This window comes from Dermacentor silvarum, chromosome 1 (genome assembly GCF_013339745.2).
Source record: "Dermacentor silvarum isolate Dsil-2018 chromosome 1, BIME_Dsil_1.4, whole genome shotgun sequence".
NCBI lineage: Eukaryota > Metazoa > Arthropoda > Arachnida > Ixodida > Ixodidae > Dermacentor > Dermacentor silvarum.
Window position 1 is genome coordinate 111,095,527 of NC_051154.1, and position 288,358 is coordinate 111,383,884.

At 47.2% G+C, this 288,358-nt stretch overlaps 1 protein-coding gene across 10 annotated transcripts; it reads right to left on the reverse strand.

The window, feature by feature from the left end:
• Nucleotides 1-19,469: 19,469 nt before the first annotated feature.
• On the reverse strand, nt 19,470-232,075 carry LOC119435016 (E3 ubiquitin-protein ligase MARCHF8). Of its 10 annotated transcripts, none has more exons than XM_049672553.1 (6): nt 129,133-129,265; nt 112,242-112,295; nt 79,544-79,603; nt 32,448-32,544; nt 26,043-26,405; nt 19,470-25,952 (listed from the first exon to the last, which is right to left on the reverse strand). In XM_049672553.1, the coding sequence occupies exons 1-6, from the start codon at nt 129,231-129,233 to the stop codon at nt 25,464-25,466; spliced, it is 1,164 nt and encodes a 387-aa protein (XP_049528510.1). In that variant the 5' UTR covers nt 129,234-129,265; the 3' UTR covers nt 19,470-25,463. The 10 variants fall into 10 exon arrangements, with proteins under 10 accessions (XP_049528510.1, XP_049528523.1, XP_049528520.1 ...); XM_049672566.1 differs by lacking the exon at nt 32,448-32,544 and adding an exon at nt 79,078-79,258 and having other exon boundaries at nt 129,133-129,147; XM_049672563.1 differs by lacking the exons at nt 112,242-112,295; nt 129,133-129,265 and adding an exon at nt 231,827-232,075.
• Nucleotides 232,076-288,358: the final 56,283 nt, after the last annotated feature.

Consider the following 288,358-nt stretch of genomic DNA (forward strand, 5'->3'; position numbering starts at 1 on the left):
TCGGGATGACACCAGTTTCGAGATATTAATTCCCGAACTTTGCGGAGAAATGCATTGGCGTTCCAGTTAGTTTCTTAATAAAACGTCGCTTTCTGCATTGAAGCACAAACTTACTGGAACGTCACTGCATTTTTCCGCAAAGTTCGGCAATTAATATCTCGAAATTGGTGTCAACCTGAGAATTAATTTCAAGTGGATCCGCCTTGCGAACTCCACGGCTACAATTTGTAAATTGCAATATGGGCCATCAGGTAATTAGTTAAAAACTTAATTAGCGAATTTTTGTTAATCAGTAGATTATGCATTGCAATTTCTTGTGCTATTAATGTCCGCCTCTTCGAGTAGACCAGCTCATGAACTAGAATTGGGCTATCTGCCACAGGCAACCTTAAATAAATTTTGAAAGTGTTCGCTGAAACACCCTGTATATACATCCCACTTTATTATGTGCGCGAAAATGCTTCTCAGCAACAAAGGGGTGCATTTATTTCATTTGTTTGGTGCTGCCTTCTACACTTCATGCTTCATGCGGTTTCAACACTTCATGCGAGAAATAGTTTTGGGAATGTGTACTAACTGGTGACAAGCGTGCAAAATCTGGAAAGCTTTCTTATTGTTGGAACGCTTCCTGAATTTGGCCCACATTTGCTCGGGAGAAAATAGTTCCCAAGATGCCCAATGAGTTATTCCTCTTTCCTGCATTTAGATTTACACCTTTAGCTCATAATAAGAGCCCATTTTTGTATCTTCAGGTGATAGCTAGCCCACAAAACTCGCCATTGTGAATGCATGCGCAGAAATGCACTGATGTGAAAATTGTGCACAAACATTTTGCTTATGGCCTCCACTGTACCACTTGTCCATCATGCTTCGGTCTCTTTTGAGAGGGAAAGGGTTACATATAATTTTATTGTGATAGCAATTATATGGACACTGCAAGCGGATTTCTGCCGTCGGCGTCGCCTTGAGGTTCCGAATGAAGTTCAACGTCGTTGCCGCGCGCCGTATGTGCGCGAGGGACGCGCGCTTTCACGGGGAGCGAACGCGTGGCGGAGAGCAAATGCGACTTATTCCGTCGTGCGAAAGGCCGTGGGGGGACGGGAGGTAGGGAGGGGAGGCGATGTTTAGCTGCGGCTCCAAATGCATATTTATATAAAAAACGTTGCGATGTGAGGAGGTAGTAAAGACTTCCGACGGTGCTCGACGAGTGTCCCGTTCTGATCTCGTCGAAAACCTCTGATCCGCCCCCGGAGGCACCGGCAACAGTCACCAATGCCGCGCGCGTTCGGTGCGAACGCGGTCAAAACGTCGACGGCGTCGACAACAGTTCTGCGCGTTGCTGGTGCTGCTGCGTGTCCAGGTTTATACAGCTGATAAAACTATCCTTAGTCCGTATAGCTATACCAATTTGCTATCGCAATTGCTGCTTCGCCTTTCGGGTGAAACTGCGACATTTTTCATTGAGACCCTTAAAGGTCAATGGGACAAATGAGTCCCACTTTTTGAAAAAGCTATGTCGTGTCAGTGGGAAAAATACATCCCCCATTTTAAAACTAAACAACCTGTTGTACAAAAGTGTATTTAGTTGAAAACTACTTATAAACACCTAATTTACTTAACCGCACAAACAATTTCAAGAGTTTTGGTTCACGAGGAAAGAAATTGTCGTAAATAATTTTGGATAGAGACCCTAGAGGGTGAATGGGTCATGTACGTCACACTTTTTGAAAGGCCATTTAGTGTCAGAGGGACAAATACATCCCACTTTATTAATACAAACGGCTTGATGTAGAGAAGTGAAATTTGTTGTAAACTATTTCTATATAAGCACTTAATTTATTCGTACCACACAAGAAGTTTCATGAGTTTTGTAAAAAAATATATGCCATCCTACAAAGGGGCCCTGCAACGCTCCGGAGAAAGCTTGTTAGGCAGTACTGATAGCAGCATGATGATGCGGCGATTTCATGCACTTCATGCAACAGATGTAACTTCATTGAGTGCCACTATGATCACTGATTGAAAATGTAATGTGCGATTTACGGTCGCATGATATTGCAAGTACTGCGAAAAACTATGGCAATACGTTTAACAACCATTTTAATTATCACCTGATTATCACACAGCCACAGTGAGAGGTCGCAATCATGCGAACACTGCATAAACATGCCGAGCACATGGCATGCGAATGGCTGCCTCGCGGAAGCTGTTGTAACCATAGAAGTGGCGCCGTGGCCTCTGACATTGGACCACGTGCCACCCGATTGGGGAATCCATGCGAATGCCGTCAGAACTCTGAGCAGGCTTAGCAACCATGCCGTGCCAACTTCTTTTACTTAACATTGACGCTCTGCTGCTATATGATGCCACACTTTGATGCACGGGCGAGTCAAATGTGGTATGAAAATTCCAGTTGAGGGTTACTCTCTTTTGCTGCTATATTTTGAAGTTTCTGCAACCGACTTACTTGGCTTCGCGTGCATCAATTATCATAATTCCTCTTGCTGTTACTTTTTTGACATGCTAACAAAAGGCCTAGATCAAAAATTGTTGCCATAAAAATTGTTGCAGGACCCCCATAAATCGGCACTAAAGAGGATTTCATGCTTCACTTATTTGCTTCAGAAAATTCTTAAGTTATATAGATTCCTTGCACCACATTTTGTACATTGGGCACTCACGCGAGCCCACGTTTGCCGAAAAACAAGGCTTGAAAAATGTCGCAGTTTCGCCCGAAAGGCGAAGCATCAATTGCGATAGCAAATTAGTAGAGAGCTATTCGGAGTAGGGATAGTATAGTTTTATCGGCTGCATAAACTTGGACACATTCGCTTACTAACTGAATTAACAAGCATGGTGTCAGCGCGCACAAGCAAACGTGAATAGATCACACTGAATGACCGCAGACAACCACTGTCAAAATGCTGGCAGCAAGCGCAGCCGCTGCAGCGAGCGAAGGTTCGTGCGGTCTATCACTTCGACGGAAACTGAGTGGCGAATGCACAGCGCATACAAAGATCAGAGCGGTGTGGAGATCGCCTTTAAGAGACGGTGCGGGCGACCGACGCAGCCGGGCAAAGTACAAACGCAGTTGTTGGCAGAGTAGAAGCTACCCCCCTCCCTCCCGCGCTGCCTTACCGCTTTCCTCCTTTCGCGTGGGAGATTGAGTGGCCATGCAGTTCCCGTTGCGCCCGGTTGCAAGATACGCATTTGGTGCCGCAGCACAGCGTAGCCCCGCCTCCCTCCATAGTATACCCCCACGGCGTTTCGCGCGACAGAAGTCGCGTTTGCTTTCCGCCGCGCGTTCGCTCTCCGTGATAGCGCGCGCTTTCACTCGCGCATACGGCGCGTGGCGACGATTTTATCGCCCTTGGACTTTATACGGAACCTCACGGCGACGCCGACGGCAGAAATCCGCTTGAAGTGTCCATATAATTGCTATCGCAATAAAAAGACTAACAGGCGGCATGGAGGATGCAAAGGCGGAGGGATGGTTTGTTTGTTAAGCATCAAGAGTTACTTAAAAGCATTGTAAGGAGCATTTGTGGATAAAGGACAACATGAAAGGCAGAGATGTCCTGTTATAAGGTAGTATGGTATACCTGTGTACGGGTAGGTGGTAGCAGAAAAAGCAGATCCAATGCATACGTTGAAACCTGTGTGAAGTGAAGCTGTTCATATGCGGTTAACGAAATGCTATAAAGCTAAATGCAATGCATAGAAGTGTCTTTACTGTCATCCTGTGCAACCTGTATTCTCATTCAATGCTTGTTTACGCACTGCATTTCTCACAACTTTAAGGTCATCTTTGGTAAAGGGCCCCTCACCAGGTCTGGCCGTATTGAGCTGGCAAGCGCAGTGCATATGCAGGCTAACGATCAGGTCCGCTAAGTATTACATCCTTATGCGCCGTGTTAAGAGCTTAAATTTAAAAAAAAATTGCCCTTCTCCTCGTGGGTGCCGCGCTCCCAGCCGGAGAGTTGATGTCAATCGCACAAGCGCACCTACATACATGGCAGTGTTGCGACGTCACTCACACTCGCCCGGGACCAACCCATACAAACGCACATTGCGGTGGAAGTGTTGAGAGTGCACATTAGGCACTTTGCCCGGGCCCGTTCCCATCATCTGGCAACACTACCGTCAGAAAGGCCGCAGGCATCATCTTGCACTATGATTTCGGATTATTACACTCGCTTTCCATCAGGCTTCTCCCCCGCAACTAAGCCATCGATTACTCCATGGTGTTTGGATCGACCTGCAGTGCACCTCACCGTACCAGGAATCAGAAAGAAATCTGAGCTGTCATCACCTGCTCTTAAACAACTCACTCTTCTCCTTTTGCACGAAAGGTACGCCGACCACGTACATATTTATACTTACGAATCGGCAACTCTCCAGTGTTCCTCTGGAGCCGTGGTTTTCCCAGCGAAAGCCACCACCATCAGTTTCAAGACGTGTCACCCAACAACATCGACGGCTGCGGAACTTGCAGCTCTTCGCGCTGCACTTCGTCTCGTCAGGCTAGAACAACCTCGAAGATGGTCAATATTCAGTGACTCGATGGCAGCACTGCAGTCTTTGCTATCAGCCGTGCGACGTGGACCACACGAACAACTGGTATTCGAGATAAGAGAAATAATCCATACCTTGACTGAGAAAGGACACCACGTGACATTTCAGTGGCTTCCAAGTCACTGCGGCGTCATAGGAAACGAACACGCCGATAACGCTACTCGGTCGGCTCTTCAAGGCGACGAAGAGGAACCAGTACCGTTATCAAGGACAGATGCCGTTCGAAAACTTCGAATGCTCACCCGTGATATAACGTTCTCCCTGTGGAACGCAGGAAGTTTTCAAATCAACCAGCTGCACAACTTAGACTCCTCGCTACGCCTTTGCATCCCAGCTGGACTCTGCCGTCGAGAAGCTACCCTACTTTTCAATATGGCTAGGAGTGGCCATTACTAAGTCTTTTGCATGCCGAATCGGATGGGCCGACGACGCCTCGTGTGATGACTGTGGTAGCGAGGAGACTCTTCAGCACCTTCTCTGTGACTGTCCTCGCTAGAATTTACAGAGACGATCGCTCGTACACTGTGATAGCGCGTTTTGACCAAAGACCTCTAACAGAGGAACTTATCTTAGAATGCCGACATCACAAGCTATCGCAGCGGAGGGCGACGGGGGGCACTGTTGCAGTGTTTAAGGGCAACAGACTTGGACAAGCGGCTGTAGCCTGGACAGATGTTTATAGTGCTGCAAGTGCTACTGTGCTGTGCCACCTGTGACCGATTGTGATTGTGTCTGTGCTTCTTACTTTCTTTATCTATACTTTCCTGTCACTTTACCTCCCCCTCCCCTCTCTCCCCAGCGTAGGGTAGCATATCGGATCTTCCCATCTGGTTAACCTCCCTGCCTTTCCCCTTTCTTCTGTCTCTCTCTATCTCTGACTCACACCGACACGTGACTTCGAAAATTATTCAAGGCAACATGAGTTATTTGTTTAATCTGTTGCTTCACTGGGCGAATTAAAGTTTAGAGAAATAATAAAACATACAAATCGAATTTCCACGTGTTTTTGTTTTACTTTGCACCGCGGCGAGAGAGATGTACTTCTGTTTCGTCTGCTTGTTCCTATGTTGTGCAGTCGCGTGCGCAGAGAATGAAACTACATTATTTTCTACCGTGTTCTAGCGCCGCAGTCATGCTCTTTCGTCCTCTCACGTCTGCCTCAGTGCTTGTGATTGTGGCACTGACTTGTACCGCTAATCAGGTGTTTATGTGCAGAGCGCGTAAAAACGTCCGCTGCGCGAAGCGAGACAAGCGCAACAGCTCGCGCACAAGACCGTCACCAGAAGTGCGCCACTCGGCAAAAACGCGCGCGAGAGAGAGAGAGAGAGAAAAGAAGGCGGGGCCCGTGCCGTTACGTGCGCGATCCTCCGGCTCCGGTATGGGAGAACGCAGGGAAGGAGTTGCGCTTGCGGCTCGAGGCTAGACGGAGCAAGTGGAGAGAGTGTTTATGTTGGCGGCCTCCTCCTCCTCCTGAAATCATGGTTTCGTGGCACTTCAAATATTTCTATCTCTGTTATTAACGAAATAATTTGAAAAATTATTGCGGTTAAACACTCCTTAGAGGGCACGTAACAACTTCGCATAAATCCGCTTCGCAAATTTATGCGAAGCGAGTGCCGCGCAGAGCAGTGCCAGGACAAGCATTCACATGGGTTGATGAAATTACGGCGAATTTTCTGAGCAACTGCTGGTCGGTCGTTATTTTGGATACCTCCGGCAGAGGCTGGACGCTGGTGCGTTGGCGAGTGGCGTCACGAGTCTGCTCAAAGCTGCTTATTCCGCGCAGTATTTTTTTTCCAGATTACTGGGCAGCCATAACTCTCAAACTCCTGCTTATCAAAGAAAATACTGAAATATGTAAACAACAATCCAATTATCTGTAAACCAGATGTCGCAACACAGGCGTTCAGAGTGTCTGAACTGCACAAAAAATTTATTACTGCTAAACATTTGAAGGAAGTTAGGTGAATGGATTGAAGCACGGTGCGTACGTTGGATGTATTTCTTTGTAAAATGGTTAAGAAAAACATAATTAGAGTTCTTTTTATTGCGGTAGCAGTTATATGGACACTCCAGGCACATTTTTGCTGTCGCCGTGATGTTTCGTGGTACGTCCAAGGTCGATAACACCATCGCCGCGTGCCGTACGTATATGCTGTAGGTGCGAGTGAAAGCACTCGAGGGGAGCTGACGATCGCGACTCAATCTGACGCGCTAGGGAGAAAAACGGAGAGCAAACGCGTCGTCTTCCGTCGCGCGAGAGGCCGTGGGGGGAAGAGAGGGGGGCGGGGGGGGGGGGGCGTTGTGCTACGGCAGCAACTGCGTATAGACAGGAAAACGATCGCCAGAAGGCGCTACTGACATAAGGTTGCTATCGAGGCACCCTAAGTTCCTGTATTTTTCAAAGGTAGCGCAAACTCCTCCTCTGCGCGCCGTTTCCTCCTCGCCCGCTAGCGCCCGCTTCATTTCATATCGCATGCGGCGCGTTGAGCGCTTGTTTGAAGCGCGACTGTTCTGGGCGCATTTTCACAAGGCTGTTTGTACTTAAGATATCCTCGTAAGATATGCACTACCTTCAATTATGAGAACAACCTGCGTCGCTCAGACGAGGAAAACGAAAGGTAGAACAAGTTAAACGCAATCCTAAGCAGTCTTTATTACTGCTGATTGCTTCTCGTGTGGAGATGGGTTTGCACAAGGCTTACCCTACGAGCGACGGTCAGGAAAGGGCACGACGCTCCTCCACTCCGCAACGCACAAAGGCGCTACGGCAGGGTTCGTCGACTCTCCGACACGGCGCAGAGAAGGCTCCGGAGTCAGATCGCCAACAAACACGGGTTTATTCACCCAAGGTACAGCTCAGTGCTACAGTCACGGCGCTTACGGGCCAAGGCTCGCCGCAAGACCGATCGAGTACGCGCGCCCGCTGCGCTAGGGCTAACCGGGTAGCGGTCCGCCAAGCGCGATAACGAGGGGTCGCGAGAACAAAGGTCTCATGTAACCACCTCGTTGCGAGCCTGTGAGCCTCTCTCGCGGCGAGGAAGCGCTCAGCGGACGAGAGCTCGGGTGGAGAGGGTGCCCGGGGGCCGCCGCGCGGGAGGCCAATCAGGGCGCGTCCCGGTGACGTGTCTCGCGGGGCAAGTCCAATTCCGGGGGGGGGGGGGAGAAGCACGGTTTGCGCGGGAAAGTAAGTCCGGCGCGCTAGCCGTGTCCGCCATGTTGACGTTACGGCGGCGGTTCCCGGGGATCGAGCTAAGCGCCATGCGCGAGCTGGGGGACGAGGCGCGGGAAGGCACCTCGATCCCCACACTCGGAATCGAATGGTGTTTTGTTTACATGACACATTTACGAAAACAAAGAGCTACATCAAACTATGCATACACAACACGGCGGCGACATTTATGTGCTAAATACCCTTAACGTGTTTTTTTTTTCCAAAATGCATTCGCGCGCTTTTCTTTTCCCCTCAGTTATATGCCTTGGTTTCCGTGTGTGCGCGCGCTTTCTGCGTTTTACTCTTCAATTGGCGACTCTTCCATTATGCTCATTTTATGAGAAGTCATGCTGGTATTCATATTGCCAAAATGCGCCCTTTTGTTCGCCGCAGAGCATAAACTGGGTCTTCTTCTTCTTCTTTTCTTTTTTTTTTTTTTTTTTTTTTTTACTCAGTCGTTGGCTGATGGTGAACTCGCGAACGCACCCACCTTCCCGCGTTCATCACTAACTGGGTAAGAACAGCGATCAGAACCTCCCTCAGTAATGACCTCCCTCGGTGGCAGTCAAATTTCTTTCTTCCGATACGGCGGAGCCCTATCGCTCGCCGTTCGAGGTTTCGTTTGCCACGAGGAACCGCAAAAAGCTTGCCCCCCTTGGCAATGCTATACGAACATCAACAGCACAACAAGTCGGCATCGTGCTGCAGCCGAGCGCGTCTTCAAAAATGCAAAAAGCCTACGCTCATGCAGAGCGCACATGTGTCTCGGTGTTTCTACGCTCACTAAATGGCGCCGTTTTCCCACGATAACGAAAGCCGCGCGGTTTATTCGTCACGTGCGAAGCCTCATCCAGTGGGAGAGCGGGAAACGGCGAAGAAGTCAGCAAAGGGGTAAAGGGCGGGGAGGAAACTCTCTTTTCCTATTTGAACAATGATTTGCGCTACCTTTGGAACATACAGGGACCGTATCCTGACAGCGTCCCCAATGTGGAAATGTCAAGCAGCGCGGTCGCGCCGTGGCGCAGTCTCCGCTTTGTATGGCTTTGTTTACATTGTTTCGCCCGCGCTTTCCTTCGCTGCTCGTGCTCACGGCGCTCCGTTTTCGACGGCGGCAGATCGCCTGCTTGCTGAACAGCGATGCAAAGACTGCAATGCCGTTTCAAGAAGGTTGCCGACGCTGACAGCTTTTTTCGTGGCGGCAACCTCAACAAAGGGGGAGCGTCTGCTTCCACATGTGTATGGCGTTGAATACATTGTGGGCGGTGATGTGACAGTGAAAGCCAAGTGCGTGTCGGAGGTGTCCAACAAGATTAATTGTATACGACATCGAATTAGAGGTACACACCGAGTTCAGTAATTTAGTCACTTTTATTTCTCTATGGTGCAGTCACAAAGCGGTCATGCATACTTGCAGAGACGGTGACGATTGCCGTTGGTTTCGTTGGCAGCTGGGCGCGCACGCACGGCTGCTCTCATTTTGGCAACCAGGGAGTGGCATCAGCACTATCAGCACAGAAAGAACACATGCATTAGGCACCAATAAGCCAACAAAATTAATTAACGATGTAAGTACTACATATGCGCATAATGCCTTATATCATGCTGTATAAATATTTAATATATATCATGCCTTATTCAATGCGGATGTTAAAGTCATGGCAACTCATTACATTTGTGAGCAAGGTATCTTCTCGCTACTAATGAGAAATCGCTCGTACAAACTGCTCCGCGAAATGAATCCACATCACGGTAACCAGAGATTACATTGGGACCAGCAGCACGAGCGCAAGAATTAGCGATACATGCCTCATCAAAGCAAATCAAGTTTCTCGTCGGGGAAACGTCCCCGCCACAGCTAAAGTAAGCTCGCACCGATGACCGGCTACTACACGAAACGAAGATTCTTGGCAGGAAGAGTGAAGCAGGAAGAATGTGCAAGGTGGCAACTACTTTAAAGCATGCTTGGATATTGTGAGCCTAGAAAGCATGGCCAAGCAACAAACATAACGCGCACGTCTCGGGTAGCTGCTTTCCGACCTGCCGCTTACCGACGCACGCGATGACCGCAGCTTGCATTAAACACGGATTGCCACCACACAAAAGACAAGTAGCGCGTGGCCCCTTTTGTTGCCTGCACAACTAGCAATTTAAGTTGCAGCGTTTGAAAAAGGGATATAATTCTCTTGAGCTCGTCCTTGCCGATCGCGAGTGAACAAACAGTGCAATCAATTAAATTCGGAGGTATTACGTGCCAAAACCACGATATCATTATGAGGCACGCTGTAGTGGAGGGTCTCAGGAATAATTTTGACCACCGGGGGTTTTTTAACGTGCACAACAATCAAAGTACACGGCAACAAGTGTGTTCTTTCAGTTCGCCCCCATCAAAATGCGGCCGCCGTGGCCGGGAATTGAGCTCGCGTCGTCGAGCTTAGTGGCGCAACACGTATGCATTTACCGCTAAGCTAACACGAGTGATGACACTACGAGACACGACTAAACAAACGTCCGTGCGCTAAATACAGATTACTATTGCGTTTTTATCGAGCGCCCGTGATATTGCCCGCGAATGCGAAAGTACGTGACTTACTTGACTCGGCGCACTGCAGTTATCCACGCTTGTCGTCTGTCCCCTTCTCGTAATACCTCCCCGGAATTCTATAGAACTTAACGGGCGGCTTTCTACCTTTCGTGTGTTCGAGGCTGTTGTGGAAATCTACAACACAGCAGTATTGCGTGCCACCTTTCCTGGTTGATGAGGTCGCGCTCGCCGTCGCGAAAACAACGCGCACGAGCGCTCGCGCCGTGGAGAACACGGGCGCGCGCTGGCCCAGCGACGACCTTCGACACTTCCATCCATCCGCTAGGGGAGCATTCGGCGCTGGTGCCGCGCAGGCAAACTTTAGGTTGCCTCGTCTATTTCGGGGCCGGGCCCAAGGTATGCCCAAGGTACAGTGGCTAGAATGGGGAAGTGTGACGAGCGGCACGTAGCGCCTACGGGGCGCATTGAAGCCGCGTGTAGGGAGCCGCTAGGGGGCGCGCGCTGTCGTTGACACGACAGCGCGCGTGTCAACGACACGCGTGTTTAGAGATGCCTCACAGGCATCTCTAAACCACATCGATCTGTTTATGAAATGGTGAATTATATAAAACGAATTCTTTGATTTACTCTATTTTCTTTAATTTAGCCATTCAGTATGTGCCACTGGATGTGTGCCCGTACTTCTTGGTCAATCCCCCAGAATGGGCATGCCCCTCTCTAATTTCTACACAAAACCTCTCACGGATATCTCTAAAGTACACCGATTTGTTAATACTTAAAAATAGTCATTTATATTTGATGGATTCTTTGATTTGCCTTTTGTTTTATTTATCCGTTCAGTGCCCCACTGGGGGTGTGCCCGTTCTTGGCGAATCCTCCAGAATGGTTAGTTAAGTTCGGTTTAGTTACGTGGACCGTCGCGCCGCCGGGCGCTGGCTGCGTTTGTTTACGATCGCGCTCCATCGCCATTTTCGCCTGATAAGCGTCTACCGACTGGCGAGGAACACATGTTGGGGCAGTTGCTCTTTCGTGTTGCTTTGGTTTGCGAACGCCTGGAACTAGGTTTTGCGGCAAGTGCGACGTCGCTTCATGGCAGTTTGCATAACCATGACCTGCTGCGCCTTCGGATGCGAAAATAGTTTCAGCAAAGCCAAGAAGCTTAATCGTTTTGTACGCCAACAGGCTTGAATTCGCGGGAACGCGAAACTGCGTGTGAAAACGTGATTACGAAACTTTTACGATTCAGCTCAATCCTTTTGACATTGGAGGCTCGAGCATGAAAACTCATCTTAGGAAAGCAGCTCTGCCTTTTGTGGTTACTTACTAGCTTTCTTTAGAGCGAATAGCTTTGTTTTCCTCTTTTGTTCTTGTTCGTCGTTGGCGGCCACCCGGTGGACTTGCGATATACAATGGCACCGATGAAAAGCGTGTGTGCTCTCCCGAAACCGAGTTACGGGACGCGTTCGTCGCCGAACGACAGCATCATAGGTCTTTGAGACGTACATACGTCTAGTGTCTGACATATTTAAAGTGTCTGAAGGTTACGATGCGGGGGTGGAGCACTCGCAAAGAAAACATGCGGTCGCCCGCTCGTTCACTGGCTGGTTTAGTCGTTAATTTAGTCCTTTGCTCGTTCGTTTAGTGGTTCGCTTGCTTGTTCGTTTAACTATTAATTCGTACGGCCACTATGTCTCTGAGACGCTGGTGCGTCCGTGCCCTCCGCCAGCCTTTGAGCATCATAGCTTATACGCGCCGCGAATTCAAGTGGCAATTGGACGGAGCGGATTATTTAGCTTACTGAGGGTTTGCTGGAGGCCAGGATGTTGGCATTCGATCGTAAACGTGTTATTTTCAACCATTCGCAACAAGATCTTGCTACACGCCCTTGACAAATGTAGGGCACGCGATACATTCAAAATCGTCATGGTACGGCGTTAGAGCTCGTTTAGATATTTATAAAAATAGTTATCAAAACAGGAAAAAGAATCTGCCGTCACTGAATTTGTATATATTGTCACGTAGTAGTTGCGGTGAAGAAAACAGTCGCAAAACTGTGAATGACGGAACGGACTTTTTATTGGGTGAACCTGTGCCCACAAAAGCAAGTTGCACTCGAAGCACAACGATAGCGGCGAACACAGTCGGCGATCGTCGAAATCTGATCAGCGGCGAAACGCGTCGGCTTTTATACATGAGTCATCGAAGGTTCCAGAGTAATCTCTGATGCCCTCGTGTCTTCCAAAAAGTACTAGACACTTCGCGTCGCTCATACAATCAGTTTACATAAGCGTCGGTGACAACAGACAACGGATAGAAGCACCGACAACGTTCGAGAAACTTCCGATACATGCAGGCGCGTCCTGCGCCGAGCGACAATGTTAAACATTTGTTAGCCTATATGAAAAGCGGTCACCGGTGAAAGATAAAAAAGTGCACGTGTCAATATATATATATAGCATAGGATTTCTATGCAGAAGGTTACATATATATTGTAAAATTATGGGGTTTTACGTGCCAAAACCAGTTCTGATTATGAGGCACGCCGTAGTGAGGGACTCCGGAAATTTGGACCACCTGGGGTTCTTTAACGTGCACCTAAATCTAAGTACACGGGTGTTTTCGCATTTCGCCCCCATTGAAATGCGGCCGCCGTGGCCGGGATTCGATCCCGCGACCTCGTGGAGCACGAGGTCGCGGTGGTCCAAATTTCCGGAGTCCCTCACTACGGCGTGCCTCATAATCAGAACTGTTTTTTGCACGTAAAACCCCATAATTTTACAATATATATATATATATATATATATATATATATATATATATATATATATAACCCTCCGCATAAAAATCCTATGCTATACACTAAGTTTACTCGGAGGTCGAACGCTTAAAGCGCACGGCATTGCTAAGCGTGCATTCACTCTGCGAAAGGTCGTCTGCTACGCTAAAGCGGTGTAGGCGGCGCCACGGTCGAGGAAGGAGCGCGCAAGAGAGGAGAAACGAGGAGGAGGGAAAGCGGTGGAGGAGAGTGTCGCTACTTTTTATATAGAGTGGTTTTAGTGTGCAGCAAGCGTTTGCACTCGCCGGATGTTAAAAAAAAAAAAAAAAAAAAAAGCCTTTTGCCCTCGCCTTGTCGGTTGCGGCAACTGAAGGCGCAGCAGCATGCCATCACAACGAAGTTCTTGTCCCTAACACGTTTGATCCGTTTGTGCGTACAGCACTTTCGGTACAGTCTACTTTCGGCGCACAGGCCCAAGAATGGCGTTCGGAGCAACGTTACTAGACTAGTGGTAGACTAGTCTAGTAACGTTGGGTCGGAGCGCGCTGGAAAGATGGTGTTCCATAAAAGAGCGACGCGTGCTTCCCCGTGATACGGATTGGTCAATGGCGGAGCGGAGGAGCCTGGGGCGACAGCCTACAGGAGGCGGCGAGGAGGAAACGCCGGGGTGAGCGCGGTGGCGACACGATCTAAGAATGGCGCTACTTTCTATATAGAGGGGTTTTACTTCCGCGAATGCCGCCGTGGTGGGTATAGCCATTTTGGTCCCTATAGTCTCGCTAGAAATCGCGGCGCATTCCTGCTTTTTCTTTCTTTTATTGCGATAGCAATTATATGGACACTTCAACCGGATTTTTGCCGTCGCCGTCGCCGTGAGGTTCCGTATAGATAAAATCTTCGCCGCGCGCCGTATGCCCGAGCGGAAGCGTGCGGGGACGCGCGCTATCACGGAGATCGAACGCGCTCAATCTCCCACGGGCAAGCAAGGAAGCGGGAAGATAGCGCAGGAGGGAGCGGGGGGGGGGGGGGGGGGCGCACTTTTACTCTGCCAACAACCGCGCTCGTCGCTCGCCCGCACCGTCTCTTATCTCCACACGGCTCTGACCTTTGTATGCGCTATGCATTCGCCGCTCAGTTTCCGTTGAAGCGATAGACCGCACGTAGTACCTTCGGCCGCTGCGGCGGATGCGCTTGCTGCCAGCGTTTTGACAGTCGTTGTCTGCAGTCATTCAGTGTGATCTATTCATGTTTGCTTTGCGCGCTGACACCACGCTTGTTAATTCAGTTAGTAATAGTCGGGCCACATTTTCCAACGCACGCTACACATGCAATGCTGCCCGGATCGGCAGTGCAGCGCTACAGGTATGTCCCTTCGCACGCGCTGCCCACGGGAAGCGCTTCTCATCAACACCACCGTTTCACACGCGCCTTGTGGTCATCAAATCTCTTCATGTCGGTCTACTTACGCCGCAACAAACCTGCTTACTTAATAAGCTCATGTTTACTACAATTCATATTGCTAGCAAAGCCGCTCACCTTACTTCGTAAGACATTGCTGTGTTGCTATCATATTCATTGCTTCGCCCTTAGGGCGAAACTGTATCATTTTTTTTAAAACACGGTAAGCATGGTAGATCGCCGCATGCTTGAAAATTTGGGGCTGATTGTGTTTCACGACACAAAAACTCACTTTACAGACTGGGAGCAACTATATAAAAGCAAACCGCACGGAAAGCAGCAAACACCTGATTTTGCTTCACCAGCTTGTGTGTGTCTCTGTGTCACACACACACACACACACACACACACACACACACACACACACACACACACACACACACACACACACACACACACACACACACACACACACACACACACACACACACACACACACACACACACACACACACACACACACACACACACACACACACACACACACACACACACACACACACACACACACACACACACACACACACACACACACACACACACACACACACACACACACACACACACACACACACACACACACACACACACACACACACACACACACACACACACACACACACACACACACACACACACACACACACACACACACACACACACACACACACACACACACACACACACACACACACACACACACACACACACACACACACACACACACACACACACACACACACACACACACACACACACAAATGAATTGTTCACGCACGGTCGAACCTGTGAGGCAATTAGGCCGTCTGTGAAGGGAGGAACTCAAAGAATATTAATGAGGCAAGCAAGTTCTCACTGCCGCACCTGAAGGAACTTTCTTCCATTTGTTTCGCTGAGGAGGAGGAGGAGAGAAAGAGAAGACAGGGATGTTAACCAGAAATGCGTCTGGTTGGCTACCCTGCTCTGGGGGACGGGAAAGAGGGAATAGAAAGATGAGATAGAGAGAGGAGGGGGGGGATACGGTGAGCTCGCGCACGCACGCGGAGGGCCTGAGCAATTCAAAGGCTTTGAATTGTTTCGCTGAGGATGGTAATAAGACCTGCCGGCTGGTACTATCACTCATGTTTCTCACCAGAAATAATTGTGAACCTACAGCGATTTGCATACCTTCAATTCTTTCAGAGTGACGTGGTTCGCACACAGCACCAGGTAATTATAATCATATCCCCATGCGCACCTCAGGGTCTAAAGTCGCAATCGTACCAATGCGCAGTTTTGGACGGGTCCACGCCGGCGCGCATTTCGGCCTCCTCTTTACAGCGAGCCCGTGTTAACCTCACAAGCCCGTCTATATACGGAGGGCAACATTCGGGGCTTCTAACGTTTGCCATTGCATAGCTCCTAGGACCTTACAACGCGCGGCGCGCATACGTCGAAGCGAACTCCGAACACACAGCGGCATACACGCGAGGTTGGCGAGGTAGACGACGGATGCGACGTCACATTGCTGAGTAATTTCAACTTTGCAATACGCGGTGAAGCGAGAGGCAGTACGAAGCGTTTGCTTCCCGCTGCCGGAGCTCTTCATCGCGCCAGAGCTGCGACAGCGAGTGTGTGCTTCCTGGTCATCGAGTGGGATGTGTTCATGTTTGCTTGTGTGCGCGTGACACCATGCTTGTTAATTTAATTAGTAAGCGAATGCTTCCTGCAGCGTATATGGCCGAGAAATTTACGAACCTTACTTTGTGTAGTTGTCTAACACTTTGTTATTCAATGCTTCGCCTCTCGGAAGAAACTGTAACGTAATAAATAACTTGTGCCGAATACTTGGCTTCTCTATTACCATTTTAGCCACTTTTCTGCAACATGGGAATTACATGCTCTTTACACGTGAACTCTCATCACATGGTTTTGTTCAGCTTTTAGATAATTGTCGTTTAAGAAATAACATGCTGGTTGGAAGTACAGCCCATGTGCGAAGAAAGGTTTGCTGCCCGATAATTCCGCGCACTCCATACTGGTAAAAATAGGAATAACTAACCTTTGTTTAAAATCTCTCACGAAGTCATGCCATCACGCTATGCAGGGTAGTTTTAATCACTAATTGACCAGGCCAATTTCAGCCGGCTATTCGTGCTCTATCTTGGGAGCGGTCTGTGAAGCCTTCCAGCAGAAAGGAAAGGGGACCGGACCAAGAAGGGCAAAAGTAATCCAGAAATGGCGCAAACCTGAAATAGTGCGATACGGCCATGAGATGTTCCGCAATCTTAAAATGATCGCAAGCAGGTATGAATCATCCCTGTTGTTTTGTCAGCGCAAGTTGGCTGGCCTGTGTCTGCGCGTCAGCCGTGCATTAATAAGTTGGATACCTGAGAACGCACACCAGGTCATACACAAAATACAATGTTCTTGTTAAGTATGCGATACCAATATCGGATAGGAAAACATATGTAGGTCAAAGCGGACATTGTGTTAATGAACGGGCCTGGGAGCATGAACTGTCAACAGTAATGCGTACTTAACCAGTGCACTGCATCGCTTGCAAGTGTGTGCCGCAATTTAGAAAAGGAGGCTGCTCACAAGTATAATGACCCGCTCGGGAAGGAGCCGCTCGAACCTTTTCGTATTAAGGGACGTGGGTGGCATTAGTAATACACTTGATACACATGTTTACCTTCCCAGCAATGAATTTTAGTTGTTTGACACGTTGATGTCATGGGGTTTGAGTGCTGATCTCATGCGCATGTCTTAGCGTATACTCGTGTGTCAAACTTCCATGGCCTGCAAACAAACAAGTTAGAGCTATCGCCTATCCTGGCCTCTTCCACGTGTCATGTCCTTACATTGCGATAATATGTATCAAGTCTTATCTGTGTCCACTGCAGGACGAAGGTACTCCCAGCGATCTCCAATTACCCCTGTCTTGCGTCAGCCTACTCCGTCCCGTAAATTTCCCAACCTCATGCCACCACCTGATCCTCTGCCGCCCTCGACCTCTTCTTCCTTCCCTTCGCGCTTATTCGGTTTCTCTAATGCCGGTGTCACACGTGCATTTCAACTGCTGTCGACTTGGCAGTCTATCGAATAGACAGTGTTATAAGGACCTTTATCGATCTCGAATGTTTTCAAGCGGCGGGGGAGTGTACCCTCGTCCGCAGTGTGTTTGCTCTAGCGAGTCGTAAACAGTGATTTGGAAGAAAAATAACAGGCTATTTACCTCACGAAAATATATTTATTCTTCTGCCTGAGCGAATTTGAGTGCGTGGGCTAAACCGAAAAAAAAGAAAAAAAAAAAGGGCAGCGGCCTTAATGTGACCACCAGAAAATTTTGGGTAAATGATTTAATTAGTCGAAATAGCCTGCAGTAACAAAAGTGTGCATTTCTGAAGTATTTAAAATAATATTCAATGTTGGTTACTTACGGGGATGATAACGGCGCCAGAAGCACTTGGTGTCAAATTATAGAAGTATACAAACGGCCACTTGTTTGAGTTCGATAGCGTTTGGGAACCTCGAAGGCTGTCGACTTGATACGTGTGATACGTGTATAATACCACCGATTCTGTACTGCCGTATTCTGAGGTCCCGGTTTTATAACAACTCATTTTATTTTCGATTCTTTTCGCTTTTCGTCATTGGCTTGGACGCCGCCGCGCCAACGTATCGCCGGAATAAGCCACTCAGTAGGACGCATAAAAGAAAAGAAACTAAAAAAAAAAAGAATGTGAAGTGAAACGGAACGTTGCGTAATATGGGCCTCGGATCGATCGCTTTCGGGGATATCACTTTCAGCGGATGGTGATTGGCTAAGCCAGCAGGCATAACACCAATCCCTGCAATGAGGAATCGCGCCGGACGTCACGCCGACAAAAAGTGAAAGTATTCTCGACAGTGACTAAGTGAGGATACGGCCCTTGCTATTCGCGTTATGTAACCTGCTTAGCTCCATTTCGTCCTCTTAGTATCAACTAAAATCTCAGCTATCCGCGTTTGCTTTCCAGTCCATACTGCTGGCTTCTGTCTTTTAACGTATGTATGCATATCATTTTCAGTTATTAATATCTATGAGTCAAGCATATACACTGAAGTCGCAAAAGGCCCAAGAATCCAGCAACTGTAATTTAGCACGCTCGCGTGCAGTTTTGCTAAGTTGCATTGGTATGTCACTTTAAAAATTATATGGTCACCGCACATTCTTCACATAAAACACCTGTCTTCACGAAAACACTAACGTATTCACAGATGCCTTCTTGGCTGGACCTCATGCTCTTCTAACACAAATGAGGACAGCGCCAGCCCTCGATTTAGGTGATGCTGTTCAGTGGATCTTCTCGGCAAATCTTGCGATTTAGAATTACCAGAGAAAGAACCGTTTGAGTAGACGCTGCTAGGGCTCGATTACGAAACTGTCGGTCAGGAATCGTCAAGCAACAAAGCGCAATGTTCAGTCGATGTGCGGTGCTACTCGTCTCGCCTTTAAGTGGAGGAGAGCAAACACCACTCATTCCGCTTTTGATCTTTTCCACTTTATGCGATGCGCAAGTCATGATTCGCTGGAGGCGACTTCACCCAATTAAGCTACCTGCGGTTCGAGCATAAAGCGATGAGTCTTCCATAATTCACGTTCACACGAATGCAGGACACTAAAGAGATGATGCGATGCGGTATAGTCGCATTCATGCAAGCGGAGTTATAAAGGAGCTGTTAGGCAGAAGCTTACAACTAGGGAATATGTGAAAAACCACGCCGTAGTGTCGTTTGCAGCCAGCTGTGGAGGGAAGGCCATAGCGTCTCCTCGGTCGCTTAGCGACAAAAACGCATTTCCGGGCTAACGTCCAGAACTGCGTAGTTACAAGTCATCCTTTATTATCCGGTGAACACGTGTAGTAAGGAGGAGGCAGACACCAGGCTTTTAAACTGAATTTAATTTGAATCTATTTCTCAAACGAGTGTTCCAAGCCCGAACGCCCTCAACACAGCTGTGTATTTCTGTTTGCGTACAGGTGTGCAACGTGTTTGCCACTCCAGAAACATAACAACAGTCCAAAAACGAACCAAAAAGGCACTTGTTCGCTTTTCAAAACGGAGCCAACAATAACAAACGTCCAGAAATTCTCGTTCATTCCTGGATGCGACCAGCATGTGAGAATGGCACTTGCGCACGTCGCAAATCTGCTCCTTTTAGTGTACGGTCATTGGAAAAAGCCAAAAAATACTGGCAAATAAATATGCTTATTTGGGCATAAAACTGCGGAAAGCAGAAACAGAAGGTGGCTCGGCAGCCGGGGGAGGTGGGCAATAGAGGGCGATACACACGGCAGATTTGCGAAAGCTGCAGCAAATCAAACGAAGCGAGGCGCCAAGGGGTTCCCGAGGCCAGGAGAAACGCAAGCTGCGAAACGCAAGCAGCGAGCGCTTGTGGAGCGCGTGCACGCGGTGGCACGGCTACTGCCTAAAGGTGTATGCGCACTGGCGAGCAAGGAGCGACTCGCGGCTAAAGTCCCTGGATGCGTTGCTTTGGCTTTAGTCCCGATAGTGAATTATCTCGATGATCCCCCCCGAATAGCTTATATAGGGACTTTATTTGTGGCGAGAAATGCTCACACCGGCAAGCGCTAGCTGCTGGAAACACTCCTACCCCATTTGACGCCTGCTTTCGCACCGAAAGAGTTTGCGTCCTCCTGATGAAAAAGAACAAAGAGAGGACACCAACAGAGACTCTCTGCTTGCGTCCCGTTTACCAATAATTTATACATTTCAGTACAATACGATTTAAGTCAAACGCGAGCCAGCGTCTGCTATCACGCGTATGCCTGCCTCGTGCTGCTTTTCACTTATTTATTCTCGGCTCGCGCATTTTGATGACAATCTTGTTACAACCAAGCGCGAATCTGCCGCGATGGTCTCAGCTCCGGCTGCGCGGTCTGTGGCGAAGAAAACGTGGTTGTAGCGGTGCACAACGCACATCCGTTCGCAAGAGGTAGCATGTAAAATAACTGTCCTCATTATACGACGTCCCGATGCGCCGTGCGCTTATTGGCTCAACATCTTTACTATTCCAGTCGCATGACGGAAAAACCGAGCAGCTAGCGACTACCCCAAAACAGACCGCCTTTCGACCAGAGCGACTATTCGCGGCCGTCGCTTTGAAAACGGTCGCGCAACGTCCGCGACTCGCCGGTGTGAACGTGCGACCCCGGCGACGAGACTCGCTGCATGTTCCGTGGGCTGGCGCGCGTGTGAATGTGTGCTGTGCGTGTGCGCCGTGCGCGCTTCTATCTCTCAGAATAAGAAACGTTGACACCATTTATTTACAGAAACTGTCCTGCGCGTCCACATGTATACACGTACAGTAAGAGCTGAAAGGTCCACTCGTACCTGAAGAAAAATAAAGAAAAGGAAAAGGCGTCCTCTACAGTAAAGCAGTGAGCCTTTTCAGTCGCTACCTGTGATTAAAAAAAGTGCAGGCTCGTCACAAGAGCCAGGCAATCAGCCGCACGTGGCCTCTGCTTTGTAGCCTGCGCACTTACTGAAGCGCTGGCGAAAGTTACCGATAACTAACTCTCACGAACAAACAGGAAAGTCATCTCACATTTGGCACAAACGATGTTCGGCACACACACTATCAAGCAGTGGCCGTTTACGGCACAGTAAGGCCAATTTCCTATAGTCCCGGCACACCAGACATAGTAGAGGGCGCTCTTCGCACACAGCTCCACGTACAGGCAAGAGAAACGCCAAAGGGTTGCCACGGGCATAAAAGCTCCTGATAAACACGCAGGCACAATACTAACATCCAGGCCCGGAAGTGACGTTCAAAGGCAGGACTTCAGAGCGCTGTGGAAGTTGGGCCCGTTGCAACCGATGAGAAAAAATAAGAAAACAAAAGTGTTACGACTGAGGGTTAAACACGTTGCCTTCTCACACTGCAGTGCGTGTTCTTTGTGCTGCACGCACGGACCTACAAGTGAAGTTCAATGGTGACGCGTATACTTCCCATATTAAACAAAGGTGGTGGTGGTGGTGTACAGCAGTGGAAAAATACGACACCAACGAGAATATACTTTCCTCTCAGATGCGCGTGTAGCAACAAGCAACAATAAAACGAAACATGAGCACACGCATTTGATGACTGGCTGGTTACTCTCCACGGCCACCTAAACAGCGCAACGTGTACCGTTTGTATCGCTGTTAACGTTTCACTTGACCAGAGTACGGGAGAAATAACGGCATGTGCTAATAGAAATACAGCGATTATTTGACAGCGGTGTGCACCGATTTTACGAGCGAGACAGTACGGATTTGCGAATAGAGAGTATACTGCGTGCTCAAGCAGCACGAATATGCTGAACGCCAAACGTGCTTTATAAACCCTGCTTGTTCTTGGCTATCGCCACTAGCCTCTTTCCGTAATTGCCGTTCTTGTTTCCTTCCTAAATGCGCCTACTGCACTTGGCTGTGGCTCTACTTGGACGTGCCGTGGAATGTCAGTTCACAGGCCACGTCTATACAATAGCCTCCGCCCAAATATTTTTACGCAGCGGACATTAGTACATCGCAACCCTGTTCGGAACGGAGAAAAAGTATGAATTGCTCTCTGGCGTTTTATGAGAAAGAAGCTTATCGTGGAGACAAAGGTGACATTTAATAATAATCCCTACAGAAACTAAGGGTAAGCTGCTTATTTACCCATGCACTTTGTTTCAAATGCTACGCAGATTTAGAATCCTTAGCCATTGCGAATAATTTTGAACACGCCTTACTGTATAACTTCGCTTGGAGCAGGCTGGGAAAGCGAAAGACTGCGGCGTGCGATTGATTGCTTTCTAAGAGGCTACGCAGCCCATTAAGAGGCGAACATGGTCTCTATCACGTTGCGATGAACCTTGCTTGTATACATACGAAAAGGCCTAACACTCTCCGCTTTTAATACCTTAGATGGACTCTAGAAACCATGGCGATGGACACCACAACTGCTTATGTTACATTTGCATGATGCCTGTGTTGCTTAAATTTGTTTTCGCTGTAACTATTTGGCAACTGTACTTCGGCCTATAACTTACTCATTCTTGTGTTAAAAATGCACACCTTGCTGGAGAGGTCTTCTGCAACGGTAAACATTGTTTCGCTGAATATCACCTATGTTAGTAATAAGGGGAAGTAACTAAATTGCACACACTTTATAGAATGGTTGACAACTGAACGTTCCATAATTCTAGTTTTATGAATTAGCACACTTCTCGGGCAGCTAAGGCGCGGCCGTTTCCAATGGCGAGAGGTCTGCGTTATCGTCTGAACAAACGCAGAAAGGCAGCTGTGTAACAGAAAAGGAGAGAAACACCGATATCAGTAACACTTCCACAGGTATCTTACAAGTTATGGAGAGTGACAACAGTTGTACTTGGTCTAAATTCCAATGGCACAATTGTAAGACTGGTATTTTACTTGAATCCTCGATGGCATACGCCCAACCATCCTCACCTGGAAGCGATCGCTTTGTGGAACGAAGTATAACAGTCTGACAGGATGCGCTGTGAGAAACTCAAAAGGCCGTATTTTCTTTTTTCTTTTTCTTACTTGAAAAACAGAAGAAATGCACACTACGTTTTCCCTTTGCGTTCACACAATACTCCAGGTAGAGCGAGACCCATAAATAACGGTAACGAAGGGATAAAACCCGCAACTGCACACTATGGTGCTCACTTTACACGTCGCTGGAGTCAGCTTGCATATATGCAAACTGTAAAAGCGCGGTAAAGTGATATCATTTGACTTGAGCCCTGTTGGCACTTCAGCCACGCTGTTCGATCATCCATACCCCGCCCAAGTACAGAGTTGTGGTATAGTTCACAGTGTGCGCCAATGTAGCGCAATAAAGCCCGCACCCCACCCACACTGTTGTAAGTTTCCACTCGGCACCACTGGTACGCCGCAGTTCACCTCTTGTCGCCACGTGCAGAAATTTCACTCATCATGCAATAATATTAGGACTGCTATGTGGAAATCTCGCTATGCCTATGCACGCGCTGTGTCTACCATTCCAGTCTTATTTTTTCGCATATTTTTACGCCTCTTTGCGCGAAAGTTTCGTCACATAGAATATCGCCCTAATGGCCCTTGCAGAACAGTGCGCTGCTAAGCACGCAATGTGTGATGGCATAAGCGCGAGCGAGTTTCCTGACCACTGCGGTAGCATCCAACTAACACGCCAGAAAACCCGTGCGCTCACTTGCAAATCTGGAAACAGCCCGAAAGCGCGCAGCGAAGAAAACAAGAGCAGGACACGGCACAAGGCTGTGTGAACGCTCATTCGGTTGTTTCCAGGTTAGCAAGACACACCATCTCAGACACGACCTCCGTTTCTGCGCACTCGCAGTGCTCGACGGCTACTCTCTCTTGTATGAAAGCTCAGAATTACACATACCCCGAAAAATTAGGAAAGAAGCATACGTGTGCGACGGTAAGCTGGGAAGAAATTGGCTCTAGTGAATTGATTATGAGGCGTCAGCCTCTGATTGCATTATGAGATGAAGGTACTCTCTCTGACTGAGCCGCTCTAGAGAGGACGAAATGCGCTTTTAAGAAAGACTGGAGGACATTGCGGCGACCGGAACGTAGGTCAGGCGCTGTCGAAGCGAGCAGGAACTGAAAATTGAACACATTTCATAGCAAAAAATAAGTGTGGTGGAAATGGGTGGGAATATGCAACGCCCTATGCTTTCCAACAGCGCTTGGCACCCTTGTGGCATATCTTCAAGTTATGTGCGGATGCTTCTTTGCACTTCAATTGCTTGCTTGTGTTGTATGCCGTCAATTATTTTAAATTAAGAAGAACCTATCCGTAGAACTCGGGCAAAGAAAGAGAAAATGAGGCAGTCGCAGTCAGATCAGAGTTGTAGCCATGGGCAAAAAACAAAAAACAAAAAACAAAAAAAAAACACCTCGTTTTTTGCAGCTTGATGAATACATTCGACTGTACCAAAAAAAAAAAGGAAAAAAAAAAAGCTCGCAGGCCCGAACTAGTGCGACGATATCCATTATGAACTGTACTAATTGAAATAACTTTGGAAGCTCATAGCACCTATATTCAGAGCTATGTGCAACAACACGACAAGTAAAGAAGACATGCAGTGACAGTAATACCAAGTCGGCGACAGCTGTCCCTACCCTCGGAAAACAAGAACAGGCCTTTGCCTATCGCGGCTGACTCCGAACAACTGTAACGTTAGCTTCACCATGCTTGCTTTTCCACTGCAATCAAGTAACCAGGAAAAAACCTGTAGACATTAGTCGATGAAAAAAAAACTATGAAGTAGTTTTCTTGTCACTGGAGACATGTCAAAAGGTTGACAGCCAGTCCAAAGAAGTGACGCCTGAAACCAAGCAGGCTTGTACGTACCTAGTTGTTGAAAGCACCAGTTATGGCTCACACCTTGCCTTAGCGCAGACAGTTCACACGAAAAGAAATATCCATCGCAAAACTATAGGATTTCTTTTTGTTTCCCTAGCCTATTAATTTGCTACGCGGCTGAGAATTTCTGCAGCGGAGTATGGCCCAAGACTAGCTGACATGGAAGTGGGGCAAGTGCAGAAGTTCGCTGAAGACATGCCAAAATGCAAAATCTAAGCAGATGCACCAGCGTCAGAAATAGAAGCGAACAACCAGCTACAACAAAAACGAGGAGTGCACACGAACCGAAAGTTACATGATCGCGGCCTCGACGGTGGCCACATCTGAACGAGCACCGATACAACTGCGCAGTCACACCGCCCGTTGTTTGTCCCAGGCGGGAGGGGTGCACCGCCGTGACCTATACACACACACACGCACACTGCTATGTACACGGAGCGCAAGGCGCCAGAGTGTTTATCACAAGGAGACCGGCGGCGAGCAGCGCTCAACTGGCAGCGCGGGGCTCGTCAGGCCCGGGCGTGTCAGGGCTGGAGTCCTTGGCCACGGTGATCTCGGTGGGGCCGTCGTGAAGCGGCGCACAGGCGTTGGCGGGCGGCGGCCGCTTGGAGGATGTTGTGCCCTGGACCGTGACCGGCGGCGACAGGTCGGCGGCCGTGGGCAGCGCGGCACCCTTGTCCGGCACGGGCGCGTCTTGGACGTAGATGACCCTGTTGAAGGCCCTCCAGCGGCGGAATAGCTGCACGTACATCTTGCACTGGACGTACATGAAGACGAGGCCCCCGGTGAAACCGATGGCGACCACGATGAGCTTGGTCCAGAAGGGCCAGTCCAGGTTGCCCTCGCGCATCTCCTCAGCCGTCCGGTCGATGAGCACGTACAGCGACCAAACCACGCATGTGATGGCCACAACGTGGAACGTGATGGAGCACAGCACCTTGCGTTGCTCCACCGAGGACATCTCCAGCTTTTCCCACTGCGAATACGCCACGCGCGCGATCAGCTCGCTGCACACTGAGCAGCGGGGAAACACCGCGATGCGCGCGAATCGCCAAGGGGGACTGACCTTACGGAAAGGCTTAATCTTTGTGTGCATGATGAAGTCGAACTTGCACAACTCGCAGCACCGGGTGTCCGACGACTTGATCCACTGCTGGAGGCAAGCCTGGTGCACGTAGCGCAGGCTGCCCGAGCAGTAGCAGGGCGAGATGAGTGGGTTGTCCGGATCCGCCTCGCAGTGACAGATGCGACACATGTCGCCATTGCCGTTCGCCTGGCCGTTTGACGGCTGCGAAGACGGCCGCCGCTGCTGCTGGACAGGTGGGACCGGCGGGGGCGCTTGCTGCATCTCGGTCTGCTGCTGCTGTTGCTGCTTGCACGGCTCATCAGCGGCCGGGGACAGCATGGGAGGCTGCTCCATGCTGCTCGCCTGCAAAAAAACCAATGGTAAACGATTATCGACACGCGGCCCCCATGCACATAGCTGTATGCGGATAACCTTTACCAATGCGCCTGAGGCGCGCACGGAGAGTTCATGAACGTAAGAGTAAGCATGTCCTACATAAATATTTGCACACGGTGGTCAATAGTTCAGTGAACTAATTGCACAACGCATCGTGGGTAAGCTGATGGGCTAGTCAGTGAGTAATCGAAAAACACGCAGTGAAACGCGGAGAACTAAACAAATGTCAGTGTCCTCAATCCAGGCATGGTTTCGTTTAGCTGCAAATTTGGCTGCGAAGGCAGCTTCGAAATTTTGTGGCACTGTAGCCACAAAAAATATCTGTAACAATCGCTATATTACATAACGATTTTCACAAGCGCGAGTGTTTCCACCACAGGAATATGGGCGTGAAAGTCGTAACAACAGAAGCAAATGTGAGCTCAGAATATTAGATGTGTTTTCTATTTTGACAGGCCAAAACACTCAAGCTTCGCGTTGCTTGCTATACGCGAAGGGCTTGTGCATATAGCAAGCCAGAGGTTACAAATCTCGCGTAAGCGCCACCGACACGACGGGCAGCGAATGTCGAGGAGCGTAGTTATACGTATGCAGCGACGGCAGGCGCATGCGCCCAGAGCATACTCTTGTTCGAGCATCGTGTGCTAGGCTATCTTACAGAAATGAGCAGAGATGCTCCTGCGCGCACAATGGTCACAAGAAGCGGTTGCGAGGGATAGTTGTGCTGAAAAAGAGTAGGAACTACGTCGGATTCATTGGACTAGCCTAGCTAGCAGACGATGCTCGGACACCAGGACGTTCTGTGCGCATGCGCCCTCGCTGCTTTCGCAGGTGCGCTCCGCGACGTGCCGGTCAACGCTCCCCCTGAGATTAGCAAAATATTGGAGAGCTGTACATGCGCGTCTGCGTGCGTAACAACTCAGGGCTCAGAATTCAGGTTTAGCACATATTACACCAAAATGACGCAGACAATAAATGCAGCTTTCATTGCAATGTTGAAGCGACAAAGCATGGTTTTTGTGCTGCAGAACGTGTTCCGTATACCATATTGTACTGTTGTGCCGTGCCGAGTTCTTTATTAGAAGGTTGCCCGATAAGGCAACCAGGTTTCTATATTTGCACGTGCAAATATCTCGTTTTTTTTTTTTTTGCTTGCACGGATGTCGTTTCGATGACGAAGCCAACTGGTTTCTATAACACTTGCAGTTCTCGAAAGCGGAACAGCAAGCAAATAGAGCTTTCTTGCTTGCATGTTCTGTCACACTATTTCACTGGACATTTTAAAAACTCGAACGATGAAGCTCATTAGCGGATACAGCAGCAGCAAAAAAAAAAAAAGAAAAAAAAGAAACAATGTCAGTTAAGGTAGTTACACGACATACTTTTGCGAGTGGGCTTTTCTAAGAATTAGACGAGCGAAAAAGGAAAACGTAAGCAGTTTTCTTCTTTTTGGGGCTTACGTGCCAAAACCAGTACTGATTATGAGGCATGCCGTGGTGGAGGGCTCCGGATTATTTTGATCACCTGGGGTTTTTGCATTTCGCCTCCATCGAAATCCGGCCGCCGCGGCCGGGATTCGATCCCGCGACCTCGTGCTCAGCAGCGCAACGCCTTAGCCACTGAGCCACCGCGGGGGCGTAAGAAGTTTAAGAAGCTATATCATAGTGCTCAGGGTTGGTACGGGTCATCGAACGTCTGAATGCCGTCGGTTCAATTCACGCTCCAAGGTTACTCGCGGCGTTGATGTGGAGCGTCAACAATAAAAGCTCCAGGGTCAGGATCGAGGCAAATGCTGCAGGTATGTCGTACAATTTTTTTTTGCTCTTTACATACGTAGCACAAGCACAGGTAGTGCAGAGTGTACACAAGTGATTTTGCATTGCGCCCTCATGAGTGCTTTAGAACACCACAAATTGCGATAAACTTTAAGGTCACTTGCTTGTGCGCGACAAATTTGGAATCACTTAAGTAGCTGAAAGTTCCATTTCTGAACAGCGGGGGATCACCACCTTAATAACTTGTGCGGAACTTCGTTAGATGAGATGTAACGTGGAACTGTGGTCAGCATCAAGCGCATACAACGCGCCACAGTGCGGTACGTGCTGCGTCTACCCAGCGCCAAGAACAATAATAGCTAACCAATCAATGCCTCTCCCTGGTACGCGGGTGCTTGCACATGCATGCGACTCAGGCATGGCAGCTAGAAGCATGGTCCTCGCGGGAAAACAGTTCCGGGTTTATAGGTACCAGCGCGATATGGACCTTCCGACATCGACCTCGGCAAACAGCCATGAAACAGCATATGGGAATTCAAGACGGGATCTCCATCCACGCGCACGATGGTATATTACTGCTATGAACTTTGTGACTCCGAAGCCCGTGCCAGCAGGCCCCAGCCGTGGCTGCAGCGTTCGTATTCCTCCGTTGACCTCGTGATGCTGCTGAACTTGTCCTTGCACTGGCCTTTGGCTGCGGACTCCAACGGAAAACTTGTTTCACACACGCAGCGCAAATGAACGGTGAGAATCACGCCAGTTCTTGCGCGCCGCATACTTCTGTGAAGAACAAACGCGCCCACTTATGGCACTATAGAACGGCACGCGTGCATGCGTATGAGGCCCGGCCAAGCCATTACACGCTTCATGTTCATTATAAGTTTCACTATTACGGGCGATAGCCGGTGGAAGCACGCTTAAGCTTGGCGGGGTGGTGCTTGGCGGTGGCAAAGCACGAGACAAAAAATGAAGAACAGCAGCAGGAGACTTCAGCGATTCCTCTGTTTCTGAAATAATTCACTGCGACAGCAGCAAGATTTCGCAGTGTATAGACACCGCATTCTTCTCAAGAACAAATTTGCGATGCACTTAACATGGTCGTCCTCCACTATAGTACTGCCTGCTTGGGCCTCCGAAATGCATGCACACAGACGCCACCACTAAAAAAAATCTGGTGTACAAAATTCCGCACGATGAGCCAATATTCAACGCAAATGTTACGTCATCACACGGTACAGCAAAATATCGGATACTGCAAGAATTGAGGTCAATCTCTTTCTGCAAAATTTTATGGAGAAAATACAAGAAAAATGTCGCAGTTTCGCCCGAAAGGCGAAGCATCAATTGCGATAGCAAATTGGTAGCAATTCGGAGTAGGGATAGTAGTTTTATCGGCTGCATAAACTTGGACACATTCGCTTTCTAACTGAATTGACAAGCGTGGTGCCATCGCGCACAAGCAAACATGAATAGATCACACTGAATGACTGCAGACAACGACTGTCAAAACGCTGGCAGCAAGCGCAGGCGCTGCAGCGGGCGAAGAATAGTGCGGTCTATCGCTTCAACGGAAACTGAGCGGCGAATGCACAGCGCATACAAAGGTCAGAGCCGTGTGGAGATAAGAGACGGTGCGGGCGACCACCACCACAGCCAGTGTAAGCGTATTTGTTGGCAGACTGTCGCAGATAGAAATGCATCAAACCTAGCCCTCCAGCACCAACTGGCCGAAAATTGTTATGCGTCTCAGATTCAAAAGTGGACGACTATATAAATGAAGAAAAATTCATGTGAGAACGTTGAATGTAAAGCCTTAAGCAGTGAAGAACTTGAGGGACAAGAAAAATTTAGTCGCCAAAAACATGTTGCTTTTGACCCGAGCGTTTTTATGTACTGCGGGAGAAAGATCGCAGGTACTGATGAACGTGTGAAATACGCTTCAGCAAAACGAGACTTCCAAGGCGGTCAGGGAAGGTGTGGAGCTCGAATACATCGCAAGCTACTCCCCAGTGCGAGTAAAACCGTTCCACTTGCAAAGAAATCGTGCGCGAAGTGTATTGCAATTGAACCAACTAAAGTGACGGGGAGGGACAGCGACTTCCACAAGGGTGACTGGCCTGACGTGCAACCGTACAGGATATCCTCACGCTTGTGTCCCTCCGGCCTGAAGCGTCTCTGTGCCGCCGCTTTCCCCGCCATCCGCATGCAGGTACAATACAATACTTGCCACACAACGTAGTATAAGCAGTTCTCCCCTCTCAGTACTAAAAGAACGAATGAATGGCGTGTGTGTAACTGGTAGTGGTGCCTTCACTGAGTAAAGAATCACGCGCTTATGAGAAATACCTATATGAGAAGTACTGTAGGACCAGAATTCATGAACACGGAGACGGTAATAGCAGATCGATTATTTTCTGCAGCGTATTTCCCTCACAAGGTTTAACCGCCACACGCGGTGAAATGGTCCGAAGGCTAGCGGAGTCCGATGTCCCCGTGCTCATGAATTATGAACTGTGCCAAACGTCATTGTAGAATCAGATAGCGCATCTTTAGGTTTGCATGCTGCGGTGAAACGCGGGCAGCTTCAGTAGGACGGATACACAAACCTGGTTGTGCATACGACATTGCGCATATGCTAGTAAGTGTCGACGGTCAGCAAAATGCTATCACATAGCCAACTTGGATCATTTTCTACCGATATCTTGTATCGTCAGTCGCATCGATTCCAGTTCAGACGTGCCTGCTTGGTCCAGGTGTATCAGGATCGCTGAAGGTGCGCACGAGAGGTGATGTGCAGACACGGCGAAAATTTAAATTCTGGAGTTTTACGTGCCAAAATAATGGTTTCATGAGGCCTGCCGTAGTGAGGGGGACTCAGGGTCACTTTCGACTAAAGCCCCTGGAAAAAAACTAAGGTAGCGCCAACTGCACCCTTTCGTCTCTGCCTCCCTCCTAGCAGCTGCACCAACGCCTCTAAAGTGACGTGCGCGCGGGAAACTGGTGTCATGCGGACCCGCCCGACCGCTCGTTTCGTACTATCCTCTGCTCGCGTCAGCTCCCGCTCGCGCTTGTTTGGTTTGCTTGGTTTGGTATCGTTCGCGCTTGTTTTGATTGTCATGGTTTGCGACTGTTTTTTACAATGATGAGCTTAAACCGAGACATCCTGACGGAAAGTTTTTTGTAGACAGTGCGCCATATCCGATTCTGTACAACAAGACGAACCCTGAATACAAGGACGCTGCCAACGACGTTGTCATCTTGATAAGACATGAATCGTTTTAAGAACGAAGGACGAAGAACGTAATCACAACATCGATCTGTAAGCAGACGACGGAAAAAGCACGCGACATCTCGCACCTACACGCAGAGTAAAAGAGGAGGCGAGAATTTCGCGCTCTCACGTGACTGCCACAGCGGCTCGCCACCAGTTGCATGGTGTGACCGCCACGCTACACTGTAGCCACGCCGCAGCTGCGTTTTGCCGCTGGAAGCGCGCCGCGCGCGTTTTTCCGCTAGTGTGTACGCACCTTGTTACCGCTAGTGTGTATGGGGCTTTCTGCGGCGACGATCGCTCCGAGATGGCGCCAGAGTAGCGCGCTTCGTCTGTTCATCGATCACGCCATTGATAAGGCATGCGGCGAGCGTGTCAAAACAAAGCGCTGCATGAGCGGAGGTCTGTCTGCGGCGGCTGCTCTCAATCGCACCCAAGCGTCACCCGCGTGCTGCCTCTCGCGATCTCCCGATTAGCGAGTCAGTGGCGCCACACTTCGCTCCGTTTGCAACGTGCCGCACGAGACAGATTGTCCGCGCGAGCCAATATATCGCGAAATGAAAACGCGTATAGAGCTGCGCTTAAATTTCGCATTAGGGATTATCGTAATCGTCGGCGATTTTTTTTTTTTTTTTTACATTTCACCCCCGTACGAATGTGGCCGCGGCGGCCGGGATTCGATCCCGCGCCCTCGGGCTTAGTAGCGCAACGCCATAGCCACTACGCCACCACGGCGGGTCAGACGCGGCGAAGATCACGGGCTAGAGAACGGCAATCTCGAGAACTCAATGGGTTGGGTAGTAAGCGGGGCCAGGGGAAAGATCATTGCACGGTTAGCGCTTGTTTGTCGTCGTCACTTTGTCATACGTGCATTTTTCCCGCGCTGGACATCTCAACGTCATTATATTTACGATGACGCTGTTTGGAAAGAAAAGCGCACGCACAGCAACCTGTTCGCCTCACCTCTGTCAAATCCAAGATAATACAAAGGGTAGCTGCCATAAGGACTTCGCGTTCTCGTAGAGGCTTGAGGGGCGCCGAAGCAGCTGTGCGTTCGTCACTGCGGCACCAAAAAGAAAGAAATAAACGCAACTACAGGCACAGACGCAGCGTCGGTCATTGACCACGGCGAGACGATAATATCACTGCAAAATGTTCTATGCGGCCTGATAAAGTACTTTTAACGACTTCCGAAGAACTGAAATCGGGGAGTGTGCACCAGGATGTGGCTAATTAAGTGGCACTAGCCTGGCCCGGTGAACAAAAGAGCATGCACGTCCGCATCCATGCATTAGCTCAGTCAAGCCCGTAGGGAGTTATTGCAGCCTTCATTACTGGCGTAGCTACAACTTCACTTTCACATCAGGAAAAGCATCTCGCCGTTCGTAGAACCCTGGCATCAGAAGAAACGCGTGGGGAAATACCTTTCTATTCCTGTTGGAGCTCCTTCGTTCCACAGCAATTGCGACATGTTGCACTGATCTCTGCGGCAGCGTTCCTGGCTCGTGTTCTATAGCTCGTGCCTCACCATGCACGCGTTCCGGCCTCGCTGCTCGAGAGCGATAAAGAGCTCAAACGCCGCACGTGCGCTGTCCCGTGATAGCTGGCGAAGCGGTCTTTTCAGCCTAAGCACGTGTATGGCGTTGTTTGCGAACTGTTGGTCAATGTGAGGGCACAAATGTACGAGGGCTTCACTGTAGACGACATGCGAGGATATCAGAAATTATTGGGCGGTATTATTTAAGGCGAAACTGCTATTTTATACTGCATACTTTCTCTTCCTTTTCATTATCTCTTGCCTCTGTCATAGTGTTCTTGACGATTTTTTTATATTCATCTTCTGCATCACCACGAAAGATTCGTGGTTGTCGAACTAGCAAAAAAAAATTCGTTGGTCCTTCCCTGAAGATGGTTAACCAGCGAAGCTGAAACGTGCGGCCCCGGTGTTTATCACTGGGTAAATCCCGAGGGTTCAATAATGTATTTCTCAATTATGAGGTTACACACACGTTCGGCTGCGACGGCGAGAACGACGTCACTGACGGTATACCCACAATCCGCCGTTGTCGCTTGCGTTCGATGTCTCGAGTTTGCTCGGCGGCGTGGTTAGCAGCATTTGCCCGCCCATTGCCGCTTGCGATTCTTCGAAATTAAATTGCTTCAAAATTAAATCTGTCCGTTACGTAAGACAATGAATAGATCATACCCCCTTAAGCAATGCCTCATACCCCCGTAAACGCGGCCTCCCCATTACGACGACAGAAGTGAAGTGAAATTCTACGCTGGAATGATGAGCGGCAACGCAGCCAGCTGTGGAAGCAGACGACGACGACGACGACGAACGCGAGAGCAGTGGTACGAGCGCGTGCCGAACACGCGCTTGTTCTCGGCACGGCATCCAACGGCACGAGCGCAAACCGAGGGGCACCAACGAGCCAGCTGTGGAAGAAGACGACGACGCTCGAGCTAATGCTGACGATGATAGGTTTCTGCAGTCAGGCGATTTCACCCAGCCATATAAAGTTTCGCTTTAAAAAGATTACCATTTGCGTCAGGGATATGTAGAGCCACAGGGCTATTGCTGCTAGGAATTAGGAGCAATAAGGTTGAAAAATAATACACATTGATGACAATTGGAAGAAAATGTACGGTCGAGCAAAGAGAAGGAAGTTATACAATAGTTCCTATCTGTCGTAATCACCACCACGCTTGAAAGTCAGGCAAGCAGAAATGGTAACACTGGTCACGTGCAGGTGCGCTACGAGCCCCCTCAGCAACGCCAGAGCAGGATGCGCTAGCAATCAAGGCTGCCAGCCGGCTCATACGTAGAGATAAACATCCGCGCACACATGCCGTGGGTGCTATGATGTTAAGGCTTTTGGACGTGGACGTGGTTACCAACGTATGCTCAATGTGATCCTGGATGCAACATTAAAGAAAGGCGAAATGTCGTGCCCAGAGGCGGGTGGGCACGAGATCACCTGAAGTCCAAAAGTGTTTCCTTCAAATATGTTCTCGTCAGTTCGTAACGGCTGCTTCCTATACAATTGTTAGTGCGGGGTCGCTGTCGTTGATGGGTTTCTTGCACTTCCATTTTGCCCCGATCAGATTATGCCTACCGACGTTCTCCGCATTAAAGACTTACAAAAATAGTTCCCATTCAAACGAAACGAAAGAGAGAGAGAGAGAGAGAGAGAGAGAGAGAGAGAAACGAAGCACGTGCAACTCGTTACAACGGAAGGGCGTCGCTGTGCCAACAAAATTACCACCCACCCCTATCTAACGTGCCAAACGTATCTAACATATCTAACGTATTTATCTTTGCCGCCAGCTAACTCTGCACTCGGATCTGCATCCGGTTTAGCGATGAACAGACGACCTCTTCCGGTGCGGCCCGCTTTCGCGCCCCTGGCGACGTTCAATTTCGTGCCCTTTTGCATGACTTCGCCACTCAAGTCGCATGCCGTGACGACGAAACTGCCCTCACGAAAAGGCACGCCAGGCGTCTCGCGCGAGGTGTGGAAAGAGACGGAACAGAGTTGAGGAGGGCAGAGTTTTGTCAAAAGGGTTGCATTTTGGCTATGGCTCAGAAATCCCGAGGCACACGTCGCAAGCTCGCGGCGACATGTGCGCTCCCTTCAGGCGATCCTCGACCCTTACTATACGCACTCGGCTCAATTGGCAATAACAAAATGAATTACGCCTATTCCAGTGATTGCCACAATAATAAAAAAAAAGAAGAAAAACTAAAAAACCAAATCTGCGGACACCTAAGCGCTTCTTATGAGTTGTGAATGCGAATGCATTAATGCCCAATTTGTTTTTTCATTTTTTTTTCAGTCTACACATAGTTACAGAACGTTGCTGAAAATCACCTGGGCTCTTAGCAACACTGCTAGTTCTTGAACGCCGCTGAGCGGTCCTTTGAGTTATGAACTCCTCGCGGGCAAGTGAGCGCGTTGAGGCGCTTGGCGCGTTTTGATTTGGCCTTACCGAGGCGCAGTTAGAACGCAGGCGAAAGCTTGCGCGGACAAGGAACGCGCGGATATATATATAAGTGGTTCTTGAGGGAAAGGGAAAGGTTGGCGCTATCGAGAGTGAGAGTGACGTGGCGTCGCGGCGAAGCCCTCTCCACTCACGCAGCGCCTGGCGTGCTACTGCCAGCAGGTGTATACCTTCAGAATTGTAGCGATTTGGGCCTGTTGGTTGTACATCGGAAATAGTTTGAAGCGCGAAAAACACAGATACAAAAGAGCACATGAGACACAGACGAGCGCTCGTCTGTGTCTCATGTGCTCTTTTGTGTCTGTGTTTTTCGCGCTTCAAACTATTTCAGGTGTATACCTTTCGCCCGCTCAGCTCCGTCGAGGCGCGCTCGTGACGTGGAGTTGCAGCCAATGTGAATTTAACTACTGTTACGCTGCTACAGACGACGGACTCTGGATTTTTCGCTCAATGGGCCATTTGATGCTTTCGCATAAAACAAAAGACAGGTTCGAGCAGATAACTTTTCTCAAGTTTATCTTTTCGCGGTCTCCGTTAAGATCAGCAACCGCAAAAACGCGCCTCAATTTCTTTTAATCTTTTCGACAGTTGCGACCATTCCTTGTTTGCTAGCATGACCTTTAAAGCTAAGTTTTCTCATTTTGCTTTTTTTTGCTAACTCGGATTACAAGAAATTGAATTACACAGCAGAAACACTCAAGTGGCATAAGGCAAAGAAACCTTGGAACCGCTATATACGTTTTCAGCGAGTGTGCGTGCAGCCCATTGCCAGCTTCAGGCAACAAAATTCAGACCACGTGAAAAAAAAAGTACTCTTTGTTAATCGCACAATACCAGAAATCACATCAGCCCAAAATAGCCTAACGCACCGAGCCAGACTGTTCTGCTTCGATCAATATTTTATGTTACCGAACAGTAAAAAAACTTCGACCTTCGGTACCCGCTCAGCTCTTCTCATATCAGGTCAGATTTCATATTTTTGCGAGACAGGGCATAATTCTGTTTACGTAAGGCTGCACTTCTTGAAGGAGCGGATGCCTCGTAGCTGGTATGGTCAAGTTACTTATTAAATTGATTAAGACGGTAATTACCAGATATAGTCATGAAAACAAAATACAAAAAAAAAAGAATGAGAGAAGCGCGAAATAGAGATACGGGTAGATCAGGCGGCCGCTATGTCATTAGAAGAACGAGAGCGCGAGAGAGAAAGAACTTTGTTCAGACTGCATAATTTTTTTTAAAAATTGGGGCATACAAACGAACGAGACGCGTGAAATCCAGGACAAAGTAACAGAACAACAACGACGACGACGACAACAGCAACGTCACGTTACTCTTGTCAGCGGTCTCAGCCATGGACCACCGACAAGAGTCCCAGCCTGTTCTGCGTAAAAGCCTGCTTCCGCTCGAGCACGCGAGAAAAAAATTGGAGGACGCTTAAGCTTCGCCTTTAAGAGTGGAACGCGATAGCGTTATCGGGCCCCTTTCGCATCGCATTTTTCTTTGAGTCGGCTTTACTGCAACACAGAACGTGGGAAAGCCAGCTTACAAAGACCAAGCTTACACCGATCCCCTTAAAGCCGACTTCACTTTTAAACAGAAATGCATTGCTGGAAAGACGTTTTTCCAGAGGCAATATAAGTCGTCTTATATTAAAATGTAAAGGTCCTAAGACCTTTTTTTATTATTTTATTAATTGTTTACTATTGCCCCGACGCGCGCGCGTGTCCAAAACGCATTAGGCAGGCCAAGTCCCAATTTTACCTGCCGAGTATGCGAGCGCCATTTGGATAAGAGTGTCGTAAGTAGCCTACCCGAGCGCGCCGCTGTTGGTATACTATAAATGCGATGTTTGTGTTTGAGTTTCCTCGTAACAGAATTATGTTTTCTCGTACATTCAAATAACAGTCCGACGCCCTCATGTCTGTAGGTTGTGGTTAAGTCGTACTCTACCATTTTTCTGACGGATTAAACTGTGAGAAATTCTATTTTTGTTCACTAACACGATGCACCCCGCGGAGGGCCTGCGCGGTCGGGGTGGTTCGCAATGATTTTCTCCGCCACGGACGTCGACATCCACGCCGACGCCGGATTTTCTGCGACACGGGGTTCTTAACGCCGTCGCGTTAAAACATCCGTTCGAGCAAATATTTTTGTGGCGCTCCACAAAAAGGAGGGAAAAAGAAAAGAAGGCGACAAGCAGAAACACGAGAAAACTGCAGACAGGAAGCGCATGAACACTTTTTGCTAAAGCCGCGTTATCAAGCAGAGTTAAACCAATTTACGCAATTATCACAAGAAGGCCCAGGCGAAAACGTGCGCCTTAAAGAAAAAAAGAAAGCGTAGGAATATTTAGAACCAAAGTAGGTGAGCGTAGATGTTACTCGTCTGAAGGACCCTGTCAGGGCAAGTCAGTGTAAATCGACTCGGTGTAACAACCAGCACAGCGATCCATAGGTTTGGCGCTGGTGACGCAAGTTTTGCTACACATTTGGACACAAGTTGGCGGGATGACCTCGCCATCAAGCGCTACTGCGTTGTGAAAGTGCTGCCTTCCTCTCCTGTCCCTTCATTAGTACCCCCCGCCTCCTCCTACGACAGCATTCGAGGCCTTTAGTCCGCTAGAGAAAGAGGGAAGCACAGTGAGATTAAAAGGTACGTCCGATGGTCCTAAGACAGCGCGTCTCAAAGTGTGCTTCCTCACAGCCCACCAAAGATACATGCTCATTTCCTCTATTTTTTTTTTTTTCGCGCCCTCTGCCTTTCGCGCGCTGTAAACGTTTCGATTTAAGTGCATGAACTGTGAAACGACAATGACAAATGCTGCTGCTATTTCACGTAGACAGGGTGAATAACTCGGGCTAAAGAGGGGTAAAAAAAAACAAAAAAAAACAAAGCGCATATCAATGTAGATTTACTGTTCCTAAACGATCGAGTAAGCTTGCTTGTTGGAGCAGAATTTATCGTAACGAAAGCGGAATTTCAGTACTGGAATTCCCATTTCGGGCGCGATATCACGCTGAGTTCGGCACTGTGCTTTAAGTATCGCTAGCTAACTAATTTACTGTCAATTTGTTGAAGTTGCCAAGCTTCCTCGAGACACTAGCCGAATCTCAGTTGACGCCCCTGTGGTCGCGTTTGGCGAACACTTGTCGCAAGGGAATAGATGAGCCCGATGGTCGTCGCAGTTGTGTCTTGATGAGCCATATACCCATAAACAGAAGCGGCAGAGCTGCTCACACGCGAAGTGCGATTTCACAACCGCGTGTTGTATGTCGCGGGTGAGCGCAATCGTAAGCTTTTATGAAAGCTGCCAGGCACTCCCACCGCGCGGCATCTCTTGACTGATGGACGACGCCGAGCACGCGAACGGCTGCACGGCCCTTTGGAAACCTGAACACTTCTGGTTGCACACAACTGCGGTACAGACTCGGAGATGTGCTCTCACCTACAAGATTGGCAGGTGTATGGACAGGTCATTCAGTGCTTTCTCCATCGGATTCCCACAGGCAATACGTCGCACCACAGCGCACAATCTCGGCTGACATTTACGTGTAGTGCGTCAGTACTAGATCGCGCACTGTATATACCATTTTCATAGGAACAAAAAAGAAACCCTTAATCGCCTTTAGCCGGTTGTCGAGATTTCGCGACATACTGTTCCTGCTCTTCCAGATTCCAACGTCGATGAACGGAGATTGTGTGCCTGCTTTATACATTGTTCGTCCCATTCCATCGGGCACGAAACCAACCAAAAATACTTCTGGCTAACTCTCTGCTTTCCCATACATCCTTTCGGTCGGTCTCTCAAATCGCAAACACTACACACACTACACAGGCTAGAACACTTGAGGACACGTATTAGTGCACGGTTTATTTCATATTTTAACAGCAGGGCGATGCATTTCTTGGCAAAAGGGGGACACTCACACGCATGACACATGAAGCGTTGAGTCTACACTGCCTTTTGACAATCACAACACTATAAGCACTGCACGTGCGATGTTTAGCAACGACTTCAACAGTATACCTCGAGTAGGGAAAATAGGCCCCTAGTTCGGAAATACCGAGTGCATTAGTAGAAGCTTTCGTTAATTGCACTGTTGTGGCACAGTGGCCAATAACTCAATAGAAATTACGGGAAGACAGGGCAGATGTCTTAATTATCTTCCTGTGACTCAGGCTTGCATTCAAGGCCCAAAACTACAGTGGTGCTGGAGCTCTGCGTGACTGAAATCAGAGCACTCTGTTTTGCGATTTTTATATTCCCGACAAATTTGGGAGTTAAAAATAAGGCGCAATTCCTCGCTCCAGATTCCCCATCGATATGGAGGAGAGATCGGGTTGTTATTTTGAAAAACCATTGCAGGATGTCGTTTTTGACCGGTAATTTGTACTAAAGGCAATCACTGCCAATAATGAGCGCTGGGACATGACATACTTCATTTTTAATAAAAGAAACGTTTTGAAAGTCTGGTTCAGAAAAGCATTTCTCAAATCTCATGTTTCTTTTTCCATTTAGTTCTCAAATTTTCGCTCACGTTCGTAATAACTGGTCACAGAAGACTCAAAATCGTCCAACAGCTTCATGTGGCGTTTTTTTTAGCCTCTAGTTGATCGGAATTTTCGAGTCCGCTTGCGCGGCTCTCGCTCTCACAAAATGTGGGCCGATCCCGGAGACAGTGCAACGAAGCGGGAAACGCACAGTGTGCTGCGCTTCTCAGAGAGCGCAGCAAACTGTGCGTCACCTGATGATGTCATCAGGTGACATCACTTGACGAAGACGCCATCGCGGGACGACACGTTTGACGTCATGACGTCATCAGGTTACGTAATCAGGCGCTATCGTCCCGTGAGGATGCCGTTATTCTCGTATATTCACAATCCGAAGCAATCATGTCTGCAGCTTGTGTGTAAGTCGTACTTTACGAATTGTCTGACGCAGTTTATTTTGAGAAATTCAAATTAGTTAAATAACGCACTTGCGCTTGGCGTTGGGAGGGTCCAGAGGAATGAGTATGTATGCTGCGCTTCCGCACACGTGCGCGCGCGCGTGACGTGCGTCCTTATGGTGGCGGCGCTTGTCTAACGTCGGCAATAGCTTCGCTGTACATACACTATCACAGGGTGCAATGGAAGCGGATTTTTTTCTTCATAGTTTAGATTAAACTTTCTATTGATGGTAGTCGCCCCATGCCACTCAATCGCCCAGTTTATCTCAAGAAGAAAAACCCTTCAAACTAACCTCTGTACTGACGCCATGACACCGTTCGACAGGAGTGACAACAGCGCTGACTTTATCGCCTTTACTCGGTTTTCGTTGGGAGCTGGACGATAATTTTCTGCAGTTAAACGTTCAGAAGGCGATCGAGGCGTACTCATCTCTCTCTTTTTTTTTAAGAGCAGCCGAAGTTCATAAGTGACTAAAGCATCGATTTGGAAGTTAAAGCACTTTCTTTAAAGAAATCGGATTAAACCCAAGTATTCTGAAACAGACTCGGTGCGCAGCAGTTCGGCCAAATGGAATTTTTGCCCGAAAACGAAGGGCCATAGCTATATAGCGTGTCATGAAATGCATGTAAAATTTAATTCTTAAAGGGGGAAAAATCCCAGAACAATGGTGTGTGCCCCAATCAACTGCACGGCTTCCACGACGAGAGGCAAGAGAGCAGGTGACGATGAAAACGTTTTAAAATTGTGCTAGGATGTCAAGAAAAGAAGAAAAAGAAACGTTACTAAACCCTTATGTCGCGACGAAGTGCTTCGCAAGAACTTGCGTCGAACCACTGTGATATCGAAAGACATGATAACTCCCCGAAGACGCTTTCTAACGGCAAACATATCTTACAGACGAAAAACATCGCGAATCGAGCATATGTTACGTGAAAACTAGTAGCCGGGGAGTTATACGTAAGCAGTAATTTAGAATTGAGCAGATTTAAGCATTGTTTGCAGAATAATGCCACTTATAATTCATTTTGTTTGTATGCTGCACTTGTCCAAATGCACTTTTCAATTGTTTGTATTGCGTGGCTTTTGCTTCTTTTACTCAGTGCCACATACGGGAAGTGTATGGATGGATGGATGGATGGATGGATGTAAAACTTTAATGGTAAAGTCCTGAGGTACGCGACTCAGCGCGCAGCGGGCCGCTCCCACGTTGGGACAGTCAGGCCATGCCCGACCGCCGCATCGTGGACCCTCTGGACAGCCCATAGCTGCGCCCCGGCATCGGGGCTCTTGATAGCGGAGAGCCGCTTGTCCACGGGAAGTGTATGGAAATTTTAAATAGATAAAGACGCTGCGCCCGTTCCCGTGGATAGAGGTATACATAAGCACCGCAATGAATCGCCCACTTATATATCTTCGAAGGTTCGCACAGCGTTTTCTCACGTCGTGCGAACTATACGTGTCAGCAAAGGCAAGTGGCTTTGATTTGCAATGTATGCTGCGACCAGCGAAGGGTCAACAACGGACAAGAAAGAAGCGCTCGTCCCTTGTTTTTGCCACGCTGGTCCTAACACGCATTTCGAATACGTGCGTCCACACATGATGATGGTTAGAAAGACAGTGTGCGCAAGACCACATTTATCATCAATGGAAAGAACGGCACGCCGCATTCGATATAGCATGAAAAAAAAAAAAAAAAAAAAGGGGGCCACGAAGAACACGCGGTTCCCGTTTCTCTACCCGAAGAACCTTACCTCTTCCGTGCTGGAGCGGCACGCCTGCGAGTGCGGCGGGTTCGGGAAGCTGACGTTGAAATGTCTTTGGCTGCGGCCGCGTCGTTCATACGTGCGCACGCGCGGCAGGGTTTGGTGTAGGCGTGCTTGCTGCGTAGCTACCTGTCGGGAACACTTTTCTTGACACCGGCGGCGCGTGCGCCACCATTCGCAAGGAACGCTGCACCGGCTGCTGCTGTCGGGTTTCGCACCCGGACCCAGTGCGTGCACAGTACGCTCACCAAGGGCAACAGAGATGAGAAGCATGCACGTTAAAGAGGGAGGGAGGGGGGGGGGGGTTATTGCTGCGTCGCGCACATGTGCACACATGCCAGCGGCGCATGCGCACAGCCACCGTCACGCTGCACGTAGCAGGCGCCACGCCAGGCATGTGTGCAGGCGTAAAGCGCGAGCCCACGTCGACACGGGAAGTTATGGTCTGTGGAAACATCATTGAGCATGACGACGCATCGGGTCTATTCAAAACAGGGGGAGGCCGATCAACGCACCTTGGGCGACACGGTATGCATATATGGAGACCGCTTTCGGCAGCGGAAATTCGGAGTAAACATTGCGAAACCACCGCAAGGCCAGTTGCGTCGATCTAACGAAACTGAATCGCTTCAGCGCCCTTTCTGCGCGCCTTCGATTCGAGGAGCGTGGTATGAAGATTTATATGCAACACGCTTTGAAGGTTTCGACAATAATAACAAAAAAAAGAGTCCCAAGAGTGCTTACGTGCACATGATCGAGTTCCGCATGGAAAACCGTCCCACCTGTCATTGCATTGAAAAAAAAAAAAAAAGTGAGCAGTCGCAGTCGACAATTTTACCGTAAATAAAGTCCCTCGACCGCCGTTGGCCATGCGCCAGCCGAAGCACAAAACAAATCAGTTTTCGCTGCGCTGTAGTCAAGATTTAGCTATATTAACGTCATACGTGTTTCTTCTTTTTGATGTTGCCTTCACTAGGTCAACAAACGCTATCAATGCCTGAAAGGCCTCGAACCTAACTTTCTTGTCCCTCTCTTATCAGAGAAAGAAAAGGTGACCTTTAGAACGGTATTTTTTTTTCGGATAAAGGAGGCGTAGGAGAAAAGAAAGGGGGAAGGTAGGGATGTTAACCAAGAAAGCATCTGGTTGGCTACCGTACGCTGGGGGAGAAGAAAAGGGGAATAGAAAGATAAGAGAGAGAGGAGCAGGAAGGACGCGGTGAATTTGCGCAAGCGGTCGGAGGCACCACTATGTCAAAGGCGATACCACAGGCCAGTCGCCCTCAAGAAACAGGTAAGTGTCTGCACAGCCTTGTCGGCCGACGAGCGATGGGGACGGTGTTCGAGTAGAGCCTGCACGGACAATGGCCGATTGTCCAGTCGTCCCAATGCGTTGGAAAGTGTTTGTGACTTAAAGCGAGGACAGTGGTACAGAATAAATGAGCGATGTTCCCTTCAATGCAGCAGACGTCGCACGCAGCACTGTCGGTCATTCCAATCAGTGTAGTGTAAGGCTTCGTGAAAGCCACTCCCACCTACCGCCGGTAGAGAAGCGATGCCTTACGTCGATGAAGTTGGTAAAAGTAGTGTGCTGAAGTGTGGTAATCATACAGCGGAAAAAAAAAAAAGAAACGTCGGAGTGACGCCAAATAAAAGTCGCCACCACTGTTCCCACTTTCGTAGCTGATACGGCTCCCAGTCGCTAAGTTTAGCTACAGCTATATCAACAGCCATTTATGACTGGAGTCAGTTACATGTGGGCTTAGATCTCAGCTCGAGAAGGTACGTACATCTGAGCTCGAGATGGCTTCCTGCCAGTGCGCTTCAAAACTTCAGACCTCAAAGCCATCACGCAGACGATCTAAGTGACTTCTCTAGCACTTCAGCAATGTGGAATCGCGTCTTCCTCATTTAGCCTCACATCGTCACCGTCACCCTCCCGCACCATTTTTTGAAGCCGATCCTCACCTCACCACGTGAGGGTGAGCACGCCCTCGTGACGATGCCCATGTCTAGTCGTCAGTCGCTACCACGTGCTACCACAATAGACCATCAGCACGGTTTTAACGCTCACGTCATTGTGCGAATTTCGCTTCTTTGCGAAAGATCGTAAATTTTTTCAATACTTGACATATTCTGTGAGATAGCATTTTTCTAGTGGGTGCGTAGGTTGATGCTGTCTGCCAAGACGTGGTGGATCATAACAGTGCTAAATGGAAGAGGCAAGGATCACGAGGAGACTTCCTCGCCCGATATATAACAGCACTGTTATTATATACCGCAATTTCAGTAACCAACTCGCAGAGCTTTCAGCAATAGCTTCCTAAACGACTACTACCTCCACACAGAAGACGAAAGTCCAGACAGGCACTAATAAATTGACGCCCGAAAGTACGCATCCTGTGTTATCTTATTAATACAAAATACTGACCTATATAGCAATAATGATCCTATTTGTCAACCACCGAACACGCGACATTTGCAGAGACCACTGACTCGGCACGCCGGAAAACGCGGAAAAGCGAAAAATAGGTGACAACCTATTTGTGATGTCACAGATTGTGACAAGACTTGGCCGATGCTACTTGGACGCTTATTAATAATAAACGATTACAGTGCGTTAAAAGTAATCTTTTACTGAGCCTCCCACCTTCTGCAGGTTTTTAATCTATTGCTTATGGATGGGCGTCGCATTGGCTGTCGGTGCCGCTTGCAACATTTGTGATTGCGATGAAATTATAGAGCACAGGTGGCCAAATTGCACATCGCAGGCCACATGCGGCTCTTCTTGGATTGCTATTTTGCGACTCGCGGGCGGCTGCTCGATCCGGGATCGCTGTCCATTACGACCTAAATATGCGCCTCATTGTGCTAGATGCTGCCGAACACAGCAGTTTTCATAAACTTACGCATCTGTAATCACTGGACACTAGAGCAGTGTTATTTAGCACGAATGAGAAGAAATTAAAATGCATACAACTGCGTTATGACCAAAACTGTAGTGTTGTCTGAGGATCTTGAAAATATGAAGTCATTTTTACCTTTCTGAATGTGTCTGTCCGGCCAGCCCTGCTATAGAGCACCTTTTCGTTTTTTTTTGCCTAAAATATGCGATACAAACACAAAAAACATTGTTCGATCCTGAAGCCAGCGCGGGTAGTGTCGGGTCCATGGATAAAATGCACTTTCTTTCCCAGCATTATGAGCATACGGCGTACACGGTTTTACATAACCCAAGAAAATTACAAAATACACAGGAACTTCTTGGTGCATAACAGCATGTACTTACATATTTGATTAGTCTTTTGTCGTCGGTAAAAGATTATTAGTTTTAACCTCGTTTGGAATTGAATTCCTTCATTAATTTCAATTAATCTCCGTCCATTAGTACTTATACAGACTGGAAAGTTGATGTTAGTGAGAAAGCCGACTTTATCAAAACCAGCTACGAAGCCTTGCTTTTCCACCGCTGCAACCGATACGGCGATAGGTAGCCGATAATGGCGGCACGGGACCTGCGATCGCCAGCGTGATCTGAGGTATATGAACGCACTCGATTCTTTCAATGCCCACTACACTGGTTGATTATTTTTAAGTTTTACAGAATTTTCAGTAAACGCCTATGGCAGAGAGCATAATTCTAGTCCTTGAGCTGCATTATTCTGAAAAGGCGGACATTACTTGCACGAGAAATCGAAACATACGCGTATATTCAATTACGAAGTTCCCGAATTAACTTAATTAATTACTTTACGGCACATATAGCAATTTACGAATTGTAGCCGGTGAGTTTCCAAGGCTTATCCACTTAACATCAACTTTCAGTATAACACCAGTATCGAAATATTCATTGCCAAAGCGTCCTATGCAATACATGGGAGTTCCATTTACTTCTGTGCTTCAATGCACGAAAAAGCGTTTTCTTAAAACATGCAGTGGAACAACAACGCATTTTTACCGCTAGTTTGGTGGCGCGTAACTCCAAATCCATGCCATCCTCAAAATTCGTTCTAAGTGGATATGCCTTCCAAGCTCACCTGCTACAATTCGTAAATTGCAATATGTGTCGTAAAGTAATTAGGAAGCTAATTTTAGTCAATTAATTAGTTATGTGTTTCGATTTCTCGTGCAAGTATTGTCTGCCTCTAAATAATCCAGCTCAAGGACTAAAATTAAGCTATACTGCCACAGGCGAGTTTTAAAAAGTATGTAAAACTTGAAAATGATCATCCTGTATAAAGTGAGCGAGATACAACTTTAATGACATGCTTTAGATGTTAGCCTGGCTGATCGCCTGGCACGCTACTCCAGGTGCTGGGTGATGATTATGATATACACAGTGGTAAACACATAAACAGCACATACAGTCACAGACAGACACATATACGCTATATAGAGATGTTCACAAAGTTTCTTTATTGCTTGTGGCCCGCAAGAACATCAGCAGCACTTTCGTCACGCGTAACGCGCAGGTGGTGCTTTGCCACGGGTCGAGTATGTGCCGCAGTTTCAAGCTCAAGTCCCGTTGCAGGTGTAGTGTCGCCTCCAAAGACTGTCTCTCTGTCAAGTAGTGGAAGCAGTCGCACAGAACATGTTGCAGGTCTTCAGGGGCGTTGCGTTACAGTCAGAGCATACTGGCGAGTCCGTCAGTTGAATATTGCACTTGACGTAGTTGGTGTACGTCACGTTGAGTTTAATGCGGTGAAGGCATGCTTGGTCTTGCCTATTGAGAACTCGCAGCATATAAATGTCACAAGATGGATTGCCCACATCTTGTGACAATGCTAACAAGCCGGCGAGTCTAGTGGTTGACCCTCCTGGCGCTGCCGGCCTACCTCCTGTGATCATGGCAGAAACCAGAGGCATTGCGAGAAAGAAACTTAGTTATGATGGCAGAAACACTCGGGAAAGTTACAGCGCTTCAAACTTTTACCTAAGCGGGTACGGCGCCCGTGAGAATAGTGAAGCCTCTTTTACTTTCGTGAAGTACAAGGAGACGATTGAAGAAATCCCGGTGGTGTTTCGTACATAAGAAGAAAGTCACAATCATTGACAAGTCTATATACCAAAATCATGCCGGCTCAGAAGTTGTCTCAGCTGCAAGAGAAGGCGTCCATACCTTGAGAGTAAACAGAGACGCCACTCTTTCAATGCTTAAGTCATCCGAAAAGTATCTGCGTTTACTGCATGAAGTTGCGGGGCTGAGGGTGAAGTCCTAAGTACCGGCTTCGTACACACGAAGCGGAATGAGTCATGTGCCACTGCAGAATTCTGCTGAGAAACCATTTCTCACATTTCGAAACATTTCGGAATCACCTCTATCTGCCGCCAGAAAAACCGCGACCATGCTGAATACCTCCAAATTTGCGGGACAACCGAAATATTTAAATTGTGCTTGTAACTATAGAACTTTCTACTCAGGCTTCTCACAGAACGAGGCTGCATCCATGCTCCGTATACATGAATTATTTCTTGGAAGGCTGCCAGGATATAGCGAAACGCTTTCGACTAAATCTTTACAATAAAGCTAATAAACGCTTTCGCAGTAAAGTCCTGCGAATAATCGCCCGTCCGTGGCAAGAAGCGAAAGAGTGAACGTATGCGTCAGCGTGAAATCGACAAGCTCGACATTATTCCCAGAGTAAAGTGTCAAGGTCGCTCTTCTGTGTCTAGTGCTACAGACGGTCAGATGTCTAAACAAAATCAGCGATCTAATCAACGGCATTCTCACCAATCTCGGCGTATACCAACACAAACGATAGTTGTAACAGCAGACCGGCACAGCAACGGGCTCCTAACTGTCGCACAGATAATTCTACCCATGCTGTTTGCTGCTGTTCGAGCGATTGCCGCTGTGCACCCTCCGGCGAACCATCTCCCAGAGGTAACGACATTGTTGTCTATGGACGCCTTAATACTTCAGCAATCCGTGCCAGTGTTCCCGGGCACCGATTATGAATAACCGTTACGAAATGTCGAGATGTTTCATTGGTTTGTGTAGCCTGTGTAAAGTCTGTGTAGCATTCATAAGCCTTCGTCTGCAAACATCTAGATATATTCCCGCAGACATTTCGGTAAATAACTTTAGCTTCACAAACTCAAATATTATGGTATATGTGGGGACTTTAACGCTCACACACACTGAGGAGGCTTCGCTGTGATGTCCGCCGAAGTATAGCTGAATACTCCGCTGAAAGATGCAACCTGTCGGTATTGAATGATGGTTTCGAGATGTTCTTGCGCGGATATCGGTATGCCAGTAGCAAAAACATGGTGCTCTGCTCTGGCGATCTTGTTACTGTCTCTGTACGGACAACAGATGCAAAAACACATGTAAAATAAGCGACCATTTCCCTATCTTCATATCGCATACACCTTTGGTTTAGATTTAGCTGAGGGATCGGGTGGAAACAATAAAAAGATGTGCTTCCTGGTACTCCATTTCACTTCTATATGGGATAACATGCTATGAGCGATGAAAATTAATTGAGAAAGAATGCTGATGGTCATGGAAAAAATGAACGACATAAATAGTGGAAGACGTAATGTCATCACTTAAGGTCAACAAAAAAGTTAACGTTCGAACGGATGCATCTAAGCAACTTAGAGGTGCTGTACGAAATAAATTCCGTACAGCACGTAATGCCCCGAGTGCTGACAAATAAAGGTGCGCCAAATAAAGAATTGGTAGGTTTTCGGTCACCTTTCGTCCGGTCGAGTGGATAATGAAGGTGATGGCGAAAATCGCACATGCATTTTACATGAAACAATGCTAATTTGTACTATGTCCCCATTCCAGACGAACACGAAGTTGCTGGGGAACATGAACATTTGAGCGGCATAAGAACTTATCGTTGCAGTGGCAATATTTAAGCAAATTTGCTGAAAGTTCTGCGATATGTCGCCCATAATGCGATTTCCTCGAGTATTGACGATTATTCGTGCCTTTGGGTGGTACTGTTTTTCAAACAGAGCCAAATCGAGCCCTCGCAATATCAAGCCAAAGTTCATGCATTGTGTGGCTTACATTGTACTTGCATTTATTTATTAATAATTTCACGTGCAAAGGAGTAGTCAGTGCCACTTATGAGAGCATGCCCTAAAAATATGTATATAAAAAAGTACCACGCAGGAAATATCAAGGACAGTGATGTCTTCTATCGGAGGTTCATCTGATCTTGCATCACGAAGGTCTCGCTTCGACAGAGGGCTACCCAGCGCCACAGTTTGAACGGAAGTGATATAGCTTCTACATCACCGAGACCATACTAAACCATACCAGACAACTCGTGTCAACTCTGTCTGCTTTGCAACATGACGGAAGACACTTTAGGTCAGCACGGCCTACGCTGTGTATAAGACAGTAAACCTTGATACCTGTGCAACCAATAAACGATGACAAGGCGCAAAGGAACTAAATGTTCGCGGAATTGGCGGCTGGCAAACTAGATACAGCATTTAGGTGGCAACAACAATCTAGCCTCCCCTTTGACATCGAAAAATCTGCATGCATTCGCGTACCAACCATGACGTAGGCCTAAGAACAGGCATTACAAATGCCGGAAGTCACGCAAGGCTAAACCGGTCTGTATCGCATACAACATACGCCGTCCATAATTAGCTACAATCGCTCAGCACACGCAACATCTATTTCGAAATTATGCAGTATGCTACTTTTTTTTTATCTTTATGCAATGCACAGGAAGTGGTTCAGGAACCTCGAGTGCGATTTGTTGTGTGCTCTTTTTTTTATCGACAAATGTACGAGAATAAAGCGTTGATGTACTTGTGTTTACCGTCATTTTACTCACAAGTGGTGCCTCCGTCGTCCAAAAAACCACGTACATGTCCAGCTTTGGCCGTAGTTCCCAGAACAATCGTTGTGTACAGGAACAGCTCAAACACGATGCGGCTGGGTCCCACGTTGTTGACTTTGTTTCTTTTATATTATGTTTTTTTCAGAATATCTATAGCTTTATATAGGAAAACAAACGGTGCTATGCCGATTATGCGCCGCCATCGCTGTGTGGGAGTGTCGACTCGCGGCGCAGGGAGTAAACATACATATGCATTACGCACTTGTGTTTTTGAACGTCTGTACAACGAGCTACTACATTCCTTTTATTTTTGCGCGCGCGCGCACACACGCACACGCACACACACCGCACACGCACACGCACACACACACACACACACCACACACACACACACACACAGAGAGAGAGAGAGAGAGAGAGAGAGAGAGGCAGAGAGAGAGAGAGAGAGATGTGCGTTTAACCTGTTTCTCACAACGATGTCGTCATTCGCGTTTACACAGTGATTACCGCAAAAAGGGAGCCTGTGCTCAGACTATCTTCATTCGTATGCATCTCTCAAGGACTGTGAAAAGTTCCCCCAAAAGCCTTTTCACTCTGCCCTGAAGCCGGCGAAATAGGGGCTCAATTCGGCCCGGCTTACTCGCGCTCACAGTAATCCTCACAAACATGATACAGCACAGCTAGCAGTAAAGTAACGCAGTTGAGCACGCCGAGCAAAGTGCGCTCTATTATCGCCAGCGTAAGCAAAACCACCATACGCCAGTATACTGCTGCGTTTCAAGCAAAACTTTAATGTAAGCGTGCGCAGGTTGTAATGTTTAGGAGAATAGGAAAATGGGCGAGTTGATACTGGCTCACGTTTGTAGGGTTGCGCTAGAGCTGACACGGAAAACAAGGAAGACACAATACGACGGACAAAGCACCGACTTTCAACTGACAGATTTTATTAGGTAAACGTTTATATGTCACATGCTAACCGCACAACTCACTATAACAGGAGGCAAGAGTGAAAAAAAAAGTTTGGGATAACAAAGCGTGTACTGCGATAGGCCAGAGAGCAAAAATAAGCGCGCTCTTTTGTTGTCATATGGACCTAAAAGAGCTAATTAACTATCCAAAAGGTTGATCGACCGATGACTCACACATTTAAACTGATTTTTTCTTATACAGATTTACACTAATGTTTTCTTATACAGAAAGCTTCCACAATTTATCTCACTATCTGTTCTCGACGGCAATACCGCATCTGCACTTTGTCAAATTGTGTACGGAAAGCGTACAGTTCCGACAGTGCGTTGCTAGATGGGAATGGGTTGTCGCCTTTAGGTTATACGCATGCTCTGTAAGGCGCTTGTTCACACGTCTCCCCGTTTGGCCGATGTAGACGCGTCCACAGGTGAGGGGAATCTGGTACACCGTCGCGCATGTGCATGACACATACTTGGCAGTGTGTCTGGTCGGTCTGGTCGTGCAAGCCCCACATGAACTGTTGTAGTGTGCAGTGAACACCTTTAGTACTTGTTTTTTCGTGTGTGTTTTTTTCTGTCTCTCTCTCTGTCCTCCTCCTCCCTTCCAACTCCCCTTTTCCCCAACCCACGTGCAGGGTAGTAAACGGGAGATTTGCTTCTGGTTAACCTCCCTGCCTTTCTCTCTCACTCTTTGAACGGAAGTTGAACACCTCACACTCGGAAAGATGTGAAACCTCATCCCAATGAGGGAACGTCAAATCGTTGCCAAGCTGGTCTCAGAGCTGGCGGTTGCAACTTCAAGACGATTCACCATCTCATTCAACGCAGAAGTTTGGGCTAGTTGGTGGTAACAGAACTTGGACATCATAACAAGCGCCAAGGAACGCGAACACAAAGAAGAGACATATAGACTGCCCGTACAGTCTATATGTCTGGTGACCTCCCAGCGAGAGACAGTTACGGTACTGCACTTTTATCTTCTTTTCATATTTTAAAAGCCACTTACTACTACTATATATGTCTCTTCTTTGTGTTCGCGTTCCTTGGCGCTTGTTATGATGTCCAAGTTCTGCCACCATCTCATCACACACCTAAGACGAGCCTTCTTATCGATATTTGTATTCTACGTTGTGCGCCACGCTAATTTGGCATGCGCGTGTCAAGTGGTACCGTCGGCTCCGTAATGACTCCCGGGCACCTAATACTTGTTCCTCTGCCATTTTCTTTGCCACGCGTGCGACACTCTACGGAGGCCCAGTGTTTCCCCAGCAGACTTCTTTCATGCAACTACATGCAAAGCCAGCCCGCTCTGCACCGATGCCAGTGAAATTCAATGCTGCTTCAGACACAACTCTTTCTGACGAGCGCACCGAGCGAGCAATTAAAACGATTGCAGTGGTTAACGATTTCAATCAACGGAAGAACGAATTAGAATATTTTGTCATTTGTATATTATCCGCCTGTGCTGAAGTAACGCGTCAACAAAAACGAAGCCAACCGAGGGTTAATTTTAATTAAATATGCATGTCGCAATATGGCTTCCCGGCATTCTGCCCCGAGATGGGCATTTCCATTGTGTCGGCGCTTGCTGTCGTACTGCCGGCGCGCCCACGCCTAACAGTGTGCGTGTTCGACAGTAACGTGCTTCCTCGGAAAGTTCCACAAGTGCGCATGCGTGCGCGACCTCGGCTTCGGATGCAGTGCACCGGGGAATGGCGTCTATTCCCAGGAAGAGCCGACTTCGCTGAAGCGAGCCTCGCTGTGCTAACGGGGAGCGCGGTTTAAATTGGCTCTTGCTGCGTCTCTCGCGCGCACGTCGAAGGGAAGATTTATTTGGGCTGTCCAGGACGGGTGTGCGCTCAGCGGGAGAATTCCTGGCCGCCTCCAGCGCGGTGCCTGCGCGCTGAGCAGTGGCGATTTTGAGCAGCTTCGGGTGCGCAGGTCCCGAAGAATGTCCCCTTAGAGAGGGAATGCAAAGGATAAGAAAGGACAAAAGAGGAGCCGTCGTTCGCGTGATTTTTCCGATTTCGGCCGACGTGTTAATTGAAGGCGCCATCTGAATCGATTGTTGCTGCCTTCGCGTGTGCTCGAAGATTGCTTTCGTCGGCTCTGATTTGAGTGTGCGCGCGCGCTCACGAAATGGACGACGCGGCTGCAATTGATAGCTATAGAGGGGAACATAGGGTTCTCACTGGCAGCGAAAGCGCAGAAAAGAATGGCGAAGAAATGTGCCACTGTGCTTGGACGTAAAGAAGCCACAACTAGCCGGGACATTTTATCTAAAGCGTGTTCGACAGATAGAATGGTCGTACAGTAAAAGTGGGGAAGGCAATCAATACCGGCTTTTGTTTCTCTCTTTCTAGATATTGTTCTCTCTCGGATCGATCGGTGGTTTTTAACGTCTCGAAGCTACACAAAGAGACTCCATAGTGGAGGGCTCTGTATAAATGTTGACCACTTAGGATTCTTTAACGTGCACCCACAGCTCTGAACATGAGCGTTCTTGCGTTCAGCTGCAATCAGAACGCGGCCACCGTGGCAGAGAAACGAAACCTCTACCTCGTGCTGAGCAGCGAAAAGCCACAGCCACAAAGCCACTGCGGAGGGTGTGTTTCTTTCCTCGAAAAGATTCATCATGGTGCTTCCTACATTCAATGCCAAACTGAAGCTAACACTCGTCCTAAGTCACCCGAGCTCTTCATTGATTCCAGCAGCATAGGGCAACTTACGCCAGATATAAGGCGTAGCAAATACAAGCAACAAATAAGATGGCGAAAAGACGCAAGAGCTGCGCACTCGACGCAGTAACGGTAACTATGACAGTCGCAACGCTCTGCTTATTATGAAAACAATGTAAGAAGACTCGTCCAGGTTACGGCAAACGGTATGCGCAAAATGGTTACGTCAACAAAATGCATCATTCTGTCTACACGCCGGTACCAAGTAAGGTATAAACGATTACATTACACTGTGACCGCCCTGAATATGTCACTACCTGTGAGACGCTGAATAGTCAGCGTCTCACAAACTGCTGCAAGTATCCGAACGTAGGTAGCTGCTTTCGATCAAGAGCAAAAGTAATTAAAATGAATTTATCTGGCACTACTATGATTGGGAAGCGCTAGTGCATCTTCATCAGGCGTTCGGACGGGACGGAAAACGCGAGTGGGGAATTTCAAGGTGGCATCGCCACCCCCCCATTGTTTTTTTTTTTTCATTTCCAGATGGAAATAAAAAAAAAAACAATTTTCATTTCCAAAATTGCGCCCTGTGGTGCACCATGCGATACGTTGTGCACTATAGTGTCGCCATCTGGATTTAACATATAAGTATCAGTTGGTCACACGTCCAGTTGTGGAAGGCCTTTAGCTGGAAACGCCTAATTTGTATTCAAGCTTTTGGTAGCTTAAATTTAGAAAAACTTGCAGATCCAGTATTCATTATTAGGTGCCTGCATTAGGGCAGTGGCGTCATATGCCATAAAGTTGAAGAAGCGTTGAAGTTATATTGGATTGATTACAAATGAAGTGTTTTCCTCAAATCAGGAGCATGTTATCAAAAGCTGCAGTTCTGCTTTGCTTCACGCGGTTATAAAGTGCAATGATGTCATCTAAGCTACTGTGAACTTTCGCGTACCCTTTAATCTGTGAGCAGCAAATGTTTCTATTCATTATCCATGTATTGCATAGCCGTAGGAGAAACATCTGGTTAAAAAAAATTAAATGCTATGGTTTTACGTGCCAACACCACAACCTGATTATGAGGCACGCCGTAGCGGGAGGACTTCGGATTAACTTTGACCACCTGAGGTCCTTTAACGTGCACCTAAACCTAAGTACACGAGCGTTTTTTGCATTCCACCCCCATCGATATGCGGCCGACGCGGGAGGGATGGAACCCGCGACCTCAAGCAGCGCAACGCCATAGCCACAGAGCTACCGCGGCGGGTAACCATCTGGTTCGCTCCACGCCAGAGTAATTGGAAATACATATATGGAGATGTACCTACATACATATGGCGGTATGAGTCTCTTAGCTTATTCGACTGTCGGAAAAGTCCAATTGTTTTGCCCAAGTGCAACTGAGAAGCCCTGTATTTGTTCAAGCCTGTCACAGACTTGCAAAGCTTGATGACAGGTATGATACGAGCGCATTTGCAGCTTGATTCGAGCCGACAGACCTATAGTAGGAGCTGTTGCGTACGCCGAGGAGCCGAGCCTTCGCTTTTTCGCAAAGATGCGACAATACCGAGTAGCTTACGCTGCTGGGGAGTGGTGATAAGTTGTTTACGGAAGTCAACGTAATCATCAGGACGGCCGTCAGCGGCGTGCCGGGCAAGGCGCGTGCTCTCCGAGCTGGCATTAAAGATGTCCCAGCCGTCGCTGATGTAGAAGCAAAATGTATCTGTGGCGGCCGGATTGTCAGTGCTGTGACGATGAGCAGCATAGTTGAAATGAAGCTGAGTCCACCGAGTACCTGCCGCAGCAGTTCATGCTCAGCAGCAGAACGCTATAGAAAAAAGTCGTGAGTTTAATTCCCGGCCGCGCCGGCTCCATTCCGATAGGGGCGGAATGCAAAAGCGCTCTTGTATCTCGTTATCCGGCTGCACGTTAGTGGACCTCAAGGTGTCAGAATTAACGTGGAGCCCTCTGGTCACTGAGTGAGCGCTTAGAGTTGGTCAAGAGCGCTTTGAATTCGTCCGTGCAGCGAACTTCGCGTCCGTAACAAGCTCTGTAAAAGAAGGGCCGTGAAGGACGTGAAATACGACGGCAGTAGGTAGGTTCTGTGGGACGCAGTGCGCACGAACCAGGTCGATGAGGACAGAAGGTGCGAATATATTAAAAAAAATGTAGGCACCTAAGCAGCACTCTCTGGTCGGCGAGGGGTAGCCAAATGCACAAAATTTAGTTAACCACCTATAACCTTTTCTCCCCTTCCTCTCTTGTTGACTGATTTGTAGTGTCTGAAGTCCCAAATTTACATGTGGACTGTGAAAGACGCCGTAGTGGTGGGCTCAGGATTACTTTTGACCATCTTCGGTTAGTTAACGCGCACCTAAATCTTGACATTATTATTATTATTATTATTATTATTATTATTATTATTATTATTACTATTATTATTATTATTTCATATGAAAACACACATACACACAGAGAGGGAAATAGGGAAGGAGCAGGCTGGCAAGTGCCACCGAGAGGGGAACAAAGCCTGTCTACTCTTCAGGAAGGAGGGGATAGAAAATGGAGTTGAAGATCAAGAGAAAGGGAAGTGAAGAAGAAAGAAACAGCAAGATGACAGGCCACAAAGACGAAAGTAAAGCAAGGCATACAGTGAACAAGCAGGAAAAGAAACATGCAAGCAGGAACAAAGAACCGCGCAGGTCGCACTAATTACAGAAGGATGTAAAAACACAAAACCAAAGTTTATATATTAAGTAACTGGATTTCTCAATGGGCCAAGCGTATTTAGAAAAATGAGAAGCACAACTTCGCGGTTATCTTAGATTTATGTAGCCAACAGTTTCGGTCGGAGGACCGACCCTTGAAAAAGGTCGGTCTACCGACCGAAACTGTTGGGCAAATAAACCCAAGATAACCGCGAAGTTGTGCTTCTCATTTTTATATGTATATGTTTCGTCGCTTGCAAAGTCCCTTACAAACAGGAAGCCAAGCCTGTTTCTCGTAGAAAAGTAAGCAGGGCGCGATGATCCTGGTCGCGTCGAGAAGCACAGCGACTCGGGTACAGGCAATGACCAAGGGTCCTGCACTGCAGGCCAAGTAGACTATAGTCGAATTAGTAGCGACGTGCGCTGCGAAAGGAAAGCAGGGCACTTTATAAAGTGCACAAGTGTCTCGCAGGAACCGGAAGAAGCACACGACAGACTGTAGACACGTCCTTGCTGGTACAAGCGTTCAGACACCAGGACACAGACCAGCCCTTAACTTGAGCAATAGAGATCTAGCACAACGAGGCAAGCCTCGACCACAAACATGGGGAGGAAAGGATCATTTTGCAACACGCTGGTCTGGGTGCTGCTTGAGGAGGTATCGATGAATCAACAGACGAGCATAATTCAATACATAGTGAGAAAACGCGACATAACACATATCACAAAAGAAAATAAACGGACAACGTGGTGTTGTGTATGTGGTTTCGCTCTTTCTTACAATATCAAGTATGCATCAAGTATGCCCATGCTAGTCCTTAGCTTGAATATAAGTATGCTAACGTTCTTGAATTTTGCCACGTTATAAATGGAACGGACAGCCGCTGTAAACCGAACCCGCGACTTCGCGCTCTGAAGCAGACTGATAGCAAGTGAGGCATTGCAGCAGGCGCTCTTGTCGTGAGGCTTGGCGAAAGCCTGTGAAAGTTTGCTATTTGAGCGCCTTAGTTTGGAACGATTTGCTAAAAACCGCTGAAGTCGCGCAAATTTGGAGAAAATGAAAAGCTCAAGAGATGTGAGATGTAGAAGTGTAGACAGGAGACGGCGAATTATGAAAAAAAGCTAAAACCTTCGTTGTGCTTGACGCGTAACTCAAAAAAAGTGATGCCGAAGACAAGCTTTCTGTCTTTATACGTGCATAGGGGAAGAAAAACAAAACTTATTAGCGTGATTCTACCCAGCGCAACCATTCGCAGTAACGCCCACAAACTGTAAACGCATGCCTCGTGCCCTCGAAATGTACTCTATAAACGCCCTTTCGTTTATACGACGAAAAGCCGACGCCTTGAAAAGGGCGCCGCGCCGTTTTGAGGCAAGCGACGCAGAGGAATGGCGCGCCCATCTGCTGCCAATGACTCCATGTTACGAAATAATCCATGTTACGAGGGAGCAGTAGGCCAGCAAAGATCGATGCCGAAATCGCCCAAAACTGGGGGGACTTAGGCCAAGCGCGGCAGTAAAGAACTAAGCCACGGCGCAAGTTCCTGGCATGCCATGCCGCCAAGCGAAAGCGGTCACCGAAAGCAAGCGACAGTGTGCGCAGCGTGCACTCCCTTTGAACCGGGAATCCGTCATTCTTGAAAATGTTACTTCTTTTGAGTGTCATGACCTACTGTGTACAAGACCGATTCGCATAGTGTCCTTCGCTTATATCAGCGACGACGCAGGCTTGCCAATAGCCTTAAAAATCCTTACGCGGACGCTTTTATGCGATTTGTTGCCACTGATATGGAAAAATCTTGTAGGTATTTCCACATTGTATGATTCCAGTAGCGTTCATGAAATGACTGAAGGCAGCGGTAACGGAGCGCACATCAACGCCTACTTTGTACGACGTCTTGCGCCAGGATGCTTCGAACAAGATTGATGAGACATATAATCATCAGTTGATCAAAGTGACGGGCTACTAGCTATCCATCTGTGCTGAATCTGTCTCATGTGAACAGTTTTGAGCGGCATTCCCCATCTGGATGTCCTAAGACACGTGCCTACTGTTGCCTATGCCGAATTCAGGGAAAGTGTCAAGGAGGAAGTTAGGCGGGTAGGCCTTGGCGAAGTTATGGTCGAACCGTCAAATCCTGCTCTAAGTTGAAAATCATGCTTGTGTGTTTCGACTTGTGGTTGGCGATGTCACCTGCACTGTTCACTTCAGACTTGATCTGGTCATTCATCCTATTAAACCAGCTTTTACGACTTTCTTAGGTTGAGCTGACCAATCCGAAGGTTAGCATGCAGTAGTTCGAAAGGGTCAACGCACAAAGGTGCTTGAACGTCACCAGCCAGGCCACAAAGCCAGCGTTTGATCACTTTATACGACGTTTAGTCAGATAGAATTAAAAAAATAAATGATGGAAACCGTGTCTTGTCGTAAAGGAGTTGAATGGTTTCGACTAGAGATGTTCTTGCTGATAATGGCTGCGCAGCGCATAGTGCAAGACATTGCTAATCGCACCCGCAGTGGTGGCTTAGCGCCTATGGTGTCGCGCTGTTAAACACGAGGTCGCGAGATCAAAATTCCAGCCACGGCGACCGCATTTCGACGGGGGCGAAATGCAGAAACGTCCGTGTACCGTGCATTGGGCACACGTTAAAGAACCCTAGGTGCTCGAAATTAACCCGGAGTCTCCCACTACGGCCTGCCTCATAATCATATCGTGGCACGTAACGCCCCAGAATTTAATTTTAATTTGCTAATCGCATTAAATCCGGCTTTAAATACTCAGAAAACGTGAATAATTCATATTTAGGGTCAGCTGAACCAAACTATCATTGCACGTTTTGAACATACTCTGATTAAACATTGCGGGGCTTAACTTCCCAAAGCAACTCGCTAGCTTATGAGACACCTCGTGGTGGGGAGCTCCCACTGTACGACGTGCACCCAAAGCACGGTGCACGGGCCTTTTCGCATTCCGCAACCATCGGAACGCAGCCGCCGCGGTCGGAAATCCAACTGACGAGCTAATGCTCAGCAGAAAAACGCCATTGCAAATACGTCACAGCGGCGGTCCCACTACAAAAGGGCGAATGTAGCGAAAGCGCACTGCCGCAACAACATTCGACATAGTTCTGGATAGATGCGCATGAAGAAGGTCGATGCTTGTTTTGGAGTTCAGAGTATAGTGCGGCTATTTTGACGATACATATAATGATTGAGGTTTAGCAGTACACAAGACAAGGTAAGAAGAAGATCAAGAAGGTTAAAATTAATCACGTTCTCGTGTTATGCGTTGTGGCCCTAGGTTCCGTGACAAGCAAGAGAGACAAACAAAACTCCAGCTAACTTTTAAACGTGTAGTTTTCTTTCGCTTAATAATCTATGCTCTCTGCAAGTTACGGGTAAGTTGTCCGATCCTAATGTTTTTTTTTCCTTTAAGGCATCGTATTACTCGCCAGACAGTACAACGACACTGTCTCTTCATTGGGCCTGGTTGTATCGAAGAACAACCGCAAACACGAATGACACAGAATAATTTCATTTCCCACAAATCAGTTTTGTGGCCGTATTACAAGCAAGTCGAGCTAAAAGGTAGATTTTCAGTGCTTCTGCGTAGTTTGCAAACAAGTAAGCACAAGGTATACGCAAAAGCCTACCCCCTAACTGCGTTGAGTGCAATGACGTGTTGCGCCGAACGAACTTTTGTTCTTTATGCCTTCTTGCTTACCTGCTAAAACCACAACAAATAAATATTTACTAAAGAACGAGGCAAGAGGTATTCAATGAAGAGAAGTAACCTAACAGGTACATGTAGAGACGGGCAACAATAAACTCACAGGGTTGTCCTACATACAATGCCACGAAACGCGTAAGATAACGTTATATCCAGGATATTGATTGTGTTATTAAGTAAACTGAATAGAAGAGCATAAGCAAAGGGCCACTGGTGCATGGTCGAAGTAACCTGAGCAGAAACAACTATTTCATGTAAGGAGAAAACTAAACTAGTAAAGAAAGAAAAAAGAAATATTTCGCTTCTGTGACGTAAGCTACAACTTGAGAAATGTTAAGCAAGCACACCGAAACACCAAGAACGGCCAAGTATCTCTAGCAGGTCTAAAGAAATCGACACAAACAAATGCATCATCCCTTTCTTTCTGTTCTTCACGTTTAACAGCAGCAGCCATTCAGTATAATATGTCGTAAGGCCTGCGGATTCAAAGCTTAACCAGTGTGGCACTGGATAAGCCTTGAATAACTAACACGTAACCAGGTCGTCTCTTAAAACAAAGTGTTTACTTGCGGAGCGCGCGTGCGGCCATCGGCCCGCATCGTTTGCTCACGGCCAACAGCTGCTCGCTAGCTGTCAGCTGGTGACGAGTCAAGTCTGCAGAGAAACCAGGTAGCATTCGTCCAGGCTAGGGTGCGCTTGCCTACTGCGTTTGGACAGTCCCGCGATTATACCAGTGAGAGGCCAGAGGTCCGCAAGGCCTCAGGGGTCCGATGCGGAAGGCGCGCTTACCGTCGTTTAGGGCAAGGTGACTCTGGCAGGCTTCAGGGGCGGCCCAGCGAGCCCGGCGAGGGACGGACCCCGGAAGGCCATGCGCGGCGACGGGAGCGGGAGCCGGGCGTCGCGGCCGCGCCGCTCACGGGTGGCGTTCAGAACGACGCGTACAGCGCCGTCCTGGTCGAACCCTGGCGAGGGTCATTGCGGAGGTGCGTCGCCATCTTGGTTGGCGAGCATTTTGCTGGCGACGGGTGGAAGACGCGCCGATTTCGCCCCGTGGCCGATCGATAGCGCCGTGCTGAAGTCGGCCGCCGGAGTGCGCCGCTTCGTACGCTCGCCGCAGCGACGCTCTGCGCGCTACCAGAGCGTCGCACGCGCTGCGGCCGCCACCGCACCTGCGCTGGGGGACCCCGGTCGACGCCTCACGCGCCACGAGGCTCGCGGTAGTCGGGACGTCGTGGCGCACATCGGACGCAACGCGTCCCATCTACGAGTCTTGTACCGTTGATGAGCGACAGAGAGGAAGGAAGCATTTCCTGGCTGATGATCATGGAATGCACAGACAACTGGCTTCCGGCCACGTATAGATGCGGTTTTAGAAATTAATTTTGGACATGGCGACTATACGTGAGTTGCCACGCAGTTGCGCAGGATTTCCTTAGTTTCTCCAATCTGCTGTAGCGGCTTTCCCATCACCAATCTCCAGGAATGCGAGACGTAGTATCCGACACTGATAAGAGCAATCGCACGGGGCGATAAAAGGCCAGTGCCTGTCAACTGAGCTGGCTCTACATTCAGCCGGCTCTTCATGTTTTGTGTGCGTATCGGCGAAGCTGTATCGCCATGCAAGCACATACATGCCACCCTTTAGTTGACTATCATAAATAGCGCAATTCTAGCAATAATAATGGTTGGGGTTTTAGGGGCCCGAAGCTGCAGTGTGGCTTATGAGGTTGGCCGTAACAGTGAATGACTCCGAGTTAATTTTGACCAACTGGAATTCGTCGAGGTACCCATAAGCGCAATTACACGGGCGTTCTACATTCCGTCCCCACCTTAATTTAGCCGTCGCTGCCGGGATTCGATCCCATGACTTCGTGGTCAGCAGCATGACGCCATTAACCACCGAACCAGACAGGCCGGCAGATAAAGCGTGATGTCGTAAAGAAATGCGCTTAATGAGATACCGCATAAAAACAAAAGATACATTTGTAGCTTAGATTTGAGTAACGGACAATGAGTCGCTTTTACCAAGTGCAGACGTCTCTATATTGCGGAACGAAGTGCAGCGGCTTCGCCTTCGAATTCCCGAGTCAACTCTGCCACAGCTCAGATCGTGCGAGTGTTTGCCGGAGGGCAGTTAACTGATATTAAAAAAAAGAGACGTCATCGGAATCTATAACGTCCCGTGGCGCTGCCATTTTGTCCGTGGTTCAGCCGCAGAAGAAACTGACACAACGAAGGTTGCCCCACTTGATTACAATTTCTCGTGTAGTTAGTAAGCTTTTACCTCCGAATGAAGAATACTGAGAGTGTTTATGGAGAATAATGCAGCAGGGTACCTGCAGAAGTAATAATGCAGAAGTAATAATAATGCAGAAGTACTTGCAGCATCCCTGAGGGTGTTCCCCTTTTGTGCGCGTAAAAAAAGGTATAAAATAGCGACAGAGATGAGCGCGCGTGGCCTCTGGGGGCAACGGCATTTTCTTCGTGGCACCTGACAAAGAGGGCACTGGCCCTTCCATGCACTGTAGCGTGTCAAAAAGAGCCAAACCGTGAGCGACGGAAGTGCTCTTCAGGCGCGCACGGTTCCTGTTGAGAAAGGGCGGCTAGACGAGTCAAAGCACGTCTGGTACACGATAGCGTGCGGGCGGATGCCATCCTCTGATCTATACAGGGGGCCGTCTGGTATGATAGCGTGCAAAGTTGCGAAAGCCGCGTGTCTGTCTGGCTCAGCGGCGCCGTGCAGGAAAAGCGTTGCGCGGACGCTGACAAGTATACAGGCAGCATGGAAGCTTGCCGTCCTTTGCAAGAAGAGTTCAAATTACAACCACGCATTAAGGCGGCACACGACTGGGGTGTATTTATCGCTCTGTAGCTACCGTACAATAACGACTGCTGTTAAACAAATTAAAAAAAAAAGAAGCAAACGATGCTTTTCACTAGAAGTAGCTTTTGTAGAAAAAAAGAAGTCGCAGTTCCACCCGAAAGGCGAAGCATCGATTGCGATAGCAAAGAGAGAGATAGAGCAAAGAGAGGAAAGGCAGGGAGGTCAACCAGGCGACCGTCCGGTTTGCTACCCTACCCTAGGGGTAAGGAAAAATGGGAATAAAAAGAGGAAAAGAGGAAGAGAGTGAGCGCTGTGTGTGCAGCGACGCAGCATGTCACCAAAGTCAAGTCCCATTGCTGGTGATTTGCGTTGAAGAGAGAGAGAGAGAGACGGAAGAAAAGGGAAAGGCAGGGAGGTTAACCAGATGGGAAGATCCGGTTTGCTACCCTACGCTGGGGAGAGAGGGGAGGGGGAGGTAAAGTGACAGCAAAGTAGAGATAAAGAAAGGAGCACAACATCTGGGATGAACCAATGGCCAGTAGCAAATTAGTAGACAGCTATACGAAGTAATGATAGTAGTTTTATCAGCCGTATAAACTTGTAAGCATTCGCTTACTATAGCTAAATTAACAAGCGTGGTGTCAGCGCGCACAGCCAAACATGAGCACATCACACTCGATGACCGCGGACAGTCGCTGTCAAAACGCTGGCGTGAAGAAGCGCAGCAGCAGCAGCAGCGAGCGAAGTGACCTTAGTGCTGTCTATCACTTTAACACAAACTGAGCGGCGAGAACACAGCACGCACAAAGGTATGAGCCTTCGGTGCACCTATACACTCTGCATGTTGCTTTCAAGATCACCGCGCGGGGCCGAGCAAAGTACGCGGTTGCTGCTGGAGTACAACGCTCACCCCTCCCTCCCGCGCTGCCTCCTCGCTTTCCACCCTTGCGCGCGTCAGATTGAGCCGCGAGCTTCCGCTCCCATCGCACGCTTTCACTCGCACATACAGCATACGACGCGCGTGTGATAATATATGGTACACGGGAGTGTAAAACATGAGCATGTGAAGACAGTGCGCCGTGCGGTGGCGAAGATGACACCGATTCTTGACCAATACCCGTGAGTGGGTATTACCTCAAGGTGATCATCATCATCGACACCGACCTGTGAGCGTTGACAGTGGCGCCTCGAAAAGCGTGGCTCGAGGGAGCGTGCCCCGTGGCGTGAGCAGTGCGCGAGGTTCGGCGTTCGACGGCACAGAGCTTCCTCGCTGGGCGTCCGGCCCATAGGAGCTATCGCCACCCGCGCCGCTACGTCTGCACCACAATCAAAGCTGTCATCAGCTGAGGGGCTCACCTCAAGAAGAAGCATTTACGGCACTAAAGAAGAAGCTCAGTGATGCTCCTATCCTCCTTGCTCCCGACCTTTCGAAAGAGTTCGTACTGCGCACAGACGCGTCCAACACAAGCCTGGGAGCAGTATTGCTCCAGGTAGGAAACGACCAGGTGCTGCACCCTGTTGCTTACGCTAGCCGTAACCTATTACCCCGAGAAACCCGGTATTCGACTATTGAACGGGAATGTTTAGCACTCGTTTGGGCTATACAAAAGTTTCATATTTACCTATATGGCAAGCCTTTTGTTGTCCAGTCAGATCATCAACCCTTACAGTACTTAAATTCCGCCAAGCACATCAACAACAGAGTGTTGCGTTGGAGTCTCCTCTTACAGGAGTATTCTTTTACTGTTCACTACATCAAAGGTTGTGACAATGTCGGAGCTGACTACTTGAGTCGCGCGTAATGTTCATATACTAAAACGCGATTGGACAATGCGACCACTCAAGTGCTTAGTCTTTATTTGAAAGCGCACAGACTTGTGCTTTCGTACTTTAACTGTGCGCAATGCCCTGTGAACTAATTGTGTTTTGTGCTCATGTGAACAATCGGGCAAACGTACATGACATTTCTTTTTCATCCCGCGTCCTTGTTTTAGAAAAGTTGTAAACAACTTTCTCGAAAAAGGAGGTATTGTGATAATATATGGTACACGGGAGTGTAAAACATGAGCATGTGAAGACAGTGCGCCGTGCGGTGGCGAAGATGACACCGATTCTTGACCAATACCCGTGAGTGGGTATTACCTCAAGGTGATCATCATCATCGACACCGACCTGTGAGCGTTGACAGTGGCGCCTCGAAAAGCGTGGCTCGAGGGAGCGTGCCCCGTGGCGTGAGCAGTGCGCGAGGTTCGGCGTTCGACGGCACAGAGCTTCCTCGCTGGGCGTCCGGCCCATAGGAGCTATCGCCACCCGCGCCGCTACGTCTGCACCACAATCAAAGCTGTCATCAGCTGAGGGGCCACCTCGTCCAGTTCTTGCGCTGGGCAACTGGTCCAGGAGGGCTGGCGGTCCTGAGCCTGGCTGTTCGAGCGTTCGGGTGAGCGGCCACAGGGTTACCTCGTCCAGTTCTTCCGCTGGGCAACTGGTCCAGGAGGGCTGGCGGTCCTGAGCCTGGCTGATCGAGCGTTCGGGTGAGCGGCCACGGGGCTACCTCGCCAGCTGTGGACGTGACTTGGTGGGCTGCCGCAGTGTTCTCCGGAACACAAACCCCGCCATCGGCTAACCGGGCACGCGGAGGCTCCGGTACATCGACTGTGGCGCAGGGCCACCTGAGCTTCACGAGGCGATCCAACCCTGTTGTCCGACACCGGTTTCTCGACGTCTCCGACATGGCGACACCTGTTTCTACATGAACTGTAGGCAGACTGCATTTAACTAGCCTATATATATCTGCATGTCTTCTAGAGCGTAGTTTAGGGAACTGTTACGTGTGTGCTGTTCATTGTATTACGTGTCCAATACAAGTCTGATGTGTGTTTGTGCTTCGGCGTGCTGCTTCTATCTCTTTCTGGAGTGATCCTGCACCCAATAACATCACAGCGCGGCGACGGCGTTACCGCCGTCGCCGCGCGATCTCAGAGCGCCCATTGGTTTACCTTTATACATGGCTCATACACAATGGGCGATTAATTGGTCAAGAATTGGATGGTGTTAGAAAGATAACTGGTGAAGTTTAAACAAACACTAATGAAAAATATTGATAAAATCAAAGTAAAATAATATAACATATTAGGAACTTACCAAGGAAGTCAACGAATACGAGTATCTCGGAATCACAATCACAAACAACCTAAACTGGAATAGCCATATTACCAACATTGCCTCTCCTGCTTTTAGAAAACTACGTCTACTACGCCGTAAGCTTTAACAGGCATCACTTGAAGTGAAGTCATTAGCTTATACCACTTTTATTCGACCCAAACTGGAATATTCTTGCGTAATTTGGGATCCATTCACTACCGCTAATGCCCTTGTGAGGATACAAAGAGCCATTTGTTTTATTTTTTTCCAAATACGGCCGTGAAGTGCCTGTAACCGATTTACTGCACACTAATGGATTTCACACTCTTCAAACGAGGCGAAAAATACGACTGAAATTCTTTTACTCATTAATAAGCCGTCAACTTTCTTCAGATCCCAGCCCATACCCCACTCTTTCTGCATCCAGAAAAACCCGTAATTCCCACCCTCTATCTCTCTCTCCTCACCTTTGCCAGGACAAACCTCTTTTAGTATTCATTTTTATTTTTTACCCCGTAACTATAGGAGAATGGAATGCCATACCTTTTAATTATATTAACTCTGCAGAATCACTTGAAACTGGCGTTCTTAATACTTCGTTCTGGGTATAATTTTTTTGTGCTGTTTTATTTGTTTTCCTAAGATATCATTTTTTTCTTGCAATGTTGTATTATCGTTCGAGCCTTTTGTTTGCATATTTACTAGTGTACTTTGCCCCTCCTTCTGGGGTCATAATCCCTGCAGTATAATTTAAATAATAAAAAAAACCACCTTGAATCAAATAGAAAGTTATTTAACAGCTGCGCAGACATCATTATGACAATGTGCTATAAAGGAGGCACCCAAATACAGAATATTAGAAATGAAAAGATTCATTCCAATACTGCGAGAGGGCACTTCTAAAATAATATTCCTTAATGATGAGAAACGGCGGAATGATAATAAAAAGTAATTTATCGGCTCATCACTAACACAAAATGGCCGCCCGACCAGGTCTATGAATATAAAAGTTAAAAACAGGTACTATACAACGCAGTTTAGTGTAAACATCTATAATTCATCCAACTCGGTAGAAATTTATACACCAAGGGAACCGAAGGCGTCTATACTCAGGTAAATTTCTTAATGATGAGTTCAAAGAGTTTTGCATAAAAGCATGCCTCCTGAACCTAGAAGCAGTTACGAAAGCTGACGCAGGAAGAATCGAGAGAATGGGGCCACTAAGGGCAGCTCTCGCCAGGTTACCTGCTACTTCATTCATAACTAATCTTTTTTTTTATATCTTTCTGTCTCCCCTTACCCCTTCCCCAGTGCAGGGTAGCAAACTAGATATCTATCTTCCGGTTCATCTCCCTGCCTTTCTCATCTCTTGTATCTCTCTCTATCTCTCTCTCACTAATCGTTTATGACCTGGCACCCAAACCAATCTAATAGGATTAAGTGAGAGGGCACCAGTGAATGAAATGTACGTAAAAAGTGAGAACCACAATTTGCAGCAAGAGATGAACATAATTCTTTGTTATTTTATTTCTACTGCGCCCGGTTACAAGATAAATCCAGTTATTCGCTTTTATCGGCAACGTACTTATATAGGAATCGCACATGTTTATTGCGGTGTTTCAGCAGCATTGTTGTGAATTACATGAACAAGAATTAAGCAAACATTACTGCCTCCCTCGGGAGGACAGCGACAAAAATAATGCGATAACACAAGACGACCTTTCGTCATGTTTTGGTGACGCACATACACCAACTGGTGTTAATCTCACGGTGAAGCAAACAAACGCTATATTTACCTTTACTGCGATGTTCTTAAGACACAATCGAAGTCTTCGCTCAAATACCTGGCAATACAAGAACTCACCGCCTGGCTGTCGTTTTTTTCCCCATGTTACTGGAGTGATTCGGAAGCAAAAAAAAAAAAAAAGAAGAAGAAATAAGAAAAGGCATGAAGCTAACGAACGTGCATACTTTAGCTGGAAGTTGGGAAATGCACCGCCTCGTTGGCGTGACATAAGTTTACAGGGAAAGGCTTGAAAATTGTCGTGGTTACTTTGCTCTTTCATCAATCGGACATTCGTCTCTGTCTGCAAAACGCCGCGGCATTAATCCTCGCTTGGTAGAAAGCAACGCTACATAACGCATCAACATCTGTTTTTTTTTCATTTATTTTAAGCGCGAACTGCGAAAAATACGATGCTTGTAAAGACAGTTTTAGGTCAGTTGCACAACACTTACCACGCTTGTCGCGAGCCATTGGTTACGATCTTCTGAAGCCTATAACCACAGACTGAAAAAACGAGTAACAGCGCAAAGAACGGGACGTGCAGACTGAGACAGACGAAGCGCACTCTGCACGTCCCGTTCTTTGCGCTGTCACGCGTTTTTTCAGACATGTACCAACGGGCCCAAGTTAGCACTTTATTACTATAAACGTAGTGACACGATCTGCTGCTCTAAATCAAAGGATATTACCGCCGCGCTGTTGAAAATGCTCAGGCAATCAAATTTCAGCGGCTCCCGGGTCACTGCGGCATCATCGGCAACGAAGGTGCCGACGAAGCAGAGCGCTCTGCCGATCAACAAGTCCAGCATGAGCATGTGTCATTGTCAAGGCCTGATGCAGCGCGGTAACTTCGCTTACTTGCTCATCGCTATACATTAGAACACCGTAATTCAGTGGAACGTCCCAACTCACGACTCCCTTCTCTCGACCCTTCATTGCGCGCCTTCGCATAACGCCTCTTACTATAATCTTTACTCCGTAAGATTATACGGAGGCAGAGTATAGCTCCAACTATAAATTTGCTATAGGAGAGCGCCGCACGCGGTGTACGGAAGCCATTAATTTGTTTCTCATCTGCGCCCTGTGTTACTCTCCTATCTTACACTCGTCCGAAAATACTGCCGCATACCACTATCCGAGGAGTAACTTAAGACCACGAAGAGCGCAGTGCAGAAGCAGGAGACAAAGGGAGGTCCACGAGATGAGTGTCCTGTTTACTATACCCTAATTGAAGCCTTTTCAAAGAAGATAGAATGTGGATAAAACTTCCCGCCCTCAAGTTACGAATGCGCCGGCAGCGGAAAACTCGGAAACACAGGTCTTTCCTATTTTGAGGTTAGCTAATTGTCCCCCAGCACACATGGGAATCAGACGCCGCGCGCTGGCTGGCGAGACAGCTCCTTTTTCCTCCTTAATCGGAATGTTCATACAGGATAACACACACACCTAACATACACGGTAATCCGAATTATAAAACTGGAATTATGCAGTTCATGAATGCACAAGCGCACGTGCACACAGACACGAATGAGCTGCCTCCTTCGTGTGCGTGTTATTTTTTATCAATTGTGCGTGTGGCAGATGTTGAACTCATGGGTGATGCCGAGGTTACTCCTTTTGGCGTAGCCATGCAAGAGATAGGAAACGTAGACCCGCTACAAAAATAAAAGTTGGAAAGTGGTAAGTCATAGTTCACACGAACTTTAAGCGACCACATTACACAGCATAACACGCCCGATTGATGTGTTTTAAAAACATATAAGACGAAGAGATGAAAGGCAGGGAAGTCACCCAGACGAGTGTCATGTTTGCTACCCTACATTCGGGGTGAGGGAAAGAGGGACAGATCAAGGTATGCGCTGTGCACTGCGCGCACGCAGGATGATACACATCAGGACTACAAACGGTCACTCAGGTCGGTGCACTTCAGAAACTGCAGTACCGCGCGAGCAGTTCTTTGCGCTGTTCGGTCCAGACCGCCGCCACGGCCCCAGAATGTTATACTCAGGAAAAAGTGTTGGAGTATAGCCGGTTTAACCGGGGGGTTGTCATGCGCCTGCGGCATTGTAGTGGTCTCAGAACGAAAGGATATTCGGGGTGTCTAAAGTGACCCACCACGTGTAAGACGGGGGGAGGGTTCCTTCGTTTCGATTGAGCGTGTGTGCCACCATGATGAGTCCCGCAACGATTTCGTCGGTGTCCTCTTTCGGTTGCACCAGCGGAAATTTGCTTCATCGCTTTCTGCTGAGGAACGCAGTGCTGTCAAACGGCTTCGTGACAACTCTGAGATCGTCATTCTCCCTGCTGACAAGGGGAATGCCACAGTTCTCCTGGATACGGCCGTCTACAAAGGAAAATACTGGATCTGCTTGACGATCAGGACACCTACGTCCGGCTCACCCGAGACTTTACCTTGAAGGTACAGAAAGAACTACAGGAATTCCTAGCAGATGTGTTCCACTTTGTTTCTCCTGAGCACAAGTCCCTCTATTACTCGCTTATTAGCCATAATGGTGAGCCCCCTGCGCTTTATGGCTTACCGAAGATACATAAACCGGATGTCCCTCTGCGGCCCATAGTGTACTTCAGCCGTTCCCCCCTGTACAAGCTATCCGGCTTTCTGCACAGAATATTATCCCCTCTCGTTGGAAAAAGCATCACGCATGTGCGCAACTCCACCGATATCGTTGAAAAAGTTCGGGATCTGGCCCTCGACGATGACGAGGTGATGGGTTCGTTTGACGTTGTCTATTCCATTCCCACTGACATGGCCATGGAAGCGTGTGCTGCTGCTCTCGACGCCGATCCCGCTCTGCCCGAAAGGTCGCCATTTGATGTCCCCGACTTGAAGAGGCTCCTCAATTTATGCCTGGGCAACACCTACTTCTGTTTTGATAAGGCCATCTACAAGCAAGTCCACGGCACACTAATGGGTGCCTCTGTCTCGATGACCACTGCGAATCTGACGATGGAGTCGTTGGATAGTAGCGCGCTCGCTTCTTTTAGCTCAACACCAAGAATTCTTCTATGCTACGTTGACGATTGTTGTTGCGTAATCAAGCGCTGCGCATTGGAAGCTTTCACCATGCATCTAAACAATCAAGCGGATTCCATTCAGTTGACGGAGGAGATGGAGGCAGACCAGAAACTGCCTTTTACAGCGAATCTGCTAGCTTCTAATGCGCCGGAGGAATAATTGAGCAATAAAGCATTGCATGCCCCCCTCAACAGTTGTAGTGGTGGTTTTCAACAGCTTCGCTGGACATCCATTTTCGCAGGGCCGGGATGGCGAGTAATTTTTTCGGATGTCTTGTTAAAAAGGAGCACTGGTGCGCTTTTTTTTAAAGGTTTTCAGAAAGAGTACACACATTGGCCGGTACCTGAACTTCATGTCTGTTCATCCTGACGCTCACAAGAGGTTAGTAGTTGCGGGACTGTTGGGCCGTGCGAGCAGCGTTTGCACGAAACCTGAACACCTGAATTGCGATGTGCAGACAATCCAGAAGGATCTTTCGACGAGCGGTTACCCCCCTGCGTTCATGAATACTGTGGAACACCGTTTGTTCACCCCTTTCCAGCCTGCCAGTGCCCGTCGGAAGAAACGCGCTCCCATTCCTTACGTGCCAGGGATAAGTGAGACCTTTTCACGCGGGCTGCGTAAATATGACGTTGAGGTGGCTCACGTTCCTGTGCGCAAACTGAGGCACGCACTCGTGAGTGGGAAGGACAAGCTGCCGAAAGAGGCCTTTCCTGGCGTTGTTTACCAGATCCCCTGTGCGGATTGCGATTGCGTCTGCATCGGGGTGACGGCAACTTTAAACAGCGGCTGCACCATAATCAGAACGACGTGGATAAAAAAAGAGTGGCGTCGAATGCTTTGACAGAGCACGCAGAAACAACTAAGCACAATATTGACTGGATGAACTCTAGTCTAATCGGCCAGGGGAGAAACTGGGAGTCACGCTTGTACCTGGAGTCCCTCGAGATACAATCAACAGGACACACGCTCAATCGAAACGAAGGAACCCTTCCGCGTCTTACGCGCGGTGCTTGCGTCATATGCTTAAACCTGCTTAAACAGGCACTTCTACTTTTTTGCCCCATCGTGAACAAGGCTTCCTTCCGGCCGAAACGTTTTGCTTTTAAAGTTTTATTAGGTCGGTGTACGTCTTTCTTAGTCATGTTTCAACCCGACCAAACGGGCTTCCGCCCGACTCTCGATTATGCAAATGGAGTCTTCTGAAACTTTACAAGCCGCTAAGTAGAGTCATCGGCGAATCCTGAAAGGTCACCCGTGCCCACTGATCGCGAGGGTTACATCTAGGGGTGTGCGAATATTCGAAACTTTCCAATAACGAATCGACTTGTTGCTTATTCAATTCGGTCTTCGAATCGAATAGGAATAGGAATCGAATTTACTATTCGTAAATACGAATATTTTTTGAATACTTTTCGATTATTTCACAACGTCAACTGCGCCCAAATAAAGATAACATGAGAGAAAACGTACGGTAGGCTTTCACCCCCGCGGACATATAGTATGGACATAAAACATGAGAGTTGGCGTAGTGGAGCAGGCTACGTCACTTAGGTAGCCATACTTTACAGGCTGTGCAGTAATCATTTGCACTCTCTAAAGAGTCCTGTGCATGCGAAGGAACTGTCTGTTTGCTAATGCTTAATTTGTGCTTTTAATAAACAACGCTTCATAACGTACTATGTAATGACAGAAACTTGCTAACTTTAAGGATACTGGGATGTGAACATCGCTTTATATTAATTGTGATTCGATATTTGTGATTCGATATTCGAATGGATTCGCTTCTGGCACTATTCGATTCGTATTCGATTCGGTCTCAAAAATCACTATCCGCACACGCCTAGTTATATGCCGAGCAAATTTATGCAGATAGGCGCGTCACTTAAATTGAAAATGAAGACCCTGTGTTGAGTCGTGAAGTGTGTGTATAAAATAAGGTCGAGGGGGAGGGGGGGGGGGCTGTACTTGAGGCCTTGAAAAGCTTCCAGCGTCCCTGCAACACCTTTGTCAACTCTCACATCCGGTTCAGTTCTCTGCAGCCTATCGCTGATGAATGCGCGCCAGGAAGCACAGAATAGTGTTATTGAAAATGAAAGTTTATAGTGCAGTACAGCAGATCAAGTTCACAGGAAATAACAGTACCCCACATATCCCCGTGTACATGGAGAAATGTCGCGGGAGTAGCGTGCCCTGCAACGCACTTACAACGGAAAGAGGAGGAGCGAGGAGAGCAAATAAACAGCCGAAGGACTCTTAAAAAAAAAAAAAAAAAAAAAAAAACGGTTAACAGGAGTGTGTTTGTTTATTTCAGTTTTTCTTCAATGGTACTTTCTCACTGATGTCTCAGTGTATTTGAAGAAGCAATGGCAAATTGGTAATCTGATCGTGTCACGTGTAAGCAAAGAAGCAAGGCGGAACCGTGTATAAAGAAGCCTTTACTAGAAAGCTATAGCGAGCTATGTACAATCGACTTTACAATTTCTGCTAACCATCGCTTAGTGGTGGTCTCTACACCTAGCTCTTCTCACGGGCTTACAGGCCGCGACGGTAGTTCAAGGTCAGGACCAAAACAAGCGCCACAGGGAAAGAAGGAGATTGCGTATTCCATAAAGTACAGGGGTTGCAAAGTGCGACAACAATATTTCTTTTTCTTTTTTTTCGTTTTTCAGCACAATTACAAACTTATTTCGCCGCAAACTTTCATCACGATTGAAACCACGCGTGTGGAAGCAATGTTGATATCGTTCGCATTCATTCGAAAATCAGCGCAAAAAATGACTTGCATTTTCAAGGAGATGCGTACACCTTGCAGCTTTCATTCTTGCTCCCACAGCCACAATGAGGGATGTTTACATCCCGCGCCTCCTCGAGGATTTCTATTTGCACGAGCTTATTGAGAGGGGGCTATAGGGGAACGGATCCAATCGGCCCGCCGCTCTCGTTCGCGTGGGATTATTGCCACGATCATCCTCAGCGTTCGCGCACTGTTTGCACACGACTATATTGCGGAAGCAAATCCCTGCCGGCATTCTGTTTGCGGTAGGTTCATCTGAGCACGCACGAATTCGAACAGCGCAGAAACCGTGCGCGCAGCCACGCGGCCACACTGCGCGCATCTCTTTTGCTGGCCAGCGACTCGCTTCACTCTATAGTCAGCCGCTGGTACGCTCTCAGCTTGCTCGTGATTCAACTGGCATGCGGAACTTCCAGTCGGTGAATTCTCTTGACGTGTATGGGCAAAATTATTTCAAGCACATTATCGTTACGTGTTCTACAATGGCGTATAATTGCAAGTAGCCAGACCTACTGGCGACGGAAACAGCAAAGGCTTACGGAAATATTTGTCTATGCGGGCCTGAGGAGAATTTTTTTGCAGCGCTCACACAGTCTACTGACACTGCATAAAAACGAAAGCACGGCTCCGACATTGTCAAGACATGTTCGCCTATAGTTTCCCAACGTGTTGGTCAAAGTCCACGCTCCACAAAAGGCATCGCAGCCGGACGCCGGTGTGAGTGTGCAGCATGGTTCCCTGTGCGCCCACCGGTCAGCTGTCGTCCTCCTGCTGCCATTGACATGTTTTTTATTTCCCCTCCCACAGCGCAAAGTAGCGAACCGGATGCTATTATTGCGACATCAATTGAAACCTGTATTCTCAATTTGCTGTGTCCTTTCGTTCCGTTACGCCGTCGTCGTTATCACTCCATTTCCTCATCCTGAGTTTCACTGTCACCATGTGGCGAAAAAAAAAAAATGCCCACCTCCGCCACAGGGGATAGGAACCCATGCTCCTACGGCAATGTTCAACCGGTTGCGCCAACCACGCGATCGCGCATGCTTGGGGGTTTTGTGCGCCAAGCAGACTCAGAAATTGGTGGCGCCTGTAGATATATTTCTAGACCACAACAGTCAGTATATACTGTAGCTGACGAAGACGACGTTGTGTGCATCGCAAAGAGGTTGTTCTTGGGAAGATCACTTACTGCTTCAAGCTTGCCGTCACTTCCTTTCGCAGCGGGCTCATCGAATTTCCGCTAAAACAGCTGGGTTTAGCTTTATCGACGTTCAATCTCTCGTCGCTCGATGCATGTTAATTCTGTTCCAGCGACGGAACCAATCTATCAGCTCTCTACAAGTTCCTTCATGTGTCCCGAAGGTAGCGCTGCTAGAGTTGCTGATCGTGGAGCGCTCTTGTACTATGAAATAACATTTTACGATCAATTTGTCTCCTAACGCTTTATTTTGTTTAATGAGCATTCTTTGGCTCATCCCAGGCACATTGTGGTAGGTATGTAGCAGTTTTGTACGGAACGGCGTTCCTGGAACTAGTTCCTTTTGGGAGGAACGCCACCGTGCCGTTAAGGGTCGGTGGAACTGTAACGGTAACTCGTTAGGTTTAAGAAGGAACGGCAGAGGGAACGTCGTTCCTTCTGTAAACGTTCCACGGCATTGAACAGAAACACGCACGTACACAGCACATTATGCAGGGCCGATGGGCAACCGCGTGAGGCGCAAAGAACTACCGCTTGCCTGTCACGTGACTACGGTGAAATTTTACTGCAACATTGAATCAGCATTCATAAAACACCTATGTATTGTTCCTTTCGATGCGGTTTCTCGTGCAAGAAATTTAGTTATATTGGTGCGTGTGAGTAGCTTTCTATTTGCACATCTGAAGCGCAGTATCCTGACTGCGCATTTGCAGACCGAAGTGGGAACTGCCATATGTGTTGCACTTGTAATAGGCGAGCACCAAAGTTGCAGTTAGACATGTCTGGAGTATGTCCGGTGCTCCCTGAAAAATTCCGTCTAGGAGCGCTTCTTGGAATTATTTTAAGCGAAGCTTTATAGGCTCACCAGTGTCGGCGGTGGTGGTGGTGTCACGCTAAAAAGTGGGCCGATCCTGGTGATAGTGCAGGAAGGGTCCAAGCTCGATGGCACATGCCCCTGTGGGCTCGAGGACCTGTAATGCGCCCTTGGAACTACCCTTGTCACATGTGGGACCCAGAGAGACAAAATCACCAGCCCTCCCCCTGTCGAGAAAATGGGGGTAAGCGAAGCTTGTCGTCCGATTCTAGCGTGAGGGCTAGTCTAGGCGAAACGTCAGCGAAAAGCCGCGGACCCCGAGTTGCGGGAGCGCGATTTTGAGGCCAAACGTCAGCGAAGCGCCGCCGACCCTGTGTTTAGGGCGAACGAAGGGAACGCCTGCGATTGCGTCGTCTTGCCACAAGCTTCGCTTACTCCCATTTCCTCGACAGGGGAAGGGCTCTGAATTTTTTTATCTGCAGATAATCTGCTGCCGGCGATGTTCAAATTCGTATAATATACCTAGTTCGATGTGAGTTTTAAATTGCTCACTCTATTTCTCCCCAGAATTACTCGACACTATTATTTAATTTTTTAAAAATCAAATGTAACGTTAATGTAACGAGACGTTCCAATGTTTGAAGAGTAACTGGACCGCGTTTCTTTCGCATTAAAGGATCTTGTAACGGGAACTCGTTTCAAGATTGGGAAGGAACGAGGAACGTTCCTGTTTTAGAGGAACGTGTACAACACTGTGTTTGTCCAACACTGTGTTTGTCTCTGTGTTCACCCCTATATGTTCACCGGCCTAGTCTGCACGGTTCACACGCCCGTCGTTGCTCCTGGCCGAACTTGTCGCATGCGGTCAACCTCTTACCCGACTGGTAGGTAGGTAGGTCTCGCCTCGGTTTATAAAAGGAACATTCAAGTGTCCGATGGTGTGATTGAACCTCCGATGCCGAGCACACAAGCCCGATGCTCTCAGTGTTAGGCCACAATTACAAGCATGTTTCGCTCATGCCAACGCCAACTAGAGCTTTGAAGCAACTGCCGCGTGCGTGACGTCACATACCATAAGCTAGTGCGTTTGCGCGCGCTCTTGTTTCCATTCGGCTACAGACGTACCACTTGCTTACCACTCTTTCCCTTGCATCACGAGCGGGAGCGCGTTATTTTCTATCATTCTTGCCTCGTTGCAGCTAACACTTTGAGACGATGTGCTAGACTGCGCCGCCTTCGGGATTGGCCCAGGTCGGAACGGAAGAGGTTGTAACGTCTCTTCCCGGCGTAACAAAAAAAGAAATGCCGTCACGTCATCGCCATCATACTATCGTCGTCAGCGTCGTCTTGCTTCTGTCGACACACACAGGCAGGCGTGCGTCAAACACAACTCCTTGCTTTGCACAAACACGTTGGTTCATCTGGTAACTCTTGGAAGAATTCCAAACGGTGCTCGAGAGCCAGCTACCTGCTAAGTGATTCGCATAACACCGATTCCCACAGTGTGCGAGGATCTGTATAACTTCTTTTTATTTATTTATTTATTTATTTATTTATTTATTTATTTATTTATTTATTTATTTATTTATTTATTTATTTATTTATGTCTGCGTGAGCACAAAGCACTTTTCAAAAACGACAGTAAAGTAATTACCACAGTGAGAGTCTCCACCTTCGAAGGGCGCCGCTATGTTTTCAACATGTCTTATTTTTCAAGATGACATGGTTCTAGCCCAAATATTTGCAAACAAGTCGCCTGCGATTGCCACAAGTTCGAAAACATTTTACCGAAGAGTTGTTCTTGCGGTGCGGCAGGGCCGCCGACCGCTAACATATGTCAGCGGACAATGTTGGCCAACTCTTTCTATAGCGTGACAGTGCCTTAAAATCTGTCTTCGGTTGGGATTTCTTGCGCAGTACGCTTCTCGATGAGCCGGCGCTTGTCGGTTAAGCGCCTGATGCCTCGTATACAAACGTCTTACAGAATCCCCTGAACGAAGACGAAGAGTGGCACGTACCACAGTCGTAATATGCGACTTAAAAGGCAACATTGATGTAATATTTTGAAACTTTATTTTTATTTCTTAGAGCCATTGAAAGGTCATTGGTAATCGTGGATAGCCATGTATAAATCCCGAACGTGCACCCTATTTTCGTTATCCCGTGCTTTCGTGTGTTAGCCCGTCCGCCATGTAATCCTAATGATATGCCGCAGTTCTCGTTAGGTCAACGAAGCTAAACAGCATTTAGGCCACAATTACAAGCTGTGGCTAACAGCATGGGCTTTGTCAGCCTTTAGGAAGGAGACCACCAGGGAACGCTGAATTCTGATGGATCCCGTATTACTGCAAAATAGTTGAGGGCCCGTATTTACAAAACTTCATTTACGCACCCTAAGACCGTTGGCTCAGTAGCCGGCGTTCGAGCCCGCCGATAATATATCAATGAGCCTAATAAAGAGACGGTTGCCGTGGCAACCTCCGTGCTTTGTACCACACCCCCTTCCTTGAAAAACATTTCTGGCTACACCGCTGGCTGTGTGACAACAGTACTTATCTAAAAGTGTAACATACTTAAATGCGCTGCAGCCACTTTTGCACCAATCATGATGTCTGTGCAGCCAACTTGCGCCAAATTGAAGTTCGAAGTGCAATGGAAGGAAAAAAAAAAAAAAAAAAACGGCTGCCGACGAATTAACCATGATTGTCGGTGCGTTCTGCGCAATGATTCTTATTCGGTGGTTACGATAACTTCAGAATAAAGTATGCGAAAAAAAAAAGCAAACGACATGTCTTTTTGTCTCAATGAAACTCAAAGCAATTTGGGCCCGGCGTTCAGTGCGAGTAGCGGCAAGAGCGCTTTGGTGTTCCCCGACTGCGATCGGACACCGGCAAGCCGGCTAAGAAAGGGTTAACTAAAATGTGACTGCACGAGTGAGAAGTTACTATTCGCATGAAAGCGTACACAAGTCACCTATTGGCAGTCGAAGCAACGTCATCAAGTGGCATCAGTCTCCAAAGGCTACACGAACACTCTATCGCCCTGGAAACCACGCTTTACCACGGCGCGCGCTCTTCCAAGTCGTCCAAAACTTTCTAAAAATTGTGCTGCTGGCATGAACACAATGATCGCCCACTTCGCGTTGTGAAAATTTTCATTAATTCGACTTCCTTCAACGCAACACGCACCCGAGTAATTTAAAGTGTGAAAACGCGCCTTTAACTAATTACTGAATCACTCAGCATCTTCGCAACATGCACTGATAGTAATACACGAGAGTCAGGATAAAAAGAGCACATCGCAAACCTCTTTCTGGAAGAAACTTTGAAAACGTAGTAATAGTAACTGACGGGGTTTAACGTCCCACACTTACAGCTGTGCTCAGTGGAGGGCTCCGGATTAGTTTTGACCACATGGAGTTCTGTAACGTACACCCAAATATCCGCACACGGCCGTTTTTGTATTCCGCCTCCATAGGAACACTTTCAACCTCGTGCTCAACAGTACAAAGTCATGGCCACTGTAGCACAGCAGCAAATAAATTTCGACGAAATCTGTAATAAAGGACACCGGTACATTTACCATATGCGCGGGTGAACACGGTGTACATTTGTGCCGGGTGTCGCATGCCTTGTTTTTTCACGGGTAGATGTCATAACACTAAAAGAAATAAGTAGTTGGCGTATCCCTCTTCGTTTTTCTCTCTCTCTCTCTCAAGAAGAAAAATGGCGTGCGCCTTCGTGCGCTTAGGTGTCGGCAATACTTTTCTTACGGACTTATCCATGATAGTTTTGCAATACGCGGGTGGAAAAGGTCTTAACAAGTGACTGAGCACGTACCGGATCACAACGGTCTTCCCAAGAGCAGCGTCACAAGGGCCGTCCTTACAGCCCTCGGACCTGAAACAGGAAGGAAGGAGAACATCTGGAATCAAGAACGAACACACTCCGTGAAGGCGCTTAAACAAAACAATCTTACAACTGCGTGTGAACCTCGAAAGTAACTTGAAGTCTACATCCTATCGCAAAAAAGTGAAGGCCAGTCAGCTGTTGCCGGCAATGGTCCACCAGCCCTTACTTTTTGCGATAGGCTGTATATCCCGGACATACTGCACGCGTATACTTTGCTGTGAATCGAGTTCCAGGGGCTCTATTCACAAAGATCACCGCTCGTAAGACCAATCGATGGCTAAACGCCATCGCTAATATGTTCGCTGCCATTATTGGTCGGCGCGTCGGTTTTTGAGAACCGCTCTAGACTACGATGGTTTTGTAAATACAGAAGCCATAAGATGTAGGTTAAGCACTGCGCATAGGCACCGTGGCGCGATATGAATGTTATTGCGCGAGCGGTCACTGACCCATAGCGAAGCTGCACCATGTCGAGCTTCATTGCGTTGTGGAGGCGGTAATTATTCGTTCTCATCCACGTACGCTGTTTCACAGCGGTATTGACGGCTGCTGTCGGTAGCTACGGACGAGGGAGGCAATGAATTATCTCGATCGTCACAGTCACTCGGTAAGCGCCCTCCACCGCGCACGCTACTTGCGCAGCCTGAGCTACCATCCAGGTCGACCGCCTGACATTAGACACCGGACGCACGGGCCTTGGCACCTGCCATCCAGGACACAAGCCTCAATCTTTTCAAGTAGTTGATGACGTAGGGCATACTGGCGGCATAAAAGATAAGAAAAGAAAACTTCATCGGTATCGGAACGCAAAGTCGCAAATATCGCAATATCGGAACGCAAATATCGGAACGCAAAGTCCGAGATACAACCAGGAGCCACTTGCCTCCATCGGGCTGGGAGTTGCGTCGATGTAAGAGGTTATAAGATATAAGAGTATATAAGAGGAACCAAGAGAACAGGCTGGCTTCAGAAGAGAGTTTCTACGATGGATCATATCTACGTCATCAATCAGGTGATCGAGAAATCTGCGGAGTACAATCAACCTCTCTATATGGCTTTCATAGATCATGAAAATACATCCGATTCAGTAGAGATACCAGCAGTCATAGCAGCATTGAGTAATCAAGGAGTACAGGAGGCATACGTGAATATCTTGGCAAATATCTACAAGGATTGCACAGCAACCTTGGTTCTTCGCAAGAAAAGTAGAAAGTTACGTATCAAGAAAGGGGTCAGGCAAGGAGACACAATCTCTCCAATGCTATTCACTGCATGCTTAGAAGAAGTATTCCAGCTCTTAGACTGGGAAGGCTTAGGAGTGAGGATCAGCGGCGAATATCTCAGCAACCTTCGGTTTGCAGATGACATTGTCCTATTCAGCAATAATGGGGACGAATTACAACAAATGATTAAGGAGCTTAACCGAGAAAGTGTAAGAGTGGGGTTGAAGATTAATATGCAGAAGACAAAGATAATGTTCAATAGCCTGGCAAGGGAACAAGAATTCAGGATCGCCAGTCAGCCTCTAGAGTCTGTAAAGGAGTACGTTTATCTAGGTCAATTACTCACAGGGGACCCTGATCATGACAAAGAAATTTATAGAAGACTAAAATTGCGCTGGAGTGCATACGGCAGGCATTGCGTAATCCTGACTGGGAGCTTACCACTGTCGTTGAAAAGAAAAGTGCACAATCATTGCATTCTACACGTGCTAACACATGGGGCAGAAACTTGGAGCTTAACAAAGAATCTCGAGAACACGTTAAAGGGACTCTGAAACGATTTTGACGATTTTGTACAAACGTACTGAGTCGTTAGAGTAGGTCCTTCTGAACTTTAATTGACGCAACTAAGCTCTCCACGTAAAGCGTGTAATTTATTATAAGGTTTTAAAAAGGTACATCGCTACCGATCGCAGCACGCCAATCGTTTGTGACCAAGTGACGCGATTTGACCATATCACGTCAGTATACAGGGCCAGCTATCCGATTGGCTGCCCAGGGCACGTCATCGATAATTTTCCCAACATTATGGTGAACAAATGTTGTTCGTAATAGTTTAGATGTTAGTAAGTGTATCGAGAGCTTGTGTTGCGGCGGAGAAGCTAGTTGGATATTAATTAACCGATTAGAAATGATTCAGAACAAATCTGCCTAGTTCATCTTTTTAACTATCCACGTAAAGCTAGTGTAACAAATATGAAACATAACTTAAGCCAAAAACTACTCTCAACACGGCGTAAAGTTGCACCACTATGTCTGTTTTATGAAATTTTTCATCATCGAACATTTACGTCATAACCTGCTCGTTCTGCCTCAGCATCACATTAAAACATATTTCTCTCTCTTCTCCATACATATCCTCACGATTTGGTCACAGAAATGAAGTAGGCATTGTAATATGTAAAACAAAAGCCTTTTCCGATTCATTTACTCCTCGCGCATGCTGTGAGTGGCGCGGCCTTCCCTGCGCCGCAATCAGCGATGCTTCATCCTTTCACTCTACCATTCGTAATTTATTAGAACTAGCGGCATATTCTGTTTTCTGTTCTTCTATGCTTTAAACACTGTTATAAGATTGCTGTTTTTGCTGCTGTTGCAAATTCTCAAATTCGGCGAATTGTTAGACAACTCTCTAATCTATGTTTTACCTTGAGGGCACTAATAAATGAAGAACTAAATAAACTCTGCGTTGTGGCAGCGTTACCTTTTTTTTCAACTTTTTGTTGTTAAATTCTACTTAATCTATAAAAAAAGAAATCGAGGAGCCGAGGTACTTTTTACTACAATTTATAATCTACAATCTAATAACTACAATCTGGAATAGATATACAGCCCTCGTTACCTTTAAAAATGCCGGCTGTTCCATGTTGTACGTTTGCTTCAGTAATGACACTGCGACAGACTTATTGCATTTACAGCAATAAAAACGAGAACGCTTACGATCAGTGCATGGCCATTGAAGAGACGAAGAGACAGACCAAAACACGGGGCGAAACGGGAAATGCATCACGAGCAAAAGAAAGAGAAATAAAAAAAAATATCGCTGTTATTTCGATGGTCTGAGAGAGAGAGAGAGAGAGAGAGAGAGAGAGAGAGAGTGAGTTATTTCGATGGTCTGAACTCCTGAAAGTATGGAGCACATCATAATGCAGGTGGTCCAATTGAACGAACGCCAGCAAATTTACACAATTTGACATTCTAATAAAATTATTTTGTTCTCACTTTCCTCGGGAAAAAGAAAAAAAAGATAGTCGGATGATTAGCAATCATTTCGTTGTTCACCGTTCCCTGCACCTTGTTTTTGCGTCTGCACGATTGCTCAGCTATTACAGGCAAGCATAAGCATGCAGCGACGCCGCCATGCACGAAGCATTCATCTCTCCCGCCCGCACGCGCATCAGCCAATAAGAGCACGCGCTACAGAGTACATCGGCGCAGCTTTGCGAGCGAGAGTTGCGAGGTTTTGATCCCTCTCAGCGCGTTAGAGTAATGAGACACTCTCTGCGCCGCGCGCGACTCGAAACCGCTAAGCCGAGAAGAGAGAGCGCGCCGTCGCTGTCAAGGCGCGCAGCTACGGACACGTCGTCGGAACCATCGGTCTTCGGAGTGTTCGGCGCCAGGGTTCGGTCGGCTTGTCAGCTGTGATAGAATGGCTCCGAAGCGCACCGAAGTCGATGACCCAGAAGCTGACGTCACAGTGTTGCCGCCGGCAGCTAGTAAACAAGCGATTTTCCTTCCAGTTTCTCCCTTCTCCTTGGTCGCCGGCCGTGTCGCAACGTGCTCCTATACCGAGAACGACGACGGCGCGCGACCCGCATCGAGCGAGCCGAACGCGTCGCTGAGGAATGCTCATCGGAGGAGAAAAAACAACGAGCCTTGGGAACGCTCGACCGCGGCACCCGAGCCTTAAAGTTTACTACTCTCCCTGTGTATAGGTTGGCCGTCCGACGGCTGCGGCTGAGAGTTACGATTTTGTTCGTACGTGCTCTCCAGTGCAAGCAGGGACAAGTCGAGGTTGCTGCTGACGTGGGAACGGCAGATGAGTTTCTCACGATTGGCGAATATGACGACGCCTTGCTTATTTAAACGCACTTTTTTTTACTCCTACTCGTGATTTAATATGTGCATAATTGGACGGGAGTATACGTAGCGAATACAGCTTGCGCCGTATTCGCTTGCCGTTTACCTTTTATTATGGCAATAATAATAATAATAATAATAATAATAATAATAATAATAATAATAATAATAATAATAATAATAATAATAATAATAATAATAATAATAATAATACGATATCATCCCTCGTAAAGCTTCTGCCACATGAAGAGAAAACAAGGTCGATATACTTGCTCTGTTTAATTTTATTTCTTCGGGACAAGAGAAAGAAAGGAGAGGAGGGGGTAAAAATTATGGAAAACAGGTTGCTTAACATATTGTTATGTTAAAGGCGTCTACAGTGTCTAAGTAAATACAAACAATGATCCCCTCTCCTCCTGTCTTCACTTCTCTCTCTCTCTCTCTCTTTTCTTTCTTGCTTTCTCTCGAGCACAAGTCCGCCGTTCTTGTGACACCGTTGACGGTAATTTGGCAGTCAACGAAGCACGCATTTTTTTATCTCCGAAAACTTGGGAAATAATTTCTCGGAGCTTATACTTGCGTCAGGATTCCTACTAAACGAACATGACGTGATCACTAATCGGCTTGAGTATCACAATAGCAACACGTGCCTTAAATGAATAATTTAAGTGTTTATTACTGAAGGTTAGATAAGCAGCTAATTCATCAGTGTCAGTTACCATTTGCCCATGTCCGTTGGCGCGAATAATGTGGTGCAAAAAAGAAAAAAGAAAGAGGCATCGTTATTTTCAGTGCACTAGTCTTCGAGAAAATCGGATCGTCTTGGTTAAAACAATCGATATATTTCGAAATTATCTATTAACGAGATTGTTTAAAGCTATCACGGAAGTTTGTTAGACGGAAATCTCAAGCCACCGCAGCAAGTTATTCATCATGAACCGAGTAGCCCCGACAGTCAATTCATGTGAACTTCATTTTTGATTCTATCTGTCGTTCTTCATTGACACGTGCGAAGCCGTGGCTCCGTTATTGACGGGATCGGCCACTCGGTGCAACGGATGATAATAAAAGAAGGCTTGAAAATGAAATAGATCGTTATACAATATAGCGACTCAGGAGCTATAGCTGACGTCATAGGCTTTCCATTCGCCCCCTCTCGAAGCGCTCCAGCGAGATCATTGCCAACGATGCCGCAATGGACTGATTTCCGCTCGGTCCACCCACGACACTGCCCAGGCGGTTGGGATACCTCTGTCTAGAACAGAAGTTGCAAAAGAACTGAGATCACGAGCTCGTAACACCACCCTGGCTGTATAGAACAACCCTCGTCTCTCGAACTGTCGCCTATAATTTTTCGACCCTTCTATGAAGCTCCAGCTACCAGAAGGCCTCTCATGCTGCGATGTAACATTATTATGTCGCTTGTGGCTGTGTGCGGCATTCACAATGAACTATTCGTTCCTCTTTTGGATAAGTGACACGCCTTCCTGCGACAGCTGCGGGTGTGAGGAGTCGATCGAACATCTAGCTATTTCCACTGCATCTGCCCGCACTATGACGACCAGCACCTTCTACTCCGTACTACCGTTAGATCATCTGGATTCAAGATGCATTCACGGTCACAAAATTACTTGAACCATGGCCACATTGCTCACAAGCCCAGAAAGCAATATGTGCATTACTGCATGCAGTTCCTGAAGTCGATAGACCTTAATGAGTGGCTACAGTTTAGATGTGCACCTCCGGATGAAATGACACCCTCCCTGTTTTATCTTCTTTCTTTTTTTTTCATCCCCTAACTCCATTTTCCCTGCATTGGTTAGTAAACCTAACGTGCGCTTGCCTGACTTCGCTGCCTTCAATATTTTCTCTCTCTTTCTCTTTCTCTCTCTCTATGAATTTGTAGCAATGCATGCGTTTCATTAAAATAAACCTTTATACGCTTCACCGAAGAACGATGTGGTGAGGAAAACCAGAGACTCAAAAGGCAAGAGATGGCAGTTCAACAACCTCAAGAGAGAGAGAGAGAGAGAGAGATAAAAAAAGGTGGGGGGGGGGGAACAAGGCATATACTACAGCCAAGGAAAACCAGTGCATCGTCCTGATTTGCACCTGTATAGTTAACACTCGCAAATATGTAGCTGATCACTCATATACAACTAAACAATGGGATTTGTGCTCGGTCGCGCTCTTCGCTGCATAGATTCATGATAAATTCTTCCAGCAACGCTATGAACATAGCCGAAATGGATATTGCGATGTAGTTAAACCTCATTAAGCAGGCAAAGAAGAAACGTCGTACCCGCTTAATGAGGTTTAATCTTTGAGCACTTGGCTATTACCCTGCCACTACGGTGGTCGGCAGCCGAGAACATCGCCATGAGCCTTATGCTCGTCCAAGTGCTGCAAGCCATATGAATGATACTACAGGTCGTAATGTAAAGCCTGGGGGCTTGCAGGCGTCACAAAGCTTCATAAAACCGGCGCGTTTGGTTTTTCACAACTCGGAAACAACTTCGCCGAATTCAGGAGTAATGAGTGACGGTGAACTCGAGAGCAAGAAACCTCGCCTAGAGGACAACGACGACGATAAAACATCGAATTATGATCTAAGTGATGAAAAAGATATGGGTGAGGATGAACCGTTTACTTTGGTCACGTACAAGAAAAAACGAGCAGAAGGCATCCCAATTGTCTTTCGCCCAACAAACGAAGGTACTACTTTTTGGCAGGTGAACCCTAACCGAGTGTCTGCTGGAATAGTTTCCGCTGCCAAAGAAAAAGTGCAGTCCTTCCGGACGACCAGAGATGGAAGTTTCAGTGTCAGCGTTGCTTCCATAGCATCCGCAAAACGCCTTCTGATGCTCTCAAGTGTAGGTGGCCTAGAAGTCAAGCCCTTCATCCCCGAGCCATACACGCGAAACGTAGGAAAGGTAAAACATGTGCCTCTGCAATATACAGACGAGCAACTCCTAGACTTCTTGAAAGATGCTAGGGTTGTATCGGCGCGCAGGCAGATAAAGTATTACCGCCAGGAAGATGGAGCAGTGACGTCGCATCCACTTCACACGGTAATTCTGACTTTCAGAGATGATCGCCCGATTCCAGGAAGAATTTACTTAGGCTTCACCAGTCATCCAGTCGAGGAATATCTAGGACCAGCACGTCGCTGCTATAATTGCCAGCGATTTGGGCACATGGCGAAAAGCTGCCGCAGCACACGTAGATGCAAAGTCTGCTCAGAAGATCTTGACCACAAGGAATGCAAGTCCCTCCTTCAGCCTAAGTGTGCGAACTGTGCGGGGAACCATGCTGCCTCCAACTCAGGCTGCCCACAGAACAAGGCTGCGGCACAAATGCGTCGACATGAACTCATCCATGGAAGGGAACCACGCCGCAATGAACCCTCCCCAAACCTTGAGATTGTTCATCCAGTGCAAGGCCACCAGCCTCAGCGGGCACCGAAACCACCACATCCAAGAGAACCAACAACATATTCATCAAGAAAACCACCCAGAGTGCAATCAAGAGATCAATCAAGAGGATCACAGTCAAGCGCCCCGACTTATGCGTCAATGCTGCGGAAACCCACGAAACAACAGGCAGAAAGTAATACACCAGAAAGCTCCCATGTTCGCACACATCATTCTCAGCGACCTTACGTGCCTCCTGCAGCAGTAACGCTAGTTAATAGCGACCATACCACCGCATCGGTGACGCAACTGATTTTGCCGATGCTTTTCGCAGCTCTTATGGCAATCCTATCTGCTCTGCCAGAAGCAAACAACCTACAGGAAGTGAAAGCCTTGTTGCCTCTGGAAGCACTATTGTGTCAACAATCCGGACCAACCCTGCGGCAAGCAGTACATGAATAACCACTTCAAAAATGTCTCCATATTTCAGTGGAATGCCAACAGTCTTCGAAGGAAGTGTGCTGACTTTCGAAAACTACTTGTGCAATACAAATTTCCGATACTTTGCATTCAAGAGGCGGGAATCAGTGACGATTTTCGCCTCTCGAATTATGTGATATACAAGTCGTCTCGCCAGGGTGCTGTTAGCAGAGCGCTCCTGTGCGTCAGAAAGGACTTGCCATCTTATCAAATTCACTCAAGTGATTCAGACTTTCCGGAATTCGTCGCATGTAAAGTATCCTTTGGTAAGCTGTGCATAACAGTGATTAATCTATATCTACAACCTTCAGGCCGTATCTCAGTAGAAACGCTAGTGGATATCTTCAAAATAGCTCACTCTAATCTTTTTATATGTGGAGACTTTAATGCACACAACATTATATGGGGCAGTAATCGCTGTGATGCACGTGGTAACGCTATTGAGTGCGCCATAGACAAATGCAACTTGACTGTTTTAAACGATGGATCGCCAACATTTCTTCGTGGATATAATTATTCAAGCTGCATAGATGTTACCCTGTGTTTCCAAGATCTAGTGAATGGAGTGGGATGGACAACAGACGTGGAAACGCGCGGAAGTGACCATTTTCTCATCCTTGTAAATCACCCTAGCATGCATAATAATATCAAGCGTTACAGCAGACTAACCAACTGGAAAACTTTTTGGTACCGCGTAACGGATCAAATTAGTCAACATGCAACTGTTGAAAATTTTACTGAATTTTCGCAGGATAATGTTAACATATGCACAAAGAAGGTCCCAATTCCAAGAGATTATGCTGCAGTGACCATAGCTTTGTGATTACTGTGTTATACACTGACTGGTTCGGTTACAACCTTAGACAGAATCTTGGCCAAAGTTAAATCTATGCACGACCGTTGTTGAGCAGTTAAGCGACTTGGATTGGTGTGGTACTTCAAACCAAACTCTTCTAGCACAAACTGAGTGAACCATTTCTTGTCTGGTTCTGAAATGTCCACATTGAAGTCTCCAACGATCATCACAGGGGTAGCGTCATCACGGCTAACCCATGCAAAGTGCGTGCTCATGAACTTCTCGATATCGCACTGGGGTGTGCCTTCTGGGAATCCTGTGGGAGGCAGAGGGCCGTTGGCATCCCCCCATATCCCGACAGCCTGGAGATATATACACAGTGTAAATGACAATTCCGTCTTTGGTTTGTACGGCACAGACGTCCCCACAGTCGGTGGCACTGTCCTCTTGCGAGTCAAGGGTGTATGGTTGTACATACATTTTGACCTTTGCGTATATGGCAACGCCTCCTGCTCGCGAGTTCATGTGCTGTTCACAAACGATTTCAGTATGCCCATCGACTTTAACCACTGCATCTTGATTGATTGATTTCATTTATTATTATTTATTATCATTATTATTAGGGACGGAGTGCTTGAAGCCTGCTTCACCTCCGCCGCGGGTCGGCCCGTTATTGCACTATCTCCAGGGTCGGCACACGCTCACCTTTTTGCTTTATTTCAGACGTACGGACACGAAAAATACAAGGGACCTTAGCCATATGAAGCTTCGCTGTATAAAGCGGGCTTCCCCGCTTCATACACTACTACTTTATGCACTACTTTGCGCTGTGGCTGAGTCACTTCTGAAAAACCTTTGGAATACGGAAGACGCAAGTTTATGCTTGCACCAAAGATGAGCCAGCGAGTAGAGGGAATCAGCTGGAGTTTTTGCTCAATGTTCACTGCATCTCGCGCAACATAAAAATGATGGCAAGTAAACACTGTGGGCGCGCGGCGCTCTCCGCATCTCAAAAATGCCCGACTTAGCAGGAGAATCTGTGCAGGTAACAGCACAAATATAGAATGACCAACCAAACACCCTAAGCAGTTGAGGCCGTGCGCCCTCGGCTTTCTTAACTGCGTACGAATAACTGTGACGGAGCACATCCCGGCCAGACAGACGGTTGCCTGAATGACAGAGCACGCAGCCTTTCTTGCGTGCACCAATGGCGCCCACCTGTCCACGCATTGCAAAAGGCTTGCAGGTGTCGTCGCCACTTGCGAGACGACACCGGTTATACATAGCGCAAAGAGGCAACGACAAAAGGGAAGTTATGGAGGCGGCTGAGATTTAAAGGTTGGGGCCCGATCTATATGTGACCATGCCTCCGTTTTTCGGCGAAAAAGGAACCTTTATATCTAAACAGCAGAAAAAGATGATTGCACTGTAACTGCGTTCAGTTTTAGTATATTGAGCGCTTTTCGTAACGCGTCTTGACACAGCAGTTTTTTGGCTGTTCGCGTGTGAGCTTTGAGAGGTCACGTTCAAACTGTTTATCTTTGCTGATTTCTGATTTTGCGTTCAGGACGAGAAAGGAAAACGTAGTGTATATGCTCGGTTTGAACATGAGAACAGCCTGGAGTGTCCGTTGCGGGGTATCACAGGATCCTTCAGCTGTAAGTTAGCGCTCGTAGTGTCCCATCTTTCTGCCTTGCCATGTCCTTTTGCGCTGTCTTAATCCTTTAACTGATATTCCACCAGCTAGCACGCGCTACTACTATACTAGAATCAAAACGAATGCTTGCTAAATATAGCGAAATTACGAGCACGACTTTGTTTCCTACAGCTTTCTTTATTGGCATTTCTGGTGCATTTCAGAGCGTACGTGTCAGGATTAGAAGCAGCGAGTATAATATATTGCTGAACGTCGAAACGAACAAAAACACCGATGTATCAATGTCGGCGCCCGGGTCCCGTTCGGCAAAAGAGCAAAATAAATGTCGATGTTACAATAGTTGAACTGCAGCCGTTGTTGACGAGGCTCGGGGAGCGCTGAACTATAGGGCCTCCTGGTGTTACATACCGGCGTCGAGTTAACCGATTGCGGATTGTATGGGAAAGTCGAATCCGCGTACACAAGCGGCTTCGCCAAAATCTCGTACGAGCCAGGGAGGCACTCGTGCCCCGCGATTCGCAAGGTCTCTTATGAAATCCTGGAGAAAGCGAGGCCAAATTTTCCGCTACCTTATCCGACTCGTCCCACCAGTTTCGCTAGCGTGAGGAGCGCTGTTAGCGCGCCGCCCTTGAACTCGCGGCAGTCCAGGTGGTCGCCCGAAAGGCGCGTCACCGACAGAGGCAGTTCTTTCGGGCGAAGAATACTGTTGTGAAGCGAGCTTCTGCGCATGACGCTCACTTAAGCAGATTCGGCTCCCTCGCGGCCGCGCTCATCGATAGGCATCGCAAGCACGGAATGCGCAAGGACCATTCGGCGCGCTAAACGACGACCAGCGGAAGAGATCGCGTTCAGCCGCGACTTATCGCCACTTGGAGCCGAGGATGAATGCGTCGGTGCTCTTGGGGACAACGCCAGGGCCAAATGATCAGGGCCGTGCTTGATAGAAGGGCAACTCGATGCAACATTGGTGAAGCCAAGGGAAGACGGCAAATATAGAACTGCCACGAGCTCCTGGCGAATACTCGCAGTTCACTATTTTATGGACAGGGGTGTTACAAACCGCCTTATACTTAGGTATAAGACGTTCATAATATAAGAAGCGGGGCTAGGGAGCTGAGTCTGGATTTCCTAACTAGCCGGCGAGTGGTCGTACGAACCATTCCAGAGTACAAACTGATTTGCGAGTACAGAGCCTACTCCGGGCTTGAATGACGGCGTTCCCATGATGAAGAGATGCCATGTAGTGAGATGAGATTGCGATTCTTTAAGGAGCTCGGGTTACTGCACTGTGACGCTATACATGCTGCCGCTGATGTTGTTTTGGAATGTAAAGCCTTACCAGTCCGACACATTCACAATTGCTCACTCTTGCTCAGCGAAAAATGTGCGAACATATAAAGAAGAAGAAAAAAAAAAAGCACATTCCCTCCCACCAAAACAATTCAGTTATTGAGCACGCATACTGTCTGCAGAAATAAAAAAATGATCGTAAGAAAAAAAGCAGAAAGAGTGATTTGTTACGCTCTCAGGTGAGAAACTATTTTATTTCGAAACATTATGCTGGAGTCGTATTTTCGAAGGATTCTTTTCATCGATTTCTATTCATCTATAGTCATTCGTTCTACAAGTGCCGGCCATAACCATAACAGAGGCACGGCTTTCTGCGAGCCAGAGAACGGAAAAACGAATAAAAAATGAAAAGAATCGTCACAAAAAGTAAACGGCCCCAGCTGTAGAAACATGTTTTTGGGGTTCGATATAACAAGCGCATTCGTGTTTTGGGACAGCTCCTAGTAAGTCTCGGCCCGCTTGGGTACCGCTCGAGCACAGCGAGGTTGGTTCGCAGCTGCCTCTGTCGAAATGCTGCCACCAAGATGGAGAGCGGATGCTAGGTTCTCGCTTTTAACAGTGTAACGCCGTGCACAGAGCCGTGTGTTGCGATGCACCTCGGTGTCAGGCATTGTAATTGCGCGGCCGCTTGTTTTGATCGAAAGGCCATGGTAATTGTTTGAAAAGAAAGTGTTTTCTTTACTGTGTAGTTCGCAACTGAGACGCTGAACTTCATTTTCGTAGTTTCCGGATTAGGAAAAAATAAAAGATTGGATGTGGTAGTGGTGATAATGTGGAGTATGTGGGGGGGGGGGGGGGGGACTTTAGGTGGGGACAAAAATAGCATTTCAAGATTGCTGCATGTTCATCTAAAACATTATTCCGGGCATGTCAATTTGAGGAAGGCGTATAACGTGACGAAGCATGCACACATTTACATTTGTAAATAGGCCTGTAGCGAACGTAGCAGTTTCGTGAACTTATATAATTAGTGGAGTTAGAAAAAAAATAAGAGGATTGTGGCCGATGTTAACTTTCCTACAGGGATTATTCGATCCGAACATCCGGTCTGACAAATACTTGCGACGCGTCAGATTTCACGTGCACGATTGCAGAAATCTTTCTTCGCCTTGAATGTTTACATCGAAAGATTTTCACAATATTTTAAAATCGCTTAACAATCAAAATAGCCTGCAAGGAACAAACAGAGATGGAATTGGAGTCTAGTGGAAATTATAGCCTTGGGGTCGTATTTTGTGACATTTCCTTTTTTTTTAAATTCTTGCTCTTCGTCATTGGCTCGCAGGGAGCCACGCGCCCCCGCTATCACTAGGATTGGCCACTCGGTGTGAAGGACAATAAAAAAATAAATAGAATCGGGGGAACGTAATCCTTAAAAAAATACGGTCACTGTATGTTTCTGCTGGCTTTATAAGGAATAAAGGAAAGAAATTTGACAGCGGCAGTCTTTCCAAAATAAAGTGCGTCACTTTGTTTGAGAGGGACGTCGCCTTCAATGGGAAACTGGATACGTTAGCCTCTATACGTATAGTAGCCTGGAAGCTGAATATGTCGGCCTCGCATGCTACTTCCGATAGTAGGTGAAATATGAAAGTACACACACAGTGAGCACAAAAAACACGTGTACATTAATTATATTTGCAGTTTCGTTAAATTCCGCTGCCTACAGAAAGACCACAATAGTCTTTGTTGGCCGCAGCGGGAGGGTAAAGGGGGGGGGGGGGGGGGGGACGCTGTCGGTGTTTCTCCGCGAGCAAAGAATATGCCACAGTTAGAAACACGAATCGCGATGCTAATGCAGCGTAATCCTCAGAAATCATTTTAAGCAGCGGCTGCAGATACACATAACATGTATTATATTCCCGGGAATAACATGTTCGCCGAGTTTTAAGCATGAAGTAGCTAACACGTCACATTGAAGCTGACGGGGTGAAGCCATGCTTCGTCTTGCCGGCTGAAGTAACATTGTTATGATCACCAAATACCGCGTGTGAGACAGAGTGATCCCCTTGCAACTATAGCCCAACACCATACCGGTTTGTAATAAACACAGCGGCTTGAGAACTAAACGGTATACTGTACGTGGCGTTGTGTCGCCCTCCTTCGTTGTTACGTAGGCTAATAGGCCGATGAGGAAATCGAGCGATGAACATGGCCATCAATTACTGTGGACTTTAAGATTGCGCAAGACAGCGGCATGGGCCGCGTTGTCGAATGCAGATTCAATATCAGAGCTGACGAATAATAATTAAAGGTGGTCGAATACCAATCTAATACGTATAGTCATAAGTAATACGGACGCATATTTTTACAGCGGGAATATTTATTTCGGTAATAATATTTTACCACACCTGTACTGACTACTACAAGAAAGGGCTGATCAGGGCTAAAACACCGGTTAAACACACAAGATCACAAGTTTTCACGACAAAAAAAAAAAAAAAAAAAAAAAGAAAAAGAAAAACAAGAAAAAGGGAAAAGAAATTGAAAAGAAAATTACAGATTGTAGCATAAAAGATACAGCTGCTGCTTCACTGAGACTGGCAAAAATACTTAATAACGGACTACAAGCAAAAATCACAAGTTGTCATGTGTAAAAAGCAATTGTTCCACGTGGTCCGGAAGGAGGCGCTCCATTCGCGAAGAAACAACTTATCTGAGCCACAGAGAACAGCCTCTCACTGGCGACAGATGAGGCCAGTGTCGCCATGTATTTGGTTCAAGTGAGCGAGAGAGAGAGAGAAAGCAAGGAGACAAAAGGCAAGGAGGTCAAACAGACGAGCGTCCGGTTTGCTACCTTACGCAGGGGCTAAGAGAAAGGGAAAACATAAAGAGGAAAAAGAGTGAGAGAATGAACACAGCGTGCGCGCGGGAGGATGCACAGGAGGACTATATATGAGCGGCCACTACGGCTGATGCAATTAATAGCTTTCTGGGCCAGCGACGGGTTTGGCCGCGGTCCGAGTATCTTTGCCTCAAAAATGGTCTCGATTCCAGCCATTTTAAGGTTTTCCGTAGAAAGACACGTTTGACGTCGTTGCGAGGACATATACACAACAGGTGCTCAATGGTTTTCTAGCACCCACAGGAGTCGGGCTATCGGTCATTCCAATACGGTAGGCGTATAAGCGTTCGTAAAAGGCCCACTCAGACATATACGGTACAGCAATGTTGTTTACCAGCGGTAGAGGCTATAGTTGGTTCAACGATGTCACCACATACGAACGATGCTGGCATACCTGCGTTTCTTTTCTCGAGATTCGCGAACACTGATTGCCCCTCAGTTTGCGATGGGACGAAGGATTACTGCAAGTTTCTGACTCGTTTCGTTTTTCGGACGGGCGCACAACCATTGAGTTTTCTTGTAAGCACTCACATACACGGTTCGAACCCGAAAATTCCGGTGGTTCACCACCACTCACGTGGGTGAGAGTCTCTTTTGAGTAACACCTCTCCTGAATCGCCCACTCTGACAGGAACAGCTCTATTTCCTCTGTACTTACTGCTAAACGGTACAAAAGCTACAGAAATATCCCAAGGAGCACGGTATCTGCTACACTTCTGTGGTAGCCGCCTTGCGCATCAGTACGGAAAACAATACTTGCACTAGCCATTTTTTGTGTGCTTTGTTTCGAACACTTTTGTTGTTATTTAATTTCTAAACAATAGCTAAAGAGTGCAATATTTTTTGTTTGGTGGTGTGTGTATGTGTTGTGTGTGTGTGTGTGTGTGTGTGTGTGTGTGTGTGTGTGTTGTGTGTGTGCGTGTGTGTGTGTGTGTGGGGAGGGGGGGGGGAGTGAGAACAGTAACTAGCGTTTAACATTCGGTTTGTTGCCGATTATGCGGTTAGTTTCGAATATTCGAGAATCCGACTAGTTATTTTTTACAATACGAAATAGCTTGTGTGCACGGCATTCGGTTCGTATCGAAACTTCGAATACTAACCAAGCGCCTAAATATAATACATATTGTGCCTTTGTTGAGTTCGACGCGGTTAGCAAGAGTGATGAAATTGTTCCAATACTGCTACTGACCTTTAAGAAGCCCGTAATTTGCGGAAGGTAAACATTCCTGCTCATAATACCCAGTCCAAACAATTATTCTGGTCACTGCGCTGAGCCCCGGGCGCAATCGGCTGCGGACGTCATTTTGCGCTAAGCATATAGTTTCATTAGGCGGTCTTTCCTTCTATCTTTTTTTTTTTTACTTGAGCTATTCTATCTCAGCTCCATCCACAACACTCACTATCGATTACCTTCGACCTCCAATTTCAGCCAACCTTTTCAGCCGCCTATCTTCTCACCTAACAGTTCTCTTAGTCGCACCGTCAGTTTCATTATTGGGGCTGCAGTGATACCAAGGCACGATCGATGCCGAGACAAGAAGGACAGTGCGACTGCATCGCGTCACGCGCGCCCGTGCGAATCTGAAAATCAGAACGAGGTTCCTGGGCATGCGAAGAAAGCCGCCTGCCTTATCCTTGAGCCAGAAACTGATTTTGGGGGCAAGGACGGTCCCCCCCACCCCACCCCCCCGGCCGTGTTATGAGCAAAAGCCGGCACCCGCGTAAGCCGGCTGCATTTCACTGAATCTGATGGACATTGTGTCACGCTCTATGCAAAGCCCACGAGCGAAAATATACACAATCTCGTCAAGGATGAAGATATCATCACAGTGTGGCGATGTAATATTACGCCCATTGCGAAAAGTTATAGGGCAATGCTCAACTATGCATAAATAAAAGGCAACATGGATACCATCTGGTAAGGCAATCTTTACTCTCCGCTTAGTGACGGTCAGCGGAATCGTAACGAACGCTAATTCTACGAGCTAGATTAAATGCCGTGGGCGTAACAACTATACAATGCTTGATGAGGGTACAAAAACGTGCGAAAACATTATGGGTCTCTCACCCTCGCGACTATGATGGCCGCCGTGAGCGTGGTACTGGCTTCGGAGGAGGCTTTGTTAGTGCGATGTGCTTCAGTCACACCGTGCATGCGAGAGCATGCAGACCGTCCACCTCGACCGTTCAACTGAGAATATGAAACGTGAAAAGCAGGGCTTTTAACCTCCCGTCATAAGCAAGGCGCTACTTTCCTTTCAATGACGTCCACCTCGCACGAATACAATTTTGAGACAGAAGAGTGCTAATTATTTGTGGTGCAAACCTCGCAGGTCGGGAAATTTAGCGTTTCCAATACTCACCACGATTCTACATGTCCACATGTATTGACATTGAGAATTCACTGTCAGCAGTTAATTGGGCGAAACTTTATTCGCATATACTGCTTCAGACGTAACCTGACAAATAGCGTCTTGCTTCATATTACAAGAAAAAAAAAAGAGAGAGAGAGAAAGCTCCGAATAGTACGTGTCATCAAGATCGTTATACCGAGAACGACGTCGGATGGAGATAGAGGATGCATTTATTTCTCGTGGAGCTTTCTCAAAGTCGACTACAACCACAGCCGGCATGCATACGCGGCAGCCAGTCCTAACTATAATTAGTACAGGGGGGTATTCTGTAAGCGTCCACCTAGTGGACTGTCCACTTCGGCTGTCGCCATTGGCCCGAGCTTCACGAGCGCGAAGGGAGACTGGCTGGCACCTTCGCGCTCCTTGGAGCTCGAGCCAATGGCGACAGCAGCAGTGGACAGTCCAACTAGGCGGACTTTTACAGAATACCCCCTCTGGCCCGCGACGCATGCAACCGTCTGGGGTGCTTCCAAGAATATCGTGAAAAATCTTGGATGTCTATAGCCATGGAAGATGCTTCAAGATATTCTTCAGCAACGAAATCGATAAAGTAGGACATATTTACGTCATTTAGCGGTTCTGAAGAAGTAGTGAATCTCCACATTTATAACGAAGCTTTACCACACAAAGCTCGGTCCACATAGTCACAAAGTTTTGTATGCTGCTACCAACGCGACTGCTGAATACCGAAGCGGGTGGAATGCAAATGCGCTCGCCGTACCAACACTGAACCCCTGCTTGTCAAAATTAATCCGGATCCGTCCACTATACAGCGTCTCTCAAAGCCCGCAATCCTTTAAGACGTTAATCCACATAAATCATTACTCCAAAAGATAGCTTCACATAGAACTGTTTGTAATACAGCTATATGACATTAATGTTTACAGAAACACATCGGCTGGTTGCCGACGAGCGTGGGTCAGTTGGCATCGAATGACTCCGTTCTAGTGGCGTTTCACTGGTGTTCGATTGCGCATAAAATGAGTTTAAGAAGTGGAAAGTTGAAAGATTCGACAGTTTTTAGCTGAGGCGTCACTTGCGATCGGCTCCGCTGGCATCCCACGCGCTCTGGTGCCGCAGAGTACTGCGTCGATTTCACGTTTTTGACAAGCGCGTGTCTTAAGAGACATGAGCGCCGCGCGGTCACCTTGGCTGTGAAACGGCAAAGGTGCCAATTGGACATACTGCGACGCTCCGATCAATCGGTTCGCCAGCGGAGCGACCGGCAGCGTTCTGCTTTTCCCTGCCGGTATGAGCGTTGTGCGCACGCGCCTTAGCGTGCCCGCTGAGCAGTTTTGCGAAAATTGTCAAGATACATGGTTTTCGGCGGAGCTCAAAGTAAAAACTCTACCGAAACTGTCTATTATATATTCAAGACAAACGGCACGTATATTTCTACTTTATCGAGACGAGAAAAACATGTTACCAATATATTGCGCGTTAGGCAAATGTTTATTCAATGAAATATTAGTATGTGGGCTTCTACGTCAAAATCAGGAGCGGTTGTTCATTGTTCATGTGCTTGATCCGAGGCATTCGGGTAATTCTTAGCAACAACGCAGTAGACGCACTATTCATGGCCGGCGGACATGAGTAATTATGCGACAAACACTAATTGTTTTTAACCACCTAATTCCTTAAAATGAGTAACAAAATTTTACATAATTACTTTAAGGTACAAGGTTGAGACTTACGAATCCACTTATTTCCACTTTTATCCACATTCTTAAATAAGTGTTTGTCCACTTATTTAGAATGCCGAGACTACCACAAGTTTTCAGATATCCTGTCGCCAAAATCTGTCTCGGAAAAACACAGCTAAGGCTTTCTTTCTGCATAAAGTGTCTGCGTAGGCAACAACAAGTGATCGCTAGAACTGACTAATGAGCTGGAGAGGGAAGGGGGTGGTGGCGAAAAATTGAAGAGTACGGAGTGATAGCAGCCTTTAATGGTGCAATGTTTCGGAATTCCTTATGACGGGTCTATTACTACATTCCTTTTAAAGCAAAAGTTTCTTGGCGAACCCTTGCGTACTTTGCTGGTCGTGGCTGCTGCTGCTGTCTTTGGAATATTATTATTATTATTTTATATTATTATTATTATATTATATTATTATTATTATTATTTTATTATTATTATTTTTATTATTATTTGGTTTGTGTACATATAACACAAGGACACGAAGGAAATAGGGAGGGAGCAAGCTGACAACTGCCACCGAGAGGGGCACAACGTCTGCCTACTCTTTCAGGAGGAGGGAATAGAGGAAATGAAAACATGAGGAAGAAAAAGAGGAAATAAAGAAATGACAGAGACACATGACAAAACAAAACAAAAACACCAATAATGTCTATAAACGGGAGGCGAAGTCAGTATCCTTCAAAAATGTTAGCAGGGCTCGATGGCTCGCGCACAGGACAGCACTCCTGTAAAGAATCGGTTTATGCATAGGCATCGGTTCTATAGCCCTGCAGATGTGTCTCTGAGCGTTGCTGTTCTCCGCGGAACTACCCAGTGAAACAGCAAACGGTACCTATATATCTTCAGTGCCGCAAATATACGCCTACAACCCCATAATTGCTTTATTAGAACGAAGATTGCTATGCCTTCGTTCCCAGTGTTTGGCGGCTGCTCGGTCGGCTTCTTGCCGAGTAAGGTGGGCCGGTTCTGGAGATAGTGCAATGCTAATCTGAGCTGATCACGGATATGGTGTAATGAAAAGTGGGCCGAAACAGAGTTTAAAACCGCGGTCGCGTGGATCACGTGGGACGCGTGGTAGATGTTCAGTCTTCCTTATTTTCCGGGTGGGCACGTAATCGCTATGCTAGAAAACGCATTGTAGAAGATGAACAGTTTGACAGAACTTAATTAACCGCTTCACGAAAGGTTCGCTTCTCGTAGATTACAAAATGGACGTTGTATCGGCATAATTAATTTTCTTCCCGGCAATTCTGCTGAATAATCCTATGCTATAGGAACTTGACTAGCGACTGCTTGACGAGAGATCGTTCGAAAAGCAACGGTTCTGCAGCGCGCGGGAGGGTACCTAAGCGCTTAGTCGCGCAATTCTCATGTCGCACAGCTACCAAAACCGCGCTTCTCTTGACTGCCGTGCTACACGGGCGAACGGAGAAAGAGGGCAAAACTACGTTTACGCGACCCGGACCTTCGCGATGGCTTGTGGCGTCATCAAATTACACTTGCACGCCGTCATGGAAATGTGGGCAGGCCATAACGTTTTAGCTATAGGAGACGATCTCAACCTCTATATTGAGATAGAGGCTGAGGGAGAACACGGACGATGATGCGTCTACTTGCGTTGCTAAGGTCGACGGCTTTCAACTGAGCCTCAGGCGCGAGTTCGAGGTTGAATGAAGTCGAGGTCATTCGCATTTGCCTTAAAGGGACACTAAAGAGAAACACTTAATCAGTTTATACTGACAAAGTGTTCTTGCGAAACTCTACTTTCGTTAATTTCGCGGGAAGAGGCTGAAGAGGAAAACGAAGGCCAAATTATCGCTATTTGAATTTCGCGCCGAAACCCTATCGCCGGAATATCAGTGCGGCGTCACCGTTTCCGAAATGTTTTTTTTTTTTTTCGTGTTTGGGCATGTGCTGCAGTAAAGGTTCCCAAAACTGGGTAAGTTTAGTCTTTGGCTCCTTTAAAATACAATCTTTGTCGAGAAAAAAGTTATCTAGGCCCGAGCAGACGCCTTAAAATCCATGACGTCACGGCGGGCTAGTGCGGTAACTTCCAAGGCAACGTCGGCGCCCATATTTCGTTTGCGTATTTTCTGGCTGAGCAAGCCTGCTCATCGCGGTAAGAGTGGATTTTTGATATTGTAGAAGGCTAATTCACTAATACAGCTCAACATATTATCTCTTTAGTGTCCCTTTACCTCCTGTCCGACAGCATTTATAGCGCGACAGCGCCTTGCATGCACCCTGCGCTAAATACGGTCATAATGACGTAAAAAATACAGCTGGACCAGAATAACGTAGCTAATCAGTTGTAAGTACATTTCAACCGGTTCTTTTTTCCCTTTGTCATTGGTTCAAAGGCGGCCTGCCAGTGTTACGGTAGGCTCGTTTAGTCACGGCGTATATCAAGAACGGCATAGAATCAAACGTAAATAATGGTTGTAGAATTGTCGTACCAGCCCAAGCACGCAAATTAGACGCATACTATCGGACAGGCAAGTTTTAACAGGGAGATTCAAAAACACAGTTTAGGAGACAAGCTGACTGGAGGTTTAAAGTCGTTGTTGATTTAACATGCCACATGGTAAGAGGATTGTTTTGGGTAACGCTTAACATTCCAGTTGTTCCATCTGTTCGCTGAAGAGCCTGCATCGGACAATGGAAATAACAGGTTTCTACTATCGACTTAGCTCGGTTTTCTCAATTCCTATCGTGACATAAGGAATTCGAGAGCTCAGATATTGCGTATTATGACTTCGAGCTTTCTAAAGGTATTAATTAGTGATTTTTCTGATGGGACATTGGAAATGTTGGCAACGGTCGTGTCGCCGGCTTCTCCACAAACAATAGATTGCCCAATGGGAAAAGGATGCCTACAGGCCTTGAGCTCTAGTACTATCCATAGTAACGGAATAAATGGTTTCACAAAGGTATAAGAAGCATTAAGAGGAAGCTTGAGCTCGTGTCCGACTCGGATGCCGCCTATTCAAATACATGTAAAACGCGGAAATGCTTTTATGAGACAACCGCTGGACAGCTTTGAATGATACTTGTTGCACTCGAGAGAGAAAGAATTACAGTGACCGTTGGAAGCACAACTTTGATTCAGGGCATAAAACTTTCCGAAATGTTCTAAAAATTGGTGAGGTTGAAAAAAAAAAAGGACGAAGTTTGCAAATCCTAACTGCACCCAAAGCCGATATCGCAGGTCTGCTAACGTATCTATTAGAGCTTCTAAAGCGGACAAATTGATGAGCAATTTACAGCTTGCGTGAATTTGTTACAATGTTTGCAAAGGGCGTGCGAAAGTCCTACTCACAAATTAGTGGTATATTTTAGAGCGGTGTGCAATATATCAATTTTGTTCGCTTTAGATGTATTATTGGTGCAGTTTACAGAAACTTGATATCGCTTTTCAATGCGGAGTCACAGAGTTGTAAATTTCATAGTTCGATGACATTAACCACCATCAATTACTTTTCCTTCCCTCCGACTATATCTTTTGTTATATAAAAGGCTGGATCTCAACAGCTTAAACTGAAAAATTACAGTATGGGGCCTATGGGCCAAGTGCGAAGCGATAGCTATAGCGCAGCATTACTTGGAGTAATATCCCTGCCACATGGATATAATTTAGTGGCACTTGGAGTGCGCGTCAGTCGGAGTTAGTGTCATTCGGAGTCTGGCATATAAGAGAGTTTAGTGACCCTGAGCAGCAGAATGCACTAGACAGCGAGCGCATTCAGGCAACCCACTTCACTTGGTCCAGCTGCCTCCTATAGTGCCTCGACAACAGAATGCAGCGTAGCATGCCGGACGTGCGTCTGTTAACCTCCCTGCCTTTCCTCTCTTCCATTTCTCTCTCTCTCGACAACAGACTTGTAAGAGTAAACAAATACAGAAAAAAAAAGGCACAGAACTTAGCGTTTTTGAACGAGCATTAATACAACGGTTGCTATCAATCAATGAAAATGGCCGCCTTGCGCTTTCAGAGACCAATTTCAGAGGCCGCTGCTATCTCGTCTTTGATGTGCATGTGTTACAGCGAATTCTAGAAAAATTGGCCAGGTACTGATGTGTTGCTGTGCAAGCTTATCTGTTTTTAATAATAAAAGAGCAACAATAATGATCTGCTTCAATAATTTACAGTAATAATTTAAAGTGTTGTTTGTGTAGCACCATCGTCACTAGCATGAATTCCGAACGTCACTTTGTTTTGCCATGCAGGACCCAGCCATCGAAATGGTACGCAGTGAAGCGAGGTGCACTCTTTCAAAGTGATACTAAATATGCCCGTATGACCGGGGTATGACTCGCTGTATTTTGACACAATATCACTTGCAGCAAACATTTGCGTAGCAGCGCGCGGGTAATCTGTCATTCACTGTCTAAATTGCACTTCGTACGTATACGGCCCGTAGAGTACACGGTATAGTTTGGTCTGGTACCATGTATACTGCATGAAACAAATGAGAGACAGGTGGTCGTACTCGGGCCGGACCAGGTAGTACGTTGTTTCAGGACAGCTCAAGCTTGTGCACTGTGTGCAATACAGAGAACTGAAAGTGTCACGTAACATGTACGCTCTAGCGCCTTGCCCTTGCTCCGCGATCCCTCTCCCACGGCTATGCACAGATGGATAAACACTGTATTGTGTCTTGTCCTTCTGTACCCTGCTGCTGCTGATGATGAAAATTATATTGTTATTTACCTTTACGAGTGACGCAAAGAAAGACGCTGGGGGACGGCGCTGGGGGACGCTTTCATCACGTAGCAGAACGTTCTCTGAACTATAGTCCGCTGTATTAAACATTTCTCGATTTTTTTTTCAACCATACACAGAGTAGTGTTTATGCGCCTCCATTGATGGACAATCGTCAACGCTGCGTTTACCTCGTGCCACCGGCCTCGCTTAATTCCTTCAATCTCGATGTTGCTTTACGTTTAGCTTTGTGCACCGTAGCACGTGCCGTAATGGCTGCCTCGCGAGGCATTGCACTTTAAGCACTCGAACTTTGTCGATATCTCGCTAGCACTCAGGTGTGCCTTGACCTGATTTCCTTTACAAGATTAGAAAGTTTATGGCAGGGCTGGGCAAAGATACCTTGCAAATGTATCATGATACAGATACAAGATACTGAGGCAATGATTATTTCATATACAGATAAAAGATATCACCGGATTAATTTTATGCGATACAATATTCACCATTTGTATCTTAAGATACTTCGATACATTAGTTAATTCCTAGTTATAGCTGTACAGTAGGCGTAGCTGCAAGTTTGCGGGTGATTGCGTGCAAATTTCTTATTTCCCACATGCACGCCTTTTCCTTTCGAGTTTCCTCTGCTAACACGGATGGCTTTTTCTTTTTGACGTTTGAACAAAGTTTTATATCGTCATTCCGCAACAGCACTATCGGACTAGCCCGACATGCATCAGATAAACGCGCGTACACCGCGCAACCAGCTACCCGCCGTGGTTGCTCATGGCTATGGTGTTGGGCTGCTGAGCACGAGGTCGCGGGATCGAATCCCGGCCACGGCGGCCGCATTTCGATGGGGGCGAAATGCGAAAAACACCCGTGTACTTAGATTTAGGTGCACGTTAAAGAACCCCAGGTGGTCCAAATTTCCGGAGTCCCCCACTACGGCGTGCCTCATAATCAGATCGTGGTTTTGGCACGTAAAACCCCATAATTTCACCGCGCAACCAGCTATTTTTTCATGCTGTTTTATTGCGATAGCAATTATACGGACACTTCAAGCTGGATTTCTACTGTCGGCGTCGCCGTCGCCGCCGTGAGGTTCCGTATTAAGTCCAAGGGCGATAAAATCGTCGCCGCGCGCCGTATGTGCGAGTGAAAGCGCGCGGGTTACGCGCGCTTTCACGGAGAGTGAATGCACGGCAGAAATCAAATACGACTTCCTCCGTCGCGCGAAAGGCCGTGAGGGTATGGGAGGGAGCGAGTGAGGGAGGGGGCGACGCTGTGCTGCGGCACCAAATGCGCATCTTGCAACCGGGCGCAAGGGAAACTGGCGACGCAATCTCCCACGCGAAAGAAGGAAAGCGGGAAGGCAGCGCGGGCGGGAGGGGGGGGGCGACTTTACTCTTTTAAAGGGACACTAAAGAGAAACCGGAAGTTCCGCTTTAATGGTAGATTCCTATCACAATCACAGTCATACCATTCTTACGACGAACAGATTTTAATAAGCGAGAAAATAGCGAAAAGCTGAAGGATAGGTGCTGACGCCCCTTCGAATTTCCCGTACTACATGTTCGTGACGTCGGAGATTACAAACGCAGGCCGGTCGCGATTGTCGAGAGCGATTTATCGCTTTTATTAAAACGCAAAATGAAATACACCTTAAACGTACATAAACAGCATTTGCCAACTTATTAAACCGTTTCAAGCGAGGAAGTACAAGTTTAGCGCAAATTAAATAAGAAAAAATGCATGGCGCTACATCCGGTCGTCGTGATAGTTTCGTAGATTCGTTTTTGCTCCATGCATCATCACGCGCGCCTGTTCCGCTCTACAGTGTTTGGTTGCGTGTTGCGTGGCTCGAAAAAAAACGTTAACTTCGCGAAAAACAGCCAGAAAATGCCTCGGTGGTAGTGGTGAAGGCTGTATAATGGCCCAAGGCGCTTGCTCAGGGGCAGCGGCAGTGTTGACCCAATTGTGTCCTTTCATGTGGTGCCGCGCGATGAGCCCCGGCTCCCGGCGTTCGCAATGGCTCTGTGCTCTGCCGATGATAAAACGGCAAAAGAGCCAGAGAAAACCGATGGTGTGCTCTGCATTTCTCGTCCTCGGATTATGTATATAATCTGCCCTCGGAAAGTATCTTGGCGGGCCCAGAGGCCAGTCCTTTCTCGAGCAGCTGTTCCTCAATGCGGTCTTCATCAAACCCCTACCGGTGCCCCTGCAGCAGCAAACTGGCGGCTCGGTGAGTGCTGAATGTCATTAAATAAAGCCACGAAATAACCTACCGAGCACGTGCGCAACTTTCTACGCTTGTTGTGTCGGGAACATCGTCGCCTGGCGGACCGGACGCCTCGCCTTCCGTCGACAAAAATGAAGCTCTGCTTTCCGCCGGCGCGGCCGGCGGCTCACCGCCATCGCACGCGGAAACACCTACCGCTCGAGCACGGAGGATCATTTCGCTCCGTTTCACTGAATATCGCTGAAATGCAGTCCTGCTTCTCTGGCGGGCTCTTCATTGCAAGGTTCAGCGGCGAGCAGCAACGGTATCCATCGCGGCGAACGCAAATGCAGCGGCCATGCAGCCATGATGCAGCCAGAGCCTCGGCCGTTTACGCAAGCGGTGACGTATCATGGCGCATTCTGATTCGCTGAGAGCAATGAAATCTGTGACGACACTGCTTCAGCGCCAAATCTGGGGTGAGAGAATTTGAGGAAGAGATATTTGGTCTTTGTTTACGAATTTCTTCGCTAATAACTGATATTTTTGCACCCAACAAAAACTGCATGCATTCCTGAAGGTCCCTCTTTTATTCCAGCTGAACTTCCTGTTTCTCTTTAGTGTCCCTTTAATAACTGCGTGCTTTGCGTCGGTGCGGGCCGTCGCGCGCACCGTATCTTGAAAGCGATCTCCAGAGGCTCTGACCTTTGTACATAGAGTAACATATGCTTTGTTTGCGCTGTGCTTTCGCCGCTCAGTTCCTCTTTTATTAGAGCTGAACTTCCTGTTTCTCTTTAGGTCCCTTTAACAACTGCGTGCTTTGCGCGGTGCGGGCCCGTCCCGCGCACCGTATTATGAAAAGCGATCTCCAGACGGCTCTGACCTTTGTACATAGAGTAACACATACGCTTTGTTTGCGCTGTGCTTTCGCCGCTCAGTTTTCCGTTGAAGCGATAGACCACACGAACCTTCGTTCACTGCTTCCCCTCCGCTTGCTCACGCCAGCGTTTTGACAGTGGTTGTTGAGGTCATCGAGTGTGATCTATTCATGTTTGCTTGTGCGCGCTGACACCACGCTTGTTATCAGTTAGTAAGCGAATGTGTCCAAGTTTATGCAGCCGATAAAACTACTATCCCTACTCGGTATAGCTATCTACTAATTTGCTATCGCAATTGATGCTTCCTGTCGGGCGAAAGTGCGACATTTTTATAAACAGTACGATGCACTCCTTTGCGGTTTATCATTATGGGGGTCAGCATCTTATTCTGCTACGTGTTAGTTTGTATAGTTTCGTAATTGTCCCACATTAAGCTCAGTGTGTAAAACACCAGAAAGTTAAAAAAAACGAGCTTGGTAACATATGCCACCACCCCGTCTCAAAGGGTTGATGACATCCCCATCATCATCGTCATCACGAAGTAACGGCATAATGGGTTTACACCACTATACAAAGTGCAACGCAACGTTAAGTGAATATTTAAGTTCGAGCTGGAGCAGTGTACACCGGTGATGGTGCTTTTGCAAAACGTGCATTATTTAACTTTGTAAAAAAATGCAGCTTATAGGCTAATTATTCAACTTTGCATTATCTAAGCAGACGACACCACTGTATTCTTCAATGAGAATAACTGTGAAATGCTGATAAAGCTAACGAAGCTGTACACACGATGCATGCAGCTAAAACGGGCTTCAAGAAAACGCAACAAAAGTTAAGCAGTTATCTTCTTTCAAAGGGTAAATGTGTTTACGCTGAAAATTGCCTTTAATGAAATTGAAATTGCGGATTAATTACGCCAGGCCGGGGTACGCTTGTACCCTTTTGAACCAGTGGGTGCCGGCGGCGGTGAGAATCGAACCCACAGCCTCCCGCAGCCGAGGCGGGCGTTTCTAACCACTAGGCCACGGCTGCGGTACTTCACGAACTGATTCTGTGGAATTGCCACCTAGACTCTATCTGCCAAAATTAGCCCGAGTTCACTGTCAATGAAATCGCTGTACAATTTAATTCCCCTTGCGATAAAAAATTAATTATTATTGCCTATTTTTCTCGCACGTGAACTGTCGTCTTCTTTGGGGTATAATCTCTAAAAGCAACCGGAGAGAAACTATTGTCACGTACTAGTGACAATATTATATACAAGAAAACAGTCGCAAAACTGTGAATGACGAAACCTACTTTATTGGGCGAAACCTGTGCCCACAAAAAAAAAGTTGCACTCGAAGCACAACGATAGCGGCGAACACGGTCGGCGATCATCGAAATCGATCAGCGGCGAAACGCGTCGGCTTTTTAACGTGAGTCATCGAAGGTTCCAGAGTGATCCCTGGTGCCCGCGTGTCTTCCAGAAAGTACTAGACAATTCGCGTCGCTCATACAATCAGATTACGTAAGCGTCGGTGACAACAGACAACGGATAGAAGCATCGAAACACGTTCGAGAAACTTCCGATACATGCAGGCGCGTCCTGTGCCTAGCGATAACGTTTAACATTGTTAGCCGGTGAAAGCGGTCACCGGTGAAGGAAAAAACATGTACACGTGTCATATATAAACGTCGCAAAAAAAACCGAAAAAATACAAAAGCCGTGAGATCTCTGTTTTAGCTTAAAACAAATCAAACCACAAAGAGGCTTTCACAGTGCCACAATAGCTAATATGTTTATAGCCGACAATGTGAAGCTTATATCACGCTACAAAAAAGAACAAAGCCCTATTCCCTCCAGTACAAAACGTTGCACAACGCTACTGCACTATTTATAATACTTGTCACGCTTCCTCGTGGCTCTTCCACATACAACGCACAAATTATGCTAAGCAGCCGATCTCGTATCAACCGACAAACCTATTAAATCTTCTGCAACAAGATAATATCGGTCCGCTTGCGAGACCTTGTATGAACTCCTTGTTTATTGTTTGCATTTGTTGCAATGATGCACTGGCTAACGTAATATTTATATATTTGCACTCATCGTTTTAATTTTGTGCAAATGCTAAATACTGCTTGTGTTTCGTATGCTTAAAATATATACTTGTTCTGTAATTAAGCATATACTTCTGTTTATTTTTTCAATTCTATTGTAGCTTTTCTTTTTTGTCTACATGAGACTGCTCTGTATCGTTGCCATCGCAAATATGCGCAGCTCTCCGGCTTATATGTAGGTGCCGTGGGCCAGTCAAGCTCGTTGTAGCTTTTACCCTCGGCCCCCTCGTCCTTGTTGCGAAAATAATTCAATTCAGTTCAATACCCGTCAGACGACGATACGATAGATCATTTAACAGCCGATAATCTTGCATATAAGTTAGCACGCCCACTATCAATAGCCGCGCTCACCTCTTCGGTAGAAACTGTCAGATTATATATGCTCGCAAACATGGGAGAGATCTCTGCGATCGCTCGCATTTTGGCAACAAACAAATCTTCCGCATAATGAGTGGGCATTGGATAAAGAAAAAAAAAGAAAACGTTGGCAAATTTTGGAAAAAAAAGGAACGTTCACTAACATGAGTCAAAAGCAGTGCCAAAGGGCCAAACTTCGGGAAATAATAGGTGCGTGGTTAGGGAAAGGAATTACACACACAGGCACTGTGTTTGCAGTTCTTTTTCCTCTACCCACACTCTTCCGCACTGCAGTGCTTTGCGCTGCTTTTACGTCATGAACTTCGACCAATTTGGCCAATTCGTTATCCTGGTTGAGTAACAGTGGGGAAAATATGCCAGCGTTCCATGAAATTAACCAGTAAATATTACGTTGACAGACGTGTTGGCAGCGGCAGAGGAAAGGGTGTTAAGTCAAAGTCCGAGAGGAAGAAAACATCATAGTGGACAAGGGCTATGGAGAGAAAACGAGCTGTAGAACTATATCGAACAGCAATGAACGAAAGCAAGAGGCACAAGTTGTCAACTAATACAAAGCGCCCAGGAGTACTGTTCGAACCCATATAAGAATATTCATTATCTAAACGCGGTGTTAAAGGCGAAAACTTGCCGATGACTATTCGTCTGTAGCGTCTGAAAATAGCGCATGTTTTGTCAGAAGTATCCATATGAAGGTAAAGAATACACATGTTTAAGGACTTGAGTTTTAAAGATAGGAGAAACATAAGTAAGCCAGGGCAGTGGAAAATAGTAAAGGACAGCTGGAGCCGTAGAGTTAATACGCAGACACTAGAGCGAAAACAGACTCCTCTTTCCCTTGCACAGATTCTCTCCTTGCTTAATTGTGACGGCTGCATGTGTTTCTGACGTGTTATCGAGATCATCTAATAGTGAACTGCTGACCAATCTTCATGGACTGCCGCGAATAACCCGGCAAACAGAGTATTTTAGGTTATGTAACATCAAACAGCATGCTCGCGCGAAGGGCGATGTGCGACAGCGGCGACCGAGTGACAGCGGCGAGCAGATTAGGTCCACTAGAACATTCCTCCCTCGTTTAGCGCCTGTTTTTGCTCTTGGAATTCCATTACGGGGCGTCTGAGCGCGTATTTAGCAGTGACTGGTTCAGGCGCTGGTATATTGCCATCAAAGTACTAAAATCTGCAGTATATATGCATTACTGTTCTAGATAATATGTTTCTGCACTGTGAAAATTACTGTATGTAAAGGTCTTATCTAAAAAAAAACAAAAAAAACAGCAATTAATTTCGCGACACGTGCTCAGAGCGTAATTCTCGAATATGGTTCTAATCATAAAGTTTATAGCAAAAAGGTATGCTATGACCATGGCTGCACTTCATTCTGCGTTTGGAACACTCCAACCTAACGACTATAATGAAGATAATTAAGTAAAAATCATTTAATCATATGCTAGTGCCGCACTGCATCTGCGTTTTCAATCGTGTTGGGCTATTATAAAAAGTCGCACTTTCGCCCGAAAGGCGAAGCATCAGTTGCGATAGCAAATTCGTAGAGAGCTAACGGAGTAAGGATAGTTTTATCGGCTGCATAATCTGGACACATTCGCTTACTAACTGAATTAACAAGCATGGTGTCAGCGCGCACAAACAAACATGAATAGATCACACTCGATGACCGCAGACAACCACTGCCAAAACGCTGGCATGAGCAAGCGTGGTGGAAGCAGCGAGCGAAGGTTCGTGCGGTCTATCGCTTCAATGAAACTGAGCGGCGAAAGCATAGCGCATACAAAGGTAAGAGCCGTGTGAAGATCGCTTTCAAGATACGATGCGCGCGACAGCCCGGAGCCGCGCAAAGTACAAGTACGCAGTTGCTGGCAGAGTCGAAGCCGCTACCCCTCCCTCCCGCGCGGCCTTCCTGTTTTCCTCCTTTCGCGTAGGAGATTGGGTCGCCAATTCCCCTTGCGCCCGGTCGCAAGATATGCATTTGGTGCCGCAGCAAAACGTCGCCTCCCCTACCTCCCTCCCATCCCCCAAGACCTTTCGCAGGACGGAAGACGTTTTTCTCTCCGCCGTGCGTTCGCTCTCCGTGAAAGCGGGAGTCCCTCGCGCGCTTTCACTCGCACATTATCGCCCTTAGACTTTATTGACCCTTTTCGCGGCGATGCCGTGGGCGCTGCCATGTTTGATCACGTGGTGACGCGTCATTGCTTGCCTCAACTGCCTCCGTTGCCTCCTTGTTTACAATGGAAGTGTATGACGCCGGCGCGGCTTAGAAAACTCTGTTTTCGGAGATTTCGTAGACGGTGACTAGGTGGACGACACGAAGCTTTGATCACATCTTCAGAGAACATGCAAAAGCGCTTTTGGAGCTGATTAAGCTATGTCCAAACGGCGCAAGCAGCGTATATGGTGCTTGTTCTAAAAGCGGGGATAAATATGTATTCCAAGCTATCCAAACATTCCGCTCATGAATTCAGTCAGGATTAGTGCGTTTTTCTCTTTGTTCTTTATTCGGCAAATATTTTGAAGCAGTGGCTTGTCAGTTCTGACTCAGTGAAGTGAAGTTCCTCGGTGCGGCCACTATCTGATTATTTTCTGCCTATATAATCGCTCACGGGTGTGCTCAATTCCGATAGATTTGTTCTTGCTGCGCACAAGGCTTGAAACGTAGCTGTTTTGTACATTGTAATACCTTGTAGTAAATATATATTACAGTCAGTAACGCGCTTTCTCTTGTGGACCGTCACGAAACATTCAGCTTCGATTCATGCGCCATCGGTGTAGTCCGTCATTTATGTGTGTATACAGTGCGCATATATTACACATTCACTTATTCTTGATACGTCGGCGATAGAGTGGGTGTAAGTTTTCCTGCCATTTGGGACAGATGTGTATAGATAACGAGCGCGAAACTTACTATGACAGGAAGCGGCGCTACTCGCTTTGTCATTGTTTAACGAGTGGTACTCATTCTTGCCGACGTTCTGGAGATGAAGCCCTTGCTTGAAGGTTAGCGATACAAGGCTGGCGGATGAGCAAATTTCTGTATCCTCGAGCGTTGTCACTTACAAAAACAGTAACTGCCATCAATTGCTAGCCTCTGTGACTCTAGATGTTTTCGTGTATTTTGCCATAGGTGTATCTTGTATTAGGTGCGAAGACCTATGCGCCCGGGCTGTCGGCGTCTCCTGCCGTAATGGTCGTCGTCGTAGGTAAGCAAGCAGCTCGTGCTCGCGCTCGGCACGCGCTCGTGCCACTGCTCCCGCGTTCGTCGTGGTCGTCTTCCACCGCTGGCTGCATTGCCGCTCATCATTTCAGCGTAGAATTTCACGTGCTTCGCACGTCCCCAGGTTTCACGTTAGTGGAGCTGCATTTTTCTTCTAGTACACCGGCCTGGACCTCTTTTCGATTTCTTAAGATATACGATGGTGTATCGTATGGTGTATCGAAATACTTATACTGATACAGGTCCTGTCGAAAGTATCATGACACATGATTACAAGATACCCAAAGAGTATCTTAGATAGCGTCTAAGGTACATGTACCTTCGATACTGCCCAGCCCTGGTTTATGGAAGATACACATGTAGGACCAAAGTGCTTACCAATTCATTTTCTTGAGACCGCAGCGTAGCCAAATGATGCCTCGTATGAAGGACCTGTTTGAAAAAGCAGACTTCCAAGCAGTCTGTTTGGTAATGTCTCCATCTTTAGAGTGCAAGCAGTAGGGATTGTACTTAAACTTTTCATAGGCGCTTTTACATTTACGACACACACTAGCTCTATGCTAATCAATGCAGCGTGTTTACGTTGCAGGGTACACTCGCAAACATTTCTTAAAATTAATTAAATTATGGGGTTTTACGTGCCAAACCACAATCTGATTATGAGGCACGCCGCCGTAGTGGGGGACTCCGAAAATTTGGACCCCTGGGGTTCTTTAACGTGCACCTAAATCTAAGCACACGGGTGTTTTCGCATTTCGCTCCCATCGAAATGCGGCCGCCGTGGCAAGGATTCGATCCCGCGACCTCGTGCTCAGCAGCCCAACACCATAGCCACTGAGCAACCACGGCGAGTGCAAACATTTCTTGTACAGAACACTATGCCGTCCAGCCATGTTCCAGCTTTGGGCGTAAAACTAAACTGCGGAGGGCACGCCCTTAACTATCTCGCTTCAAACTTGTAGGTGAACTGCACAATAGCGGTAAGTGGTAAGGCCGTGTTAAAGCCGTCAATTTCACTTCAATTGATTTCACGCGGCTTGCATAGTACCCCGCTATCATCCCACGTTTCCTTCTTGGTAGCGCAAGCTAGTTTTCTAGAACAAGCGCCGTCATTGCACAGCACGCCCCAGTGCTGACGTCACCGCAGGTCATTTAGTCAGTAGAATGAGTAAATTCACTCCAGCTTTGTGTGCGTTTAAAAGTCTTCTGCGAAAATACACAATAGTCCTTTAAGAATGTTTACCTATTAACCATGTACTAACATTTTTCTTTAGATACCCTAGTAACATTGTGCTAACAATTGGCCACCAACTTGGAATTGATGCTTATATGTATACATAAAGAAAATAATTGTGGAACAACGGTGGCTTGTGCTTGAAAACTCCAAGTAGTGTGAGAAGACCTGTTGCGTGTTCGTGATGTTCTTCAGCATTCCACATCAGTAGTTAATGATCAGGAATAACATGCAAAGTGAGACAACATTACCTCAGTGTTCTTAACAACCTCTAAAAGAGAACTTATTGTCGAATTGCGTCCCACTGAAAACATCCTGCAGGGATAAAACACTAATTTTAATTACATACTATTGAAATGTTTCTTTATAAAGGTATTAAAACGACTAATTTGCGCTAGGAACCGCTGTCAGAAGAAAGTAACTTCAATTTCTAAATACATTTTTTAGAGAAGGACTGTTTAGGAAAAAGTAAGTAGACTGTCTTTTGACATGGTATTGACAGGTGTTCTAGATTGTGAAAGCAAATAGGCTGTCAATAACGTCAACAGAAAGTTTGTAGAAAATATAAAGTCAATAAGCATGTTTAAGGGCTTATTGACATTATACTTCAAAAAATATACAGGGAAAAGAAAAGATCTCACGGCTAGCACAGTTGGTTCTAACGTCACTGTTAAGAGTGAAAGGCCTCGAACTCAACTGCGGCTGAGTTTTAATATATATTTTTTCATTCATATGGTATACTACTTTGTTTCTTTATCGTTGGCGTGGCGTCCAGACGACTGCGACCAGGACACCGCTATACGGTTTCTGCAGCAACGGCGACGTCGCGAAAGCAGCAGGAAAACCTCTATAACAGCTATCACTGCAATAACATTGGATAATCAGGCAGTATACGCTGCGAGGCGAATAGAGAACAGCTATCGATGATCGCCGCTACACGGCCAGGGAACGCGGCGGTACGCGCAGACGAAATGGATAGTCGCTCGCCGAGTGCAACGTGACAGCACGTGAAGATTCGAGCGGCTGCTCGAGCAGCGATCGTGACCGGTCTCAAGGGCGGCCGTGGTCGGTACGCTCAGGATTAAAAGCGCCATTTGCCACGGAACGTTTCGAGGAGCCACGCTTAGAGGCACACAGGGAGCGCGGCGCGCGGCTCTCAAGCATGTCCGATAGTGACCGGAACCACAGATTGACTCAGTAAGTTTCCGGAACACTGCCGAAATTGAGTGTCTGCACAGGCTATCGCTACAGGAACTAGGCCCAGGAACTAACCACATTTAGATGTTGACGAGACTTTACACTCACAGAGTAAAACCAGGCACACCTGTGATCGAGTGATGGGCACAGGGAAGACGGAACGTGATTGACGAGTTAAAAAGTAGTTAGAAAAGTCATTTCACTATACAATCCGAAAAACTACTGGCATTCCATGCGACTGCGATTTACAAGACTTGGTAATTAGTATTTTGCGACACCATTATTTTTAATGCAATACTCATCATCTTACCAACTTTGGTGAGACATCGACGCCGTCATCAACGCCTTGTGTGTAACGGAGTAGGTTTGTAGTTTGTACAGTTACAAAGCGCGCGTTGGATTCCCGTCAGACCAAGAACTTTATTCCGAACGTTTCGTGCCTGAGTCTCATGGGTCTGGTAGCTACGGGTTTATAGCATTAGTCTCGAAGCCCCTTAATAGGATGATCGGCGCATCGGAGGTATTGAGCCTTGTATAAATTAGCTTTCTGGTTCTGACGAGCATGCTGAATTAGAAGACTTGCTGATATCTTAACGCTCGTCCATAGTTTCACACGTTTGCCTCATGGCATCATAAGTACACTCGGCCAGAGTTCATCAAATATGATTCCCGAATGCAGCCATTTATAGTTCAGCTGTATTTCTTAGTAGTTGACGTTATAGACGCACATTGATAGCACAGATTTGCCTCTCATTTGTGGCTTCACGTGATAACAGGTTCTCATCAGCAAGATTCACTTTTTGACTTTTCGTTCTATCTCGCCCACCACAGAATAGCAACAAGAATGTGTAAATGGAACTCCCCCATGTGTACCAAGGGACCTTCTTTGATCAGATTCAAAAGCACTAGGAGTTCCGTCATGGTTTGGCATGGGCGCATTCATTGCTCCTCGATAGTACAGGAGTAATTGTAGACGTGCCTATCCCGCATGCCTTCTGTGCAGAGGATTCCTCGTTAGGGCACACTTTGCGCGCAGAACTACTAGCATGCAGCCCACCGCAAAGCGCACGCCACAAGAATCGGAACATGTGGAGCCCAGATGCCGCTTAATAGTCAAGGTGCGAAGATTGTGTGGCTTTTAGCTTCCATGGGTGGCATACGGCTCTGCGACTACACTTCCGTCTCTTCGTATTCAACAGCCCATCGCCAGCGCCATGGCTTTTGCCTGCACATCTCGCTGCTGACGTCCGGGCTACTCCACGTTGGCGTGATCCACAGCGGCGCTTGCCCGGTGCTGGCGCCGTCCGGGAATTCAGTTGCTCTGCGATCATCAATTCTCGCTGCAGCCGCTTGACCTCGGCCGTGTCGGCGGCCTTCGCGTGTTACCGTGCTCTCTGAATAGCACAGAGCTAACAAGGGCTTCCGGTGCTCTTCCCTCTGTTCTTGTACCTTGGCACAAGATAAGTGTTGAGGCGGTGCGTTACCCGCTCTGTATGCGGGCGATTCGCGCGATGAAGAATGTGCTAGTCACCACAAGAAAATTTCTTACTCAGGTGAATCCGAAGCTCTGCAGACATTTTCCACATAAATCACTGCCCGACACACCACTTGTCTGCGCCGCACACTTAAATGTTCGCGTCTGAGGGAGGCATGCATTTTTATATCCAACGTCGCGCATATTTCAGGCCATGCGAACAGCACAGCAGCCGGCACTTAGCCGATTGCGCCGTATACATAACGTTATAGCGCATCGAGTGAGTGCACCCGTAGAGCGGCTCTTCTGCTTTGGTAGCGACGACAAACCAGGCCTTTCATGAAAACAGGGACAGAAAACCGAGTTTATGAACTCATTAACTGGTATCGCATTAAAGAAACCGAACAACTCCAAAAAGCCCCCACCAGATGCAACCTTAAACGTAGCAAGCAAGTACCAAACCAGCGTCAGCGGTTTTGTTTATGCTTACCACAATGAGCTTAGGTGCAACCGTATGCTTAGTTCCCTGAGGATATAGACTGAGATCGTGCAAAGTTTCAGCGCGCTTGATCTTTCCGTTTTCTCCAAGCGGCATCCTAAGTGTTCTCTCCTTTCTTTTCATCCTCTAACCCTTCTTCCCCTGCAAAAGGTATCAAACTGGACGTGCATCGGATTGCATGACCTAACTGCCTTTCCTTTGATTTTTTCTCTCTCTCGTAGCACTCGTTTACAAATCTTGGAAACACTCCGGCACTATACCCGAGCAGTGCAGTTTGCAATGTGTTTATCTTTAGTATAACTACTAGTCCATGGCTTTTAGATTTTAACCAAAGCATTTTGTGACTTCCGCTATATCTACTCAAGATTTTCTAAAATTTCTGGAATACCCGCCCCCTCGAAAAGTGGCACGCTGGACACAACAGGACAAAACTGAAACGTAGAAAGTTCTGGGCACCAGGAAAGCGTGGGTCATCATATCGGGATGGCCCATCACGTTTCTACTGTGATGTCACGACATATCTTTTTGCTTATGTTTTCTTTCTAAATATCACAAAAATATTGTTAAGGCACATCACGCGCGCGCAATGTTATTATTCATTTTTCTCTTCCAGAATGAACCTCAAGTGACAATCGACAATATTGCGAAAGTATGTACACAAGACAACTAAAAAACGAAAACCCCTCCCCTACTGGGAACAGGGGTGCACGCGAAGCTTGTGCAACCCTAGGGGAGGGGTTGGTTAGTTTTTTGAGCGTTTGAGACGTTCACGGGCCTGATTCCGCTGTCGTTCCTTCAACGCAGCCTGCTCTTCGGCAGAACGAACCAAACGCGGCCTCCTCATCGGACTGCCGGGCCTGAACTGACGGGAAACGGCGGGCGCGCGGCGAGCGAACACGCGATCACACCCTTTCCCTCCTCCGGAGGAAGGGGACGCCTGTGATTGGCTGGGGGTATGGCGTGATCGCGGGCGCCAGCTGCCGCGCTTCTTTATGCACATAAAAACCCGCTTTAAAAGGCGCGTAAGACGGTTCGACAGAGTTGAATCGGTTAGCATGGTGGTCTCGCAACTCGGAGGGCGGTGGTTCGATTCCGCAGCCCGATGAACAATTTCTATTTTCGCGCCGCTTGAGTTTTTTTTTTTTTTTCTTGTACACCAACAACGCCGACACGAGTGAGGCAATACAAGTTTCGCTTGAAAAGAACGACAGAAAGATGAACGAGTCGGTAGTAATCCGTTATCTGAAAATACAGGCCTACAAAACACGGACACAATATGTTTCGTAAGTGTCCTTGTTCGACCTGTTGGCGCTGCCTTCCCCAGATCAAGCGCAGATAGCTCTTTCTATTTTTTTTTTATGTTTGCCTTTTTTTCTGCTACTGTGCAACCTTTCATATAATAGTCGGCGTTTGTGTTGTCTTTATTGTAGCTCATGTATCCGATGTTCTGAACGCCTGCCCTTTCAAGCCATGAATTAACCATACAAAATTAAATTCTGAGGTACCGCGCCACGAAAATGAGATAAAGAAACACAACTTGAATCTCCGTTGAGGAACAAATAACAAGAAAAATTCAGCAGCGATACTTAATACTGCTTACGTGTGGGAATGCGAAAGCATTATAGTCGCTCTGGTGATTTTTTTTTTTTTTCGCGCGTTCATTGTCCGCTCAAGCTCTCGCCTGCGTTCTACCGCTTCGGTAAGGCCAAATAAAAAAGCGCCAACGTCTCAACGCGCTCGCTTGCCCGGAGGAGTTCGTAACCTGAAGGACCGTTCAGCGGCGTTCGATTGAACATTAATGATTTTTCTTTTATACACTTATGGCTTTGACGTGACGTGTGCAATGACGCACACACTAGGTTCATCTTTAGTCAACCAAAACCGTGGAGCCGCCGTCTCGCACCACGGAGGCCCGGGTTCGTTTCCCACCCAGACCGAAATGTACCAAATTTACTTTACAATGTCATAATTAACTTTGTTTACAGGAACATCCCTGAGAAATGTGACGTCACTCCAAGCATTTCTGACTTGTTTTTACTGTTCGCGCCGTTGGCCATTTTTGATAGCATCACTCAGTCAAACCACCGACTACGATTTCGTGTAATGAGGCTTAATGCTTTCGCATTAAAAAGTAGAGAAGAAAACAGCACGACAACTATAATGAGGTTCAAAACAAGACTACCCTCAAAGCGGTACGTCTTGCAACCATGCTTGAGACGCTAACTCGTTCAATATATTATACAGGTAAGACGAACAAAGTTCTACAAGGCCCCTTCCAGTCTCCTATAGGCAAGATGCGAACATCACTTTTAAATAAGGCCGCGAGAGGGGGTCACGTGATGCAGCAGCGGTTTGTGTTAAGTTCCTTGATTATGCCGAATTAGCAGCCCCCGCGGTAACAGCTTTGTAGACTAAGAACTCGTGCAAATTCTCGTGTGGCCCACAGCTAGTCGGCTCGCCGTTGACAACGCCGCAAAGGCAAACGCGTGGTTGAAGTGTCAGCAGGAACGACTACTGCATACCCGCACCAGCATGCCCCGGATGCAAAGTAGGCAGCGCACGTGCTCTGGTTTCAGCCTGTACCTTGTCGCTGACGGCGGAGTCATGCACGGACGTTGACTGAAAACCTCTCACTGACCAGCTCAAGCACGCGTAAGAGCCGAATGCTTCGACGCTCGGAGGGCACTGCAATGACTGGAGATGGACTGAGAGTAAGGAACTATAGCAAACTACATGGTGTGCGCTACAACATCAACGACGACGACAACAACAGCAATGAAACAACACACACACACACACACACACACACACACACACACACACACCACACACACCACACACACACACACACACACACACACACACACACACACACACACACACACACCACACACACACACCACACACACACACACACACACACCCACACACACACACACACACACACACACACGCATACGTACACGCACAACACACACACACACACACACACACACACCACAAACAACCACACACCACCACACACACGCACGGACGGACGGACGGACGGAGCAGTGGTGTACCTGACGAGCAGCGCCAAATGTAAAGCTATACATATATTACACCAACGTTGTGCTTAAGGACGTAATGCGCTCTTCGAAGGTTCTATGGATGTCACATGAAATATGCTCGCTTTCAGAGTGCTGGTGGCTGCAGCTTCGGGAGTAGATAGCACCGCTGCCAGAATTTTGCTTCCTGATTGCCAGCTGCCCGGTCATTACGACTTCGAAGACATGCAATCAAGAGTGTCTCGAGGAAGAAACTCGATAGCGAGTCGATATGGCGTTCTCAGTCTGCAAACACGCCAGAAAGCCAATGCGTACGCGAAGCTCCACTGTCTCTAGGGTAATTCCTCGGAATGATGCGCTATTGAAGTCGTTTGCTCGGAGAATCTACGTATCTGCATGGCGTTATATCGCGCGAGTCTTGTCATTATAGACAGCTACGAGTACGATGGTTTTGACTGAACAAGACAGCGTTCATTGAGGCGCCTGCCTTGTGACGATTGGGAGGAAGCACCACCGAGAAAGCGCGCGCTGTTGCTGAGCAGCAGTGGGCCTCTATATATGTCTGGCTGCTTCTCTGTAGAAGGGCTTTTGTGATCAGCAGTCTAAGCGGGAAATTTCCAGAGGAAAGTGAAGACTTCCCAATTTTGCGCCGTTTCGCGGCATGGGTGTTTTTGCAAGAATCACTGTTCGAGCCCGATGATGGCCTAAAATATCTACGGGCTTCCCGCCATGCAGTTGATGCATGAAACAAGTGCGTACCATGATAACAGTTCAAACCACTAAACTTGATTTTGAAACCGATCGACCAAAATTTCGCGGATGCTCAGAGCAGTCAACGTGCCAGTGATCATAACACATCAATCGCAGCACAAGGCTTTCTTTGTTATACCATGATCCGTGCGTTGAGCCTCTTTACGTGGCTGTCCAGTGTTCAGCATAGGGGCCAAAATAGGCGGGCCATATCGTTATTAAAAATGTTGGGATGTTGGTACAAGGATATATAGCCTTTTTTTGCCTTTTATCGCCGCGTGCTTTCGCGTTAATAAGTCGATGCACTCGTCAAACGCCGAACGCAATTTTTCGGTTTGCAATATGGTCCTATAAAGGACTGCGTGATGACGGTATCCGATTTAATAATAATAATAATAATAATAATAATATAATAATATAATAATAATTAATAATAATAATAATAATAATAATATAATAATAATATAATAATAATAATAATATAAGCGAATTTGGTTCACTGCTATATACAGATACGCCTTTCGGAGAGCTATGTCTCAGATGATCATATCCTGCACCTATTACGCTCCATCGCTCCATCTGATGCGCTGTCGGTTCCACTGCGCTTCCCTTCCCTTGGTATATCGATAATTCTCTTCGTTTACCAGAACACCGAATATCCGTTGTTTTGGACCGGATATCCGTTCTCTGCATTAGACGTACAAACCCACTTTTGCAGCGCAAATTGAGATAGATTATGGGCTCGCATTTCTCTGTATTAACTGCCCAAGCTGGCGGCGGGTCTCTGCTTCCGCTGCCAGCATCAGCAAGACTGACGCCGTGAGTACGACCTCCTCGGGTTCGCCTCCTCTTTGCCAGAGCGCGGCTTTTGCTAATCATCAGGGCGGTTCAAAGGAATTGTCGACGTCGCCTAAAAAAGCCATAATCGCCCTCATCACACATCCCACAAATAAATATAGCTTCTTCTACCCAGCGACCTCGCCAGCTCAGCCGTTTCATGGTTCCTGCCGTTCTCTGCTTAAGATGCGGCACCTAAACAGTCTGCACTGCACAGCAAAGCTGGAAGAGACGCGGTTTTGCTGTTTCGCTTCATGTTTCCATAAATCAGCAAACACTAAGAAAATATTTCCTGCCTAGCCACTTAGCACAACATAAGCAGTATAGCGAAAACGTCGATCGACTTCACTTCTGCACAACCATATAGCTAAAAAAAAAGAAGAATATATATTTTTTTCCAAGTTTTAAGGCACACGCCCCTCGTGACATACCAAATTTATTGTTATTATTATTTATAAATACTGCGATGCGATCTTGTTCCCAAGATCTTTGCGGAGTGGATACGCAGTTGGGGGGATCCGTACAACACACGTAAGACATACATAAACTTCATCTGCTGACGTAGTTAGAAATGACATGGCTGAAAAGCTCGTTTTTCTTAATGTGGCGGCACGCAATAAGGAAAAGTTACAGGCATCGGCGCTAGGTAAACACAGTTTTCTAATAATCCTTACATAACGACCCGAAGGCTACAGTTGCTGTTCACATAGAAGCGGAACGTTGCCATTACGTAATCAACGTTGTTCCTTCCTTCCTTCCCCCCCCCCCCCTAAAAGCTGACCCATTCTTGCTAAATTATATTACGACACGTCAAGTTTCACATATTCGGCTGGGTTTTAATGGAGGGGAGGACTACTTTCGAGAGCAAAGGTGGCGATGATTTTTTATAAGGAACGAACATTTCACTTATAAGTTCTAAGTTTAAGTAATTTTTCAATAAGTAATAAAAGTTCCAAACAGTCATCCTTCAGGGCAATCTCATCCATCAGGCCCGTATTCACAAAAGTTCTTACGCTAAAATTCTTCGTAAGAGAAAAGTGCAACCAAAGCTGATGCTGCAGGCATATCATTAGCGAAGGCGACTGGTCAATGGCAACCAGCACTTACGAACGAAAAGCTTTGCGAATTCCGCCCCAGGTTTCACCGAATGGACCCGCGCGTGGATATATACGTTCCCGAGTAAAACAATAGAAATAAAAGATGACGCTGAATAGAGATTTCCGTGTCGCAAAAATGTTATTGCATGGACGACTGGTTTCCGCGTTGCCGGCCTGAGCTTCACACGCAGCAGGGTTTTTCGCACTGGTGCCTGGTTCAGAAGGCACGCACAGAAGCGCACTGGATTAATGAATGGCAAGAGGAGCTGTTTTTTTTTTCAAGCGCTGCTCACGATTGAAAGAGTTTTATGTGCTATGTCACACAAACACAAAATTTCAGCGCTGTTTGAGAGATTTCTCAGTGAGCCCTCGTAGCCATAGGGAAGGCCAGAGTGGCTTCGTCGCACGCAACGCGCATTCCTCCACGGGCCAAGAACGTTCCGCAGCTCGAGGCACCAGACGTGCCGCAGACAGACGTTTAGCGACCGTCGATGGGACGAGTATAGCGGATGCGAACGCTGTTCGTGGGCGTACATGTCCCGTGGAACACTTTCACGTCGGGCACACAGCTAGTGCGAACGCGGAATAATAAGAGAAAGCGACTGCCGCGAGCAACAATGAGTCTGATCGCATGTTTTGTACAGCCTGCCAAGGCCGCACGGCATGCGAAAGCCCCGTGGCATCGGCAGGTGAGTCAGCCTGAATTAATTTACTACTCAGCCGGGCCCATGAGCGGGAGGTCGAATGAAGCCACTATTCGAGCAGAAGTAAATGGAAAGGAGAGAAACACGACGCCCGATTGCCTCTTGCTGCTTGCTATAGCTGCGACAAAGTGTGTCATTTGGAAATTATTATTATTATTTATAAATACTGCGATATTGTTCCAAAGATCTTCGCGGAGTGGATACGCAGTTGGGGGATCCGTACAACCCAGGGAAGACATACATAAACTTCATCTGCGTTTAACAAAACAAAACTTCGAAGAGGAAAGAATAAAAGCGAGGGATTGACACGGAAAAGAAATCACTTGTCGCTGACTTACTGATTATTCAAGATCACAGCTAATAAAGCAAGCATACAAAAAATAAAACAAAAACAAGCGAGACCTCTCACACATTTACGCACAGAAAAGGCGTATGTGTCGCAGCCCGCGCACGATGCGCAAACACGACTATAGTACATCCTGCACACCTGCCCACATTTTCAAAGACACTTTCGTGTCCTCTGAAAGTGCGATATTTAATAACGTGAAAATACTGTTGAGTTTCCATGAGTATACTTAGGTGCTTATGAGGCGACTATTGCACTTCAATTTATAGACGCAGAGAGTCCTGGTACATGGGCCGTGTTTTCCGACTCGAGACCGACTTTACAAAATATGCAGGCAGTTCTCCGATGTGGAGCTCACGAACAACTAGCGTACGAAATTGTCAAACTTCACCACGACGTAAACAGAAAGGCCACGAATTAATTTCCAGTGGCTACCTGGCCATTGCGGGATCAGTGGAAACGATCTCGCAGACCAAGCTGCCCGAGAGTCACATGAAGAACAACCCACAGCGTTCCCATTCCTCTTTCCAGAACAGACGCTGGAAGGCAGTTTCGTCACCTGGCACGCAAGCTCTCTTTAACAAAGTGGAACACCTCAAATATAAGGCGCACCAGGCTACACGAACTGAACCCTTCGCTCCAACTCCGACCTCCACCCGCGCTTCACCGACGTGAGGCATCGCTTATATACCGGCTGTGGTTGGGAGTGGCTTTCACGAAGGCGTACTGTGCTTTGATTGGAATGACCGAAAGTGCTACGTGCGACGTCTGCGGCAGCGAAGAGAACATCGAACATCTATGTGTCACTGCGATAAATTTCAGTCGGAAAGACAAACATTATCGAACGCATTGCGACGACTTGACGATCGGCCGTTATCAGTGCAGGTGATCCTTGAAGACCGTTCCCATCGCTCGTCGGCCCACAAAGCTGTGAAGGCACTGTTGTCTTTCTTGAGGGCGACTGGCCTATTTGAACGCCTTTGAATTGCTCAGGCCTCCGCGTGCGTGCGCGAGCTCACCGTGTCCTTCCTCCCCCCCCCTCCTCTCCCTATATCATCTTTATATACCCTCTTTCCCGTCCCTCAGAGTAGGGTAGCCAACCAGACGCATTTCTGGTTAACATCCCTGCCTTCGCTTTTTCTCCTCCTCCTATGAGGTGGCCATGCAGTAGAGAAAATAAAACGCTTTATACAAAGACCACTTGTTACAGACGAGTTAACACGCCCCAATACTCTACGCTGCAGTGTTATGAGAATACGTAAGATAAATTCTTTCAAGGCATCGGTGTGACACAGAAATGGGTCAGAAGAAAGGGGACCGAGGGCCCGATTATTATTAATCATATCATAATCCAACAAACAATGACACCAAGGACAACATAGGGGAAATTACTTGTACTTACTAATTGGATTAAAGAATGATAATTAATGGAAATGAAAGTGGATGAAAACAACTGTCCGCAGGTGGGGCTTCGCCTTACGCGTGCGATGCTCTTACCATTGAGCTACCGCGGAGCCGTTTTCCCATTCACTTTCTGGGTATTTATGTTTTTACAACTAGAACTAACCTTGGCAGTGTTTACCCAGCACCACCACTCACAAACCATGGCGGCGGATGTGGAACATCCTTTCTGCCACAGGCATCACGAGCACGTAATATTTCGGGTGATGGTCAATAAACCCACATATGCTTCCTGAAGGCATCAAAGTTGCCGGATTCGAGTCCTCGTTATGTAATGATGAGAAGAAAAGGAACCTTCATCGTGGCTTACGCAGTGATGAAGACATAGACGAAGATTGGAAACTGTTGAGCTATGCAGCGCTTCTGAAGTTTAAAGTCTATTAAATAAAGTTCAAAATTGTCATGACTCTATAATGCTCGTTCATCTGATAGCTTGGTACGAAAGCCCCCCCCCCCCCCACACCACACACACACACACAAACCACCACAAACACACACGTAAAAAAAGAGTAGGGACGCGAAAAAAAAATGCTTTCTTTGTTTTACTTGGCAGTCAACAGAATCTGTAGCAGAAGTAATTACAGACGCTCTAATACGACGACGTCACGCATGACGCAACAAACAAAGTGGATTTATCAAGTGGCACCCTCCCGAGCCGCGTGTGGCATCTCCGTCTATCCGTCTGCGAGCGTCGCGCAGATCATGCACCCCGCAGGGCCGCCGCGAAAGGCTGGCTCCGGTGCTCTAACGGCTAGCGTCCAAGGACAGCGTCTAGCAAACGGCCCTGCAAAGCTACTGCACCAAGACCACGCATGCTTCCGCGCCCGGCGACGGTGCTCGACTACAGTAAAGCAGTAAACAAGCGACAACTGCCTGCCTACCTCTAGTGGGAAGCACTGGCGACGGGCTTGCTGAATGACATGGCTGCTGAATGCGCAACAAGCATCAGCGAAGGAAACGGAGAGGCGGGAGTGCCATCAAAGCTGGCCTTTTACAGCGAGCCGCTTAGTACTTCTCTTTTGCTCACTTGATAGAGCTATTCGAGGCAATGATTGGGACACGTGCTCCTGCGTATAGTGCTTCGCTGAACGGAACTAATGTGTTCACGGGCCGAATTCTGCCGTTGATCGACTTTACCGCTCGTTTTCTTCTGGTAGGACTCGTGCAACAAGTGGTGCCTACGAAATCACTTGTGACATTAGTGGGTATACTCGCTCTCAGCGTGGCTACTGCTGTGCTGCTGTCTCGCGCGAAGGTCAACGTCGGCAACAGCGCTGGGTCCCAGTGTGCGCACAGGAATGCAGCTGTAGCTTTGCATAGACGCGCACAGCTGTAGCCGCGGCCACTCGCTGCAGCTCCTTGTGTCAGAAGCAAGCGGTGCTCAAGCACGCTGACTGCCTATCGCAATTTGTTGTTGCATGTGTTTCTTTTTTCCTGATACGCGGAATGTTGAATGCCTTACAATCATAAGCAGGTTGCTTGAAATATTTTGCGGTGCAATGCAAGTATATATGTTTTATATACTGAGTTACACAAATGGTTAATGATAGACGTGAAAATGGAAAGTGCGGTGTGCAATAAATACCGATAGCCGAACAAATCTTCCCAGATGTCCCCGCTGTGTTCACGCAACGCAGAATCACAAGTGTTCCATGGAGCATAAAAGATTATCTAGAATATAAGTCCAACGTTTCTCACGGCCAATTAGCAGCGAACCTTAGGAGTCTTTCACTTTCATAATTAACCAGCACATTCCTTCCATGCTTTCTTAATCTTAGGTTATGAGAAAGAACATCGCATTTGCCGTGGCTAGCTTTCGTTATGATTGTACCCTCGAAACAAGGAAGTTCGCTGTGATATAAAGTTGCTTTCTTACATTAGACCCTGGCTAATGTACACACGAAAAATATGCCCAAGGGCACAGACGTTGCGAAGGCTGCCAAGAAAAGCTTTTTTCAGCGTGTAAAATGATACTAGCTCGACAAACGTCTCCGTCATTTATGTAAGCGCCAGTCAGTTCGTGCTAGAGTTTCTCGCGAGAGCCACAGGTTTATTGTGCAGCTCACCGCGAAGGAGAAGCAAGTGCTTCTGTCTCCTAGCTGATCTTTCCACCGCTATATACACATATAACCAACAAGAATCATTCTTCATGCGACAAAAACACACGCTGGCGTGTCGAAAATATTTCTTCAATGACTTTCCAGTGAAATGACATATATACAGCGACTTGTAAAGCAGTACACAGCCGAAACCAAGTCGCTATATATCCACTGCATCGAAAGTTGCTCCAGAAGTTGTGTATTTGGCAAAATTAATCCGGAGCCCTCCACACGGCGTTGCCTCATAATCAGAACGGGTTTTGGCACGTAAACCCCAGAAAGAATAACAAGTATTCTCGTTTGTGGAAATACAGCCTATTGCGAGCATGCAGTGAAGATTATTTGAACTTGATTGACTGATGAATGATGGCTTATCGTCGCAAAAGGACGCCCGGGCTATGGAGGGTGCCGCAGTCAAGGGCTACGGCTTAATTTTCAAATCACGTGCTTTCTTTAGCGTGCACCCAAACATCGTTCGCGGTGCTCTTGAAATACGCCTCAGTGAGAGTGCGGCCATGACTGACGGAAATCGAACACGCAACCTCGGCTTAGCACCAGGCGCCGAATTCACAAAGCGCTTAGTTCGCATGCACGCTCGTTTTCACCGGTCGGCCGCCTTCGCTAATATATGCCCAGCATCAGTGATTGGCTGGGATTTTCTCTTACCAACATTTCTGGCGTAACAGCTCTCTGTGAATACGGGTCCAGGACGCCACTGATCCATCGCGACGGGTCCACCTGATGCATTATTGTAACGGGACTCTCCTAATTTTTGAGCTGTTTAGTAAGGGAAGTGAGAGATCCTGTTCTGGCGCCATAAGTCACCATAGTGGTAATTTCTAATTATCGCAGAACTCGCATAAGGTTGCTTGTCCAACATGGAAAATGTACAGCTCACGAATAGTTTTTGTCCAATGGTTGCAAACAGCGTTCATAAACTGGACTGTTTGAGGCTATCTCTTGCCGAATAGAGATTAAATAAAAATATTTTCATTTGTTCTAACTTAGGCTCACTTAAGTATGATTTGAACAGCATGACAGGCGCTTTTCGTTGTCTTAAAACCACCCATGCATTTCTGAATAAACATTAACTTTAAATGCGTTCTTTTCTGATAATGACGCTCTTGCGAGGCGGAGGTTCTGGGTTGTAGGCGGATCGCAGATAAAGGGGGAAAAAAAAGTCATCCCGTATACGAATACGTGGTGTAATGCCGCTACATTGCATAACTTTATCAGCTACGTAACTTAATGCAACGACAGTACACGATCACATGCACTGCATGACCGTTTTCATCTTCCCAATACTAATCATGTCAGTATCGCCTTACTTGTATAGCGCCATCAAAAAGAAGAAAGCGGGCGTGTCTCTGTTACGTTCGTGCTTTTCTAGTTTCTGCCTCATCATCCACTTCCATTCCGCAGGACAGAAGATGAGCGGCAGTGCCAACTCTGCATGCTGTTGCCTTCAGATGCACCTAATCTCTGAGGCTGCGCTGCACACTCTGCAAACTTAGTCAGCTAACGCTAATTTTAGTCAGCCAAGCAATTTTTAGTCAGCCAACGCTGCCACGTGAACTGCCCCCCCCCCCCCCTCCTTAGTCTCCCCCCGCTATGCACTCTGTTGACTGACGTGAACGCAGGCGCGCGCGAACAAGTAGGAAAAAGCAGGATGTTAACCCGAGCTCAGTTGGCTAACAACGGATCGCTAGTAGAGGAAAAGGACACAGAAGGAACATATGAGGAAAAGGGGACATGAAAGAGTTAATGCGAGCACGTACACAACCGAGGGTTCACTGGTAAAGCTCGAATTCACACTCGTTCACAAAGCACTTCATGTGCTAAAGCGGTTCGTAACAACAGAAACTATACACGAATGGTGACAGCGGACATAATAGAAAAAGGCGGCATTCAATTACGGAATTTTCTTACGAACATCATACTTGCGAAGTTCGCCACTGTGCGTCAATAATAATTCATGTTTCATGACGACATGGCAGCAAAGCGAAATTTGCCGCAGCGTCACCATATGCTTTGTCTACACGTTTCAACATCCTCTGTTGCAAACACTGAGTTCGTGGAGCTCGCCATCTGTTTCTATCTTCACTGTAAGCTTAAAAACCGAGCGCGAACTTACTAAAGGGCACAAAAGCCACCTGCGACAGAGTGATGTACACACGCAAAATTGTAATAATCCAGGAGTAATATAAACCGAAAGCGATTTAGAGGAATAAAGACAGTGATCGCGTGAAATGAGTGAATCGGTTAAAACACCATGCCCCGTGACAGGTGCATACAGCTCACCGCCTCCTTAGAGCGCCATTGAGTCAACGTATTCTGTTTATGCCATCGCATCTTACAAGCTCAGCGTATATTAATGCTGCAATCGCATCGACAGACATCACAGTTCACAGACTAAGGTAGAAGATAAACAGCGAGAATGCGGTTGACGCTCCTCCGGTTTTGAGCAATACAAGCGCGGCGTGCTGTTAGTGGGTGCTGCACCCTACCGCTCGTGCGTACTCACGGAAGTGACGACGTGCTCGGACGACAGCATGATGGCGGTACTCGCAGTCTCAGCCCTTCGGTGCACCTTAAACGTTCCGGCGGTGTAACAGCGCGGGACATGCGGCAACGCTCGCCGTAGTGCGACTGCGACGGCGTTCAGCACGCGCGGCCTTCTGTCGGCATGGGGCTCGGCGAGCGGGCGGCTGCGCGCCGCTGCTCGCGCCCTACGCTGACGTAAGGGCTCGGTGCAGCTGTGTCTCAAAACACAAGTGCATCACGTCGCGCGCAGCTGAACCTCCAGCCGATGGCCGCTGCTGTTCAAGGGCGCGCGTCGCCGCCTCCGACGGTGAAAGGCTTCACGAGCAGCCTATAGCGAGTGTAAAAACGTGAATGCTCAATGCGCGCCCGGCCGCTGGCCTGCGGCACTCCCGAACTTGAATGCGCGGAAAAGCCTGTGCGACGGATTCGAAGGTGCTCTCATTCAGCCTGGAAGAAGATGTGAAAAAAGCGAGTCAAGAGTTCAACGAGCAAGCGAAATTGGACCAATTATTCAGACCGAGGTAGGATAGGGAACAGTTAACTGAACTTCAGGTGAGCAGCTTGGAAGCAGCATGGTTCCGAACAGAGCAATATGTATGTGTTAAGAAAGAAAGAAAGAAGAACGAAAGAAAGAAAGAAAGAAAGAAAGAAAGAAGAAAGAAAGAAGAAGAAAGAAAGAAAGAAACAAAAAACAAACAGCAACATCAACAATTATTGGCTTCGTTTCGCTATTTCGAGAATTTCTTCCCATGCGGCAAGTCTTGTTCGGTGAAGTGAACGTGGGAATTTTTATTACGTTTGTAATGCGATAACTACAGAAAGAAGACACGAAGGAACAAATATCTGGGACTGACGCACGACGGCGCCCACGCAGAGAAATGAGTCCTTCCATCTAACGAAAACAGTGCCTGTGTCCGGGGCGCGTGACAATTGGCTCAGAATGTTCGTGGCGACAGCTGTGGCTCTGGAATTCCATGCGCTGTGCAAACACTGGTTAACGTCAAGCCGTGTCCTCTTCTGACAGTCACATTTAGTCGGAATATAAGCTGCCTGGATATATGAAGAGATTAGCTCATTTGTGGTTTGCTTTCTAAATAGGCAGTCTCTCTGCAGTGCGCAATCGGTATAGGACTAAAAGGCGTTTTCGTATAGCAAAAAGTTCGCGAGGCGCCACCTTGTCCCCAGAACTATGCTCTGCGTCGAATATTGGTTGCACTGTGTTGGACATAGTAAATGGTGTCGCTGCTAGTACGCAAATAATTTATAATTAAACGGACACTGAGAGGAAATACTTATTCGGCTATAGTGGAAGGTTATATTTTCGGAACTTATCGTGCAACAGAATAAAAGCTAAATATCTTGGATTTCGCCCCAAACTGTGGCGGCGGTAACAGATTTATGCTGCTTTAATATCTTGGCGCATACACAGGTCCATATAGACGGTAAAAACTCTCGTAAATTAGGCCGGTCGAGCTTCTATTTTTTGAACGCATTATAGATAATATATATATATATATATATTATTATATATATATATATATATATATATATATAATTATTAATGAGAAAACGCTCAACAAGGTGTTTCCACTGTTTAGGTGGTCACGGGCAGCTGGCGCAGGAATTTCGCAGTGCTGTCGCCATTAGTCTATCGATCTGATATCGTTTTACGACGTGTACCAAGCATGTTTTCAGTACTCCCCCAGTTTCTATCCCCGACGTGCTATCTACCGAACCAGCTTAACCTTTTTTTCCCCTTTGGTCACGCGTCAGAGATGTTGCTAACGGCCGAGTAATCGAAAATAGAATTCTAAGCGAGAAACCGTTTTCACAACAAAAAATAAAAGCCGCCCCCTGAGCACAGGCAGGTCGAGCGCCCTGAATTGAAGCACCCAGGTCATCTTCTGTTTCGTGTTACGATATAGCGCATGTCCAGGCGGCCGAAGCTGCTGCCGCCGTCAGTTGGCGGGAGCGACAGCAAGTCCGGTAGGATCCCTCGACGCCGCTTCTGGTACATGCATGCCATATTGGAATATTTCAGTGCTGCCCGCGCTTGACATATAGCGCGTAGAGCTCAGTTTAATAAATAAAAAAACAAAAAAGGGCATCCCTTCAAAGAATGCAGCATTTCTCCAGACTCTAAAATACCTGCCTCTCCAGACTCTTAAATGTAATCTAAATGTAAAATATATATGTATCATGCGTCATGAGTGACTAAATACATGGAATGGGATATTAAGTGATTAATTAAACAGCAACACACACACGTGCGCGCGCGCGCAGGCCGCTATAACCTTGTAGGGACACCATACCTGTACGTTATGGTGGCCATAAGTATGCCTTGGCGAATGCATGTCGTCAGCATTTAATAAAGTCATCGTTGAGAAAATAACGCACGGCAAGTATACTAATATAGACAATCCGTTCAAAGCGCCTATAGGAGTCTGCGCTATAGTATCTGGAGGACTCTTAGAGGCAGTTCAATACGCAGTTTCTCGTTGCAGGTGGCGGCATGATGCTCAGCCAATTTCTAGCCAAGCTGACCACCAGTGAGTTGAGTAACTTGATGGGCGTTTCTTTTTCTCTTTTTTCCATTGCAGAAAATAAACGAATAAGTGTGGAATGAAGCAATCAGGGGCGCTGTACAGCGCGCAAGTCCTGTTGGTGCACACGAGAACGCATGCACACCAAAGGGCACATAAACAGGCGCTCGCAGGCGCGTTCCACGGGTCGCGAAGCAGACCCTGTGGAAAGCGCATACATGCTGCGATGGAAAACAAAACCCAGCTGTTGGCCGTGGTCGCATGCCGGCATAATTCGGCACGCAGCGTATACGGCTGTTGCAGCTGTTACAGTCATGGACTTTTCGAGCCAGAGAAGCGTTTGTTGCTTCCGCCCGGCACGCAGCCGCACGAAAAAAAAAAAAAAAGCCAAACGAAACAAACCAAAACGCCATCAATCGCATGCGCCGTGCAGAATTGTTACGAATGTATTCACGCGGCTTCGCTTTCCCCGCCACTGCGAGGCTCCACTTCCCACGACAGTGACTCCGTCGACGTTTCCACCTAGACGCGTACCAGAGCGAACTGCGAGCGTGCTCGTCAACTGTTGCGCGAGCTAAGAGACTATGCGCTTCGCAAAGACGATCGCCGCTACGTACACAGGCGTTCGAGTATGTGGTGGTTGGAATAAAAACAAAAGAACACGCTCGCGCACGCGTCCAAACAGTGTGGCGCATTATTCGCGCGCGTTTCCGGAGTATAGCGTGCGCCGCCGAGACTCGCAGAAGGTCCCGAATTCCAATGGGCGAGCGCACGCGCAACCGGCCGGAACGGTGTGGCTTATGCAAGCGTGTCACCCTCGGGGCGCGATGCGGCCTCTTAGTTGTGCATCTCGCTCCGCAGCAACGTCCCGTCATCCCCTTCCCTCGTTGCTCTCAATTTGACGCGTTGGCACTATGGGTTTCATCATCGCTACCGCTGCACACTGCCGCGTGTTTCGCCAAACCCCGACTCCAGCTGGGAATATGCGGCACCAGGTGTATAATATACGGTGGCACGATGGCGCAACAGTCAGATACTGCGCATCCATTTTCGATCGCTCTTCCCCGGCAGCCAATACGCAATGACGAACTCGGGCCGCCGCGAGTTCCGGAGTGCTACGCATAGGTTGTTACGCTGCTTTCTTCAGCTACTATCGTATAGCCATACTTTTGCACTCGGCAAAGAGACACTGACATGTTGAGCAGAGAGAGAGAGAGAAAAGATTTCCCCGCAGCCATCACGCCATTAATGATAATATTACTGCATTGAAGTATTTATATAACACATATCGGTTGATCACCCGTCTCCCGAAAGTATAGGAGGATTGAGTAATTTATTGACTAATCTAAAACACGTTTTATTGCAACGTTTGTGCCTCTGTGCTGTTGCGGTGTTGTTGCACTCGATAAATAAGAGAAAAAAAATCGCTGTTTATACAATCGCCTGAATGTGTTCGCTGAAAATATTTTCAACGTTCTCTTTCTTTCTTTTTTTCATTACACAGCTAGGCGCTGTTCGATTAAAAGTTACGCGAAAAATTGGGTGGAAATGTTTCTATACCTCCCATTGTGACGTACTTGCATCCCATTGTAAGAAATTTGCTTTTCGCGCGATGGATTCACCACGACATGAAGTATCCCATTTTTTTTTCGTTTCTGATAGCAAAGTGGGATAAATCATACGACATATTTTCGTTTCCCTCCTTTTCTTTCCCTTTCCTTCCATATATTTTTTAAAAAGTAATTTTTCGCTGTGATCGCCATGAGAACGACGCATGCTTGTAAGCGTACGCGGTAGGTTTTAGAAACGTACTGCGGCCAAATGAGATGAAACGTTTCGAGAAGAAAACACTAAATAAAACAAAATGGTCTATGGCTCATAACAAGGCACAAAATACGCAGCTACTGCAGCGTTCTACGTAAAATATCGCGGATAGTGCTTCTCATATTGCACTTCGTCGGAACGCCGAGTGAGCACGCTTTCTCGAAATATATTTCCTTTCGGGTGAGAAAATAAATAAACAACCGAAAAACTTGATTGGGATACAGCAGTGTTGCTTGGTATTTGCCAGAATTTTATCTGCTGTGCCTTGGGGGATATCTCCATTCTCTCGATTCGATGTGCCAGTTCATCTAATAATATTGGCATATTTTTTCTAACTGTACTTCCTTCTATTTCACGTTGCTTGCGTGTATTTGAGTAATATTGCTGTCTTTCGTTCGTCGGAGCTCCTCCACGAAATGTCTTTCGGAAATTTTTCATGTTGTGCACATAGCTTCAACTCAGTGCTGGATTAAGAGGAAATAAAGAAAGGGAGAAGGCAGGGATGTTAACCAAAATGCGTCTGGTTGGCTACCCTACACTGGGGGACGGGAAAGGGGGAATAGAAAGATGAGATATAGAGGGGGGGCAAGGAAAGACGCGGTGACTTCGCGCACGCGCGCGGAGGGCCTCACCAAGTCAAACGCATTAACGCAGGCCAGTCGCCCTCAAGAAAGACCAAAGCGCATTCACTGCTTTGTGAACCGAAGAGCGATGGGGACGGTCTTCACGTAGCGCCTGCACGGACAACGGCCGATCGTCCACTCGTCGCAATGTGTTCGATCACTAATTAACAATACATGTTCGATAAGTCAATGCTGTAAATGGTAGAAAAGGCAGCAGGAATAAAACATGGAATGCGTCTTCGAATGTGTCAACGTATGCTAATCACTGCGCGAAATAGAAGACACGTGGTACGACTTGGAGTCCGACACAACATGCGTAGAACGTGTGTATATGATGCGTTACGACTTGCGTAGTAAATATACTGTTCCGACTTTTGGGAGTTGCTGAAAACTTGTTGGATGCGTGTAAGCTCGTTGTGAAGGTTTACTTTGGTCGACTCATGTGTGCATTCTTTTTGTTTAGCTGGAATGCGCGCGCGCTCGTCTTCTTTGTGTTTATTTCTGTGTTTGTGGATTTGTTGCCTTGTGTAATGTTCTGCTGTGGCTCGCACCCAGTCACTTCCTGAGAACGCCTGCAAAGCCTGCTTTGGGAAGGTAGTGGAGCGACGCGGTTCAGAAAAAAGGGAGCGGCAGGGAAGCGGTTAGAGTGGCGCCCACCGCCGGTGTGAGTTATGGGGACACATGCTCCCGGGCATGGGGGCGCTAAAGTGCGCGGTTGAGTGGACAGTGCGGTCTGAGACTGGGAGACAACGGACCGACCTCCCGAGTGCCTGATCGGAGCGACGGTCTGCCCCGAGGCCTTTGCTCCGCCGCATTAATTAACCATGTACACACCGCTTTCCTTGTTGACTATATAGGGTGTCCCAGCTAAAGTTAGCTAAGCTGCTAAAAAAATGATTTAAAAACACGGTGGAAGTTACGATTGCAAGACCTGCGGTGTCAGACCAATTTCAACTGAAGACAGTAGGCATCATTTATCTTGCACCGTGTTTATTAATTATTATTTTCTTTGAACAGCTTGGGCTAACGTTAGCTGGGACACACGGTACACTCGCAGTGTAACTGCTTGTGTCTAGTTGTCACTAAATTCAGTTCGAATTATTCAAATCCACGATCTTGAGCCCTGGAATACCGAAGCACGAGAACAGGGCAGCGGCTTAGGAAGAGCCGACAACGACAACAAACTAAACAGCAAGAAAGAAGAACACGGCGGGGGAGGAAACGAGAAAACTAGTATACTACGCGTGTAGGTGCAAGATTATAATCGATTGCAATGAGTGATTTAGATAGCGACTATACGTTCAAAACACTGTATTAGATCTAAAAAGTCACCTTCAACATCACAGAAAATATGGTCTCTCATCCCTCGCAGAAGCGATCGTAACACGCGTCTCCTGCGTAAGTGAAACAAGCTTGCACGTCCAGTGCATTTATTCTTCTTGAACAATGGCCTTTTTGCGCCAATGAAAATTGTCATTGTTTGGATCTCGCCACCATCGCTGAACAGGGTAGGACACAAACTATTATAAAAGGGAGAGACAAATATTGCGCACGTTGAAGTAAGGAACCGTGTAACTGAAACAGCACCGTCACTCGTACTAACTAGACGACCAAATGGAGAAAATCAACATTCATTGGGCGGTGCACTGCTTAGTGAAAGTGAAACAAGGTCATAGCACGCACGCTCCAATCGCGATGTTGTAATATGTCGCAAAATATTTTGAAGTAATATGTTTGTAGGTCAAGGTAAACAGCCATAATATCTCTTTTTTTTTCAGGACAGCAGAAGCTGGGTCGACCATAGGATGCTTGAGATGGAATGACCTTAATAAAACAAACTGCTCACTTCCGCATGCAGCAGGTTGCGGAGGACACGAATGCCATTATAAGACTCTCAGATGCGCTCACGAGCGCGTGTGTGTGCTTTATTGCTCCTTTCTAGTATACAGCCAGAAAACACACACATGTCTGCTTTGAGTATTCACGATTACGTTTCCTTTCCAAGGTCGCAATAATGGGGCAATAATCGTTGTACCGCCGCATTAGATTACATCGTGTGCCCATCGTAGCCGTGCGCCCTATTGCACACGCATATACACTCTGCTGTCCTGCGTTGCGCCTGCCAGTTCCACCGCATGGATGAGCGCCTGCATGCCGTTATACGTAACGCCACACGTTGTGGCGTTGAGAAATGAATTCACTGAGAAGGAAAGAATGGTGGCCCAATTTGTGAGACAGGGTGAAATGAATGAACGTTGCACTGTCACATCGTCCATTCCCTAGATGCGTCGAGACGTTGTGTGCGCTCTAGAATTCCGTCTCAGAGGGAAAAACGCAGCTGGTTGTATCGTGTGACGTTTAAAGGCATATGTTACTGGAACTTTCAGTTTATTTCTTTAAGGCGCTCATTGCGAGGGCGATGCATAAGAGGTGGAAACACAAAATGAGGAAGGCGCGTCGTCTAGGATGTTAAGTTAAACCTCGATATAACGAAATCGGTAAAATTGGCAATTTGCTTCGTTATATCGAAATTTCGTTGTATTGAATGTGACCTTTTATCAAATGAGTACAGTCCCCGATCGACTTTTCTTTCCCTTAAGAGGCTGCAAAATTTTACGTAAACTTGCATACTCAGTAGGCGTGTGGAAACAGCGCAGGAACTATTCAGCATGTTTTGTTAGCATGCTGACTTATCCATCCAGAGGTAATTAAGGACACAGTTGGCCTGTCGGAGAATTGGTTCTGAGGTGAACAGGACAATATCAAAATGATTGAGGTCATACTATAGATAACAGAGAGACACTAGAGTGAAAGCAGGCTCCGTGTTCCCTTGTACACTTTATCACGACGGCAGCCATGTTTTTCTGATTCATAGTATCAAGGTAATTCCTCGCGGTGAACTGCTGACCGAATTTGGTGCAGATGCCGCAAATTAATCTTGCAGCACGTGTACTTTAGGTGGCGTGGCTTCAATCAGCATGCTGGCGCATAGTGAAATGTGCGACAGCTACGACCGAGTGGCGGCGAGAATATTTAAGTCCAATAAAACATTACTCTCGTGTTGAGAACCTGCTTTTGCGACTTTAAATATCGTTACGGAGCGTTTGTACGGGTTTTTACCAGTTATTTCATCAGGCACTATTAAAGGGGTACACATGGTACTAAATATCTGCAGCGATATGCATTGCTGTTCCAGATAATACGTTTCTCCACTGTACAAAATTCTGTATTTAAAGCTGTTAATTGGAGCAGCAAAGTATTTATTGGCACATGTACCGTGCGTATCTCTTGAAAATGGTTTTAAGCACAAAATTTCTATTAAAAAATATATGTTATGAGTACTTACTGACTTCTTGCAATCGCAACATCCCGCTTAAGGAGAATAATTAAAAAGTAAACTTGAAAATTTTACTAAGCACTAATACTAGCGACGCACAGCATCCAATTTTGTCAATCCTGTTTGGATATAAGAATTATGAGTTAGCGTTAATGTAACGCCTCTTATAGAATAAGCTTTATCTACCATTATTTGATAGTTTCTGGGTGTCATCGTCTATCTTCTACGTATCTTTATCTTCTTCTTAAGATACACGATTCTTAATATGATTTGTCGCAAATACAGATACTGATACTTGTCTGGACGAATGTATCATAATACCGATACAAAATGCCCAGAGTATCTTAAAATAATATAGGATACATGTATCTTGGATAGTGATAGCAGTGAGGCTTAAGGAGAGGTCGTTCCAATCTGCTGCAGTGCTAGGAAACCAATGACGATGAGAAGGCGACAACATACGGACGAGCAACATTTAAGGGATGCCCTGCGTGCAGCGATATGCATGAGGACAGAGCATTACTGGGCGAGGGAACGCACAGAAAAGAGGTTCAGTAATAAGCACGTTACTGTCTGTTATTATTATTATTTGGTTTGTACGCATATACACACAAGGACACGAAGGAAATAGGGAGGGAGCAAGCTGACAACTGCCACCGAGAGGGCACAACGCCTGCCTACTCTTTCAGGAGGAGGGAATAGAGGAAATGAAAACATGAGGAAAGAAGAGAAAATAAACAAATGACGGAGACACAGACGGAACAAAACAAATACAAATAATGTCTATAAACGGGAGGCCAAGTCAGTGTCCTTCAGAAAAGTTAGCAGGGCTCGATGGGCCTGGTCACGTCGGGAAGCGCACCCCCTTGGAAATAGACAATCGTCAAGGGTCGCACATTGCAGCCCAATAATCTATATTCCTTAATTAGCAATGCGCGCTGCTCAACGAATGCGGGACACTCTAAAACGAGATGTTCAAGTGTCTCACAGGAGGCACAAAGACACATCATTCGCAAGCATTACCTTCTGTTAAGCGCTAATTTTTTTTTTTTACATTCTTCATTAATGCAGTGCCGCAAGAAGATCTAATTCAGTGCAGTATTTGTGCTACTGAACGCTAGCTGTCACTTCGACCAGCGTTCAGTCTTTCCTATTCGAGCTGATCGCTTGGAGAAGGAAGGACACTATATTGCCTAATCTGCGCAATCATATCACAGCGTTTTAGTACACGTGATCTAATATCGTGGGAATTGCTTATTTAATTTTATTAAAAGTCAGACTGACAAGCACTCGTGTGCGGCACTGCCAGCTGGATATTCAATCGCTCATTCTCCGCAAAGCCATAAGTGCACCATTGAATATAGCGGCTGCAATAGTGAGTTCATTTTTTATACCTTGTGTGTGTGTTAATTTATTTATTTATTTCACTTCACAAAGCAGTATCGTTCCATAGAAAATAGTTTGAGCGTCCCTAAGCCACGTCGCAATGTAACGTCACACTATAGCGTCACACGGGCGCACTCTAATTCGTTCTCATGGGCAGCCTAGGGATAGGGAAATGATAACATTTGTCATAGAGAGCGTACAAAAATAAAGAAAAAAATACCACAGATGAGATGTGCAATATTTCTAGATCGTGAGGTAATCAGCGTAGCTATAATTAATTCCTGAGACGGGCTAATTCAGGGCAAAGTGAAGAGCACGCTTGTTCGCAACCTAGTGTACAGCGCACCTGTCATTCTCCGCGTTGCACTTTTCCATATCAGACTACGAATGTCTGCCGACTTCATCGTGGATTGTGTCGTGCCGTCATCGTCAACGCTGTGCCATTTTCGCCGTTGTCTTTCTTAAAAACGATTTAGTATAGCGGAGCCCAAGTGATAGAGAGAGATAGAGGAGAAAGGAAAATCAGAGAAGTCAACCATAGGCGCGTCCGGTTTGCTGCTCTACAAAGGGGGGAAGGGGGATTAAGGGATGAAAAAGAAAGGCGAGTGAACACTCAGGATGCCACTTCACCCGGAGGTACACATCGACGTCACAGCTGGTCATTGAGGTCTATAGACATCAGACACTTCAGCAATTCTCACGTCTCTTTCCGAACTTGACGTATTTGTTCTCGTCATGGGGCTGCATGCACCGCACGGAGGACATACGTGAGGTCTGTACTGACATAAATGTCCGCTTTTCTGCGTCCGGCGCACGTTGAAATGACATGTTGCAACTTGCGAGGCGATGGTGGCAGCCGGCAAGCTGTACCCTACCCGCAGCAGAGGCTCTCTCCCCGTGCCTCGACCAGCGTCCGCAAGCGACATTCCTTCACTGCCTCCTGCCTATTACAGCTCGAGGGCCAACGTGACGTTTACTCCACGAGCGCCACCTGCTCTTCTTCGCCGCTTCACTTGCCGCGCGGCGCATTTCCGATGTTAGCTTTGCGCCCTGTGCGCCTCACGGGAATCCCCACGTCGCTCGCGCGCGAGCGACACGGGCTAAGTGTCGTTGTTGGCAATTACTTCACGATCGATATGCCACTCAGTCATCGGCAAGTGAATGCGAGATGTGAACAAAAATTAGTTGGTTAAACTGGTTTAGTGGCGCCAGAGCGACTAAGGCTATGCTGCGCCAACCACATGGTGTTATAAAAACAAATTAAAAAAAAAAAAAAAGTAAAAGTGGGCAGCCTAGCCCCGGGCACCAACAGCAACAACCGTTGGACAAATAAAGTTTATTCCTATCCTATCCTGTGCTGCTCTGTAGCTTGTGTAAAAAGGCGCTGTTGTCTAGGAATTTAAGCACGTCAGGTAATGGCACTAGTGGATCATCTCCTAAAACTGAAGCAGGGTGTAAAGGTATGTGTAATGTATATAAATTTTGCAATGGATTTCATCTCTGTGTTTCAATATATGTAAATGTCAGTAAAATGTGCATCACTGTTCGCGGTTCTTGGCACTTCTCGTATGCTGGTGGGTCTTCTATCGTAAGTAAAAAATTCTGTATGAGGTGTATGTGTGCCCAATCCGTTATCGACATAAAACTACTTCAATAAACCGTTCATGGTGACTGCATGACTTCCACTCGCCAAGCACGGTTTAGTAAGATGTAGCTTGTTGTTTGTGCAAGAGTTCCATTCGTGTTGCCATTTTGACGTCAAGGTCTTTCGAATCGCTCGGATAGTATCTTTGTATGGAAGTGTTGTGTTCTTTATGCCTTTGTACGCTGCCATGCATGCGCATCTATCTGCTGTTTTATTACCCGGTATCCCAACGTAGCTTGGGACCAGCAGAAGCGAATTGATCTCCCATATTTGTTAAAAGGCGCCATATTTAAAATATCCCCTAGCAGTGGTTCACGCTCGGTTTTCAGATGTAGAGTGTACTTAACGAATCAATGTATATGACTGTATTTTCGTGCTTCTCAGTGATAATTTTTGTTACTACAGTGCACACGGCATAAATTCAGCAGTGTACACACATACATGCTGTGGTATTCGAATACTTGTTTCCCAATTTTTGTTACGGCCCCCATATTCGAGTGTTCGTACCCATACCCATACGCTTTTTCTAGATCGCAGAAAACTGTCAGGCTGTGCTGTTTGTGTAAGAATGCTTCACGTATTTCTTGTTCACGTCGGACGAGGTGGTCAGTCGTTGAACAGCCTTTCTTATACCCGCACTGACGAAAATCAGTTAAGTTCAGTATGCCTAGAGTAAATGTAAATCTCGCAATTACGACGGTTTCGTGCGAATTTGCCAAACAGTTTGTCAAGGCAATGGTCTGTAGCTACTTGGAGACGTACGGTAGGGGATTACCTGCTTTTAGGAACGGCACTACTATTGCGTTTTTCCAATCTTTGGCATTTTCCCAGATTCTCATATTTTATTGAAATATTGAAGGAGAGCCTCTACCAATCCTTCGGACAGGTGTGCGAGCATTGAATAGTGGATACGGTCAGGACCTGCTGCGATTTTTTTTTGCCAGAAGAGAGAAAATAGAGAGAAAAATTTATTTACAGAAAGGCAGAGAGGTCGGCCTGAGCTGTAACTTGCTCTGGCCTGCTACTCTACAGGGGAAAAGGGACGGGGAGGAAAGAGTTCATGAATGATGATGATGATGAAGAGGAGGAGATGTGTATATACAAGTTTACAACGTTGTGGCATCTCTAAAGCCGTGCGTCTAGCCCAGTGGCTTGTAGAAAGACTATATAGCAGCACTGGTTATCAGGGCTGCGCTGTTTGGATTGGGCCAAGGACCGAAAAGAAACTCGTCAGATAGGGGCCTCTTATCGACTTTTGTGGTGTACGCGGGCCAAACGCAATATATATGATCAAGTGTTTCTGGTACCTGGCAGTATTCACAATTGGGGTTAGTGTCACTGCAACCAATCATATGTCCATAACGATTCGTGAATGCGACACCAAAGCGAATCCGGTGCACCATGCTTTTTGGCTTCTTTTGAGCTTGTGAGGAATACGGTATTTCATTTCTGGGCCCCATTTATGCACTAGCTTGTGTTGACGATCTGGTTGGGTCCAGTGCTCCAACGCACAATTGCGTAGTACGAAACGAAGTAGGGCATTTGTGTCTGTTAGTGAGATTGGAATGCGTACTTCAGTCGCATTATTTAAAGCAGCTTTCGCTTCAGCGTCTGCCTGTTCGTTCCCTATCACGCCACAGTGTGAAGGTATCCACTGAAAGGTGATAATATGGCCATTTCTATTTGCATGGTCGGGAAGCTCTGCGATTTCTATAGCCATTGATAATACGGGCCCCGCCTGAGGACACAGTCAATGGTTTGAAGAGCTGGCTTGGAATCGCAGAATATCGTCCATGCGCGAGGAGGCTCCTTGGAGAGAAATCTAAGTGCCTCCCAGATAGCAGCAAGCCCTGCGGCAGTTGATGTTGACCTATGGTCTAGTTTAAACTGCCGTGCGACGATCATATGTGGGATGACGAATGCTGCAGTGGAGGCATATGTTATGACAGAGCCATCCGTACACACGTGTACGGTATCTGCGTACTCTGCATAAAGGTGACACAGAGTAAGCAGCTTGAGGCTAATGGATCAATGGATTCTTTTTTGTAATTCCGGCAATCTGCAGAGCAACAACGGTTAGGCAGAACACACGGGGGTACTATCGGAATACAGTCGGGAGAAATCTTGACGGTAGAATATTCTGATGACGCGATAGAGTCCTTGAAAAGCTGCAACCTCGCTGTGTGGCAGGGAGCGATGACAAGGATGGTGTTTGTGTCGGGTCAACACGCGGAGGTACAGTCGAAGAGGCTCGCATAGCAAGTATACAGCAATCGGACAAGCCCGAGCTTCCGCTATAGTTCCATTGTGTTGACGTGCATCTTGGGAGGCCAAACATGTGCGAAAATGCCTGTGCGTGCGCACACAACTAAGTCCCATGCTTGAGAGCGCCGGCATGCTGTACCGCATATATCCTATGAATAGCGCTTGGTACAGTTGGAGTAAGATGAACCGAAGGGCCCCATCTTGTTCCTGCAACGACGCGAAGGACGTGAACGAAACTCCTCAACTTTGACTTCATTGCAGCGAGGTGTCTTGACCAATAATCCCCGGTCTATGATTACGCCAAGGAAGCCAGAAGAGAGTACCCTCTTTAGTTCCTGCAGAGTAAACGCGTTATATTTTCCGTGACTCCAGGAGTTGTAATTTCCCCTTTTTTGCTGACTGTATTTCAAGAAGGTGTCTGAATAATTCGCCGAGCTAGAGACGTTATAAAAGTGCTCCCCAATATATTGGCTTGTTCCTGTAGCGTTCCCTGGACGCCTAGGCGTCCAGGCAACCTGAAATCGGCTGAAATCGTAACTAAGGGCATCGCATATCATGAGTAGTTCCCCCTAAACTTCCAACCTGCTCCCACATCCTTTGGATGTGATGCTGCTATTAACTGAGGATACGTAATTATGCCATGACAATTTTTTAGCTTGTCTCCGCGATGTATCGAGCTTTCGCTGTGGCCTGTTTGTATTTCAGGAAATTGCTATGCGTTGGGTACCTGCGCAAGATCCCCCAGGTCTTATTTTGCTGCTTTTTTTTGTTTCAGTGCATTCGTGTGTCCACCAGGGATTCAGCTTTTTCCGAACAACGCCAGAAGATTAAGGAATAAGATTTTCAGCTGCGGCAATGATACACTCAGTAAACTTTTCATTGATTTCGTCAAAGCTTAGCTGCATCGAAATGAGCTCCTCCAGCCTGGCACTTTCCGTGAAAGCAGACCAGTCTGTCATTTGTAGTTTCCAACGGCGCGGTTTACGAGATATAGTGGGTAGCGTTTGACGAGAGTTTGATTATGACAGGTAAATGATCGCTGCCATATGAGGTGTCCAGTACTTCCCATTTAAAATCGGTAAAACATCGGGCGAGCAAAATGCTAAATCAAGGCAGCTAAAAGTACGTGAACTCGGTGAAAAATATGTGGGCGCACCTGAGTTCAAAACACATGCTATTTGTTAAAATCAAATCATCTTTGGTCATTTTATCGCTGCCTCAAAGAGTGAATGAGCATGAAAATCTCCCTTAAAGAAAGGCTCAGACAACCTGTTCTATTAAATTTTCTAGGTCTTGACTAGTGGAATGGGTATGGGGTCCACTGGAATGCACAGTGAACAGATGGTGACTGTTTTATATGATAAAACCATGACGGCTACAGCCTCGTACGGGGTATTTAATAGAACGTTCCTTGTGGGGATGCGCCTTGCACAACAATAGCGACTCCTCTTGAGTGTTCGCGGTCCTTTCGAACGACAGTAAATCCGTTAAGAAAATGTGCATTTTTGGGGCCTAAGTACGTTTCTTGAAGGCAGAATGCTACTGGCGATAATTTATTTATGATGTCTTTGATGTCACCTAGATTGCCGATCAGGCCTCTGCAATTCCAATGAATGATGAAACCCATTTTAATGGAATTGAAAATATTTACTCAAGTGTGCGAGCGCAGAAGTTGTAGGTGACATGTATTAAAAAGTTTACTACTCTCATCAAGGGCGTTAAGCGTTCAGGTTACCTGTCCCTTTTTCGGCATACTTACAAGAAGTTTGTCCTTCTTGGCGCGCTCCAGGGAGTGCGGATCTTTTGGCGTCGATGACGCCGGGGTTTTCGGGTCGACATCCACCACCTTCTCCGAGGCGCTGGATGATCGAGAGCCAGGCGCCGAGACGCGCGTCTCGGGCCTTGCAGTTCGGTAGAGCTTCGGGCCCTGCGACACAGCGATCTGTCTGCCCGTCTTTGATAATGATGGAGCAGTTCTGGCTGCTGCCACCAAGGAGGCGGATGGAGTTTCTAGAGGAATACTGTGCATGGACCCTGTAGACTTCTGAAATCGGTGTGGCGCTGCCCCCTGCCGCGCCGCACTGGCATAGCTATTTGAGGTAAGTGCCCTAGCCTTTTCCACGGATCATAGAATGAGAACTTTTCGTCCTTTTCGGTAATTGCGATGATTTCTTTTCTCTCTTCCAGCAAGCTCAGCTCCTTGAGTAAGCTCGATGGTCTCCCTTGCAATTGACACATTGTGCAGGAGCATTGCAGTTGTCAGAAGGATGGTCGTTGGCACTACACTTCGCGCATGTTTCTTTGCCTCTACATGTGTGATGCATGCCCGAACCTCTGGAACTTGAAGCACCGCCTCGGGTTCGGTATGTATAGTCGTCATTTGATTTTCACATATACTGCCTTAAGTGAACTGGCACAGCACTGGTACCAAATGTGAGTATCACGTGTTCGAGGGGATCTGTTGGTCATTTCGGAGTGTTATTCTTTGTACCTTAATTAGTTTTACTCGTGAAATTTCAAGAAGCTCTTCGTCACTAAGGTTCAGGAAATCTTCTGATATTGCTCCCCTGCTTGTGTTGAGCGAGCGATGTGCAGTAAAACTTCATTTGGGCCTAGTTGGTACATAATTCTGAACATAAACTTACAGCGCAAACACCTAAGACGAACCACAAAAGCAAGATACGACACACTGGCGTTGACTAACAACTTCTTTATTTCTTCGTCGTCGATGCATATAAACCCTAGGCCACACAATTTATTCAGTTCCACAGCGTGAACTTCTGTCTTCTGTACATGCATGTATTGAGAACAGTGGTACGATTTCGTTCCAGAATGATGCCGGACTTTCAGTGGGTAACTTTTTAAGTCGTTTGGAATATAACCTTCAAGTTACTTTTATTGTTTTTGATGACCAACCGTATTTACAAGGGAATGGTATTTGTATTGGGTCATGTGTTGCACCCGTTCTTGTAGATATTTTCTGTCTAGTGTGGACCGTTCTTTAGACAATGCTTTTATTGAGCAGGAAAGTTTTAAAAGTTTTTAGATACGATGCTTTTTGGTATTTTTATCGCTTGACTCCTCCTACCAGGATAAGATCAATAATGTTTTAGATGATCTTAAGGAACGTGGACAAGGTCTTGCTTTTACCCACGAGAGTCCAAAAAATGATGGGTTGCAGTTCTTGGAGCTAAAGCTTGAGTTATGTGAACGCCATGTGTGTGGGCGTTCAACCCGTGCGAAAAAGAAGTTTTGACCTTTAAGTCTGCGCACTCGCAGATGATCGCAAAAAAGGGGCATTGCGACGTCTTGCATGGAATCGGTTCTTAAAAGTTCGTGTGCACAAGATGCACGAAAGCTTTGATAATCAGATAAGCCGACTTCTTGCAGCTGGGTTCCCTATGTCGCTTTTGACTGCCGTGGTTGAAGCTCTGATTCAGAGAAGAAAAACCCCAAAAAGGCCGGCCGCCGAACGTGAAACACGAAGGCCTGCGGCGGTCCCTTATGTGCATAAGGTCACCCATCAACTCAAGATAGTTTCTTGCAGGCATGTCACTCCTTTGGCGTTTTCTACGCCGAACAAGCTTTCTAAGCTATGCTACCGCACCTGCGGAGAGAGCAGAGGTGGATGCCAAATTCGGCATGGTGCTTCCTACGTGTCGTGCGCTGTCGGCGTGGTTTATGCCATTCCACTCTCATGTGGTAAGACATACATCGGCGAGACAGGGCGTTGCGTCATGAGCGACTTAGGGAACATGCGCAAAAGTTAACAAAAATGTAGATAGAGGAGCGCACCTTGTTGCGCATATAAACTCTTGCATCAATTGTGAGGCGCGGACTTGATGGGACGTCAATTCTTGCGAAAGCAAGAATGAGCATGCGCGACTTGCCTTAGAGGCCTACCACATAAAGACAAGGCATAATTGCATCAGCGATACATCTTTGTCCCTGCACCCATTTGAATTTGACTTTATACGTTTGCGAATGTGATAATTTTGGCAGATCTCTGTAATGTATTCTGTGCACCTGCGCGGCTGTGTGGCCTAGGGTTTATATGCATCGACGACGAAGAAATAAAGGTGTTAGTCAGCACCCGTGTGTCGTATCTTCAATTTGTGGTTCGTCTTAGGTGTTTGCGCTGTAAGTTTATGTTCAGGACGTACGGAGATTGTGACGTTAATGTCACCGATACTGGTGAGTTCAGCGAGCTGTTCAACTTGTTCTTTCTTTGTCAGTTCGAGGAGAGGACTTCGCTTGCCATCTTTGAGGCTTTGTAGCCAGGTCCAATCCTGTTTGTTAGGCATTTAGATACTAGGAAGTGACAGTTTTCTAACAGTTGTGTTGCCTTCACTGTGAAGGACATGTTACTTTGTGGTACTTTGGGGAGGTGTCTTCGCTTTGTTAAAAAAAAAAAAAAAACTGGAAAGTTGCTTAGGTACGTCCTCTTTTTAGAGGGCGATCTTGAAGGGGGGGGGGGGGGTTTGCTATTGTAAGCCTTGGAAAATCCGGCGGCGATCGTAGCCACCCACCACCGAGCCCAACAAGGGGACGCTGTAGGTTGGAAGAATACCTACAGATGCTAGCCATGCATCCCGCTATGACCTAATCTATATATAATATATATATATATATATATATACTTATGTATTATTTACTTATTTATTTATTGTACCCTCAAGGCAAAGCATTACAGAGGGGAGGCAAAAAACATTTCTGTGAGAAGATACACTTATACATACATACATACATACATACATACATACAACATACATACATACATACATACATACATACATACATACATAACTAATACATAACCCAAGACTGGATATATTACACAAGGCACTTGCCGCACGGAAAATCAGAAGTAAAAGGAAGTGAGTAGAAGACAGGAAGATTGAAAGTCAGAGAGACGAAGATTGGAGAGGAGGACAGGAAAAGGCTACTGCCGATTTCCTTCAGGTGGGTCAGTCGAGGCGCCATCTATGGAAGCACTATCCCACTTTCTCCAGACACAGCTAAGCCGCGCACGGCTACACGCGGGAGGGTCTGACCCTTAGTTGCTCGGGTACGTGATGTCGCAACACACCAAGCGCCTGCTTAGTTCCGCCTGCGTGTTGTCTTCGTTCAACCCCCGTGCGGGTTGAATATACAGAAGTGTTTGCGCAAATTAGAAAAAGTGCTGAACCTTGACATATACGACACAGCGAAACTGTGTTAGCTAGTGCTGAATCGCGGCCATTAGGAGCAACAAATTGATGGTAGCTAGTAAGAAAACATGGTACTCATTTCATTCAATACGTTACTAATAAAAGAAGCAGTTTGCGGCAAACCTTGTCGAACATCTTACTTAATGTGTAAAAAACAGCGCTTAAAAACACGGACAGAAGGAAGAACGCCGGACGAGCGCTGACTGCCACGGTTGCTTCATTGTGCGTGCACCAATATACAGTATAGCATGAAATGGAAGGGTGAAAGGGGTGAAAAATGAAAGAATGGAAGCAATCTCGCTATCCACTGTGCCAAGTGCGGGTGCAGGCCGGTGCTTGATGATACAAAGGTACTGCGCCGTTATCGAGATAGTCGAGCAAGGGAAATATTTGAAACCTTCACGATGATGCGCATAGGCCCGTCATGCGTCAGCTCCCATTCACTCGTTCTCACCGACAAGGAATTCAGATATCTACTTGAGTAATCATCATATGATTGTTAGTTTTACCTTCTGACCCGAGCGAGACTGGCATCGAAACCACTCCCCCCAATCTTTTCCTTGTTCCCCTTTCACCCTTCCATTTCATGCTATGTATATTGTGCACGCACAATAAAGCAACCGTTGGCAGTCAGCGCTCGTCCTGTTTTCTTCTTTCTGTCAATGTTATTAGCGCTGTTTTTATTGTCTTACTTAAGCGTTAAAGCGCTGTAAGTTGTCTTACTTAAGCGTTAAAAGAATTGTCAGCACGGGAAGCGTTATCTAAGGTACAGTGGATCCTGAGTGACATATATTAGGGTTAGAAGGAGATATAAACATACTGTCGAAGAATAGCGCGATAAACAAGGGACAGAGAAAGTGCGCTCGTGTCGTGTTCCTTTCTCTGTCCCTTGTTTATCGCGCTCTTATTTGGCCTTATGAAATACCAACTCATCCAGCATTCAGTACTTCTAAGGGAAATAAACCCACATAAATGTACTGCTTGAAGTAGAGAAATTTCCCGAAGTGAGATGAGGTCGCGAGGAAGCGTTCGCACGTCAAGGGACGCACAGCTGCGGAGAAGTCGCTCTGCTGAAAGTTATTAATTGCACTGACCTTTATTGCTAGGATACGTAGTGGGTTAATAGGGAGGGGGGGGGGGCGAAGTCGAGGGATCGGAACTGCGTTCGCGATGGGCTCTGGAACACAGACGGGTCATTTATAACGCTTGCGCGTGATCGAAGCGGATGAAGTCGCCCGATCGAAGCCTCGCTTCGTCAGATCAGCTACGCAAAAGTCGCGCAGCGCCTGCGGGAGCGCGTGACGTCGACAGCTTGGGCTCACGCTGGCGGCAAGTTTGCGAGAAAGGAGATACGAGCGGGGGGAATTGGTAGACGACTCCGTTATACAAGAATTAATAACATGACCCCGACCCTTCCCTAGCAAAAGTATCGACCTTTCCTCGTATACCCGTTGCATAGAAGAGAAAAAGTATACGAAATAAAATGGGGAAGGATGGAGAGAAATGAAATGAACGGTGGAAGGGCGTCGAAAGGAAGAAGAATTGTACAATTCACGGAGAAAATAATCTAGACGTTGATCACAGTTAAAGTTGTCAGCACCTAATGAGAACAGACGTGCAGGTTGGCGCCATAATCAGAGCGAGACTATATATATCACAACTTCATGGCGTTCGAGAAAACAAGCATACAGACGCACGCAGTCGCCTTCTTCGGACGGAGTCGCACCACTAAGTAAGGTCTATAGAGTCTGGAACCTCGATTTATTTAGCGTGGCGCAACCTGTCAGCCAGCAACGCACACATACAAGTAAAAAGAAGGAAAGAAAGAGCAACAAAACGTACAGGTCACCGTTCCAACCGAGAAGGTCTCGTCAGCACGTGTAAGGCGCAACCACAAGAGGAGAGAGTACCGCCCGAGTTCCACGTGCGCAAACTGCCTGGACATCACCACGCCCCGTCGTTAAATCAAGCTCCCGCGTCGGAACTTACGCCGTCTTTGGTGCCCACGGGATATGCGAGGGAGCTTAATCCGCAGCTGCGGTATAAGCGAGTGTGTTCGTGAAACACTGTCAACACTGTCCACGCGAAACATTGTTTTCTTTCTCGCGCATGGCGAAGCGAAACGCAATTTTATGAATACAAAAAAAAAAAAAAACTAAAAGAAAGACCAATGCAGGCGAAGATCTAAACGGGCAGCTGGAAGAGCGTACTGGCAAGTGCAGAATAATGTGTTAGAACTCGGTGCTGCAGTGAGAAGCCAAGGGCTTCCATTGGTCACCCATGAAAGTCTTGACAGAGAAGGACCTGTATACAGCTGTCGCCCTCTTGCTCTACTGAAGCTAGCGAGCGCCTTGGCATCTCTGGCCAGCCGCTGCCTGCATTTCCTTCACCTCGGCCCAGGTGTAGTTTGAGCGAGGCAATGAACGGCGCTCTCCTTCATTTTACCTCCTTGATCGGCTGAACGAAGCTGCAGGTCGTCGCGGGAGCGAACCGGACGCTGCTCCCTGCGTCCACTCGTGAGGAAGGGGCGGCATGAAAGTGAATGCTTCGGAGTGCTTTCTGTTACATCTGTTCGGTAGCCGAAGCAGGAGATCCTCGGGTTTGCACTGGTTCGTGAAGTGTTTCATCTGTAGTCTCTTGGCGTGTCTAATGACATGCTTGTGCTTGCTGCAGAGGGCGTTGTTCTTGCCGCACTAGTCCTTATAACTCCTGATCAGCATCAGTTTGAGTTTCATAAATCCCACCTACTGCGGCATAGCGAGCTCTATCAAACGCGACCATTCCTGCTCGGGTGTACAGAATTGAACCTCGCACGCGGCGGCGTTCAGAGAGGCGCCTCTCTGAACGCCGCGTGCGAGGCTCAATTTAGCCCCGATCGCGTCATGCGAGTCGCGACAACGGCGCCATCTGCGCTCGCGACACACGCACGGTCCATTATTGGCCTTTTCCTCAATCCACAACGATACCAAAGTAAGGCGCGTGGGCAGAACGATTGCAAAGTTATAACGTTTTCGTTACACGCGGTTTCAGCAAGCAACCCATTGAGCGATTTTAAAGACGTTTCACGTTAAAAAAGAAACGCCACGTTGTACTAAATCCGAAGACGTAATTATCCGAGTGCACGCAACATGGCGCCACAATGCCGGCTTTATCACGTCGCATATTATCTGCACCTTGATAGCGCAAGTTCGTCAGCGTGCACCGGAAGCGGCTCTTGATGAGCAGTAGATCGAACGTAGTTCAGCTGCACAGTGTGCAAGAGAGACCAAGTCTTCTCAGTCGTACTTTTACGCGATGAGCCTTTGTTTCTTGCTTTCTTTCTCTCTCTTGTCCACTTTTATCACGCTTCAAAGAGAACTAGCAATCGTATTTATGCGGTTCAGTTTACTGCGACTTCTAAATACTTCGCTCCTTTTTGCAGACAAACTTAACTGTGACCGTTTTCTCTGCACTGTATTAAAGGGACACTAAAGCAATACATTCAGTCAGTTTAGACGGATAAAGCGTGCTTTGAAAACTCTGTTTCGTTAATTTCGAAATATAGGTTGATTATGGAAGTGAAAATGAAGGTCAAAGTTTCAGTTTTTGAATTTCGCGCCGAATTCCCAACGCTGGTACGTCACGTGGCGTCACGGATTTCAAAGTACTTCTTCGTATTTAGGCCGCGTTGGCTCAGCAAAAGTTCCTGATAACTCGGCATGTTCAATCTCTGGCCCCTTTAGAAAACAAGATAGTCTATTTTTTTACCGCTAAAAAATTAACTAGGTCCTACAAGACGCTATCAAAATGCCTGATGTCACAGTGAGCTGGTGCGGGAACTTCAAGGAGGCGTCGCCACTCGTCTTTTGTTATTGCACTTTTTCTGGCTCACCAAGCGTCTTAGCGCGGTAAGAGTAGTGTTTTTGATATTGTAGGAGGGTATTGACTGATGCAGAAGTAGAAATCATTTTTATCTTTAGCGTCCCTTGAAGAACGCTGTCGCAAATTTAACGCTGATTCATGTGTTATTTCTACATTCAGCATATATATATATATAATATATTATATATATATATATATAATCATTTCCTGTATACTTTTCTTTTTTACTTCATTCTCTGTTGGTTTCATTAATTCAGCCCCTCGGTTCCTCTGGTCCTTCTCGCTGAATGCACAGCAAGGATCAAAGTGGCAGTTGTAGTGCCTTGGCGTAGCATATCACGGTTACTGGCCAGCTACTTCTTCCTAACATCACGTTTTACGTGACGCTTGCGGTTGAAAGAATGTTCCACATCCGCTGCCATGGTGTGTGTGGCGCTAGCTAACACTCCCAAGGCTAGATTATGAATACATTTATATAAATACGCAAGAAAGTGGACGGAGGGGCAGCCGCCGCAGTTCAAGTTTAGTAGTGCACTGCTCGCGTCATGCGAATATTGTGGTTTCAAGCCAACGGCGTACTTCACAGTGCACTCCCATCACATACTTGAAGACAAAGATACTGTCCAGCAGCTGTTCTGCCACTGCGCTTGCTCTGATGGACGATGTGTCTATCTCCCTGGAAAGCGTTGAGTCGACTACCAGCTTGGCCTGCGAGTGTCAAAGGTCTTGAGACCATGACCTCATCATTCATCGGCCCAGAATTCTACGCGAGCTCTATTTGAAATAACCGAACTAACGGACTTAAGCGGCCGCACGAATTGCCCGTACCAAGGGGCAACCAAGCACACGGCGGCGCAGAAAAGGGGCGGACATGTTTTTTTTTTTTTTTTTCCTTCCTCTTTCTGTCTTTGCACGCCACTCAGCCCCTTTAGGCACTCTGCTGGGGCAGGCGGTTGTAGGTTCGATTCGCCGCGCGGTAGCCTCATTTCGATGGGTGCGAAGTGTCCAAAACACGCTCGATACCGTGCTTCGTCGGCACGTTAGCTAACTCCAGGAGGTCGTAATTAATTCAGAACCTGCCCCCACCCCGCCCATCCCTATAGACACCTCTCAAGGATCGTGAGAGAGCTTTGGGACATTAATCCCCTCAATTTCATTTAATTTTTCTTACCCTTACCCGTGTAAGGTGGCCCATACGGACATAAGTTTGCATAAATCGCTGCCTTATAAATCGCTGCCTTTCTTCTTATTTTCTGTATGTTGTACTGCGATCGCTGAACATTGGAAAATCATCTGACGTTTAACTACCGTACGGCCATAAGATTGCGGCATCACGTCGTCAGACGAAGCACGGTCGTCATCATGCAACTTTATGTGCCAGCTATTCGACTCTGTAGTTTCCGTCCCAGCAAACTACGGAGCATTTTCACTCGTTTGTAGCGCTACTAAACAAAGGTCACTGCCTCAAAACACAAAGAAAATAGTTAATTCCGTTAGAAATAATTGGAAAGTACGTTTTCCTTCTGATGGATATAATTACAAGCCACTTATTTTAATTCCTTAAATTCTTACTCTGAAGTTGAAATAATTAGATTTTTTTGTGTGTATGTGTGTGTCACTTTTCGTCAATAGTAACAATGTCCCCTACATTTTACTGCTCTTTTATCGGCATTTTTATTAATTATGTGAGTCCATCTTGCAACTCTTCATGAATTATGGCGTTCACCTGCATGAAGATGTTGTAATGTTTCTTTTCTTTCGGTGAAAATAAATTGGTTGACTGTTGCGAGTGAACAATCACGGCCGTGAGTGTTTTCGCGCTCGACTCCACTGCACCTCAACATCACGAACGGTGTGCCAAAGTAACGACCACGAACGCCCGCCGATGTTGTTTACAGTTCACGGTTTACTCGTCAAATACGAATCATCTCCTCGAATGGCTGTGCGGCGCATTCGCTGCAAAGGACACGTGAGTGGAAAGCATGCGCCGACAACCCTCTCGTGGTGTGCTGCGAGAGCATCGCTCTAAATTAGGAGGTTATGTTGTTCCCGCCCCATCTAAATTTATAAATTCACAATTCTTGTTGCTTGGCGCACCGGGAGTGCCAATTTTTTCTGGCAACGTCTGCGACAGTAACTTTCTGGACTAAAGTCGTGCCGGAGCTGTTCTTCCGTGTTGCCTTTCCGCGGTGCAAGCTCGTCGCGGTTTGATTGCATGAAAAAGAATCGTACTTTCTCCGACGTACTCCCTATCCCGTTCGTCTCATATGCTCTGTCCCATCTCAAGTGTCGTTTTTAGTTTCATTCCTGTGCCTCGTCGCCTGTCTCCGTCTCGTCCTCGGCAATCTGCGCCACGGCCACGGCGCCTGGTGTGTCACCTTCGCCATTTACCGCAAGAGATTTCGCGCGCTCTGGCGTCGAGCCGAAGCTACTTCACTGCCTTTTAGTACCGGCGTCTCTGTTGTTCTTTTTCTCGCGTTAGTCATTGATGGCGGACAATGGAAGCAGGACGCTGGCGTTCACTCTTTCCAGTGCTTTTGAGGCCAGTCGGCGAGCGACGAGCAATCTGGAGAGCTCTGCGACGGCACGTAACGTCAGCAGCGAAGAACTCGGCGCTGGTCGCTTTGTGCAGGGCGATGCAGAAGTAAGCGCTCGCAATTGCGCCGGACGCGAGGACACGGCTTCACTTTCGAAAGTGATGGTGGGACAAAGCAAAAGTGACAAGCGCTCTCCGACTGTGAGCATTGCGAACACAACAAAACCCTTGCCATCCGCCGTGATTCTGTTTTCATGTTGTGTTTGATATCTCAGATGGGAATTTCGTAATCTTGGCGAATAACCGAGTCTTCAGATGGAAAGTTCGTAATCTTGGCGAATGTAATCAAGCGTTCAGCGCGGAGAACGAAAGTAATTTCTCCTGACATGCCATAGTTCTTCGCACCTTTAGAACTATTATTACATTCTAGAAAAAGACAAGGCAAACGAGTCACTCGAATACCTCTATATACAGCGGGCGTAATCAGAAAATGCGTGGACTGTACTCCATGCTTCTTGTCGGTCACTCTTCACGCATTTTTTTTTCTGCAGCAGCTTCTTTCATAGAGGTCATTTATACCAACGAAACTAGTTTGCCTATCCCCCCCCCCCCCCCCCCCCTTATATTTGCTTCGTAACCCTTCAGTGACTGTATCTATAGCACGTTCCTCTGAATCGAAATTTTGCGGAGCCCCTTTTGCCTTACAAAAGATAAAGGCGTCATCACCGTCTTAAAGATATTGGAGACATCTTGAGCTTTAATCGATGTTATATCATACAACTGGCTTTATGTCCTCATCTTCCGCTACAAGCCGCGTTCCGTCGATATGGCCTCAATAGTTAGAGGTTAGAAAATGCTTGACATCTTAGAGATGCTGAATAAAGCTGAATTGAATTGAAAAGAATATGGCATGATTGACATCATGATAGAAGACCAGCTTAAGAGATTACGACAACAAAACGTAATACACAGTAAACAAGAAAAGGAAGGAACATGATTAATATCACGCACTATTTTAATATATGCACAAATGTACCATCGGTCATAAAGTTTACTGAACGGGCGCAGCCATGCCATAAAAACGAGGAAGGGGCCAGAACAAGACGAATAAAAACGAAATGTTTTTGCTGCTGGTGCACACAAATGGAATGGAGAGTGCCTTTGCACTTGTGTGCCTGCACCATAATTTGTGGCTTGCGTCGCAAGTTCCAAAACCACTTCGCGCGTGGGGAGACCTATCGCCGGGCGCTGTTGCTGCTTCCTATAGCACACCGGTGCTCCGAAGCTCAGGTTTAAAAACAGCGCTGTTCCCTTTAGCCTCGAAGGCTTCACAGCGACAAAAATTGCGCGCTCGCTTCGGTACGAGGCCTAACCCGCGACGCGCACAGTGGCTTCCAATTTTTAGTCAAAAGACTGCGCCACATTATGCTACATCGCCACGACTTTTAAGATCCACGTTTTCTTTTTTTCTTCGATGCCTCTTGGAAATATCGTTTGAGAGAGGAAAAGCATATTGGTATAGTCTCATTGTAGAGAGTGAGAGCGACTCAGATTTTGCATGTGCTACGCCGCCACCACGGAGAATGGCCGCCTTCTTTGTCGTCACTTACGTTGCTATAGATATCCGCTTTAATTTTTTATTCATAAATACCAGGACCCGTATACACAAAAAATTACAGACGGTTTCGCTGCGCGAACTACGGAATTTCGTGCGAAAGCACATTTTCTAAACATTTTCGTAACGTCGGGAAAGGCCAAAGCCAAGGTCGCGTACATGGGGGCCATGACGCAGTCCAAGTGCTTCCCTGTAAAAACAGTTGCACCCTTTGGGGCGTTTTTGCCACAGAACAATAATCATCATCTGACTTGCGTGGCTTTCCTTTCTTTAACGCTGTGCGCCCGGCACTTCTACACTTTATAAGAACAGTTGCACCCTTTGGGGTGCATTTTTGCCACACTACAATAATCGTCATCTGTCTTACTTGCGTTTCCTATCTTGAAAATCTGCACTTGCTACTTTCCTGTCGAGAACGCTGTGTCACGCTGATAACGCTCTTGTCGTTCGTGACCGAGAAGTGCCGGGCGCACAGCGTTAAAGAAAGGAAAGCCACGCAAGTCAGATGACGATTATTTTCTGTGGCAAAAATACGCCCCAAAGGGTGCAACTGTTCTTAGAGTGTAGATCAGGAACGACAAGAGCGTTATCAGCGTGACACAGCGTTCTCGACAGGAAAGCAAGTGCAGAGTTTTCAAGATAGGAAACGCAAGCAAGACAGATGACGATTATGTTGTGTGGCAAAAATGCACCCAAAGGGTGCAACTGTTTTTAGAGTGTTCTTGGGCCACAGTTTGACACACACCGAACACGCAAAGCCAAACGGGTTGTCGATGAAGTCCCGCCGTTGCAGCCGTTGCCAAAGGCAGACGTTCCTCGGCCTTGCGATGTATATGCAACGCCCGCAACTAGTCGGGCTTGTCGCTGTTCATCCGTTTCGGCAGCGCGTTGGCACGCTTGTGCAATCTGTCGTTCTTCAATCCCTTCTGCCGTTCTTCGGCAGTTTCGTTGGCACGTTTCAACGCCATGAATTGTCTTCTTTGTTGCTGCAGTCGCAATCGCTTGGCCACATCTTCGTCGGTCGACTCCCGCTGCCTCGGTCGCCGAGCTCGTTGTTCGCTGCGCTTGGCGTGACGAATATTTCTTTAGACATTTCTGACGACGATCCCGATTCAGTTTTTATATTTATTTCACGCATACGCACGCCGGCGTTATGTGTGAAAAGAAGAAGAGGCTGTGCACTCGAAATGCGCGTGCACAGCGTTTCGCGCGAACGCGCGGAACTGAAGGGCTTCGCACAGGCAGTGACGAAATCCGGTTGGTAGGCTAGTAGTGCTTTCGCACTGAAAACGTCCTTACGCTACAGCCTGATCGTAAGAACATATGACACCTAATCGTGATGCCGGACATATTATTAGAGAAGGCGGCCCGCCAATGGCCAACAGCACTTACGACGGAAAAGCTTTGTCAAGTCGGCCCCGATTGCTTACGGGGGCCGCGACCCAGAGACGACGTGTGTGGTTGAAAGTAGCACTCTGTCGGTGTGTTCGATGTGTTTTTGGTGCCCTTGTGCCGCCTCTTGCGCTATTTCTAGTTTTTCTCAAGACAAGCCACCGACAAGCCCATATCACAACCCTCGCTGGTAGGGGGACTGTAAAGCCCCTTTGAGTGACACGCGAATTGGATGCACATAATCGACTGCGCTACGAAGGACGGCAAGGGGCCACTCTATAGACGTTGTGGCATGGGAGATCTTGCAAGTTTTACAAGTCGATGTTGACAGAATAACCACCGCACCAGTGGAGCTGATCAGAAGAGAAGGGCCGTCTCCGTAAATGCATATTCGATCGGCCGGAGTACGCGTCGTTCAATACACACAGCGATTTGCTCCAGGACAAATGTTGGCGAGTCAGACTACTTTCTAACTACTGCAATGAAAAGGCTCAGTTATGGTTGTCAAAGCTGACATGGTCAAGCTGCAGATACAAATCAGATAGGAAAGAGGAGCGCATGGTTGAAGGAGTGAGTGATGTTGAACGCCGTGCATGCAATACACAAAGTTGTTCGTACAAAGTGCAAATTACAGAGCGTATAAGATGAGGCACGGCCAATAGTGATAGCGAGCGTGCTTATATATTAGCAAATGCGGTCGGCCAACGACAAAGAACAAAGGCGTCATAAATGCTAACTCGAGGGTGGACTCGCAAAGCACTTCGTACGCCTCAGCGGTTTTTGTGAAGAAAGCGACTGGCCAATGGCAAACAGTGCCTAGGAGGAAAAAGGCTTGTGAATACTGGCCCGTTATCCTTCTTTTCTTTCACTCTTTCTCTCACTTGATCTGTGCTCCATAAGCTCCCCCCTCCCACTTTTCCCTTCTCCGGATATGCCACTGCGAGGGATTAACAACAAAGTGCACGGATAGAGGGAGAACCCCGTTTGCGTTTAACAACCGATTAGGTACATGATAGAATGCTGTTGATGCTTGATACTCGTATAGCAACGGCCACTCGAGTCCCGCTGTTCACGGAAAGCGAACAGAACCTGCGCAGGCGAGAATGCCACAGGCAGCGAACTCCTTCCCACGCGCTTCTGAACGCGCCACGGACAAGAATGCAAATGCGAGTCACAGCAGCCGCTTTATCGCGGCCAGCAGCGCAGGCCGGATCGGAGAAGGGCCCGCGCCCCAGATGTTTTTGATAGCTGCGACCGCTCAGAAGATGCTGACACTCAGGCGCCACCTCTGCAACGCGCTATCCGTCTCGCTACGGTGCTATATACGGGCTGCACGGATGCTCAGGGCCGCTGGCCCCTGCAGCGATAAATCACGCGTAATTTTCCTCCGCGCAGCGCAATCAGAGCGGCTAATCGTTGTTCATTTGCCTTCCAGATCCTGCTTTCCTCCACAATTAAAGAGAACAGTTAAATACGGAGTGGCACTAAAACCAAGGGCGTTTGTCTTCAGTTTGTCTTCAGTGTTCATACATTTTCTCAAGGCATGGTCAAAACACGGCTAGAGCACCTCGCGATCAACGTAACACTCAACCGTCGGCTCACTACCGGGCTCGGCTAAATTCGTTCCGAGAAATTACTTCTTTAGTTTGTTGTTTGTCACATCGACTCTGAGGTGGTGGCAACGATGGTCTCTCCGGGCCGGTGACACCATACGATCGCAAAACAAACGAGCGAGCAAGCAAGCAAGTAAGCAAGCAGCAAGCAAGCAAGCAAGCGAAAGAAGCAAGAAAGAGAAGAAGAAGAAAGAAAGAAAAGAAAGAAAGAAAGAAAGAAAGAAAGAAGAAAGAAGAAAGAAAGAAAGAAGAAAGAAGAAAGAAGAAAGAAAGAAAGAAAGGAAACTGCATGCTGAAACAGATCCATGTTTATTTAGTATTATTGTGAACGAGGGCCCGTATTCACACACAAGTTCTTACGCTACAACTGCACGTAGTTTCCAGATGCGAGGCAATACTAATGCCGAACATATATTATTAGCGAAGGCGACCACGGCCTATGTCAAACAGCACTTACAAACAAAACGCTTTGCGAGTTGGTACCGAGGTACTGCCTTCAATTCTTTCTCCAGATTGTCCATTAAGCTACGGCGTATAGACATCGTGCTTATACATTGCCAATGTGTCTTTCAAGTTGGCGGACATCACACGTGCTTGAATTGGAGAGTACGAACACAGAAAGGCGAATACGCCGGCCTGCATCTTTGGTGTGGCGCAGAATGTCAGTAAAACGCTTTATATTATATATATATATATATATATATATATATATATATATATATATATATATATAAAGCTTCTGTCACCCCTTCCCACATTTCCCCCGCGCACACAACTGTATACTAATATAGGGCCGCAAAAGTTTGTTGGATACACGAATGCAAATATAAATGGAACATACCCATCTTATTACGAGCACAAATGCTCGTGACAGACGACTTTTCTTTTTGGAGACAGAAGCTATAGGAACAATTAGCAATTAGTACTATTTGTAACATTTCCTTGGTTAACTTTTTATGTGATGCTAATTTTTTATGTTCTGTAGAAACTGTTGCCCCCCTTATCAATGTCCTTCAATGGGCCTGCAAGGTATTGTGAACAAATAAATAACCATAAATACATTATATCGGATAGGTATCCCAAGAAACCTGGCGCATATTACTATTATGCATAAGCAGAAAAAAAATGGGAGGGGGGGGGGGGTTGGATGCTTGGGGACATGAAGTGGTTGGTTCCCAACAACTTGCACCTACCGGAGTCACGATACCGGAGCCTGCTCTTCCTGAAGCGTTCTGACCGTTATGACCTGAAGCGCCAGTTAACGAGCTACTGACGCTAATTATCGCAGGTTTCCAGAGCGCCCTCGTATCTCAGTATACGCCTCGTGCGGGCCGAGCTTAGCGTTTACGCGCAGATCTTTTTCCACCTGACGTGGGCTTTAGCAACAAATACGGGCGTAAGGCCCCGGCTTCCGAGACCGGCCCTACTTGACCCTCCCTCTCCCCCCTCCCCCAACCCTCCCTCTTTTTTTTTTCTCGACGCCTCTAAAAACACCCATACGCTGGAATGTTCCTTCCGATCTGTGGTATTGTTCTTGTTGTTCCTTAACAGCTACCGCTACATTCAGCCCGTTCTCCTGTGAGCTTTCGGATGTACCGCACAAGCGAGCCCGTACCTCGGTAGGCCCTGTTCTCCAAAGCGTCAGACCTCGCCCTACGCGCACCTCAAACAGGCTAGGCACGCATTCGTTGTGCGTGAGATTGTTTCCCTTTTTAGTGTCACCGTTGGCATCACACCCTGAACAAGGTCAATGACGTGCGCACCACGAGCTCTGTGGGAAAATTTTCGCAAGGTATGGCGGATTCCCCGTTCGTAGTGAGAAACAATAGCCTCAGGCACCTTTAAACGAAGTGTTTAAAAATATCCAGCAGTATATTAATAGTGAAGTGGCGTGCAGAGTCAACAGGAAAGTTGTAAAGAAAAGCCCCTTACATATTTATGTCAGCAAACTCAAGTCTTCTGAGGATTCGATACGCTGTTGAACAGGCGATAGTTTTTTTTTCTTTTTTTTTCTGCCAACGGATTCTTAATCCTGTTTTTTCTTTCCTGGACACTGACAGCGAGTTCAAGGCTTACGCCAAAGAAGTATGTTACCCCCGAAGCCGAAGACGAATGCAACCAGTCTTGCATGTAATTAACACACGCATGCACTCCGGGTAGAGCTTTGTTTGCAGCCAAAAGTTTGAACGAGAGCCTGTTTACTAAGCCAACATTAGTGTCAGAGCTCCCAAAGCTTTTTGTTCGTAAGTGCTCGTTGCCACTGGCCGGCTGCCTTCGGTAATATGTCCAATGTCAGGATTGGCCGGAATTTTCCTCTTACGAAGAATTCTAGAGAAAGAGCTTTTGTGAACACGGGGCGAGTTCTATGACATGATCACCTGACGCTAGCGTCCTCTGAGATAAACACGCGTTTTTTTTTTTTTTTTTTAACAAGCGAACTACGACGCTACGCACAGTTGCCACAAATAAGAGGGCTCGGATTTACACAGCCGCTCGTACATGTACTAACGGTTCGTAACTAGGCAGCACACGTTCGCCGTTCAATCACAATAGCGACTAAGAGACGACTGCCAGAGCAGCCCGATCAGTAAGCGTTGTTACGTACAAACGTTACTGTGAAACCGCACCCCCATATTCAGGACGCTGTTCGTACTCAAAAATTATTCGTAACACCGAGCGGTAGCGAGAGCGGACGAGGGCCCGTATTCACAAAAGTGTACTTACGATAGATAGTTGGTAAAAATACATGCCAACAAATCGCGATTTCGGATATAGTATTATTAGGAAAGGCGAAATGCCAATGGCGAACAGCACTTACGGACGAAAAGCTTTGAGAAGTCGGAACGGTGTGTTGCCAAACAACCCTGAGACTATATTCACAAAAAATTTCGTACTCAGGAAATCTTAACAACAGGTGGCGTATAAGTTTAATCATGAGACCTAAAGAGGTTATGGCGAAGGCTACGCGAAATCACGAAGATGCCTCACAAGCAACTTTTCTCGGGCTCCCCTAAAATATTTGTGCGTCTCAATGGCAAGCAACGTTACACTTGTTAGGACGGCGGTGAAACACGACTCCGACGCCATGTCTGCCATTTGCCGCATATAAGGGGGCCCTTATCACCGCCGCCGCAGGCCGACTTCCTTCGCTCTGGGGCCATATTTCAAGGCTGAGCGGTTGCCCTGTGCAGACGTCCACAGAGCGCAATTAAACTCCGATGAAACGCACAGGGAACGGTCCGTACCACTCGTGTGATCGCTGTTTATCGAGGTAGATTGAAGGCTATATTCAGTGGCACGGAGGCCGCTCTCTCAATGCTAGTCAGTGTTACAACAGAGAGCGCCACACACTCGTTTCGTAAACAGCGGTTCACTTGTACGCTCTGGCGTCCTGTGTTAGATGAAGAGGTGAATAACTTCGGCGTCGCCTCCATCGTTCCTTCTGAAGTGAAAGAGACAGTTGTTTTGGCTATGGAAGTTCTCCGTTGCGGCGTTTTTTTCCTACTACAATGCTGTTAAAGCGAAATACACATGTCCGGCGGCCCTGATCAGAAACTTTGCACAAGCACGTTGCAAACGCGTTTATTTACGCCCTTCTGTTGTAGCCAACAGCGACATCATAATTTTCTCCCCTCTAGTATATGTAACAATTATGTAGCGAGCGAGGTCAATCAGCGCTAGTTCACAACATTTCAAATATGTTCTTATATACTTATGATAGACCGCTACTGAAAATAAACAATGAAAAGGGAAAAAATAAACTGCGGATGGGTGGGGATCAAAGAGCGGGATATTGTGGGGACGTAAAGTATCTAGGAACTAATTCCGATTCCCCGATTCATATGCATATGAAGCACGAACGTACTGTTTCTGCAAGAACAACCGATGAACCATTTTTAATTAAATTTACCGCACTTAAAGAAAATGTAAAATGCTAGCGATGTTTAATTTCCGCGCTCAAGTTTTACAACAATTCGTAAAAGTCCACAAATTTCAGAAAATAATTCAAACGCCATGTTCCCAACTTTATAGCTGTTGATATACACACTGTGCTTGACTGAACATTTAAAGCAGCAAAGTTTAGGTATGACATATGGCAACACCTGTGCTTTGTGAATGCACTGTTCACAATAATCACGTAAGCGATCGAGGTCAACAACTGCACACGGCTTGTAAGTGCACAGTCGGTTTTCTCGGGCCGAATTCACAAATCTTCTCTTTCGTAAGTGCTCTTTGTCACTGGTCGGTCGCATTCGCTAAAAATATGTCCAGCATCAGGATTGGTTTGAATTTTCTCTTACAATACTTTTAGCGTAAGAGTTTTCTATATGATTACAAACCGTCGTCTTTAAACTCTGTATAGGTTACACTATAGAACAACGACTGCGGCGTTATGGAATGGAAGCTCACTGTTCCAGCTTTTTGAACTCCACGATCTCATTCATTTGTACAATAATTCGTTTTACGCTCTAAATCAATATTTCAAGACCACAGATAAAATAAACTGGGCGCGTATTCACAAAAAGCCCTTACGCTATAATTGCTCGTAAGAGAAAGTTCCAGCCAATTAATCCTGCTGCTCGACATATTATTAGCGATGGCAGCCGGCCAGTGGCAAATATCACTTACTAAAGAAAAGCCTTGTAAATTCGGCAGCTGGGCCCATATTCCCAAATACTGTCACGATAGAACTGTTCGCAAGCGAAAATTCCAGCCACTGCTAATGATTTACATATGATCGGCAAAGGCGGCCGGCCAATGGGAAAGAACACCTACGAACGAAAAGCGTTATGAATTCAGCCCGCTTATCTTTCTTTATATCCAATAGACATCGCTCAGACCGTTTCAGCAGTTACCTATTGAGAGCATTTCTGCGCTTCGCCTATATTCAAACACGGAAGGGCCAAGCTAGCTCCATTTTAAATTATTGTTTATGGGGGGATTAGCAGTGACTGGCGTGTAGAACTACAGGGGCCGAATTCACAAAGATTTTCTTGCGTAAGTAGTATTTGCCATTCGGTGGCCGCTTTCGCTAATGATATGTCCAGCACCAGGATTGGTTGAAAGCTGCTCTTAAGAAATTCTAGCGTAAGTGTTTGTTGTGAATGCGGGCCGAGTTGCCTCTAACTTGACTCATTTTTACGGAAGCGAGATCAAAATTTTCAGGCTGTTTTTAATTACTCTAGAAACATGCCGAACATCACACATAAATATTAACATATTTTTAAGGTATGACATCAATTATAAAGCTTTCTTACTTTTGTTAAGGAACAATTATGAGAAACGTCTTGTATGTACATAGCTGAAATTTGTTCTGCTTGTTTTAAGTACAATGGGCTTTCTTCTAAGCCAAAATAATAATCGTGGCAGCGATCATTCTTTCGGAAAAAAATTCTTAATTGCAGGTTAATATTCTGACCAGTTTAAATTTCTTAGACAATGTGTTCGGATCCATCCATGGAGGCACTTTCTAAGAAGCGGAGCTGCATTTTCATTTTCATAAAACACTCGCAAAACAAAAGGAAACCGTTGGCAGCTTTCGGAAAATCTAAAAATTACGAAGCGCGCATGCGGAAACCTTGATAACTACTGATAACCGATAGGAACACCAAAGGCAAACCAAAATTTTTCCCGACAGAATTATCGCATTATACTTGCGGCGTATATGGAACTAATTAATACGGAGAGCGAATATGCAAGAACGCTCCTGTACCTAGATTTAGGTGCACATTAAAGAACCACAGGTGATCAAAATAAATCAGCAGCCCTCTACCCCGGCTTCTCCCATAGGCGTAGAGTTGCATTCGAACGTTGAACCCCATGGATAAACCAATCAACTGAATTAAACATTAAAATAATTAGGCACTTATATAAGTATTTGCACAAGGAGCAATTTTAAGCTTTTACACAGTGTTCTTGTATTATTTTTACTTCATCAAACGGGTCGGTCGCCAACAGGCGGCACGGCCTCAAAGAGCAAGACACTCTCCAAATTGTGCAAGCACTTGTAACCAGTCGAATAACGTATGGTACTCCCTATCTCGACCTCAAAAAGCCGAAATCGAGAAACTTAACACTCATCAGAAAAGCAACCAAGATCGCCATTGGGGATTCTCAGAGAGCTTCGACGGCCCGCCTAAATGTCTAAATAAACTGGGACTCCATAATACTTGGGAAGAACTACAAGAAGTCCACAAGGCAAATCAAATCGAACGCCTGAAACTGACCCAAATGGGCCAAACCCTACTGCACCGTCTTGGTTACAGGCCGCCAGCAGAAGAAATTGAAGAAAAACAGCGAATCCAAATCACTTACGGGACGCCATTACGGTGGCGCCCATCCCCCGTAATATGCACCCTGTCCACCAAAAAGAGCGAAGAGCCCAAGCTCCTGCACAAAAACTACTCGAAGAACCCCGACACCAGCTATACGGATGTGGCAAAATACCCGAAACGCTCAGCCTTCGCCCTGAGTGCCGTACACGCCCAGGGTAAGGAACAAGCTCCCGCCACAGTCATTGCAAAAGATCCAGACTCAGCGGAAGAAGTGGCAGTCGCGCTCGCCATTTCCATGTGCAGTGATCCAGCCGTGATTATCAGCGACTGGGAAGCGGAGTGTCGCAATTACCAAAAGGAACTATCTCGAAGAAAGCTCTGAGCATCCTTACCGAAACCTGTAAGCGAAGAGGAGGATATCTTCCAGAGACCTACGTCTTCAGGACCCTGGGACACGAGTGTCTGGCGGGGAACGAAGCGGCCGACGCCGCAGCCCGAGAGCATACAAGCCGAGCTTTCCGGCTTGAGGGGACCAGAAAGGCGACGAGACAGGAAGGCATCTAGGAGAAATACACCAATATTCTACAGCACCATAGACTCGAACGTCACCCAATACGTCACCTGAAACTCAACAGAGAAGACACAGTTATCTTAGGAAGCCTGCAAACGAACTCCTATGTTAACGGTATCCTATTGCATAGAATATCTCCAACACAATTCCCGTACCTCTGCAAGGTTTGCGGAGTCCCGGGCAACCGGCGGGTCATGGTAATGGATTGTTCGGGGTCCGTGGGACCCTCGGAAAAACCGCAGACAGCAGAGGAAAAACAGAAGAGGGCAAGGAAGAACTATGGGATGCCATGATGTCTTGCCCAGGGCTGGATGGCCAGCGCAAGTTGGTGGACCGGACAGGGTGGCAGCGAGAGCCCACGGGTTCCTGGAATCAGGAAGCCGCCAACCTGAGGGCGAAGAGAGATCCCTCTCTCTCTCTCTCTCTCTCTGTCGCTAGTTCAGAAATAAACGTTCATCTTGCTCTCTCTCTCTCCCGAACACAATTTCCTTTTATTGCGATAGCAATTATATGGACACTTCTACCGGACTTCTGCCGTCGCCGTCGTCGTCGCCGTGAGGTTCCCTACAGATAAAATCTTCGCCGCGCGCCGTGTGCCCGAGCGGAAGCGTGCGGGGACGCGCGCTATCACGGAGAGCGAACGCACTCAATCACCCACGCGCAAGCAAGGAAGCGGGAAGCCAGCGCCGGAGGGAGCGCGGGGGGGGGGGGGGGGCGCACTTCTACGCTGCCAACAACTGTGCTCGTCGCTCGTCCGCACCGTCTCTTATCTCCACACGGCTCTGACCTTTCTGCGCCGTGCATTCGCCGCTCAGTTTCCGTTGAAGCGATAGACCGCACGTACCTTCGCCCGCTGCGGCGTATATACGCTCGCTGCCAGCGTTGTGACAGTCGTTGTCTGTAGTCGTTCAGTGTGATCTATTCCTGTTTGTTTGTGCGCGCTCACACCACGCTTGTTCATTCAGTTAGTAATAGTCGGGCCACATTTTCCAACGCACGCTACACATGCAATGCTGCCCGGATCGGCAGTGCAGCACTACAGGTGTGTCCCTTCGCACGCGCTGCCCACGGGAAGCGCTTCTCATCAACACCACGGTTTCACACGCGCCTTCTCGTGGTCATCGAGTCTCTTCTCTTCATGTCGGTCTACTTACGCTGCAGCACATGCTTACTTAATCAGCTCATGTTTACTACAATTCATATTGCTACCAAAGCCGCTCACCTTACTTCGCATGACATTGCTGTGTTGCTATCGCATTCATTGCTTCGCCCTTAGGGGGAAACTGTGACATTTTTTAAGAAGCGCACAAAGCTTACTCGTAACACGTCTCTACATATTAATTACCTGCCCAGGCGGACATAATTTGCAAGAAAAACCAAAGCAATTGATTCACTAATTAAATTACTTACGTTATTTAGCATCTTATTTACAAACTGTACGGTACATGTGAAGGGCAGCGTCGTAAAAGTCAAGTTCCATTTTATTGCGATAGCAATTATATGGACACTTCTACCGGATTTCTGCCGTCGCCGTCGTCGTCGCCGTCGGCGTCGCCGTGAGGTTCCGTATAGATAAAATCTTCGCCGCGCGCCGTATGCCCGAGCGGAAGCGTGCGGGGACGCGCGCTTCACGGAGAGCGAACGCACTCAATCACCCACGCGCAAGCAAGGAGCGGGAAGCCCGCCGGAGGGGCGCGGGGGGGGGGGGGGGGGGCCTTCTACGCTGCCAACAACCGCGCTCGTCGCTCGTCCGCACCGTCTCTTATCTCCACACGGCTCTGACCTTTATGCGCCGTGCATTCGCCGCTCAGTTTCCGTTGAAGCGATAGACCGCACGTACCTTCGCCGCTGCGGCGTATATACGCTCGCTGCCAGCGTTTTGACAGTCGTTGTCTGCAGTCGTTCAGTGTGATCTATTCCTGTTTGTTTGTGCACGCTCACACCACGCTTGTTCATTCAGTTAGTAATAGTCGGGCCACATTTTCCAACGCACGCTACACATGCAATGCTGCCCGGATCGGCAGTGCAGCACTACAGGTGTGTCCCTTCGCACGCGCTGCCCACGGGAAGCGCTTCTCATCAACATCACGGTTTCACACGCGCCTTCTCGTGGTCATCGAGTCTCTCATGTCGGTCTACTTACGCCGCAGCACACCTGCTTACTTAATCAGCTCATGTTTACTACAATTCATATTGCTACCAAAGCCGCTCACCTTACTTCGTATGACATTGCTGTGTTGCTATCGCATTCATTGCTTCGCCCTTAGGGCGAAACTGTGACATTTTTTCTACATTTCGAAACGGCCACGTAACCCGTAACAAATTACGTCAAATTATTCGTTTAAGTTACACGATTACGCATGCAGCACTGCCAAGCATGGCTCGCGGCGCAGCCGCCATGTGACGTAATAGGGCGGCGTAAAATGAAGCTCGTCTATAGTCCTTTACATCGGGCGAGGAGGAAAGTGCGCGCGGCGAGCCTTCATGTCTCTATATGGCTTGTACGAGCCGGCGCGGCGCTGTTTGAATTGTTGCTGTCGCGTGCTACGGAACGATTTGCATATGTTTATAGCTCGTTCTCCATGAAATTTGCGTGATGTCAGTTCACAGAAGATCGTCGAAGAACCACTGTGCAGCCTTTCGGCGCCGCAGTAACTGCAGTATAGGGAAATTTCTCTTGGCTGCGCAAACATGCGACGTGCATCATCAGCCGCGGTGTGTTCACGTGTTGTGAAATATTTGACTGTATCGGTTTTCACTCGACGAAGAGAACCGGCGCCTGTGAATCGCCAGCGTGAATTGAAAAGATATTCTCACTATCGGATCTCTTGGCGTGTGAACTAAAGCGCAAGAGTGCTCGTGTACGGCCAACCCAATGCAATCCCGAAGCATCAAAGCGGCACTCGTTATAAAACATTTCCGTCAGCCACCGGCATCGTTCTCACGCATTTCAAGTATAGTAGACTTAAAACAACTATTCTTTAAAGATATAACACTTTCGCTCCATTATTTTGTTTCTTCTTTATTATTATATTTCTTAAATTTTATTTCACGATAAATCTGTATCCCACTGTCACAGTATCCGCAATGTTCTGACCGCTTCTACCACCAGGAACAACCACGTAAACCATCTAATTTGATCTTACAGATTGTTAACCCCTTTAAGAAAGTCGCGCATCGACGTGTCGACACGCAGGAGCCTGCAATACAAGGTCATGTTGCGCAGGTTTCAACGCGACGTGTTTCATGCGCACAGGTAGCCGACGAATATCGTGGTGGCCGTCGGAGTCGATCACCCACCAATCCACTAGCCCAAGCAATCGATACCGAAACTGGTTATTGTAAAGAGCCCTGTTATTAGTAGTCTGCGACGTTCTCGTAACGCCGTGTCCTGTCGGCCAACGGGGCCTTGAAACTTTCCTCGGCCGGCATCACTGCTTCCCTTGCTTTTCAGAAATCTGCGTTTGTCGCTCGCTGAGTCGTGTCCGGTGGAGTGCTTACGCAGTGCCCGAAAGGCTCCGTAGTCAGGCGCAATGCGCAGTCACACTGCGACCTCTCTCTCTCTCTCTCTACCTCTTCCTTTTTAAATGTTTATTGTCACGGACTTGTGAAAATTAACAAGGCTTGCTGCTGGTCTAGTTGGTTGACGGTATATAGTAAAATTAAAAGAGCGAAAAAAAAGGACACGGACGCTGTTGGTGAGCGCTTGTGTTGTTCACTCTTGTCCGTGTCCTTTTTTGCGTATTTTAATTTACAATGGACTTGTGAAAGTCATGAGTTTTTCGTTCATAAAAAATAAACGAATAAATACATATTTCCACAAGTGGCTTTAATATTCAGTGATGCCAAGTATGCGCGAAAACGTGTCAACGATGCATTACGATGGGCTGAAACGCACAAAGGTGGAAAAAGGGGCGTTGCTCGATCCCGGTCATACTTCGTGCATGCACACACACAAAAAAAGTAATAAAAAAGGAGGACACGAAACAAGTTTAAGTAGGGGCCGCTGTAACACATGGGATCCAAGATTCACGACACTTTTCTTGGGTAAGTGCGGTTTTCACGCTTGCTGTCGTTTGGTCAGCCCCTCGCGTGCTGTAATAATGGTCAGCGCACGAGCACCGGTCAGTCATAAAGCGTTCTTGTGCAAGCGAAGATTCGTCAGCCTGGTCTCGTTATGGACAGCGACAAGGACCACGCTCGCGCTCAATTACTCAGTAAGAGGACGCATAATTTTACGCCCTCTCAAGGAAAATAAAGATCGCAAATTCGGATTCATCCCAGCTGGTTCACAAAAGAAAATTACAGTCATTCATATGATACACATATCATCAGCGTAGGTGGCCGGCAAAAAACAAAGAGCGCTTGAGAATGAAAAGATTTGTGAAATCGGCCCCAAGCACGCGATCTTAACGGAAACTTTTGCGGCAACGAACGAAAATTCATCTTTTTTTAGCTTTTTTGTTGTTAGCGGTGATCGGACAATTTCGCAACGGCGGCATTCGATGTACAAAAAAAAAAAAAAAAAAAAAAAAAACTTCGTTAAGGCGACTTCACTTCAGACACTTTCCATGCCGAATCGGCACAGTCAGTTCTGAGGAGATGCCGCTCTTTTCCTAGAGCAGAAGTCAATATACTAAACAGTGAACCACATCACTCTATTGATTTGTGCGTCTAAGTCAGAGTATAATTCCGGATAACAAATTAAACTCAAAGCAGCTATGCCTAATCAGTTCGTTTCGGCATTCATTGCTTTCACAGACAGAAAGGAGGCGTAAAAAGCCTTTCTATATGGTGGAATGCTTTTGAGAGATACCAAAATATTCCAATACACTTCGTACGCGATGAGCGCACTTTTATTTGAGAACTGAAAAAAAAAATTCATCCTAGGCAAGAACATGTCTGGTATATGGCCGCTATACTATTTATCGTCGCTGCTCCTTCACAAGGTGGATAACCCCTATACATATTGACGTCATTTTCAAAGAGATAGCGTTAGACGCTCCCAAAAATATTTCGAAGGCAAAAGAAAAGGATAGTAATCATCCATACTGGTAGCTTTGCCGAACAGCCATTGCGCAACCTCTCCCGACGTTATAGCAGACGTTATAATGCAACGACCATTCTCGATCCCATCTCCAATGAAAGGAAACCTGTTTGCAAAATTGGCCAAGAGTGAAAGTGCTGCGATCGCCGATCCTTCTTGCTTCCAGTGTCGCAACGCAGGCCGCAACGAGAGCGGCCAGGCCGGGCTGTTCTTAGGCGCTCTCTCGAAGGGGAGGCAGCGTGAATAAAGTCCGTGAAAGGTTTCCAACGGCGCACGACGGGAACAGATGACACAAGACAGATGCCCAGTCATCGTCGTCAAGCCCTCAATTCACGTGGCGGCGCGTACGGCTCTGCTTAGCGAACGGAAATGCGAATACGTCGGGGCTCGGTGAGAACAAATATGGGCTTTCTTTGGCATCTTGGAATGTCAGAGCGCTCCGGCCGTGCTACAAAGTGGTGAAAAACAACGTTAAACCAGTATTACGACAATAAGCTGATATGGAAGTGATCATCTTTCTTCGTTATCATCAGAGGAACCCGTTTAAGCAAACGGTAACGCTTAGTAACTGTTTTACATGACCTTTGTAGCGCTACCAGAGCGCTCTAACACGACCACCCGAAATGCCATTATTCTCTAAATTAAGGAAAGGGCGCTGCAGCGAGCGAGAGAGAGGGAACATGGAAAGAGGGTGGTCGCAAGCCGAGCTCTACTGCCCGGATTCTTGCCGACACTAGGAGGAGGAGGAAGAGAAAGGAAATGCAGGGAGATCAACCAGACGCGCGTCCGTTTGCCACGCTGCGCAGGGGAAAGGTAGAAGAAGGGAAGAAAAAAAATTACGACAGAACTCATCTCACGGTAACCGTCGACGGTAATGCGAATAGAATTCGCAATCTAGCGACAGTACGTATCCTGGAGTGACATTGATTTAACACGTGTAGTGGTAATTCTGAGACTTTCGTTGCTTCGACTATATGCAGTGCTGGGCAGTATCGAAGATACATGTATCTAAAATACTATCTTGGATACTCTTGGGGTATCTTGTATCTGTATCATGATACGTCTGGCAAGATCTGTATCAGAATCTGTATTTCCGATAAATGAAAGAGTGTATCGTGTATCTAAGAATACAGGATACTGCTACCGTAACATCACCGTGCGAAACTATAAACGCTGGCTGAACTCCGCTTCACAAGCTGATAGCTGCCACTAAGCCACCTGAATAAAACTAAAGGCAGCGACATCTTTTATCTTTCCGCCAGAGCCTTCCGCGAGGAACATTATAATACCAAATACTCCGTTTTTCTCATGAGCGTCCACAAGCACTGAATTTTCTACTGTCTGACCGTAACAGGTAAGTTGGCAATACTGCATGCCTGAATGTGATAGATATTAGTGGTGCCGGCTGTATCGTATTTCTACGTATCGGTGTGATTGTGTGATAGGGAACCGCCTTTCTTTACTTAGATAAATTTTCTTTTTTTTAGCTCACCTTTAAATTTCTTACTGTTACAAATAACCAGGTAATCGGAGCTATAAATGGCAGTAGTGTTGATAGAGGCGGTATCCTCCGACGCTTTGTGTCCCTACAATACGTATGAAACGTTTTTGGGCTGCACCAGTTCTTTCGTAGAGAAAAATCGCAAAAGGATTGCACGTTAATGAATTTGTCACTAACGAACGCTTTTCGCCAGCAGATTAGAATCTGAAAGATCACTGCAGCTATATGTGCTCTCTTTATACACGATGCTTCACTAAAAATGTCGATACCAGCGTTGTTGCTTGCGTGCACCTGTCCGGTAATCCGGTATCGCGTAAACGGTAATACGTTTACGGACAAGGTAAAAAACCCACAGCGGCATTTGCGCCATCGTGCAAGAGGCAAGCAGAGCAGCGACTCCCATTAATTACAAAACGACAAGCAGAAACCGCTCACAGCGCAGCGTATAAAGAGCTTTCATGTTAAGCAGCTATAGCAACCCCAATAAACTGTTTCAGAATGAAAATGTTATACTTTGAGCAAGAAAGACAGAACGTTTGAGATACTAACAGACATTTCATTCAAATGAAACAATTGGTCGGAGTTAAGAAATTTCCAAGCAAACATTTTTGTGCGCACGCGTTTGCTGTTACTTATATAGATCTACAATAAGATATTGCGAATGAATCGAAGTATCTTAAGATGCCAATGGAAAGTATCGTATCGGATACAATAACTGGGGAGTATCTTGTACCTGTTTCTCGAATACTTATTACCCGAGTTATCTTGTATCATGATACAATTGCAAAGTATCTTTGCCCAGCCCTGGGTATACGTATGCCACAACTCTGATTTCGTGCCACTTTGCTATGACACTCGCTTGCCCAGATCACCCACGAGCACGCGACATGACGACGGCTGTATGACGCCGACGCAGTGACGATGATATCGATGGGATGATATCGATGGTGGTGGTGTTGAAGCAGGCGGGGTTAGCCTGGCATACATTGCCGGCAATTGTTCCGCCTATATGCCTTTATAGATAGATAGACTTAACGCTGAAGTAGGCAAAAAATGCTATTCGCATTAAAAAGAGGAGGGAGGAAGGAGAATTCTTTTATTTTTCCGTTGCCCACTTCGACAAGGCTCCAACGCTGGAGCTTTTCCCGCTTTCTCGAAAAAGAGCACGCAAGATTTGGAATGTATTATGTAGTCGGGCGTGTCAGCTACCAACACTAGCCTCACATGTGTAATATAATGTTTGAACATAAAGTGATTAGCTACCGCTATCCGGCGGGTGTTGACTCATCTGCGTGTCCAGAACTAGCCCGACGCGTGCGCACTTGGTAGCTCAAGGCCACGCGTCGCGGTAAGCTAAAGCAGTGGTGCCAATGACGAACTGAGATTTGGAGCAATTTTTGGAGCAGCAAAATCTTAATTTTGGAGCAGTTTGGAGCACCCAGATAGAGGTTTGGAAGCACTTTGGAGTTAATAAATGCCAGCTGCTGGACACGTCCTAAGCTATTTCAAACACTTAAATTGACAAGCGTTATTCCAGAAAGTATTTGCTTGCTGTAAAACAATGCTCTGCCTCTAAATACATGAGTTTCCCTTTAATTTAAATGAAGACAACAAACCTGTTCACACAGTGTGTTGTAATTAGTTTATTCCAAGTTTAGTGAAGCTGCTCAGATGTTCCCTTTTACATCGTATGATTTTTTCATTGACAGCTGACACTTTGTTATGTTTTCAGCAAGGCTCTAGCACCAGTCATAAACACCTGGCCAGACAATGTCATCAATACTATTCTGAGTCAGGCCAGCCTTGATAAGCCCCTCGTAACGCTCAGTCATTGCTTCAGACGACACCAGGTACTTTTCAACGGTCTGTTTTTCCTCGTAAAGCTGAAGCCTCTGTTCAGCAACTGGCCGAGTCACAAATGGCGTCGACCGATTATTTCTACACCAGCAATTCAAACAAGCTCGACTATTCGGACTACATTGAGGCACCATCACTGCCCCTAAATTTAAAGTATAAGTACGACCGAAATTTCGGACACCTTAAGGTACCCCATTCTATATAATTCGGACTCCGCCTGCACGACTGCGTGCTAATTTGACCGCCGAGTTGAGCCGAAATACAATATTTTGGCGTTGATACGTCGCTGGCATCACCGCAGCATGGGGGGTGCGACTGTTTTCACAACAAATCCATGCAGGGGCGGGGCCTCGCCTCGATGACGTACACCATTTTTTTTTTTTCCTCTCTGTTTGGCGGCGCGGTCGTTTGTGCCCCGGTGCGCGGCAGAAGCCGCGGTGCCGAGCGCCGACGCGAAGCGGCGGTCGTTGCGGTGTTCACACCCCAAATAAAAAATACTGCTCCAGTCAGGTAGATGCGCCCTCCCGATGGTGAAATTATATTTGGATATCTAAACAGTGATGCACCCGCCGTGGTTTGCTCAGTGGCTATGGGGTGGGCTGCGAGCACGAGGTCGCGGGATCAAATCCGGCCACGGCGGCCGCATTTCGATGGGGGGCGAAATGCGAAAACACCCGTGTACTTAGATTTAGGTACACGTAAAGAACCCCAGGTGGTCCAAATTTCCGAGCCCCCCACTACGGCGTGCCTCATACATCAGAACTGGTTTTGGGACGTAAACCCCATAATTTTTTAAACAGTGATGCGTTTATAGGAATCGCATCGATCCTTAACAGCAGCCACAAGTTCCCAGTCACCACCAGCCCAGCGCGTTCTCCGTTCCAAAGCGGCGCCGCAAAAGGAGTAAGAAACAAAAAAGAAAATGGTCTACGTACGAGGCGGCCCCGCCCCGACGGCTTTGTTGTGAAAACAGTCGCACCCTAGAAGGTGGCGCCATTTGCAACCCTCTGGAAACCGAAACTAGCGAAAGCCTAGTTAATCCAGCACCGACGCGCCAAACCTTTGGGCAAGCGAACCCGGGCAAGCAATTCGGGAGTGCATTCGGGTTGGCTCCACGCGTCCAGCGTTTATTCATTGACGTGTTAACTAGCGACACGGTCGCGGCGACTTAAGTTGTTTAAGGGGCGCCGACTAAACCCTCGATGTCTCCGCCGACAAGGACAGTGAATGTTCCAAAAAAAAAAAAAACGCCGTCATTCGGCTACGATAGCGCCGATTCCTGCGCGGCGATTTGGTAGCGATGCATACTGCTCGATTCTATATGCCGCCCTTATCATCCACCGATCTCTGCCGGTTGATACCATATAACGCAGGCGGAGCGCCGCTCTTATACCACTGACGAATCGCAAGGAGTGGCAGCGGAAAAGGCATCGCTACAAAATCGCAGTCCTGTTGCCAAAGGTTGAAGATTAGTGCATGCATTATTTGTACTTTCGTCTTTTTTTAGCGACAGCATAACAATGGTAGAGATACGGATAGGCAAGCGTACGTGCGCGCAGGACCGCGTTGGCAAACTTCGGCTTTATTTTTGGACAATCCCTTTCCGGGATGTATACTTTCACTTTCGCGACATTTCGCGCGACTATGGCCGGTATTATGTAGCGATGCCTTTCATGTAATAATGCCTTTTCGCGCTTATCGCACTTTGTCAGTGGTCGGAGCGACGGTCCGCTCGCGTTATCAAAGGGATCAGCCGGCCGTGAGCGGTGGATGATAAGACTAGAGTAGAATAAGTCATAAGGCATCGCTACGAAATCGCGGCCTAGCACTGGACACGTCGACGGATGATAGCGTTCCTGGCATACTACCAAGTATGCCGACGCTGACGCTAGTGACGCGAAATCCCGCGAAAGTGAACGTATATCCACGAAAGTGGTCAACCGAGAATAATGTCCTTTTTTAGCCACTGGCGGAATAAATTTAGTTATTTTCTGGCGAATTTGGATATTTCCGACTCCAAATTATTTGTACTTTTAGGCAGTCCCCATAGAGCCCGAATTATCGGTCACCGTTCGAATTATGAAGCTACCCGCCGGGGTGGCTCAGTTAGCTAAGGCGTTGCGCTGCTGAGCACGAGGTCGAGGGATCCAATGCCAGCCGCGGCGGCCGCATTTCGATGGAGGCGCAATGCAAAAACGCCCGTGTGCTTGTGTTGTAGTGCACGTAAAGAACCCCAGATGGTCAAAATCAATCCGGAGCCCTCACTACGGCGTGCCTCATAAGAAACTGGTTTTGGCACGTAAAACCCCAGAAAGAAGAAGATTTATGAAGGCGTTAGTCATGCGCGCTACGCACGTCTGCAGGCCACTGCGGTCACACACGTTATGCGCAGGCGTTAATTTTGGCGCACTTCGGCGCAAAATCGTGTATTTTATCAGGATGGCGCAGGAAATCTCGTATAGCGCAATCTGGCCCATTTGGCGCAGGAGTGGGAGCACTGCTAAAGCCTTCCCAATATTGGCTTACTACATTAAAAATAGGACAGCAGAAAGTATAGGCTTCGGCAGCTCATAAATGGGACATACAAGCTAGCTTTTCGCTCTCACTGAGCACAGTGCAAGAAGCGGTCACCGGCAGGAATAGTAGCACTCGATACTACAAGTGGGCTTAAACATGAGAAGCATCGTGGCATGTATGTTTATATTGAAGTCTGAGCTCAGACTTCAATTCTGTCATGTTCTCCCTGTCGTGTTCTCCCTTGTGCGTGTTTTTTTTTTTTTTTTTTTGACGCTGTTTTAAAATAATGATCCGTACCAACTAGCTCGCACCCAAACCCTTCTGAGTCTTCAATTGCCCAACTTTCCCCACTTTTCATGTGCAAAGTTGTTCAGCTCCATGGCAGAAAGACGGAACAGAGAGGAAGGAGGACAACTACAGCATTTTCTGTCAAGACGTCGTATAATTTCGCCTGACTCGTTAAAGTCAACGTCTAGTTCTTTGGGCTCCGTGCAATGTCTTCCTCTTAATAGCAAGCGCTCGCGTTTTCTTTACTTCGTGAAGCCACGAGTTGGTCGGCGCTTGCGCAATATATTTAAACATTTCGAAGGCAGCGCAGAATGCATACATGCAAAGAGATGAAAAAGTTAACTCTACATTCCGCACAGTTGAACTGTGCACGCACGGGCGCATCCCCCATACCCCTCTTCTCCCCTCCCCTCCGACGCACCCCCCCCCCCCCCCAACACACACGAGCACACACCTAGCAATGATGCTTTAATTATTTAATTATTTATGTGTGTGAAATACTGAGAATGCATCGATCATATGTACTTAGTACATAACCTCCCTGAGGTAACAACACAGGCCTTTGAGAAGAGCTCTTTTATACCTCCTCGTGGCTGTGCTTGTTTTGTTTTTTTTCTCCTTCTCATGTGCAGCTATTTTGCGGCCAAGTTCGCAGACATCTTCGATCGCCCTCGTCTTATTCGAGCAGGACGATAGCCGCACGCCCTGAAAAACTTGCGGCACTGACAGCCCAAGTCATCGACGTAGATGGCGGGAAAAGAGCTGACCTGGAGCGATGACACGACAGCTCCGCTCGTTCATCAAGTGGCGGAGCTATTAAGGAAAGCGAACTTCGGAGGACGGCTCGAGAGGAGACAAACAGAACGCGGTGTTTGTCCACCGTGTCGCCGTTCCGTCATCTGCTGCTTGCTGTCCCTTCAAAGAGGCTGACGGCCCGCAAACAAGAAGACAAAAATCGAAGCCGCTGCCAAGGTCGGCGGCACGAAAGCTGTCATGCCACGAACAGTCGTGTGTGCGAGAGCTGGAACACTTTATAAGGAGCTTAGTGCACAAGGACATAGCTCGAGGCATATAGGACGTTTGGGCGACCGACCATATTCTGCGAAGAGGAGAGCTCAACATCGATCTCACCGTTCGTTAACTCACAAGACGTTCAAAGGCTTTGCTGCGTTCCTCAAGATTCACTGTCCTACATGGCCCCGGACTGATAGCAGTTTCTCGCTCTCCTCAACTGCAGGCTCCTCTTCAATTTGTGGGGTAGCAAACTGGACGCTCGCATCACCAGTTGCCTTTTACTCTCCTCCCGGTCGCAATTATGCAACGCCACAAACTTGCAGCAACGCTTTGCATACGGCGAAGTGAGAATTCTGGCACCATGGGAGGTATTCCCCACTGAAATCATTGAACAGAACGCGCAAACATTTAGACGCCTTATAAAACAAAGGCGACCAGCGACCAGAAGTAATTCTGTAGCATTTCTGTGCGTGCCTTTCTTTTTTCGGGCGAGCGCGTGAGGGCAGTTAGTACCCGCTGTACCGCTAATATGCGCAGTACCCGCTAACATACCTCGTTTGTCTCAAGAACGGCTTGAGTAATAGCTCATGCCTGCGTTTCATCTATCGGTCAGGCAAGAGCGTGGCGAGATGCTTTTGTTTACGTTATCCCGGCGCCGTTGGCGTGCTTGGTAGCTGCGTGCAAGTTTCCATCCTATAGAATACTAATCCACGTCTTCATATCCTTATCACGCTCATCAGCATGACGTTAGCATGCTTCCAGATCATCATGAATACCTTACATGAGTTCCACAGAACGAGCACCCGCAGTGCTTGTTTTCTGTCGGTTTTGTTTTAATGTTTCTTTAGGAGTCGCGCACAAAGCAACCTAAATGAGCGCTGCTCTGCAAAAGCTAGCCCTGCTGACTTTCAATCGCTGATGCTCAGGGCCCCGCCCCGTTCCATTTATTTCGGCGCGGTAATTAAAAACCCATTTGATCGCTTGTGGCTCGCCGATAACACAAGACACATACCGGGGCGCGTCCACAACAAAGCTTCATAAGGCCTCCACCTGCAGTTCGCAAAGCAAGAAACAAATGTTTGTCTAAACAAATAAATTTCCAGACAGGAAGCAGAAAATCTAGAGTGATGAAGCCTGGAGGCACTGTCGCAGATTCATTAGCCAGCACGATATAACAGAGATATCGCTGCATGCATAGCCTGAAGTCGAAGACACGGAGGCGAACACAACGAAAACAAACGAAAAAAAAAAAGTCTGATGAGCATTTACAATGTCGGACTCTGAACGAGTACAATATACCGTGCACGATCGCCAATCAGAGGAACTGTATGAGGTTACTATCTACAAGGAAGTCACAAAGTGCTGTGACAGGGCGTCTTTGTTTATTTAGCCACCGACCAGTGATCAAGGGCCTCGGTCACGGATGAGAACTACTTCAGCAGGATGTAGCGGCTGCGCAAGGTCTCTCACTGTTGCTCGCTTTGAGGGCATTCCATGAATTCCACAGATACACATGGGTTGTTGCAGTGACTGCAAGCGGCGGAATACCTTTTCTTGATTCTTGAAAAAGCAAAGGCGTTTATACGCACATCCAGGCGCAGACGATAAATGAGCCTTAATTAGACGATGGAATGTGGCGCACCCCTCATGCAAACGATAGTAACAATTCGACGCCTCATTAAGACTTATACGAAACCAAACTTCAAGAGGGCTGGAGCGGTGCAAAAAAGCTCAACTTGGACAGCAGCTGCAAGGGTCCCAGGGCTGGCGATCAAGGTTTATGGCTTTGAATGTCCATGTTGGGGCTGCCTTGGTACACATAAACTTTATTATATTTTACATTTTGCAGTTACGCGCAGAAACAGAACAGTAGAACACTTTCCCGCTATGCCGTCATATTCGATCGTCATGAAAAAAAAAGAATATGTTATGGAAATGTAAAAAAAAAAAAGACAGTTAGGTTAGCATGCTTCCAGAACGCTCCGGACCACGTGTTTTCAGAGTAATGACCGTGTAAACGCAGTCTGCCATGTGCGCGCTCAAGCGCACAAAGGTATTCAATGTATGAACAATACGATATAAAATAAGTCTTGACGCCTCTTATTGGTAGCTCTGTGGTAATAACATCAGTGTAGGTAGCGCCCGGACCAGCCAAGCAGGTATAGTTACTGATCGCGAGCTTGCGTGGGGCAGTTAACACCGCTCGCACATCTCTAAAAATGTGGTGATGATGATGTTGATTCCTATTTACATCTTTTGAAACGAGGTAGCTACTACAAATATGCTGAGTCGTCTCTGGATGTTATCTGCAGCAGACACATGCTTCACCATTAGCAGATAATGGTCGTGCATGTTTTTATCATCAGGCTGCCAGCTCGGGCCTCAACAAGGTTTGTGTCTGTCGTACAGATTTTCCTTTCTAATTTCTTTTTGCTATCGTATAGTCACGGTCCTTTTGTTCCATCTTTTGCATCCAATTTACTGTTTCTGTTTCTCTCACTTTCTTTGATACTACTGGTTGTTATTTACACTTTCAATTGCCGAAAGAAAGGGTTGCCAACTTTCTTGACTTCTTCCTCTATTCTGTGTTCACGCTCATCGGTACAGAATCTGCGCACCTAGCCGCCCACTTCTTTTCATCCATGTTACCAAGTTATATTCGTTAAATATAATTTTACTTTGCCCTTCTCTTACCTCAAAAGAAGTCCAAGCTCATGTCTCCCTAGACTTCTCATTTGTGGTTTTACCGTGGGCTCAAAATGCCGATCGGCCCATCAGCCTTTGGTTAACTTCCAACCCGAGATATTTCTGATTTTGAGCACAGAATAACGTTTGCCAGCGTTAACGCTGGACCATTACTCGTTTCCAAAGACCTCGCACCAGCTCTATAGTAGTGCAGCCCAAAGTGTTCTATGTTTCATTATTGCTGCATTCCGCTTCCCCTTCACCCTCGATTAGCTAGGTGGATGTTTGAGTAGGTCTTTCCTTCGGTTATGCGATTATACCAAGGTATTATATTGATTACTATAGGTATGACTGCTGTTGAATTGATACCACGTCATTAATCGTCTCCTACATTAAATACCAGATTCCCAATTTTTCGTGCTATAAAGTAAGAGCTAGATGAGTCACTTCATTGTAACACGTATTCGCAAGTCTCTAAAATACCTTGCATTGTCCCTAGTAGCACTACGTCGTCCGCATAATCTGCCCAGGAAGCTCTATGCACCCTTTGGCCATTACGCATGTAAGATAAGTCAATTCGGGAAAGTTTTCTTAAAAGTGTGAAATGACAGTAATCAAATAAAAGAATATGAAAGAGGATTAGAACACGACTTTATAGGTCACTGTTGCAGTATCTTTATGAAACGGGCCTGCATGCTTGTATTTAAATCTATTTATCACGCTATGCCGCGTGGCAACGAGGCGAAAAAAAAAAGAAAAAAAAAGAGAGAAACCTCATCCTGTTTCCAGTCGTCTTTTATGCCCTTAACGTAAAGGTGGTCAACAATGGAAACAGAGGGAATCCTTGCTTCAGTCCTCGGTGAATTCTACTATATTTGGGTGACAACCAAAAATAAAGTGTCATGTACACCGCGGTCCATATCTAAGTGATTTTCTATAGATACGCCAGCCAGTTGCGTTCGTCATCCCGCGACGTTAAGGCAGAAGCGGGTTCTTCAAATTGGCGTTTCTCGGGGTGGACATTCGAGCGGGGACTATGTATTGGAAACACGGAGGCACAGAGGACAGGCGCAGTGTGGTTTTGTGGGCGGACCTTGTACTAAATTCTCAGTGTGTTATCGAGTATAGTTTTGTGCATTTTCGCCCTTCCCAGGCGATTTTGATCGATTGTTCTAATACATCTCCCTGAAGAGCTCGCGAAATCAGCATCTATGCCCTCATGCTTGAGAATATTCCGTAGATACTCCTTATCTACGTTGTTGTAAGCCCCTTGCTAATGGAAGCGCTATCCTAATTGTATGTTCTGAGCCACTGAAATCTCTATGCACTGAGTCAGTACAAAAATACTATCCTAAGCGTTGGCTAGCTTGAACCATTTCGGAAGGAATTCTCCATCAACAAGTGCCATTTCCAGTAGCGGGTGCGGAGCAGTTGCATTATTAAGATGGACGTCTTTAAATTTACCACAAACTCAAACACTTTATGAACTCACATCAGTGACAGGAGTAACCTGTACGGTTTTTCTAGAATCGCAGAGTTGTCTTTATATTCCAGAAAGCCTTCAAAGTTTTTGGTCCCATTTATGCCCATTGAAACTCTATTACAATGTTTAGTAAAGTCATATCAACCAGCATTCACCTCTTAAATCGTCTATTTTGAACCACCACGAGCACTCCTGGTAGCTGTCAGTTTGGTTTCATTTAGAAGCCGCAGAGGTTCGAAAATACACTTTTGTACAGAAATTCTGCAATTAAGCGTTACAGTTTTTAAGGAAAAATATTAAATGCAGAAGCTGTCTGCACAGGGAGTTATTGAGAGACGCATTGACTATATTTACAAGGCCCGAAAAAAAAAATTCAAGTGAATACGTGGTGGCGGAATAGGTGAACTGAGCGTCGACGTCTCAAATTCCTGACTAAGACCACGCGGTGCGCATTTAGACGCAATGCGCATTTGTAGCACGAAAACTGACACCAAACGTACGAAATACCGACACCCTAGCCTGGTGTCGGTCTACTCCGTAGAAGGTCACATGACTCGCGTCGAGGGGAAGATCACATTTCTGAGCCCAGCTTGACATGAGCGTCGTGGGAATTGTGAAACTACGACGAGCCGGTATCGCGAGCCCTTAGCGTTCGGCCAGGACCGGCCTTAATGCGACCTCGGCGGCGACATCGCGGCACAGAGTACATTTCAATTGGGGCGCAGATCTAAATTTTCTCGCGCATCTTTGTGCGGTACTACTCCGCAACTGATGGGCAGACCGTCTCATGTGGCTAAGCAGGCGGTTATACGGCGCGGCGTCATCTCTGTCTAGCAGCAGCTAGCGGCTATCTAAGCGCCTGACACACACGCGCATCGTACGTAGTTGTGTGGCGCAGTAGTGCACGACCTGGCTTCGTCTTCTTTTGCTTCGCTGACGCTGTCGCCTCGCCGCTGCAGTCTCGCGCACTCGGCGCGAACAAGGAGCCGGGCCCACATCGGGGGAAAACGATGCCTGCGGGCGACTTGCCGCACGCGCCGTTCGCCGGGACACAGGCAGCGATGGCGGCGGCGACGCTGTTTATTCAGCTCTGCGCCCGGTCTCGTGCGAAAGGCAGCAATTGGCTCCGCATGAGCGGCAGGCGCCGGCTGTACCGCCGCGGCTGCTTTCCGGTCGCGTCGCATTCCGAGAACATGCAGCAGCGGCATCGGCGGGGCCGTTCAGCCAGAGCGAGGGATGCACCTGTACCGCTACCATACCACCGCCCTTGGGGGCGCTTGCCACGAGAGGAGCCGCAGGACCGCGGCTCCGGTACGAGTACGGTACTCCGGAGGCGGAGCTCTACGCCCGACTTACCGCGTTCAGAAAGCCAGTTAACTGCTATTCACAGGACGCAATCGAGGCAACTTCCGAAAAAAGAAGCAATGATCAATTTCAAGTACTATCACGCGGAAGAGAAAGAGTTCGGAAACTAAACGCGCTCAGAGCAATATTGCTTTACGAGTTCTATAAGACTATTTAAAACAGGAGGCAAAACTCACTGCCACGAGACACCGCTTTCAATGCAAAAGAGGAACGCGGGAGATGTAAATTTAAGACGATGAGCAACACGAGAACAAGGTGAGAGCTCCAGCTCTCACTGTTCTCGTGTTGCTCATCGCTTTCAATGAAGAGGTTTCTAATGACGACGCTGTTTGATGGGCATTTCAATAAGGCATTAATACGTGTGCAACATCTACCAATGATCAATGGAGCAGACTGGCCATCGAGGCGGGTCATACGGCGACCACACGACGAGAAATTAGAAAAAGCGCAAGTGCAATCGAGGACAAGAATGGAAGGTGGGCGCACACAGTGGACAAGGAAAGATTTCGGCGGCCAAGCAATTGAGCGTGAGAAAAGATGCTGAGCTTGCGTGCTTCCATTTAACAATCAGTCAAATGTTTTGCTGGGCCGGATTCACAAAGCCAACTTACCAACAATTAAAGCTCGGTGCAAGAAAAGCTTTACGAATTCAGCGTATTAGCAAAGTTAAAAAACCGCCTTTGTAAGGTAAATAAGATTGCGATGCCCGACGCAGTAAAACGAACGCTGTGATCGTCAAGCGACTATGGTGCCTCAGGAGGTGCGCATTGAGGCACCCTACAAGCGTCACGTAAGTGTGTATACCCCAGACGCGTACTTCCGTGCTTGCACCAAAGGTAACCGTAAATCTATTCACAAAATCAAAACGGCTGTCGCAGCTGCCGAAGCACAAACGAAGTTCTGCGATACGAGTGTAGAACATCACAAACAACATGGTGAAGGTCAAGCTGCCACTGGTATAGGCCTGTTGCGCTGGACTTTTGGGGCACCCTAGTGCGACTTTGGGGGGGGGGGGGGGGGGGGAGGGGGGCAGGGGGGTATTCTGTAAGTGTCCACCTGGTGGACATGTCCATTTCGTCTGCTCCTGAAGTTCTCATTGCCTGGCCTTGGGAACATGCGCAGAAGGAGACAGGTGCCCCCGGCCAATCAGCACTTAAACAGCGGACGAAATGGACATGTCCACTAGGTGGACAGTTAAAAAATACCACCCTGTGGCTAACGACAAAGTTGGCTAAGTAGGCCAGGCCGCAGCTCAGCACATTGACTTGCGCTTTCCCGGTAATGAAAACTCGTCTCGCTTACTTTGCTTGCGCATCTGGTTTCATTTCTTTCTGATTTTGCTGTTTAGCAACAGAAAAAGGCATCTGCATTTGTTGGGAGTAGCCTATGTCCGGGCTCGTCGAAAGAGGGCCCGTTCGTGGTCTAATATGCAGAAAGCTGGAGCAAAGGACGTCGTCCAGTCTCTTAAAACCATCACGGAGCTGTTTTCAATTCACAACTGCACACCAAGATTTACAAGCCTTGAAGTCAGTTTCTCATGACGGCAGGGTGAAACAGCACATGCACGATTAAGCGAAAGCTCGTGATACGAATCTCTATGCAAAACAGGTCGCCGAGAAGACAAGCGAAACAAAATCGACTGAAGTGACCTATAATATATAGCTAGATGCAGCATGCAGTGATTGAAATGGGGATATTAGCTCCACATAGCGCCGTCTCATTTTACGTTGCTGTAAGGAGATGATTGGCAATGCGGCAAAAGATTTGCGCATCGCCGTTCTCGCTCTAAGCAATCTGCCCGTACGTCAACAGACAGAGGCTACATAGCTTCATCACTGGATTTACGGATGGTTACAGTCGAGAATTCTGCATTTGCCGCAGATAAGCGTAATATGGGTCGACCATCTAGATATACCGAGGCTCCACGCGCATTCATTAGCAGGGGGCTTGCGGGTGTTTTAAAACAGGACGTCGTAGACCGGCGTTTAATCTACAGCTAAGGTGCCTAAGGGACTAAGAGTGCCTTGATGCGCGTGTTTTCGCATCGAGGCACATATTCTTAGCGTTTTCGCAGAGGCACCTGGCAAGCGCAACAGGAGATGACGACCGATACCTGAAGATGAGAGGCCGACAGGTGTTCTCTTGTTGCCGACGCACTTTGATAGCCCTTCTGAGGATGTGCAGCGTAGCTTTCGCGGATGTTAACTTATACCCCATCACACGGACACACCAAAGGTTCTTGAAGTAAGGAGCATAGAGCTTTCAAAGCACATTATTTCAAGAGATATGTGCCAGTGCTACACGGTCTCCGCTGAAAATGACAGCCCAGAACAAAACAGAAACCACAACGGACCTAAAACACAAAAGTGACGAGGAACGAAAGAAAGCTAACGATGCGCAAAAAAAAAGAAAAAAAAAGTGGACACTTCGATGCGTAGCAGCCGAAAAGCAAATCGCACATGGTACCATGTTGCATCGATGTTGCTGATGGCCACAGGCCGTGGTCGGCGCTACTGTACTGCACATTCTATTGAGATTGCGGGTGTCACGAAAGTGTTTAATGCTTAAAACGTCTATAATACATTGAAAACTTGTTTTTAACAGTTAAAATTGAACATCCGCATGATACAGTATTTTTTTCTTCTGTCGGACGCCTTTAGCTAAGAGTATTCCTTTGAGATTTCAAAGGATAAACACAGACTCCTTGACTCAAAGCTCTCTTCAGCGCCCCCTTTGATGCGCCCATGTGACAGCGCGCGTCTTCCCTTGAAGTAAAGGCCTTTGGTTCAAAGGACTTTGAAACTGCCGTGGTTGCTTGTGGCTATCGCCATCGTAAGCACGCGCGTCGCCTGCTCAAATCCCGGCCACGGCGGCCGCATTTCGATGGGGGCGAAATGCGAAAACACCCGTGTATTTAGATTTAGGTGCACATTAAAGAAACCCCAGGTGGTCCAAATTATTCCGGAGTCCCCAATACGGCGTGCCTCATCATCAGATCGTGGTTTTGGCCGTAAAACCGTATAATTTAGGACTTTGGAAGTGTCGTGTGACTGTGGTATTAGGCGTGCTGCTGTGCAAGACAGCAACTTCATTACTGTGCTGCGCCGGGCAGCTTGTTACAATTTCAACTGGCGCTTAATGTCCGGCAAGTTATTTGTCCAGGCTTTTGATAGCCTACATTACTTTTATTGATCGCGAAGACGCCGTGTGGTGGTATATAAGATGCCAGATGAAATACGACCTCCTTCCAGGGCGATCGCCAAGTTGGTAAGTCATGTGACCTGTTTTTCAGCACCCTTACCTGTTTATGGGTTTGTTAGCAGTCAACCTGCCCCATAGGCTGATTACGCGGCGTATATTATATACTATTTCTATCAGTGACGCAGTAGAGATATGCATATTCTACCAAAATGTTCGAAGCTACGCACCAAAGGGAATTAGTTTGTTTCAAATATTGTTACTTCAGCTCATACTCCAACTGTTTTAAGTGAAACCTGGCTTTTACCAGAAATAGCATCTACTTTGTATTTTCCTCCGTATTACAGCGTCTTTCGTTCGGATCGACATTATTCCTCCTGGAAGCAGAAAGGTGGTGGCGTCCTTATCGCTGTGATATCGCGATAGGATGCGTGCGTCGCTTAATTAGATATATAGAGTGCGATCATGAGGCTGGTTTGGATAGGCATGCGCTGTTCAGGTGGTGAACGGCTGTTGATTGGTGCATTCTATGTAGCACCTGACGTAACTCACTGCGCATTTGTCTTATCCTGGTATTAATTGAAACCGTTGTAATTTCGCGAAAACCACAAAGTGCCCTGAATGGTTTCTAAAGAAGTAAAAACGGCAATAAAACAGAAAGGCTGTGCAACAGAAAAGCGGGGCAAAGAGGCCTAGAGGATAAGTGGAAACTTGATGAGGCGCTGTCGTTGTCTTTGCAAATTTGTTATAACAATGATCCCTACCACCCATTGGGCGTATTCAAGCAGCATGACACGTAATCAAAATATTTAAAATATTTCTGGAGCTGTGTGCGCTCTCACTTTTATAAAAATAGCGCCGAAGATGTACGTCTTGTTGATGAAGTGGCGCTGCTGTCTCGACACTGCTGATTCCGTTGTAGAAATTTATGTTCTGTATTCGTGTAATTGATGCTTCTAACCTCAAGTAACCTTCGTCTCAGTCTGGTACGCTGCGTGCGCTATCAGTCAATGAAGACCTTGTTTTGAAGTGTATAAAGCTCCCAAACCTTCCCTTCTTGTGGAACTTATGGATCCCTCCCGCACATGCTTAAGCGTATGGAAGCAGCTGTCCCTGTTCTCACAAGCATCTTCGACAGTTCCGTATAAACTCCAGGACGCTCCTAGCGCTTGGAATGTATAGCACGGCAGTGCCCGTCAACAATTGGGTGCTAGAAGTGAGTTACTAACTACCGGCCTATATGTCCTCTCGCAGCGTCAAAAGTGCTGAATTTGCATGCATTCTCTGCTTTCTGTTAGTGCTAAGAATATTTTAATAGATGAACAGCGCAGCTTTGTATCACGGCACTCCACCACAACGAACTTGGTCACATTGTGACCCATGTTCAGTGTGGTACATGATAGGGGCCAATTAGACGCTCCTTGTTTTAACTAAAGTGAAGCATTACAAAGCTCACGCAAATGGACATACCTTCTTCCATAACTGCCTCTATCTAATTACCTAAGCGACAGATCGTACTTCGTTGGCTTTAATGGACAGAGCTCAGTTAGCTATGAGGTCACTAACACAGTTTCCTCAAGGATCGGATTCTTGACCCTCATCTGTTCCTACTGTTCTTAAATGACATTTCGTCAGCAATTCAACATTCTTCATTCCTTCTATATGCTAACGACTTTTAACTTTCAAACTGGCGCAGAGACAATAAGCTACTCTTAAATCTTAAAATGGCATTAAGTTTGCGGGGTTTCGAGCGCTCGCAACAGTTGTGTGGCGCCGTAGCATTGCGTTTACGAGAACTGTCCCCCCTCCGTGCCTGGACGGGATGGCAGCGGGTCATAAAACGCTGTTATTCGGCTGTAGGGATATCCCGCCCGTGGAGAGGGTTGGGGGGGGGGGGGTCAGCGAGCTTCCCCCATTGGCCGCTGTCTCTTCCGTTGTCTCGATGTCCTGCGGTAGCGCCGTTCGCGATCGTGCCCCGCTGTTTGTTTCTCTTTCTATTTTCTCTGCTGTGGGGTGCGCGATGGCAGGCACTAGCCGATGGAATGGCGGCCTCTCTAGGCGGGTTCATGATTCTTTGTTTGTGTAAGTCGCGGTGCGCCGTTAACGGGCACAGACGACCATTTGGCCATGTTTTTGTATAGCAATCATATTCCAATAGGTTTCATTGTTAAATTGTGTGTTGTATCGGAACCCCGCTTAATTAATGTTCTTGCTTCTTCTGGAGAGCCTCGCCTAGGGTCTCCCTTGCTGCGTGCGTGGGACTGCTGTCCTCTAGCTGGGACCGGCTGGTCGCGCGCTCGCAGCGGGGGTCGGCACACTGAGCAGGCCGGAGCAGGCGCTGACGCGGCGCTGACGCGGCGCCCTGTGTGATTGCAGGCTCGTAGTGATCAAGCTCACGGCGGTCGTTCGGCGACCGCGGTCGCAGCGTTGCGCGCCGTGAGCGGTGTGTGAGTGACCACAAATTGGTGCCCAACGTGGGGCGCCAAAATGGGGGCTCACTCTGCGTATCTCCGCGCGGTGACATTAAATCGCCCCAAGAGGCGGCTTCACGACACGGCACGACGGCGTGCGGAGATAGACCTACCGCAGGTTCGAGCACCGAGCCAAAAGGTCTGGCCGTCTCTTATGCGTATGGACTCTATGGAGCACTCTCTCTTCCAGGAGCACGAGAAAGCCGGGAAAGTAATGTATTTATTCCCTTGAACACTACGCCATAAAATCCAGCACTGCACCGACGATGCCGCGTCGAGTCGAACAGTGGTTCGTAGGCGCGGGTCGAGATGTTTCGGAAACACTATACCTATAGTGCTTTCCGCCACCGACTCTGGTCAGCGACGGTTCGGACACACAGAATGTGACGCACCGAGCACCTGCGACTACCGCAAGGGCGGAACGCAGAGCCATTCAGCAAGCCACGCAAGCTTGCAAAGCACGTGAATGTCCCATGGCCGGAGCCTTGAGGACACAAAGAGATGGTCACTTCACGTATACCTTGCCGCTTGACTCTCGTGACCGGCGCCCGTCCTTCCCGCTGTTCGACTCCCGCGCGCCCCGACCACGCTATCCCAGTCAAAGTTCTCCCCAACGTCACGCCCCACGGCCCAATCGGATGGACGCGTAGCATGACGCCTCGGGAGCGCTGCGACATCGGGAAAACAGCATGGAGCGGAGGGACAGGCGTTCAAGGGTTGTCTCGCACTGGCGAATGAGCCCGTAGCCGGAGGCTCATCAACGACTGCGCCCGGCGGACTGAAGGAATTCCCGCAAGATATACGCGGAAAACAAAAGATTTCAACTCCATACACCCTTCGGGATGCTCCATTGTTCAGGGTCGATGAAATGAAACATCTTGGTGAGAACTTCGACAAAACGCTAAGCTTCTCTTCACGCACTAAATATGCGAAACAACGTGCCCTTCGCGCTTTGTATGTTTGTCGTATATCCCATGACTTTCACACCCCTGTTGCCTTCTGAAATTGTATTCGACTGTGTGCCTTCCACTACTAGAGTATGCCAGTCTAGTTTGGGGCGGAACGTGCAAATCTAATTCTGGCGTTATCCCAGAATAATTAATATCTATTTTCAAGTACCGCTTGCCATAGCGGCGACCATAGTCCGGCTAGCCCTCTAAAGATACCTCAACTCACACCTCTAAAGTCAAGACGTATTAAATCAGACCTTGTGTTCATATATAAGGTGGTCTGTGACGTTTTACATTGCCCAAAGCGTCTTGATCATGTGCAACTTCATCAAAAAGTGCCGTGCCGCAAAAGTATCCCATGCAGCATTCCGCGTTTTCTGCGTGGCCGTGTTACAGTAGACACTGTCCTATGGCTCGACCCTGAATCATGTAATAAGTATTCTGCCTTGTCGGATTTCCGAGGTCGGAAGTTTCCTCCGGGACGCCCGGTAGTTCCCTCTGCCAGGGTCAGTGTCCAGAAACCTCGAATGCTTCCACGCCAGAGATGCTGTTGCGATCTGAAGGGTACTGACGCTTCGTGAAGGAACAATTAACTGGTTTACTTCGTATTTTTGCCTTGCCGCATTAGGCCAAGAAGAAAAATAATATGAAAAGAAAACATGACTCGACGCAAAACGTGCGCTGGCTTGAAAAGTCTCAGGAATTGCATTTTTCACACCTCCGCGTGTGGATTTTATGTAGTTATTTTCCCTCTTTCGCTCGACGAGGGAATTCAATGTATTTCTCTCGACCAATTGGAATTGCAGCACAGTCCGCAAATCTCACCCGTGGTGTCGCCCCACCTCGCCGGACTCCGCCTCTCGTGTCCAACCTTCGTCCTGCCTCAATATTATGAAGACGCAATTTCAAGTGAAACCGGGGTCGGCGCTGTTCCACGGAAATTGTCAGCGTTGGCTCTTCGTAGGCTTGACTGTCGCCACCGTTTCCAAAGAATGCGGCAGTTGTGGTCACCCTGAAAGGCGGCTTCTTCGTCTGCCTCTCAATATTCTGCGCCGGGCCCCGTCGTGGTACAGACGGGCGCTGGTGCTTCGAGTGACGCACACAAACTTCTTCAATTTTTTTTTTATTCTGGCAAACAGGCACAAGGTTTGCCCGCGAGGTAAGGCACCACAAAGACCGGCGTTGCCGTTTAGCGAAGCACATGGCTGATGAACCATGTCAGTTCGGGGCCCAAGAACGTGTCTCGTTCGTCAGCTCTGAGTCGTCGAACAGACGAAGACGGTCACATAATCGCTTGCCAATTTATACACGTGACTATGCTTTCGTCGCAGCTCTTTGGCGTCGAAAAGACGATGAAGCGTGGATGTAATTCCATAGCTGCACGCACGCCGGTGAAGCACCCCTTGTTCAGAAGGACCGTAAGGCGGCAAGAAGCAGCGGTAGCAGGGGCTCGGCTGGCCGTATCTAACAACCTGTATTGACATATTTCAGAGTTCATTTCCTGTGTTTTGTATAAATGTAGATGATCAGTTGTATGATTAACTTCCTTTGACGCCCCGCTCCTCGTTTTCTGTTTCCCTATTTTGTTTCTCTATGTCACATTGTTTTGTCTACCAAATTTGTCTTCTTTGTGCATTTGTCTCACGTATTAATTTTTAAGTGCACCAGTACGAATTAAGGCTCCGTAGTGTTCCTGGAAACTATAGTAAACATTGGTATGATTGATTGTATACCCCCTTCGATTATTTATTATTATATTATTATTATTATTATTATATATTATTATTATTATTATTATTATTATTATTATTATTATTATTATTAGCTGCATCGCCCCCCTGATCGTCAAGATAGTCATTTCTGGCTGCTCTTTTAAAGGCGACAACACACGCTGGCAGTTGCGACGGCGGTTGCTGCGGGACTTGGACGACTTCTTCGCGTGTCGTCCTACGAGCACTCTCAACGCAGTATTGGCAAGACTTCCCCAGCACCGCTACCCTGGTCAACGCTAGTGCGCGTGCGTTGCTGCTTGCCGCACGCTGCGGCTCAACGGAAAAGTGTCTGCCTCGCCCCCCTGCTCGTCGTGGTAGTCATTTCTGGCTGCTCTTTGCGAGGCGACAACACACGCTGGCAGTTTCAGTGACAGTTACGGCAGGCCTCGGGTCTTCTGCGCTTCTCTGGTGAGCGATACTCGTGTTTGTTTCGACAAGAAGTCTTAGATGAACAGTTTACCCGGACGCCGCCAGTTTCGTAGGCTCGTTTGTCGGCTAGCTGTCTATTTTTTTTTTACTTAGTTTGCTGTGTGCAATGGGAAAATATGACAAGTGCATTGCTTGTCATAAGACGCTGCCTACCGATGGAAAAATACGATATGTGCTGAATGCGAATTTTCGTATCATCTCGGACAGTCATACTCTGGAATAGCTGCCAACACATTCACTACCATGGGTCAAGCTAAAAGATGCTTGGGTGTGTAAACGTGCCGAAATAACAAGAGACTGAACCACGGCACAGAGACTGCTCTTCAGGAAAACAGTGGTTCAGAGTCCTCACTGTTGGAGGAGCTAAGGGAAATCAGAAAAAGTTTGCAATCGTTGCCGGTTCTACATAAAAAGGTTGATTCTCTCCTATTGATGCATGCAGGAAGAGTCTACGACGGTATAGAAATCAGTTAGGAAACTCGAAGGATCGGTGTCGTTTTTGTCAGAGAAGTACGATTCTGTTTTGAAACAGCAGAATATTTATGAGCGTCAAACGTCTGATGATGCTGAACTGGAAGCTCTGAAAACATCGGTGTTAACTCAGACAGCAGTAATACAAAAACTCGAAGAAAACCAAAATGAAACTCAGCAGTAAGCAAAAGAAAGGATCTTGAGATTCACGGTCTGCCAGAGAAAAGTATCGAAAGCTTAACGCAAACAATTATGCAAATGGCAGCAAAACTGGAACTGTCTGGGTTTTCATCTGACGACATTACGGTCGTACCCCGCTTGAAAGTCAAAACCTGTGGTACACCGGTGGTCCTGGTGCGCTTTACATCTGTAATTTGGAAGGAAAAATGGTTTGAAGCGCATGGGGAAGCTGACGAAACTACGTGAAGGTATATCATTTCCAAAGATCTACTAAATGATAATTTGACCAAAGCCAATCCTGATCTCTTTTGGAAAGCTAGAATGAAGGCAAAGGAGGAGGGTTATCAGTTTTGTTGGACGAAAGGAGGCAAGATTTTTGTGAAAAAGAATGAAACAGCGCCTCTTGCTCGAATCGGCAAACAAGCAGACCTGGAAAACATTGTTTAGCCAGCATGCCTTTTTTTCAGCCCACTACCGGACTTCAGTTCATTTAAAACAGAATTTCGATGCAATTCTGATCAAAGTTTCAGCGTTGTGAGCGTTAATATTCGAAGTCTGCGTAAATACTGCGAAGAGTTTAAATTTGTGGCTGAGTCTGCAGCTGGCGTAGACGTTTTTCGTAATAACATAAATCAATGTTTCGCAAGCTTGCCTTGATACATTCACCTTGCAGGGCTTTTTCACGCATGGTGTTACACGAAGCGGGCGTCGTGGCGGGGGTATTGCTCTCTTTGTAAACAACTGTGAAGTTTCTTCTCCTGGTGCTTCTTTTGTACATGCTGAATCTATAATGGTCAAAGTTTGCAAGAAGTCATTTTCGGTGCATATCCTATTGATTTACCGACCGCCCTCATTCAGTCTTTCACGGTTTCTAGTAGAGCTTGACGAAACTTTGCGGTAGTGGAGCTAAGTGGACCAATTCTGTTTGATCGGGGACTTTAATATAAACATTTTATGCCCTGAAAAAGTATCTGTTGTGATACGTTGTCCGATTATGGTCTGGAATGTACAATTGGAGCTCTACTAGAGCGGAATCAATAATAACCTAGCGCAGTCGTGCTTAGATCACATAGCGGTCAGAGCTACCAACTGTACATTTAGGTCATGTACTATTCTACAAAGGCTAGCTGACCACTACTTCGTAGCATGCTGCCTTGTTTTACTCGACGCGTCTGGAACGCCGTCGGTCGGAATTGCATCTGGGCAGCGCAAGTGCCTTGTCCCTATAGTCAATCACTCCAAGCTTGATAATCTTTTCGTTTCGTTTGACTGGGCATCCTTAACCACGGAAGATTCGTCAGGAAAAGTGTATGAAGGTTCTGTAGGCAACTGAAAAAAAATTTGAATTACGCTGCACACGGTTTGGTATCTAAGCCGATAAGAGCTGCTGGATGAACACGGAATTCTTGCTGCGATTTCGTATCGAAGATACCATGTGGAAACGCTGCAAAAGAGATCCGAGAAACCAAGCACTGCGTTTAGAATACAAGTCGGCAAGAAATAGAGTGGTTTCTCTTCTGCGTGGCGCCAAACGAAGTTACTTTTTCATAAATTCCAGCAATCTTCAAATAATGTAAGCAAAACTTGGTCTTTCGTAAATCATCTCAGAGGGGTGAGTTCCAGTGAACGGTCCGTTTTCGATACTTTTCAGCAACCTCCCACCGCAGTGGCTGATGCTTTCAAGAGGCACTTTGTTAGTGCGTCCCAAGGATATGTCTCTCTATTCACAAACACTCGGTCGTTAACGCCATCCATATCTGCGTCACTTCCGAGGATTTCGAGATGCGACCTGGCAGGGATTATTTTCAGTTTCCGTCCTAACAAGCCCCCTGGATATGATGGAATATCGTTACACATCATCCAAAAGAATTTCAATGCTCTGTCAGATATTATCCTTCATATGTTGAATGGTTCTTGGAAGGTGACCCAAAATTCTAGAATGCCTAAAAACTGCAATTGTTTTACCACTACACAAGTCAGGGACAAAGATGAGATCGAAAACTATCGGCCTATTCTATCTTACCGATTATTGCTCAGGTCATTGAAAATCTTCATCCCACACTATTTCTTCTTTTCTTAACAAGTTTTCTATCCTGAGTGATCGGAGTTTGGTTTGTTTCTGGGCGAGGTATACTGTGCACTGCTTGGAGGAATTTTCAGATGAACGTTCTCGGCTTTCGATCACAATCTTTTCACATGTGCCTCTTAGATGTGGCGAAAGCGTTTGAACCCTTAACCACCAAATATTGTTAAGGTAAACTGATTTTTTTGGTATTTCGTGGGCCTTTTCCCAACATTCTCGAAAATTACTTGAGCAACCGATTTCAAGTGGTCGTTACCATGATAAGGGCATTTTCAGTTGTAAGTTGTCGCTGAATGCTAGAGTTCCTCAGGGGTCTATTTTATCGCCATTGTTGTTTACATCTTCGTTAATGACTTTTCTTTGGCAATTTCGAAATGTTCGGTGTTCAGTATGCTGACGACACTATGTTACTGGCAAACATCTGTCTTACAAATGTCCACTGAAATGTTGCAAATGATGTGTACAATGCAATGCTTTGTTGTCAATGCCTCAAAAAACACAACTGGTTTGTATTCGCTCACCACTCAAGACTACTGTAATTAACATGCCTCTCAACTTACATAAGTGGGACTGGCGTTTCTTGTAAATGTGCGCCTATTCCATACGTGAATTGTGTTAAATATCTTGGAATTTCTTTCGATGGTGCCTTATCTTGGCAACATCACTTATCTTTTATTGGTTCTAAAGTGAGCTCAGTCGCTTCGCTGTTGTTTAATATCAAACGTTTGTGCCCCTGTCTGTAAAAAAAAAATATGTACATGCATTGGGTTACAGTGCGTTGAGATACGGCATTACAGTCTTCGGCTTCTGTTCGGATCGTTGGAGATGCAGGGCAGACAGGATTATAAAAAATATTCTTAAAAATGTTGCCTACAATTCCCCAATATTAACAACTGCAAATATCTTCCGTGAACTTGGTCTACTGAATTTTGAATCTTTGCTCATCGAAACAGTTGCCGTCAAACATTATTGGAATTCCGCATTCAATCTAAACAATACCGCCACAAGGGAACTTCGAAAACACATCCGTTATGTGTTTCCTCGTTCAGCCACAAGCTATGGTGCATCCAGACGCTGTTCATATGTGCCGGACATTTTAACAAGCTACCCGATGAAATATTTAACGCGACTTCGAAAAGCACGCTGAAAGAGTTTTTGAAGGAGCCATGGTGAAACTAACTTACAGAAACACTTTGGTCTCGTAATATTTATTGCTCCAATTTTTGAAAAGTAGAATAACCAAACGTTTTCTTGCGCTTTTCTTTTTCTTGTCATCTATTTTTTCTTTGTTCTCCGTGTCTTATCGATGTTTGTATTTCATTCACCACATGTATCATGTTTATAGGCACGGTCCTACTAGCCAACTAAGGCTTAGATCGGCCTGTTTTTGTGTTTTTGCATTTATGGGTGGCAATAAACGTTGTTGTTGTTAGTGTTTCAGGAGCTTGTAACACTGAGGTTTTCCACGTGGAGACGAAAGAACGGCAGTGCGTCCTAAACGTCTCAAATTATCTACACTTTGTTGTGTTGTTGGTGGAGCCGGTTGGACACAGGAACATCCGAGTCGAGAACAGAAGCGGAACTGCGTTTATTCAGGATGTACAGATTCAGGACACGTTACGCAGGTGGCGAGGGCTAACGTCGCATAGATGGCAGAGAAAATGAAGCGATGCGCATATACAACAGACTTGTTGCTGTTAGACAATTTCTGCCATTTTCCTTGTTATAGTAGCCTCAGTCTGCAACTACTGCGGTTTTCAGTCGAAGCAGTAGTTCGCAACGCCGTGGTGTGATCGCTCTGTCAGTTACAAGGCACCGACTCCGTGCATAGCCAGGTGGCAAACCCTGTCAGTGATGCAAACGGGATGTCATTGTGGTGATATATGAAAACGGAAGAAACCGGTGAAATAATCTAGAAAAAAATTGACCCGGTTATTTTGTGCATTGCGAGAAACGAAAACATGCTTAGTGCCGTGAAATAGAACGCGTCTCTTAAACAAACGAATAATTCGTCGCATGAATGATCATGTATCCAACTATTTGAATGGACAACGTACTAATACCCACCGCGGTGACTCAGTGGTCCTGGGGCGCTATAACGTAAAATGATTCCAAACTGTTTTGATTCCAATTTCTGCAATCAGCCTCCACGATTGGTCAAAACATTTTCGGGCCACTCCCAACTTCGCGTGTCTGTCACGCGACGTCACGAAAACCGCAATAGCTCCCCATCGGATATAACGTGTACACACTGGTTATGCATAATTAAACGGCACAAAAGAAAAATAATAAATTCTGATTCGACGCCTTTTCATCATTAGCCCTCTGCTATTGGTCCGATGTTTTCTGGCTACGCCCACTTCGCCTTTCTGTCGCGCGACCCTCATAAAACCGCGAAAATTAACCACGTCAAAGTGACGTGTAGGCGAAAAAAAATGCATTAATATGCCGAACAAACTGAAAATGTTTCTGAATAGCCACAGATTGCCCCGTTCCGAAAGGAATAAAAGATGGCTGCCCGCCGATCGCTCAGGGCCCTCGCTACTCGTACCTGCCGGTGAGCATGTATTTATTTGCGCATGATAAACCTTTTTTCGTGGCAGTAAAACGTTATCGAGCCCCTTCAGCATGCATACGACATCGCTCTGCCAACTCTTCCTTGCTGAGGATCCCTTTTAGCGGCATTCTTATCCCTCCGTCGCATGCCGCCGCGATTTTCGACCAGCCACCGCAAGCTAAGTAAGGCGAAGCGGACAAATCGGAGAAGCCGGCACCACCGTCTTCATGCGTTTATTTATTTTCCCTGTGCTGGCTCGGCCCTATCGAATGCCTCTCCACTAGAGCGTGCTCCTCGCCTCTCGTCAGCCAATAGATAACAAAAACCGCTGAGTGTAGACAAGGTTATTGGTTTTGAAAGCGAACAAAGGGGACCTCCTATAAACAACGAGAATGTTTGATTGGGTTGTTCAGACAACGTTGCGGGTCACCGCCCGATGCTTGCGCCGGTGGTTACGTAAATTTGACAACAGGAGTTTGGAATCAAAACAGTTTGGAATCATTTTACGTTATAGCGCCCCTGGTGTTCTGATGTTCAGCACGAAGTCGCTGGTTCGCATCCCGGCCGCGGCGGCCCCATTAAGGGCAGAATGCAATAACTTGCGCACCGTGCTTTGGGTGCACGTTTGGGTGCACATCACCGACGCTCTGGTCATACGGCCGCATAATTCGGGGCTCCGACGTCGGCTGTTCGCTGGCTGACATTCGATACGGAACACGCCAGCAGTGAGGACTGCTGCGGAACTATCCTGGACAGCTTCGCTGTAGTATGGTACATTATAGGACCACAAATCTCGCGACTCACTGCGCGCTTTCCAGTGACATACTATGTGTCCTCTTATTTTCCTTCACATGCCTTTTTTTTTTTTTTTTTTGACGATGCGATGCGAATGCGCATTTCACGTAGTACCTAACAATTCAAATGCGTATTATCACGTTACGTGACGCTTTAGTTAAATCGAGTAAACGGGCACTTCGCCCAGTGGCGTCGAAAAATCCATCTGTAGCGCGTTCCCGTGAGTTCTATTATATATGAACTCATTAAATGTCGCGATTTATATCCTTTTGTGTTCTTGGTATACAACCATGTGTTCCTTTTTATGCAGAACACTTTTAAAACACTGTCATATCTAGGCCCCTACCATTTCTGCAGATAAGCTATCGCGGTTAGGCGTTCATTAATTAGCATCAAGAAAACTTTCAATGATAATTTTGCTAATTATAACTAATATATGCTAATTAACATTTTCATGGCTATCTTTCGGGCACATTTGGTAGTTACGAATTTGAAGCCGAGGAGTAGTGAAGCCATGTATGCTTAGCAGGAATCCTAAGACTATTACCACTTTCGAGGTATACCACCTTAAAATGGGCTAAAAAACGTCTCCGCGTGCTGTTAAGATCGTCCCGTACTGTTAGAGGCACGCTTTTGGGAAACTGACAATTGGAACGCCGTTGTATTTCATAGCAAATGTTAAGGAGACATTCCTCGAAAGTCGTGTCAGTCTTAGTCACGATCTGTGTACACTTCTATATATATAGAGAGAGAAATAGAAGAGACGAAAGGCAGGCAGGTTGACCAGATGCACGTCCGGTTTGCTACCCTGCATTGGGGGAAGGGGTATAGGGATGATAAGAGAAAGAAAGGAGGTAGAGGAAAGCACAGTTTCGCGCACATTTTAAGCTTCGCACCAAGTCTTCAGACGGTCACCAAGATCTGTCCACTTGAGGTATCGTAACAACGCTTTCGTGGCTTTCTGTGCCATCCACGCATACGGCCCTGGTACAAGGATCTTCATTTCCGAAAATGGTCTAGAGTCGAGCCGGTTCAAATGGTGTCCAGAGAGCATCACGCTCGACGTCGTACTGGGGACAGATACATAAGACGTGTTCAATCGTTTCTCTGGTTCACAAGAGTCGCACATGGGCGTATCCCCCATTCCTATGCGGATCGAGTAGGCCTTTGTAATGCCACCCCGAGCCAGAGGCGGCACAATACTGTTGACTCAACGCGGGAAATGTTTGATGGCACTTGTAGCTTCGAGGATGGGTCTATTTGTGAGGATGACGCTTCGGGATGTTAGGAGAAGACCAGTATTTGTGTGTCATAGCTTTAGCCACGATATGGAGCTTTCCTGCAGCGTCGGTCCTGGATAAGGTGATTGGGACTGGTTGGCCTTCCAGATGAGCAGACCGGGCGGCTTCGTCGGCGAGGTCATTACCAGCAATGCTGGTATGTCCAGGTAGCCACTGAAATATAATTCATGCCCTTTAGCGATAGCTTGATGGTGGTCTTCTCCTATCTAATATACCAGCTGCTCACGAGTCCTGTGATAAAGGGCAAAATGCAGACTTTGAAGTGCTGCTTTAGAATCGCAAAAGATGACCCACTTGTGAGGTGTATCTTGCAGGAGGTATTTTATAGCAGCACGCTGGGCAGTAATCTCTGCCGCCATTGATGTTGTCATGTGTGACAGTTTGAAGTTGATTATGGTTTTCGTAGCCGGAATGATAACGGCACCTGAAGAGCTGGTAGATGAGACCGAACCATCGGTATATATGTGTATTCGGTCCCCGTAGGTCTCATTCCTTAATAGCAGCGTCATCTGTTTCAGAGTTATTTATGGGTGATTGGCCTTCTTCTTTACTCTCGGAATACTTAGGCGCACCTGAGGCTGTTACAGGCACCACAAGGGGCATGAAGGCCTCGCTGCTGGGGTGTATCCTGAGGGAAGACAATCTGGATTGATGACGATAACCTTAGAAAACGTGGAACAAGGTCTCTGCGAAGGCAAGAACGCCAAGTGTTGATCGGGGATGCGAGAAAGATGACAGACATGCGACCTGAGACAATCATTGCAACGTATGTTGGCATCGGATGATATTTGGCGAGGACGATCGTTGCAGGTGTTGACGCGCAGCGAGGAAGTCCTAAGCAAGTGCGCAATGCTTCTATAAATGTATATGCAACGCGCAAGGTGGCATTTACAACAGACGTATTCAGCGACCAGGGGCGGTGGCTTGACTGCGGATGTGGGCGCTGTTCTGCCGAATGTCTTTAATTTTCATGCATCTTGATACGCAGTATAGGTGTTCATCATGGCGCGGTGACTATCGGTAACTATGTAGAGGCGGGCTTCTTGAGAAGTAAGACCTGGAACAGCCGACTCGCTTGATATGGCAACGAAGCGGGCACCCGGCGTCGAAGGTCACAATGCGGGACGTATGTTCTCACATAGCGAGATCGTCTTGGTTAAAGGAGCGAATTACACAAGACCTATTGTTGCGATTCTGTTCAACGCCGACTCGTCCTTCGTAATTGGCTCGGCCGGAGCCATGCTTAGGTGATCGCCAAGACCGGCTATCCGGTGCGATCGGTAGTTAAAATGCAATAGTATCGAATGAAAACAACCGTTGTGTTATAACGACTATGCGTTCCGTAGGTGGCGAGGTAGAACCTACTTGCATGAATGTTGCGATAGTGTGGCCTTCGTGACGATGCCTGCCAGCCAAGCGAATCGCCTGCCTGCAGAGCGTAAACTCTGGCACCGCGGAGGCACAACCCGTTCATCCGAGCGCGTGTTACGGGCAGCGCTCGCGAGTTTCAGGGCGTGGCACGCGCACGCACGGTTTCTGTGGCGTACCTCCACGTGACCGCCACGCGCCAGCGCACGAGCCTCTGCACGCACTGACACGCCACGTCGTGACACGACTCTGCATAAAAGCCAACTAAAGAACAAGAGCAGGTTGCATCGCAAGTCAACACGTAAACTGAATTGAATACGGCGGTGACTCCGCATGTAAAGCAGCCGCGTTGCCTCTACGTATGCACGAGCTATCACTGAATAAATGTTCTTTGTTGGATTAGACTTATGCCTGATACACGAGTCTCGTCGATGATTATTTGACTAACATCTAAGACAGCGACTGGCTCTCTTTGAGATCAGAATAATGAGAACGGCTGCTGCACCGAAAGACACCGAATGAGTGCTGCATCGGCACCAATTGCTCTAATTTGACAAGTTTACATTGCGTGAACAATACAGCATGCGCGTATCGCCTGCTTTTGGCTCCGCAGTACACACGCGCAGACGCCGCTCCATTTTCCGTGTGCACGCCCTGCAAACTCCGTACAGGCGTGCATCATAATCGAATCGTGGTTCTGGCAAAACCCCACAATTGATTTAAATTACATTCTGGAGTTGTACGTGTCCGAACAACGATTTGACTATGAGGAACGCCGTAGTGGGGGGTCTCCGGATTAATTTTGACCACCTGAGTTTATTTCGCCTGCACCCAATGCACGGTGCACCTCGAACTCAGCAGCGCAACGCCATAGCGGCATGTTATTGCACACACACACACACACACACACACACACACACACACACACACACACACACACACACACACACACACACACACACACACACACACACACACACACACACACACACACACACACACACACACACACACACACACACACACACACACACACATATATATATATATATATATATATATATATTATATAGCCCCGTATACCGCAGTAAAAGCAGACCGGACGAGGTGGACGCCACTGAGGATACGAAGGTGCAGCAGGTGCTCGAGCGCCCAGAGAGGCAAAATCACGCAGGTAAGGTCAGGAGGCCCAGATCGAACAGTGGGAGGTGGTATTGCAGCAAATTCCGCGTATGTGGGCATCGGGAACGCTGCTGGGGCAACAGACGCTGTCGGTGTCGTCATGGCTGCCAACTCCTGCTTCATAAGGTTGCGCAATTCGAACGTTGGGATGGGGCGGAAACAACAGTGCATCGCCTCTGTTGCTTCTCCTGAATTTCTTCGCGAATAATAGTGCGGAGAAGAGCACGTAAATCAGAATGAGGTGGCAGGGGAAGGTCGCTGTCATGGTGAAGACAGAGGGCCTGAAGCTCGTCCAAGCGCTGGCATGTCGATGTAATATCTTGAACCGATCTAGGATTTTGAACAGCTAAGGCGTTAAATGCGATGGAACCAATCCCTTTAATGTGGCGAATGCGTTCGGCTTCCGTCATTCCAATGTTGGCGCGGCGGCATAGAGCCAGGACATTTTCTATGTACGATGTATATGACTCTTGTGGGAAGTTGAACAAGCGTAGCGAGCTTCTGTTTGGCGACTTCTGAACAGTCAGATGAAGACGCGAAGATTTGCCGCAAGCTGGTAGTAAACGCTGACCAGTCGGCAAAGTCAGTTTCGTTGTTAAAATACCACGTCTTCGCAACGTGGGTCAGATAGAACGCGACGTTAGTCAACTTCTGTGTGTCGGTCCATCCATTGGCCGAACTCACGCGGTTGTAATTGTCGAGCCAGTCGTCGACGTCATCCCCGCGGAGACCCGCAGACTGGTGGATCACGTTGAGGACAGGTAATGGTGCACGATGTCAGTGCAGCCGATGTCGTGGGTGTGGGAGCTTTACGGGTAGCGATAGTGCCAGCGGCCGACGTAGGGGTGGCCGTAGCTGCAGGGGTGGCCGGGCGCAGGCGGCGACCGGAACGTAGCTCCAAGTAGGGCAGGAACGCAGGAGGACGTCGGGATCTTGACGCGCCTCCACCACTTTGAAAGACGGAAGACGGCCAGGACAGGCAGCACTGGCAAGACCCGTTTATTCCGCTGGCACGGCCCAGGCTCAAACACGAAGAAGAAGAACAGGGATGATGATGGCTATATACAAATGAGAACGATGAAGTACGTTAAATGTGCTTACAATATATATATATATATATATATATATATATTGTTACGCGCGAAGGAGACCGTTTATCACCCTTACGGATGAAGGGGGCCGTTTATTGTAGGTCGCGAAGGTGAGCGCAAGAGCGGTCAGCTGGTTGATCAACTCAACGTCGTCCTCTTCTCTTTCAACCCGGGACCGCAAGCACGTTCACCGGTCATCGTTCTTCTCACTCACGCGTGCGTGCAACATTCCTCTCGTCGCAGACGAAGCCCGCCGGGCGAGTCAATCCAGTTGCCTTGACGTGAACAATTTCAAGCGGGCGACATGGACCACTTGGGTCTTGGCAGCTCTTCTACCACTCGCTGTGAGGCGAGCTATGGTATAAGTGACTTCTGTGAGTCTGTTAAGAATAACAAATGGTCCATCGTAGGTGGCCAAAAGCTTTTGGCATAACCCGCGTTTCCGTACAGGAGTCCACAGCCACACTAAATCACCAGGGCGATAGGTCACTGGACGGTGGCGAATGTCGTAGCGTGCTTTTGATCTGTCCTGCGATGCCAAAGTGCGTAAACGAGCAATTCGGCGCGCCTCTTCGGCAAGGCAGAGGGTCTCGGCGACAGTGAGATTTTCGTGAGTACAGAAAGGGAAAATAGTGTCGATCGTGTACCGGGATGGCCGTGCGTACAGCAGGAAGAAAGGGCTATAGCCGGTAGTCTCGTGCTTGGCGGTGTTGAACGCGTACGTGATAAAAGGCAGTACGTCATCCCAGTTCTTGTGGTCGGATGAAACATACATAGAGAGCATGTTTATAATTGTTCGGTTGGTGCGCTCCGTAAGGCCATTCGTTTGTGGATGGTATGGTGTCGAGTGACGCAAGTGGCATTCACACAAACGGAGCAGCTCCTCCACGACATCTGCTGTGAATTGTCGCCCACGGTCGCTGATGATTACGCGAGGCGGACCATGTCGCAGGATGACATACTGCAGCAGGAACGTTGCAACGTCAGTGGCAGTTGCTGAGGGCACGGCCGCCGTCTCGCAGTAGCGTGTGAGGTAGTCGACGCAAACAATTATCCACCGATTTCCTTTGGCTGATTTCGGAAAAGGTCCCACGAAGTCAATGCCCACTTGTTGGAAAGGCGTGCTTGGAGGTGGGATCGGCTGCAGGAGACCAGCTGGAGCATTAGATGGACGTTTGTGGCGCTGACACTGCATGCAGCTGGCCACATACGTCTCAACAGACTGTCGCAACCCAGGCCAATAAAAACGTTCCTGAATCCGGTAGAGCGTCCTCGCCGAGCCTAAATGGCCAGACGTAGGGTCATCGTGCATAGCACTCAGAATCGCCATGCGAAGACTCTCCGGCACCACTAGAAGAAAACGTGCGCCAGTGCTGGAAAAGTTCTTCTTATATAGGAGTCCATCACGTACACAGAAATTGTTTGCTGTAGTAGAGGCGGTCGTAGCGGTGAAGAGAGGTGTTAATTTAGCGTCTTTTCGTTGTTCGGCTTTGAAACAGTCGAGGTCTGGAAAACTCGGCGATACAGACGCCACAAGGTGATCGAAGTCGTCGGCGTCACAGTCCGTAGTGCTAAGTGGCATACGCGAGAGGCAGTCCGCGTCAGCGTGTCGTCGACCACTCTTATAAGAGACGCTGAAGCTATATTCTTGTAGTCGGAGCGCCCAGCGTGCAAGGCGGCCGCAAGGGTCACGAAGATTTACAAGCCAACACAATGAGTGGTGGTCGGTGACAACTGTGAAGGGGCGTCCATACAGGTAAGAACGAAACCGTTGAACCGCAAATATCACCGCGAGGCATTCTTGTTCTGTAACAGTGTAATTCTGCTCGGGCCTACTTAATGAGCGACTTGCATATGCGATCACGTTTTCGCGGTCACCGTGGCGTTGAACTAGGACGGCGCCAATACCTATGCCACTGGCATCCGTATGGAGTTCCGTCGGAGCTGAAGGACTGAAGTGTTGAAGAACAGGTCGTGACGTCAGCAGAAACTTCAACTGACGAAAAGAAGAATCGCACTCCGGAGTCCACTCAAAGGGGATGTCCTTTCGTAGTAGACATGTCAGCGGATACGCGACGTCGGCAAACTTAGGGATAAAGCGGCGGAAGTAGGAACAAAGCCCCAGAAAACTGCGGAGCTCCTTGACAGAGCGTGGTGCACTAAACGCTTCAACGGCGGCTGTCTTCTGGGGATCAGGGCGGATGCCATCCTTATCGACGAGGTGCCCAAGCGCAAGGGTTTGGCGGTCTCCAAAGTGGCATTTCTTTGAGTTTAAAACTAGGCCAGCGTTTCTGATGCAGTTCAGGACGATATCCAGACGCGAGTTGTGTTCGCTGAAGGTGCGGCCAAAGATGACGACGTCGTCGAGGTAGCACATGCAGATGTTCCACTTCAACCCGCGCAGAATAGTGTCCATAAATCTCTCGAAAGTTGCCGGAGCGTTGCACAGTCCAAATGGCATCACATTAAATTCAAAGAGCCCGTCAGACGTTACAAAGGCAGTCTTTTCCTTGTCGTCAGGGTGCATCGGAATTTGCCAATAGCCGGATCGTAAGTCTACTGAGGAAAAGTAAGAGGCAGAATGAAGGCAGTCGATTGCGTCATCAATACGTGGGAGTGGGTACACGTCCTTTTTTGTTACAGCATTCAATCGGCGATAGTCGACGCAAAATCTCCAAGATCCATCTTTCTTTTTAACAAGAATCACTGGAGCTGCCCACGGACTCGCTGACTCTTGTATGACTCCTTTTTTCATCATTTCATGCACTTGGTCGTTGATAATCTGGCGCTCTGATGGTGAAACGCGATATGGCTTTTGTCTAATTGGATTTGCTGAACCCGTGTTGATGGTATGGCGGGTTCGTGACGCGGGGATTACAGGTATTTTGTCCTTCTGCGCAAAGTCGAATACCGAGACGTGCTTCGAAAGCACACCCACTAACGTTCGGCGTTTACTCGTGCTGAGAGATTTATTTATCATGGACAAAAGGGCCGTTTCCGAACTGTGGCCATCAGGATTTTGCGGTACTTCTGTAAGTTCAGCCACAGATAAATACGCGTGTTCCCGGACGAAGGCTAATTTCAAGCCATCTGGTAGTATCACGGGCTCCGCAGAACAGTTTACGATCCACAAGCCAGCGCGTCCACCTTCGATCGACACCACACAATGTGGAACCAACACATTCTTCTTCAGACAGTTCATGTGCATCGGTTCTACGGTAGCATCGAAGCTGTCAGAATCGGCGCCGCAACAGACAACGGGAACACAAACGGTAGATGATGCAGGTACGACCGTATCGCCACAAACACACAGTGTTGTTTCGTGATCTACAGGGTTTTCCAGGAGGGCTGACGTCATCCTACCACTTATGAATACCTTCCCTGTGCGGCAGTCAACAGTGGCACCACACTCCCGCAAGAAGTCCATGCCAAGAATAACATCATGGGTCGACCGAGGAATAATCACAAACTCTGTCGTAATAACGTGGCCTCCCAAAAACACGTCAGCACTACACACACCAATAGGTCGCAACGGCTCGCCACTCACTCCACAGAACCTTGAAGCTTCGTCCCATCTGAACATAACTTTTCGCCCTAACACGTCTTTAAAAGAGACACTCATAACAGAAATTGTTGCGCCTGTGTCCACCAGAGCCATCACAGGCACATTATCCACAAAAACGCGCACTTTGTTTTTCAGCATCAACACAGGAGGTATTTCTGTCAGTAGCACATCTCCAGCGACCTCACCTCCATCGGCCGCGCTAGCTAGTTTTCCGGTGACGAAGGGGACGTGGTGCGACGCAGTGGTGAGGGAGAACGGGAAGCACGAGGACGCGGTGGGGGCGTCAAACTCCTGTCAGATGCCGGGGAGCGATTCCGGGAGCTGCGCGGCCAATACTCGTCGCCAGACGATGTGTGTGCTGGCCACGGGACACCATGGGGTCGTTCGGAGGGCCGTGAAAACTCTGAGGGCTGGCCATACCACGTGGTCATACGCTGGTTGCAAAACCGAGAGATATGACCCGGGACACCGCAAGAGTAACATACCGGGGGAGGTCGAAACCTTGGTTGTTCGTCGATGAACCGAACATTGTCATTTTCCCTTGTGTAGTGGGCTGGTTCATGGCGTGTGTCATGACGATACATCGGGCGTCGAGAAGGCGTGTGCTGAGCGCGTCGGTCATAGCGCGGAGTCGGAGAGCGTGTTGTCATCCGAGACTGTGGGGCCGCGCTGTACTCTACGGCCGCTGCACTAACCATTGGTTGCCAAGGGGCCGAATGTGGCGCAGTCATAGCCTCACGCGACGTGTACATGTCATGGTGGTTAGCTGTTGGACGCGACATCTCTTCGCGGCGGGAAAGTTCCTCGCGGACAATCTGTCGGATGGTCGAAGGAAGGTCGAGGCAAGGGCTCGTGTCCACACTGGCAACCGTCGTAACGTTTGCCAACCGACCAAACTTTGGCGTAATCCGACGCATCTTCAGCGTTTCAAAGGTTCTGCAATGCCGAATGACGTCGGACACTGAACTTAGGCTTTCTTTACCGATGAGAAAATTGTACACGTCCTCAGCCACTCCCTTCAGCAAATGTCCTACTTTATCTTCTTCGGACATGCGGGCACTGACCACCTTGCACAGCTTTAAAACTTCTTCAATGTACGTGGTGCATGTCTCACCTGGTAGTTGTGCCCGTTGCGACAGTGTCTGCTCAGCACGCTTCCTTTTGGCGACTGAGTCCCCAAAACACGCCTTGAGCTCTTCAACAAAAAGTTCCCACGTCGTAAGCGTGTCCTCGTGGTTCTCGTACCACACGAGTGCGGTGTCGGTCAGGGAGAACACCACGTTGGTGAGCTGAGCGGTTGAATCCACCCGTTGGACTTGCTCACCCGTTTGTAATGGACGAGCCACTCGTCGGCATCTTCTCCCGCTTTTCCTCCGAATGTGGGTGGAACTCGGTAGTATTGCAGTGGACTGCTAGGCGCTGCCCTCGGAGCGGCTCCTTCTTCAGGCATGTCGAAGACGGTCACGGCAGATGGCGGGAGGCCGGCAAGTCGACGGCTTCGACGAAGCTGCAGCAGTGACGGTTCCGTTGTTGTGAGCGCGTACCCAGCACTTCCACCACTCTGTTACGCGCGAAGGAGACCGTTTATCACCCTTACGGATGAAGGGGGCCGTTTATTGTAGGTCGCGAAGGTGAGCGCAAGAATATATATATATATATATATATATATATATATATAAAGAAATCCTGTACGAACTGCCAAGCGCCGAGGTCATTGGAAAGCGAGTACGGCTACGGCTCTCGTGAAGGGGCACTAACTGGTATGAGTTTGGTCCCCAGTGGCACCGCTTGGCAAAGTTCTCTTTTCCTTCGCTATGTAGTGAGGATAAAGCTGAGGTGAGGAGGCGTGCCGACGCGACATGAGGAAAACAGACAACCGGCACGGAATTTCCGTGGGTGCGTGCCCTTGGCCAAGACAGCTATTCGCTGTAATATACTTTGCAACTATATAGCACCAGTTGGGCATTGCTGCATAAGTTGTTTTTGTGCGCTCTTCAATGGTATTTTGTGCATGTGCTATGCTACATATATGCACACCAGCTACCGTATTCAACTCGCACCGCAATGGATCAGTGGCTATGGCTTTCTGAATGCTGAGCACGAGTTCGCAGGTTCGATTCCCGGTAACGGTGACCCCATTCCTATGAGGCGGAATGCGAGAACGCCCGTGCCCCAAACTTTTGAGTGCACGTTGAAGATGCCCACGTCGCCAAAATTAATTCCAAGTCTACTTCTATAGGCGTCTCTCATAGCCCGTGCACTGCTTTCGGTCGAATTAAACCCCATTAATTATTTTAAGAAACTACAACTTACTGTAACGACGACTTGAGAGGGCTATAAATTTAGGGCATCTAAACTATGTGCGAGGCGAGGCGTCCGTCACTAGGAACTGGTCTAAGCCGTCTCAGAGCGCGAAAGAAATGTTCAGCTGAGCAAGCGAATTGTACGACATTAAGAAAACTATTCGTGCTCTCTCGATTAACCTCTGGGTATAATACGTCAGTGAACTGCTGCAAGAATATCATTTCATTTTTCACCCTATCCATCTGGAGTAGCATGCTAGGCATGCCGACAGGCAAACCTCTCTAGGATCCACTAAATCTCTCTCTCCGGCAAGAATAAAATAGTGTTTTATTGTTCGGCCTCCGCAAAACTACAAACATAAACGGCGTGTTTTTCGTCAGTTGACCGTGTGGAGGCCGCTTCGATTCAGAGAAGCCCCTACCGTGCGGCCGTTCAGTTAGCTGTGCACGCCTATACACACCATATTCTGCGTCGCACTTATGAAGCGGCCACCGACAAATCGACAAGAGAAAGGGTGCGTGTACACTTCATCCTAACACTTCTATTATTTCCTTACTCCGTCCCTTAGCATAAGAGAAATAAGAGCCGCCCGCGTTATCGGGAGCCAATCCGTGATTGTCAGTTCCGACTGAGATTTCACGTTCAAGCATAACAATAATGATCGGAGAGCGGCATTGACACTGCCTGCAGCGGGGCCCGCGGTTTTCTGTAGCAAGACCATGCATTGTTTGTTGTCCCACCCAGCGCCCGCGAGTGTGTAGATGATAACACACACACACACACGCTACATTTAACGGGACATCGCTGAGCATTATATAGGCGAGCACGCGTCATCATTGCCCACCCGGCATGTGCAACGGCGCTAGAAATATGGGGTGCCATCCGTGCTTCTGCTTGCCCCTCGTCGCGAACGTCGCCAAGCCACGCAGCCGAAGGCCGGCGCAGATTTTTTGCGGCGGCGCGTGTCACGACAATACCTGGCGCCGCGCCCAAATCGCTGGCCACCGGTGGCAGCAGGCGTGGCTGCTGCATTCTTGTCGACGCCGCTGCGGCGATATGATGGAACCCAAGCGTGACACGGCACTGACATGTCGCGGGCACAGGTGCAGCCTCCTCTTCGTATACCCACCACCCGTGGCCATCCCCATTTCGCGGAACTTCCTTTTATCAGCTTGTCTCGGACGCGAACGGCGCACGCACGAACGCGCGCACGAGCGGCGACGCAAGAGGGCCTTCCTGCGCCCATGTGTCAGGGGCTCAGGGGGGAGGCGTCAGCCAGGAGCACGCAAACAAAATGCGGAGCTTTATAAGTGGCGGGCGCACACGGGAATAGCGCACTACTAAGCGCGTACAGTATGGACATCGGGCTCGCTATCGAGTAACCTGCCGCTAATATATCCCACGGGCGTTCGGCCACCGTTGGAGTCGGGGAGTTCTATTCTGGGCACTGTCAAATTCGGCCATGCTGGCAAACTCGACATCTTGTCAGCCGTACTTGGCTCCCAGGACGCCTCCGAGTGGGTCTAAACATTAAACACGGCGGAATGTGACAATATGGCGGCATTTCAACAGAATAGCACCGCATGGTTAGTGCGTGCATTCTTCTACCATTCGGCACGGCTTCGCAGCAAAAGTGGGTTTGGACTTGCTTTATTGTACCTCAAGGTTCAATTGTCGCGCATTCTTCTTACTATTATTAATCATCGAAACATACAAACACCAAGCAGAGAGGAAGAGCTAGAAGCAGCTATAGGCCAGCGATTGTCTCCTGAAAGGACGCCCGTGCTTTCCTCGCACCGTTTAGAGCAGTCAAATGTCTTACATTCGCATAAAATTCATTTCGCCTAGCAATTTCCAGCTAATTATTAACTCGCGATTCATTAGCGTGTGTCTGTAGCTATTTCACATAGATGACGTTTGGAAAGTAGTGTGCCCACGGCCCCCATGGGACACATTATAGTAAAAACAGTTCCTTTTATCTGTGCTCCAAAGACTGTATAGAGGGATACCAACGAGATGAGAAATGACGCTAATCATTGCCATATAGCGAATCTGAGATGACAAGTCAGCTTATGAATGTTAATGAAGAAGCCACAAAGACGGTCGAAAACATAAGAACGAAGTCTAGCTTATCTAACAACTTCCGTCATACCCGCGCTGACTTAACCATCACGGTAGCGCTGCGAGCATAAACAAGGCCCGAATTTACATCTATACTAGTCTCATTATGGATTCTGCGTCTTAGCACACCTCAAAAAACAGCGTCAGTGGCACTGCACATGCGCACACTCTCGTACGAAATGCAGATAGCGACCGCCCAACTTTGGGGACGCTATTTTTAAAGAAACCTAATACGTGGTTTTAGAAATAGCGGACTATATATATAGTAGAGTTAGCGTTGACTATAGGAACCCAGCGTATGCTCAAGAACCCAAGCCGAGTTCTGATTGTCTGTGACGCTACCACTTGGTATACGTTAAGCCGCTTGCCGTCCTATTTCTAAAGCCCTAATATCTTTCTAGAGGCCCGCATCCGCACCCTGACCCGCGACTTGCCTTGTAGAGGGAGGCGGTTAGCGAAGAAAGGCTGGCGCGGGGAAATAATGGAAGCTAGCTGTCCTTTCTTCTGTCGCGGACAGTCAATTTGCCCGCAGCGCACGGTGCGTATACACAGCGAAGCAAGATTCTGGTCCTCGCAAGATTTTCCTGTCGCGCGCTGCACGGCGACTCGCAGGAAAGCGGCCGCAGCAAACGAGAGGAGGAAGAAGAAGGGCTAAAAGCCACCCGGAGTTGTTTTAAGTGTGAAAAATGAAGCTAACGGTCAGGGGTGAGTACAAATGGAGGTATAATTTGTTTTTATACAGCCGACGGAACGCTAGAAAGACACCGCCCGAACACGGGCGCCGAGCATCTTCGCGGACAACCTAAACAAGAGCCCCGCTACACGCCGCAGCAGCAAAACAAATGACGGCTGCGCGCGGCGTGAAAAGAGATAGGATTACTCGGTGACGAAGTCAGGTAACACTGATTAATTCATTTTCTTCTTTTCGGCATTTCCTGCGCTTTCTACAACATTCACAGCGGCATGGCACTGCAGAAGCCTGCTAAAAATCGTTCAAGCGCAATATAGTAGACGGACGAAGCGAGTCGATAGACACAAGCGCTCAATTCAACAAATGGCTTTATTCGAAACTGGGCAAAACTATATAGGCACGTATACGACACTCACGTGAAAGCCTGACGTTCCAAAACGATCATTCTTTTTCAGACGGGCCTAAAGATGGCGTCCTCACCCACTCAGTACTCACCCTTGCTGTTGTCGCTGCTTCAATACTCGCCCTTGCGAGATTACCATCTCGACACAAGGAGGCATTTCTGGAACAACGTCTTGCGTCCACATGTGTTCCTATGCAGAGCCAGCAAACCATCACGTCCCTTCTTAACAATTCTGTCGCGATATATCTATGTCTGTCTTTTGAACAACATCCCGTCTGGCCTACGCAGACCGTTCCGCAGAAGAGAAATGTGATAAACTTCACATTCTCTGCAATTTGCAAAGGGTATTCTATGCCGCATGCCACAGCCTGACCTTATATCGGTGTCTGAATAGCTAATTTTGCACAGCTTAGCCCCGTTTCATGGGCTGAAATCTCGATGTTGGCATTAGCACGTTTTGCCAACTTATTTAGGTTGTTAAATTGAATTCTGGGGTCTTACGAGCCAAAACCACGATATGACTATCCCCACGCCGTAGTGGAGGACTCCGGATTAATTTTGACCAGGTGGGGTTATTTAACGTGCACTCAACGCACGGTACACGGGCGTTCTTGCATTTCATACCATCGTAATGCGGCCGCCGTGGCCGGGATTCGATCCCGCGCCCTCGGGCTTAGCAGCAACGCAACGCCGAAGCCACTACACCACGTCGGGTGCTTTTTTTAGGTTGTGCGAAACCAAATATGTAGATATGGAACAACAGCTAATTTTTTACGGTCACCTTCTGTGACCGGAGTGTCGGTGCGTACGAGCAATAAACGGCTTCTGAAACATGAACTCAGCGACTGAGACTTGAGAATGTGCAAGAGTTCGGACACTTTCGAAAGGCGAGTAGTTGGACGCAGGAAGCTTTCAGTCATACACTGGGCAACGTGAATTCTTGAGAGCGTTCTCGAAGCTTATGTTAGCGATGGTTGGGTGAAGAATCGTAGGCATGCATGCCCATCAAGAAGCATGAACACCTATGCGTACCAGTCGTGCGTCCGAAACAAAATCTCCACGTCTTGTTTATCAAAACGTCTAAGAAACTCGTCGTATAGTCGAGTTCTTGATATCCAGAGTCACTCGGCAAATTCAAAAAAAAAAAAAAAACATTTTAACGTCCGATGTTAATAGCTTCAACATAGCGCGAAAAACACGGAACAGAGGATAAACAAAACACCGCAACACCGCAACCCCGCAAGTGCATGGTAAACTTATCTCTGATAAACCGACCTCTTTGCCTGTGAGCTCACCAGGCGTTGATTGGATCATATTAGTAGGGTTAAACCCACATAGAAGTCCACGGTCAATGAAAGACGCCGTATGCAGTGGGTGTATCCGGATCAGTTTTCATCACCTGGAATTCTTTAACGCACATCAGGAACACGGTACACGAGTATTTTTTAGCATTCACCCTCCATCGTAATGCAGCTACACCAGGGCAAGAAATCGCACTCGCGACCTCGTGCTCAAACAGGCATTTACGGCCCTTTTGTGTTCACCATGGTCCGTGTGGTCAGTGTCAGCGTCTTTGATTCAGAACAAAGACTGGGCAAGTCATGAACTGATCATGAAGCTAGTAACCAGTTATCTTACAGTTCATGGCATGAACTAAAAGACATTTCTTCTCGCTTTTCTTTTTTATAATTTTTTTTTCCTGTACAGAGGTATGTGAGCTCTGTCTCTCGGAGCACTCAAACGTCCATCTCGCGAACCATTTTGCAGCCCTCTAAGAAGACCGATCCACCGAACGAAGCCGCTGGCAATAAAACCGAAGATAACCGCGATGTTGTAATTGTGAGGCTTATTGCAATAACCGCAAAGAAGGAATTGTCGAAGCCTTCGACATTTTTTAGTGCCGTCAGTAATCCAACTCGTGCTCCCCTATCTCGCACAGACGCGATAATCGGCGAGCAATGACCTCCCCGAAATTACCGATTACTAAATTATAATTCATCTCTCCAGGGCTACAACAATGAACAAGGTGGGGACAGAGAAAAGAAAATGCAACTGACAGGCGCCTTTGGTCTTCTCTCATGGTCTTGTCACGCTGTTCCAGGCATGAATCTACACGAATTCGGGCAAATCGTCTATTCTTCAGGCTCCTCCAACCCTCTTATGCATTTCTGTCGTGGGGCATGGGTGCAGCTTTTTACCCCAAAGTCTTCATTTTACCACAAAGTATTTGACCATAATGTTTTCACCCCAAATATATTACATCTGTCTATGCTATGAGTCGCGCCTCTCTGGGCCAAACAGTATGCAAATGTATTTGCCAGGCACCGCTTTCGATGTTGCTGCAACGCGAGCGAAAATGTGGATTCCGTCTTCTTTTTCTTTCTTTTTTTTTCTTCTTTTCTTTTTATCGTCTATCTTCCCTCTCGTCAGCATATTTACTAGGCGCAGCAGCTCTAGAACTTATCATCTGCTGCTTCAATGTCGCTTCTGATATTGCCGCACTTGCTCATGAGTCGTGGAAAGCAATTGGTAAGAGTTTTTTTTTTTCCACTATTGTTTTTAGACATAATCGTGACTGAAGTAGCATCAGCATACGTTGAGTAAAAGGCGCTTCGACCACTTTGCAGTATAGACCCTTATAGAGGAGCCGCGGCAGTAGTTGCTGACGTAAGATTAGTCACTTTCCGTCACGTATGCTGCAAAGATCTTAGTAACGTGAAGCCAAATGAGGTAAATATTATATAAAGTAACTATGTCGGCAAGCTAGCTGCCTAAGTAATAAGAGTTAACTTCACAAAGCACCGTGTGGTTTTTCCATAAAACGACCAGCAAATCACACAGCACACGAAATACTCAATATGTGATCACAATGCGTCATACCAAGTTACTATATATAGAAACAAAAGCAGAGCAAGACCGCAGCATCACACGACGGTGAAAGGGCCGCGTACCGCCATTTTAAAGCGTCATTTCAAGCACACGAATTAAAACAGTGAGCACATATGTGTTCGCATAAGTATAGAATTCTGTGTATAGTACACGTCGAAACCAGCGCTTACTGTCCTGTATTATTAAAGTACTGTAGTGTTACAGTCCAGTATTTTGAAAAAAATGACACGTAAAAGCAAAAACACTAGGATTGCCAGCACAACAGAATAACAGACCGGAGATTGTACTGGGTAGTTCTGAATATCCACGTCAGCATTGAGTCTCTCAGGTTACTAAATGCTTAGCATGGAATTAATAACAGACAGAAAAAGTTTGTGAACGAAGCAGTTACTTTCTTCCCTATAGCGTAGATATGCAAAAAGACAGGTTTGCATCGCTAAGGCAGCGTCTGCGCCCGTCCGAGCGGTCCCAGGCTCTGGCTTTCTTTCGCAGTAGAGGGACGTTCGCTAATCCGGGTAACACCTCGAGATCGTTTTAAAATTTTCCCATATTCCGGACACAGACCGGCAGACATCCTTGAGCGAATGCTTGACGATGCGCCTGTTTCTCGTGACCGTCCTCTGGAAAGTGCTACGTTAGCTCCGCGGTGTGCGTCGCAGGCAGTGATACACAACACTCGAAGAAGGATGGCCTCTGCGACGTCGCGCTGCGCACCCTGATGAGATGCAGAGCTGTCGCCGTCGTCAGCGGCGGCATGCGCGCGGTGACGATGAGACCGAACTCCTCGCAGTGAACAGGCTCGCGCGGTGCACAGGCCCGAAACTGGGCGCTGCTATTTTGCGGGCCCAAGGCCGCGAGACCGAAATAGAGGCCCCGCGGCACAGCCGCAGACCGCCTACGCGGATCAAAACTCTTCGCCGGACGCGCGCCGAGCCCGCGGCGCTCGTCGCGGTGAGTCGCTTCCCGCCGGAGGGGCAAACCACGGGCGCGATGCTCGGGACGTCTGATCGATTGAAGTCGCAAGTGCGGTCGTAGCGCCACTCTTTAAAGTTTAGATTAAATTCCCGAGAATCGATGGTGTTACTACGCGAAAAGTCGCGCGCGGTGGCGGCCCGGTAATTTGTGCCCTCTATAGAATTCCTGCTGGAGCAAGCGAAGTTAGTCAAGTGTCGCTAAAGGCTGGAGAAAAAAGTCGCAGTTTCGGCCGAAAGGCGAAGCATCAATTGCGATAACAAATTTACTAGTAGAGAGCTAGTAAATACAGAGTAAGGATAGTAGTTTTATCGGCTGCATAAACTTGAGACCCATTCGCTTACTAACTGAATTAACAAGCCTGGTGTCAGCGCGCGCAGCAAACATGAATAGATCACGCTCGATGACCGCACACAAGCGCTGTCAAAACGCCTGCGTGAGCAAGCGCACCAGCAGCCGCGAGCGAAGGTTCGTGCGGTCTATCGCTTCAACGGAAACTAAGCGGCGAAAGCACAGCGCATACAAAGGTAAGAGCCGTGTTGCAGATGGCTTTCAAGATACGATGCGTGCGACCGCCCGCCGCCGCGCAATGTACAAGTATACAGTTGCTCGCAGAGCAGAAGTCGCACCCCCTCCCTCCCGCGCCGCCTTCCCGCTTTCCTCCTTTCGCCTGCGAGATTCCAGTTCCCCTTGCGCCCGGTCTCAAGATAAGCATTTGGTGGCGCAGCTGAACGTCGCCTCCCCTCCCTCCCTCCCTCCCATTCCCCACGGCCTTTCGCTCTACGGAAGAAGTCGCGTTTGCTCTCCGCCATGCTTTCACTCGCACATACAGCATACGGCGCGCGGCGACGATTTTATCGCCGTTGGACTTAATACGGAACCTCACGGCGACGGCGACGGCAAAAATGTGCTTGGAGCCGTCCATATAATTGCTATCACAATAAAATAACACCCACCATAGAAGGCAGATGGAGGAGACATACTGCGCCGACTTGTACCACACAGCTGAAAAACATATTTGCGAGCGAGGTTACACGTGCAGTGACACCGTCCTTCAATATAGAATCAAATAATATTGGCGCTGAGCCGTGTTCCCTCAAGGGCTGCAGAAGATAGCGCCAACCTTTCCCTTTCCCTCAAGAACCACTTATCATCATCATCAAATAATAGATGGACCGTGGTACCATTTTCGTTTCGCGTCGCAGAAAATGTGGATGATTAGCGATGTCGACCTATTTCCTGTGTACTTTAATCTCGGGTCGTTCAATCGGAGAAGTCGTTCAAGTCAACGTACCCAAACTTGACGACGGACTCACGAATGTTTTTATTCGAAACAACTGTTCGCAAGCGGCTCGGGCCTTCCCTACCCTGTTCGATAAGATATCACGATTGACCGGCTCCTATTTTCATATGAACTGTTTCGTGAATCTGCATCTAGAGACTTCGCGAATTCGGTCCCCAGCGCGGATGCGCAAGGTCTCTCTTATACGCGCGAACTGTTCGTAAGGACATCTTCCATTCAACCGCGACAGCGAACTGGATAAGAATTATTCCGGCCAGTTACAGGCATTTCTCACGAACGAACAGCTTTGTGAAACTGGCACATCGATCTTTACAAGCCGCTGTTTTCGACTGTATGCTGCCCCAAGTCGTAGTGATCGCTACATGGCGGTCTTGCAAATTCCGCTGTAGCAGCCGTACCGGCCCTCGACTATTATAAAGCCAGCTGTTCAAGACATTATTTTAAAGCTAATGTTTATCAAATAGCAAAAAGAATCTGAGCCGATAAACAGGAGCCTGTATCCACAAACAGCTTTCACGCTAGAATGTTTCGTAGGATCAAATTCCAGCAAATCCTTATGCTGGATATATTATTAGCGAAGATGCCCGACCGGTGGAAAAGAATACTTACGAAGGAAAAGCTGTGTTAATTCGGCCTGTGAAGTGCTTATAGACTTGCACTCCACTTAGACCGCATGACACGACGAATTGCAACTGCAGTGGCATGTTCTTGCTGAGATAACAACGTCTTACTACGCCGGTAAGTGTACTGCACGTAGGTTGCGTAGCCGTGGCATGCACAGTCGTTTCTACAAAAGCTTTTCTAGAGGCGCGTATACGGTCCAAGCGCGCCGGGAGGGAGCCGCATTTTTGCGCCGACCGCCGCGAGGGTGAGGCGCGTCCGACGGAAGCGGCACGCACCGCTGGCTTTCCGCACCCGTTTCAAATAGCTCCTCGTAACGTCGCCCTCTGCTCTCCTTTTGCTTTCCCGCACCTCCGCCGCGGAATAGTGATGGTGCGTTCACACTGTGTGCGCCGAGAATACGGTCACCGAAGCGCATTCGACCTCGGCTGACAGCCTGAGGCGCCGTGGCCGGCGGCAGCTCGCGGTGGCCCCACACGCCTGGCATTTGAAGATGCACCAGGCGTGACACCCCGTTTTATCATTTGCAAGCAGTCTTGGTTCGCTGTGAAAGCAGAACTTCGAGTGAGTGATTAAGTTTTAACGTCCTACAGCGAGACAGAGATGCCGGTAATGGAAAGTGGAGATGTTTGCTCGACCGCAAGCTTTGCATCTAGATGAGGGGCTAAAAATGAAGTGACACACACGCACGCGCGAACGAATGGTAATGTGTCCCCAAGCGTAACTACATCTTATTGAGTTTCATTAAGCTTTAACGTCTTATAGCTACGCCTTAGCTTATGAGAAACGTCGTAGTAGAAAGATCGAAGCTAGTTGACGACAATTTTTTCAATCATTTTATTTCTTTCCTCCATTGTGTAACCTCAGCACGCCAGCATTTCTCGAGAGGCGGCGGCCAATTAAACGCGCAACTCCGTGCTCAGGTGCAGAAGGCCATAGCAGCTGCGCCACGGCGGCGGGCAACAGCAACACTTCACTGCTTCTCGAGCAAATAGCAGAAGAAGAAGGTTTCCACTTATTCGAAAGGAACTCTAAGGCTTTGAATCGGGCCTACTTGTTGTGCTCAGGCATGTCGGATTTTGGCCTACTGGCCTAAGCACGAGCCACGCAGCGGGAGCCGTCGACATCTGTACTGTTTGTCCGGAAAGCGGTTCACTCCTCCCAGCTGGCCAGGCGCTTGTAGGACCGTCGGGTGTGGTGTTTTAAGAAAGAGAACGTAGGTATAGAAAGTGGGAGCACCGACATCCGGTTGCACGGTTTGCCCTCCAAGAAAACCCAGCCACTAGTCACCTAGAATTTCTAGGTACGGCAGCTAATACAGGTAGGCAGGTACAGGCAGGTACGGCAGCATTGAAATACATCCGAACGACGGAGGAACTAACACGATATATATATATATATATATATATATATATATATATATATATAATACGGTAAAAAATTTTCAATGAAATCTTTTCTTGTGAACTGTCAACTTCGTGCAGAAAATTCTTATAAGCCATAAGAATATTCTTTCCCCTGTTCTCCGTTACTTTTCTTCGCAGTCATGTTTTTTTTTTTTTTTTTTTTTTTTGCTGCGTTCAGAGCCCCTCTGCCATAGCCCAGGCACTCTCTTTTCTCTTTTCTCGCATATCTTGCGGTGTAGCAGATGGAAGCAACACCCCCCCCCCCCCCCTCCCATTTGGTATGTCTCAAATCTACAGACAGACAGCTACACTGTGTGGCGTCTCTGTTCCGCCGGTGTTCAATGTGTGGACGAACGTACCACGACAGCCAGTCGCACTGGGTGTCCTCGCCTTGAAAGTCGGTTGCCAGCAAGGAGGTTTGTTGCCGGCCGCCTTTCCTGCTCTTTGTCTCGTGGATCAACCAGCCTGCAGACGACCCTTCCTCGTGCGTCGTCTCTGGATGTGCACGCCTGCAGACCCATTCCTGGCGGCGGTGCACAATAAGACGCCTCTCCCCCTCGTCTCCTCCCTTGCCACGTCAAGCCCTGTTTTACTGCGGAAGTAAAGGTCCTTTTACGCACCTGGCATTTACCACAAAGGTCATTTCCGCCTCGCTTCCTCACGCGCAACTCGGGTGAAAGAAAATTCGCTAAACGGCGACATTTCCACTTGGAAAACGGCGATTATTTGAATATTTCCGGTCTCAGACGTCGTTGATCCTGCATGGTCGCCTTCTCCTTAATCGATTTAAAAACGCCGGCTCTTCATAGCCACAAGGCAGCGCCGTGCGTCCCAAACCCGTGAAAGTCAGCAAAGTACCGCGAACGGGTTTGAGATGTGCGAGCATCCGCACCTTAATGCCCCGCTGCGGCCCACTGATGTGGCCTCGCGATATGCGACGGTGACCAAAATGATTTCCATTGAACGCAACAATTACCGTTATTAGTAGAAAGAAAAAGATGGGACCGAAGGTCTTCCAGCCTTGCATGATTTGGCCTAATCACCACGTTTTGTTTCCCCTGCCCAACTGCGCTATCCGCGAAGGCCTCGACTGCTACGCGAAGACACGCTTGAGCTAAACGAGGTTTTCACAGATAGGAAACCTCCGCATCAATGTCGTCGTGTTTCCTTTTCATGAACATCCCCTAATCCCGTTCAGTCCCGCCGCTTATGTGTCAGTTATATTTTGTCTCGCCATGGACGACTGCTTCGTGTGTTGACGTCCAAGCATAGTGCGACGCAAGTCACATTTATTCTCTATACGATGAGCTGAACCATGCAGATGATTGATGGGATAGGACAGTGAAGAGAACATACTCCAACATCATAAGAATGAAGCTGAACTTATGCGCAGAGTGACCTAAGGCGTTTGTCATGCATTCTCGCAGCATTTTGTGAGCCTCAACGGCTCCACCAAGATACAGCACCTGCATGAAGTTTATCTCAATAACTTGGTAAAAAACAGCCCTAATCACTCACCAAATTTACTTCAAGCATTGTGCTGCAGGTGCACTATATTTGGGATGTATGAGATGTAAACACCGGCGTCAAATCGGAAGAAATGCGCCTTGCCTGTGCGAACGGCGCATTCACTGGAACTGCTTCATTGGCGTTCTGTTTAACCGGAATCGCATTCGCAAAAGGCAGGTAGAACAGAGAATACAGCATTTATTCCGCATTGTTGGCACACACACACACACACGGACACACACACGCACTGCATACACGCGCACACACACGCACGCGGCACACACACACTCGCACTGGATTTCTTTTGTGCAGGATCCAGCTTTCTGGGCCACTAGTGCATGCTGCGCGCAATAGCGATATGATATCACGCCGAATCGAACGCATAACGACGTCGCGATGATAGTTTGCTCAACTTCACGAGGAGCATTTTATTTCTTGCACCGCTAGTCTAGAGACCTTCAAGCCAATCTGATAGTATGCTCACCTGTAAGTGGGAGGCACTTTTGCGTGGCATTTGTTGGCCACGGCCCAGGAAATTCTTTAGACTGAATGTTTATTACCTTTGAAGAAAAAAACTTAATGACAGTGGCATAGTTGGATGCTTTTTGAAGATGTACATAAGCCATACGGATCTCTTTATTATTTTTTTTTAAAGAAAGGACTTGCTCATATGGAGTGCTTCTGCTGTCACTCTGTGCTTTATGCGCCTGGTATCTACCATAAAGGTCATTCCGCCTCGACTTCTTCACGCGCAACTCGAGTGAAAGAAAATTCGCTAAACGGCGACATTTACACTTGGAAAACGGCGATTATTTGAATCGTTAAGGGTAGGGCGGTTTTGTTCGCACTGTTGTTTTGATAATTTCTCAGTACTGTTTTGGTTGTTTAGACTGTTACGTAGTAGACTGCGTGTTGCGTGCCTATCTGTTATAACATGTTTGTTATATACATATACTGCATGTTATATGTGTACGTTATAAACGTACAGTATGCCTTATGTATATGTGACCTCTACCGTACAAGAGTGTGAGAGATGTATAAGAGTGCATAGCACCAGGGGCGCTATAACGCAATGCTATTCCAAACTTTTCTATTCCAATTCTGCAATCAGCCCACCACGATCGGTCAAAACATTTTCGGGCCACTCCCAACTTCGCCTGTCTGTCACGCGACGTCACAAAAACCGCGATAGCTCCCCATCTGATATAACGGTACACACTGATTACGCATGATTAAACCGCACAAAACAAAATAATTATTCCTGATTCGACGCCTTTTCACCATTAGCACTCTGCTATTGGTCCAATGTTTTCGGGCTGCGCCCACTTCGACTGTCTGTCACGCGACCTCACCAATCCGCGAAAACTCACCACGTCAAAGTGAAGTGTACGCGAAAAAAAAATGCATTAATATGCCGAACAAAACTGTAAATTTTTCTGAATAGCCAGAGACTGTCCCGTTCCGAAAGGAATAGAAGATGGCTGCCCGCCGTAGTAGCCAGATATTTTGTTCGGGGGGGGAGGGCTCAGGTTGCAGCACGGCCTCCTCCTTATAGAATTTGTCGAGGGATCAAATACATGAATAATAACTGCATTGCCAATGCCATTGCATATTAGATGCTGCAAACGAATTATTGAACGCTACGCACTGTCAAGTAAAATATGTATTTCCTCATAAAAGTATATATTCGTATGTCCAAAAAAATGTGGCAGAAATAACTGATACCAATGCTGTCGCGTTTTTTTTTCTTGTCTATTTATTAAGTAAAGAAAATATCACACGAACTTTACAACTATATAAGTTCGAAACCAGCAAGGCAGTGCATGCAGCTGATATGAAAAACGTAAAGGCCTTGAAATGAAAAAGTTGAGGACAAATATTTTGATGAATCTTTGTCATTCAAGAACCTTGTTTACAATTTTGCACATATGCAACGGACAGGAAAAAACTTCAATGACGCTCCTTAGTTGCAATGGATTGCGCAGGAGCAGCAGTTACCGGTCGTGTATTGTGAGTAATTGAACCGAAATTATAGTCGCAACAGTGAGTACATTAAAAAGCTGGAGTTCTGCAAAATATACATTAGAAATGCGAAGATAGAATGGAATATACAAATGCCAGATACAACTCGCTAAAGGGCAAAATGAGTCGCTGGAAACAAAGTTCGCTGCTCGTATACACAAAACCTCGCAACAAGATATTTAAATATACGTCTAAGTGTCCAATAAATCTACGTATTTAAGCAAACGTCACTGTATATAATGCGCCAAACAAGACAAATAAACATGTTGCGCAGTCACAGATAGTAAACTTTGCGCACAGAAAGACATGATCTAGGCAAAGAAAAAAACTATGATCGCAGAAATCGTGATATGTACTCGCGCCATGCGGCGGTCGCGACAGCGCCACATGGGTAGAATAAAGAAGAATAATGCAGAAATCAGTAGGAAATGTGTTTTTTAACTGCCTACAGAGCGGCAACAATTATTCTGCACCCAAAATTAAAGGAGGGTATTGCTTCGTTTCAAAAAAGAAATAAAAGCAGGTAGGTAAAAAGGACAGAAAAGGGCAAACGAAAGCCACAGATGATGCCACAAGTTGAACTACCCAATATCCGAGTGTGTTTTTGGCAAACGCCACGTGGTCCGGGCTTTCAATGAGCAAGATCGGTCAAAATTGGTTGTTGATGTCCTCGTAATTTTCGTATTCGCATGATAATTTTGATCATGATGCTAACTGCTAGAATAATCGGCTAAAATTTCTGCGGTTTTAAAAGCTAACAAACAGTCATACGTTTTCATAACTACGAGCTTATGGATCTGAAGGAACAGAGCTTTTTACTTGCATTGATTTTTCTGCTGCGCTATCTAAAGGCCAAACTTCTCTCAGCGGGGAAGTTGTGCGAAGCGGTCAATGACTTCGGACACGTTGATGCCGACGTCTCTGTGGGTGTATAGAAGCGCCAGCCTAACCATGCGTTCCACAGACATTATAGAGCGCAAGTAGGTTTTTTTGTAAACTCTTGTTAAAAAATATTCTCTCTGCGCTGGCAGTGGTCACTGGAAGGGTGACTAGAATCTGCAGCAGTTTGTACACATTTATATAGAACATGCAGTCGCAATGAGAGAGAGCCTCTATTCCGATGCTAAAACCTAAAACACTCCCTCGATGTCGTTGGCATCGTTGTTTAGGTACCTTGCACAAACAGTAGGCTGTTCGATTCCAGCGATGTCCGTCGTTTCGTCAGGAAGTATGGAGAAGTAGCCTGCTTTTCCAACTAGGCTTTCTTTGATAATTTCACCACAAATTTTTCTGATTCGGTTTTGCGCATCTGGGCTTAATTAAATACGAGGCATTACTGGGGCAACTTTCCAAATGGTTCTTCAGATATGTATCTCCACAATCAGCTCGCATGCGAAGAAGCGCTCTGAAAATACCTGTATTTTCAGCGGGGGCTATACTTAAATCCACAGGGCCACTGCCCTGTGGCCACGGAGAGCCATACCTTGTCGCCCGCAAAAAGATTTTCCACAATAATAGGTCATTTACTTTCTTTTGTTTTCTCATATTTTACTTTGCCTGCCCTGGTCTAATTGATCGATCACATTGGGCACGCTTCCTGAAAATGTTTGGAAAAAATTATCAGCTGCTAGCTCACAGTAACGGTTATATTTAGTATTTTCGTGTGTGGTGGAAGATTGCGAGCGCGTGCTTCATTTCTGGAACGGCTTGCACACGAGGGCTCCAGTGCACGCATGTTGGCCCAAGTTTATAAGAGCATTAACCCCATAAAGTTCCAGAATTGAAAATCTTTTAAAGCACGCCTTTCGAAATGTCAGTGCACCTTTCGCGTCAAAAGTTTATGAGAACTTTATACCCATAAAGTTTCGTAACTGAAATCCATGCAAGTTCCGCAGCCGCTGCAAGATGCCGCAACGCGCCCGCTCGCTATGGAAAAGCCCTTGAAAGTTTGTGCTCGAACGGGGCTCCTGCGTTACGTGACTCCAGGTGCAAGGGCGTTGCCACGAAATCCAGCCCGAGTTCGCAATGTTCGTGCCGAAATGTCTTTTCGAGCGTGAAAAAGACATTGTAGACAGAATCCATAATGATTCCTGACGTCGGTGGTAGTTTTGGTCGGCGGTGCATGCCGGCACGAAAAAATTTCGCGGGGGGGGCTGAAGCCCCATCAGCCCCCCCCCCCCCCCCTACACCCGGCTACCCCCCTGCCGCCGATCGACCAGGCCCTCGCTACTCGCACCTGCCGGTGAGCATGTATTTATTTGTGCATGATAAACATTTTTGTGTGGTGTGGCATTAAAACGTTATCGAGCCCTTTCGGTGCATATACGACATCGCTCTGCCAACTCTTCCTTACTGAGGATCCGTTTTAGCGGTATTCTTATCCGTTGCACGCCGTCGCGATTTGTGACCAGCCACCGCAAGCTAAGTAAGGCGAAGCGGACCAATCGGAGAAGCCGGTACCACCCTCTTCATGCGGTTATCTATTTTCACTGTGCTGGGCTCGGTCCCATCGAAACCCTCTCCACTAGAGCGTGCTCCTCGCCTCTTGTCAGCCAATTAGATAACAAACACCTCTCAATGCAGGCAATGTTCAGTAATGTGGAAAGTTGGGCGAGTTGGTGATTAATCGTCATACCGTATTGGAGAAGCAGCGCACTGACAAGGACAAAGTGGAGAGAGTAGCGAGTGTCGTGTATTCTTGGGTCTCTGCACTTTGTCCTTGTCAGTGCGCTGCTTCACCAATACAGCAGGCAATGTTATTCGTTTTGGAAGCGAACAAAGGTGACCTCCTATAAACGAGGAGAGTGTTTGATCGGGTTGTTCAGACAACGCTGCGGGTCACCGCCCGATGATTGCGTCAGTGGTTACGTAAGTTTGACGTCAGGAGATTGGAATAAAAACACTTTGGGAATAGCTTTACATTATAGCGCCCCAGATGTGGTAAAACTTCCTGTTGTCTACCTGTCCTCGCTTCGACGTCCAACGCCTCTCTCTCAGGACAACTTAAACGGCTGGACTCGAGGCCATTTTCGGGTCAAAGTTACTCGGACCGTGGCCACATCAGTCACTGGCGCAAAAAGCTATAGGCGCACTAGTGCAGTTTTTGATGTGCAACGGCCTGTGTGGCCGTTTACAGTCCTCCTGTGCATCCTCCCACGTGCAAGCTGTGTTCACTCTCTCCATATTTTCCTCTTTCTATTCCACATTTCCCTTCCCCCAGCGTAGGGTAGCAAACAGGACGCTCGTCTAGTTAACTTCCCTGCCTTTTCTCTCCTTTCTTTCTCTATCTTCAGAGACAAGGAGTAGCCAGCGCCGTATGCAATCGCCAGCATCTTCTTTTTATGATGTCAGCAAAGAACAAAAAAAAAAGGGGGGGGGGGGGGGAGGCAAGGATCACATTTACTGACACTCACACAAACCCAAGATTAGATTTCTAACGTTCCACGCATATGGGTCTCGTATAGCAGGGACACGAACCTTATTATACCATAATTTGCGATTCAACGGCGATTTTAGTATAAAAATTCGTCGCTGCGTGATATGCCCAATTTGACAGATCTGAGAAGCCTTGCACTAACTTGTATCGACTCATGTGCAAGCTGGCCAGAAACGGCGGGCTCATGCAGATGCCACAGTTTCCTACCAGTGTAACCGCAAGCATATCCTGAACATTTAGACCCGTAGGAATAACGAAGATTGGAGGCGCTGCCAAGACTGCACGCGTCGTAGAAAAAAAAAAAAAAAAAAAAAAAAAACAAGATACACATTACAGGTCAATTCAGGTCACCAATGAATGAGCGCACATTGGTGACTAATTCATTGAAGGATGGAAAGAACACGCGTCGAATTCACAATTTTTGACCGTAAGAGCTGTTCGTTATTGGCAGGCCGTTAATAACCAGGGCCCGAATTCACACAAACGTCTTACGCCAGAATTGTTCGTAAAAAAAAAAAAATGTCAGCCAATTCTGATGCTCGAAATAATATTACCGAAGGCGGTGTACCAATGGTAAAGAGCACTTACGAACGAAGAGCACTGTGATATCGGCCCCTGTTCGATACAGCATGTTCTTACGAACAGTTCTAGCGTCAGTACTTCCTTGTGGACTGCTTCGTTACACATTTTGAATGCCTGAATCAACGGTTACAGTGCCTAAAAGTAAAACAGAACACAAATATTAATCTTATAAATAAATTCTGCGTTTGTCCGTGTTATGTGAAACTTTGTTCTTGACTGTCAGCATGCACGATAGGAACAGTGCCGCCGATATCTTGCCAGAAAGCGCATTCGATGAAATAGGATATTGCGGAGAATAGAAAACGGGGGTCAGTAAGAGGAAAGCCCGAGAAAAATAAAATGGCATGGCGGAAATTAACATTCATGTCAGGCGAAGCGCTCCGTCAGTGGACTCTAAGTCCAGCAGATACCCAATTTATTTCTGGGAACGCAAGCTCTGATGCGCACGATAACGCAACTAAGCGACATTTTGGGGGCATTCACCTACTTTGTGGCATGAATGGCTATTCGAGGTGATTAATTATCGGCGCAAACTGCAATCACGTGGACAGAGTTTGTAGCCTTCTGGTTTATAGCAGTTAGAAGAGACTAGTAAATAGTGTGCTTAGATAGTATTTGTGCACGGAGATGCCGATGCGTATTATATGCATTTGTGATACCACGCGCAGTAAGTGACTGTCACAATACTGCGGTTCATTCGATATACGTCGAGCAAAGGTTAGAAACCAAACACATCCGAGCAATATCGCCCTGATTTTTCTTTATTTATGTATTTTTTACGACGGCGTGTCTTGGCCTTCAATATATGTGAATAAGCGGTGCACGCTACTATTTCGACGGCGCGCGCACTTCGCTTTCAGAGCGCAATTTCGCTGCATTTGCCGCGGTAGTTGCTCCATAGTATTGTTCCTTTCATGTTACTTCTTTCATCTCGGTAGGCACAATGAAATGTCACGGTTAGCGAGCAGTTGCCGAGAGGCCATTTTGGGAGTCGTGTGATCCTATTATCGCTTTGTGCCAGCTGAGAAAGCACGCTGCTGTGTCGCATTGCTCTGCATCACTCATCACTCCAGTTGTTATTGCACCTATCAGGATAACCAGGAGGACCTTACTCCTATATATAAATCAGCGCTCTTGTGTATAATCAACTGTTATTTGAGTCGGTATGGCTTATACGGCATGCACGCCTGACATCGGTTATGTTTTCTTTCTTTTTTTTTCTGTATATACATGCAATGGAATATCATCCATATTACAGCAGCTGACATATAACTCAAGCCCGTGTAATAGTGTCCAGAGAAACAGTACATATTTCTCCGTGTATAATTACATTGCACAAATGTGATACCATAATCGTATACAGCCTTAATCCCACCCCCCCCCCCCCCCCCCCCCCCCAAAAAAAAAAAAAAAGCACGATACAAGTGGTACTGAGTACTGGCTGCGTCGTGCCCCACGTGTAGGACTCCTGGTACTGGAGAGTTCTGGCAGTAAAAACCAGAGTTGGCCTCCTTCTGCAGAGCTTTCGAGCGATGCGGATGCAACCGCAGGCCGACTATGCGTCACGGAGTCAGCCGTGGTTATGTGCGCAGTGCCTTAGTTTCTTTTGGCAAAGACTGTACCACGATCGTCGTTGCTTTATGCCTCTCTGCCTGTCTCTCCCCTCACACACCCCCAAACACACACACACACACACACACACACACACACACACACACACACACACACACACACACACACACACACACACACACACACACACACACACACACACACACACACACACACACACACACACACACACACACACACACACACACACACTAATTATTATATATAACACAAAGCAAACGCCCACGCCCTGATTACTCGACACATGTATATGTATAAACTTTTTCGTTTTCCAAGCCGTCGTCAACATTGCAAGTAAAGCACACTCTCACTTAAAAAGAAGAGCTAAGAAAACAAATACAAATGAAACTGCAGCGTATAAAACAATAAGCTCGAACAAAGCGAATACGTCGCGACTGGCGTTTTGCATAACTTCAAGATTCACAGTCACGCCACTGTCTTAAATTTAGATGCTTTATTTTCTTGACCTTTATTTTTTAAGACTTAGCGATTGTACGTTGTTATCGACTCTTGCATTAATCAGGACAAAAATTTCGCCGGAACCGCATTATATATGCGCACATGCGGCACTCTAAATGTGTCTACGCTGTAAATGCGGAGAATTTCCTAGGGCATCATTGACCCAGCCGCTATCAGCAAAAAAAAAAAAAAAAATCAATCTACAGATAATGGCCAGAAATCAGCCTTCCAATGTAAATGCAAATCTGCTAATCTACCAGGCGTAAAAGCAAAAGGAAAAAGGGGAGTGGAATAAGGCGGGGGGACGTTTGTTGCGACGTTTAAGTGAACACGATCCACGGAGCATTTCCATAAAAGTGGAAAAAAGGCCACGCCGGCGCGAAAAGAAGGAAACGAGAAGTTATTCGCTCAGAAGAGAGCTTCGAGAAATGATTGAACGACTGAAGATGCGATGACAGGACGCGTTATGCTGTCTAGGTGTTTCGCCCGGAAGCCAATATCACCGAAAAAAGTGAGGACTGAAAACGAATCCCTTCGCTCTGATGAATGGGCAATTTTATTTTTCACCGAAACACACCTGACTGGATATATGTAACAGGTTTTCAACAATCTCTCTTGCTCTTCTCTGGCGTTATTAGGCAAGTCCGCCGTCGGTGAAGTGGATGACCCGATTCAAGGCTTTCCATGTCGCACTTTTAAAGAACTTGCTCGAGCGCGAGGCAGGCATCCCAATTAGCTATAATGGCTGCATTTTGCTCCAATCAAACGATACAGCTGTTCAATAGCGTTGAAGAAAACGAGCTGTAAAGATATTGAGGATATATATCTAAAAGAAGTTCGTAAAGCTGGTTCCGGGCCGAGAGTAAGCAATGCCTTGTCAACAAGTTGAAATGCACAGGAAGATGCGCCTTTAGGTCCTATATACCCCAGATTGAACACTTGCCTTTTCCTTTTCTTTCGTTTTCTAGCATTTCCGTTGTCTCACTTTCTTTTGTAGTCTTTAGTATTTACTGTCATGACTCGCGTTCTCGCGCCCAGATTGACCACGCATGTACAATGTATGTGAAGTGACCGGAATCGAACCACACATTCGCTTTTTTAGCAAGGTGGACAGCTGGGCGAATTAGTTGGGATTCATGTTGCTTACAGCGGAAAAGGGGATTAAGACAAAAGCAGGGAAACGCACAGGACAAAGGCTCTGTGCTTCTCTTCTATTCCGCTCCGCGTGTGCTTCTCTGATGTAGCTGTGCTCCTTTGCTGAACATTTCAAAGATGATTCTCTGCTTGTGTTCGCGCGCGTTTATGTGTTGCAAGCAAAATAAAAATGTGCTCACTTGGAAAGGCGCGCATATCTACATGTCAGTGAATTATCTCTTCAGCGCATAAATGTGGGTCAAGCAAAACCTTGTCATGTGTGTGTGTGTGTGTAAGACGCTTTCGTACCTTATCTGTCGCCTTGTCGCAGCCTCGTTATGTTCTGACAGGAGGTTTCTTGCATACAGGGTGAGCATTTTTAAGTTTTACGCAATTTTTTTAAAAATTGCCTATAGCAGATGGCATAATTATTGTCGTTGAGCTGTATTATTCGAAGAGGCGCCGACATTAATTACTAACACGAGAAATCAAAACACGTATTCAAATCAATTAACAAAAATTGACTAATTAACTTAATTGATTACTTTACGGCACATATTGCAATTTACGAATTGCAGCCGGTGAGCTTTCAAGAGGCATCCACTTGAAATGAATTTTGAGGATGACACCAGTTTCGAGATATTATTTCCCAAAGTGGGGGATGAAATACATAGGCGCCCCAGGTACTTTTGTGGTTCAATGCACAAAATAGCGTTTTGTTAAAAAAGTAAGTGGACCAACAGTGCATTTTTAGGCGAGTTTAATATCTCCAACTGGTGTCATTCTGGAAATTCATTCTAACTGGATACGTCTGACAAGCTCACCGGCTGCAATTTGTAAATTGCAGTATGAGCCGTAACGTAACTAAGTAGGAAGTTAATTAGTATTCTTTTAACTATTTGAATATCGTTTTTTCGGTTTTTCGTACAATGTCCGCCTCTCTGAACAATCGTGCTCAAGGACTATAGAATAACGTTTATCTGCAACAGGCGATATTTAAAAATTCCATAAAATTTAAAAATGATCACCCCGTATAAACTAAACCGGTGAGCGCTAGTTAGTAGCGCAATTCACTATACTCGGTAGTACGAAGTAGTTATGAAGAAACGTAATCGCTCCGAGGCAGTGCAGCAGTAGAAAGCGTGAGCATGAACGTGTGCGTTCTTCAATCGCGCCGCGCGCATGCTGACGCCTCTTGTGCGGCGTGCATGCCGACGCCACCTTTGGACGTCGGCAGACATCCGGACCAAAAGGCGCCCTGACCGAGGGGGGCATATCGCACCGCTGCTATTGGGATGCGCGAAACGGGGTGCGGTGACGTTACCTTGTGGGCGGATGTATCCACAGCTGCATGGCGGCCGAGCGGTGGCAGCGCCTGGGTCTCCACACTCATGACTACGGAGAAGTGCTGCGCCTGCTACGAGCAGCTGGGCCGCAGCGGCAACCCGGGCGGCCACATGGCAGCGAGTATGCCTGTCTTCGAGGTCGGCTCGACGGCGCGTGATCGGCGTCGTAGAGCTCTTCGCGTCGTCCCCGGCACACCGGCGGCAGAGAAACAGCCGCCCGAGCGAAAGTTGTGCCGCCGGAAAGAAGGGGGGTCGCGCGGGCAGAAGTTACGTCAGACGCTACGTAACCGGGCTCCAATGGGCGGCCGCTTTTTGCTTTTCCTTCGCGTGGGGCCCCCTCGCGTTCACTGTCGGCCGCCACTGCCAGGGGGAACTTATTTTCTGCCCGGCGTCGGGTTGCGTCACGCGCGTTGTTGTAGGTCATGGCGGAGGAAACGCGCTCCGTTCCTTCTTTCGTGTTTCTGTGTCGGCGCGCGCGAGCGGTGAAAGTGAGCGGCGACGGCGGCGGCCGTTATTGAGACCGGCCGCTCCGATGCAGGCCGGAAGTTTTGACCGCGTTTCTCCCTCGGCCGGCCGCGCGCACCGCTCTCCCCACTCGTTACAGCAGTAAACAACCGGTGGTCTACTATTTCCGCGTCTCAGCCAGCATAAACAACATTCTGCCAGTTTCGCGCGGGTCGCGCGCACCGCACTGTCCGCGCACGGGATGTGCAGGCTTTTTGCGAAAGATCCCCGACAACTAAGCGCGTAATCACGCTGCGCTAGTTGTAGTGCATGGTCAGCATTCCAAAGATGTATAGGAAGTAAGGAGAACCCTCTTCCTCTCACCAACCGCAGCTCTGGAGCACCACGGGGCGCGGCAGGAGACCCATCAGCACTATGTGTAACTCCGATCATGTGCATAGTGTCGTGGTGACACCGTGCACCCGCCCTACTGCACGCTTGCGCGGCGTTTGACTAGCAAGGCCCTGCGCGGACACGCCCATGCGTACGGGAGTCGCGGCCGAGATCCGATCCGCAACTTCTCCTCTTTTGGTTATACCGCGTCGACCTTATAGCTCATGGACGAGTCGCACCGGTTCAGATCAGCCAGGCGTAGTTTCACCGTTATTGATTAAGCGCAGAACTATACGCACTGCCGGCTGGTCGCATCAGTTGCTTGGATGAAGAAAAGAAATAATTTGCTTCCTAATTTAACACACCTGAAACTTGCTGACGGGTGCACCTACGTAAAGCTGGAAGTTTTCGTGTCAAAGATCAGCGCAGCATGCACACGCTGAACTATTGTTGAAAACTTCTGCCGCAGTGAAATTTAACTTCATAAAAATATTAAGCCTTACTGTCTCCCCTCACCCCTCCCCAAATCTACTATAGCAAACCAGGGGCCGAATTGACAAATCTTCTCTTTCATAAATGCTGTTTGCCATTTACCATAAGCCTACCGCCTTCGCTAATAATATGCCCAACATCATGATTGGCTGACGTTTTCTGTTACGAACACTTCCGGCCGACGTAAGAGGGTTTTGTAAAAACGGGCCCATTCACAAAAGCTTTAGGTTTGCAAGAGCTGTATTGGCCGGCTGCGTTCGGTGATTCCATGTCTTACATCACGACTGCTTGGCATCTGTTCTTGCGAATAGCTAGTTCTAGCATAACTTTTTTGTGAATAAGTACCCAGATGGGAGTTTCACCTCCGCTTAACCTCCTCGCATATTCTATGCCATCTCTCTCTACCTACGCTTGATAAATACCACTCCAAAGTAGAGCCGTAAGTTACGTTATGGCGGTAATATTATCCTTTCAAAACTCTATTTTCATTCATCTGGCGGAAAAGGATTGTTTACTAGCGTACAAAATTCAGAGCAAGACATCGGTTCCTTGAATATCGCTCCCAAACCGCAGCACTGGTAGGTCAGTGGGACGTCGTAGATTTCAATTTAATGTTATTTATTTATTTATTTATTTATTTATTTATTTATTTATTTATTTATTTATTATTTATTATTATTATTATTTATTTATTTATTTATTTATTTATTTATTTATTTATTTATTTATGGGCCGTTGATGCACTGGAAAAGTCCTTGAAACTTGCACGGTGAGTCATTGCCACCGTAAGAGTGCCATGAAATTCTTTAATCAATGAACCAGTGAAGTAGACCCGAGCAAACGCTCTCAAAATCTGTGAGGGCGTGGTATCTGGTGCGGGAACTTCAAGGTGGCTTCACCACCCGTCTTTCGTTCTTGCATATTTTCTGGCTTACCATGCCCGCGCTCTCGCTAAGATTGACCATTTCAGCAATCGAAAAGTTAAATTTACCGGTCGAGCTTTACTTAATACCAATCTTTGGTGTACCTTTGAACCAGCGGTGGCAGGTCATAGTGCTCTGCTGCTGAGCACGAGGTCGCGGTTTCCATTCCCAGCCGTCGCGACCGCATTTCGACGGGACAAAATGCAAAACCGCTCATGTAGCTAGATTTAGATACACGTTAAGGAAGAAGACATGTGGTCAATATTAATTGGGAGTCCTCCACTACAGCGTCTCTTATGGCCCCAGAGTAACATTCGGACGTTAAACCCCATGAATGAATGAATCAATCAATCAATCAATCAATCAATCAGTGTACCTTCAAGTCGACCAAATCGTTTTATGTCACCCGCTGGCCCTACGTACGTTTCTGATGCATACGCCTGGGTTATTTTAGAGCGCAGCTCTTAGGCGCCCGTTCCTGCGGCGAGCGTCGGAGGCGGCGGCGTAACCGAGCGAACGAGCACAGCGAAAGGTGAAAGGTGAAAGCGATTGCGGAGCGCAGCGGGGGTGAAAGACGCGAGGAGGAAGGTGGAGAGGAGGGTGAGGCAGAAAGCGTAGGAGAGTATGGCGAAAGCATGAGAAGTGTAGTGCGGCGACGATGGCTACGACATGGCGCCAGAGTAGCGCGCGTCGTCTGGGAGGTCTGTCCGCGGCGGCTGCTGTGAATCGCACCCACGCGCTGGCTCTCGCGGTCTCCGGATCAGCGAGGCAGTCGCGCCACACTTCGCTCCGTTTGCAACGTGCCGCACGAGCCAGATTGTCCGCGCCAGCCAATATATTGCGAAATGAAAACACGTATAGAGCTGCGCTCAAATTTCGCATTATGGAGTATCGTAATCATCGGTGATTTTTTTTCTGTGCTTAAATGAAATCCCTTCAAAATTCAACCCTAATTTTCGCAATGAGAGCTCCGCCACTGTTACTATACAGGGTGTTTGAATTAACTTGGGTCAAACTTTAAAAATATGCAAATGCTTCGTAGCTCGATAGAACCAATGTAATGTTGTTTGCCGTCGCTTGGGGATACTACGGTTATTCTTTGTCTTCCGCCTAATCAGATAATTACTCTTAATTAATTAATCAACTTCTCAATTATTATAGTTAGAGGAAAAGTGTCAATGAGAAAATTGTAGAACAAGATGAGAAACTTCCGATACAGCTTTCTGTTGCTCAATACGTGCTGCATAAAAGGGTTTTTACGAGCGTGAAAGATGCCCGCGAATACACGCAATGTGTATCGAGCGGCCAGTCGCGCGGCAATTTTGCGTATATTAGTCGTCCCCACACGTCTCACCGCATCGCCGTTCTGCGCCGTCGAACGAACATTTTGTCAGCACACCGCCGCGCCTGTGCACTTGTATATAGTGTGTCCCAGTTAACTTTAGCCAAGCTCTAACAATATATATATATATATATATATATATATATATATATATATATATATATATATTGAAAAGACATGGTGCAAGGCACAATTTTAAGACCTACGGTTACCGGTCGTCAGAGGTCTGGCGACCGAACATCATAGGTTTTACTGTGGGCACACGTATAACTTTATTATCAAAAAGACAACTGTGCCTGTATTCCCAAAATTTTTCTTATATAGGAAGGTGTCGTTCGCGATTCGCATTCGCACGTTGATCGTCTCGTTATCACCCATTACGTATACTGTCAGCTATCAGGGCTTGGAACGCTAGTGAAAAGCTCTTTTTTTCTCTTTTTTTTTTCCTTTTTTATGCATTATTACGTTTTACCTTAGACTTTCCGTCACAGCGTCATACAAAATGTTCGCAAAAGACTCCTGTTCCTTCCGCTTTTCTCGATGTGCTCACTATAAGCGTTCATTGCGTCTTAGCGCGTATATAGTATACATTGCTGTTTCTAAAGGTAGCCGCAGAGGCTACAGTACGAATTTGTGTATGGGGAGGGTACCATTTGTGTATGGGGAGAGAATAGCCTGTTTCGGTAGGTTTTGACGAGCATATTTGATTATCAAATACTCTCCGCGCTCCTGTGGTCCATCGCACATTTATGAGGACCATTTGGACAGACTCATCCGCTTGGGCCCTCGTCAAACCACTTGAAAATTGGCCAAAGATATGTGCACTGATGACGCCACAGTTTTGAATGTCCAGAAGTCAAGATCTTGTGTGCCGCATATTCTTAATGTGCACCACAAAAATAAGCCTGTTTCCAAAGGGGGTTATTTGCACGCCCGTTATCTTGAATGAAGCATGCTACACAAGCCCCTTCTGTCACGAATTGTCACCGGAGTTGAGTACTGGTGCCTACATGTCAATTTCAGGCAAATAAGAAAAATGGATAACCCAAACAAGAAACCCACGCCACCTCAAAAGCAAGACTACCATACTCGGAAAATTATGCTGTATCTGATTTGTCACGGTGGGCAATGTCCACTGAGAAACAGACAATCAGCTCTGCACTACATTGGGAGCAACTCCACCGCGTGGAGGAAGCTATTGAGCAACCCGACCCTCTTTCGGTTAACCTCCTTGCCCTTCCCAACCAGTTTCTCTTACTCTCTCACTTCCCTTCGTGTTGTCGTACAGATTTCCCCCTCTAATTTCTTTCTCCTCATTCGTGTAAATCTCCATGGTCTTTTTTGTTTCCATTCTTTGCATCCAATCCACTGTCTCTGTTTCTCTCACTCCCTTTCTGATGGTTGCTGGTTGTCTACACTTTCATTTACCCTGTACTTGGTTGCCAACTTTCTCGACCTCTTCCTCCATTCTCTGTCTACGCTTGTCAGATACAGATACTTACTTTTGAACTTTAGCCTCCCATTTATTTTGATCCATGTTCTTTAGTCTTTCTTCAAAACTAATCTTGTTCTGCTCTTCTCTGATTTCAGACGAGGCCCAACCCATGTCACCCTGCACTGCCTCACTTGTGGTTTTACCGTGGGCCCCCAAATCCAACAGGCCTACCGATCTTTGGTTAACTTCCAACCCCGATAAGATATCTGATTTTAAGAACAAAATGGCATTTGCGAACGTTAGCACTGGCACCATTACTCCTTTCTAGATTTCACGCACCACCTCATATTTATTGTGGCCCCAAAGTGCCCTATATTTCATTAGTGCTGCATTCCGCTGCCCCTTTATTTTCAGATTATCTTGGTGGGTGCTTGATTAAGTCTTTCCTTCGTTTATGCACACGCCGATGTATTTATATTGCTTGACTATCTGTATGACTTGCTGTTGAATTGACACCACGCGATTACTCGTCTCTCCATTAAAATGACTGTTTGGGCATGTTGGTAAGACATGAAAGAACTGTATGCGCACAAGACGAGGATAGAGAAGAGGCTAAGACACACGAGCGCAGACTGCGCTCGTGTGTCTTAGCCTCTTTTCTGTCCTCGTCTTGCGCGCATAAAGTTCTTTCAGTGTCTCCATTAAAGATCATAATTCCCGATTTCTCTGTGCTAAACATAAGACCTAGATTTGTCGCTGCGTTGCCGCATATATTCGCAAGTGTCTGTAAATCGCTTGCATTGTCCGCTAGTAGCGCTATCCTCGTTTTCCTCTGGCCACTCCTTACATTATGGCTTCACTTCAAAGCAAACACAAAACAAAACAAAACAGCAAAAAGAAACAGCAACCGTAAAGTACACAAACGAAGGCCAAGAAAAGCATTTCCCCTCCATTTTGGAATCCGCTCGTTACCCGGCCCATGCGCTCGAGCAAGCTCCACACTGGAGAACGCGCCGTGTAACTGCTTGAAAACAGGCGATGGCCTACTATGTGTGACGAAGACCGCCTGAGAAACACGACTTCCATCTACCCATTAGCTTCACACGGAACGCTGCCGGCGCGCGCCTTATTATCCTTTGTCCAGCTCCCCCGACATCGTGGGGGCGACAACGGTGACGACCGGCAAGTGAAGCGTTTGTCGGCACCCGTTTGTCGCGTTTATCGGTTCGAAATACACTGCACTTGCGGTCAACGACTATTGGCTCGGCGACGCCCGCCACTACCTCTAAACGACCTGTCTTGCTAGCCGATAGCGTGTGCACTCCCCGGGGGCCGGGGAGTGCACACACATATGGAAACTTTTCTGAAGTCTCATTATATACCTGTCTACATGTAAATAAATAAACGCACAAGCTAAGGTCGCGGACCTTAACACCAAAGTAAAGATACAAGCGAAGGTCGTCGAAAACACAAACCACCATTTCTTTTTCAAGAGCGGCGTCAGAGACCTCAGAATACGATGGGGGAGCATTGTGAACAACGTGGGGAGTAGACAGTTGCATATTTCTGTAGTCCTTTCTGATGGCATAATTTTTTTTGTCATAGGGGAAAATATGAAATGAACTTTATGCTCGTTAAAACATAGAACTTGCTTTGCGAATGTGGGGTCGAATTCACAAACATTTTTGTTCTTAAGTGCTGTTTGGGATTGGCCAATTGTCGTCACTAATAGAATGTCCATCAATACGAATCACTGGCTACTGCCTTTACAAAAAGTTCTGATGTGTGGGCTCACAAGTCTCCCCGCACGGTGTTGGTAAAACACCACAAAAGGGGGCTTCACGACACTACACGATGGCGTGCAGCGACAGACCCACCGCAGGTTCGAGCACCGAGCCGAAAGACCTGCCCGGCTCTTGCCGTGTAGGTGTAGAGCGCTCTCTCTATTTCTCTCTCAGGAACGCGAGACGTCCGGTACAAATAATGCACTTATTGCCTAGAACACTACGCCATAAAATACAACACTGCACTTAAACGCACGGGACACACCCACCGCCCGCTGCCCCCGATGGCGGAGGAAGGCAGGCGCCGCGCCGCGTCGTACAATGGTTCGAATAGACGCAGGGCGAGATGTGTTCGCAGACCTTACCTAGTGCTTTCCGCCACTGAATCTGGTCAGCGATGGTTTGGACACACAGAATGTGACGCACTGAGCACCTGCGACTACCGCAAGGGTGGAACGCAGAGCCACTCAGCAAGCCACGCAAGCTTGCAAAGCACGTGAATGTCCCATAGCAGGAGCGTTGAGGACGCAAATAGATGGTCGCCCACGTACCTTGCCGCTTGCCTCTCGTGACCGGCGCTCGTCCTTCCTGTTGCTCGACTACCTGCGCGCGGCGACCACGCTATTCCAGTCAAAGCTTCTAACGTACTTCATGCCCCTCGACCCAATCGGACGGCCGCGTAGTAAGACGCGTCGGGACGCAGACGCGGCGCTCGGGAAAGCAGTACGTGGTCGAGGGACGGGCGTTTGGGGGTTTTCTCGCACTGGCATTGAATGAGCCCGGAGCCGGAGGCTCATCAGCGACTGCGCCCGGCAGACCGACGGAACTCCCACATCTCTCTTCCTTTAAACGTCCCTACTGGCTGAGAAATAAGTCGGTGGCATGTAATACAAAGGAAAGGTCACCCGTATCAGCAAGCATCAGACATCGCAGGAACGGCTAACCTCCAGCCTCAGTTCCAGCCCAAACGTTACAAACATTACAGAAAAAAAAACATTACAAACATGCCAAAATGAAAATAACTGGCTATACACGAATAGCATAATTATAATAACACCTGCAAAAATAACAACTATAAACAAAGAACTTACGCCGCAAACTATACAAAAACAATGCCCAAGGAGACAGCTAGATTAAAAGTAATGTCTACTACACGAACACACACCCCTAGTAAAAATAAAACAAAGACAAAACGTCCAAGTGCCTTCCCGCTCATGCAGTCCCGAAGATCTCAGCCCAGGACCATCTTGGGCACTTGGTCGGCGGGCACCACGTCTGATTTGGCTCCGCCTGCGGAACAATTCCTGCCTCCCTGTGGGCTGCCTGTTCATCCTCCGGAGCCCTCTGCAGAACGAGCGTTGCGAATTCGGGGTCTTCCCGCATCCTCCACCGGCACAGCTGGGCCAGCTCGCCGTCTGTCAGCGCCATCGCCGCGCCAGAAGGCCCCGCGGAATCGCCCGCCGCACTCTTCCTCATCTCGTCTGGGCGCATCCGGCCGGTGTAGTGGCTCTTGTGGATGACAAGCGTCCCACACTTCCTGCAGGTAGTAGCAGCATCAGCGGGGAGGGGCAAGTGAGCGCCGCGCGCCGCCGCGTCCGTTGAGCGGGCTGCCTTTAAAAGGATAGGGCATAGGCCCTCTCCCCTCGCCGCTGCCTGGGCCGCGCTAAAGCCCCTACATTAGCTTACCGCTACCCCAGAGTGGTAGTAGTATGGAGGAGCTTTCGGCCACGCCTTCGCCAACACATACCAAAGGAATGCCGATACACCTTTGTGGCACGTCCATGGAGGTGGCCACACTCGGTGTTTTCTGACTGGTCTCCGCAAGTACTGCAGGCGGGACAGTCGTCTGAGACGCGAGCATCATGGCGGCCGGCGCGCCAGGCCATGCACCCCAGTGGCTCGAAGGCGAGACGGGAGCAGGCGACTTGGCCATCTTGAGCGCGAGTGGGCAACTGTCGAGAGTCTGCGACTGTCGACTGCCGGGGCACCGGCAGGCGGCAGCAGCAGCGCTAGCAAGAGCTGCAAAGACGGCACTCGGTTCCGAGAAGCGGCCAGAAGAGATAGGTGGCAGAGGATGGAGGGTCGCGACGCTAGCTGGACACGGTATTTCTCTCCATTTGCACGCGGACACACAAGGCAACCGCAGCACGTGCACTTAGTGCTTTCAACGGATCCAGGCGCAGGGAAACCAATGTCTGAGGCGTCCAAACCGCGCTGCCATCTCCCCCGAGTAGCATACCCCCGCTTTCCCAACACTTAGCGGCGAGTCTCAAAGACGAGACGGCAAGAGAATGAGCCCACCAAGCGTCGCTCTACAGCTACGTACAATGACGACATAGAGTAAGAAGCGAGGGCCCTTTGAAAACAAGACTATGTACGCGAAGGATACTAAACCTGCTATACGAACTAGAAAAAAAAGCTATGGAGGTACTTAAGCAATTCTTATGATGTGTAAATGCTAGAGCATTACTTGTCGCTGAGTGTGCCGCTGAGCTATGTCGCCGAGTTTAGTGTTGCGGCGAAATGTTGCTGAGTTTAGTGCTGCATACGTTATGTTTCCGGCTGTAAGTTTGCTGCTTATGAGGTCGCAACAACGGAAGACGACAAACCACCCATATTGCGATCTATCAGCTGTGTTTTATTTGCGGAGTTCTCATTAAAGGTCTTTCACGCACATTGCGTTCAGTGTTCTTTCTCGATGACACCACTTTTCGGCACGGTGACACTACTTTGCTGAGCGATGACAGTACTTTTCCAAGCGGCACCATGGTGTTGACAATACATTTATTCATTGGGTTCATAGGCCCACTCCCCTCATGCTCTGGGGGGATGTCGTAGTCGTCGTCCGACAGGTACCTGAAGTGCGTTGCATCTTATTCGTCTCCCATGAGCTCCGGCGACGGCGTCTGCGGGAGCCCGACAACGCGAAAGGCAGAGCGAGCTGCTGCGGAGCGAGCACGGTGAGCGCTGCAATATCAAGCAGCATGCGGGTCACTCATCCTCTAAAATACTCCACTCATTTCTTTGTAATACCAACAGAAGCGGTGCTAATGCAGTTATCCCCTTCTTTCTTGGTAAAAAATAAAAAATCCTCGATGACCAATTAACATCCAAATTGACGTATAGGTCACGTGCGTTATCAAAAAGCGGGCTACTCTTACGTCTTCGAGAATGATCAGCAAAATGTCCTGGCCCTGCTATATCTTCTATATGCGCGCGGTGTTCTCTCAACCTCTTAATTAGACACCTTTTAATCTTAGCAATATAGCACCTGCCGCATGAGAGGGGTATCCCTGTAAATCAGCTCAGTTCTGCACGCAACAAAGCGCATGTCACTCTTGTTTGCCGGGAAGGTTTACCGGTCGCTTCAGTGACAACCGGGCCGGAGCTGAGAACAAAATTTGGACGCCGCACTTCACCGCCACTATTTCAGGCTGTGGGATAAAGTGTGCACATACGGTAGCAGCACCTGTCGTGCCTCTGGGTGATTGGGAAGGCATTGAGTCTTTCCTCTTAATTCAGCGTGCATATTCAAGGAATATGCCTGGTTGACGTGGTACATACATATACAGGTCTTCTTTTTTTTTACGTTAACACCATTTTTTTTTAAATCGTCTGTGGTATATAGCAAACGTCTACTCATTGAGCTGAATTACTTAAAGAGGCATACATTACTTGCACAAGCAATCGAAACGCATAATTGACTAGTTAGGGAAATGTGAGTAGTAAACTTTTCATATAATTACCTTACTGCACATATTTCAATTTACGAATTGAAGCCAATTATTTCTCTAGGCACACCTGAAAAAAAAATGGAACTAGCACCAGTCTTGAAATAAGCGCTGTCAAACTTAGGTTAAAATACGTATACTATTGTTCCACTTACATTTCTAACAAAACGTCTTATATTCATTGAAGCTCAAACATTAATTGAACACCAATGCATTTCGTCGCACACTTTCGGAACGCATATCTCGAAGCTGGTGTCATTCTCAGAATTCCCCTCAAGTGGATATGGCTTGCGAACTCCCCGGCTACAATTCGTAGATTGCAATATGTGCCGTAAAGCAATTAGTTTAATAGTTGATTAGCAGAATTTCGGTAATTCATCGATTATGCATTTCGATTTCTTGTGCAAATAATGACCACCTTTTAGAGTAATCCAGCTCAAGAGGTAGAAGTGTCCTACATATTCCACGGACAATTAAAAAAATTCCGTTAACGAGAAAAAGAAAAATATCACCCTATATACTAACGCATGATCAAGTCCCAGGGTCAACGCGAATTTTATTTTTTCGAGCTGTCGAATGTTGATAGGTTAGCATATTTACGAAGCCTTACGAAGCTTCTTGTCTTTTCTTTTTTTCTGCTTCTTGTTTTTGGGCTTTTGTACAACTTGATGCGGGGGAGGGCAGCTCTAATCGAATGCATTTAAACAGACGACCGGATGCCTGTCAGTAAAGTAACGACATTAACGATGATACTTCTGCCCTCTGAGGATGATCGATATCGGTGAGAACAGACACCCCTGACCTCTGGATCTCGGTTATACAAACGCTCTGAGGCCATCTTTCTTTCGATCTGTTTTCCTTGAAATCTAGTTACGCAATTCGTCCGTAAATATTCGTATCCGTCGGTGACCTCCCTGGCTTGAGAACGCTATCAAGAGCGCTATCTTTCAACGGCCTCCAAGGGTGCCCGGCTGGCCGGAATTACGGCATGCGGAAATCAGTGGTATGCAAAAGGCTTTTTTTTTTTTCGCCAATCTGAATCAAGGTAACGTTTTTTGTACCGCTGGCGCCCAGAGGATGAAAGGTTGACTCCTTGAAGCCCGATAGTTTTCATGCTGTTGCGTCACGCGATCCAAGTAGGACGCTTCTGCAGTGCTATTCATTTTCCCGCAAATACACGTTACACGTATCAGAACACACTATAGACAAACGTAAGCGAAAACGAAGCAATAGGGTACACGCCGTGGTGGTTGCTTAGTGGCTATGGTGTTCGGCTGCTAAGCACGAGGTCGCGGGATCCAATGCCGGCCATGGCGGCCGCATTTCGATGGGGGCAAAATGCGAAAACACCCGTGTACTTAGATTTATGTGCACGTTAAAGAACCCCAGTTGGTCCAAATTTTCCGGAGTCCTCCACTACGGCGTGCCTCATAATCAAATTGCGGTTGGGGCACGTAAAACCCCACAATTCAATTTAATATTTCATTGAAGCAATGATGTAATTGAAGGCCAAACTGTTAAATTGAATTTAAACTATATTGAAATGTAAGCTCGGCCATGATTTATAGGCCACTGATAATAAAGTACCTCAATGAGAGCTTTGATGCCTCCTGTAGGCACCACTACGCCTGTAGAGAGGCGAGAGAGAGGGAAGACAAGGAAAGAAGGGGAAGTGGCTACCAGAACTATTCCGCGGTAGATGTGTAGCGACCAGCATTTCGAACAATTGAGGAAGTAGACGCGGAGTGGTTGAGATACTTGGCTCGTATCTGCAATTTTTATTACTAGTTATATGTGCACAAAAGGCTCTCTTCCTTTGCTCGACGAACGCCCGCAAGCAACCGTCCTCTCCTGCATTATCCCATATAAGAGACGAGGATTCACCTACTAGTACGTGCGCTTTTTGGTATTCGCCTATAGGTTGTATGCCACATATGCAGAGCAATTTAAAGTGACAATGTATAACTGAAATGCTTATTGCCTTACAATGCATATTTACGCTTTTCCCGGGTGATGATGCAGCAGTTCATGTATTTTTGGCCAACTTCAAGGTCAAACAATAGCGACGTGCCAGTTATATAGTAATCATTATAATTAGTTAGTTATAGTTAGTTATAGATAACTGTTACGATTGGCGTGTAACACCCCGTGTAGATAGGATTATCGAAATACCACGCCTACCAGTATGGATCCCAAATTTGCTATGGGTGTCTCAGGTGGTTCCCGGTCTGGCTGACGCCCCGCAGTGATTACGGGCCCCTTTGTGTGGGTGCGTGACAGAAGGGGGGTGGGGGGCTCCTTTCGGTGAACCAAGGGGGGTGACAGAAGGGGGGTGACTCGCGAGCTGTGCGAGTCAAGGGGAGGCTCCTTTCGGTGAACCAAACGAACGGGACTCACAGGTTACCACCAGCGGAGGCAAGCACGTGCAACGTCGCCTAGGAGAAAAGGAGCAGCCGCCGATCACCGACCAGACTCAGTACATACCATTTGACGTTGGCGTGTGCAAAATCCCCCTACAATTTTAGCGGCCCTATTTAGGCGGCCCAGCAATGTATATTTTTAGTATTCTCTTCTTTCATTTCCTAGTTCGTTAGGATGGAATAAACAAGTGCCAAGTTTCGCACTAGAAATCGTCTCGCCCCTGCCTGGTCACCATGGTATCCCGGACGCCCTGCGGCATGCCGACAACGCCACGCTACGCAGTAAGTAACGCCGGTCGAGGTTCGAGTAACCGGCGTCACAACACAGCCTAACTGAATAAAATACATACGTTTTCTCAAAGCAGAAATGCTGCAAATGTTATATCAAGGTGCAAGATGCCCTCGTAGATTACATGTTCATGTGCATGTAACCTTTTATCTGAGAATAAACTTGAATATAGCTGCCGAAACTTGTAACAGTTTAAATACGTGGCATCTTAATTCATCACCGTGGTTACCATCGTCTTCGTAATCATCATCACAATCATAATCACTGAGGTCATGACGCAAAGTTAGCCCCTGGCCCAAATTTTTTTCTTAATCCGTCACTGCACTAGCTCCAAGGCGATACACCTACATTATTATGCATATTTAACTGCTTCACGTTGCTTCTCCTCTTGCATATTACACTTCTGAGCGGCGAGCATGTTTTCAGCAACTGATGCGGCGCCTCCGGGGACGCACACTATTAGGCCTCCTGAGGCCTGAGAACGCCACTATTAGGCCTATTAGGCTGGTGTCGCACCAGATCAACTCCTGCAGGTGGCTGCCACAGCACAGACAGTGATTAGTCCGGTCATACGTATCGGCGGCGGATTGCAGCCCAGCTGAGCCACGATCCGAATCTCTGCTCCGTTCATGGCGGATCTCATTACCACGTGCCGTAAGTACTTCCACTAAAGTCACCTCCGGCCTTGAACGGAACCTTGCCGAAGATGAGGACATTTTTTCTGATTTCTCAAAGTCATCTGCCACCATTATACTTACATGGACGTGACTGCGCACTGTTCTTCTGAGGGCTCAGAGAACACACAGTATTACTGCTTCTTAAACACTGCCGTAGTTTGAAGAGGTCGCACATGCCATTTAATTATCTGTGTGCAGTGAGCACCCAAGCGCAACCTCATCGGCATCTACAAACCAAGAAATCCTGAACAAATTATTACAGTTTAATTCGTTCCCAAAGACGACAGCTTTTGAAGCGGTAACTACAGATGGCGTGCTCCAAGTGCGAAATGAAGCTGCAGGAGTGACTGAACCTCTTGGTTGTAGACACGCAATCCTGAGGCTTCTGAAAGCCGTCTGAAAACCACAAGTGCTGCCTAAGTACTTAATTGTTCCAGCCTACGAGCCTCTCCCTAGCAATTGCAGTGTAGGATAATCACGGGAGTGTCTGTCGACCTCAATCAAGCCGATATGTTCTCGGTTCTTTTTATAGGGCCCCGGTCAAGTCGGGAGCTTTAGAAAACATCAGTATTGTGTTCGGCACAGAAACTTCACATGAGTACGTCACTTTCGGCTAAATACGTTACCGAGTGCTCGAATATACGTCCAGTCTGCAAGTGTCAGGGTTTCGGGCACGTGGCTGGTGCCTGCAGGCTACCAGTGCGGTGCCCCTGATGTGATGCAAACTATGACCGATATACTTGCGAAACTGAATAGCCACCGGGCCCCAACTGCGTAAAAAAGCGTGAATCCACGTCTGCTCGCTTCACAGCCTTGCGTATATAGACAATACGATACATAACTACACTACGAAAAAATTGGAGCACGCTTATATAAGCTTCGCCTTGAAGAGTGGAACGCGATAGCATTCAACAATCCCTGGCTGCTTCTCACGCTTCCCGGCAACTGCAGCTTTTATAACCGTAAAGTTTACCGCGAAACGCTGGCGGCGAACGCTATGCACGAAGGCGAGCTTTCTGGTAAAAACGCGGCCTCTTGCGTGGGCCGATCCGTAAGGTAGTGTTCAGCCGCGCCAGAAAAATTCAGTCGTCATCATCATCATCATCATCATCATCATCATCATCATCATCATTTTCAGCTTTCTGTTATTGTTTCGCACTTTTCATATTTCAGTCTCAAGAGATTTAACATAAAGGGCATGGGCTGTCGGTGTTTTGTTTCGTGACATTTGTTTGTGAGCTATCATTCTCAAAATTCCGAAGAATAACTTTGTCAAGAATGTAAGGCAAGGTATGAGCAACTTTAGTGATAGAATGGTGTAGCAATATAACGCGCATATACCGCATGTCATATAGCAAGGCGTGACATATACATATACCTAAATATATACGGCAATTTTCGCTCAGGGGACGCCGACGCCGGACGTCGACAAGGGATTTTCTGCGACATGGGGCCATTAATGCTATCGCGTTAAAAAAATCGGAGGGTATCAGTCGGCAAGGGCTGCTGTACGATAAAAAAATAAATCGGGGAGAAGGCTATGCGAAGCTGCCTGCAGCATGCAAAGAAGCACCTAAAAAGGTAATTATAACTGCCTCCACGCCTTCGGCCGGGGCGGGTCTTACATCAGCCATCACTTGTGCTTGGGGTCAGCCATACGAAGACATTGTTCAGTATCCGAAGTGATCCGCTCCTGCGTCTGCAGCGGATGCCATCTACTTTGGACGTGCCTTGAAACAAAGACCATTAAAAAATTACGGGATTTTACGTGCCAAAACCACGATCTGATTATGAGGCACGCCGTAGTGGGAGACTCCGGGAAATTTGGACCACCTGGGGTTCTTTAACGTGCACCTAAATCTAAGTACACGGGTGTTTTCGCACTTCGCCTCCATCGAAATGCGGCCGCCGTGGTCGGGATCCGACCCCGCGACCTCGTGCTTAGCACACCAACACCATAGCCACTAAGCAACCACAGCGGGTCAAAGACCATTCGCGAAAGTGTACTTAAAAGCAGTGTTGTACGGAACGGCGTTCCTGGAACTAGTTCCTTTTGGGAGGAATGGAGGAACACCACCGTTCCATTAAGGGTAGGTGAAACTGTAACGGTAACCCGTTACGTTTATGAAGTAACGGCAGAAGGAACGGCGTTCCTTCTGTAAACGTTCCACGGCATTGAACAGACCCACGCACTGTACGCAGCACATCACGTAGGGTGGATGGGAGACCACGTGAGCCCCAAGGAACTACCGCTTGCCTGTCACTTGACTGTGGGGCATTTTTTCGCGAGTTCTCCGTTGTATTTTTTATTACTAGACTTCAAGATTGTCGCGTGACGCTCCCTCCTGTAGTTTCTTTCTTCCATGCCGGCCTGCCGCAAAGGAACCATGACGTCAGGATCGCAGCGCTACTCGAGGGACTTCGCGGCGGATGAAAAGTTACCAGTCCTCACGGGCACCGAACCTTTCCAGCCGAGGCACAGGATGAGCTGTCGCGGTACTTTGCTAGTACCAGTTGACTACCCGCTGTCGCCGATGAGAACTTCGAGGGATTGAACGAACTTTTTCTCAAGTACAACATGGCAGTATCCTCAAGCGCTTCGGTGGAGCGGCTCCTCAACATTGCCAACGAAGTACTGATGAAAATATCCCCAGCCCTTCCCCTGTCGAGAAAATGGGGGCAAGCGAAGCTTGTGGCAAGACCACGCTGTCGCAGGCGTTCTGCTTCGTTTGCCCTAAACTCAGGGTCGGCGGCACTTCGCTAACGTTAGGCCTCAACATCGCACTTCCGCAACTCGGGGGTCCGCGGCTCTTCGCTGACGTTTCGCCTGAGCTTCGGAAGCCCACTCGTTATAGCCGGCGCGTCGACGATGAGCCCTTTCCCGAGCCAGTTCGCGGCGCCGTCGCTTAAATGCAGCCTGCTCCTCGCCGGAACGCACCACGTGCGGTCCTCCCATCCGGACGCCGAAACTGATCTCAAGCGAGGGAAGCCCGGTGGAGCGCGCGCCAAGCCCCTTTCCTTTCCCTCCCCGTCACACACCAATCGACCCTGATTGGTCGAGCGCATCACGTGATCTGGCGCCCGCGCAGTTTTCCCCGCACCAGCTCTACTCTGGGAGCGTAGCTGAAATGTGCGGCCCCAGTATGAGCCCCACGTGATTTCTTTCTTTCTTTCTTTCTTTCTTTCTTTCTTTCTTTCTTTCTTTCTTTCTTTCTTTCTTTCTTTCTTTCTTTTTTGTCCCAGGCTCATACGCGCATATCCAATGTGGGTATGCGCCACACGTGATATTATTATCGTTAATCGTGACGTAACTGACGAGCATGTGATGTTATTGATGTCATGACCTATCTGTCATGTTAGCCATACATTCGTACCCTTCTATGCCAATTTTGGTATATACCAAGGGAACGAGACGCGAGTTTTTGACACGTTTTCAATAGGGTTTTAGCGTGACACCACCACCACCGCCACCGCCGCCAACACTTGGGAGGCAATACAACTTTCGCTTCAAAAACGGATTCGTCAGTCAGGCACCAACATCGAGATGCAACTCTTGCTGTCTTCAAACAAGGGACTTAACTATAAGATGCGAATATGTTTTCTGGATATTTCTTTTTCCCACTCATACTGAAATATTGAATTAGCATTCATTAAACGACCATGTATTGTTTCTTTCGATGTGGTTTCTTGTGCAAGAAATTTAATTATATTGCTGCAAGTAACTTTCTATTTGCACGTCTGATGCGCAGTATCCTGACTGCGCATTTGAAGACCGAAGTGGAAAGTGCCATATGTGTTGCACTTGTAATAGACAAGCACCATAGTTGCAGTTAGACTTGTCTGGAGTTTGTCCGGTGCTCCCTGAAAAAATTCTTATAGGAGCGTTTCGTTGGATTCTTTTTATTTGTAGATGATCTGCTGCCGGTGATATTAAAATTTGTATAATATACGTAGTTCGATGTGAATTTTAAATTGTTCATTTTATTTTGCCTTAGAATTATCCGACACTATATTTTACTTAAAGAATCATAAAATGTAACGTGAATGTAACTGACACGTTCCAATGTTCGAAGTGTAACCGGAACGCGTTCCTTTCGCATTAAAGGAACTTGTAACGAGAACTCGTTTCAATATTAGGAAAGAACGAGGAACGAGCTTTCGTTCCTGTTTTAGAGAAACGTGTACAACACTGCTTAAAAGTGTGAAATTGAAAAGTGATCAAGCTGGAGAGGGTGAACGATGGATTAAGGACAACACTTTCTTTAAGTCAATGCTGCAGTATCTCTGTGAAACGGGCCTGCATGCTTATATTTTATTTCATACTGACGTTAAGCTGCATGGCAAACCAAGCGAAAAAAAAACTGCCTCGAGCACTCCACAAATTGAGTATGGTTCCAGCCTCTTCTGTCTTGTCAACTCTCGATATAACTCCTTCTGTGAGAACTACTCAGGAGTAGACTGCTGGCCTGTCGGAAAGAACATGAGCATGAACCTCCTCAACTCAACCACGCGAGTGCGGCACTCGACATTAAAAAACTAAAAAAAAACGCTTTTTTATTTATATAGAAGCACTAAGTTTACAAATCCATAACTCTGCACCAAAAGCGGATATCACAGTTCTGTATGTAATAAAACTGAAACAATTAGTATGACAAGGTAGCCATCCTTGTTTGGTGTCACTCCTTCCTCCTCTTCTCTCTCAACCTTTCCTCTTCTTCTTCTACCTTATATACTTCCCCTCTTTTAAGTCTCACCCCTCATGGGGTGATTAGGAAGGACGTTGCTCACAGCTGCAACCTCTAATTGTCCACGGTTCATATACCCAACAGTCTTGAGTACGCCTTGCTGCACACACGTTTTCACGACCTGGAATTGACGAAGAATTGTTGCATCGGTTCCTGGTAGTCCCTTTCGGACACGCACTAAGTCATTTAACTTGATATCCGGCATATGTCCACGATGTCGCTTGTCGTACTGGCGTTTCATCGCTTCGCGATACCTGCTGCGCTCCTCGATGGTTCTTCGTCGTTCCGTTAGCTGAAGTTTGTCTGAAATTCCAAGCTCCTGGTCGGCGGACAGTTTCGGCACTTCACCATACGCGGCGAAATGTGGGCTACATCTAAGGCGTGTGGTATGTGTCCTGTTATGGTGTGCAACGGCTGCTTCTAGGCAGAACTTCCATCCTCCTCGGAAGTTTGGATACATTGACATAAACTGCTTTATGTCACGGATAACTCTGTCTGCCAAACCATTGGCTTGGGGGTGATATGGAGAGCAGCGCCGCAGCACAACCCCGCGACTGTCTGCCCATTGCTGAAACTTGTTGCTCATGAATGCACGTCCATTGTCAGAGACAACGACTTTCAACTGCGAAAACATCGCTTGGTGAAGAAGGGTAATAGCATAGGTCGTATCTTCTTTTCCAGGGCGTGCAGGCTACAATTCTTGTGCATTGGTCGATTGCCACTAGAAATGACTGTGTTTGGCGCACAGCTTCGCTCTTCTTTTTCAACTCGGCGAAGTCCACATGCACTACTTTGAAAGGTGCATCTGAGTGAAGCGGTGATACGAGCTCGTCCAGTCGTGGGCGGTACTTTGCCTTATTGACCTGGCACAAGTGGCATGACCGAACATAGTTGTCTACATCTCTCTACATATTCTTCCACAGGAACCTCTGTAGAAGCTTATTGTAGTAAACTATCATGACCACCAGAGTCGGGAGTGTCATGGTACATGTGGAGCACTTTCGGAACGAGGGTATCCAGCACAACGAGCCTTTCATTGGCAAACTGTAGACCTTCGCATCCTTCCCATAGTTTCGTCACGTTTAACACTTCATGTGTAACTTCGACCGTCAGTCTAGATAACGCATCTGTATCCGTCAACCCGCTGCCTGCACGGTGGATAACCTCAAAATCGTACTGTGCCAGCTTTCCTCTTGGCTCCGACTGACTGAGGAGATAGGTCAGAGCCTGATGGTCCGTATACAGTGTGAATTTTCTCCTGTCTATATACGATATGAAGTATCGCACTGCCATGAGGACGGCAAGGGCCTTATTCTGCGTCGTAGAGTAATTCAGCTGAGAACCGTTAAACGTGTAGGAATAGTACCCTACTACTCGAAGCTGTCGATTTAGAGAACTGCAGTACCTCTGATGCAGCACTGCCCCTGTACCATAATGTGATGCATCTGTGTTCATCTCGAACGGCAGGCTGAAGTCAGGTAGAGTTAGTACTGGGTCAGACAAGATGCGGCGCACTAGTTCTTGATAGACCTCTTTACAATCATTGGGCCAAATTAAAGGAGCATCCTTTTTTTGTCAGCTTGGTCAGGCACTTCGTCATCTTTGAAAAATCCTTAATGAAAGCCCTGAAGTGGCCTGCTAGTTCAAGGAAAACGAAGCCGCATGAAGGTCATGTAGCTTCGTAAGTGCAGAAATCCGATGTGCAGAGTCTTGTTTGGAACTTTTGGTAGCACCGCCGAACACTCTACTGAGAAAAATGACCTTTGGCTGAAATAAATCACTCTTTCTTTCATTTATCTTCAGATCGGCATTGCTGAGTGCTTGTAAGACCTTCGCCAGGTGTTCGGTGTGCTCCTGCTCAGATCTTAAATACACAATGATGTCATCGATGTAAACACTGCAAAAAATTCCAATATGTGGCTTTAGAACATTGTTCATCATCTTCTGAGACCGTGCGGGTGAGTTCTTCCAGCCAAAAGATAGTCTGCTATATTCGTATATGTCTAATGGCGTCACGAAGGCGGAAAACATTTTAGTGTCCTCTGTCAGTGGCACTCGCCAAAAAACCTTTGCACAGATCCAAGCGAGAAAAGATCTTACAGCCCACGGTTTCATTGTTGATTTCGTTGATAAGTGGCATTGGAAATGGAAATAAGTCAGTCTGTTTGTTGACTTGCCTGTAATCAGTGCAGAAACGAAATGCGCCATCTCCTTTAGGAGCAATGGTGATCGGAGAAGCGAAGGCAGGGGTTGATGGGCGGATTACACCGTCGTCGAGCATCTTCTGTATTTCTTCCTTCAACCAATGTTTCTTCTCTCGCGACATATTGTAGGCCTTGCGTTTCACTATAGTCTTGTCGCGAAGTTCAAACGGTACTTCAAACTTTGATGTGGCCTTTGGATAGCCCCCGACGCATATTAGCTCTGGATACAGCTTGATAACGTCCTCCGCTGTAGTGGGCTTCCGTTGAAGTTCAGCAAGTGAAACCGAAGACATTTGGCGGTCATCCCGAGTAGTGACTTCCCCATCCCAGTAGAGGTTAAATCGTAGCTGTTGCATGACTGGGCGAGACCAGAGCAACTGATATTTTACTCCATCGAGTACGAGAGCCTCAGTTAAGGTGCTTTTTTCCTTTTCACGTGATTAAAGCTTCCGCCCACTCATTATACGTCCGTTTCATGCCGTCGTAACCATACACCGTCACAGGGAAGTCTTCCACGATGCTTAGGTCCGGAATTTCGCTCTTGTTTACAACTGTTATCGAAGCTTCACTATCTACTAAAGCCTTGGCGTCCCTCCCATTTGCTTGCACAGGGATGTACACAAGCTTGGCACGATCGGTAAGGAAGACGGTCTCTTTAAATGAGAGAGGGGGACCTCCCGATGTCAACTTGGTCACGTTTTTACACTGCAGTTTGTTATATTCATTAGCTGAAGTACTGTAGCTATGAGAAGCACTCTCTTGATGCTTCAGAGTGCATAAATATTTCATATTTTTAAGCAAGTCATCAACAGTACGCGGCGTGCGTAGTTGGACATCGTGCTGCATGCTCTTAGGTTGTCCTAATTTAATCAGAGGTACGAGTGACGAGTCCGATAACGTGGAGTCAGTAACATGCAGGAGCCTTCTGTTCTCAAAAAAAGTAATCTACCATAGGGCCGGAATTATATTTGAAGGCTATAGCGCTGTCCCAGCTCTGGAGTTTACTCTCGGAGAAAGAAGTCTAAAAACTTTCTCCACTCAGGTCACGGCCGGTGCCCTCTTTTCGTGATTCCCAAGTCATGCCAGGTTTTCATTGTGCCTCGTAGGTACAAACGCATATTCATAACCTGGTCAAAGTCTTGTCGCCAACCATTTTGGTCGCACGCGTACTCATAAAACTCAGCTAGGCTTGAGCTTTTGCAGATGACGAACCGTCCTAAACATCCGCTTTTACCGTTTCCAACGAAGGCCTCCAAGAATGCTGGAGGACGTTTTTCGTCACGAGCTCTAGTATTTATTGCTTGTGCTCACTGCTTCTCTGCTCGAGTTCCATTATTTGATGAAAAATATATTTTACACTATCATATTTTCGGCCTTGTTCACTCATGCTGGCTGTACACAGTTACGTACTACCACCAATACCAAAAGGTAGTGTTCGTGAGCGTTCTGAACAAGGGATCAGTGCTCACCCTTAACCGCGTACCGTCTTCCGTGCAAAAGCTTGCCACACTCGCGCGCCTGTCGCCGTCCGCGCAGATTTCTGTGACGTCCAAGCACATCGTCCACGGTAGAACGAAGTAGATGAGGTGCTCAACACAAGTTCCCATCCTGTCCTTGACTGCACCAAATTTGTAATAAAACTGAGATAATCAGTATGACAAGGTAGTTTGGTTTGGTTTGGTGCCTATAGAAATAGCACAACCCACTACGGGGGATTGGCCATGAATCGGGCGGCAGTGGGAAGAAAAATTATGGATACTTAAATGGAATTTTCTTACTTAAGAATGAGATAAAAATGAATTCTAATCGTTAATAAGAATTTTCATGCTATAGCATCTTAAAATTGAAACAAATATTTTGTTGTCTTATGTGAAAAAAAATTTGTATGGCAGCCTCCTTGTTTCCATTACAAAATTAAATATGGCATCACATACGTTCCTATTACAGTGTCCTAGTGCCGACGCCCCCAGAGATAGAATGATAGGTAGGGTAATGGTCAACCATCCTTGTTTATTGTCACTTCTTCCTCCTCTACTCTCTCAACTTTCCTCTTCTTCTTCTACTTTACACTGTAAACTTTTTGATGTACGAATTTACACCTTATGTGACATCGTTACTGCGTTTACGAGGGTTTTGCGAAAATTCTATACTCCCAAGTTAGTGGTATATTTCAGAGGGGTGTATAATACATCAATATTGTCCGCTTTAGATGTATTATTAGGTGTTGTTGACAGAATTGACTGCTCCGTTACAAAGTAATAAACTTGATAGTTTTGTTTTCTGAAAATTTCAATAAACTTTATAAAACAACTGACCACTTAAATAAAAACTGTGCTGCCTACAGTCACTGGATTTTATTTTTTTTATTTTAAATGTAACAAACCTAATCAAATGCACAGAAAACGATTTATCCGTTCCTATGTATTTAGATAGGAGCCCCTGAGCTAAAAGCCCGGTATTTTGATATTTCAAAGAGTGCAGCTTCTTGGGCAAGTTGGTAATTCATACTGTGCTGCAGGGTGCGCTTGAAGACTAGGACGGAGTGAGGCACACAAAGACATATACACAAAGACACCCTGTCCTTGCCTTCAAGCGCAACCCAGCATAGTCTAAATCACCTTCATTGGCCCTGAGAAGTGCATTCCCACAACGGTTGTAATCTCCTTATATGCAAATGACGTCTGCAATGAAGCTGCAGTCGCAACCAACGTGTGCTGCATGCAATATTACAGAACGCCATTAACTCTATTGACGCATTTCTATCGGCTCGAGGTTTAATAATGCCACCAGATAAGTTTGTTGCTATAGCTTTCACTAAGCGTGATGTCTTGAGCTACCCGATAGAGGTTGCTCATTCTCCCATTAAGTATGAGTCCAATCACAAGTTTTCGGAAGTGACTTCAGACAGAACAATGACATGGACACCTAGTATTCAAAAATTAAACGCGAAATGCGCGGGCACATTCCGTATGTTGTCAAGCAATGCTGATGGCTGCTCCGTGAACCATGGTAGTGCCTTTAAAGAATCTTGCAGTCTTACTCGATCGGCGTCTACGCAGATAGACGTCACATTGTGAAGGAGTTCTGTAGTACAGGGCCTTTCCTACTCTAACATAAGAGCGCTTACAGCCACTCAAGCAAAAGCTCTGAGGGTGTGCCTAGGCCTACTGAAAAAAAAATGGTTTGGTCCCACTTTCAGATAAATTATATAATAACACCAAAGTGAAACGTGTATCCTGAGAAGCAGTGGTAGCTTCGTTGCACATTCACAACTACAAGTCCATAAATGTGCAGTCTTTTCCTAATTACAGTTTCGCTCGAAGGGCGAAGCAATGAATGGAATAACAAGCACGCGAGGCCTGTGCTGCTGCGCAGCAAAACAGCAACCCGGAGATTACCAGGCGTCATAGGTATATCCGACGCGACGGTGAGTAGTTAATTCGTATGTCTATCTTTTTCTTTTTGTCCATAAAAACGCTTTTGTTTGCTGTCTGCGGTTGACGCTGCTCGCAGCTTTCTTGTCCCAATGCCCTCCCCGGTGGCCTTGGCCATATTGATTCTGTTTGGCTTTCTTTCTCCTATTCTGGCAAAATGGCGCAAGTGCGACGTGTAAGCTGCGACCAAGCGCATACGATAGAGGAGCGTGCCGAACGTATGAGAACCGCAGGAATGGGTCGACTCCATACAGGAGAGATAGCGTTGCCTGCTCATCGAAGCTTGCAGAGAGCGTGTGACAGGGTGCGAAGAACAGTCTTGGAGCCTGCTAAGGTAAAAGCAATGGGGGCTCAGGGTGCTTAATGTGTGCGCCACAGTAGCCAATCTGTCAGCTAACTCGTTCCCTGCACTGCCAACATGGCTCGGCAGCCATTGAAAACATACCTGATGACCAGCAAGGAAAGCAATTGTCAACCTAATTTTTTTTCTAATTTTGTAGGTTGTGAAGTGGTATAGATTAAAGTTAACTTAATTTATGACTTCTAGGACTCATTTAGAGGTGGCATATATCATTCATTGTCAATTGCAGTCACTCTCAGCAATAAATTGAGCGGCCTGTAATATTCCAAAGAGTTCTGCCACTGTAGAAGATGTTTTATGAGATAGCCGATAACTTCTGTCTACTTGCTATGCAGGAATATGGGAGGCAAAGTGGAGCTATCATTTATGCAGAACCGTCGGTGAAGGCGTATGTGTAGCTTCGCTAGAAGTTGTGCATTTTCTGGGGCGTGAGGAACTTTACCTATAAGTAGTGTACAGCCGGTTTCCTTTCAATTCCCGGAATATTCAGTGTCAGGGAAGGCTTTATAATACGAGCTATCAAAGGGGATAACTTATGTCGAGTGCGGATTGTGCTCAGAGGGAAGGAGCAAAGAGGCAGTCTACAAAACCTGCAGTCTACGCTATTTTATTTTTTCTGTAGGCTATACTCCGAAGCAGTCTCGCGTAAGGCAACATCGGCGTGTTACTTCAAAGCCTGCCACGTTAGCGGTTCCAAGCTGGAACTCATTTCATTCATTCATTCATTCCATTCATTCACCAGATAGCACTGGATGGCCATCTGGGCTAAAAGCTGTATAGACAGCTTGTCAAAGGCCCAGGTAGCCGTTACAAGGCAGAAACAGCAACCAAGCAAATACAAATAGAAGTCAAAATAGAAATCTAAATGTGCTGCTAACAGAGTAAGCATCAGAGTAAGCATCAGTAAAAATTAAATAAAGCAAGAACTATATGAAACCGAAGCACAAGAAACAGATACAAATATAAGCGACATAGATCAAACAAATATTGCAGCATTTTCACAAGAAATGCTCGCAATTGAGGTTTCGACGTGTGCTGTGTTTGTTTGAAGTAATTTAGAATTGAAGGACGGTTCGGGGGTGCTTTAGCATTTGTAGTTTGTAGTCTGTACAAAAACGTGATAGACACCGCATGTCCATCATGTGTGTATTTATAACAGGCCTATGTTCACGTAAGGCTGTCGTTCTTTCTAAAAACTGCCTAAAGATTTAGTTTGAATAATAAAAATACGATAGAACACGATATTTATACGTGTCTTTATGCTAATTGTGTTAAATTTTTGGAAAGCGTTTTTAGAACACCTGCTGGCGCACACCTGCCGGCGTACAATATAGTTTATATCTGAACGCATAGAATCATTATGCTCCGAAAGTATGTTCTCATGGGTTCGTATCGTGTCACCAATTCATCCACTTCTTCGAAGCAGTTTGTAACGTAGCGGGCGGCCATCATTTTGTCGACAAGCAAATAAAGTAGCGACAGATTTTCTTAACACAAAGAAGTTGAATAGATTTTTTTTTGCTCCCGCGATCACAAGGGAACTGAGTGTTGAACGCGGCAAACCGAGGCATATACGAAGACTGCGGCTATCATGTCGGTAAGCCTGTGATCATTCGACTTGGATATACTTTGTAACTGGTAATGAGTATGCGAGAGCTCTTCGTACAAGAGCTATACGAAGTTTTAAATGTGATTCTGTTCTGCCACTCCATTTCACGCCTGTGATACATCGTAGAACATTCAATGTGCCATTCACACGCTCAGGATTTGGTGAATAGTGTGCAGCCTGAGAACCCCACCTACTCAACTGCATCCTTTCAGCTCTGTTACACTGGCCCGCAGCATCAACGAGTTGGACGTGGGATAGAATTTATGCTCCAAGATCACTGCCCAGCGACGCTTGGAGCATGGTGCGTCGGCGTTGGTGAACAAAGAGTAATATCCGGGTCCTGACTGTGTTAACTACATCGAGTTGTCACATATAGGCAGCAAGGCAAAGATGTGGCCTCTTAACATTTGCCAGCTCGGAGACACATGCCAACACATGGTAGCTGGGAGAGCGGCCGCCTCCTTGAACCTGTCCGGAAACGGGCCCGTGTAGTTCTTGTCCGAGACATATCTGTTGAAGACTTACCTGGCACGTCTGCAACAGATATAGGCTCCTATCGTCCGATAGCTCTTCTCAGCTGCATAGGAACATGGGAAAGCTCATGAAAAAGATGATATTGGTGCTCCTGGACTGGGTTTTGATGAGCACGAATGTCTACACTGCATAAATATCGGGTTTTAGAAAAGACCGCAGCAGCATTGACAATATGATTAGTCTTGCTAACCATGTCAAAATCAACAAACGTTCACGTAACATTACTATCACTGTGTTCCTTGACATCAAGAGCGGGTTAGAAAACGAGACTCATGAGTAGAGACCGGAACTTTAGGCAAAATGCCTATTTTTTCTTGCGTCCTCATTGTGCCTATATTTCACATATAGATAAGCACGAACTGTAGGTCAAGAAGCATTTTAGTGGCACTTTTATTGTGCCTATAAATGGTATTTTGATGTGGGTGCCTATATTGGAATTTTCACAGCCTAAAAAATGCCCTTTTCAGTATTCATTTTGTTTATATTGTTTCACCCCCTGGCGAACTTCGATGAAGGCAGCCGATTATTAGCACAAACACTTTGCCGGTGTAGAAGTTGTTATTAACAGCTTTGCAGTAGACCAGAGAATCGCTGTTAGAAGAGCTCAAACTGCTCTAAGCAACGATGTAGTTGAAAGTGACAGCGTACTTGTGCGTTAAATTCACGTTTTTTTCACGTTTTTATCCGACATCGTCGAGAAATTATCCGGAATGTGGGGCTGAGTTTGGACGTTCAGCAAAGGTTCGCTATCATCCCCAATGGACCTGTTGCTGGTAGAGTGAGTTCGAAACTTCGGTCTGTCTCGGACGAAAATCCCGGTTTTTTTAGTACTGAAACGACTGTCAAAGGTTCTGCATGACCGCCTAACATTCTGGAATTCTGGAGGGCGTTGGATCATCGAACATCCCGAAGTACAATTATGTGCCCCTAACTTCGGTGCATGTTGAGCGTTCCTGTTCTACATGCAAACCAATACTCAGTGAAAAAGTCGCAACACGAAACCAGCAAGTATTCATAGTGCATCCCATCGACGAGTGTTGCAACCCGCTGATGTTCCCTTCATTTCTCACTCTGGTGTGGTTTGATAACCTTGGGCTTAAAAACCAAATCATCTTGTGGTCCCGACGGCGTACCTAATGTAATACTTTGGCGCTACGCTGAAATTGTTGCTAAATTTCTAATTATGTTGTTTCAGTGTTCACTGTTAACTTCAAAACTACCCAGTGAGTGGAAGACAGCCCAGTTGTCCCCGTCTTTAAGAAATGCAACCATTTATTATTAGAGAATTACCGTCCTGTATCATTAACATCATCAATTTGTTAACTCCTTGAAAATTTAATCGCTAAGCGTATCGTTGAATTCCTAAACAAGACTCTATATTAACACATTTTCAGCATGACTTTAGGAGAGGTTATTCGACCGTAAAGCAGTTAAGTACAGTAGTTCATACATTCGCAGAAATTCTGAATAAGAATGGTCAAATTGATGCCATATTCTTAGATTTTATTAAGGCATTCGACAGAGTAATTCATCAAAAACTAATTTTAAAACTCAAAGATTATAAACTGCCTGATATATGGATTGGAGATTATATGAAAAACGGAATCAGTTTGTTTCAGTAGACGGAAATTATTCGAGCTGTCTTCCTTTAACATCAGGTGTGCCCCAGGGCAGCGTTCAAGGATCTTTGTTGTTTCTACTTTATGTGAATGACATTGTTAACGTAGTAACACCAGGAACACATATCAGACTGTTCGCTGATGATTGTGCACTGTTCCGTGAAGTTACTTGTATTGATGATCAAATCAGCCTTAACTCAAGTCTCGATAATGTATTGAAATGGCGTAAAGAATTTGGCATGATTAGAAACACAGAAAAAACTGTCTATATATCTTTGTATAACTCACAAAAAAACATAATTCAATTATACACAAAAAGTGGGCTCATCTTCACTAAAGCAGGTCAGCCACTACACATACTTCGGCGTTACAATAACTAGTGATCTTTCCTGGAACATGCATATAGACAACATTTGTTCTTCCGCCTTCCGCAAGTTGCGTTTTTAAGGCATCAGCTTAGGAATTCGCCTTCGAGCATTAAACTTCTCGTATAAATAAAAATAACTAAAAATTGAGGTGTTTTTCGAGCTCGTGTGCGGCTTTATTGCCAGAGTGCGAGGTCATCCGCATGCTTTGAGCAACAGCCCTAAGGTACGAAGATTGCTCCCGGCGAATTATCGGAGCCCTCTTCTCTGCTGACAGAATCACAGTAGAAACTACCTCAACGGTCATTCATCACGCCAGTGCCTAGGTTCAAGCGCAACAGAAATACTCCCGGACCAAACACTAACACATTTTGCTCAGGAGCACACTGACACATCCTACAAGGTTAACTATCACATCCCTGTCACAGGGTATATCGCGCTTCAAATATCTTATTTTCTATGTTATTCCGCCTTACATCAAGCTCCTGCTTTGCATTCTATTTGACTATTAAAATAATAAGATGCGCCCAATACTACGCCATGCTAATAGTTTATAATTATTGTGCTAGTTAATAACACTTAGAAGAATTACTACTTCAATTTGAATAATCTTATGCAGTCGTGAAATCAATTACCGGCTCGTACAGTCAGTTTCCTTGTAATTTAAATCAATGCATCCGCCTGTCTGTCGGTGTCTTGAAACCTTATCTCGCGTGTATGTTTCTCAGCCGTAAATTCGCATGAAAGAGTTTCGTGCTAATCCTTTCTACCAGGCCCTCTAAATCGTACACGTTCATCGCAGTCATTTTTTTTTTTAGGATACGCAAACGCATGCAGGCACTCTGCTAAAATTAGTGTAACGCAAGTTGTTCAGAAGACCTTTGTGATGGAATGTCGGTGGTACCCAGAGTTCACCCAGTTTCGTTTATCTTCCTATATACAAACAGCATCCAGGAGCGCCAAAAATGCGCACGCTTCCCCGACCGCGTTCCGTGTTTTTTCCTCGACTGAAGCGAAAGAGAGCACGCTCGACGCTTCCGTTCTGCAGGCTGCCACCACCGAGCGGTTTTTTTGTAAACACGTGATGCCGGAAAACGCGAAAGTGTGAAGGTCGCGTCTCCGCAGAGTAAAGTCTAGTAACTCGCGACTGGGAAAGGCAGCCGGTTTTAGAAAGCCCTTCAGTGAGCACGTTCTTCGTTTCATTTTCTTACATGAAATGCGAGAAGAAAACATGTGTTCGCTGCATTAGTACGAAACGAGTCTCTCACCGCCACTAGAACTTATGTGTGTGTATACATTATAAGCAGAACGGAATGTAGGTGTGCGAGAGTGCAAATACGCCCTTTTTCCCTCGCCAAAGTGTGCCATGGATAGTTCCACGAACATTTCGACACAAGTTCATTAGACCATATGCGTATGTTCTGTCTGATGTGCGGTATTTTCGCAAATCCGACGCGCGTAATATCTTAATAAAGGTTCCTCGTGATACCTTCTTTTTCTTTCTGATAACATTGATAACATGTGATAACATTGATAACATGTGGTCGTTTAGATGTGCCTCAAGTGCCCGGTATGTCCTCAACGTTCTGTCAGCAAAATGCAGCATGTGGCGTACCACGTTGCTGGTAAATATTGTGTTTCCTTCATCTGAGCACGTAGATGAACGACGCACATGTCACAGAGTGGCTCCACAATGATGTCGAACGATGAGGAATTGTGCTGTCGCATCTGGGCCAATTTTTGTTGCGGGCATGCGTCTTAATTGCACAAATCACTTCTCTTCATAAAGTCAGTCTAAGCTCAAGATACTTATTAGCTAGAAGCCTTAGACACTAAGCTAAAATTGACATAATACATTTTATTGGGACTAAGTATAAAACGAAATCGATGCCATGTCGTTAGGTTAGTGTCCATGGACATTGGAGGTGCTTGTCACAGTAGACGGATGTCAGCCAAAAAAGTAGTTGTTTTCTGCCCAGGTCTGTCATATTTCATCACTATAAGTGAAACTTTTCTCAACTGATAGAAGTAATACGAAGAGAACGTCTGCCCCTGCAGTTAACTGCCACTCAAATTTTTACACTTGCAGTATTAAGCATACAATGCGCTCTGGCCAATACTACCAAATACTAATGGTATGCTGCTATTCGAGGCTTCAGTAAATAGCCTTCGTTTGTGTTTCGTATTCGTTTCGTTAAAGGGATATTTAAAATTTTCGAATATGTAGTGACTCTGGCCACGTCTGCATCAATAAATTGATGTCTGGTGTTTCACTACAACTGCTATTCCGCACAATATCGACACTTATTGTATTGGTTCATGACGAACCGAACTTTACGGGTATCTTAACGCGAGCTGTTCATTTGTTCTACTGGTGTTGTCGTACGAGCTGGCGTATCGTCATCAACTTCTCCACGTTTCTCACCACTTGTGAACGCATTACATTACTCTTTCAGCAGCAGATCGACGTTGTCACGGCTACGGTAAAATGCCGTCACCGCAGCGCAGAAATGCAGCGAACATTCTACTACTGCTCTGGATCTTTGGGTTCCGCCAAGTTGGTCGAACAGTCGCTGCGATCGGTGCAATCAATTTCTCGACAATAGGAAGTTCGTCTCGGTGGTTTATGTGCCGGCGAGAGCCATCTGAGCAGGGGACTTCTCGACCAGTGTTAATTTTACCAAATACATTGCCGTCCACTTGCGTTTATAACCGAGCTGCTGCTGCACGTGTTTACAACGATGTCGCACGCAGCATTTAATGAAGTTCCGTTAGATGAGGTCACCAAGCACTTGAAAAAAATCTCAGTATCAACTACTAAGAAGTTTTCTTTCACAGAAGCTGTACAGGACATGTTGACTCTTCTTCCTCACTCACTCACTGTAATCATCATCACTTGTAGTTGTTCCAATATATCGCCCTATTTGTTCATCGACCGCTCTTGCTGTGTGGTCCTTCGTGGGTGTCTACAAAATGGTGCCGAGACCCGGGAGCGGTGTTAATCAACGACCGAACAGCTCCCCGGACAGACTGACGGCGAGCCTACGCGTGGATCCGCCGGGAAGAGCGGAGTCAACGCAACCGATGGCCCTCATCCAACCACCGAGAGCCGCCAGCGACAAGGAGGCCGGGCTGACCAAGTAGGGCCCTTATCAGAACGACGGTAAGCCTGATCTTCAGCGATATACTGACGCGGCGCTCAGTGAGGCCACAACGCTTCCACTTCACCTCGTGAGCAACCGCTATCTCGAAATACTTCAAAAGAGGCTTCGTTTTCGAGACAAGAACATCGAAGTACTGACTTCTGAAGATGAAATACATGAAAAATGCACCCTTCAGGTAAACTACAAGGATAAATTAGTCACGCTGAAGTGTAAAATTAGACTTGGTATGGAAATGAGACAGAGTGCAAACCGTGAAGACGTGTCACGGATCTCTGCAAGCGAAATGACCAGCTTATAACTCCTGTGCCTTGAAGCGCTGGAAAAAACAGAACCAGCAAAAGATCGCAAGACAGAAGCTTCAAGCCATGAACAGGTTGAAGAAGGTACAAGAACAAACGGCATAAAGACAGAAATCTTCAATGACATTGTAGTACCTGCTGAAAACGAAAATGTCGTGCCTAAATTCTGCAATAATATTGATAGTCACGCGGGTGATGGAAATGAAGACAGTTGGCAGCTGATGTCATCGTCTTGGACTTTAGAGCCGATTCAAAGGCACAAGAAGGATGAACTAGAAGACGCTCTTGTAGCGACAATGATACTGAACGATCCGTTGGACAGTGTGCAGGACATGCATCCGGTCAAAATAGCAATACACGCTTCGACAACGTCTCTGATGAACAGTGCCGGAGCCCATGAAGACGTCATCTTTACCGAGGAATCATGGCACTGCGAACGCAAAACACGTTTCCTTGGCAGTAAGGACTGTGATGACTCCCAAACAAGTAGGAGAGGTCAAATCATTTCTGACCAATGCTGGTGCCGACGACTGGAGGCCGACCATCGCAGTGCAATGTACAAAAGCGTCCTGTCTGTTCCACTATCCTGTCTCTCGGTTTTATAACTGACGGCTTAACTTCGAAAGAACCGTATGTGGCACAAACAACCAACGACCGACCAGTAAGACTTCCTTCAGTGCAGATATCCAGTAAGATGTCCACGATGCACCAGAGCCCAGACATAAATCAACGCAGTGCAAAGGCAGAACAAAGTGGCCTTTTTGCAGAATGTTTTGCCGACGCTGCACATCGCATGAAGGCGTTCACACCGTTGCCAAAAGGACCAAACACCAACTGCAGCGTCAGCGCCTGGTATTCAACGATGAACAACGTCGGTTAACTCCTCTTCGAGTGCACAACAAGATTATCAGAACAGAAGGAATCCGAACTGTGCCTTGGAGAAAACAACGAGGTTACTGAGCAGATCGGGGCAGGAGCAAGCCACAGGATGCATGAATTAACACGAACAAGTGAGCAAAACAACCGGTGTGAGGTTTTCATCACTAGACTGGCCCGCTGGACTTCCTCGTTTTCATTTTGTGTCACCGGACTGTCTTTTCACAAACGATACGTAGATAACGCATTCTTGTCAGAGCGGGGATTGTGTTAAACCTTCTTCCTCGCTCACTCACTGTAATCATCGTCATTTTGTTGTTCCATTATATCGCCATGTTTGTTCATCAACCGCTCTTCCTGTGTGGTCCTTCGCGCATTTCTACAAAAGGGGAGTTCCAAAATGGTTTTCGTCCGGTGGCGGCTGCAAAGTGAGGCGGGGCGTGGTCGGTACCGAATGTCAGCCAGAGAACAGCCCGCCACGTAGCGTGTTTCATTGATCCGAAGTGGCCGTATATGACCAGGGCGCCGGTGAGAACGCAAAGCCGGATGCCGGCGTCAATGCATCAGCCAGCAACGCAGCCTGCATCGCAGCCCCGAAGCTGCCGTATCTTCAGGGACCAGATCTGCGGAGATTGCGTTTGCGCTTCGCATTTTTAAAAGACGCCGGCAGAGTGGCTGCTGACTCTGCTGCGACATGTAGCATTTATGTGCCATGTTCCCACACGCTTCACCCACCGCGACTGGGCTACAAACGCGTCGAAACCCAAATTCAATTTCAAGTATTAAATGAATGCATATTACAGTAAGCCGTGAATACAGCGAATTAATCGCGACATAACGTTGACCTTGTTATAAGCGGTATTTCGGTAAAATCATAGGAGCAGTCAAGAAGTCATAGTAAAGCGGGATGCACACACCAAGAGCATGGTAACTCCTAAAACATATATTTAAACAACGTCATTAGATTTTGCGACACGACTTTGCAAAATTTTGCTGACGCCCATAAGCAGAGTTGTCTGTCGGTATTCATCACGTGGCACGGTTAGTCTCAAGGAGATGCCGCCACGTAGCGGAGCGACCGTCACAGCGTTCTTCTCTTCAGGTTGACTCCGAAGGAAAGCGCAAAGGGCCACCGCGCATGCTACACCGACCGGTCCCGTGCGCATATCCCGCTCCGCATTTCGTACTAAGTGGAATTCGTTGCCACTGCACTTCGTATAATTCGGCCTCAAATGTACGCACTGCGAACGGGGCCACAAAACACATTGAATAAAGTGATTCCGTTAGAACGAGGGGTTGCTCTACTTTTTCTTTTACTACAAAACGTAAACAAAGAAATACGAGCATAAACATGTTGTGTTTTTTGGACTGATTTTAACGACTGCCTAACAGCACAACATATTTGCAAGTAGTGGGAAACCTTGGAAAATCGCCCCGGCACCGCGGCGCGTGAAAACATTTAACGAAACTCGAATCGCGATACGTGCGACAGTGACGATTATTTTGGCACGTCGCAGCATATAAAACGGGCTTTTCACGGGCTAAGCAGACGCATGGCGGCAGAGGCAGGCATGCATGTGTGGACCACATAGTCCACAGCCACGGCGCTCCAGAGACTGTGGTGATGATGGTGATGATGATGTACCTCTGTCATGGCTCGCACCCACTAAGGGGGATATGCCAAGAATCGGGCGGCAGTGGGAATGCTAAAGAAAATTCATATTTCAAAACAAGAAACGCCAAGTAAAAGAAAAAAAAAAGGCAGATGTCGCAATAACTAGATTTCCATGCGAGCTACCAGTCAGACTAACTGAAAAGGTGAAAGTGAAGAGCTGTTACAACCAGGGGGAGGTAATATTAACAAAACAATTTGGAGAAATCAATTTAGGTGATATGAATGCATCTGATGTGTAGAATACAAATAAAATAATTAGCAGGGTAATCGTTTCGTTTCAGTTAAAAAATTAAATACTGCGCAACACACGTCTCTGTGACTATAGCCCAGTGCTGAGGCCCCAAATGATAACAATACTGGTATGTTCTAAACAAGCGCCCATCGAAGTTGGCCTTCGTCCTTCTCACCCTTCCCTAATTACTTGGCTCGAAAGACGACCTTCGTAGCGAATTGATCAATAAACATAACAGTCTGCATTTTTTTTTGTGATGTCTCCGCTAACGTTAACCAGGATGATAAAACTTATCAGGGAAAACTGCGGGGATGAAACTGATGCGATGTTATTTGCAGACGCCTTGCGGCTGCTCAGGATATTTTCGTACTTAAGAAAAGTCAACGCATTCAGATATATTGACTCAACAACTATGTTCAAATGAGAAAGTTTTAGACCTTCGCTTCGAAAAGATCAAATTAAAGAGTTTGTGCTATGCCTCCTTTTCGGGTAGTCTTCCTTTCCGCTTCGAAAAGAAAGCTTGGGAAATCGAGAATATTCTGCGCCGGCCGGCGAGTGCGCCGAACCCTCACTGCCTTCAAGGACGCTGTAAACTAATTAACTTTATTATCTGCTTTACGTCGTGGCTCCATCAATGCTACAATGCACCAATTATGTAGGCGGCAGCGGCTCTTCCAGCGCGACGTTGCAATTAAGAACTACATTAGACGATCTTTAGTGATGCCGAAAGCGACGTATGGGAGCGCTGTCAGTGTATTGTCACGTGCATTGATTTGATGTTTATATCGTGCGCTTTCGCAATACCGCGTTGCTATAGCTTTTCTGTTTTCGCGCAACGGCGCGCTATAGGAGATAATGCCTGCGTCCTGAACACTCTCGCCCTTTCTAGAATATCTGGACCCGTCGAATCAAATTGCATGCACACTCCGAAACGATTCCAGCACTTTCTAGAATGTACTTGGTCGCCAGCGCTACGTCGCGTAAGTTTGCGACGGATGTATAAATAATGAACCGGCGAGTACGGTGTCATTCGATCGACGGACGTCGACTCCGCCTGCTCTGATCACCACCGCCAAATTATTGATGCGAAAGCATCAATTGGCCCATTGAACGGAAGAGCCGGCGGCGTCTGTAGCAGCAAAAGGGCACCTAAACTCCCATTGGCTGCGACCCCACGTCACGAGCGCGCCTGGACGGAGCAAATACGGTGGCGCGACGCTGCGTGCAGCTGTCCTCTGGTTGCTTGTGTTATCCGCGCAAGCTCTCGCCTGCGTTCTAACTGCCTGCGTTATTCAACGCGAAATGAATGAATGAATGAATTAAGCAATTGAAACTTTATTGCACCCAAAGAGCCAGTGTGTCAAGCAACCTTCATGAAGAGACTGCAAGAAGGTATGGAGTACGAGCAATTGATGCTTTTGACGAAGCTCTGAAACTTGCTCGTAGACCATAAAAAATATAGCGATCTTTAAGGAGATGGTTATATAATTCGAGCTCATTAAGCAACTATAACTAGAATTCTAAGAGTAACCTGCAAGAATGTCCCACCTCGGTGCGCGCGTATAGTCCCGTTCACCCGTCCCGAGCTGCGTTTCTGGTTGGTGATGCATTGAACAACCTACCTATACAGAGTTTACCTTTTTTTTTTCAACACTCCTGAAAGCTAGGTGGCACAAGTGGCGCAAGGCTAGATTCGCCTGCAACCAACGACATCCTCCTCCGCCTCCTGAGGGCAGTATGCAAAAACGCTCGTGTACTTAGATTAAGTGCATCATTAGTCCCTCACTACGGCGTGCCTCAATCAGATCCTGGTTTTGGCTCGTAAAACCCAAGAATTTATTTTTATTTTTAATTTCCGCCGCCTGAGTTGTTAAATGTGACTACGAACACTGCGAACTACAAGACCCGGGTAGGTATAAATGTTGTTTTAATATTGAGCAAGGGGGGGCTCGAAAATGATTTGTGTAACAGTCGATATGGTGCCCGTTCCATTACGCCATCGTCCGTCATTCAGCAGTTCTCAACGTCGCCATTATTGTGCCATTGTTTTCATGCCACCTCGACCACAAACTCATTATATCGCACCAGATAGCGAAGTTCGAACTCATGCAAATCACTGAGTTATCGACTATTTAGTTTTTTTTTTCCCTCATACAAGGTGTTTATTGCAGCACGTGTAATACTTTACGCAACAACTACACGGGCACCAGGCAATACGCAACACTTCGATGGTTCGAAAAGAACCACATCTGCGCTCGGTATGAAACTCTTTGGAGTACGTATAATGCGCTGCACAGACTCAGAGACGATGGCGTCTTTAGACCGGGTGTTCACAATTAAGTTTTACGGAATTTTTAGAAATCGCCTGTAGCAGGTAGCATAATTCTTATCATTGAGCTGGGTTATTCGAAGAGGAGGACATTAGTAGCACGAGAAATCGAAACACATATTCAACTAATTAACAGAACTTGACTAATTAACTTCTTAGATAATTACTTTATGACACATATTGCAATTTACGAATTGTAGCCGGTGAGCTTGCAAGATGCATCCACTTGAAATTAATTTCCAGGATGACACAAGTTTCGAGATATTATTTCCCAAAGTGTGGGACGGAATACATGGGCGTTCCAGTTACTTTTGTGCTTCAATGCATAAAGCAGCATTTTGGTAAAAAAGTAAGTAGAACAACAGTGCATTTTTACAGCGAGTTTGATGGCGCATATCTCGAAACAGGTGTCATCCTAGAAATTAATTTCAATCTTTTCAGACTATCCCCCGTACTCTAGTGCTACTTCTTTAGAAAATCGTGCCGAATTAGATCCCCTATCATTAGGACGGAAACACGTGCGGCTGTCCCTCTTTCATAAACTTTATCATCACGAGCATTTACATGATGACTTCTTTCAATCACCCTCCGTCATTTTTCCTCGCCGAGATCACGCTTTCAAAGTGAAACGCCCAATGTGTCACTCAGCTCTTTACGCGCAATAATTTATATCCAGAACCATACTTGACTGGAATAACCTACCATCAGACATTGTTACTGAAGTTCACCCCGATAAACTTAAACAAAAGCTGCGTACGTATATCCGAATGTGACGTGTTTGCGCAATGTAAAACTGTACTTTCTGTATTTTATGTTGTTTTTTTTCTGGTACCTTCGCTATCCATCCGATATTCTTTTTCAGTTATTCACTTTTTAGTGCCGTTTATGTTTTCGGAATTCTAGGTGCATCAATTTTTCAAATGTCTTCTAATTTTGTACTACTTTGGTTTTATCCGAACTTTCATTTTACTACACAAAGTCGTGTCTGCATATTTTGTCGCTTTTGTTGCGTTTCTGTCATAAAGTGTTATGACCGTATGTTCGCCTGCCCCCCCCCCCCCCCCCTCTATGTAATACCCTCTTCTGGAGAGCCTTTAGGGGTATTTTGAATAAATCAATAAATAAAAAGTAGATGCGGCTTGCAAACTCACCGGCTACAATTCGTAAATTGCAGTATGTGTCGTAAAGGAATTAACTAATAAGTTAATAAGTGAATTTTTGTTAATTAGTTGAATATGTGTTTCGATTTCTCGTGCTACTAATGTCCGCCTCTTTGAATGACCCAGCTCAACGATAAGAATTATGCTACCTGCCACGGGCGATTTTCAAAAATTCCGTAAAGCTTAATTTTGAACACCCTGTATACTTCGGAGGCAACAGTAGGTATACATGCTCATGCAGCATGCATGGTGCGCCATGCAGTTGTTTAGAGTGTGGCTTTCAGTGCCACAGACATTCCACCGTTGTTCTCTTCTCGCCAAGACCAGGTCGCTATCTTGAACGCCAGTCGAAAAAAATTCCGTCGTCATTGCGCCTCTGCTGTACATCGTGCGGTCGTAGTGCCACCGTCAGAGGCAATGCGCCATTTCTCTCGCACCTACTTCAGTTTACATACCCGTGTAATCAAAAGCGACCGCCCACCTAGGAAAAGTTTCTTCATTTCAGCAATCATAGCTCCTTTTTTTAACTTCTGTAGCATTTTTCTAAACGCCTGCAAAATTTACTCGAATTACGCCACTACAAATAAATTATTTGTATAAAGATGTTCCACTCTACTATTTGGAACCTTTGTTTTGTTACCTTTTTATTTGATGCTAACTTTTTTTTCTGGTCTGTGGAAACTGTAACCCCCATTACTCAATGCCCTTTAACGAGACTGTAAGGTATTTGAATAAAAAAAATTTAAAAGAAAATTCGAACAATTCATCGACTAACTAAAATAATTACATTAATTAACTTCTTAGTTACAAGCTTTAAGGCCCATGTTTTTATTATAAAGTTGAAGGGAATCGTCATAAATGTCTAGTTCCGTGTTTGTACAATTCAATATGGCCATGCAGACGGATTATGCTTAGTCAGTTTACCTGATTAGGCGCGCGGCACGGCGAAGTGCGACTCGCCATTTAACCCTTATGTGTCGTAGGAGGATGGCGTAAAGTGAAGCCGATTGGCGCTTCACGCTAGAGCACTGCACGGGCTCGGGCTTACCCAAAAGCCCGGGCCCGGCCCGGCCCGTGGGCCGGGCCGGGCCGGGTAGAGGAGTTATTTCACGGGCTCGGGCCGGGCTCGGGCACGGCGTGTGCTTTTTGACCCGGGCCCGGGCCGGGCTCGGGCTTTCTGCGAGTTATTCTCGGACTTCTAAACTCTGAAAAACATGTATTTTTTGGTCTCGGGCCGGGTTCGGGCAGGGTTCGAGTCGGGCTCGGGCCGGGCTCGGGCTTAAGGTAAAGGGGTGGCGGGCCGGGCCGGGCGTGTAACGTAGATTATTTCCGGGCCCGGGCCGGGCCCCGGTCTCGCCATAAAGGTTTTGATCGGGCTCGGGCGGGCCGCCCAATGTAAAAACGGGCCCGGGCCGGGCCTGGGTCGCAAAAATCGGCCCGTGCAGTGCTCTACTTCACGCTCCTAGAACTAGACGTTTATATCGATTTCCTTCAACTTCTCAATATAAGCATGTCCCGTAACTTTTGTAATTAAGAAGTTAATTAATATAAATAGTTTACTGATTGAGTGTATTGCTTTAGTATTTCTTGTAAATGATGTCCGACTTGGCAGATAATTTATTTGCAGGGGTATAACGTGGAGTAAATTTTGTAGCCTTTTTTAAGGATTTTGTTTAAGCGTTGAACTGTATATTACACGAGTATATTAATAACATGCTTGCCTTCCGAGCCTACACGTCGAAAACCACACCAAGGTGCTGCTACTTCTAAATGACAGCAAGCTCGGGTGCATGCTGTCGTTTGAGGTAATAAATGAAGTATAGCATGGTTGGAGCCATAAGTACAAGCAATGCATCGATGAAAAGCTCCAGGGAAAATGGCCAACCTGAATGGAAAGCCGTTATTTTTTCTTTTCAATTTCATTCTGCCGTGGAAAAAAAAATGTGGCATTCCAGTTTAGTTAGGTTTCGCGTGAAATTAATGGCTTCTGTTTTTGGTTTGGATGCTTTGTGCGAAGAAGCTAAACGCTGCAGCGCTCTCCAAGGCATCTTTTTTTTATTATGAAATTGAGTGAGAGGTTGGTACCTTTTGGGTGAATCGGTTAATTCGGTTTTCTTTGCATGCAGAAAAAACATCAAGACAACAGCTGAAACGGCAAGCAATATAGGTGTGAAAAATGGCGTACTTATGCTCACTTGTCGCTAGCGTTGCAGTAAACATACCAAAAGCATATTTAATTATAGTTATAGACTTGGGCAATGGTGGTGATGAGGCAACTCATGAACAAAAGAACTAAAAATAAAACGTCCCTCTCAAGCTTTAAAAAAGCCTGCCTTACTGCTGCTGCTTCCTGAATATTTTTTCCCCAACAGCACAGAGGCGCGGCCACCCGACTTCCTCAAGATTTCTCTCACCGCCAATCTTGTTTAATGGGATGATTTATTCTTCGGGTCGAGACATACAAATCAACCACTGATAGACAGCATAGTGGACAGCTGGGCGAGAATTGGTTACGGTTGATATTGAGTACAGTGGAAAAAAATTAAACATAAGCAAACTAGGACGCAAGTTGAAGCGCTCACTGACAAATAAAATTTTATTCAGAATAACGAAAAATAAACACACAAAAGACGACCTGCACGCGCATACAATCTCAACAAAACATTCGCACGCAAACTTTTAACCTCGCATTCAAGAAAGATATATAGAATGAACTGACACGCAGATATCAAAGTAATTCCTAATGTGGAACGGTTCCATAATCTCAAATATGCCTTCTGGTCCCTATGACTTATCGTTAACACTCTTGAACGCTCAAATTAAGACTTGCAAGCACATGAGATACAATGGGCAGACAGATATGTGATCAAGGCGTACCTCTTAAATTGTGATTGTGTGGTCGCAATAGTTTATCCAGGCAACAGCGTCTCTGTTCATTGCAAAAATTTTCACAAAAAAATTGTATACTACACACAACGCAAGTAACACGCGCAACAAAGAGAGAGAGAGAGAGTGAGAGAGAAATCTCTTTAATGAAACGAAGATAATTCTGCATGCGTGTGTAATGTCGCCTACAGGATATACTCTGCATGGGGGAGGGGTAGGGCTATATTGAAAGGCTCTAATACAGGGAGGGCGGAAGAGAAAAACGTGTGATAAGCTAGAATTGGTAATTATATAAAATGATGTGTAAAATCTAAAAATATGTTCGCTATGTTGCTTTCAAAGTGAAGACGATGTGAAATGCAGTTCGATCATTCCAATGCATAGAGGAAAGAAACAAAACAGGAGAGGCCCTGACGTCATGTTTTTGAAGCCGGAAGTGCAGCCATGTTGGTGTGCCATCTCTCTTTGCGCCTCCAATCAGGGGCTCTGCAGCTCGCCGGAGCAGATGGGCGCGAACCTTGAACTTGCATTGTTACGAGCCGCTGGAAGTGTGGGCTGCCGACGCGCGTCACAACAAAGCCTACGAAACTTCTGTAGCAGTTAGTGAAGCAGACGCACCCCTGTGTTTTTCCGTGGAACGTTAAAGAAGACGACGAAGACCCGCGCGGTGATTGCTTGGGTGTATCTGTTGCTGGCTGACACTCACACTCACAAACTCAAAACACAACGTTCAAGCTTACACACCACACTCCAAAGCCAGCTTTTCTCGAGAACAAAATGTGCTGCGAGAAAGGCACCGGCGGAAAAATCGTATCTCACTTTTCAGAGACCGACAGCAGCAGCGAAAGCTTCAGGAGCGCGGTTGCTATGGCAACGTTGACATTTGGGGTATACCCCGTCCCAGTGCTCCTCTGCGAAAAACAGTACGTGACTTCCACCACACTTTCTCCAATACGTCCGTGCTGGCCGGGACCTCTCCTGGGTTTCCTTCTTCCATCTTCCAATGTGTTGTTGTTGTTGTTGTTGTTGTTGTTGTTGTTGTTGTTGTTGTTGTTGTTGTTGTTGTTGTTGTGTTGTTGTTGTTGTTGTTGTTGTTGTTGTTGTTGTTGTTGTTGTTGTTGTTGTTGTTGTTGTTTTTGCCTCAAAACATGGCTGTCACCCGTAGGAAAAATTGGCCACACTGGTTTGATTTAAAAGTGTTGTGAGGGCTGCGTGTGCATTTCGTCTTTCTCATCTGTACATGCTCATCATCACCGCTTGGTGTCGTAATAGTAGGTGGCTTTCTCGCTAGAATAAAGAAATGGCATGCGGCCTAAACGTTGCCCTATAAGTTACTATATTCCACGCAGAGTTATTGGCTATCATTGTAGCACTACGAAAACTTCCGACGTATATTTCATCAGCCGTAATCATGACCAACTCCTTGTCCGTTTGTTCTGCTCTATAAGTGCCAAATTCATCAACCATTCTCAGAGCATTTTATTCATCTATGCCCCAACATTTACGCCTCGTGCGTTTGGTATGGATACTATAGGGCACATAGGACTAACCTTAAATGAATCAGCAAGCGCACTAGCGGCGGCATCTTTTAAAGGCCCGGTACTGAGTATTCTACGACCTTCGGCATGTATCCTTGCTACAAGATTTTAAAAACTGTCTATTCATGAGGAATATGCCAAATTAACTGAAATAAATAACACTGATTTTCAGCATCTTAGATTCCCTTGGAACAGCAAATGGTGCGTCACTAGAAAATCTGAAGTTTCGTTGAGGAGAATGCGTTACCGAATACCAATGCCTAATTTTTATTCCTACAGATCTGGTTGGGCTCCTTCCTCTCAATGTTATTATTGCAATGAACCGGAAACTATAATACATTTCTTTGTAGAATGTGGTAGGTTCAACATGCAATAAAAAGAAAGGGGGGGGGGGGGGGTGCTTCTGGAAGACTTCCTTCCCAACTTTTGACTCGCCATTACGCTTCCTGTTATACTATCTCTTGGTGAGTCGGCGCTAGGATACTGCCACGGGAAAGCATGCGATGCCATATTTAGTTTTGTCAGCGAAACAAAGATTAATGTTAATTTTATGACGTTTTTCTTTTTTTCCTCAGCATGAATAACAAAAATTCTAACAGCACCTATTCTATAAGATTGCCCTAAATATAATTATTATTATTCATATATTATCTTCTTCTTAATTTCCAAATTTTTTCCTTGCTTTTTCTTCCTTTCTTTACCTACTACCACTGGTTCCATGGCCGATCCCTCGTAGTGGGTTGAGCCATACCATTAGGCATCACAGCAAACCAAACTTATAAGTGGTGTGTCCGTGGGGTTTGTACCATTATACAAGGTATCATCATCATTATTATAACTGGTGGAGGTTGTTCTCCGGTGCCGCAGTCATCTAACCTCTCTAGTTTCCCCTAGAATACTTCTCTGGAGCTCCGCTCAGGGCGCCGCCTGTACTAACTGCCCTAAGTTATGTCGCAAGAGGAGCACTCCAACACGGTGGCTTCCAGTATGCCTGCTCCTGCTGGAAGACCTTGGATCATTAGCACGCATCAGAAGGATCCACAGACGTTCGCTGGGCTACGCGGTGATGATGTTGAGGATTGTTTGGAGAATTACGACCCCGTCAGTGCATTCAACCGTTAGGATGATTCCGCCAAGCTGGTTCACGTAGCCTTCTATTTAACCGACGTTGCAAAGACTTCAATGTTACGCGAAGGACGAGTCAATTAGACGAGCAACTATTTACAGAATATATTTACAACAGCGGTTGCAGCGCTGACCGGTTGGATTCACAGCGCGAGCCCAGTTTGTTCTTCCTCCTCTTTGCTCGAGTGATGGCGCCCGCGCGCCTCGTTTAAACAACCAAATACAACACGCGTGTAACATAATGCCCCGGCGGCAGAAGCGACGTCTCGGAGCGTCTAAATGTCATCACTAGGAGGTTGATACTGCTTCATTCGTGTAACGTGCATGATATCACTGGACTGGGAAGCAGATGTAGCGTCAGGGTCGATTTCGTAGGTGACGGGAGTCACGGCACGAATCACAGTTTTTCTGACAGGCCGACCTGACGTGACGGAGACCACAGAAGCACCAAAGAACCAGGAGGGAAGTGCACGTCTCGGTGTCGCCGGTCGTACAAACGCCTTTGACTCTCTTGGGAGTTCAAAAGGCGGTCACGGGCAATTTCCCTTGCGTAGGGAAATGGGTGATGGCGTCAAGTGCATATTCACTGGTCGGTGCCCACGTTTCTTAACCATGAACGTGACTTCGTACACTCGACCTCTTTTAAACAGCAGCTCCGGCAGATATTTGCCATCTCCACTGTCCGCTCAGAGGTCGCGAAAAAGAAGCTTGCTGAGTGGGTCCAGCACTCCAGCGAATCGTATACTTCATACATAGAAGGCGTCCTCGCGGTCGGCCGCTGTGTCAATAGCTCTATGAACGAGACTGACCGTGTGCGCCATTTACTAAAATGCTTTAGGACCGTTGTTTTCAATGCCTTTGCCATGAAGAAACCCACTACTGTGGGCGACGTCATAGCACTACGTGCCAGCGCCTCGATGAACTTCATTCGATCCGCTTGCAACCTGACACGTCTCATCCCAGGCCATCCAGCTACAACGAGCTGCGCGCATTGATCCGTGCCATCATTTGCGAGGAATTGCATGCAGAAGCTTCACCATGTGTTTTCGATGTCCATACGACGTCTCCTTGTGGTGGCTTTATTGGGAGAACTAGCTTCAATGAAGTTCGCGCAAATCCCAAGCCCTCTGCGCATATCAACGCCTACTTAGGCTCAGATTGTTGCTATGGCATCATCGGTTAGTTTCCCGATGGTGGAGGGGAGGACAAGCGCCGTCGCAGTGAATACAAGCGCCGCTGCCGGGATGACGGAGGCGTCAAACTACTATCTGAAGCGTGAGAACCACTGCGTCGATTATCCTGCCGTGACGCACTCCTGTGAAATGCTACAGTAGTCCAGGGATCGATGGTGGGTCGTATCGTGATGTCTGTCTCCGCCGATGACAGAACCGAGCTATGTGTCCGGTAGCACTACAACTCTAACACACAGAGGTCGGCGATGGGCATCGTGCTCCTGAAAAGCATTGGCAGGACACTGTGGCAGAGATGAAAGTTCACCCGATTCCCGGTAGGTAACAGCTGGCTCACACGGGCATCTGACGCGGTTGTCGTATCTCGATTCTTGATAGTGACTGCACTGCAGCCTCTGTAGTGGGCCAGAATGCCGTACAACGGCCCGGCCAGCCCTTCATTGTGCGAATGCTGTCCTTGTTTAGCCTTCCGGAGTTTGCACACTGCGCGTTTACATTGATTGCATCCGTCACTACATTCAGTTTCTCGTATTGTCGATACCTTTGCACTCACGAACTCCTTTTAGGATGTGACTTTCTCTTCTCCGCATCAGCTTTGATTTCTTGCCGTCAACAAATCATTCATACGAGAGACACTGAATGTTCGCCTGAAGTCCGCGCACACAGCTTGCGTTTCGTCACAAATGCCGAGTATTTGATTCCCCACTGGCCATGGGCATATTCTCACTTTGACTTCGGATGCCATCGTTGATGTTCCTGTGTTCCTTATACCATTTGGTCGCTACATTGCTAGTGGGCTCACCATCGCGCCTAGCCTGGTGCGATTGCACGACAGAAGAGCGCTAGTCACGGCAGTTAAACCCAACTTCTTCGCTGGTTGTGTTACCACAAAGCACCGCTGTGAATTGCCTTACGGACACCGAACCTCTTTCACTTGTTTTTGTTCACGTGGAAACACGAACTTTGTCGTCACCTGGTGATAATGATGCTACTGCTGCTCCGACAACCGCCACGATGATCTACAATCTCACTGTTGTTCAGAAAGAATACCTTCAGCTCTGCTTCAAAAACACAGTTTTATTTGATGTCCCTTCAACCATATGGGGTGAACTTGAACTTCCGTCGCAGTTCTTTGCATCGAAACCGATGGCAGCTCCATTGCACGGCGCCGCCCCATTACTGCGTGTCTTCCGCGGAGCGCAAAATCATCGAGGAAAACGTCACCGACATGTTCAAACGCGACATTATTTGGCCGTCATAAAGCTCTTGGTCGTCTCCAGTTGTGCTGTCCGGATGAAGACGGCTCTGTACGATTTTGTGTCGGTTATCGAGCCTTCAATACGATCACGCGCAAGGACGTATACCCGATGCCACGAATCGACGTTGCCCTTGACTTCCTCCATGGGCTCTGAATATTTCTCAAGTCTCGATCTCCGATTGGGGCTATTGGCAAATACCTATGCGTAAAGAAGACACGGACAAAACCGCCATTGCAACATCCGACGGATTTTACGAATTCAACGTAATGCCCTTCGGGTTGTGTAACGCTCCTGCAACTTTTGAACCCATGATAGAGACAGTTTTACGTGGCCTGAAGTGCAAAACCTGTTTGTGTTATCGTGACGACACCGTTATTTTTTCTTCCACTTTTCGTCAGCATCTTCAGCGTTTGGAAGAATGTTTGACTTGCATTTCTAATGCTGGTCTTCAGCTCCACAACACAAAGTGTCCATTCGCCAGCAAGAAAATCAAAATGTGAGTTTCCTTGGTCTGGCGTCCTAATTCCTACGCTTTATCAGTCACTTTGCAAACATTGCGTCACCACTGCACAAGCTGTTGGCCTCGGGCACTACTTTCACTTGGACTGAAAGCGCGCCTATACTCTTTTGCACACCGACGCTAGCGGTCAAGGAATTGGTGCCCTCCTCCATGCAACATAGCACTTCACGAGAGAGAGTTGTTGCGTATGCCAGTCGCACACTAACGACTGCAGAATAGAACTACTCGATAGCAGAGCAGGGATGTCTAGCTGTAATTTGGGCCGTACCAAAATTCCGGCTGTATTTTTATTAACGCCACTTTACTGTAGTTACTGACATCACACGCTGTGCGGGTGGCCATCGCTGAAAAATTTGTCCGGACGCCTTGGGCGCTGGGTGCTCCGATTGCAAGAGTTTGATTGTGAGTTGTTCTGCAAGTCCAGCAAGAAGCATCAAGATGCCAACGTTCTCTTTCACGTACTGCCCCCTGCCGCTATCATCTACGAGCACATCTCTGCATTGCACTTCACGTGGCCATGAGGCTACTTCTCTGACGTTGCCATGACGCTCTTCATTGACATCGGCTATCGACACACTGCCCTCCAATCGCTACACTCAATTCACCTCTTACCAACGTGCTGACTCATACTGCCACCGCATTGTACAACGTCTATGCGGAACTTCTCGTCCGTCTAACGCGATGCTTCATGGCCAGATTAAGCAATTTAAGCTCGAGAACAGTGTGCTGCACCACTACATTTTACCGTACACTGATCGACACCGTTCAGTTCCAATTCTTCCTCGTTCGCTGCGCACACATGTCACCGCAGCCTTCCAAGACGACCCCTCTGCTGTCAGTTAGGTTTTCGCAAAACCTGCAACTGTATCAAGAGCCGTTTCTTCTGCCTGTTTACATTTGTGGCTAAATACGTCGCTTCATGCAGGCTTTGCGAACGGTGAATGTGACCAACTTCCCCTTCTGCTGCTGGCCTGTTACAACCTATTCCATGTGCCAAGACACTTTTTGCCGACATTGGGATAGACTTCTTCGGACCTCTTTCCATCACGCCAACAGGACATCGGTGGAGCGTGACTGCTGTCGACTATCTTACACGCTACGCAGAGACCACTCCTCTACGCTCTGACTCTGCGTTAGAGGTTGCCACGTTTTTTTTTTTTTTTTTTTTTTTCTGAGAGTCATCGTGTTACGACGCCATGGAGCACCTCGAGTCCTGATGACTGACCGCGGCAAGACTTTTCTGTCAACTATCCTCGAAGAAGTATATACTGGGAACTTGTCGCACAGTTCATAAGACGACATCAGGTTACCACCCACAAGCAAGTGGCTTGATGAATCGATTTCATCGCACATTAGCTGTCATGATATCTATGTATATCGGACCAGACCACAAAAACTGGGACAGAATTCTACCATTTGTGACGTATGATCATAACACCGCTGTCCAACAAACTACTGGTTACATGCCTTTCTACCTCGTTTACGGTCATTCGCCGACATTTACCCTCGACGCCGCTTTCTTCGATGTCCCTACTAGCTCCTCGGCGTCCGAACAGTTCGTCTCTAGACTTGACAAACGTGCTCAACTCTATACAGAAGCCAGCCATTTAGACTGCAAGCAGCGATACGACAGCTCTCGCCGCGATGTTTCCTTTCATCCCGGGAATGACGTGCTGCTCTGGACTCCCGTTCGTTCTCCCCGCTTGTGAGAGAAGTTCCTTACGCGTTTTCGAGCCCCCTACATCATTACAGAGCAAAATTCCCCTGTGGACTACCGTGTAACTCCCGTTGAAGTTCCTTCTGATCGCCGTTGCTGTAATTCCCAGAACCCAGATTGCTCACGTTGCGCGCCTGAAACCGTTCGTTGAGCGTTTCTTTCCAGTGTAAGTTGAGGCCGGGCTGCCCACTTTCGCGCGTGCAGGAAATTAGTGTTGTTGTTGTTGTTGTTGTTGTTGTTGTTGTTGTTGTTGTTGTTGATGATGATGATGATGATGATGATGATGATGATGATGTCAAAGACAAAGAGGGCTCAAAGGAAGCAATCGAAAAACAAAACATTAGGCAACTTAAGCATTACAAAATTTTGAGACGGCTTATTTATAATAAGAGGTAAAAGAATAAAGTACGCAACGGTCGCTACTCTGGCAGCGTAATCTTTCAGACACTTCAATGAACTTATGTATAGCCGTAGGAATCGAGCCGTGGCTTGTGCCTATATTAACAGGCACCAAATAATAATGTATAGATAAACCCAGATTACCAGTTGAAAGTACTAGAAGCACTCGGCGGAAGGAGGAGAAGCGGCGGCAGGATAAATAGAAATGGTCAATTGATTCTTGTTTTTTACTAAACGAGCAAAGGTTAGTTATAGATAAACCAGATCTATGAAGGTAAAAGGTTTGGCGGGGAACTTCACACGGGAGCTTAATAACGTCACCTCGCATTGTCATGAAAGGCATTTGCCAGTGTTCCACAGAAATTTTAGGTGTCGAAAATCATGAGAACATTAGGGACGATTCATTACAATTTAGGAATAAAGGCATTAAAATCTGGCTCCTCTTATAAAAGAACAGTTAGGAAGAACATTTAAATCCGGACCAGTTAATGACGACGATGCGAGCAAGTCAGCGGGCTCGTTTTGGAAGATTCCACTGTGTCCGGGGACTCGGACAAAGTGGACTTAAGACATGCTCATCATCACCGCTTGGGACCGCATATAGTGGGTTGCTCGCTCGCTGGAATAAAGACCTGCGGCCTGAACGTTGTCTTATAGTGTATATATAGTGCATCAAACCAGCTACGTCACTCAAAGAATGTTGGATTTCGTAATTCTGTCCTTTCTTCGGTTTCCGAGCACTCGGTCAAGAAGTTCAAGCGATCCTTTTACGCCGCGTGCGCTGTGGGTCGTTGAGAATAAGGCGCGCAGTAGGTATCGTTGCCACGCCCACATGTGCATGGCGAAACCCCTCACGACATGGCTGATGGGCGCGAAATCGCAAATAGAAAATAAATTTCGATGCTAATTTACAACATATGTGTCAGCCTTCAAATAGTAACCATACTAAGACAATTTTTGTGTGGCAATAGTTAATGAAGCCAGAAACAAGATACACAAAACACTTTCGACCCTTCAATTTCCTTCGCGTACCGCGTAGTTCGACTGGCAATCTTATAGCGTTCGAGGCAAAGTAGCTCTTTTTGTAACGTTAGCCAGTTGCCTGCTCCCGACTTTGGCCGCTTGCCGCCGAGCGCCTGCATGTTGGAGGGCTCGTCCACTTCCAGGTCTCCAACGGCTTACACCTTGATGCCAGTTAAACATTCGCGAGCACTGACTATCAAAAACGATGCAGATAATTAGAAGCCATTCTTGGCGAGGTAAGCGGCCTTTGCCTTAAGCGGCTCTTGGTAAAGGTCAAATAGCCGCTTCGAACATCGCCGGCAGTATAGGTCGCATAGGCTGCGCATAGCTAAAGCTGCTGGACAGGATTTCAGGGCTTCCACTAATACGATCGACATGAATCTGGGTAGACTATATTGCTCTGATCACCACAGCGCGGGGTTCGTGCCGTGATTAGTTGATTCTTGAGGTTCGGCGTTCCTGTGCATCACATGGACTATATGAAATACTCCGTAGTGGAGGCCTCCGGATTAGCTTTGACCACTTTGAGAACTTTCATGTGATCCCAAAGCATGGTACACGAGCCTTTTTGCGCTTCACCCTCGTCGGAATACCGCCTGGAATCGAACACACTACTTCGTGCTCAACATAAGAACGCAAGTGATTGATCCACCACGTCCGGTCATAATGCAGTTGCGCTAATGGAGAATTTATGGGACGTGAATCAACGCGAGAACCGTCTTACACAGGGCGGCCTCGCGTACATCATCGACAGGGAAAACCGATTCCATCGCGGATAAGTCATTCTTCGTACAACAGAGTACTCAAGCTCATGGAGAAAGATGATTGCACTGCACAGACGTCTGTCGCCCCGTGTGCGTTGCCAGCTTTACGTCATTAGGGGGATTAAACCCGCAGTGAAGCCAGGGTGGGGTTCCGTCCCCAGATCGTTTCATATCCCATTGCAGCCCGCTTACACAACGCGTGCTATGGGCTTCATATCCGATGTTTGGTTTCCGTGCTATCGGCATTGACGTTCATCAGCGTTCATGAGATTGCCTGTAATACAGGAACACGTTGGGCAATACACAGTACAATAAGCGTCTTGTATAAATCTGGCGAGAGCCGTTTTCTTTCGAGGACTCGGAGTCTGGCGAAATAGGAGACATGGCTACTTTTGGCTTCGTCGTATCAGGACCCACACGCGCTGAAACGACAGCATTGAGAAGGGTAAAAATAACTCTCGTGTGTCGTAAACGTCGTCCTCGCTGGACGCCTGGGAAACGTCAAAATGAGATTATCACGGGCACGCACAACACGCGCGCGTCAGCACACTCAGAGAAATATTAGTTAGGTCATATATCGCATGTAGAAAGCCACGTGTACCATTTTCGCCCGTGGAATCAGCGGGTCTACCAGTTTGAGCCGCCTCCAGTGACGAGCTCATGCTAGTCGGGCTATCGGAATACCGATTGTTTGCGCGTACGAGGTTTCCCACGGGAGCTCAGGAAGACTTCACACATGGTGGTCAGCCTGCATGCTGCGTCGTGACGAAATGCTGCTATTGCTCGCCATCGGGATGCGATTCCGGGCGGCAGCAGCAGCAGTCACATTTCTTGAGACAACGTGGCATGCGGGGCTTTCCGTGTAGCGTCCCATAACGGCACGAAGCTTATCCGAGCCTCATTGGATGCGGCGCTATCAAACAACTTTTGACTGGAAAGCGCAATTGTAATAAATGTATTGACCCTTCTGGCTCTCTCAGTATTCTGCCTCGACGATGTTGCGGGCGCCTCTAGAAGCTCATCCTCTGAATTCAACGTAGCGGCTCTCCGTCGCAGCCGTGCACGTACAATTACCAGCGATTTAAACGCGCATACGCGAGCGAGCAACCGTCAGTAAATTCTGCCCCGAGTAATGATGGGCTGGGAAGCGTGTCTATGAAGTGTTGTTTAGATAGCTGTGAGGATATATCGACCACTCGCTTGTTTTCTGAGGCACAGTATGTGCTGAAAACGTTAAGAGTCCCCAATGTAGCGCTTCATTCATTGCCGATAGATAGCCTATGTGTCAAGAAGTCGATCTAACCTGCCGTGGAGGACCCGCCGTGGTGACGTAGTGGCTTTGGTGTTACAACTGCTAAGCCCTGACGTCGCGGGATCAAATCCTGGCCGTGGCGGCTGCATTTCGATGAGGGTGATCGAAATGCAAAAACAACAGTGTACCGTGCTTTGGTAGCACCTTAAAGAACCCCAGGAGGTCAAAATTAATCCGAAGTTCCCCACAATGGCGTGCTTCATAATCACATCGTGGTTTTGGCACGTAAAACTCCAGAATTTAATTTTAAATTTAAGAAGTCGATCTAGCTTAGTATTTGCTTAAGCTTGCGACATGGCATTTGCAACTACAGGGCTCCAGAGAGTCTGTTGAAAATCGAGAGTAGATGTAACATCAAATGGCTACCATATGGCGTCTTTTGCTGCCTATGGTTCTGCCGCCTTCAACCGCGTTTCTTCTTGCAACATTACAACGCGCTCAGCGTCTGTCGCCACTTTTTCTTCTTGTCACATCGAAGTGGTCGGATGCAAATGTGCGGCCTTAAGTCCTCTGTATCTGCCTTTTGAACGTCGCTATTGAAAATGACAAATAAAACTTCAGCGTACTAGAAGTTACAGCTTGAGTGATATTGTGAAGAAACATTAGGAAGAACTCGGAAGCAATATTTTTTGTAACTTGTTTGGAAAGTAACTAGCGTATGTAATGCCGTCCTGTACAAAGGGTTGAGGGCCAGAAACCGCATTTTGTTAGTTTTTGACTGGTTGCCCGGATGATCTCGTTTTGTTCTCGCAACGTACCGGCATGTTGTTTTGAGTGCCCGGATAACGGCTCTGGCTTTTGGCTGAAGGTCACTTGAAGGTCGGCCACAACGGGAGTTTAAAAATCACCGCCTAAGCACTCCGTACAGATGGTTAACCAGCGAAGCTGAAACGTGCGGCCCCGGTGTTTGTATTTCTCAACTATTGGTTACGTCTTTATGTTTCTTAATGCGGTTACACACACGTTCGGCTGCGACGGAGAGAACTACGCCACTGACGGTATGCCCGCAGTCCGCGGTTGTCGCTCGCGTTCTGTGTCTCGAGTTTGCTCGGCTATTGAGCAATGGGAGTTTTTCATGTTGCTCTATAATTTTCTCATTCACACTTTTCATCGAATTATAATAGTTGAGAAGTTGATTAATTAATTAGGACTAATTATCTAATTAGGCGCAATTAAACAAATTACCAACCCTTCTCCTGTCGAGAAAATGGGGGTAAGCGAAGCTTGTCGCAAGACGACGCTGTCGTAGGCGTTCCGCTCCGTTTACCCTAAACTCAGGTTTGGCGGCTCTTCGCTGACGTTTCGCCTGGGCTTCGGAAGCACGCACGCTAGAATGGGCACGTCGACGACGAGCCCTTTCCAGAGCGAGTTCGCGGCGCCGTTGTTCAAACGCATGGTCCATGTACCCTGTACAGATGGTAAGCCAGCGGAGCTGAAATGTGCGGCCCCGGTATGAGACGCACGTGATTTCTTCCTTTCCTTCTCTCTTTCTTTCTTTCTTCCTTACTTTCTCTCTGTCTTTCTTTCTTTCTTCCTTACTGTCTTTCTTTCTTTTTTCTTTCTTTCTTCTTTCTTTCTTGTTATTGTTGTTAAATATTGTTATATTTTTCAGTTATGTGTTTGTGTATTCTGATGTCAGACTGTACAGGGAAGCCGAGGCCTTCGTCAGGCATTCCAGCCTTTAGCCCCGGCTCCCTCCTTTGTACGAAAGGGAAATAAACTTCACTTCACTTATTCTTGTCCCTGGCTCATACCTGCATATCCAATGCGGGTATGCGCCACACGTGATTTTATTATCGTTAATCATGACGTAACTGACGAGCATGTGATGTTATTGATGTGACGACCTATCAGTCATGTTAGTCATACATTCGTACCCTTCCATGCCAATTTTGGTATATACCAAGTGAAGGAGACGCGAGTTTTCGACAGGTTTTCGATAGAGGTTTTAGCGTGACACCACCACCGCCGACACTTGTGAGCTAGGCAATTAAAAAAAAAAAACCATCTGATTCTCTCCAAGCGACGGAAACTGCATTACTTTGGTTCTGTCCAGCTACTTGGTATTTGCATAGTTTTAAATCATGGTTCATGGTAGTTGGGACATTGTGTAATGTAGCATATGGCTTGTTACGACTTTTACTTCCTCTAAATGATCAAGTTTCGTCATCTTTCCAACAGACCGGCGCAACCGAAAAGCCGCGCGGGACATCGGTCCGAAGACCTCACTAAATCATTCAATCGGTAGTAGCGACGGGCGGTGTGTACAAAGGGCAGAGACGTAATCAACGCGAGCTTATGACTCGCGCTTACTGGGAATTCCTCTTTCAAGGGAACAATTGCAAACCCCTATTCCAATCACGAAAGAAGTTCCACGGGTTACCCATGCAGTCTTTTCAGACAGGGATAAGACACGCTGCGGTAGAGCGCGTGCGGCCTCGGACATCTAAGGGCATCACAGACCTGTTATATAGCTCTGTTTCGTGCGGCTAGGAGCCGCTTGTCCCTCTAAGAAGGTTGTAAGGTGCTGGGAACCCCGCACCTATTTAATAGGCTAGAGTCTCGTTCGTTATCGGAATTAACCAGACAAATCGCTTCACCAACTAAGAACGGTCATGCACCACCATCCACCGAATCAAGAAAGAGCTCTCAATCGGTCAATCTTCCCAGAAAAAGTGATGTTTGGGCCGCTCCCATGGCGGCCATTTCCGATGGGGCGCCCCAAGCACCTATTGAGGCGGGGACGCCTTCGGGTTGAGGACAAACACCTCTTCCCAAGCGTTGAGGTCCCATAATGGCCGAGCACCAGCCCGGGAGCGCGCTTGTACCTATTTTACCGGTAGGTACCCGGCGGCAGCACTTGCCTCCCACCGCCGCGGTGGATGCTCTTCAACAAGGCCATCTGTGGTTGGACAAGAGACGCCCAGAGACAACTTCTGAAATCTCTATTGGACCCTCTTTCGAGATGTGAGCCCCTACTACGAGAGCCGAGCACCAGGCCAGGGGACATCTCTATACCCATTAGAAAAAAACCTGTGGGTTCCTGGCGGCACCGGGATTTCAACTCGGTACCTCCCGCATACGAGACGGACGCTCTACCTCTCGGCCACCGCTGCGGTTTCAGTACTGCAATATCGTGACATAAAATATAATTGTTAAAGTGAAGCTTCATATGGCTAGGCGAAATGAAAAAGCGTCTGTTAGTCGCCTGTCCACAGAAAACTATCATCATCACCATTGGCTCGAGCGTCGTCGTCTCCTTGCGCAGCTGGCTCGTTGGCGCCCCTGGGTTGCGCTCGTTCTCGTGCTCGGCACGCGTTCGTGCCACTGCTCCCGCGTTCGTTGTCGTCGCCGTCTTCCACAGCTGGCTGCGTTGCCGCTCATCATTCCAGCGTAGAATTTCACTTCTCTTAATTCTGTCGTCGTAATGGGGAGACCGCGTTTACGGGGCTATGAGCCATTGCTTAAGGGGGTATGATCCATTCATTGTCTTACTTATCCAATATATTTCATTTTGAAGCAATTAAATTTTGAAGAATCGCAAGCGGCAATGGCGGCGGGCGAATGCTGCTAACCACGCCATTGAGCAAACTCGAGACATCGAAAGCAATCGTCAACGGCGGACTGCGGGCATACAGTCAGTGACGTCGTTCTCTCCGTCACAGCCGAACGTGTGTGTAACCTCATTAAGAAACACAAAGACGTTACCAATAATTGAGAAATACTTTAATGAACCGTCGGGATTAACCCAGTGATAAACACCGGGGCCGCACGTTTCAGCTTCGCTGGTTAACCATCTGTACGGAGTGCTTGGGCGGTGATTTGTTTTCAATATTATACATATTGTTACGTTGTGGAAGTAACATATAACGATGCATATTTACAATATCTACAAGACAGGCAATGATGTACAAACAAGATGGCTGTCGAGACCGATTTCACCTCGACACGTCAAATCGTCGTCTTTTGACTTTCGCGCCATTCTTGGTTGCGCCGTAACAATATCATCGACTTCTACGCATAAATTTTGCTTTTGTAAGGTGCCGTAACTTACACCTGGAATGTCATTTACTTTTTTGTAGTTTTCGCGCAGATTACGGGTTTGAATTTGTAAAAGTAATGTGTGATTTCGTTACATGAACCCTGTGTTACAAGCTTTGTTATACATATTTAGCTGTTCCATCTACTGCCTGATTGATCGACAATCGCATTGTGCTTAGACCAATCAATTGAAAGCTGTC

Excerpts from the sequence above, each read along its gene's own strand:
- LOC119435016 (XM_049672553.1), bottom strand. The coding sequence starts at position 129,233 with ATGTCCCGCGCTGTTACACCGCCGGAACGTTTAAGGTGCACCGAAGGG. Across the intron at positions 32,545-79,543 it reads GGGAAGACCGTTGTGATCCG|TGACGAACGCACAGCTGCTT; the intron begins GTACGTGCTCAG and ends TTGGTGCCGCAG. Across the intron at positions 25,953-26,042 it reads AGATTAAGCCTTTCCGTAAG|TGGGAAAAGCTGGAGATGTC; the intron begins GTCAGTCCCCCT and ends GCGTATTCGCAG.